The sequence below is a fragment of the Vidua macroura genome, chromosome 11, assembly GCF_024509145.1.
Source record: "Vidua macroura isolate BioBank_ID:100142 chromosome 11, ASM2450914v1, whole genome shotgun sequence".
Lineage (NCBI taxonomy): Eukaryota > Metazoa > Chordata > Aves > Passeriformes > Viduidae > Vidua > Vidua macroura.
The window spans coordinates 2,474,356-2,759,941 of NC_071581.1; the positions used below are offsets into that span (position 1 = coordinate 2,474,356).

A 285,586-nucleotide genomic window follows, 5' to 3' on the forward strand; every position below is an offset into this window, starting at 1 on the left:
ACTCCCCATCAAAAAGAATCTCCAGGACACTGGTCATAAATTAAAACCAGCCAGTGAGTTAGGTGTAAAAAACAGCTGAAAGAGAATCTTAAATATTCTCAGTGAACAAACTGAACAAAGAGACCTTCATCTCTCAACCTTCATCTCGGCTATTCCTACAACCTCTCATAAACTTGTGAACCAATTGTGGGTTCTTTTCATTAAGCACATTTAAGTGCTATTTCCAAGATTAAAACTGTGATTCTATTCCAGCAGAATAGGAACATCAATTTAAAACCAGATTTTTAAAGTGCATTTATGTAGTTTAAACACACTTAAAAGTATTTTAATGCTTAAACATAAAATTTTGTAGATCTGAATGGTGCTTATTAGGAATGGTGCTTTAATGCATTTGAGAGTGTAAAAGGCATTGGAATCCTAACAGGAAAGTTACATCTGTGCAAGTACCTGAAAAGAGCTGAGAGGTTCTTTAAGAAAAGACTCCGGTATTTCCATGTGATCTACCAAAGGGAAGGAGCATTGGTATGCTGCCAAATTCCAAGAGAGCTGAGCAGTGATTAGAGTTTAACTTTGGCATCAGACAGGAGACTTTTTTTCTCCTTGAAATTCTCAATGTAAAAAGTGCTGAAGCTTTTTCTCAGCTTTTCAGTTGGGGGAAAAGAAAAAAGCCAAGCCCTACCCTCAAAAGCTAATAAAGAACTTGCTTTAGGAAAACATCTGGTAGCTTTGAGTGCCTTAGTGCAGGGAATTGTGCATTTTCCCAGTGTGGGAGTGTGATGTGCATACTGGTTCTGAAGCCATGAGCAGCATGGGAGGTGGGCAAATAATTTTGCTGAGTCAGAAGTAGGAATTAATACAAGAAGAAGAAACTGCAAGTTCTGGCACAGATTTTAAGCAGAAGGAAATTTGTCTGGGATGGTGGGGAGTCATGAGGTCAGTTTTCTGTAATGCTGCTGAACAATCCCACGTGTGACAATCCCATGTCACCACATCCTGCCACAGCTGGGCACTGCAGCCTCCCAGCAGGACACCACTGGGAAAGGCACCTCAGGAATAGTGAGGAGACCTGGATTCCATAGCTGGGAGTCAAAAACCAGTCTTACCAGCTGAGGAAAGGGGTCAAAGCACAGCCCTGATAGCTGAGGGAAGTTCAGAGAGAAGCAGAGAGGAGAAGCAGAGAGAAGCTGAGGTGAAGGGCAGCCTCTAAGAGCTTCTTGCAAGTTCCACTGGCTGAGAGAACCGTGCCCATTTGGCCAGGGTCTCTTGGGCACACACCACAGCACACTGAGGGACTCCTGGGCTTTTCATCTGGTTAAAAAAGTGCAGCTTCAGTAGCCAAAAGTGATAGTGAGTCCTACTCCTCTCCTCAGCTACAACATTGGCCCGTGCAGACTTTTCACCACCTCCACCTGGATTCCAGCCCTGAGGCCTTGGAAAACAAAGAGAGCAGCCCTGAAGCCCCGGAGGCTTCAGCCTCTGGTGACAGTCCCCAGCCCCAGGGGTGCCACCAGCTCTCACAGCTGGGACCAGAGGCAGCAGCTTAATTCCCCACAGGACCCTGCCGAGGAGCTATACAGGATTAAGGGGACAGGTAAAAGTGTCACTGCTGAAACTTCACCATCACTATCAGGAAACAGTGTTTCCCTTTCAAAAACAAACTAAAAAGAAAAAAATCCTTCTCCCTCCCCCCCCCCTCCAAAACAAAACCAAGAAAGGCAATGCTGCCAAACAGATCAGTCAGACCCTTACCTTGCAGACGTGAACACGACTTCATGTGCTTTTAACAGTGAGCCATTCACAGAACCATTTTATTTTTTTATTTTTATTTACTCCGGGATTAGGGACTGACATCTCATTCTGTATCATCTACTCAGCCAGTTTGGTAGAGAATGAAGTCGTCACTGGCTCCGTTCACCTCCAAAAACTTCTAAGGGTATCTGCAATCTGCAAGTGCCAGAGAGAGGTTACTGTGCAGCCACAGCTGGGCTAAAGGGCAGCAGACATTCTACAGAGCAGAAGGTGAAATGAATTTCTGTAAAAAAAGAGAAGCAAAATGCCAGATTCTTAAGAAAAGTGCCAGCAGACCTTTAATGGTACTGGGAACCAGCCAAGACTGTAAGTTACATTTCTTTTGAAAGAATCCTGTATAATGAAGCACACTGAAAAACTATGCAGAGAGACTGACAGCAGTGTTTATTTTATTCATGGCACTACATTTATCCCAGGAACCGAGGGGAAAAAAAGCCCTGGACTGGGAAAAAAGGTGGTGGTCTTCCAATAACACCATAAAATCATACAGACCTAGAGCAGAAGGCCAGAACACTCTTGTTCCCTCTGCATGGACATGGGGATGCTGTCCCTGCAACATCAGAAGTTTTATAGCAAGTGATGGAGCACGCATGGTACACCAGACCTTGGAGGGAAAGAGCCGGGGTTTATTTTTTGAGGAGGTGGGAAGATGAAGGGAAGGATGAAAAAAATTGTATAAACCATGTTTTATAAGAAAAGTTTTAAAGGTCCCTTAGCAGGCTTAAAAAAAAGATGAAGTACACTCACTACATTCTTTCTTTCCACGGACGGAACGGGCCAGCGAAAACAACTGACCTCAACTGTTTGAATCCTGTGTGTGTTGTTATGCAACAACCCAGCCAGTCCCCTGCACTTCTCCTGGGGAACTGCACATGGTAGAGAAGTTCATTCTTTAATTACCCTCCTGAATTTGTTTTACTTACAGCTAACCTGCATCTGATTGCTAACATCAGCAACTGTAACAGCAGTTCAAAGCATATTCCCTTTTGCAACAGCACCTAATTTCTCCATATGATAGAACTCTGTATTCAGCTCATCTGGCTCGTTCCTTCACAGAGTATTTCTTTGGGTACATGGGTCTACTACATAGAAGGGAAAGTTTTGGCTTTTTTGCCTTTTTTCAACAGAAAAAACAATTTCAAATCTTCCATCACTGGCTATAAACCCAAGGCAAGCATATGGCCCCAGCTCTCCACAGCCATACACAGAGGAACTAATAAAGCCTGATTCCTTGCAGGTTTGTCTGCTCTTCCCACCTTCCCCACCTCACCCCTCCCACCGAGGCCACTGCCCCAGCCCCCTCCCCAGGGTCCCCTTGCACAGGGAGCAACTTAGCTCCTATTTCTGTCCTCCAACTACTGCTAGAGCAGAAGGAAGCCAGCGCTGCGCCAGGTTCCATGTGTGCAGACCACAGATCTTTGTTTGGCTGGGCTCGCCTAGGAACCAGCCAAACTTCCTTGGCAATCCCTGCCTAAAGCAGAGGAAATCTTTGGATTTATAGTCTCCACCAAGCCCTTAATTTTCATGCAACTGGGATTAAGTCAGCTGTCTGCGAGATCTTTCTTTTCACTGAAACTGGCCAAAAGATTTCAGTTATTTTTGAGGATGGGGTAGAACAGGACAGAGCACAAATGCAAAAGCAGTGGAAACCATGCTAAAAATATTTCAAATATGACAACATTCTCTTTATAGTTGTGTTGTACTTCTGTTCAGCTGAAAGGTGACTTGGGAGAAATGTTGACGGGTTTTGCCGTTTTAATATTTCAGATCCTGCCAGTTTCTCTGGCAGTTTCTCAGCATTGCAAGATACTGGTCAAAACATCCTGATTCAGCCAGTTAAGCACAGCTAATTATAGTCACCTGCTGACAAGCCAGTGTTGTCCTGGGGCATGTGTGCTCTTCCCAGGAAAACAAACCTGGGAGTAAAGATTCAGGTTCACAGCATAAACAAATGCCAGTATTAATTCAGTAGCCCCCATCTCTTGCACAGATCAAAGGCTGATATTCCATTGCTTGTTTCCAAACCAGCCCATCACCACAGGAGCTCCCAACTCTTACCAAAGCTTGAGCCCAGCTGTGGAGGTCAGGCTCCATCACTGACCTCCACCACTGAGCAAGAAAGAGCCACTTGTGGGTTTGGTTAGAAGTGCCCAGAGCTCTCCCTCCAGGACTTCTGCCTTTATTTTGCATTCAAGAGATTTTCTATGCAGTCAGTGACTGGTCTTTAATGAAATGGAATTCTCTCCTACTTCTCCCTCTCTGCCTGTAGGCACAGTAACTGAGCTCTTTCTGAAGATCAGAAAATTTGGAACATCTTCACTTTCTAATAATCTCCAGAGCATCATCAGTATACCAAGTGCTTCATGGGTAATCATTTTCCTCCTCTGGGAAAGAGAGGTTTTAATTTGGTGCCCCCAGGGCACAGCACTGTCCTGCAGTCCCTCTCATTGAGGCCATGGACAACACACAGAATGGATCTCATCCATCCATCCATCCATCCATCCATCCATCCATCCATCCATCCATCCATCCCCATTTCTCAGTGGTCTCACTCCCTCTGTTCTGTCAATTAAGTCCATTCCACTCCCTTTCTAAAAGGCAAGTCCTCAGCTTTTGGAATGCTGTCAGACTGGTCAGGTGACATTTTTCTTTCCTCAGCTTCAATATTTCATTGCACATGCTTGCAGTATTTGCAACTCCATTTCTGGCATGTTTTGAGGGATTGTTTTGGGCAAGCCCAAGTTAAAGATGACATTTTAATGTCATAAAGCTACACTGCATGTTACATACAAAACATTTGTACTGAAAACTCAGACACTTTTCAAAGGCAGCTTGTGCAAGCTAATACAGCTTTCTTGTGGACAGACATAACTGTTGGTTTTCAGTGCAGGACACTGCTATTTCAGCTTTTGTTCTGAAAGAAATAAACCCATTAAACCAGTGTCAATTTAATAAACTCAAAATTAGAAAGGAGAACAGCTTAACTCATATTAACAAAATTCATAGAACTGAATGAAATTGCTTTTCTTTAGGGAAAAATCAGCAGCTCACTCTTTGGAAGATACTTGGATGACAAAAATAATCTGCCAAACAGGAATTACTGAGGGAAGCTGACAAGCAGTGCCTTTGCAGGCATATCCAGCATTGTTACCTTCAGGCACCGATCCCACAGCTGCCACCTCCTGGGCTTAGAATATTTGAGCTCCAAAAACGTTCAGCAAAACATAATTGTAATTAAGTGTCAGGGAAAGGAGAGTGAGGGACCTTTTCCTTCAGATAAAGTGTTACTACTCAGAGTGTTGGTTCCGCTGCACAAAGTCTGCTACAGACTTTGTCTACAGGCAACAGAGAAAATTAATTGCTTCCCTTGGTTCTGACATCATCTCACAGACCTCCTGCATGTAATTACTAAGGTGCTTCCCGTAAAACCCTCCAGGAACTCGCAGCCTGGGGCTCTGACTCCTGGAACAAACCAGGGATTACACAGCTCTTTCAGAGGGTGACAGTGCTCCAGATCCACTCCCACTGCCGGGTCACACCGCTGGCGTCAGTCACTGCTGGCCACGGCAGCACCGCGCTCCCGGGGCACTGCTGCACTCAGCACGAGACACGGCTGCGGTGCTGATACTGCAACATGGTGCTAATACTGCAACATGTCCGTGGTGCTGATACTGCAAACCTTTTCATTCTTTTAAGACAGGTGAAGCAGAATTAGGTGCCCTATCCTTCAGGTTTTTGGAGACATGCCTGATTTGGAAGCAATATAACAAGCATATTTATACTATCACTTGTCAAGAACTTCATTTGAGAAAATTCCTTGAGCTTTTCTCTAAACATTTGAATTTCACTGAGGTACATGTGGAAGCAGAGATTGCTTCCTTTCACTCTTCCAGGGAGCAGAAATCCCACTCGATCCCATCCCATGCTCACTTGCAGTGTCCATTCTGTGGAGCTGCTGATAAACCGCTTACAGGGGTGCAGGAATCTCACAGGAGCCAGCAGTGTCCCAAAGCAGCAGCTCTGACTGTTGGCCTTTGTGATTATTTGTGCTTCTTATCTACTCCACACAATCTAAGTGGGTCAGTGAAGGAGAAACTAATTGTTACAAAGGCTGTAGCATGTCAGGCTGGAATTTTAATGTCAATTCCTTGAAGGGAAACGGAATTCCTGCAAAAGAGTACCTTTGGAATTAAACTCTGTCTATCCTATGAATATATTATTTATTTTTAAATGAAAAAGACCATATAACAGACACGTTTGGGTTTGGTTACCAAACAGTCCATTCAGCTCTAAACACAGACCCAGATAAGCAGAGTCTCCTCTTAACCCCCAGCTTCTCTTATGCAGGTATTTGAACTGCAATGACTCAAAAATTCACTGTTTTGTTCAAGCAGAGGCTCTTACCTGAGCATTTAATTCTCTAACAAAACCCTGCCACACCTGAAAAGCCAGAGGGGTTAATGCCACCCATTTGGAACAGCACAGGCAGTGAAAGACTCCTCTTCTAAGAACAGCTTAGAAAGCTTAAAGCAGCCTTCAGAAAGATTTTTCTGCACCAAAGCCTTATTATCCCAATTTTCCCCCCTAACTTGGGGATGCTTTGCTTTGAAAAAAATAAATTACAATTGAAGAGCAGCAAAGTAAATGTAAGAGTTATAAGAAGTTTTTCCACTTCCATCCACTGTCACCATCTTTCTAAAGTCACTTTCAACTTCACCTCATCTGAAGATAAAGTCTTCACTTGGTTTTCTCCCAAACTAATATCATATATCATATCATAAATATAATTGTCATCATATACTCAAAAAATATTTTCTAGAGCCCATCTTAAAGGGCTAAAATTGATTATTCACAATAATGAACTAATGAAAATATTATGGAAATTCTAAAATGAGAATTGTTTCATGGCTTCATAGGGATTCTCTTCTGGAGAAATGATATTCCAGAAAGCCAAAGCTTAGCTGATTTATATTTCAGAGGCAGGGTGACTCAACATTCATACCTAGAGCTTTAATCTGTGCAAGGGAACAGAGGCATCCAGTTTATATGAAATGAAAAAAACAATGAAAACAAGCAGCAGAATCCTAATTAAATGCCCACTCCTTCTGTGCTTACTGGGAAGCTCTTCTTACACCCAGCCAAGTGAGAACACTTGATTATTGGCAGAGAAGAGGAATTTTCAACACTCCAGCAATTCACTCCTTCAACTTCCCATAGCCTGGATTTGAATCCTGCTAATTCAGGATCAGTGCTGCGCTTGGGAACAGTATTCCACAAAGTACACCTGGTGAAGCACACAGCTGTCTCCCCAGCCCCATGAAATACATGATTTTGTACCAAAGCAGTAGTGCTGTGAGCTGCCACAAGCACAGCTCTGCTACTGGCACAGGACACAGATCCCAGCTCCAGAGGACTGGCACTGGCAGGGGCTGGGCCAAGCCCCTGCCTGGCAGCTGTCACTAACTCAGGGACACAACTCACAGCCAACCTGCTCCTCCTGCTCACAGAGCTCACCCACACCTTGCTCCCACACAAACAGCTCCAGGAGGGCATCTCCCAGACAAAAGCACAGCAGAAAGCAGTCTGGATTCATGTTTATTGAAGCCAGTGGTTAAAGACGTCCTCGTTTTGCCAGCACTAGAAAGCAAGGTTCCACATGACTGCATACTGCACCTGGTTAAAGCCATACAAGTGGACTAAGGTTTGTTTCATACATTTGCAGTCCTAATTGTTAAGTTGGAAGAAAAACCAATAAACTTAGTATACAGGACAGTGAACTTTCATTTACAGCATGTATATTGTTAAGTTCACGATGTACAGAGCAGTCACTTTCAACGTAGTTAAATTAAATAAAATACAAAATTCTGTTCAGTTTAAACAGTTGGTTTTTTTAAAATGCCAATAAAAAAAGTGCAAACTTAAAATCAAGCAGCATAACCACAGCATTTTTATGGAGGGCCAATCTTTAAAGTTTTCTATTTGCTTCAAGTTGAATGCTTTCATCTTTTGTTTTCTTAGTTTAAACATGAACAGTAGATGCAGTCACTATAATGCATATAAATATAGGCATATAATAGTTTAAACAGTCTACCATACAAGTGTATCTGCAAATAAAATGAAGTTTCACTTGAAAATGTAAAGGCTGTTTGCATTTGGCCTTTGGTTCCAATGCTTGAAGACACCAGAATAACAACTGTGCAGCTCACCAAAGCCAGCAGGCTTTGGCACCCACAGGATGCTACATTACTTACACCTCTCTTCAGTAAACTAGGAGCATTCACTTGCAATTAGAAACTGGAAATCTGTCCCTGTTTTGTCTTTCTTCAAAGCTGGTAAGTTATCACACAGTAACAGTTTTGATCCATTTTAGTATACTCAACATTTTTATACATCTGGAAAATACTTAAACTGTAAGTTTTAGCCATATTGCTAGAAAAGTGCTTATCAGGTTACATGACAAAAAAGGCAGTTTCAGACTGAGGTTTTCAAACTATGCCATTACAATCACACGCCTCAGTTTTCCTGTCCAATTTTTGATGGTTTAGTCTCCAATCTCACTTCTTAGTGTCAGGAGGACAGTGTGTAATTACTTCTGGTGTGGTAACTTGCAACTGGCACCCATTACACCAGAAAGTGCATCCACATCACCATCAGCCAGCCACAGTCTTAGTCTGTTATCTAGACAACTGTATAACTTCAGGTCATACCATTTCTTAAAAAAGTAAAAAAAAAAAAAAAAAAAAAAAAAGAAAAGAAAAGAAAAAAATAAGAGTATTAAAAAAAAAAACCAAAAAAAACAACTGGCACAAGTAACATACTCATGATAATGTTTGTCAAAGAGGCAAGTAAATACTCTTAGCTTTCTAAATGTCTAGACAGACTTACACGAACAGCCTCTTGCTGTAACATAGGAGTTAACACCCAGCACTGTGTTAGTGGTCAGTCTAATTCTGTATCTTTAAGTAGCAATATATATTAGGGAAGTAATATCCAAACATCGGATTTAGTACAACAAGTTCATATCAATAAAAAGTAAACTCTGTATAATTCAAATTGTGGTTTATCCCTTCAGCATTAAGAGCACAGAATATGCTTGGTATTTTTAATTTCTGGTAGTGTGTCCATGTAAAACAAGCATACCATGTATAAAATCAAAGTGCCATTTCAGTAACCACTGCAGCTGTGTTTGTTTGTATAGAATGAGGGTTTATGTGACCATGGACAGGGCTCCCTTAGAGCAACAGGGACAACCACAACCCATCTTTCCAAATGAAATGCTACATGAAAGAAAACACAAAACAACTTCTTCAGGATGTCCATTGTGTACACATTCATACTTTTTAGGTTACCTTCAGAATTTGGAGTTGGCTGCACCTGCAGCAGATGTGGTTGGAACTAGGGCCTTGAAAGTTTTTTTTAAAAACCTCCATAGGTGTAAGGCAGGAATCCATTTTAGCTTGGTAGCTAATATTTAGTTAGAAAAAAGTAAGAAAGAAAAATACTGAGAGTGTTCTGTAGCACATTTCATTATGGGAAAATGATCCGTCACCCACCATTCTTCATAGGCCAGCCTCTTGGCATAAAAAAGGCAGAAGCTATCAGAAAACAGGATTTAAAATTAAATACAAATTGCCAAAACTACTGTTTTTCAAATAAAACCAAACAGTGACTGTTTGTACTACAGTGCACAATAAGTTCAAGCACCTTCTAAAGACACATCACATACTGTGCCAGGCACTTGGAGCTAAACAAGTTTAGTTTCTCCCTTTGTCAGCTACACCAGAAAGGGCATCCACACTCTTAAGACTTCTTTAAAAACTAAAACAAGATTTATAACAAGAATAAATTCCCATGGTTCTTAGTGTTTGGCCTGGAATTCTCCAATGTAAAGTAGTCTTTTAAAAACAGTGACTATTTACCCCCTGTGAAACACAGGATTTGACAACATTGCTCCTCTCCAGTCAATCCAACATTCTGGTTTCTTGCTGTCCCAAATCCGTTTCCCCTTTTAGGGCTCCATTCCCCACCTCGGCGTCTTTCCCCCAGTTAATGCTGTTCCACCACCACCACTCCAAGAATATAATGTATTGCAAACATACAAGTAGCCAATTCCAGAAACTCTGAAAGAGGGTTTCAGTTCTCTTCCTTGCCTTGTGTGCAGTCAGTAGTACTTTTAAGAGAATTCTCCATTTTGCTTCTCTGTGTTCTTCACAACAGGAAATGCAGCTGCACCTGTTTTACCTCCAAACCAAAAGAATTGCCCTATATAAACTCTAAATGGTTATCTTATACAGAGGGATTTTATATGCAAACTTCCTGAATGTGCACTTTTTACTGGGACAAGGCAATGATGTAGTAAGCTCATTCCCCCTGCCCCGAGAAAACTGATAGCATCTGCCATAGCAGAAAAATCCTGGTCTTATCAGATCACTATACATAGTTATTTGGTCATTTACATCAGCATTGTTCTGCCCATCAAGCTTCGTTCTCTGTTGGAGGAGAGTTTGTTGTTACCATGGGGTCAGGCTTGCGAGTGATCCTGTCCAGCTCCTCCTGAGCATTTGCCAAAACTGTCTTTTGTCCTGGAGAGAAAAAGAACACAAAGCAATTGAGTTTCAGTGAAATGTTTTAACCAAGAAGCACAAGTGTTCAATAAATCACCTTTAGATGACAATATATTATTTATTTCTCATTATTTTGCCACCTGCCAAAGGCTACAGAGCCTCGCACAATGCAGGGTATTTTTTGTGTAAATCTGATACTCAGGTTTGATTCACTTTAAAGAGATGAAAAGCTGAACTACACAGCAGGAAAAAGCACACCAGCACCAGTGATATGTTTATAGCAACATTTAAAAATAACTATATTTAGAATCTTCCGTAAAAATCAACTATACACAATTCTATTATTGGCATTGATAGCAAGGACTTTATTTAAACCCAACTTTTAAGCACAAGGTATGTAGGACACCTGCTAAAAAAAGAAATCCCATTTATTTGGTTGCACTTGTACCCACTGCATTTGAAAATGAAACAAGTAACAGGAAGAACTCTCGTATCTACAGCCAACGCTTCCCTTAAAAAGGGGACAGGAATTGCATACTCATGTAATATCTCCAAGCAGGCATTTCAAAGCACTTCTTCAATTGGAACCAGACACGCTGAAGTATTTCATGGAAAGGCATATCTTACATTTCTATATTAGACTCAGAACTTTTTAACAATTCCCTAACTGAACCATCAGCTTACTTCAGTGTTTCTGAAAATTATAAACCCACAGACAAATTCATCACCAAAACTGGAACAATATATCCTAATGCATGGCTCATACAAGCATTTAAGATTAAAAAGCTACATTTTTAGACAAAAAGTATATTATATAACCATGTACAGCTTCCTTACATAGCCAAAGAATTTAACAAGCATCTGTTTTCCAGCTCAAATGTGTGTGAAATATTTTGTGGATTTTTTCCAGGGTACATGCTGAAAACATTAAGAAGGCAAGATTTGACTGGTAGAGATTCAAGTGTTTTTTTCCAAAGTACAAAGACATAACCAAGTTAAAAAGTTACCTTTAATCACTAGGAAGGTTTTAGACCTAAGCACTAGTCACAAGCCACAGCACTCTACACAGCATCTACTCAAAGTAGAAGTATTTAAGCAAAATTTAGGAGTTAGTACATTAATTAATGTACTGTAACAGAACTTAAAATACAAAACACTTCACGTGTAGACTAATGGCACCTGGGAGTTTAAAAAGCCTAAACCCAAAAACAATAAATGCCACACAAAATCTTCACTTAAACAAGAGCAGATCTAAACAAAAACTATGACTTTGTTTTTTGTGCTGGATGAACTGGCTTCTTAGGGCTCCAAAATAACCCCAAGCAGTGTCCTGCAAATACCTCATGTGGACAGGAAAAACTCTCACAGTGCAGGGGAACACACTCCCCTTTACCACCATGGGGAGCACCTTCCAAAGAAGAAGAAATACAGGGAGCTGTTTTTACAAAAATAAGAGTTTCCCCTCAAGTATGAGTGAGAGTGACACTTTCTTTCAGTTTCCCTACAAATTTGTTGAGGAGTGATGGCCTCATTCAGTGAGAGGTATTCTGGACAATTACATGCCCCTAGTTCTGTACAATTAATTCCGCTTGCTAGATGAGAGTGAGAGCAGGGAACCTGAGTTCTTTATCCTCTGTACAGGAATAGAGAGGAAAGGCAGCTTTAGAATTTGCAAGAATCTTCTTGTGAATATAAATGGAATAACTGTATGACTATAGAAGTTCAGATGTAGAAAAATAATCCACCACAGAAATAACCAATTGAAGTTTTTTGAAATATCACGGTCTAGACATCAAATAGAGTCCAGAAACAAAGGCAAACAAGAAGCACTGCACAGCAAGAAAAATGGACATGACACTGCCCAGAAGAGAGATTTTTCTCAGGTAAGAATTGTCACAGTAGAAACCAATCCATCAATGAGGCTGACCAGTACTGTTGAGACCCACAATGTCACTCTCTGACACCGCTGAGCAGGATGTGAACAGAGAACTCCAGATTAGAAGGCAAAGAGAATGAACTCTCCTTTATTTCAAATGCACCGCTCTATATATAGAGAACATTGATAAGACTAATTTCATTGGTCGTAGAGTAAAAACATCTCACACCATTGGTGTGCAGTGAATGACACACAGTAGCAGAACATATCTATAAACAATGTGAATAACAAGATAGATTAGAGAATTATTTACATTCTTTCCCAACTGCTTCCCAGGCTCTTGCCTGGTTAGAAAACCTTTCTCTTTCTCTCTGACTGAGCTGAGAATATCCACAACTCTCATCCTGGGACAGAATCTCAACATTTCAACCCCAGGCTATTCCTAGCTATGAGAGAAACAGATGGTCTCCTTAAAGATAAATATTTTTGTCATCAACCTTCTGAAAACACCAGGCTCTTTAAACAGTTTAGACATTTGAAATGCTTACAAAGATAATTTTAGCACATTCACTTGCACAGAGGATGCTGCTGGAAATAATGCTTTCTCCAAGATGTTTTGCTCAACTCTTTCACAAAGGAACAGGTCATCTCTTCTGGTCTCACCAGCACCAGGTACCTCACAAACCCAACAAGAGCTTTTCAGGGAGCAGCATGAGGAGCCCTTATCTTCTCAGCACAGTTTAATCTTACACTGGTTCACATTAGATGTGAGCACAGCAGGTGACAAGAACAGGCACCTTCTCCTGTGAGTGAAAGCCAACTGTTCTGCTACCAAAGCCAGGAAAGGAATAGGAGCTGCCAACTCAATGTAGCCAAGAAAAGCCAACCTTGAGATCATTCAGGAGAAGCACTTCCACCCAAGAAAGGGAACTGCTGGAGCTCAGTAAAATATTCTGATCATTCTTGTTCAGGACAAGAATAAGGCAATGATGGGAACTAATCAAGAAACTAGTGGGGAAAACAGAGCTCAGCCTCTAGAAGGAGGCCAGAAGAGAACTTGTCTAATTTAGTCTATCAAAATCAAAGAAGGTAAGGAAGGATGTATGATTGCTGTCTCTACATTAGAAATTATAGAAGACAATTATAGAGACAATTATATAGAAATTACAGAGACAATTATATTGTCTTTACAATAGAAATTATCTATTCCAATTAGAAGTTAATGCTGACACAAGGGAAAAAAAAAAGGCAAAAAAAGCTTGTTATCTTTGAAAAGTCCTGGAAGGCACAGAATGTTCTAGAAGAATGAAAGCCCATTACAGACTAGTTTAGCAGTTTTTCCAGAAAATGCAGTTATGTTTTAGGCACTTAGAACAGCCTACAAGCCCAAGAACCAACAGGGTCTGTCCTGACAAGTTCTGCCAAGCCACCCACATTTCTATGAAAGGATAACAGTCTTGTGAAGAAGGGAGAAGTGGTCAATATCACATCTCACATCACCTTCACAGAAATAAAAAAAAAAAAGCCTTGATATTTCAGAAAAAATTAATGGATTTTAATTCATAAAATTACTCATTAGTTATCCATAGCACTGATCAGTACTTTTATTCAGCAATCTACCCTGTCCCACTGTTGAAAAGAGTAGATATGTAGGTAAGTGTGCCTGAAGAGACAACAAAGGATTTGGAAAGATAGGATTGAGGAAAAAGTTATTTACATAGATTACCATGCATGATGATAGAATGGAAAACAATGACTAAGCAAACACACAAGCTTTTGAGACACTGAATTTGATACAGACTAGAAACCCTCCTACCAAGAGGCAGAAACTGTATTAAACAGGTTGAATTGTTATTAAAAAATCCTGCTCAGTGTCACACAGATGAAATCAATCCCATGTCCCCCTGAGAGATGTGAACAGAACACATCTGTAGCACAGAACAACTCCCCCCTTCCTAGGGCAGGCAGTGCCATGTCTGTCACCTCCAGCTGTTTCTGAGCACAAAGCAAACGGGGTGAGCAGAGTGCCAGGGGGACAGAACTGTCACAGCCAAACAACATGGCCTGCACACAAGTCTGTTCTTGCAGGCCACACACAAGTCACAGGCAAAGGAGAACAGCTTTCAAACCCAAACACTGCTGCAAACACAAAGGGGCTACACTGAGCTCCGCTGCCACCCAAACAAGACCAAGAGTACTGGGATTCAGAAACACTGGGCAAGGGAAAAAAGTAACTGAGAAATTAAGTACTGGAATAGGCTTCCTGGAAAGGTGACATTACAGCTTTTATTTCTGAGTCTGTTTGATTTTTAATCACTACTCACGTTCTACCTGACTTCGCTTCAGATAGAAAGCATGGATGAAATAACACCTAAAAATATTTCCAGTTCTATTTCTATAAAAGTTACTTTGACTTTGTGAATAAAACATGAGGCTGCATTTGATGAAGCAGGGGACATCTTTCAGTGTTTAAGTGAAGAGGGCATTCTGGATTATGAAAGAATTAGTTCAGTGCTTTTATAACACGGAAACAATATGATTATGGAAATAATATATAATACAAATCCCTTTTGTTATCTTCATAATAATTAAATTTAATAAAGACAAATTTACAGGATTCATCATGCTGAAACAAAACACACAAAAATCACACCTGATTTGCTGTAAATCCAATCCTAGGCATTTTTGAGCTTTTAGAACATGAGACGTCATATATAAACCTTCATAGTTAAAATTAAATTAAAAAATACCCAGACTCCAACTGCCTTGGCTCTCTGATTGACAGAACCATCAGCGTGGCTGGGAGCAGATATTTCTCATCTCCAGTTCAGAATGTCTGGGCCTTAACTTCCCCTCTCAATATGAGGAACTGTGGGTTTGGCATCACCATTTAACACCCACAAGATTGCACAAGCTTGGGATCAGAAGTAGTGTATCGATCAATAATTTAATAGTAAAAGAATTCTGGAAGGAAAGCTCCTGAACATTCAGTGTGATGGGAATGCTAGTATTGAACAGAAACAGTCAAAGAAAGCAGTAAATTCCATCTGTCAGGAGGACAATGCATTTTGCAGCACCAAGGTCTGGGTAGGTACCAACCACTCTGACAGGTTTCTTTCATTTTCACTGAACTGCTGCATTATTTATCAGCAAGGATTTCCCACAGTGCACTCACAGCACACACACAGAAGGCACCCATTTGTCAGTGTTACCAGCTGTGTTGGATCGCAATAAAATACTAAATAATTAAAGAGTGAACAACTTCAAGCTGTCACAAGCAGAGATTCATTTCAGCTTGAACTCCGGGGAGATTTCAATAGTTTCACTGCTAACTCCAGCCCAAACCCAAAAAACTGCATCTCCTTCGCAACAGCAAAGTATCAAGAAAAGAAAGGAAGGAATTCTGAAGTTGAAAAATAAATCAGCACTTTCAGCATAGGATCAAGACTCAAGTGTCACTGAAATCCCAGCAGTACAACATCACTCTAAGAATTAACAGAATTTAACAGAAGCCCTGGAGATGTGATGTTGCAGTAGTTTAGTTCTTCTTTTAAAGACATTTTGGTACTGTCATCTGTCAAGGTCTGTCACTTTCCTCACCAGTGTAAGAGACACACCCAGGGACCAAGGAGCCATATAAACTATTAAAAGCAAGCTGCAATAACAAGGCCAATACCTGATTTCTTGGCTGTGCTTTGCACTCCTCCAGCACCAGGACTCCCAGGAGAGCCAGTCTTTTTGCTCAAGAGACTGTTAAAGAAACTAGCCAAGACACCTTCACTTGCAGCATTATCTAAAGAAAAAAACAAATATGTTTTGAACGCTGAGAGCTCGTAAATTATAACTTATTTTCACATGCATATAAATCTCTTGCCAATCAAGGAAAAAAACTCAGCTCTGAGAAAGTCTTGTCCTTGTTCAGTTTGAATACCCCAGTCCTTTGCATACCTTGGCATAGGCAGAGATAGCTGAATGCACATTCCTGCTTTTCTGGAATGATTGGGGGGGTGTAATGAAATGTTAATCTAAATATTTGTACATTTTAAAGTTTTTAATAAATGTAAAAGCCAAGAGCACAGTATTAAGTACAGACATGAAATTCAAAGACTGATAAGACCATTAGCAACCTGCACAGATGTTCTAGTACAGCCTTTCATGCCACACTGCTTTTAACAAATCAAAACTTGGCAATTCAGCAATGAGACAGGACCCAGAAGGGCATTTTACCCTCTGGAAGTGAGGCATGGCCCTACAGTGCACAACAAAAACAACACTGGCCCTGCAGACCTTCTTAATGCCCAGAAGGGAAAGAAACCCCTCAATACCATGGAGCTGCATCTCAGGGAAAGATCTCATTTCCAAGTGACTCCATCTGCTAAGCAAATGACATTCCAGAGAGGGCTTAATGGAACAGGGTTTGCTGTGGATTCCAGACTAAGTGATATGAAGCATAAAACTCTTTGTAGTTTAGAGAAGTCTCCACCCTAATAATCCACCTGATGCAGAATAAATGTATTGAGGCAATTTGAGGAAATCAGGATGCATTTGACCTCTGTCTTACTGCTGGAATAGACAGAACTCTATTCCAAGTCACACAAATGACCACAAAAGAAAAAAATCAATCCAAAGTTGTATCATAAATGCATTTCTGTTATTAAACTAACTATACAATTAGTGAATAAATACCCAAATCTTTCTACAGAAGAGGATTCACATTAAGGGAAATAACATATGATAGAACAGTAAAATGCTCATTCATACTTTTAATATTTGGATCTGGTTTCTTAACTGATGTGATTGGTGAGGCACTGGGTACATTGGCGGGACCAGCTCTGCCTTGAGTCCTTGGGGATCCTGCAGGGCCTCTTGCAGGAGATTCCTTTAAAAGTCCAAATCACACAAATCAGAGAAGAATTTCACAGGAGTAGTTACATTAAACAAGTTTAACATCATATATTTTTTCAGCCTTTCTATGGGCACACTGGAGAAATAAAACAAACAAGCACCCAAAACATCCGTTATTTTGGGGATGTGCCTCTACTACAGGAAAGGCTGAATCACTGCAGGAAATTTTCAGTTCAATAATCCAGTATTTCCACAGTGAATTCATAAGCAACATTTTATTATTTATTTTCATTATTTATTTCCTTTCTGCAATTTGAGGATATTATATAGGCTACATTTAAATATAAAAAATGGACCTCTGCAGGTTAGAATCATTCCCTTTTCCCTTGAAAGAAACAAAACACCTCCTACTCTTTTCCTTGGATCTACTTACTGATGCTCTTGTAGGCGTTGCTGGCTGTTTGGCAAGGAATGACTGCAAAAACAACAGATTAAGCATATTAAATATATTTCAAAGAATACAGAGGAATAAAATACAGTGAAGCTGAGTAACCATAAATTTACTTGATCGTTTTCTTGATATTTACAGGATTCTTCTTTGATATTTCCATACTTCCCCACTCTGCCTCTAGAGAACTGACTGCAAGGAGTAAATAAGCTTTGGGCCTTTGTCTCACACAGCCAGTGCAGAACTCAAAGCCAGAACCACAGACACCCCAGTCTGTAACCACCAGGACATTTATAATCACCTTGATAGGGAAGTATTGTAATATTTTTAAAACTATAGAGTAATAAAGAAAATAACAAGTTACATCATAGCCAAATTTGACATATTGAAGTCTTTCAAGCCTCTGGTTGTAAGGAAACTGCAATGCTCAGATGTTAGGTTTTAAAAGTATTTCTATTTCACAGATCAGTACAACTTTGTGGTGAAATACAAAGTCTCTTCTTCCTCTTCTCCATGTACCTTCTTTCTGTTTTCAGCATATCTTCCCTTCAACTTGCCAAGTTAAGTGACCATATTTCCTACTTGCATTTGTTAGAATAAAGTCTTACTTCACAATTACATCTGAATTTGCAAAGCTGAGAAACAACTACCTGGTGATTTAAATGAGGAATGAAAAACTAAAGGCAATAACAAGGGAGAAATTAAAGTGAAATCTTACATAGTAAGGACTTATTTTCATTTTTCCATTCTTACCTGCTGCTTCATAAGAAATACTTGCTCATCTTCTGCTGCCAGCTCTTTATCATGGACTAACTGTTGAACAAAACATTTTGTTGTTATAAGTAAAAACTGAAATTACCATAACTGGTTTTTATGCTTTGGTGATCAAAAGGGAAGAGAGAAGGGCAAATCTTTAAGACTATTGTTCACTTTTTTTTAAACTGTTCTTTCACATTTAAAATAATAGTACCATTAAAGAAGTTGCCATTAAAAAATACTGTAAAATAAAAAAATATTGGAGCAGATGAACAGTGATGCCAGCACTGTCCTACAGAGATGAGCACTTGGTAAGTAGCCACATTCCTCTTAAGTTTGGATATTGATCTCATCAGCATCTCTTCAACAAACTGAGATGATCTTGCTTTGCCTTCACATGGCAATCTCAAAGCCATGTGAGTACAAATGGAAATGTCCTACAAGAGAATCCTCCATTTTCTGGGTGTGTTTCTGCCCCATGCATGCAAAAATAGTAAATGTAAAATAGCTATTCCTGGACTGCCTTTCATTCAATAAGGTGAATGGTTTCTGGGTTTGCTTGCAGTATTTTAAATAACTAATAAATGAAAGCCTGACGTTTCACATATTTAGATTAAAAAAAAAGGTTACATTTACATTTGGAGTTCTTCAATATTAATAGTCCTTAGCAGCCATTCAAGCAAACTCTACTTATTTTTTGTGGTACAGAAAGAAATAACCCCTTTTTACCTTTCTGACAGGAGGTTTTACAATGAAGTCCTCATACGCATCTTCTGGTTTTACTGTTGTGAAGTTTTCATGTAAAATGGCAATTTTCTTCTCATTGTCCCAACCAGCAGGTCTGTAAAGAAATAAAGCTTTTGATTTTTCTGCAAACAACATTTATTGAGAACATTTATTTACTGCCCTCTACTTAAATAAGGCAATTTCCCTACAGATCAGCCCTATTTCTCAGCTAAATTCCAAGGATACAAAAACTGGAGTGGTATAGTCAAGTAATATGCACTAAGTTGCTGTTTAAATTTGGGATTCCGCAAGACTTGCATACTAAGCTTTTGAACAACATACCATTCAATTTACTTTTATATCCATGTTACATGCAGTGCAGTGCTAAATAAAAACCCCTCTGACACTGTGCTGCTTGTCCCAGTGACTCACATAAAAACTGCATCCTTCTCTACCACTAAGGCAGGCGTGGTAAACTGGAAACCGTAGGTTTTATGTACAATGTACTTATACAACAGGTCAAGGTTCTTCTCCTCCTTAACTGATGTATAAATCAAGGCAGCCCCATCTGGGCTTCTAGTTAAGGAAAATTAGGCAATATACAGTTTCTAAATTATAATAAGAATTTCAAAACAGGAGTTAATAGATTTATAGCTACTAGACTTATCCTTGAGCAGTAGTTCAAGGCAGAACTAGAGACATTTAGTATGCAGGGCTGGAAGGGATATAACAGGGCAAGGCTCGTGGCACTTTTTTTTGACATACACAAAAGTTATCCATCCTCCCAGGCTCACATGGAAACTGCATCCTACTTCACTTGGAAAAAGTCAAAAACTTAATACACACATGCGATCTCAGGCTTACATGGAAATTGCAAATTCTGAAGAAAGAACACTTCACAAAATGTAAGGCCAATGCTTTGTAAAGGAACAAAAGGTCCAAGTCCCATGCACAATTTAAAAACTATAAAATATTTTATACACCTGTCAACTTTTTCAAAAAAACAAATGCTATACATACTTACCTAAGGCTAGGTACGTGTAGCACATACTCTAACCAATAACTAAATACCAAGCAATCTTGCAGAGCAATTTCTTGGATGAATGTTATGTGTAATTCAACATGAAAACATCTCTTCTTGCTTCCAGATTAGAGGCAATCTCCTGAGCACAGAAAAGGATACACTGTAAGCAGAATCTGCGGATGTGTGACTGAATGAAGTCAAAGTGTTCTTCCCTGTAGTCGTGCTCCTTCTCCAGGACACTCACTGCATCACACTGGGAGAGGCAGGAAAACAAGCCAGAAAAACCCAGGAATTTAATCCCAGCACATCTTAAAACACCTTCCCTTATCTTACACACTCCCATCACATTTGAGTCTCTGGTTCTAAAATAGCATTGATAAATCAAACGCTAAAGTAATTAACATATAATTGATAAGGTTATTACTATTCCATCAAAGTAAAAATTGATGTCGATGGCAGAAGCTCACTTGTAGAACAAATCCCTCCACTGTTAATCCAGAGTTCATTTTGCCTGTCTGCAGAAAGCATGCCTTTAACAGAGAAGCCCACGCATAGCAGCAAAGAGAAGCAGAGCCTCACTTTTGTGCACACCACGAGCACGGGAATGCCCAGGTTGTGAGTCAGCACGTTGTCTCCGAGGGGAAGGGAAACATGTTCATCCTCCTGGCCAGATGAGGGGCCTCTCCTCTGTGGCGATCCTTGGTAACCTTCTTCAGGCTCTACATACTCCTGAAACTCCTTTATAACTATTAAAAGAGAGAAATTCTTAGGCTACAACAAAGGAACTAGTTCTTTTAAAATCATAATTAATCTACAACTAACTAGAAATCTCAAGGGTTTTTTTTAAATTTTTATACTACATGAGAACTGAATGCAAGTTAAGCCTTGTTGCCCTTTCCAACACCACAACACTCCTCCATCAAAACTTACAGGAAGCTAAATCAAGTGGGATCTGGAGCCGTTATAAATAATCACAATTATCTGCAAAAATGCATATTCCTGAACATTTCATTGTAGGGCAGTTGACAACAGAAAACATAGATGTGGTTTAGCAACACAGCCTATACCCTGCAATTTGTACCTATTGTGGAAGAAAGCACTGTGAAAATGTAAAAGTACACAGAAAACACCAACCTGAAACAACCACTTTTTCTTACAAACAATTATTTTAGTTCCTATTACTCTACCTTTCTGTTGCAGGCATCCAATGCTATAAATATTAAAACCTACCTGCATAAACACAGATTCAAGGGCATCTGCAGGCTACCTGAAGATACTCACTTGTATTCTGGAAAACTACAGTGGGGTCCAGAGGAAACTCAATGCTTTTTATGTTTTCAGTATTTTAATTTTATGGCAACAGTGGGTGGTCCAATAATCCCGAATACTATCCAATACTGAAGCACCTAAGGATTAGTATTAAGGCCATTTTGGAAAAGCACTGTGAGCCCACACATGCTTTATCAAATCTGGGCTGCAATCTACACTTTAATGTCTTTTGTTCAAGACAAAAGCCACAGACCAGCTAAATCTGTGTCCTGGATGTGGCTGCTCCAGGCACACACTGCCCCGAGGCCCTGGGCTCTCCTCCTCACTCAGCCATAAGGAACTCTCACGGAAAGAGCCAAACAAACTCCATGATCTGCCCCCACAAAGGCTCCTTCATTTTAGAAACAGTGTGGGAGCAGAGTGACTGTAGAGACAGTGAGGAAAACTCCTTGGAAAAGCCACCAATCTCCAGCCCAGCCATACAGAGAGGCTGCTCAGAACACCCTCTGAACCAGGGAAGGAACTGCAATGAGCCTCCTGAGCTTTAGGAAGTGGTAAAACCTCAGGGAAGTTTCTTATACAAGCCTTGCAAAAAGAAGTCATGGTACCTTTTCAAAACAGGAACCATTCCTGCAGTGGTATGGGTGTGTGGAAAGAAGAACAGATCAGAAAACTCTTCTGTTTAAAGCTGCACAATCTACAATGTTTAGTTGAAATATAAAATTGTGTGATTCTTGTGGAAAAGAAGAGAGCTCCATTCCAGAGAAAATCCTAAAATCCCCAAACTAAATATAGACCATAAGACTTCCAATCACCAATTCAATATATGCTAGAGTGAAAGGAAATACAAACAAATTGAAACGAAATGCAGTTGCTTTTAACGTGGGGAGGCAGTGCCTTCTTGTGGAGAAGAAACAGCAGCGCTCCAAAGGATGCTTTCTCCAGGACTGTTTCTTAGTCAGCTACAGCAAATCAAAATTCCATCATATATTCTGCACATTCCACGTGTTTATTATCTCACCAAAAACATTTAACTAGAAAAGGAGTTTTTTGAAGTACCTCTTTCCTTTATTAGCTTTCCCATTACTATTTACTATTGAGGCCAAGTGTATTAGAGTAGTTTAAAGAACAGCATCTGCATCTCCCACAATGGTTCAGATGAGTCTCTCTGACTTAATCACACAGAAAAGACTATTTGACAATACAGCTCTCAATTTACCACAGCATTATAATCAGACAGGATTCCTTTCCTGAGTTTTGCAAAACAATCTTTTCTTTACTGAGCATAAACGCCTTCAAATTTGGGGAAAAAAGGCCTCTCCCAAAAAGAGTAACACTCCACAACATGAGAAAATACAAGATGCTCTAAGAATTTTACAAATGTAAATAAGAGCAAATGCAACGTGGAAATTTCAGAAGTCTAATGGTTTCATCCTCATGAATTTCTGCTGAATGGGAATGAAGGGCACAATCCCAGAGAGCCACAACTCCCAGCCCCTCATTGCCCCAGGAGTCAGCAGGACCCAGCAGCAGCACCAAGGCCACACCTCACACACAGAGGGAGAAAACCTTTCCGTGTGGAGCTGAGCTCTGTGTGGATTCCCAGGGATGCACCTGGCCTGGCATTAACCCCTGCCAGACATGGAGCAATGGGACACAACGCTGGGGCAACAGGGCAGCCCTGAACAAACAACTGCTGAGTTACAGAAGGTACCAGCCAGAGCAAGACCCTCTGACTACAGCACCCTGAGCACACAGACACCACCTGAACTCAGGAACAAGTGGAACTGCCCGACAGCAACAGGCTCTTCAACACTGCTCCAGGCTTCCACTCAACCCCCATTCCCTTCAAAATTTAGTCCTAAGAAATCCAAGTGAACCTAGACCCCCGGCACTGTCAGATGCCCCGATGAACAAACTGCACTCCCACAAAGTAATAAAGCAGCTTATTGCAGTTAAAACATTTATTTGACACACAGCAATTTCCTATTTTTTCTTACAGAGCTATGTCTCATTTGAGCTTCATTCTCAGGCTTCTAATGGATATAAAGTATCCATATATAAAGGATATAAAGTTGTACATCCAAACAGCTCATGAAATTTTTCATTCATCCTTTTTTTCTAATGAGCTATGAATATTGTCTCCTCCCCACAGGTCTAATTGAGGAATCATCATCTATATGGTATGGAAAACAACTCCTTTCTTTATTAAGAAGTGGTGAAAATTACTTTGATTTAAGGTTTTTCAACAGGAAATACTCCTAAGATGATGCACATAAAATAGGAAGCGAGAAAAACAACAGTTCCTTTGGAAATCTGTAATATTCTGCCACCCATCACTAAGGTTGAGTATTCAGAATGGCCTATTATGTTTAAATAATTCTTACCAGGTGATGATGTGCCATTAAAATCACACCTCCACTACAGAGTGATGACTTATCTACCAAACTTGTGGCTCTTTAGAGTTTTGCATTAAACACAGCAAATGAAAGAGAGGTTCCAGCAAACTGTTTTGTTGCTGTTAGTCACATGAGGCACTGCAAGGTAACCCTATCAAAAACTGCTGCATCACTCAGGATATGCATTGACTGGAAGCACCACTGAGACAGCAATTCTCAGTTATTAGGTTTGGTTGTTCCAGCCACAGTAATCTGCTCAGGTTTGGAGTGCTCTTTAACTGCAATTTGGAAATGCAGGCAAATGTTACAACTTAAATGGATAAATCCCAAAGGCCCTAACAGCAGAATGAGGAAAATGAAGAATATTTTTCTGAGACAATCATTTCATATTTACATTCTTTCAAGTTTCACAATCACTTTTAGCTTTTTTGGTGCCCTATCTTTATTGATCATTAAAAATTTCAGTCTTGTGAAAAGAATTCCTAGACAGAAGATATTTGGATAAACTATTTTTTTAATCTTTTAGCTTAAGAAATCTTTCAGCTCTATGTCAAATCAGAAAAGCAAAAAGGTAGACAATCTGCAACTAATTCAGCTTGAATGGGACAGTACACAATTTGCAAAAACATGTTACTGTGTTTCAATTCTTTAGCTTCAAACACCCCAGAGGTCATTGGTGTAATTGCCATTTTACCAGTGCACCTCCTTTCTGCAGTTCTTGACTCCTGACAGCCACCTTATCTGCTCGGCTGTCTTAAAAAGGGAGGCAACATCCCTGAAATAATTATTCAAATGTTTGTTATTCAAATAATGAATAATCACAATGGAGCCTGAATTAAATGGACATAGTTGACATTATGTACCTGACTTCACATTAGCCAAGCTCTTAGCAAGGAACCCCCAGAGCAGCTCAGTGATGGAGTGAGTGTAGGCAGGCAATGCTCTGGGTACATTCCCAAGAAGGCAGCCTGTGGCTTCCATGTGTGTCCTGCTGCCCACTCTGGAAGCTCTTTAACTCCAAAGGGAAGTTTCTCACCCAGCCAGGCAAGCCAAGAGTCAGAATCTCAACCAGCAAACACAGCAGCAAGGGCTGGGTGCAGAAAGGCCTCCCAAACCCTGCCAGCAGAGACAAGCAGTCCAAAGTCCAGCTGCACTGACAAGGGTGAGCTAACAAAGGCATCTCTGGAAACCCTTAGGACCTTGGCAATGGAGAAGGAACAACCTTGCAGTACTTCCAGTGGAAGCCAGTGGGGCAGGACTGGGCAGTGTTTCCCCAAGGTTCCTGGTGCTGAGTGTGACAGCCAGGGAAAGCACTGTGGACATTCAGCTTAGGATGGAGGAGCAGGAGGGGAATACTCTGCAGGAGAAGTCAGGAAACACATCCATCCATGTGGTCTTATGCTGCAGGGAGCTTATATTCAGCACATCCCATCACTCTGCGCTTCATTTCTATGTTTCAACTGCCCTCATGTGAACTTTATTATCCCGGCTTTTACATATTTGGGCTGTTGCAAGCCAGTGACTTCATTTTCTAAGTGGCAGCCTAACCCAGGAGTTAGGCACAGGCAGCAGGACTTCAGTAAGGAGAGCTTTGCTGTGTAGCTTTAGGATGGGCAGCAGTCCTAAGGCAGTCACCAGGCACGTGTGCTTTACCCTGGCCAGTGCATTACCCTGACACAGTTACAATGGGCCTTTCCTCAGCACAGGCTGCTAAGAGAATTACAGGACATGGTGGCCAAAGTTCTGAGCACAGAGCTGGCCCTAGGGAAAGTCTGCAAGAAGCCAGAGATGTGTCCAGGTGACACAAGGGTCCTGCACAAGGCCTGAGAACAGGAGATGGAAATTTGAAGATATCAGGGCCCTGTGTGCCACAGCTGAGCCAGGGGATGGCCCTGGAGCCAGACATGGGGGAACTCAGCCCCTCTCCCATCTCCTCTTCCCTTGACTCCAGGAGAGCTCAGAACAAAGCAGGAGTTCCCATGATACTTTAATTTAGAATTCTCTAAGATACTGCTATTGGAAAGCCTTCTAAGTACCTCAGACAGGGCACTTGAGCTTTGCCATAGCTCCTTCACAGAGTGCACTGTGAAGGGAAGGCTGAAAAGCTTCTCTTTTCAAAAGGAAAATTTAAGTGCACAAACTTGCCCTTTATTTAGATTGCCATAACATTTGCTGTGTCTCACAAATGTGAAAATTGGGTGAAGTACTGGATTTTGATACTAGAACTGCCTTTCCATTTCCCATTCCCAAAAAATCTCTGATGCACGTTGTTTTCCCCTAAAAACTCTCATATTTTACTTTTTGTTTAAATGTAACTTGATGATCCAACCCAGGTGGTTTTGATTATTAAGTTTAAGCTGCAGCTGGTATGCTGTAGTCACAAGGCTTCTGGGAACATAATATTTAACATTCAGAAAGGATTATCAGCTATACTAATACACCTGAGTGCTCACAGGTCAAACAGATCACACTGTTCCCTATAGGTAGCTCAGGAACCTACCAGATCATATCTGCAAGGGTTCCACACTCCAGCACAGAGAGCCACCAGCCCGGAGCAAAAGCAGCAAGCACAAAGGATCAGTCTGAATCTACTTCATCTGAAAGGACTAGAAGTTGCTAAGGTCTTTTCCCCTGAAGGAATTTATTTTGGAGTAATTCAATATGAAAACAGGAAAAAAAAAAAATCTTAAGAAGCATTCAATGATACTTTAGGAAAGCACTGCAGGATCCAATACTGCAACAATGACTGCCTGCCAGTGCTAGATTCCATCCTGCCATGGATATACCAGGAAAGAAGGTTAATTTATACAACATTCTTAAAGTCACAGGGTAGGAATGGATGTAGTGAGACACAATTAGCTGCACCAGGTTCACAGAAACCAGAACCAGTTCTGAGCCACCAGAAAAACAAGGGCAGAGAGACTTTCTGTAAGACAACCACAGTATGGGAATGGGACCTGGCTGAGATATCACAGCAAACTAGACATCTCACTTCATCACTGAACTTTGTCACCATCTTTTAAAAACTGAATTTGTCATTTTATTGAGTTATTTTTTCAAATTGCCCTTTTTAAAAATCAAATTATCAATATCTCATTATTGCCCAGGATCTAGACCAATAATTCACCTGATGTTTTCTCAGCACAGCAAAACTAGAAGAGTTGTTTTAAAGCCTAACACAGTATATTTGAATTAGTGTTGCAATCACAACTTAAGAGTAATTTTTATCCAACCCATTCTCAAAACACTGACTCAAAGAAATACATCAAATGTTGTGAGAGCTAATTAAAAAACCAACAGCAACGTATGGATGCACAAAGACTTACATTTCTGCTCCATGTGCCTCATCTCTTCCGGAGGAATTTTCATCTTATCAATGTGTTCTTGCAAAACACTGGCCCATTTCTGTAAAGACTCCATAACAGTCCAAGGTCTAGACATATCTGCAACAAAGACCACGATGGTGTCTTGCAGGGATTCAGCAGAAACTGCGAACTTCAGCAGCCCTTTGTGGTACAAGTCTCCATCCAGGATCCAGACGTTGCAGCGAGTGTGATCTGAAAGGAAAGGGCACAGTTGGAAGCCAGCAGATGCCAGGGTTTGCTTTGCCAGGCTGGGAATGACCAGGTGAGAGCATCAGTGCTCAGTGGAAGGAGCTACCAGCACACTTTGCCAGCTTGTTTATAAGATGGGTTCACGTGTAAATGCCTATATTAGTCAGAAATGCTTTCATTTCTGGGTCCAGAATATTTTCCTTTAAAAAGAGAATTTCTGTTCTTGAGCTTTTACCCAGGACAGCTGTCAGGACAGTTTTTAATCGCTGCACAACATTCCTGCATTAGAAACACTCACAGTGAACCCAGAACACAGGGGATATGTAAGTGCAGGCCCAAAGGGGTGGCCCTGCCCCAGCCCAGCAGGGGATGAACGCTGCCCTTGGTGTCTCCCAGACACATAAGCTGGTTTCACACACTCAAGAAACCTCCCAGCAGAAATAAGCTGCAAACAAGATACCAGCAATAAGCAGCTTAAGTTTCTAGCACAGGAGTGGGAGGAGCAAATACAGGATGAACTTCCCACCTTCCCAACAAGGTTGTGCCACCTGCTCTTAACTCACACTGACTTAACACCGGTTCCTTCTGCAGCCTCCTGACCAAATGAACACTGGGGAAATGACCTGGTATTGCAGCTTTTGTGTTTGTCCCACAAGTGTTTTTGATAGTGGCAGGATGTTTAGTTGGAATGCAAGGCAGAGTATAGGGGGATAGGCTGGATCAGACAGCTGGCATTTTACCCCAAAACTGAACTCTTGGCAAGAGTATAAGAACTGAAAAAGGAGTTTCCTCCAGAAATTAATTATGTATCAGGTACCATGAACAACCAATTATTTCAAATAAAAAAAAATAGAAAAAAGAAAAGAGAGAGCGAGAGAAAGAGAAAGAGAGAGAGAGCGCAGATTATCCTCAGAACTTCCTGCTGAAGAAGAACAACTCCATTGTTTCTACCTTCTAGACTCTTCCTAGTACCTCTCCCTAAGTATTAAGTATTCCTTACTTTACTACAGCTATCCAGAGGGAACAGTGAGTCTCTCTTGCACTACATACACAATATGCCACTTCTGAAACACACAGATCTGCAAACCAGCCACTGCAGAACCCAGATTTTCAAAGGAGCTACTGAGCTTCATAATTACTCTGCCTCACTGTACTTCCGTGTCCTGAATCTTTCAGCTTCGCAAAATAAATCCAGTTACTATGGCTATCATAACTTTATTCTGGGAAGGAATCCACCCCTCCTGACTGCAGAAAAAGGCAAAAGCTTAGCTAAGAAATCTGGAAGAAGAAAAGATGACAGTTAAATACATCCTACCTGTTTAATCAGGCCTTGGACACAACTACTGAGCAGCCCAGTTTCAGACACCTCATCAAGGTGCTGTATGTGGCAGTCTACGTTTAGCATTTGTTGCAAGTTCTGTTGGGCTGGCCTAAGACATTCCATCATCAGCCATCACACAAACAGGCCAACAGCCACGCTGTGAACTTACAGCTCCTGTCACTGCCAGCTGCACCCCTCGATTCACTCTCCAGTGATCAGTGAGGGTAAGCCCTGTAGAGCTCAGAAATGGCTGAGCTGAACCCAGCCCTGTTCCCCTCCCTCACCCTGCTCAGGACACCAATCACTGGCAACACAGGGATTCCCACGGCACTGCAAGTCTGATTCTAGAGCTCCCAAAGACCTCTGAGGACAGAGGGAAGGTCTAGGAAAAGTCTGGAAAAACAGAGAGCAAGGTAGGACACAATATGAACACATTTACATGTTTGCTATTACACAACAGTCAATGAAATACCTGTGCAGGACTCTCTGCATTCTAGAAACATCCTATGTACATGCCCTAAAGCAGCAGCCTCCCAGTAAATAAAAACCCTGTGAGTTTTCTATGAGCTAAAGGTTATTAATAGACAGGGACTGTGTGTATGTACAACAGTCTCCTTGGAGCATGAATGGAAGTTTTGAAAACCTAATGCAAATCTACCCATACTTTATACAAGCTTACAGCTCTCCTCACCACTGATGGATTCTCCCGTGGGCAATACTCTGCAGAAAAGACTTTCACACCTTGGCAAGTTAGAAAAATTAATAATATCCAAATTCACTGCTTCTAAGTCATGTTTTAAAGCCAATATCTAAGGTTAAAATTGTTTTGTTTGCTATGCACCTTTGCTCCCCTTAAGGATTTAATTTTTCCTTATCCTGTAGAATGCAGACTGAACTAGAATACAGGTGGTACTAGAACGCAGCTGGAACTACCACTCAAAATCAATCTGCTAGGAAGCCTGGAAGCCTTGCACTCACATTAAAATGTACTCTAGCAAAAAAAAAAAAAAAAAGTAACATTGTATGAAAAGGAATGGTTTTCCTCCTTTCTAACAGGACAGTGGAATGTCTTGTGATTTACATTTGCTAAAACATAAAACACACTTAAAAATACAGCACTGGATGCTCACAATTTGGCAAGGACTTGGTGGTAAATTCAGCTTTGTCAGCATCACATCAAGCTCCTACTTAGTAATGAATGTTAACTGGGCCCTTCTTACTGGCCATGACACAAAATACAAAAACAGAGCAAACAATTACCAGGTCCTGTTGGAAAAGCAGGAGCTACTTATCACAGACTATTACAAAAGCTGCTAAAATCACATCTCTAAATCCTGTCAATATTCCATTATCCCTTTAGTCCTGAAAAAGATTTTCCAGCTTTGATGAATTTTATTGCACATGGTTGATTCTGTGAACTGCAACTACATCTGCATCTATTCAAAAGATATCAGTGGCAATTAGATATCCCTTGCTCAAGCTGGGAAGAGAAGCAAAAAAGAAAACATTCAAGAGAACCACTTTAAAGATCTTAACCAAAAAAAAAAAAAAAAAAAAAAAAGAATCTTCTCATTAGAAACTAGTGCAGCAGCAAGACTTGGCTCAACCTGGAACAACCAGTTCAGCTGGAATATGCATATGATATGACTGAGGCCAGTCCAAATCTGAGGCAAAACCCAAGACTGCTTTGTTTTGTTACAAGTAAGAATGCAACCCCAGAATGGCTCCTCTTCCCTGCACGTTGGGTACAGGCGAGGTGAGAAATGTCCCAGTGGTGCTTGTGGCTCCAGCTGACACACACAACACAGAGCAGGCCATGCAGTCTGGCTCCCTGGTCTGCACTACATCCCCACTGTAACCCTGCCCTGGCCCTGCAAGGGCCTCTGAAAGTTACTCTGGAAACACAGATCCTTTAGGAAAATCATGCACAGCTTCTCTTCTACCTCCTATGAATTCAGATTCTCAGTCCTCAAAAGCAGAATAACCAGTAGAGAAAAAACATCTGTTCATCATAAAGACAGGCAAAAAACTAAAACTTGCCACACTCCCTGAGAAATTCCACTAATGGAGGACTCTGGGGCCTGAGCTCCAAGATCAGTTAATATTCAAAGCTAAATTTGCAGGCAGGCAGTGCTATAAATGCTTTCATCCAGATGAACTATGGTGTCATGTACACAGGAACAGCCATATGCTCTAAGGATAATGTAGGTGGAGATTTAGGAGAATCCTCTCTCTCCCAGGATTGCTTCTCAGGTCTCTCCAAACCTCTTCATGAGCAAAAAAGCCTTGGCCTAGGCAGCATTTGGGGTAGTGATAAAATATAACTTTAAAATAAAAAGGTATCTTTTCCCTAGGAAAGAGACTTTTCAGACAGAGATTCAGTAGCAGACTTAGAATCTAAGTACCCTGAGCCCTGGGAACCAAAACCCACATGTCACACTGAGCAGTGACACCTGGAAGAGCTGGAGCAGCTGGACACAGCACAGTGCCCATGTGCCTCCAGCTGCCAAGAAACCAGCAGGGGACAGGGAAAACCAAACAGTCCATGGGCACCTCTGTGAGCCACAGGGGGCCTGCAAGGCAGAGATGCTTCCTGGACTTTCCTACAAACTGAAAAGAACAATTTAATTGCTGAGCTGATCTTAAGGAGGAAAGTAACTGTAAACCAAGATTGCATCCAACAATCCAGAAAAATTCTACTTTAGATGTAGGAGCAGCCAGGTTAAAACATCCCTTAAAGAGGAACGGGGAGGGTAGACCACGACACAGGAAACAACACAGATTTTCCTTAAGGTTTCCAGGGGGAAGTGGGAAGTAGATAATGAATGACTCAGCATTATGAGGAAAATATTTCTCCTTGACAGAGTAAACTTATCTGAAATGAAGAAGAATAAGACTAAGAGAGCAAATAAATCTTCTATCACCTGGGAAAGAAACTGAGATCATCTCCCTCCACTGCAGAGTTTCAGTTACCAGTGTTGATCTGGCACCCCTGGAAATCCTTGTGATCCGGTCTTGGCTAGGTTGGAGTCTAATAAAAAGCAGAGACCCTCAGAACCATTCATCTACTCCTGAGCTCCTGAATGCCTACCCTGAGGTTCTTTATGGCTTCCAGAATTGTGGGCCAATTATAAAGCCTTTGTTCCTCAATCTGGATATGAGCATACACTCATCTGAAGCACAGAGAGTTTAAAAACCAAATCCAAACCTGTCCTAGAGAAGAAAGAGCGTTAACTCTGCCTGCTGGGAGGTCCTGACCCACTTTGCTATTTATTTTGCTTGCGGATGACACTAATGAGACAGAAAGGGAAAAGGCACGTATTATTAGCTCCTAACATACCCATTAGAGGTTGCATGAAGACCTCAATTGGCCAGCTGAGCCTGTAGTCAGTCAAAAATATCTCTTTTTTTTCCTGCTAGTGCTGCCTGAGTTATTATGACAAGCCTCTCCTAATCACTTCAAATACTTATCACTTTCAGCCAGTCAGGAATAGCCCCAAAATATTTCCATTGTAGGGATGTATTTGATGTTTGATAGATAACACCAAGAAAAATAGCACAGCCAACATTTTTCTGCTTGTAATAGCATCTCCTTTGAAGCTGCAAGAGGCCTGACACAGGCTGTCTCAGCCCTCCTAATCATAGGGGCTTTTTCCACCCTGAAGTTTTTATGCAGAACTAAAGCAGATTGTGCATGGTGGAAAAGCACTTATACCCAGAACCTAAAGGAGCATTTAAAATTACAGCCCAAAGATTTTTAGGAACTGCAAGGAGGCCCCTGGAAGATATGACAATGTACTCATCCTTTCATTGTGCCTAACTTAGTATCCAAAGGCAGCTTCCTGCCACGTGGCCCAATCTCCATAACCACCAGTCACATATGGCACTTAATCACTCCTGCAAGCCTTCAGTGCATCTCCAGTTTCAAAATATCATTATAGGATCTTCCTGGTCTGCTTGTTCCCAGGAACAGGGATGAACCACCAGCACTGCTTCCCTCTTCTGAGCTCTAAAGGAAGTCACAAATAAGAAGACTTACATTCCCCATTTTTAAAGACAAACCAACCCAAGGAGGTCAAGCAGCTTGCCCAAAATGAGATCAGCAGAGGCACATTTAGGAGCAAAGATAACAAACTCACTCCCCTCTCCTCCTGTCCCAAACCTTCCCGAAAGTAATCTGATAATTTTAAATGGTCTCTTGGCATAATATCGCTCCATGCAGGAGAGACATGAGATCAGCAGCAGCAACAAAAAGACAAGGGGCAAAGAGATCAGCTCCAACTTGAGAAAAGGAAACACCAATTCCAACTTTAAGTTCCGTTCTTCACTCAGTCAACTAAAGCAAAACATCTGTTATAGCTAACCAAAATCCCACATACAGCCCCTATGAGAAACACCCTGTGCCCAGAAATCCACGCTGAGCGTGAAATTCTTATGGATGCATCCCTCCCTTTCTCTAGTCACAAAGTAGCCACAGGAACGCCACTGCTGCTGCTACAAAGTCACCATCAGCAAAGGGATCTTCCCTGGCCCAGAAGGGATCCCCAGAGCTGCCCTGCCCCAGGCACAGGTCAGACTCTCAGAAGGGCAAGAGGGAGAACAGACATTGACTGTGAAACCTTCCCCTCCACAGAAATGGACAACCAGCACCCAAAACTCCCAGCGCCATGCTGAACCAGCTGCTGGGGTGTAGCCCAGAACACACTCATCAAACCACAATTATTAAAACAGCACGGCAGCTAATTAATTAGAGATTGCATTTGAAACGAACTTACCATCTCTGTCTTCATCATGAATATTCAGATACAAGTATTCCAATCCTCTTCCTTTCTTGCCATGCTCCGCTCCCTGTATTTTAGCCATGAGTGTGGTTTTGCCTGAACCATCATCACCTGCCAGTAAGTTTGTAGAGGAAAAAAAGACACCTTCAGAATTACATTTGACTTCATAGAAAAGATTTTTTCACAACTTGCTTAATTAATGAGAAACATCCTTGTACACTTCTGAATCTCTGCTGTTCTCTATCAAATATTTCAGCTAAATCTAATGGCTTATACCAGAACAATAAGAATGAAGAACTATCTTATTCTTTATTATTACTTAAAATAGGCTATAAATCTAACAGTGGAAATCAAAGAGAAAGTAAATCCATAAGCACAAGACAAGATCACAAATCAAATTACATAACCCAACTGTAACGAACCCATGTGTCAGTTTGCTCCAATCGGTGTTTGAAAAACACTTTGTTTCTACAAATAAAAAAGCAACAAACCAACACCCAACTGGTTGTGTGTGTTACTTACCAAAAACAAGAATATTCTTGCCCGATGGCAATTTAGATCTGGACCGTGTAGAGACTTCGCTGAGGATGGAGGACCTGGGGAAGCAGCAGAGCGGCCGCGTTACCCCGCGGCACGGAGCGAGCCGGCTGTGACAGCACCATGAGCTCAGCACATCCGCACCCAACAGCCGGCACATGCGGGCTGTGCCCGAGCAGGGCTGTCACAGCCACAGGCCCACTGCACTCTGAACCACCACAAGCATGCCACCTTCTACAGAAGAGCTTTTATGATTTCTAAACCATAGAATGGCATTTTAAGTTCTCCTCCTTTTGTAAGAGGCCGCAATACTGCAGAACATTACTCTTCAACTAACTCTCATCACAATCGATTGCTGTATTCGATATACGCCTTTCTGCCATTACAGGTATTTTTTTTAAGCGTTCTTTAGAAATAAAAGCCGAAAACACACGAGATCGCCTTTGCCGCAGCCGGCCCCGCGGATGTCCCGCAGAGCCGCGGTCCCGGGCCCCGAACCCTTCCTACCCCCGTTCTCCCGTTCCTGCGCCCGCGGGGCTCCCGTCACGCACCCCCGGACCCCCCGGCGCTGCCCGCCGGCCCCGCCGCCGCCGCCCGCGGGGCCTGAGCGCGGCCCCGACCGGCCGAGGGCCCACGCTCCGCTCCAGCCCGGCGGAGCCCGGGCTCGCCCCGCCGTGCAGGGCCCGGGCGGCCGCGGACGCTCACCAGAGGTTCTGTCCCTCGTCCTCCTCGCCGGGCAGCTCGGCCCCGCCGGGCCCGTCCGGCCCCAGCAGCTTCTTCTCCGCCAGCACCGGCGCCATCTTGGAGCCGCCGCCACAAAGAGTGACCTCACCGGGCCGCGAGGACCCCGCCCCGCCCTGCCCGTCCGCGCGCGCCGCCGGCCCCGCCGACCCCGCCGGCCCCTCCGCCCCGCGCCCGCCCCGCCGGCGCCGCGCCCGCCCCGCAATCAGGCGGTGCCCGGGCAGCCCCGGCTGCGGCCCGCCCTGCGCGCGCCGTCCTGGGGCCGCCAGCGCCCCCTGCTGCCCGCGGGAGCGGCGCCTGCTCAGGTACCTCCGGCTGCACCCGCGGCACCTGCTCAGGTACCTCCTCCTGCACCCCCTCCAGACCTGCTCAGGTACCTCCTCCTGCACCCCATCCAGACCTGCTCAGGTACCTCCGGCTGCACCCCCAGCACCTGCTCAGGTACCTCCTCCTGCACCCCCTCCAGACCTGCTCAGGTACCTCCTCCTGCACCCCCTCCAGACCTGCTCAGGTACCTCCTCCTGCACCCCCTCCAGACCTGCTCAGGTACCTCCGGCTGCACCCGCGGCACCTCCTCCTGCTCCTGCACCCCCGGCACCTGCTCAGGTACCTCCGGCTGCACCCCCGGTGCCTATTCAGGTACCTCCTGCATCATCCCTGGTACCTGCTCAGGTACCTCCTCATGACCTTCCTTACCTGCCTCGTACCTGCTCAGGTACCTTCTTCTATACCCCGGTACCTTTTCTGGGACCTCCTCACATACCTTCTCCTGATCCTTGGTTCCTGCCCCGATACTTCTGCCCCGGTACCTCCCCGCAGCCGCGGTCCCTGCCCTGCCGTGCCCTCGCCCCTGTAGCCCCGGTGCCGGCAGTCCCGGGAGCAGATCTGGATGAGCACACGGTGTAAATTGTTGCTGACTGATCAAGCTGTCATTACCACCCCATCCTCACACCCCTAACACCCTCTGTTTGACCAACAGACCCAGGAGAGCACGTCGGGATTTTTACAAACAGACTTTCCTGGGCGGTTTGTCAGTCATTCCAGCCTTTCAAAGTGCTGAGATACTGCCCTGGGTGGCCCAACAAGCCTAAAAGTGACATCAACTATTGTCGTGCAATTTTGGTTTTGTGGTGCAAGTTACATGTGGATTTCAAAGCACTTGTGCAAGAAAATTAAACTGATCAAAACTGTGCAGTCAATGACTTGCACAAATTCACACCTCAGGTTTCTGCCTGCTCCTGGTCCATGACTTCCCTTTCGGATCCCACCACAATGTTCCAGTCATGTGGTTCCAGCCCCTTCCTTGTGAGAGGAGGTGAAGCACGAGCAGAGGCTGCCCAAAGAGGCAGCAGGAATTCTTTCTTTGAAGAGTCTCAGAACTTAACAAGGCACTGAACAACTTGGAAAACTTTAACCTCAGTCCTGCTCAAAGAGGAGAGGAGACCAAAGGCTCCACAGGGCCTTTCCAATCTGAACTACACTTAAGGTGAGGTAAATTGTCAGTATTGCAACTCAGTATTCTCACTTTGTGGCAAGTAAAGATGTACACCTTACATATTTTAGCGACTTGAGACATATTACAGGTCTTGACAATGTGGATACTAATACACATTCAGTCAAAGGACGAAGTAATAGCTTGTCTGGACTAGGCTGGTGTCCCTGGAAAAACACCTGGAGTGTGTAAGGGACCCCAGTGACCTCCCTGCTACTGGCAACCCTGCTACTGGCAAAAGCTCCACTCAGAGACAGCTTTTACAGATGTTTCAATATTTTAAAAATAAAAACCCCCAAATTGCAACGGCTGAAAATATTGGAAGACGTATTTATTACATCATTGGCATCATCTTTATTGCAGGTCTCTCACGTTTTGGTTACCTTGCCTGTTTTCAAGCATTCAAGCCACATCATAGTGAAAATGGCTTACCTAGTGCTAATACAATAACTAAACCTTTTCCATAATAAATTAACTATTGATTAACCATTCCTTTATCAGAACAAGTAAAAAAAACAACTGAAATACTAAGGCTATCACTGAAAAAGCAAGTTACCATTTACCAAATTTTTATAATTCTATAAAAAATGTGTAATTAGCAGAAATACTGGTTCTGCTCACTTATTTGAAAAATACACCAGAAAACTGTCCAACTATAAACAGAAGCCAAATTCTACCAGTACCTGCTCAGTTCAACAGTGAGTACAGAATTTCTGTAGCAGTGAAAGATTTGCTTCCTCTGTGCAGCAGTGTTTAACCACACATTCAGTGTTTTGTCACAGAGACATTTTTCTGCACATGCAGCATATTCAACATATGACAAAATATTCCACCTGCTTTACACATTTCACTAATTAAGAGAAAACAGATTCAGACACAACAACATTAACAGCAGTTTCAGACATAAAGTATTCATTTTAGCAATACATCCTTTTCTTACAAATGGTACAGAGCAAGCCACAAAAAGTTAACTCAAAAGTTGCATAGATCAAATGCTCAAGAAGGTTAAATTAAGTTCCAAATTAATGTAATTTTTACTGATAGATATTTTGTTGCCTATGATAGCATTACTTAAATAAATTGTCAAGTTATGGTAAATTAAAATTATAATGCGTAACAATTCAATTCAGTCAGTTGTCACTGAAAAACAGGAGTCCAAGCCAACCTAAATTCTCCAAGGGCTCGAGTTTTCTAGCAATACCTCAATATTGCAAAGGCTGTTCTTGAACATTCTGCAACAAAATCGAAAGCACTTGCAGATGATATTATTGATGTCCTTTGTGGGCTTTTTTCATCTATAAAATGGACATAAAAGAGAAAATATCAAGATAAATGTTGCCCCAAACCACTGCACAATTACAGACCAGCTTTCAGTAGACAAAGGCTTGTCACTTAATTGCTCTCATGGTCTCCAAAGCACAGGAGCAATGCTCCGTGTATGAGGGATGCGTGGATTATCGCTGGGAAACTGCTGTAGAGGCTCTCACAGACCAGCATCACAACAGAGGCTGAACAGACAGGAGACCAACTTCCTGATAAACACAGGGATTAATTCAGAGTCCTTATTGACACTCGCATTCTCTTTGTACCCTGTCAGGTGGCAGTGGCAAATTCCAAGGCTCTCTGGTCTTTCCCTACTTTAGTTCTCTCTCTCTAAGCACCAATTCCAATTCCAATGGAATTACACCAGAGAGCATTCTCATGGGCACTGCACTGACACAAGGCACAATCCCATGGCTGCAAGTCTGTCTTTATTTCTGCAAGTCAGCTCAGGGGCTGACGATGACAACTGAGCTCCCAGCATTTGCCATCAGTAGAAAATTCAGTGATGAGTACCTGCACCTGTAACCTGTAGTACTTCTTGGAAAGGTCAACACTTGTCCGTCCTTTCTGGAAAGGGTAAGACCACAAAATCAAATTCCAGTGGTTGCCCATTTTTTGGACACCTTTCAAAAGGCAGTTGATTTCTTCAGTTGTGAAATCTTTTCGGACTCTTCTCTTGTTCAAAGGTCTCGTGCTCATGGCCAGGGAACACATTTCATTGCTCTGCAAATAATTATTTTGGTGTCATTAAGAATTATGTAAATATACATACTATTTTGTACATGGAAGTAACATTACTGGCAATTCAGCATTGAATAGTTGTAAAGAAACGGTCCCACTGGCAAGGGAACAATCCTTCTCTAAGGTTTCTTCACTATCACCACTTACTAAAATACAGTATTTTTCTGTGATCTTCATTTCTGTTGTGTCTACACAGTTTATTCTTTTAGCAGGTTTATTCCTTTAAGTTTCTGTTACTTCCATACTGTGCAAATCTTCATCAATACAGGAAAAATCAGACCTCCAGATCCATCATTCTGAAAATATGTCAGCTGAAAAATACTGAACTCAATTCAGGGCTAAATCAGTGTGACTGGAGTAGAAGCAACACAGGAATATTTTTTTTAAATAATGTTCATTTTGCTACTGGGTTCCTGTTAAAAGTGACTAAAAAAGAAACTATGCAATTCCTAGTGCTTTTATTTGGGCATTTATAAACGTGTCAGTGCATGATTAGGCTTTGCATAACGAACCTCATCTTTGTCAAGTGAGTGTGTGCAATTTTCTTTTAAGTGCTGACATTTCTGGCTGCACATCTCTTTGACTCTCTGTCTCTTCAGGTTAGCATCTTGGGTTTTTTGTAAAGCTGCAAAATTGTGAACAAGGAGGCCACTTAGTCACTTTAAACTAACTAAAATTTACTGAAAAACCAGATATAAAACTGTAAAGGAGCATTTATTCTAATGAATCGGAATATGTAAATGTTGCTTTGTTAGTAATATCTCATTCTCCTTAGATCTTTTTCTCATAATCCACATTAAGACATAAGGACTATTGTTGAACCAGAAGCAAATAATAATATTACTGATTTTCAAGTGGATTTCTGCAAGAGAAAGTGTAACAGTTTATTTAAATTCATAGCCATTTATCTCCAATAGCAAGGACAGGTGTTTCTCTCAATGCCCTGACCTAAATGCAAATACTGATCTTTCAGTTGTACTATCAGAGAATTCATTTTCTGGTAATACTCACACTTTTCATATGCAGGTGTCAAGTTATAGTTGCTAGTCCACCTAATATTTCTACTATGTTCATCTCTCTTTGAAGCATTAGATTTGTCTTTTCTATTTGGAGTCAAAAGAATGCCTTAAAAATAAATAAAAATCCAAACAATAAGACATTACACACCTTTATTAGAAAAAAACCCAAGTCATAAAACATAAGTTATGTTTTAGGAATTAAAATTTAAGAGAGAACCATCTTTTGAGCCATACCACTAATCTGGTCTTGGAAGAAAGACTGGAAAATTCTGTTTACTTTACCTTGCAGGAAATGTGTACTTGCTAAAGACAATATATTGTTGTAATGGACTTTCAAGATGAAATACATTTGCTTTGGTTGGGTTTTTTTTTACATTTTAAAATAACTCTGTGGCTTTCATAAGACAAATTAATCAATTACTGAATCTGAAGGGGAAAAATATAAACAAATTCAAAAATCAATCTACTAGCTTTTACTGGGCATTAATTAAATAAAATAACCACATGAACAAGGCTTTTGAAAACAAGAATATTAAAAATAAATTTTTGGTGGGAATTTCAAAATTCAAATTACAATTCTCATTTCAAAAAATAATTCATTCTTAAGGATTCCCCTTGTAGCTGTTTATTACAAGCTCCAAGTCCTCAGCAGAGCTCCCAGCAGGAACAGGAATGGGTCTAATGGAAAAACATGACTGGAACTGCATAAGGAGTGCTGCTGAATCCAGGTTCAGGCAGCTGAGCTCTGCTTTGAGCTTGACTAAACCTCTCCATTTTAGAAAACAATGCCACAAAAAACTGAGGAATAGAAAATGCCAAGGAAGTAACCCTGACAGGATTCAAAACAGGATCAACACAGTAAGTGCCAGATAACTTTGCAGGGAAATAATGTGCATTACACAATTTCATGATCACAGAGTATGCATTTTCTGGCCTAATAATATACAGATTATTCTCAGAAACTAGAGGGGAAAAAAAAAAGGAAAGCGTTTTCTATCCACAGTCTCCCATGGTAAAGCTCTGCAAAAGAATTAACAGACAGTAAGGGCTTTTCATACCAATTTCCAAACCAAGCTCTTACTTTGGAAACTATCCTTCTTGCTCCTAAAAGTTGGTATTTCTTTATGCAGCCTGTCTTCCTTCACTGGGGCCAGCAGCATTTCTGGAAAATATAAGATGAGCACCAGTACAAATGCCAGTGAGTAGTAACTGTTTAATTTTCAGAATTCATTCTTTAAACCAGAAAAATATAGGATGTGCTTCTATTTAATTCATTAAGATCTCTAAGTATCCTGGACCCGTAAGGGTATCAGGAATAGTGTGGCCAGCAGGAGCAGGGAGGTCATTCTCCCCCTGTACTTGACACTGGTGAGGCCACACCTCGAGTGCTGTGTCCAGTTCTGGCCCCTCAGTTTGGGAAGAACGTTGAGACGCTTGAGCGTGTCCAGAGGAGGCAACGAGGCTCATGAGGGGCTTGGAACACGGAACACAAGTCCTGTGAGGAACAACTGAGGGAGCTGGGGGTGTTCAGCCTGGAGAAAAGGAGACTCAGAGGTGACCTTATCACTCTCTACAACTCCCTGACAGCTGGCTGTGCTCAGGTGGGGGTTGGTCTCTTTCTCCAGGCAGCACTGACAGAACAAGAAGATACAGTCTCAAGCTGCACCAAGGGAAACAGAGGTTGGATATTAGGAAAAAGTTTTTCATGGAATGAGTGATAAAGTTCTGGAATGGCTGCCCGGGGAGGTGGTGGAGTCACCATCCCTGGATGTGTTTAAAAACAGAGTGAATGGATGTGGCACTGGGTGCCAGGGTTTAGTTGAGGTGTTAGGGCTGGGCTGTAACCTATGATCTTAAAGGTCCCTTCCAACCCAGTCATTCTGTGATTCTGTGAATATTGAATGAAATTACTTCAGTGTGGTCATACGTTTACTTGCACATATTTTAACTTAATACATTCCTTTCTCTTAGGACTTGACTATTTCTGGTAAATGTGAGTCTAATGAAAGCCCATAATGAGCATCTGTCACCATGGCAAGAAACACACAAGATCCTTCAAAACAGAAGTGGCCAGTTCTGATCTCACTTAGTACAAATCATTGTAAAGCAAATTCAATGAGTTTAAAACAGCAAGACAATCAGAAGCAAATAAACAAAAGTTCAGAATTTTAAATGCAATTCTAAAGCAAAGGTTCCAAGTACTGAATATAAACTCCATACTCTGGCGAGCTGCAGATCTGCTGTTGTTACCAGCAGCCACCTTGCGGAGCTCCCCTCGGTATCTTTCTTCAGCCTCCAGGATGACTCTGTGGTGCTCACACCTGTGCAGGCAACTCTGCAACATCTTGGTGAAGGTTTTACTGTTCAAGGACAGTCCTCCTGCTGTGCAACCTGGGAAAAATAGGAAATTGCAGAAATAGCAATCACAGCTTCTAAAGAAGCCATCACAAAGTTCAGGGTTTTATTTTGCTCACTAGGATCAATTTGACTTCCAGGTTTTCCATATTCATGGCATTTTTATGTGACTTCTTGAAATACTTTGTATTTGCTCTCTTAAAAAAAATTGTTTTCAACATTTTATGGGATTAAGTTATACTGCACTTCCACTCCAGAAGTACTAAGTGAGGCACAGATCCTCTACAGAACTACAAATATTGGTGGGATGGGAAGACACAGGCCTCAGTTCCATTTGCACATTTATCCAGGAGCCAATATACATATATATTGTGTACTATATATTTTTTTTAACTTTGTGTTGTAACAGTTATCTGTATTAATCTGAATCAATGCTAAATCTAGTTTAGGCATCAATGCCCTCACAGGAAGCCTTGCTGTTCATTTTTGAGGACATTCCTAGGGTAACTTATGGTTTAGATATCCTTGGATGCTCTCATGGTTAAGTTACATCAGCTAAAGGAGAACTTGTGTGAGGAGTCACAGGAAGGGCACAAGTATCTATAACATTCTACCTTAAGGTAAAGCAGTGCTAAAGTTCAGCTTGAATTCATTTTGACAACTCGGATAAAAATAATGTTCAAAGGTGGGTTATGGGCTGTTTTGGGGGGGGGGGTCTTTTGTTTTCTGTGGGTTTTTGTTTTTTTGGAGGTTTTTAAATAAATAAACATTGGCTTGATTACAAAATTCACTCACAAATCCAGACTACCAGCAGCATTCTCATGACCTACTGATGGAGCAGGCTGAGGAAGTAGAGCCTGGAGTAATGGAGGGCTGTAGTCATGAAACTGCCTGCCTGTACTTCACAGCAGTGAGGCAAAGAGAACTGCTACAGAACACTGAGGAGGCTTAGCAGGAGAATAAATGAAGGAAATGAGAAGGGCTATGTGTTCTTCCTCCCTCTCTGAAAGCAGAGAGGGAAGTTTTGAGTTACTGTATGTTCTGTTTGTCAGCAAACCCACATTATTACATGGACCAAAACTGCAATTTGTCAGCTTTATTTCAATATTTATCTTTTATATTAGGGGAGGGGAGGGGGAAGGGAAGGGAAGGGAAGGGAAGGGAAGGGAAGGGAAGGGAAGGGAAGGGAAGGGAAGGGAAGGGAAGGGAAGGGAAGGGAAGGGAAGGGAAGGGAAGGGAAGGGAAGGGAAGGGAAGGGAAGGGAAGGGAAGGGAAGGGAAGGGAAGGGAAGGGAAGGGAAGGGAAGGGAAGGGAAGGGAAGGGAAGGGAAGGGAAGGGAAGGGAAGGGAAGGGGCTCAGGTTTTGTTATTACTTAAGAAGTAATAGAAGAGATGTGTTACAATTTCTGTCAAGTCAATCCACTTACTGCACTGCTGACTCTTTAAGGCTTCTTTATGTACTCTGGAAAGAAAGATCTAAGATAATATTTACCTAAACACCTTAAATCTGCCATTTTATGGGATGAAGGTGTAACTGAAGTACTTTTGACTCTCTCAGTTTTCTCTGAGCAGAATGAATGTTGATCTAAATGAGGGAGGAAAAAAAATCACTAAGAAATGTGACCTATCTTTTGCCATGGTAATCATGCCTCAGTATAACTAAATCCAAGTGCATTTTCTATTTGTAGATTATTAAACTTTAATTAACATAACAGCAGAAAATCCAAATTACATTTCTCAAGTTAAATGCCTCACAATCATATTTCTGTAATTCCAGAATAACCATGTTCAATTCAATGTTTTTTCATCACTCTCCCAAAGGATATTACTTCAACTTGAACATAGCAAATCAACCCGGTAAACCCATATTGCTTAACTAAGCCCTATAAATTTTATTTTTGTTTGGAATCAAACGCTGAAAAATGTAATCTATTGGAATAATACATATTCTCAGTTTAAGCAGATATATCCTGGAGATGAGCTGGTCACCTGTAAAGCTCCCCTTCTGGCAAATTCCAATCTAATGAATATTCAGCAATTTTATAAATTAACAGGAAAGTAAATAATGAATAGAGAAATAGTTGAATAGATTTGAATGAATAGAAAGATTTGATTGAACCGATCCCAGTTCTGAAGTAAATATATCAGACCAGGATTAATGCAAATCTTAAAATCTTTTCTCTTAAACACATCTTCACCATGTAGGAACAGCATCAGGCAAAAGTCACTCTCACAGGCAGGTTCTATCCCAGCCTTAGACTCACAGGACCAAAAACCTCCATTTTCTGTTAGTGCTTTTCACTGGTCAGTACCGATTAAATACTAAACTTAATCTCTGATACATTCATTTGTATAGTTAAAATCAGTTTAAAAAAAGAAAGCTAAAATATGTATTAGAAGACAAGTAGGATAAATGTTCTGGTAAAATTGTGTACAATATAGAATTCCAACACTATGCAAACCAGTTAAAGGATATTACACATAAGGCACCTCTGTCATCTAATGATACATAACAAGTGATAAAAAGTAGTGATAAACGTATACAAAACTAATTAAAATCTCATTAAGAACAAAATCAGCTCAGAAAGGAATATGTGTAGCTATTTGTACCTGATATGCACGTCTGTTTCATATTTCTAACAGCCTCTGCTGGTTGTTTAAATAACTGTTCACTGGGGAGATCAAAATGTAATCAAATTAAAACCAATAAAACCAACATACATTTACCTGCAAATGAATACACACATTCCAAGGGCACAACAAAAACCCATATTAAATATATAAAAGAGAAAACTCTAAAAAAATTGTTCTAATTAGCCCAAGTTACTGGACTTATGGCACCCAGCACGTAATCAGTGCATGTTAAAACCTTAAAACCTGTTTCCCAGAGATCTGTGATTGGCATTTTGTGCACTCTGTTCAGCAGGGAGTGCAGAGCTGTCACTGGTTTCCAGAGCAATTTGCAATTCAGATTCACATAAGGATTAGCAAGTGTACATAAAGCTCTCACAAAGTCTACAGAATACTTTAGGCTTCATCATTTGCAGCAAATAGTCTAAAAGGTAATTTGTTTCCTTCTTTTCTTAGGCCAATTAACTTCGGTGCAACCAACACACTGCTATGATACCCTGATGGAGCATTTTTGTGTCCCTGACTCTGAAAGCTGCAGGAGCAAGGAGCCTGACCCATGGTTACCTTCCAGTAACTCCTATGTTCACACAAGCACATATTCAAAAAGAGATTTTTTTTTTAATTGATATTTTAAGAATTTTGTGCATCAGACCAGAACAACAACTAAAGAAGCTGTGAAATTATGCTAACCAGTAGCAAAGCAAAATTTACCTGATTGTACCATGGAAAATATCCAGGCTCTTGGTGATTTCTTTGGTAGTTGCAAAGTAATAATATAATACCAGGAAACTGCACAGAGCAAGGTGCAGCCAGACACATAAAAAAAGCAGAATAAAAATGTGGAACTCAAAAAGCCCAAAACAAAACATAGAACTCCCCAAAAACATAGTTTTGTTTATACTTTTCCACTGACTGTCTTGAGGGATATTCCAGATATAAACTCAAGAGAATGGAATCTGTATTTACCATTACAAATTAGCTATAAATAATTTTGGGTTTACCAACAGGAAAGATAAACACAAGCAGCAAAAGAAAAAGAGGAAAATTAGCATCTGTGTGAGAGCAACGAGCAAGAGAACAGCCCCAAATAGGGCTGCTCCTTTCCCTTCCCATGCAGGGCAGCACTGTAACATGAGGGGAGAACAGCAGAGGTGCAGAAACTTTTCCCCCTACTTTGCAGACACTCCAGTTTCAGTATTTTTCTAAGTAGTTCTCTACCTGTTGTTTCCCTAGTAAGTGCACATTACAGAAACCATTGTGGTTTTGTCCAAACCAACAGCTTAAGTCTTGATCTGTTACACCAGTGAGAACTCTGGGGCAAAAGCCACGGATGATTTTCAGCACTACGCTGAAGGCACTCAAACGTGCCCTGAAAGAGGCTCTCTGTACAACACCAGCACTCAGAGATCAGCAGCTTTGTTACTGCAATGACTGTAATCTTTGATCTGTGACCTCAAAAACAATCTCTGATGAGCCACCAAAGGGCTACATCTTTCCACTAGGAAAGCACCCATAGTTAGTAACAGATCATTTTAAAGCCTGTCTATCTGGAACGACAAAAGAAAAGCAACTTAGTATTTCTGCTTAGGTGTAAAATTCTCACCCTCCCTGAAGACCAGACTGATTTTTTCCACAAGCAGTTTTTCCATTTATATTGTGACTTTGAGGTACACTGTCTGTTTGCAGCTCAGTGACTGAACATGGAATGTTCCTCTGTTCAGTTTGTCTGGTAGAAGCTGCATCCATAGTGTTCACTGTGTCATTTTTTTGTGGAGCAGAAGTTACAGATGGAGCAAGAACATGATTATTCAACTCTGAGGTCAACTGTGGACAACAGACATCTTTCTGTGTTCCTTCTGTGTACTTCTTTGGATCAACAGGATTCACTTCATGGGATTTTAATGCTTCAAAATTGGCTACTGAAGATTCATCTACACGTACTTCTCCTTGCACTCTTTCCTGTATTGAAAAATACTGGTTAGTGATTATGTGAGCTCTATAAAAATGTTAACTAAATCCAGTGCCAGGATTAACTAGATAGTCAAACTCTGAGGGTTAAGCAAATTCCAGAGAAGCTTCAGAAAACCCCCTGACTGAGCTGAGAGCCAACAAGACAGCGATGCCACTGAGGGTGTTGAGGGGGTACTTTCTAAGTGCTAATTTCCGGCTGAAGTAAGGAATTTGCTACTAACCCAAGGCACTGCTAGACAGTAAGAGCCATCTAAATAACTCATAAACTTGCTGTTCCAAACCCAAAGATACTTAGCAGCTTTAAAGCACAAGGAAAAAATTAAACAACTTTATCTCAGCTTATGTTTGCATTCTCCTTTATCATCTATCCCACCACAGCTGTACAACCCTGAGCATTTCATGCATGCAAATAATAAAATTATAGGTTTGAATGTCCAGCAATTAAAAATTAATTCACCTTCTTTTTCTATCTCTCAGAAAATCTGGGTTTACAATAAGCTAGAATACTTCATACAATACAGATGCCTCCATTCTCTGCACACCTGTAACTCAGTCTGATCTACAATAATGATAAATGTTGCAGGTTGCAGTTTCACACAAATCCAACGTTTTTCCTGGGCTTTTTTGTTCAAATTGAAATTATCTTAAGGATTTACTTTTGCTTTCTCCTTAAACTCTGGAAAAATGTGATTAGTTTTATCCTATTTTGGTAAATAGGCCAACCTCATCGTGCTGTTTTTCAATTGAGTTAATTCTGTGTAAAATTTCTTTTGCTTTCTTCCAGTAGTCTTGCAGACATCTTTTTCTCACTTGTACGTCCAATTCTTCTGCATTGTTCACATTTAATGAGTTACCATATAATTTCAGAGACAACGGTTCAGCTGTATAAAATATGAAACAACATTAATAGTTAATCTTTTATCAATTAACATTTTAAAAGTATTTATTATATTTTTGTATGCTGAGGGCCAGCCCAAATAATTTTATGAAAAATAACGATTTTTATAAAACTTAGATTTATACATAAATGCTGACACACTTGAAATACAAGCTGCAGTTGTAAGAGGTGAACTTGCAATTATAGTTCCTACAAACTGTTTGCACAATGATGCTGTGAAAAAAAAAAAAAAAGACTTTTTCACTGACTTAACTCTGGGTTCTTGACCAGTATGAGCCTCTGCTTTTTTTAAAAACCAATTCCAAATTAATGGACACTACAAATCCCCACACCCCTGACAGAGGACATAAGACTGACACCATGAATGCTTTCAAGCATCAGCACTTCATTATTCCCCAGTACAGCCCTTTATACCCTTTTGCCCCATGCATAACACCTGTGTGCCCTTTTACCCCCTTGTCATTGGTCAGTGCACTTCAGCTTTCCAGTGCTCCTTTTCCCTTACCAGGGTCACCTGTTTTACACAGCTGCACCTTATCAGGGGTGAGACTGCCTGCAGCACTGTCTCTATTCTCTCACAATCCATTCTCCCACACACCCCCTCAATCTCACACAAACCTCTCAGTTATGCTTGCAGCACAGAAATGTAGATACAGGTTTGTTTTTTCTTGATGAGCAATTGCACACCCTCCATGCTCTAGAGACTAGAGGACAAGGTCTCTCTGTTTCATGGGTGGTATTGTACAGATAATTAATAAAAAACTGAACTTGGGGCCTAAAAATACATCCTACTTCAGAAAAAAAAAAAAGATCAAGATTTCTTAATATTGGAAATTAATGTAGACACAGTGATTTCAGGCTTGATTATCTCCTGGTTTATTCTCTCCCTCTAGTGGTACATCCCCAGGAAGAGAGTATCCACTGGGTGTTAAATGACAATGTTCATATTTTCCACACAATTTATAGATCGGAAAGCTTTAAGAACTGGCCCTACGTGGAGAAGTTTCACAAACACATTTTTGCAACACTGTTCGAATTTTTACTTCTTTTTTCTGCCCAAGTCAGTTCTTGATAACAAATAAGCAACTTTCTGTGCAGAAAACAAACATCTTTTGGAGTACACAGAATTACAAAGCTGTTGCAGTTAAAATCACTTGTGGAATCAGCAGAACACGGAGATGGAAACAATCACTGTCATTTTTAAAGCAGCAACAGCAAGCTTACTCATTTGTTTGCAGTTCTGCAGCACAAAAGTAGCAGCTTTGATGAGTTCCTCGTCCTGAGATTCTGTCAATACCTGAATCATAAGTGGCAGACCATTGTTCTGAAGCAGCTCACACTGGTTTTCTTCTAGAACAGGACATGGTAAAGGAAAAGGTTTGGTTTCAGCCCCACACACCTTAACCTTACAGTAACTTTAGCAGCCAATACTGGCAACTTTCTGCAAGTTTCTGTAGAAAGAGGGGTTTTCACTACAGACCCGAGCCTGCTGCAGTGACAGCAGGAGAGCTTTACATCACACAGGATGATTTGACCAGAACTCAGATTTCTGTAAGAGAACTGAAGGATTGAGACCATTTATTCAATGGAGTTCCAAGCTCATTTAGTTGTGGCCTAAAACATTGGCATAATGACTCCTGTATTTCTCCTCTTCCATTACCTGCTCTTGGAGTAGATATGCGACATTTCTGTGAGGCCTGAGATGCAGAAATATCAAAATCTCAAGGTTTATAATTATCAAAATAAAATTAGTAGTTTAATCCTGGTCTCGCCAATCTGTTTCTCCTCATTTATTACATAATTAGCTACATTTTTATTGTGATCTCATTCGCATACGTATTCATATAACTGATAACTTGCTAAACATAGTTCTTTCTTCTTTAAACTTAATAAAAAAGGAAATAAAAAAATTAAACATTTTTTGACAGTGTTGACATTTTAAGAGGAACCTTTTTTCTGTTGGTTTAATAATTTTTCTATTCAAAAGACATTTTCCATTAAGTTGTTTCACTAATTCTTCATGAAAAAAGTCTGCTAAAATAAATTTATGACCTATTGAGCTAATTATTGAACATGTTATTGGTGCTCAGAGATGAAAACCAACCAGAATTTTTGAACATAAGGCCTTTTTCTGGTTTATCTAAATGTACATGAGAAAGACATACATGAGAAGTACAAATAAACTTCCATTTCTCTTTGCTTGCACTGCCACAAAATACCGACTGAAGTGCTGTATTTGTACCAGATATGCTTGGGCAAGCCCTGAGGAACGTGACAAAAACATTTCAGGGCTACCTACTGCATCTGTGTCTTGAAAACCAATGCTCTTACCTGGCTCTTACAAACATTACTGGCCTTGTAAGCAGTGGACAGAAGCTGTATGTGCCAAGGACCATGAAAAAGAGAGCTCAAGACAACTCATTTGCTACATCTCGACTGCAGTAGCTTTCAGGTCGGGATTAATTATTCCCTGTGACCCCTAAGCCCAGCTCTGAATTCTTGCATATTTCGTCTACTTTTTTCAAAGCTACTAAAGACACTTCCTGCTAACAAGCTTTAAAATTTAAAGATGGAACATTATTAAAAACTTTTTGTCTGAACATTGACATTGTATTGTTTAATAGAACTCTCCCTCGTGTTCCAGTCTTGATGAAGTGACACCACTGGAGGAGTCAGTGTATGAGAATTTAGGAGAAGCTGACAGACAGGAAAAAGAAAAAGCAAATCTTACCACAAACTTCAGTACAGTGTCCAATTGTTAGAATAATACTGACTTTTTCTCCTGTGCTCAGTGTCTCGTTGGACAGCAGCTTCAGCAGCTCTGACACAGTGTGATACTTTGCCAAGACAACACCCATGGCAGCTGTTTGTTAAAATAATTGGAAGGAAAATAAAGTAGATCATGAGTGTACAGGAATTATCCAAGGATAAAATGCTGGGTTTTGGGGGAACTCTACAAACCCCTCAAAGCCTTGGGCCTGCTCAGCCCTGCCCTGCTCCACCTTTAACAGCTCAGATTACCCCATCCCTCCTGTGCTGCTCCCAAATCCAGCCCTGCCCATCCTCCCAGCCTCTGTGCTCCATGGAGATGAGGCAGAAGATCTGATGAACGAGGGCTTTGCACTGTGCAAGCTTTGGAGATCCCTGCTGAGTTTCTCCACATCCTTTATCAGCTCCAGCACGGAGCCAGAGAGAGTTGGATCAGCTTTGACACACAGAGTATCTGCCATAAAAAGAGCAGGGGGCAAGCCCTTCCTGGCACTGGCAACACCACTGCTAGTCCATCCATGCTGAGGCCTAGTCCTGTCACACCCAGCTGACCTGAAACTACCCTCAGAACTGGTGCAGGTTTATGCTTTTAAACTTTTGTGAACTTCCATTTGAAGCTCTTATGGCACAAGTGTGAGATACACCAACCATGGCCACAGCACAGGCTCGTCAGCATCACAGGTTTCTGCAAACCTTCTGTGGAATACACAAGACCTCATCAGGAGAGCAGTACCCAGCCAGCAAACCAGAGCAGAGTGTGCTGGGCAGAAACACCACATTTGTTCAGCTCCACCTCTGAATTACTAAAGCTTCCCAAAGCTACACAATTTATTATTCAGGCATAGGCCTAACTCCAGGATCCAAACTGACTGGCCAAATCCAGGCCCAGAGCTCAGCTTTACTTACTCAGCACAATCTGTAGCATCTTATTTTTAAATTTCAGTAGGGTTTAAATTTCACCGTGTTTATTTTAGCAACAATGGGACAGCAATCCACCCCAGATGAACTGAATCACTCCCCACTTACACCTTTGAATTTTAAAAAACACTGCAACATCCACTGGGATGTACAGAACTTAACTGCCTTTAAGCATTCATTTCTACGACTTTTCCACCAGCACAAGACTTTAAAAATTGCATTTTTAAATTACCATAGATAAAAAATGTCTTTCCACTCACAGTTATTAGCAATGCAGGCATCCAGAGTCTTTGTTACTACCACTGCAAGTTTCACGCTGGAGTGACTCAAACAGGAATCATGCATAAGCTCAAGGAGAACTTTGGCTAATGTATCCAAGCCTCCGATAGAAGCAAAATATTTCTGCACATATGCTTAGTGGAAAAAAAGAAAAAATGTGATTTAAGTGACAGAGTTTGCAAATTCTTTTAGCATTTCACCAAGTAAGTCCATCAGAGTTTTTCTGTGCATGTCTTAGTCATTACATTTCTTAAACAACAGAAGCTGGATATACATTAATCTCAAGAAATGTAGCAACTGCATATAAAATAGTTACAGGAAAACATGACCCTAATATGTGCACACAAATGGCAAACATCATGCCTGAGTTCTACCTAAGTCATTGTTTTCAGTCATGTAATAAGGACTTTAATTTAGACACACTTTTAATCCAAACAGCTCCAAACAGTTTTACTGACCCTATCAAACGTAACCAGACTGGGGCTATTTGTGGACTTGCGTACAGCGTAGTGTAAGTAAAGATGGTGGAATACAGTGGTCAGAGTAAAAGCTGGAAGAACAGCAAAGGACTTTGTAGAGATTGACAAGAAAGAAAAAACCATTTAGCTCTCTAATTAAACCTCCTTTTATCAACTGCAGAACTGTGTAAGCTTCAGGTGCACTTACAGTTATTTGCAACTGTGAGACCAAGAAATGAGCAAATGGGACGAACTATCTCAGGCTCTGTGCAACTCTCGAGCCACTCCTTGGCATAGGGAAAAACCGAACAGCAAATGTTTTGATTATCTTCTGGAAAAGTAAAAACAAATTACCCCAAATCAAAAGGCAATGAAATGAAACTTCAGCTGAACAGTAAAAATGAAACCAAAGTGTTACCGATTCGGAGACTATCTCTGAAGTTCTTTCACAATTTTCAGAGCAACACCTACCGTTCTGGGGGTTGTTGACACAGGCACAGAGAGTGCTGCACACTGAGGACCAGAGCTGATAGCAGGGATCAGTGTTTTCATCTGACACGTTCTTCTCAGAGGTGGAGAGAGTTGTTCTGTTAAGGACAATGCAAACAAGTCCCAAATAGTCAAGGAAACATAGCTGCTAACCAGTCTATTATTTGTCTGTTTGAATGTCAACCCTGTTTACCTGAATAACTGCAGCAGCAGGCTGATGCAGCCTGTATCTCTGACACAGGTTTGCCCGTTTTCTAAAAGAGAATGCACACAAGACTCCAGAGACAAATGCAGTTGCAGACAAAATCTTAACAACAAGTTTAATTTACATACATACATTCCCTTTCCTAAGCACATATCCTCCCCAGAAGGAAATACAAAATCATATCAACATATTGGTAAATAACCTTTCTACGTCTCTCTATACACTCTCAGAAATTATGGGTTTGCATTGGCAAACTGTAGTTTTAGAACTAAACCACGTTCTGCTGTTTAAGGAAAACCCAGTGAGCAGTGACCTACTTTGACAATTCAGGTTCAGTTACATGCAAACATTCATCTTTACAAATTAACTTCACCAAAACATTACGTATTGAATGTTCCAAATTTTGTACTGCAGATTGGCAAATAGAAAAGGAGTGTTGTTGTAAGACAGAAAAAAACCCAACTTACTATTATTTGAAACCAGTACTAAGATGACATAAACAGACATTCTTTTCAAGTTCACACCAGAATCCTTTTTAATTAAAAATAAAATGAGGTCTTCAAACAATGCAGAAGTACACAAAGTCTGCTGACAATACACTGAAAACAGAAAGTGAAAACCGTTAAGTCCTAAAGTAAGCCACTCATAATCCTAAATTATTAAGTCTCAGTTGTGGCCAGTATGTGGGGAGTGGAGACAGGGCAGGACTATGAAGTGACTGAGGGCTTCCCCCCGCAGTGAGTTCTGCACCAACCAGGACCCTGGCAAGCTTTGGAACAATCCAGGAGTCATTGAACACTTGCTGCTGAGGGAGAGGGGGAGTGCGGGTGTCTGGTAACTTGAAGACACCCTGAGTGCACAAGTCAACAAGGCACTGATCAAATCTGGGGATGGACAGGGCAGCTGGGGCACCTTCATTGCCCTTGCTCCAACTGACAACCCTGTAGTCTCATTTTGTGAGACCAAAAGAAAATTGAGACAAAGCACGAGCACAAGTAATGACGGGGGCCATAGTGCACTCGGAAATACAAACAATATTATTTTTATTACCATTACTCTCTATAATAATCCCCAATGTAAATAAAGCTGCTTCCTTTACGATGCCATGAGCACTCGACTTGGCAAGGTCATTTATAAACATCAAACCACCAATTTCTCGAAAGTATTCGCTCGCTTCACCTACAAGAGGAAAAAAAGAACACAAACTTTTGCTTTTGTTTCTCTGCAAAATGAAAGGCTTCTAAGATTTTCCAACATCTCAAACCTTATGTCCTTTAGACATTTTTACAGTGCCCACCAGTTTCTTAGCATACATGGTGAACATAAATGACTGCATTGCTTCCAAGGAAAAGCCTTCCTTACTGTTTTGTTGGCAAATGGAATAGATAGTGATCAAAGCCTCCTTCTGAGACAGAGGGCAGTCCATCTGATATTTAAGGCATTCAAGTAGTAAGTTTAGATCTGTTTTCAAGTCTAGGAGCAAACACAAAAAACTTCATTAAAATTGTTTTATCTTCTATATATTAATCTAGTCAGTATTGGAATAAACTTGTCCAAAATGTAGTATGCACATGTATTTTAAAAAAGGGGGAAAAGCGAGCCAAATTGGAGCTACATCACTTCTATTCAGCCACAAACAACAAACCGAGAAATATTTCTGTCTATAGTTTGTTATTTGAGCATGATTTCCTTTGCAGAGTAACAACCTCCTTTTAGTATTTCTGGCCTTTAATTACTAGTAACTCTTAGTAAGTCTGATGTAAACTACTAAATATCAAATTCACAATTGCAAGGTGCATTAAGTGTAAATAATACACAGCCATTAAAATAATCAGAGTGCAAATACAGTTGAAAATCGATGGAGTAGTAAAGAAAGAGTCCAAGAGCACAAAGCTGCTCCGTGGTACTGAGTTACAGGAGTCATAAATCACGCACCACAGCAGCAGAGCCCTCAATCAGGTGGTTGGAGACGTAACACAAAATATCCTCATACAACCCTAGGTGGATAAACAGACTTGGAAAATCTGCTTCTTAGTCTTTGGGGTATAATTAAAAGACTTCTTTGATAATTATTTCTAACACTGACAGAAGGTATTGTTTATTGTAAACCCTTACAAGGTTTGGGGGTTCTTAAAGAAGTTAAAATACAATAAAAACAATAAAAATGTGGATAAATATTAGGAAATTAAAAAAAAAAGAAGTGACTTTGTGGTGGTGTGCTTTACTGTGTGTGTAGGTTTGTCATTTGATTTACCCTTTGCGCATCCAGTACAGCATCCAAAATGTGGCAACCAGGAAAAAGCACGTTTTCCCAACTGCTCACCACCCCACAACAGGCCTATCACAGTCTACTAAAACTTTGTAAAACTGATGCCCACTATAATGACAAGTTATATTAGGTATCTTACCACACTGATTTACCTGCACCTCTTGAGTGTTCATTTTTGTTTTATCTCTGTTCTTGTTCTACAACAGCAAGGAAAAAGTGTTTTCAGTTCTGTTCAGATTAGCAGTGTTTGTAATATGTGCAGTATCAATGACATCGTTCTTCTAAAATGCACTTTTTCCAGTTTTCTGCTTTTACTCTGTCATCTCTCACACACACAGTTTAGTGTATTCTTGTATGGCAAAGTTTTCCTTTGGAAATACAGTATTTTATAATAACCCTGCATTTCTAACTACCAGGTTATCATCATCTGAAGGTGGACATTCTGCAGAAATCAGGTCATTCCATGTTACCACTGAGGGGCACTGTCAGTAAGGAATATCCCCTGCTCTGCGTCACTGATCACAGCAAAGCTGATCCAATTTTCCTAAAGAGAGTGGCCAACTTTGCCATCAGCCAACAACTGCCACTAAGACCAAGTCATGTTACTTAGGGCGTGAACACTATCAAACACTCAGCCTCCTGCTGCTCAAGGAGCCACCAAACCATCAGCATTGTTCTGGCAGTACTGATCAAACCAAAGGCTATGAGCACAGAGACATATTCCTTACAGTGAGAACTCATTTAAATTCTCCAAAGACATTGTCACATTACATGAACCATGTAACCCACAAAACCCCACAGCATTGATTCTTCACAAACCCAACATGGCAGCCTCTGAGAGCAGAGCAGCAGAGTGACATTCAGCTTTGGAGGCAGAAAGATGCTCCCTCAAACATGCCCCAAGTCCCAAACACAGAAGGGCGATGCAAGCATCACAGTAACCTATTACAATTTCTCAAACAATTACTTCGCTCCAGGTAGAAACTTTAAATCAGTGCTGAATCCAGCTTAATAATGGATTCGTTTTCCTTCTCAAAGTGGAGCAAAGGCTCGAAGCAGAATCATTGGCATCTTAATGAAGACAGCCAGCTCTGCTTTCTCTTCGGAGTTACTGATCGCTCCCATTCCTTTGCTGCTTCTGTTAGAGAGGGAGAATTGAGAGAGTTCATCTCCCTGCAGCCTTTCAGAAGTGAGAACAGACATGCATTTCATTTTCCTGCAAATCCAACCCTGCCACAACAAGGAAAAGCTTGCGAGCCTTCCTCACCTCTTTTTGTCCTACTGCCACCACCCCGCCAGCCTAAGAAAAAACAAAAACCACCCAAACAAAAGGAAGGCTGTAAAAATGAGTTTGCTCTGGAGCTACTTGCATTTCAGAAGAGTTTAATTTAATACATGTTTATACAATTATACAATAGAGGAAGCACAAAGGGTTTAAAACTGTATGTATGCAAGGACACATCCTGGCCTTACCTGGATCTTTTTTACTTTTGCAACCTACAGAAGGTACACAAAATCGTATTTATAAGCCAGCCTACATTAATGAGATGCAAATAGCTCACCCTCTGTTGCTGCATCACAGGGCAAGGTGGAAAGACAAGCAATTAGATTTGCTTCAATAAACATCGGGCAAATGTTGCATATAAAACTCTTCTCCATCAGTTATGGAAGATAACCCAGTAACATCGCCTCAAACCTCAGAAACCACTCCTGGAGAAGTGCAGATCTGTCAATGTGTGCGCTCAGCAGCGCTAGAGCACAAGGCTGGCACGGTCAGTAGACCAGCCAGCCTCGGCGGGACTTACCCTTCGAAACCCAGGCACCAAACCCCAGAGGGGAGAAGTGCGGGTTGTTGGCGTCCTGTGGAAACCAAACCCCACAGCAGCAGCTGAGGCCGTGAGGACGCTGCGCTGTGGAACAGGACTTGGGAGTGTGCTGGTCTAGTTCAGCTCCCTCGCACCCTCCTCCCTCAGATGAGCCGTGTATGATTTACAGCTCATTATCAGAGCTCCACTTTGAAGTCTTAGCAACCACTCCAGATCAGCCCAAATAGAAAAGGAAAAGAACATATAAAAGATTTAAAATATAAAGGGGGGGGAGGGGAGGTAACAGTCTAAAGATGAAACAGCGGCTGCATTTTTCTGTGGGAGGGCTGGGGAGTCCCGAGGGGGGAAATGGGGCAAAGCTCAGGTACCTGTGATCCGGCGGCGCGGGTGGCTCCGGGCAGACGCCAGGGCGAGGCGGGTGCCCACTGCCGAGCGCTGCCCGGCTGAGGAGTGGGATCTGCGGGCTGAGGGGTGGGATCGCCGGGCTGAGGGGTGCGATATGCAGGCTGAGGGGTGGGATATGCAGGCTGAGGGATGGGATCGCCGGGCTGAGGGGTGGGATCTGCGGGCTGAGGGGTGGGATCGCCGGCTGAGGGCAGCGCCCGGCCCGGCCCCTCAGGAGACGCCGTAGCCGCAGCGCCGCCCGAGCGCCTCAGGGCGCGGCCGCCCTCGGACTCGGGACAGCCCTGAGCTTTCCGCTCAGCCAGGCGGGAAGCACTTGGAATTGTAGAAGCGTCAGGGGTGAAAGAGGTCTTTAAGACCATCCAGTTCAACGTCAGCCCAGCACTGCCACTGCAAACCCTAAACCACTAAACCATTTCCCAGTGCCAGATCCAGAGGCCTCTTTAACACCTCTAGGGATGGCAACTCCACCAACCTCCCTGACCAACCTATTCCCAGGCCTGAACGCCTGAACAGTCAAAAATTGTTTTTCTAAAATCTAACCTGAATTTCCTCTCAACGTGAGGCCACTTCCTCTGGTTCTCACTGCAGGCCTAGCAGAAGAGAGCGGCCCCACCTCACTGCACGCTCCTGTCAGGGAGTTGGAGGGAGCGGTGAGGTCCCTCCCTCCCTCTTCTCCAGACGGAACAAAGCCAGCTCCCTCAGCTACTCCTCATGGGGCATGTTTTCTAGACCCTTCGTGAGCCTCGCTGCCCTTCTCTGGACACACTCAGCCCCTCAGTGCCCTTTTTCACGAGGGGCCCAGAGCTGGGCACAGCACTCGAGGTGTGGTCTCAGCAGTGCCCAGCACAGAGGGGCAGGCACTGGCCTGGTCCTGCTGCCCACACTGCTGCTGATACAGGCCAGGTGCCATTGGCCTCTTGCCCCCTTGGGCACACCTGGCCTCACACTGAGGCGGCTGGTGACCTGCAGGATGTGCCACTTGGCCTTGGGGAACCTCACGCCCTTGTCCTTGGCCCACTGATGGAGTCTGTCCAAGTCTCACTGCAGAGCCTTCCCATCCTCCAGCAGATCCACACTCCCACCCAACTGGGTATCTGCAAATTTACTGAGGGTGCTCTCAATCCCTACCTCCAGATCATCAATTAAGATGTTAAGCAGGACCAGCCCTGGAGAACACCTTTCAATGCAGCTCAATTTGCATACTCTGCAGTTGGAGGCTGCAATGCCCCCACAACAGAAAGAGCTGCCATCCCTTGGCATTGGCCACACACACAGGTGCAGGATAAAAACCCTTTTACTACATGAATATGGCTGACACACATATATTTCAGGCACACACTCCCTTTCCCTAATGACCCTGAACTCATTAAAAGGTATTTCAGCTTCCAGCTCTTTGCACCATTGGATCCTCAGACCATCAGAGCTCCACCAGCCTCTCTCATCCTTTTGCGCCTTCTCCCCACTCAAGCTGATGAGCAGCTTATATAAGAAAAAATGCAATTCTACTGCCAACAAGCTGAGCCAATTTGTAAATGCAACTACCCTGCCAAAAACAGCTACTGCCTTTTTATTTCAGAAATGAGTCATCAGAAGTAATGAAAATGTGTTGCATTTTAAACCAAAGAGGAAAAGAAAGGAAAGCACTCACAGAGTATTTGGTAAAGCCAATATGGCTTATCCTGTTGGCTGCTCAGTTATTGCAGCCCTTTGCTACTTTACCATTTGTCTTGTTTGGAGATTGTGCTCAGATAATTCAGTGATGAGTACAACAGAAATTAAATAAATCATAGCTGTTTGCAAAATAATACAACTTAGGAAAACTTAAAGTATTTACATCATGGTGATGACAGTTATCACATAGAGACCAAAATAAGCCCTTTTAACAAAACTTAATTTATATCCTTGTTCCCCAGGCCCTACTATCCATTTGTTTGGCTGATGTTGTATAATGTAAAAATACTGTTCAATATCTTGTACTGTTTATACTTTCCAGCACTTCTGTTGTGTTTTCTAAAAGCTCTGAGTATTTTTTAGTTTGAAAAAAAATATATAATGTTGGTAGTAACATTGAAGTTCTGTGTTTCCTTTTGGTACTCCGCTGAAGAAATAAAGAAAAAAAAAAAAAAGCAGAAAAAATTGCAGAGGTGGATAGTAGATCACAAGGAGCAAAGTTACAAGAGATGAGTACATTACTACTGCCACTGCTTAAGAGCATCTCTCACAAAAAGCAGACTGGCTATATTGTCCCAACTCCATCATTTCAACTCTCCATGACTTGTTTCCTGCTTTGTAAAGCTGAGTTGAGCCATTTTTACCTAATATGAATAACAACTAATAATACACATTTACAGTTCTCTTGTATTACTGCACCAGCACTTGGTACCCTTAGAATTTTTTAGGGTATTGCAATGCCATCCTTTAATTTAAACTGGTTCAAAATATTATTTGTAGCTTATTCTTTAATTTGTAGCAAAAGTAAAAAAAAAATTATTGCACATGGTCAATAACTGGACTGTTATGTGTATGGGATGCACAGGATGATTTAAGTACTGCTTCATTCTATGTGACTCCAGGCTTTGAGAAAGAGTAATCCCACTTGGCATTTTGACTCAATTTGGTCTCAGTAATTATGGATCCAGAGTAACTTGTTAGAAGCTTGTGAAATAATGTCTCTGAAGTTTACAGCAGAAATGAAGTGTAAAAAAGGATGAGAATTCAATGAATAATTCAATGAATACTAAGAATAAGTTTGAAAAGCAAGTCCAGTTATCCTACTGGCTATGTCCAATTGTTACCCACTGTTACAATACAGTACACAATATCACCAGGAAAATTGTGAATGTAATCTTCAGAACAATCTATTAACACATTTTATTTTTGTTCAAAGTTACATTCTACAAATTACCAAGCTGTTTTGCCTTTTTGAGGCTCTTGTTTTTTTCGTGTAAGTGTTTTCATGTATAATACAGGTTCCTGAATCTGCTTGGGGAACCCAAAATGAGCTTTTAGGTTTTCTAAGCTGAGGTCTGTTCTGCCTGTTTCTGAAGCTGCAGTCCAAGAATAGTGTCAGAAAGGTTGCTGGTCTGGGAGCAGGGATGCTTCTAGCTTGAATTTAAACCTGAAGGCATTGTACCAATTTACAGCTCTTACAAGAGCTCTGTCACTGCACAGAATTTTCATAGACATTACAACTCTCTTTCAACAAAGAACTCTCCTTCCCCCCACAAGCTCTTGATGCAGCTTTCTGTATCACCCTGGTTATGTCCTCTGTGATGGGCCTCTTGCAGAAAGGAGAAGGATACTCTTTAGCAGAATTGTGTTTTCTGTGGAGTGTTTTGTCAGTATTGAGTAAGAAACGACACAGACTCTCCAGAAGCCCGGTTTGCATAAAGCGCGAATCTTTACTATGGATCCTCTTTTTATACATTGTTCTGATACAGATAGACCTGGTTGGTCAATTAATCAATACATTTCACCTGATTGGCTAAATAACAAGACGTCTTTCTTATAAACAATCCTTGAGAAAAACAAGAAAACAGAGAGTAGGAAAACACCACCTGCAGGTTGTTTATGATAATAAGCTATCATTATTTCTCAACTCTCTAAAGTCTCTCAGACTGATTCTGGGAAAATTTATCTAGTTTTCTTGCTCTCTGACCAGGCAGTCACATCCACAGGTCCTCCTTTTTGTTTAAAGGAGGAGGCGGTGTTTGTAATCCTCTGCGAGGATCCTTGCAGAAAGGAGAACAAACACAGCTCCAGAGGTTCCTCTAGCAGTTGCTAGTTATCACTCAGAACCTCAATCGGACACCATTTTGAAATGGTCAGAGAGATCAAATCTTGTGTTTCCCTCTTAGAAGAAATACATTATTAATCTTAAAATATGTTACCTATTCCAATACAATCTCAATACTAAGTCTAACACAGTAACAACTTATCATTAATTTGTTCAAAGAACTGATAGTCTTAGCCTGTCAACAGTCCTTTTTCAAAAACAAAGGATGGAATGTTCACTCCCCACTCGTGGAGGGGCCATCTGATTGATGGTCGACAAACATCTCGATCATCGTTCGGAGGTTGCCTGTTGGCCACATTCTGTTTTTGGTGTAGCAAATCACAGTAGAAACAGCTCGCAGGTACCCATTGTACTCCAGTATCTGTGGAAACACATGCATACCTGCGTCCCCAAGTGAAAAGGTTGTACAGGCCCTCCCATTTACTAGTGGCTAGGTCCCATATCTGGACTTTCACTTGAGGTAGGTGTGTCTCACCTGAAGAGTGCAAAATTATTTAGAATAACAAATTTCTCTGAATTCTGTGGCACTGTAAGATGATTGATTGTATATAAAGTTTTTTCCAATTGACTATGTGGGGTTTCCCCAGGCATTCCCCTTTTTTGAAGCGTGTCCAGAACACGCTTCAAGATACCATGAGCTAAGAACGTGCATAACTTGTATAGAGCATCCTTATCTTGCAGATCTTGGACCACCCGCCAGGCAATCACATCATGCCTGTCAGCGTGTCCGGAATTTGGGACAGCTTTATACATGGGATAAGCTTAAACCTCTCCTTGTGGTGGAACTGTCTTCCTGAACCACCTGTGTCTTCTCCACTGATGCTAGATTAACTGTCTGACCGGCATACGTGGCTCCTTCCCTGGGACCTAGTGTGGTGTCAGCTTCACACTTCAGCATCCCCACCTTGTCCAACAGGTCCCAACCCCCATTTCTGAAGCTCGCGTTTTAACTGCTTCCCAAAAGCGGCGAGGGTTCCTGGGGCCCACGGTGACCCAGCAGGGGGGCAAAGTCCAGAGATTACTCAGGGACTGACGCTTGTCAGTGCCGGCATTCTGCCGCCAGGGCACACCCCCGCCGGGGGACTGGCCGTTGGCATTCATTGCTGTTGCTGTCCCCATGCAGGGATAGGGAGAACAGCCTGCAGGCAGCAGGGAGTGGTAGGCTGGCCGAAGGCTCCAAAGCCATACATTAGTTTTACCCTTGGGCAAGGGATGTCACTGAAATGGATCTTTCAAACCTACCTCAGCTCCAGCTGATCCTCCTCTTCCCCAGTATCAACAGCCTTCCACTGGAAGGGGGCTGTGATATTACTGTGGTTGTGGATGAGCACAGTTGTGCGGTTTGACATGGTGATGTACGTCTTGTCAAAGGTCACAGTATTCCTGTCCAGCCTGATGTGGGCATCCACAGCTCTTCCATGAAGGCTTGTGTGGGTGTCTTCACCTGGAACAAAGCAAAGGGGAGTCTTTGCTCAGCTCACTGAGTGATAAGAACCTTGAGGATCGGCATTGGCACAGCTTGTTTACCAATAAAGCAGGGAGAATAATGTCCTGTGTGAAGAAATCTGTGAAGGCTGAGCTCTCTATCCAGGCATGGTGCTAATTTCATGAGATCTTGCACAGTCTTTTCCCAGATGATGCTTTTCAGGACAGAGAACTGGATTCTGTCCACCTCTGTCGAGCACCAGGAGCTTTTATAGCCCACCTTAACCACTACTTGAAGTCCCACCATGTCCCTTTGCCACTGGAATTGGATGGCTAATACTCTAAACCCATATCATGAAGCCAAAGGCACCCTTATGATGATCATGGGTTTACAGTCTGATAGCAAACACATTACCCTGGTGGTACTTTGGCCCAGATAACACTGGGGATTGTGGCAGACTCATAGAAAGAAGACTCTTGGTCAGGTGTGAGATGTGTGACACTGATGATGTGGATTGTCATGGACAGAGTTTGTTAAAGTGGTTACTTAGTATTGTTCTTAATGTTGTCCAGCTCACACTTACCTGTTTTCTTTATACATCTTAGGAGTTGGACCAGCTGTCCTGGTTTAATGTAAAAGTTGATAAGTTGATGTTGAAGTTACAATTTACCTGTTTCATTTTCCTGTATTCTGAAACCCAGATCCTTGTAACCCTCTCCTTCGCGTCGGGTACTCCTGCCGCTGCTCCCCGAGAAGATTTCCGGGTTCCCAAGATGCCTCACAGAGAGTGCATATTAATTATCGTATCTCCGGAATTAACTAAATCTGGATTATCCCTAGAAAGCGAGCCCAGAACTACAAATTACCGGTGCCCATGGGTCGGGGACAGTCCCTGGTAGAAGGAAGAGGGCATAAAAACATTCCGGGCTAGCCGCGGTAACTTAGAAGAAGCCTGGAGAGGATCACCTCCTAAGACTGCGAGCCGACTGAGGAGTCTCGGACGTGTTCCGAAGAAGGTGGAGACTTCCGACCCTGCCGGTGGCCGACAGGATCGAGGCCCTTCCTCCGTTCGCCGGCTCGAGGGAGCAGCGGTGGCGTTGCGAACCCCGAGCCCCCTACCCTTAAGCTGAAATCTCTTAATAAAGGCCTATTTGGTTGGAGCACAAGGTCTCCTAGGCCCATTTATTACATGGATCATTATGACTAAACGTATTGCTAATACAGTAGTTACATATTGTCAATACAGTAATGTAGTAGTGTATTTCCGAGGTTTATTTAAGAGATTGTCTGATGTTTTTGTAATGGTTTGTTCCCTTGTACCCCAGTTTTCATAAAAATGGTTTAGTCCTATGTTAAATCCTTCCCCTATACCTATCCATCAGCCCAAGTACCTAGCCCCTTTCCAGCTTCTTCGATGTCAGTCCATGAAACCCTGCCCCTGCTCCCTGTCCATCACTGTAAACCCTTCCCCTTTCTCCAGAACCTTCCCTATCAGTCATGTAATTCCTAGCTCCCCACTGGTTGTACAAGGATATTCTCCTCCCCTTTATCCCCTTATTGGTCACTGTGGATTGTAATCCCACTTTGTGCTCCTCCCCTGAGAACCCCTGGTTCGTCCGTGAGTAATCCCACTCCCCTGTTACTGCCTCCCTTTATAAATTGCTGTACAGCCCGTTCGAGGCTCCTGTCACTGCCTCCCTCTGAGTGTGCCTCTGTCTGTTACAGTGTGTCATCTTCTCTCTCTCCCTGTGTTCGGGGATGGAATAAAGGCAGTTTGGAGACACATACGAGGGCCCTTCTCTTTTCCTTTACCACAACCCTCAGTGTGGATTGCTTCACTGGCCAACTTCAGCCATAAGGGATCCTGATTTGTGGCTGAGCCACTACCGTCTGCCAGCCGGTGGCTGAGGCGGGGAGCAGCCACTCGTGGCACGAGTCCGAGGGAGGAAGCACTGGAGCTAGCCGGCTGGAAGGCTTCCTACCCCGGGATCAGGTGTGGCGTCACAGTAAAAAATGTAAGCAGGTCTAAAGGGTTATAATATAAGCAAGTTTGGCTAGAAACCTACATGTTTACAGTCTTTGGCACTGCATAACTCACAGGGACAAAGCAACAAAGCTCCTATGGAGCTACTTCAGGATTTTATCTCCAGACATGACCTTAGTTGGATCTGCACTCAGAGGCAGCAGGAAGCCTGCTGGGGCATGCAATTGATATGAAAAAGGGCAGGAGATCATTCTCCTTTAAAATGCCTTTATTAAAGTGACCAGCTCAGGTGGGGGCCCGACAGGTCACACGCACACTGCCACTGCTGCTTCCCGGAGTGGCACGGAGGAGGAGGAGTGCAGCTCTGTCCGCTTGACACACAGGCAAAGGCAGGGATTCCATCCTCACAGGAGTGGCAGGATTCCACAGTTTGACTTCTGGTCAGGGGTCCTCATTCTAGCACGTATCTCTGGTGGTTAAAGTGAGACATTAGAAAGGTTCCCGCGGACACTAGGACTGATTGCTCACCATTTGCCGTAGTTTGAGTCCTTCAATTTCATTGTGGCTCGCTGTTTTAGGGGTTTTTAGTGCTTCATTCTGTGTGTTTCTTCATCTGCATGCTGCTTCTGATGTCACTTCCTCCTCACAATCCCGGGTGCCATTTTCTAGGAAGCAGCAGGGGTGAGACCCGACCCGACAGGAAAAAAGGATTTCTAACAGGAGATGAACAATAGGTAGTTAACAGGGAATGAACATGGGGTGATTAACAAGGGCTGAACAAGGGGTAATTAACCAGGGGTGAACAATGGGTAATTAACAATCACTTAACAACTGGCCATTAAGTAAACACTTTGTAACCTTTTAGAAATGACCAGTTTCTTGTTCATAACACAATGAACTCAAGTAACCTGGGGGAGGGTGGCACGATGTTGTCACTCACTCCTTGTAGGGGATGCTAATTGAATAGAAGGTGTCAGTCTCTTATCTAAAAACTTTCATGCCTGTCCCCTGATTGACGGTGGACTCAAAAAGCTGGCGCCGAAGATGGTAGCAAACATCAGCAGTGTATTAAAGCCTTCTGCCTTTTCTCTGTTGCAATCCCACAAGCAGCACCACACAATACAGACTCCTTCCTCTCACACCTAGCTCCAACACCACCACCTCTCTCCTCGTAGCTCTTTATACCTTTTCTCTCACATGCATAACACGTGTGTGTCCCTTTACTCTTTTGTGGTTGAACTGAGGGGCCTAGAACTGGACACAGCACTCCAGGCTCTGGCAGACCTGTGATCCTATTTATCTCACTGCAAGCAAGTGTCCTGGTTTTGGACAAATTAGGGGAAAACACCTCCAAAGGAGCCCCCTATAGGAAACAAAACCCTCCGCAACCTCCCCCCCACCACCGGGTTCGGGAGGAATTCCTTCAGAGGGGAAAGTGGAAAAAACTTGTTTATTAAGGCACAACAAAAAAACACTCCCCAGCACAAGAGAAATAGCCCAAGATGACCACAGATGTTTTCACCAGTCCAAGAGGGTTGAGCTGTATCTCTCTTCGCCACAGAGGGTACGCAGCTTCTTTCGCAGACCCCGGGGGAGCTCCTGCCCGGAGTAGGTCCGATGTCTTCGGGGGGGGGGGGGGAAAGGGAACAACGGAAACCGGGAAAAAGGAAAAAAAAATGGCAAAAAAGCAAGCCAGCGAAAAGCAGAGAAAAAAAAAGAGAGGAAAGCAGAGCCAGCAAAGCATGCAGCCAGCAGCAAGCCAAAGCAGCAAGCAAGCTAAGCAGCAAGCCAGCAGCCAGCCGGGGGGGGGGGGGGGGAAGGAAGACAAAACAAACTGAGGACAGGGAACAGAAACCACGATTGGGATAATGAGCATGAAAATGTCCTGTCCCCACGACATTCCACCCCTTATCCCATATCGTGAACATGTTACTGAGCTTCCTTCCCACCTGCTCAAACCTTCCACACTTACACATTCCCTTCCATTCTCACTTGCTCTGACTTTCGACATTTACACATCTCCTTCTGTCCCATGTCTGTGTGGTTTAATGTAGAAACAATGGCAGTAACATCCAGCAAATTGAGATGTTTGCATGTGAGTCTCACCCCACAATCAGGTCTCCCTGAGGTACACATCGTGTTCTTCCATCTTTCTGCATTATCCACCATGTACAACCTGGTCCCTGAGCAAAGACAATCCCACGAATGGGTTTGTCTGTACTCGAGGCAGAATTGATCCACACTGTCCTCCCTAACAAACCTCTGATATGTGCCACTGGGACTTTATCTCCGTCTACTATATTCAGGGACTCAGACTGGGCAGGACCTGCTCGATTGGTGGAACCTCGGGTGTTAACTAACCAGGTGGCCTGTGCCAAATGCTGCTCCCAGTTTTTGAAAGATCCCCCACCCAATGCTTTCAAGGTGGTTTTTAACAGTCCATTGTACCTCTCTACCTTGCCTGCAGCTGGTGCATGGTAGGGGATATGGTACACCCACTCAATGCCATGTTCCCTAGCCCAGGAGTTGATAAGGCTGTTCTTAAAATGAGTCCCATTGTCTGACTCAATCCTCTCAGGGGTACCATGCCTCCAAAGGACCTGCTTTTCAAGGCCCAGGATGGTGTTACGGGCAGTAGCATGAGACACAGGGTAGGTTTCCAACCATCCTGTGGTGGCTTCCACCATTGTGAGCACGTAGCGCTTGCCTTGGCGGGTTTGAGGCAGTGTGATGTAGTCAATCTGCCAGGCCTCCCCATACTTGTACTTGGACCACCGTCCCCCATACCATAGGGGCTTCACCCGCTTGGCCTGTTTGATGGCAGCACACGTCTCACAATCATGGATAACCTGAGAGATACTGTCCATGGTTAAATCCACCCCTCGGTCTCGTGCCCACTTATAGGTGGCATCTCTACCCTGATGGCCTGAGGCATCATGGGCCCATCGCGCTAGGAACAACTCCCCCTTGTGTTGCCAATCTAAATCTATCTTTGACACCCCTATCTTTGCAGCCTGATCTACCTGCTGATTGTTTTGCTGTTCTTCATTAGCTCTACTCTTGGGGACATGAGCATCTACATGGCGAACCTTCACAGGCAGTTTCTCTACCCGGGTAGCAATGTCTTTCCATTCTTCAGCAGCCCAGATTGGTTTTCCTCGACGCTGCCAGTTAGCCCCTTTCCATCTCTCCAGCCATCCCCACAGAGCATTGGCTACCATCCATCAATCAGTGTAGAGGTAGAGCTTCGGCCACTTCTCCCTTTCTGCAATGTCTAGGGCCAGTTGAACGGCTTTGAGTTCAGCAAGTTGACTTGATCCACCTTCTCCTTCAGTGGCCTCTGCGACCCGTCGTGTGGGGCTCCATACAGCTGCTTTCCACTTCCGATTCATTCCTACGACGCGACAGGAACCGTCAGTGAAAAGAGCATAGCGTGTTTCCTCTGCTGGCAATTGGTTGTAGGGTGGAGCCTCTTCAGCCCGTGTCACTGGTTCTTGTTCTTCGTCTGTGACACCAAAGTTTTCACCTTCAGGCCAATTTGTAATCACTTCCAAAATCCCAGGGCGATTCAGTTTACCAATATGGGCGCGCTGCGTGATGAGGGCAATCCACTTGCTCCATGTAGCACTGGTGGCATGGTGGGTAGTAGGAACCTTTCCTCTGAACATCCACCCCAGCACCAGTAGTCGGGGTGCCAGGAGGAGTTGTGCTTCTGTACCAATTACCTCTGAGGCAGCTTGGACTCCTTCGTAGGCAGCCAAAATTTCCTTCTCTGTTGGGGTGTAGTTGGCTTCAGACCCTCTGTAGCTCCGACTCCAAAATCCCAGTGGTCGGCCTCGAGTCTCATCAGGCACTTTCTGCCAAAGGCTCCAGGACAGACCATGGTTCCCGGCTGCAGAGTAGAGCACATTCTTGACCTCTGGTCCCGTCCTGACTGGGCCAAGGGCTACTGCATGAGCAATTTCCTGCTTAATCTGGGCAAAAGCTTGTTGCTGCTCAGGGCCCCAATGGAAATTGTTCTTCTTGCGGGTGACCAGGTAAAGAGGGCTCACGATCTGACTGTACTCAGGAATGTGCGTTCTCCAAAAACCTATGGCGCCTAAGAAAGCTTGCGTCTCCTTCTTGTTGGTTGGTGGGGACATAGCTGCGATCTTGTTGATGACATCCGTAGGAATCTGACGCCGTCCATCTTGCCACTTCACTCCCAGGAACTGGATCTCTCGAGCAGGTCCCTTGACTTTGCTCCTCTTGATGGCAAAACCAGCTTTCAGGAGAATCTGGATTATTTTCTCTCCTTTCTCAAACACTTCTGCTGCTGTTTTCCCCCACACAATAATATCATCGATATACTGTAAATGTTCTGGAGCCTCACCCTTTTCTAGTGCAACCTGGATCAGTCCATGGCAGATGGTAGGACTGTGCTTCCACCCCTGGGGCAGTCGATTCCAGGTGTATTGCACTCCCTTCCACGTAAAGGCAAACTGAGGCCTGCATTCTGCTGCCAGAGGAATGGAGAAAAACGCATGAGCAATGTCAATAGTGGCATACCACTGTGCTGCCTTGGACTCCAGCTCGTACTGGAGCTCCAGCATGTCCGGCACAGCAGCGCTCAGTGGTGGAGTCACTTCATTCAATGCTCGGTAGTCCACAGTCAATCTCCATTCTCCTTCAGATTTACGCACAGGCCAGATGGGGCTGTTGAAGGGTGAGTGGGTTTTGCTAACCACCCCTTGGCTCTCCAGCTCACGAATCAGTTTGTGGATGGGGATCACGGCATCTCGATTCGTTCTATACTGCCGGCGATGCACTGTCGAGGTTGCAATTGGCACGCGTTGCTCTTCCACCCTTAGGAGCCCTACTGCAGATGGGTTTTCTGTCAGTCCAGGCAAGGTGTTTAATTGCTTAATGCTCTCTGCTTCTACAGCGGCAATTCCGAAGGCCCACCTGAATCCCTTCGGGTCTTTGTAATAGCCACTCCGGAGGAAGTCTATGCCCAGAATACATGGAGCCCCTGGGCCGGTCACAATGGGATGTTTCTTCCATTCCTTCCCAGTCAGGCTCACCTCAGCTTCCACCAGGGTCAGTTGTTGTGATCCCCCTGTCACACCGGCAATGAAAACAGGCTCTGCCCCCACATATCCCGATGGTATTAACGTACACTGTGCACCAGTATCCACTAAAGCGTTATATTCTTGTGGCTCTGATGCGCCAGGCCATCGGATCCACACCGTCCAGAAAACACGATTTTCCCATGCCTCTACCTGGCTAGAGGCAGGGCCCCTCTATGCCTGATTATCCTTCTTTCCTTGGGCATATGTCTTGGAGGTTCCCTCAAGGGGATCAGACGTGTCATCATCATACCTGGCTGTTCGGCTACGGGCAACTGGGGCTGCTTTCCTTTTCTGACCTTCCTTCAATTCACGCACCCGTTGTGCCAGAACAGCAGTAGGCTTCCTATCCCATTTCCTCATGTTTTCTCCAGACTCACGCAAGAAGAACCACAACTCAGCTCGTGGGGTGTACCTTCTCTCCCCAACAAAGGAACGTCTGCGTTGGGTGCCAGGGCCTCTAATTTGCACAGCTGAGATTTGGAGGAGGTCCTCCTTAATCTCTTCCCTGAGTTTCTTGCGGCTTTCCTCTATTTTTCCTTCTAATTCCTGCAGTCGTGTCTCCACAGCTGCAATTCTGGCATGGGTCGGGTCATGTACAGCATCCGCATATGCCCGAAGCTTCTTTGCCATATCAAGTACAGTCTCATATACCTCCTCCCGCTTCATTATTGCTAGAGCAGAAGCGTATTCAGGTGGCCCAAGTCGCACCAGTTTTCTCCACATTACAGGTGTGCATGGTACAAGGTCCGGATTCCTAATTGTTACGTCTTCTGAAAAAATGATCTCCACCACTGCCATCTCCCTCAGGCGCTGGATCCCCTGTTCTATGGTCTTCCATCGTGTCTGCTGGACATAGAGGTCATCGGCACACAGATATCTTTGTGCGACGCTGTCCAGGACCCGTTCCCAGAGGCTTTGAGGGCTAGCGCCCCTCATCATGCCTTGGTCGATGACAGGATCATGTGACAGGGACCCCAAATGCCTTGCTTCAGTGCCATCCAGAATGGTAGCCTCCCCTGCCGCATCCCAAAGGCGGACCAGCCAACTAATTATAGATTCGTCGGGCTGTCGCCGATAATCCTTCCTTAGGCCTCGGAGGTCCTTCAGGGAGAAGGAATCAATATTAGCCTCTGATCTGGTGCCACTTGCTTTGACTCCTGATTTTATGTCAGGAGGTGTTGAGGGTCCTTCTCCTGCATCGTACTCATCATTGTCATCCACGGGTCGATCAGTCTTCTCTGTGCACTTTCCACTTCGTGTGCTAGTAGCCACAGCCATTGGTTGAGGCTTACAGTCTGGTTTAACTACTGGGTTCGAACCTGGGCTGTTGGCTGCAGCCTGAGTGACTGGGATTGCTGCTGGTTTATCTCCCTGCCCCCCTTCCTCTGTCTGCTGCCCTACAGTATCGAGCAGAGTACGATAAGCATATGCCAGGGCCCAGCTCACTGCAATGATCCTTTTCTCCTTGGGGTTATCCTGGCATTTCCCTTTCAGATACTTTGCCACCTCAGCTGGGTTCTGGATGTGTTCGGATGGAAAGTCCCAAACTACAGGATCAGAAAACTCCTTTAAAATTTTGCCCATATCCTCCCATTTCCCGCACCACTCAGGATTTTTCACCCTTAGTTGTACTCCTAAATCAGAGGTCTCACCAGCCCCTCTAGAAATCTCAGCCTTCATCTTATATAAACTGCGGACAGTATAGAGAAAGGTTATTAAATTAAATAACAGAAAGATGGTATCCTTGGCAGTCAGGGAGGACAGGACATTTCCTAACAGAGATGTAAACAATTCGGAGGAGGAAAAGGAAAGCAAAGGCTGAAAAACCTCCTCCCCCATAACAAATTTAGTACACAGCCACAACCACGAGTTATACATTCCTGGAGCTGATAACAACATTTTTATAAGCCCCTTGCAGAGTATTACAGCCAAGCCCAGCCCGATAAATATTCTCGTTAGTGCCCCTCTGCTACAAAAGCTACGTATTAGGGACAATACCGGAGCTACTTCTGGATAAGAAAATAACTCCAGGGACCATAAAGCGATCAAAACTTCGAAGAACCCTAATGACCACAAATAGAGGCAGGCTTTCACTCCAAATGACATCATAACTTTAAAAAGAGACATACCAATATTCCCGCAGAACGGTTAAAGCCAAAAATATTATTAGAATAAAGTTTTTTCCACTTTGTCTGGGCCTCCCCATACGGGCCACCAAATTATTTGTCCTGGTTTTGGACAAATTAGGGGAAAACACCTCCAAAGGAGCCCCCTATAGGAAACAAAACCCTCCGCAACCTCCCCCCCACCACCGGGTTCGGGAGGAATTCCTTCAGAGGGGAAAGTGGAAAAAACTTGTTTATTAAGGCACAACAAAAAAACACTCCCCAGCACAAGAGAAATAGCCCAAGATGACCACAGATGTTTTCACCAGTCCAAGAGGGTTGAGCTGTATCTCTCTTCGCCACAGAGGGTACGCAGCTTCTTTCGCAGACCCCGGGGGAGCTCCTGCCCGGAGTAGGTCCGATGTCTTCGGGGGGGGGGGGGGGGGGGAAGGGAACAACGGAAACCGGGAAAAAGGAAAAAAAAATGGCAAAAAAGCAAGCCAGCGAAAAGCAGAGAAAAAAAAAGAGAGGAAAGCAGAGCCAGCAAAGCATGCAGCCAGCAGCAAGCCAAAGCAGCAAGCAAGCTAAGCAGCAAGCCAGCAGCCAGCCGGGGGGGGGAAGGAAGACAAAACAAACTGAGGACAGGGAACAGAAACCACGATTGGGATAATGAGCATGAAAATGTCCTGTCCCCACGACAGCAAGGAAATCTTCAAGCTTTTGAACAAAGCACACTTTTGCTCAGAATAAATCTAGAATTCACCATGTCTACTTTTCTAATGGACAGCTTAACACAGCAGTGTCTATATTTCTGGAACTGATTTCCACCAGCTGCAGATCTGATTCACAGTGCCCAAATGTAAATAAAATGTGTTTATATCCTGAGCTCCACAACCAGCGTACATCTCCAGCAACCATATGACTGCCCAGAAAACTGTGAACCATCTCCCTGCCCTGCTTAATAAGCCCTAATGTTTAATAAGTAAATGAAGTATTTAATATTTACAGAAATCAGGCTGCACCACTGTCAAATGCAAAATGGCCAACAGAGCATGCAGAGCTGCATTTCTGCCTCTGTGGATGGAGTTGAGGAACTCTCTGATGCCAGACACTTTCTGCAATCTGTATTTCTTAATGAGCAACCTTTGAAAGCAGAAAGTCAAAACTAGGATAAATACCACAGCAAATTCTAATCATTACAATTATGTTATAGATTTAAATGACAAGAATATATTTGGAAGACAGCTCTAAGAGCAAAGAGATCTAAGCAGCTGTCATCTTTACTTTGCAGCCCTGCAGAGCTCCTTCCAGGCTAAGAGGTTCTCACAGATCCAGAGGTCTTAATGCATTTTAGCCCTTTTCAGCCTGACAGTTGTAAAGAACGTGCTCCATCTCCTGCACACACCTTATTTCTTTTCCTAAGGTAAGCAGCCGGTTGATGCCAGCCATAGAACATCAATTTCCATTCTTTTAAAAGTATTCCACACACTGATGAGTCTTCATTTACATATATTGTTTATTTGTCAATTACTGAATTTCTAATTTAAAAGTTAATAGCTGAGGTCCACTAATAATGCATTCTGTAAGACTTCCATTTTTATCACTGAAACCTGGCAATAAACCATAGCAATCCCATTTTATTCAGTTTGTTTCCCATAAATTCTGCAAATCAGTAGTGTGGGTGATCTAGAAAGATGTTGCTTTTAGATTTAAAGTTACATGCCAATATTTTAAGAACAATTAAGAATACAGTCTAAGCTTTAAGGTCACTTCCCATCCAAACCATTCTGTGAGTCTGTGATCTTCAATACAAGAAATGTTCAAATGTAATCGAGAGGAGAGCAAGAGACACAGGCCAATAAATAGTCATAATTGATGTAAAATATGGGCCAGGAGACCAACTCCTTTAAAAAGGCCTTTATTAGGTGATCAGCTCTGGGTGGGGGCCCGAGGGGTCGCGCACACTGTTGCTGCTCCCTTTGGCGACGCAGAGGAGGAGGTGAACAGTTGTGCTTCACAGCAGAACTGGGGCTTCCGTCCTCGAGGGCGTGCCTAGGAAGACGTCTCATGGCTCGTTGACTAGGGTCCTCATCTCGGTCTGGTTACCTTTAGGTGGTGGTGACCTCCAAAACTTGATTGAGGGTATGGGGGAACTCTCCCCACTAAGTCCAGTCACTTGGTTCCTCGAATTTCCACGTTGGTTTGGTGTTTCCAGGCCCTTCTGGTGGATTCTGTTCTGCTTTACTTCATTTGCATATTGCCGAGGCTGTTTCCGGCCGCCATTTTGGGAGCAGCGGAGGCAATACCCGAGGGACTGAATAAGGGTACCAGTAAAAGGGATTCAAGGAGGGGTAACAGGGGATATTATAACAAAGGTACAACCTTAGTGAACATGGGGGGGGGCATCCACAGTGGGAGAAGTAACTAGGGGGGTATTACAACAAGGGTACAGCTGGAATGAACAGGGGGAGTAACCAGGGGGGGGTATTACAACAAGGGTACAGCTGGAATGAACAGGGGGAGTAACCAGGGGGGGGTATTACAACAAGGGTACAGCTGGAATGAACAGGGGGAGTAACCGGGGGGGGGTATTACAACAAGGGTACAACTGGAATGAACAGGGGGAGTAACCGGGGGGGGTATTACAACAAGGGTACAACTGGAATGAACATGGGGCCACAACAAATATGTAACTTTTACTGAATTCATTCATGACAATAATGATTACAGATCCCAGGACCAGAAGAGGTAAATATGCCCAAAATGATAATTCTGTTGCTACTCAGAGAACAGTGGTTCCCTGAGTAGCACATTCTGAAAAACAGGATGATTATTCTTTGTTAATGTTTCATTACTACTTAGGTATTTTCCTTCCAAGTAATTTTATTTATATTTTGAAGAACGAACAAAACCTACAGAGTCTGAAATGCTAAGTAACAGTCAATTATATAACACAGTACATTTAATTAACATCACAACACATAAAGAAATGTTGAATGTTGAAACTCAGAATCACATACACTGAGCATTCTGACTACAGAATGACAAATTCTGCAAGGGATCAGAACCAAATGAGATTCCTTTTTTCTCTTATTTCTTCAATTACATTTTGCAAGAGGCAAGGTTAGAGGGATAGAGGGGTTACCTAATGGCCCTTTTTACCATAACTACTTTTTTTTTAAATTGGAGATGATTTAACATGTACTGCTGTAAGAGCTGCATTGCTAAGGCAGCCTTCTAAAAAAAAAAAAAAATTACTGTAAGGTGCATCACACACATATTGACCTGTAAACCCTCAAATGAAGTTCTTCATGAAAAACAGAAACATCTCCAAATTTTTTGTTTTATATACATTAATTTAGGCACAGGCTGAATCGAAGTAATTTCCTTTCTTAAATATATTGTCACCTACCTCCAACTTCTCTAAGCCGTGACTCAACAGTTTGGCGCGCACATGTCACATGGGGTTGGTGGTTTAAGACAGGGACGACACACACTCTCAGAGCTCCATGCGACAACACTGAGTTTTATTGTTCGAACTCACTTTATGTAGGGGGTTTGAAATGCCCTGGTCTTAACCACTGATTGGTCCGATTTTCACATAGCCCAGCTCTTTGAGCTGTGAGATGTCTGCAGCTTAGGATGGAACACAACTGGGTGAAGTCTCTGTTTAGGTTTGAATGTATCTTATCTTTGTTCACCCAGGGACCAGATTATGGAACCGGGCTGGTTTCTTATTTATTGCCAAATTAATTGCCAGACTAGCTGTGACACTGTAGTGGTTTTGGTTCACCAATTTAAGATTTTCCCAGCCAACACACCAAAGAATGTGGCGGGTTTGGTGCTGGCCAATCACCAATACACTCACTTCCTGCTGTGAGATAGGATTAGGAGAAAGGCAAAGCAGGTTCAAAACTTTAAAAGGGTATAAATAAAGAAAATTTTATTAGAAGTAACTAGAAGGAAGAAAAAGTAGTAAGAATCAAAACAAACCCTTCAGAACACTTCTCCCCCCACAACCTTTTCTTTCCTACTGACAACGTAAAGAAACCATACCTAAGTTTTCCAGTCAGTTTACCACCTCTAAAATAGTGTTTCTTCAGTTCACTGAGGGAGAGAAGTCCCTCTTGTTAAGGTTATGGAGACTTCTTCACAAGAGAAAAAAACAGTTCTCTCGTGGTTCTCAAATGTTGTCACAAATAGCAGCCACCAAGGGAACCCTGCCATCGTGAAATCCTTGTCGTGTCCACAAGCCTTCCCACAGCTTGTCGATGGGCCATGTCAACTTACGGGGTATTGTTTTAAAGATGAGCTGTTCAAAGGCAAAAGTTCTCACTGTCTATTTCTAAAATCATTGTCATCCCTGGAAACAGAGATCTTCTCTGGGAAGCACAGGACTGCTCTCTTTCTCAGTTCAAACTTCTCATGGGATCACAGCTATTTCACCATCTGCTTATCTTAGCATGGAGGCTTTTGCTCAGTATCAGTTTGAACACTTTCATCTCACTATAGTTTTGCTATAGATGGCCAATGAGATGATTGGCTCTCGCAATTAAGGAATAACTATTGTGTGAATATTAAGAAAAGCTTTGGTGATGTATAGTTATGTTATTGTAGTTTAGATGTCCTCTGTTCTCCCCATAGTCCCCTTTGCCCCCACCCCCGTATTGTTCCCACCAGACAGCCTGGGTTGCCTAGGACGGGTAGGAAGAAGGCGAGCACATGTGCCCCTTCCATGGGGCAGCTGGGAATGGAAGAGCTTGTTGCTCAGGGGGTGCGGCATGACGACACCTGACCTCCAATCGAGTTACAAGAAAGCAACCTCCACTGATAAATGGCAGAGAAGAGCTGACTGACAGATGTTGGGAGGGGCCAGGCTTGGCTGATGCAACCCCCAGGGGTATAAAAGACTGAGCATCCACCTTGAAGCTGAACCGACCACGTGGTGTCCATAAGGGCAGTTCCCAGCACTGCAAATTTTTCCTTATGTAGTCCTTTTGTTGTATTTTTGTAAAAGTTCAATAAACCTTTTAAATTTTCAAAGTGAGCAGTTTTTTCTCACAGTTTCATGCGTTATAAGTGTTATGAACAGTTTCCAGGTGTTCCCCAGAGACGCGGGCAGGGCTTTCCTAGTTCCCATGGCAACACTAAAAGAAAACTACTAACTCTAGCTAAGTACCGATATTGAAATGCTAATTAGCTAATTGCTCTGTTTGTTTTCTCTAAACTACCTGGCCTCCCACTCCTCCACGCTGCCATTCTGGGACTAACATGCAAATAAAAACCCCTTAGGATCATGGGAGTATTTTTAGGAGATAAAAATGAATATAAATCAAAAACTGAACACAATAGAGGAGTCTAGACAAATGCCCTAGCTGAGGAAGAGGGAAACACATCCCCTGACTGGCTTTTAACCATCACCATCACCTAAGAAAGAACAGACTATATTAGGCTCTGAGAAGCAGGGAGATAGAGACAGAGAGCCCTGGTGCTGCCACCATGGAAGGAGCGGGGACAGCTGTTGTTCTGGACTTCAGCAACAGACTCTGCACGCTCATGCCTCCTCATCCTCGGGCCACCGGTGTGCCACAAGGAAAGGAGAAAGGACAGCTGCTGCTCGGGACTCCAGTGACCGACTCTGCACGCCGCCTTCCTTTCGGCTGCCTGGGAAAGCTACGACCGCGGGGGCGAGCTCTGCGTCGAGCCCCCTGCCCAGCTGATCTTTTTAATAAAGAGCTGAACATTAATAAAGGCATTAGCCCTGTTCATTTCAATTTGGGGGCTCGTCCGGGATAGCCACGCCCGAAGAGGACCCGCGGACAGCTGGACAGCTCAACCACCTGCTTCGAGGGACCCTCGGGAGTTGCTGGCTACCTTCGGACCCTAGGATCCGCGTGAGACGAGCAACGCAGAGGAGCATCGGATGGGTAAGAAAAACCGGGAGACGAGTGAATGAGTGAGTGAGTGAGACGGGGGCCGGCAGCTCGGACCCCCGAAGCGAGAGGGACCCGCTAGTACCGCGTTTCCGGACTCCTGCGAAGGCACCGGCCGGGAACGGGGGGAAGCGAGTGGAATAGAGGAGCGACTGAGGCGTCTCCTTAGAAGTAAAGCAGGCCCTCCTCCGAGCGTGTGGAGGTGCCCTATGGGCAAAGTAAGTCCCTGGCAATCAGGGCAAGGGGAATATCCCCAGCAGGGCAGGTGGGATGTGGAGGTCCTAGAGGACATGTCCCCGGCGCCGGCAGGATGGGATAGGACGGCAGGTGGGATGTCCCTGGCAGGTAGGGCAGGGTGTCCTAGCAGGCAGGAGTGACATGTACCTGGCAGGTAGAGGGCATGTACCTGGCAGACAGAAAGCATGTCCCCAACAGGCAAAAGGCATGTCCCTGCCAGGCAGGACAGGACAACAGGGCAGGTGGGATGTCCAAGTAGGCAGGAGCGTCATGTCCCCACCGGGCAGAGGGCATGTCCCTGCCAGGCAGGAGAGGATAACAGGGCATGTAGGGCGGGATGTCCTAGCAAGCAGGAGCAGCAAGTCCCGCCAGGCAGAGGGCATGTCCCCAGCAGGCAGGACAGGATAACAGGGCAGGTAGGATGTCCATGGCAGGCATGGATGGAGGTCCCCGTCAGAGCAGATAGGGGAATGGCCCTGGAAGGCAGGGCAGGATGTCCCCATCAGAGCAGGCACTAACCCAAGTAAGCAGAAAGGCAGGAAGGCAAGGAAGCTAAGTCTAGTAGGAGAGTAAGGCAAGGGGGCTTGGCCGGAGTTCGAGTGTAAGGCTCGGCAGGACATTCGACCTTACCTCGGCAGGGAGTCCAAGCTTCCCAAGCCTAGTAGGAGAGTCAGGCAAGGGGGCTTGGCCAGAGTTCGAGTGTAAGACTCGGCAGGACGTTCGACCTTACCTCGGCAGGGAGACCAAGCTTCCCAAGCCTAGTAGGGTCAGGCAAGGGGGCTTGGCCGGAGTTCGAGTGTAAGGCTCGGCAGGACGTTCGACCTTACCTCGGCAGGGAGACCAAGCTTCCCAAGCCTAGTAGGAGAGTCAGGCAAGGGGGCTTGGCCGGAGTTCGAGTGTAAGGCTCGGCAGGACGTTCGACCTTACCTCGGCAGGGAGACCAAGCTTCCCAAGCCTAGTAAGGTTAGGCAAAAGGCCAAGTAAGAGTTTGGGCAGGACTTAGCAGGGGTACAAGCCTAGAAAGTCCATCAAGAAGTTCAAAACTTAGGCCAAAGAGGAAAAGAACAGAAGGCAATAGATGAGAGTGTGACTAGTGATTGTCCTGGCCAAGAGACAATGTAAAGTGCCAAGAGGGTAGGACCAAGAGTGGGAATTTAGTTAAAAGAGATTAAGTTTAGTCAAGTGATTCAAAATACGAAGTTGGGAGGGGCCAGATGCGCTTTAGCTGCCTGTCAGTATATTCCATTTTAGATAGAAGCACCATTTAAGGTATATATTTTTTTTTGTTTTTGAGGCCTGAAAATGGGAAGAGGTTATAGTAAAGGAGCAAATCCTTCCAAAGCAAAGAGAATTCCCCCTAACAGCCCCTTGGGGCAACTGTTAGACTAATGGGATTCTCGGGAGACTATGAAGGGTCTAGACAAGAGTAAGATGATACATTACAGTATAGGAAGTATGGCCGAAGTTAGAATTACAGGGAGAGTGGTCGTGGTATGGAACCCAAGATCAGTGGATGTGTAATCAGTTAAACCAACACAAAAAAAAAAAAAAAAACCAAAAACCACAACTGAGAGGGCCTTGATATAGAACAACTATCTCATGCAGCTTGCTGGCTGGAGAATTCTATAAATAATGAGACTGTGAGAATATGCAAGTTACAAAGAAATAGAGAGGAAGACAAAGGGGAATAGAGAGGGGGAGACTAGAAAAATAAAGGAATGAGACCCCCTCGATTGCCTGTCCCCGTCTGCTCCTGTTACTTCCCCAACAGTTTCCCCAGTTGGTCCTTCAGCCCCTCCTATTGAGTCCCTGATTCCTTTCCCCCGTTTTCCCACCTCTGTTTCATCGTCCCTTCCCTTAGTTTCCTCAGCCATCTCCCCAACTCCCTCTTCCTCTTCTCCAGATGGAGTTTCCTTGCCTCCTCCCACTTGGGAGCTGAGGCCACCCTTGCCCAGGGTTGGTTCATCACCTGGCATGCCCCCTGGCCTCCAGTGTCTCTCTCCACTACTATTTCCCTGCTTGGTGCCTTAGAAAAAGGGCCGTATTGTAGCACCCGATCCAAAGCACCAAGGGTGGAGGGGCTCTTTCCCCTTAGAGGGGTTCCTGTGGGTAGAGCAGCTGGGGGAGTTAGGTTTGTGGATGCACCTTTGGCAGTTTCCAAAGTCCGGGGATTTGGGAAAGAGCTAAGAAATTTAGTGGAAGACCCCGTTGGAATATCTAGCCAGTTGGACCAATTTCTAGGGCTGAGTATTTGTACCTGGGGAGACCTGAGCTATTCTAAGCATTCTGTTCTTTCTGAGAAAGGTCCAGATGATCTGAGCGGCAGGGGTGAAGATATGGGAAAGAGAGGGTGGACTGGGGCCCCCAGGGAACCAGGGGATGCCCTTGGTGGACCCCAACTGGAGTCCCAGCCAACAAGAAGGTAGGCAAAACATGAGAGACTATAGGTCCCTCATGATAAGAGGGATCAAAGAGTATCCCTAGGGGAAGCAACACGAAATTGGCCTTTGATGGTACTCAGGAGAAGGATGAGACCCCGGCAATTTGGCTTAACCAACTAAAACGAAAATTCCAGTTATATTCAAATATAGACCCAGATAGCCCAGAGGGTCAAGTCCTCTTAAAGGTCTAGTTTGTCACCAAATCCTGACCCGATATTAGACAAAAACTAGAAAAGATAGAGGACTGGCAAGAAAAGAACATGAATGAGTTGCTCAAAGAAGCCCTAAGAATGTATTTAAGTGGGAAAGATAAAAAAAGCCAATAGCCTACCTCTCAAAACTACTAGACCCAGTAGCCAGAGGATGGCCAACTTGCCTGCAAGTAATCGCAGCAGCAGCAGCTATCCTGATAAAAGAAGCCCAAAAGTTGATCCTGCATGGGAAAATTAAAGTACAAACATTTACTAGTGATCGTGGATCACCTCACTCACTGGGTGGAGGCTTTCCCAACCAAAAAGGAAACTGCGCAGGAAGTTGCATGAATAATCTTAGAAAACATCATACCACGATATGGGCTAGTCAATAACATTGGCTTGGACCAAGGTCCACATTTTGTCACTCAAACTTTACATCAAGTAACAAAAGTCCTGGGGGTAAGGTGGAGATTGCACACCCCATGGCATCCTCAAAGCTCTAGAAGAGTGGAAAGGATGAATAGAACTCTTAAAAATGTGTTAACTAAATTAATTGAAGAAACAAAGATGAATTGGCTCAGGTGTTTACTTCTCGCTCTCTTGTGCAGCAGAACCAGACCTCGGTCTGACATAGGGGTCTCTCCCTATGAAATAATGTTTGGACTCCCTTTTTTTTAATCACCCCTTTCAGTACAGCAGATTATCTGGAAGGGGAGGCAGCAACTCAGAAATATTTAGAGGTCATAGGAAAATCCCTAGAAGGCCTCCGAAAGAAGGGGTATCTCTCCCGAACTTCCCCTCTGGACGCCAATGCCCACATCAGTCCTGGGGATTGGGTGTTGAAAAAGTCCTGGTACACTACCACTCCATTAACCCCCAAATTCGAAGGACCTTTCCAGGTACTACTCACCACACACACTGCGGTACAGACCCAAGAAAAAGGCTGGACCCACGTCACCAGAGTTAAAGGACCAGTGCCACCCCCAGACGCCAGACCAGACCCAACAGTGTCACCCGCCTCCTCTTGTGCATGGACAGTAATTAAGAAACCAGAGGACTTAAAATTAACTTTAAAGAAGACTTGCTAGAGGCTGATATACAGTAAGGTGTTAATAACTGTTTCTGAGTTAAAGTACCATAGAAAAGGTTTAAGTACTTGGTAATTGTTTAATAAGACTAAGTGTCCTTTAGCCAAAGGAGTTACCAAAAAAAAAAAAAACTTGGTTTCTAAAGAACACTAGAATTACCCTCAGGCCTGAGTAAAAGCATACAAATGCCAAAAGAAGTTAGCCCTCAAAAGCCAAAGACAGTAAGTTGATGCGGGCTTAAGCCCGATCAAAGAAGTAGAGGAGGGATTTGTTATGAACAGTTTCCAGGTGTTCCCCAGAGACGCGGGCAGGGCTTTCCTAGTTCCCATGGCAACACTAAAAGAAAACTACTAACTCTAGCTAAGTACCGATATTGAAATGCTAATTAGCTAATTGCTCTGTTTGTTTTCTCTAAACTACCTGGCCTCCCACCCCTCCACGCTGCCATTCTGGGACTAACATGCAAATAAAAACCCCTTAGGATCATGGGAGTATTTTTAGGAGATAAAAATGAATATAAATCAAAAACTGAACACAATAGAGGAGTCTAGACAAATGCCCTAGCTGAGGAAGAGGGAAACACATCCCCTGACTGGCTTTTAACCATCACCATCACCTAAGAAAGAACAGACTATATTAGGCTCTGAGAAGCAGGGAGATAGAGACAGAGAGCCCTGGTGCTGCCACCACGGAAGGAGCGGGGACAGCTGTTGTTCTGGACTTCAGCAACAGACTCTGCACACCACGCCTCCTCATCCTCGGGCCACCGGTGTGCCACAAGGAAAGGAGAAAGGACAGCTGCTGCTCTGGACTTCAGTGACAGACTCTGCACGCCTCCTTCCTTTCGGCTGCCTGGGAAAGCTACGACCGCGGGGGCGAGCTCTGCGTCGAGCCCCCTGCCCAGCTGATCTTTTTAATAAAGAGCTGAACATTAATAAAGGCATTAGCCCTGTTCATTTCAATAAGGAAAAAAGAGTCCTTTCTCCATAGCTTACAAGAGGATTTCAGGTCCAAAACAAGCCTCTCCTCATCCCTCCCATCTGGGACTTAACTCTTTCATCACTGACCTCGATGTCTTCATGCTGTTCCTTTACGTGCTCGCGTCTTGTTCTTTTCTCTCAGTCGAGGGAGGATTGAAGCACTGGAAGGGTTAACATCATGCCTGCATCCTACCTGACCGGCCTCATAGTTGGTCTTTGCTTTTCTGCACGGGCTGCAGGGGTCTCTGGTCTCAGCCGCGCTGGGGGAGGGGGTCTGATGGCAAGATCTTCAGAACCGCAGCCAACCCGGCTCTGGCCAGGACTCCGCAGCCTCCCCCGCCTCCCTGCCCGGCAGCTGCTTGGGCCCGGCCCGGCCAGACCGGCGAGCCGGCCCGGGGAGGGCAGCGAAAGGGGCCCGGCCCACGGCAGGAGCGCCCGGCCCAGCGTGGCCGAGACGGAGGGCCGGTGCTGGCCGGGGCCCGCACCTCCTCAGCGACCGCAAAAGAAAGAGACAGGTCTCGCATTTTTTCGTTTTTAACATGTGTTTCACAGAGGCGTGTCCAGCTTCTCAGTGGTTCAATTACACAAAAAAGCTTTGCATCATTTTCCTGCATTTCCTCCCATTCCATACCAGGACACACACCTTCTTCCACAGGAAGCCAAAATCTACTGAAATCATAGTTTGTATTAAAATTCTTTAGGATGCATTGCTTGTTCTGTTTATTCACATTAACAAAGACTATTGTTTTGTAGAAAAGAGGAAGAGCAAAACAGTGTTTGTGGTATTTGATTCAAGTTTAGAAAGACTCCATCCAAGTCAGAAGCACCTGGAATGTATATATTGAAGAGCCAGAGTGTGGAAATCCTTAAAATTAGAGGGTTTTGGGAAAGCTACAAAAGGCAGGCCTCATAGACAGCAGAACTGCGATTAGAGCTAAGCAGTAGCCATAAGATTTGTCAGCAGAAAAATTATATAAGAAGTAGAAAAGTAAGGACAAATAGAACAATGGTCCATGTATTAAAGCTTGTCTAGAAAACTCCCTAAGCTACAGAAAAGTGTGGATACTCTCAGCTCAGTCAGAGAGAAAGAGAAAGGTTTTCTAACCAGGCGACAGCCTGGGAAACAGTTGGGAAAGAATGTAAATAATTCTCTAATCTATCTTGTTATTCACATTGTTTATAGATATGTTCTGCCACTGTGCGTCATTCACTGCGCACCAATGGTGTGAGATGTTTTTACTCTACGACCAATGAAATTAGTCTGCACAATGTTCTCTATATATAGAGCGGTGCATTTGAAATAAAGAAAAAAGCTCATTTTCTTAGCCTTCTGATCTGGAGTTCTCTGTTCACATCCTGCTCAACAGCGTCATCAAAGTATATCTAGCGAGATGTTAGGAAGTTCTAAGCCAATAATGGAGCTCTGTGCATTGTATCTTAAGGCTTACAAGCAGGTATTGTATTCAAAATAAGCGAGAATGGTTTTAACCAAAGGTACGTGTGCTCACAGTGGTTGGACAGAACTACTGTCAATATGCTTTTGCTTTGTGTGATTGGTCAAAAAGCTTTTAAAGTAAATTGTAACATTGAGTTCTTTCTCTGCTGCCAGGGTTGTGAGCTGCTGGCATCTTCCCATTGTCATAACCATGTAATGAGGCCGATGCTGGAACACAAACAGCTCGAGACGCGTTCCTCAGCAGTCCCGTCCCGTTGGTGATTTGTACATAGACCCCCAGCCGGCGATACCAGAGTATCGTCTGACATGTACGATATTCGTGGTTTGAAACCCACATCATGTCTCCTGATGTAACTGGCTGGAAAACAGGGAAAATTTGATCCTTTTTACACACTGCCTCTGAACTATGTGGCTTTAAGGTTATCTGTACAGAAATTATAATTTAAGAAGTAAATTAAAGCTTTTTGCAATACAATTTCAAAAGTAATTATTTCCTTTTTTAATGAGGAGACGATATGCTGATAGAAAAACAGGAGGCATAGTAACAAAGAGTTACCTGGTGAACAGAAATAGTCTTCAGAAACAGCAATTCCTCTGTTCTGTGGGAAAACTGTTCCTATGTAATACTGAACACTGTTAGAGAAATTGAGAACCTGTTAATTGTCAAATGGTGACCTACACTCCAAAGACACCTCTGGAAGTCTCCCTGCTAGAGGAAGATGATGCACACAATCCTGGTGCACATCCTCTCTGGTGCTCCCTCTCTGTGTGCACTGCCCTGGAGTCAGCAGAAAACGAACAAGACACCTGTGAGGCTACAGCAGCCTGCTGCAACCCTGCCTGGGTGAGTGATCTCTGCACAGCTCCAGGGATGGAGATTATACAGCCTGTCAGGAGCATTTGCTCCAGTTTTGGTCTGACCTTATTGTGAAGAGGATTTTTTTCTTGCATCTCATCAAAATGTCCATGCTGCTGCTGTGTCCAGTGCCTCAAGAAGAGTTCTGGTATTGTTCTCTGACCCCCCAGGAGAAGGAAGCAGCCAAAACCCCTGGTAGCTTTCAAGCTGTGTAGCAGTCAGAGACCCTGCAAGGCCTCCATGGCGATCACTCACCTAAGATAAGAAATGCAGAGTCATGATGAGTGGACCAAAGCAGCTCCTCTTCTGCCCTCAGACCTTTGTTATCTCTCTATAAGGTTATAGATTGTATTCTCCTCAACCCTGGCCATTGGACAATTTCCAACACCCCAGAATCCTACATAAACCCCCATCTCTGCCCAGTTAGGCAGAAGAGCTGTCACTGGAAGCCTTTGCAGGAGCTGCCAATAAACACACTGCTGCAGAAATCCATACAGACTTCTCCTCTCTCCATCCCTGCGTCTGCCGAGGCACAAAGCGAGCAATGAGCTGAAATCAGTAAGAGCTGAATTCACTAGAGCTGAAATCACTCCAGAATTGCTCGCTAAAGTCACCTGCGGCTGAGAACTAGCCCAAGGCCCAGACAGGCTGAGCTGATAAAGCACAGCGCTATCTGGGATACCTACGGCGGCAGCTGCCCAGGGGGCTGGATGGACCCCTGGGACCCCCGGCCGTGATAAAGCTGAGCAAGCTCACCTCTCTCAGCCTGTCTGCTCATCACCCACTGGCTGTAGCCCCATGACTGTGCTCCTGGCTCTCTGCTAAACTCTCACCACGGCAGCGGTGTCTGTCTGGTACTCCAGAGTCACTGACTGGTGCCCCAGAGCTGGTCTCACAAATACTAAACACTGAGCAAGAGCCCTTTCCCTGGGCTCTGCTGGACACATGGGCTGTGCACATGAAGAAGCAGCACCTCTTGGAAGTTACAGGTTTGAAAAGGTCACTGCCAACCACACAAAAGAAAAGCACCCACACTTACTCTGTATTGATATGCTGACTTACTTTATCAATTCCAGGCATCAGCCTACAGATGACTTCCACCTTCTCTGGCTGAAGACCCACTTCTTCTTTAGCTTCTCGGAGAGCAGTGTCAATGTCATCTTTATCAGTGGCTTCCCTTTTACCTCCTGGAAAACACACTTCCCCTGGTGATCTTCTCAGCTAGAATGTAAAGGAGTGCTACTGTTAAATAGAACAAGGTTTATGTTTCTTATTGCATCCACAGAGATGCATGTTGGTATTGCAGCATCCCTTTATGTTTTATCTTTCCAGTCAAAGAAGCTGGAAATGGTGGTTAAGGTTTCTGCAGAACAGAAGAAATGTGCCGTAGCAAGAGTAGCTACCTAAGAAAATGCTGAGGCTATCCCCTGCTAATCCATAAACCCTCGCTATCAAAAAATACACTGCACCTGTACAGCATTGTGTAGTTCATAGTGGAACTTCTGCTTTAGTAGGTCAAAGTTTACATTTTGCATCATCTTGTTTGCGTAAATGACAGATGAATCCAGACAGACAACTTGTAGAGCAAGATTAAAATACTCTAAGAGCAAAAACTTCTGAAAGACACCATTAAATAACAGACCTGTGAGAGAGGAAATAACATTTTGCTTCAGCCCAAAAAGGTTACGGAGCAAAAGAATGAAAATGGTTGGTTCTGTTTCCTATTTGTTATCTATAGTTAGGATGTGTTTTGTTTAACTGGTTGGGTGTTGTTGAGAACCAGGAGAGGGGCATGATTGAAGACATGACCCAAACAGGAAGAAGGATGAGAAGGGAAGGGACAGAAGATTTTGGTTGGGAGAGAGCCTAAGTTCCTGAGTGGCCATTCAATGGGAAAGGGGACAGGGATCACCCCCAGCCTCAAAAGGGTATAAAGGATTGCCATTTTGTCAAAGTACGTGTGTGTGTGTTTTCACCTCTCGGGAGTGTTATAGATAAATAATGAGATGATTTGCTCTCGCAATTAAGGAATGAATATTGTGTGTATATTAAGAGAAGCTTTATTGATGTATAGCTATGTTACTGTGGTTTGTTGTTTAGATGTCCTCTGTTCTCCCCATAGTCCCCTTTGCCCCCACCCCCGTATTGTTCCCACCAGACAGCCTGGGTTGCCTAGGACGGGTAGGAAGAAGGCGAGCACATGTGCCCCTTCCATGGGGCAGCTGAGAATGGAAAACTTGTTGCTAGGGGGCAACACCTCACCTCCAATCAAGTTTCAAGAAAGTAGTCTCCACCAATAAATTGCAAAGAAGAGCTGACTGACAGATGTTGGGAGGGGCCAGGCTTGGCTGAGGCAACCCCAGGGGTATAAAAGGCAGAACAGCCATTCTGTGGGTGAGCCACGTGGCAGGCAGCCGTGGCGGGAGGGCTCCCAGCGCTGTTATTTTTCCTTATTTGATCCTTTTGTGGTTTTATTGTAAAGGCTTAATGAATCTTTAAAATTTCAAAAAGTGAGCTCACTTTTTTAAAAAAGTGGAGGGAGACATGCACCCAACTCAGTTCTAAATGAACAGTTATTCTAAATTCTAAACGAACAGTTATTTAGTTATTGCTTCGAAGACTGTGTTCCCTCTAAACTGCATCAAAAAGTGAATTATATCTAAGATATCTTTAAGTACATTCCAGTAGTAGGCTTGTGCATCAAGGATCAGTAAAAAACACATTTACAATCAGTGTATCATCTGTATAAATGTGATTATTTGTTTTTTTAAGCAAGACCCAGCAACAGAAAAAAAATAATTGCTGAGTACAGGCAGTTGATGTGAAGCAGGGATGGAAAACAAAAGTTGTAAAAGGAAACAAAATGCTGGCAAAAGAATTCTGAGAGCCTTAGATTTTTGCCTTTTATGTATTAAAGGGAGAAAAGAGTAATATTAACTGCAGACTAAAAAATCACATTTAATAAAGCTGCACTGCATTGTCAATTTCTTTATGTAGGTAAATGTGAAAAATGACATTCATTTGTGTTAAAATTTTAGAAGTTTAATGATAATGAAAATAGTAATGAAAATAGTAATAAAAATTAGGACAATAAGAAAAAAAAAAAAAAAAAGAATTACAGACGTCCAGGTCCCTGGCATTCCGCCAAAAGGCACACCTTGCTAACAAAGGATTCCTCCTTAAAAGCAATAGCCTATTGCATATTCATATATCTCATACATGATTCAAACATTCCTTTCAAAGTAGGGTGTTTCTGCTTAATTTTAGCTTCCCCCCCCCCCAATCTTGTAAATCAACCTTCTTGGTTCCTCGAAGTCTGAGCTTTCGCGATAAGGAGGCAATAATTCTTCTCTTGAAATCTTAGTGTCTTGTTGCTGTTATGTCTATCCAGATAGGATAATGTGAACAATTTATTGATTGTCTTTTCCATTCCTTGTGCTAGTTACAAAAAATATCTTACATCACATAGTTTCAATTTTAATATTATGCTATAGCCTAAAAACTATATTTATCACACTACTTAAAAGAGATTAATACAGCATAACTTTACAACATAACACATACAGTATTCATTTTAATATTTGCAAAGAGCCAATCATGTAATATGCCTTTTTCACAGTAAACAATCATTACTGTGGAAGTTACCATTCCTTCACAGGTTTCCATGGACCCAGCATGTTCCTGGCACACAAACAACAGAATCATAGTGAAATGAATGGGCAAGGAGACCTGCTCCTTTTTAATGCCTTTATTATGAAATCAGCTCTGAGTGAGGGCCCGAGGGGTCACGCGCACCGCTGCTGCTCCCTTCGGTGACGTGGAGGAGGAGGGTATCAGCTTTGCTGCATAGCAGATCTGGGGCTTCTGTCATCACGGGCGTGCCTAGGAAGACGTCTGTCGGTTCAAGTTTCATAGTCTTTATGCGCCTCTTGGCCCACTCTGGTTAGGGTGATGAGGGTGAAAAATTCTGACCAGGATCCTGATGTTGTCCCATGCCCTCTCTGGTCAGAGGTGTTCGTTTCTTTATTTGTAGGGTGGCTAGTTGTCTTAGGGGTTCTTTGTAGGTAATTCTTGTTACTAGCTCTTATGGGAGTTTCATATTTGCTTATTAGGTGATGTAATCTTCTTCTTGTATAGTCCGCCATTTTAGTAGGAGCAGTGGGGATAATACCTGATGGTAAGGGGATTTAATTAACAACAGAATTATTGAACAAGCAACCACTTTGTAACTGACATTGGAACTTCACATAATGATAGAGTATCTAACAGGTAATTAACATTGAAACTTTATATCAACTTTCTTAACAATGTATTATGTATTCTCTACAACAGGAGTGTAAAAATAGCTGGCTGTGCCTTTGGGAACAAGGGGCAGGACTGGGGATGTGCAGGTGCCGGGAGGGCGCACACCGATGGTTCTCCAGGAAGTATCACGCCCCTTGGAGCCCCCCCGGTACCTGCATGGAGCGGACGGTGAGCAGAAGGTGCAGCCGCCCCCCTCGCACCACGAGTGGTAGCAGCATGGTAGCTCTGGGCAGTGGCAAGCGGGAGAACTTGTCCCCGACATCGAACTCCCTCAGGCGGCGCCGGGCCTTCTCTATGACCCCCTGCCTAGGAGCGGGCAGAGCAGAGCACCAGCACCCTCTGGCTGTACCCCGCTCATCCCCTGTGACCCCTGGGCAGGGACAGGGACCGGGGCCTGGCTCCTCTTCCCGCTCTGCCGCCACCTCCAGCACCGCCAGCGGCTGCGCCCTGCCCGGCCCCCGCCCCGGCACCAATGCGACTCCGCCAGTCAGTGCTCGATCGTTCCCCTTCCCTTTTCTTTTCCCTTTCCCACACCGGGGTGCGTCGCTGGGCTGGGAGCCGTGGGGCTGCTCGCTCCCTGGCCAGACATGTGGCAGCTCTATCGATTCCGTCCAGTCCCGCTTGAACTCCGGGACCGGAGGACCTTGCAGTGGGAGAAGGACTGTGAAAGTGCTGCATTTGTACCAGTCACAGAATCATAGAACATGGAAGGGACCTTAAAGATCATCTTATTCCTCCTCCATGGTGCTAGAAATGCACTAACTTTTAGATACAATTCAATGGGAACAAATTGTTGAAGCAAAACAAAATTTATTAGTAACGATTTTGCTGAGCCAGGTATGTGCCTCCCTTCCCGAAGAGATGAACACACCCCCTCTGAGAAAATGGTTTCTTTTTATACCCTTTTCTGGCTGGGGTGGTCCCTGTCCCCTTTCCCATTGGATGGGTACTCAGTAACTTGCATTCTCTACTGATCGCCAACTTTTCACAGAATCACAGAATGAATTAGGTTGGAAAAGACCTTTAAGATCATCTCATGCAACCTATGACCTAACACCTCCTCATCAATTAAACCATGGCACTGAGTGCCATGTCCAGTCTTTTTTTAAACATGTCCAGGGTTGGCGACGCCATCACCTCCCTGGGCAGATGATTCCAGCATGCAGTCACTCTTTCAGTGAAGAATTTTTTTCTAATGTCTAACCTAAACTTCCCCTGGCACAGCTTAAGACTGTGTCTTCTCATTCTGTCAGTTGTTGCCTGGAAGCAGAGACTGACCCCCACCTGAGCACAGCCACCTTTCAGGGAGTTGTAGAGAGTGATAAGGTCACCTCTGGGTCTGCTTTTCTTCAGGCTGAACACCCCCAGCTCCCTCAGTCGTTCCTCACAGGACTTGTGTTCCGTGTTCCAAGCCCCTCATGAGCCTCGTTGCCTCCTCTGGACACGCTCAAGCGTCTCAACGTTCTTCCCAAACTGAGGGGCCAGAACTGGACACAGCACTCGAGGTGTGGCCTCACCAGTGTCAAGTACAGGGGGAGAATGACCTCCCTGCTCCTGCTGGCCACACATTCCTGATCCAGGCCAGGAGCCATTGGCCTTCCTGGCCACCAGGGCACACTGCTGGCTCATGTTCAGCTGGCTGTCGACCAGTGCCCCCAGGTCCCTTTCTTCCTGGGCACTGTCCAGCCACTCTGTCCCCAGTCAACATGCAAGCCAATGTGAAGGACTTAGCATTTGGACTTGATAAACTCCATCTTACTGGACTCAGCCCATCTATCCAGCCTGTTCAGGTCCCTCTGCAGATCCCTCCTACCCTTCAGCAGATTGACACATGCTCCCACCTTGGTATCATCTGCAAATTTACAGTCCCCTCCCCTCTCATCCTACTTCTTTTTTAGTCATTCTTCAACCCCACCCCTTTCCCAGCTCATGGCAACACTCAACAAACCAACCAACAACACACAGAACCAACACCTGAGACAGAGTGAAAATTTAACAGGGTAGAAATCCATTTGGATTTAGGTGAAACGTGCCGCTTTGAGCTTGCTAACATAAGTAAAATATGCTGTTTAGTCTGGTAACTGCAGCACTAGTAAAAGTGCCCCTGCTAAGGAGAAAGAATGGAATTTCTAAGCTAAAGAGATAAGAAAGACTCCTCGGACCTTGAAACAGACAGTGCAGAGTGACCCGGGAGTTCTCTCTGTACTTTCTGACAAAAACTGAGTAGAAGTGTAACTAGCTGTAAGTGTAACGCAAAATCAGAAGAATGAATATGCATGAACCTATTGTGAAATTCTATGAATATGTAAATTAGCAAGAGTAATAAAAAAGGATCAGGAGTTTTCAGGGGCACGCATGTCCTTTGAAGGGAAATGATTCCCCACATGCAACCAGCGCTGTAATAAACATAATGTCCCTACAAATCTTTATAGGAATTTTGGGGTCTTGATTTTTCACCACAATTCACACCTTTCATTCTTTAACCTAATAACCTTTTGGCTTCAGCAAAATATCACCTCATTTCTCACAATCCACCCTTTCCTTTTATTATCCATTTTAGCTGAAGCACTTGATTTAATTATCCTGTCTGGTCAGCACAAACTGGCTCCTTTTGTGAAGTAGTTATAAAGAAGATTAATCAGTCTTTATAAGGTTAATGTTTAATTCAGTCTATTTAAAAGTTCCTGAGTTGTCATTTCACGTTGCTGTCCATAGTTCTCTTCCAAGTCAAGTAAGGCTGTGGTTGGGTATCTGGTTCTGTTTGTTTTTGCTGCCAGTGTTGTTGTTTGTTTGCCTTGTTACACACACTGGCAAAGAACTGTGACTCCTTTTCCCATATCTTTGCCTGAAAGCCCCTTAATTTTGAAGTTATAGTAATTTGGATGGAATGGGGTCACATTCTCCATTCCAGAGAGATGCTGCAGACACCTGTCTTTCAAACCAAGACAACCTGACAATTAGCAATTTATTAACGGTTGTTTATTAACAATTAACAATTAATTGACAATTATTAATTGTCAATTAACTATCAATCTAATGAACAAGTAGTTAATTAATGTAGGTAATTAAAAGATAGATGTGTTCACTGGAGCTTGGAAGGGTAGCTGCAGAGGTCTCCGGTGAAGGGTGGGAGACCATGAGCAGCAGAAGGCACAGTGTTGCCAGCTCCTGCCAGATACTCCAGCTGACATAAATGCTGTCCCTCGGGTGTTGGTTTCCTGAGCACCTCCTTCTTGGGTCCCTGGCCTTTCTCTGTCTGCTGTAATGGTTCACCAAGACTCTTCTGCTCCTGGGATCTGCCTTTCACAATCACCTGCCCCATCTTCTGAGCTGGCTTCAGGTTAGGAATCCTAGGAAGAAAGGGACTGGTATTAACCAGATGAGCATTCCCAGCCAGCTACTTTTCTGTCTCCTTGCAGAGCACACAGTGTTGCATCCTCTCTCTGTGCAAGCAGTGAGCAGCAGATTGAACAACTGCACTCGCTGCATGGAGGCTGCAGAGGTGCAAGGACAGGAACATGACCACTTAAGTGCCTGGGGACCAACTACAGCACACGGGGTTCCATGTAGAGAAGCAGGCCTTGCTTGTTCCAAAAGGAAGCAGAGCTAGGGACTGGCTGGTTCCTGGATCTCTTGTTTCAGATTTTGCAACCCTCCAGGAGCTTAATGTTTCATACAGTGTCTTTTCCCAGTGTCTCCCTACCAAGGCCAGACGATGATCTTTCCGTGCTCATGTGGGTGTTTCTGCTGCCTTCTCTGGGGCTGCCTGGCTCCAGGCCCACCTCCCCATCCCAGTCAGAGGGACTGATGGGAGGGTGTTAGGGGACGAACCAGGCTGTGCTTGGTGATGCCCAGCAATAGGATGAGAGGCAATGGGCAGAACCTGATCAGGAAATTCCACCTGAACCTGAGGAAGAACTTCTTTCCTGTGCAGGTGACAGCTTGCCCAGAGAGGGTGTGGAGTGTCCCTCACTGAAATTATTCCAGAGCCCTCTGGACACAACCCTGTGCCATGTGCTCTGGGATGACCCTGCTTGAGCAGGGAAGTGGGACCAGATGACCTACTGTGGTCCCTTCCACCCTGTCCCACCCTGTGATTCAGTGATACCCATCAGAAGCATGAGTTGGCAAGCGTGTAGACGTTTCCCACCTGCACAGTATGGTGGTCTGAAACATCCCCGTGCACCTCGGGGAGAAGTGCACATGAAAGGTCTGCTTCTGGCCAGGAGCAAGGATGCCATGGTAGGGGTTGATGGAGAACAGTGGCAGGCCATGAATGACATCTGGGAAGATTTCCAGGGAGGAACCGACACGCTTTGAGTAGAGTAGCTTCTTGGAACAGTCCTGCTGCTCAGGCTGCTGCAGCTGCTGCTTGTAATACTGCTGCTGCTGCAGCTGCAGCCGCTGCAGCTCAAAAAGATGAGTTTTAAAAGGATGCTCCTGCTGCCACCTAAAATGATGCAGCAGCTTTCTGCAACGCCTTAGAGTAGCAGAGAGGCACGGACCTGCAGAGAGGAAGAGGACACCTTTCAATGACAAAATCCTGTGTTCCCAGCAACTCTGCCTCCTGTGCAGGTAGGTGGAAGAGAGCTGGGTGCACTTGGAGCATCCCTGGCCAAGTACTTTTAGCAGGAAACAGAGCGTCTGGGAGCAGTCTCTGCCTGCAGCACACACTCCTGTGTCAAAGCAGGAGAGTTGGTTTTAGACAGTGACTTTGCATGTACCCTGGAGTGGGGAACTGCACACAGACAGTGGCTACAGGTCAGCTCACTTGTTACACCACTGTTTTTCCCAGTCTCAGACTTCTCAAAGGGATGACATGACGTCCCCCTTCCCAGTCCTGACCCAGCACATGGCTCTCCCCAGAGCCTGGCTCAGTCCTTTGCAGAGCAGAAGTGGCAGAGCAAGAACAGAAGGGGCTGAAAGGCAGATGGGGACAAGGAGAAACCTTTCCAGCTGCAACTGGGAAGATGCTGATGAAAGTGGACGTGTGGACAAGGATGAAAAAGCAATTCATATTTTGGAGCGAAGTGGCAGAGTCTTCTCCCCAGGCCCTCAGCTACCAAGTGAAATGCCCTTACGCATCAGAGCAGTTGAGAATGGCTCCTTCACTGCTTCACTGTCTGCAGCTTTCTCCCAGGAGTATTCCAGGGCTACCTTCCCCGTGTTGCATAGCCTGAAACTGAAAAGCAAGAAGGAGGAATAACAAAAAATATCCAATAAATATAAAGCAAGTAGTACAGTAACATTGTCTGAGGGACTCCTGGTACCACTTTCTGCTGAGGAGCATCTTTTTCCCCAGGCAACTCTGCCATGCTCAGACTGCTGTCCTGGGTGGCCCAAAACAGTATTTCCAAGTCTGGATGTTTAAGAGGAAAGGGCCAACATGGTGCCCAGGACATCAAAGCTAAGGGGCTTACTCTGGACTTTAGGCCTTGGTTTGACTGCAGACTTATTCTAGAGCAGATGAGGACAGGTGACATGCAGTGAAAGCAAACCCATGGCTGTTCTCAGCAGAAAGCTTTGGCAGCATTGAACCTCTCCTGAGCACCATCTCCTGCTTGGCTTTGCGTGCACATAAATGGGCCTGTGCTGCTTTGGGCTGGGGCAGAGTTCTGGGAAGCAGGCACTGGGCCAGCCCTGGGCAAAGGCAGCTCCTGCTCGCAGGGCCCTGCCTGGCCTCCAGCACTCACGTGGTTGTCCTTGTCTGGAAGGGCCGGGTATCCTTGAACTGAACCATGACCGTGTTCAGCTTGAACTGGGCGTAGACAACAACGGCACTGAGGTACACCTCGGCCTCCTGGCTGCTCTCCTCCACCACAGTGTGAGCCGGTTCTGGGACTGTCTTGATCACCTGCAAACAGAGGAGAGAAGAATCACTGAGCAGAGCCCAGAAAGTCAGGCTGAGAAGGGAATCTTCTGGCCTCCAAGATCAGCCTCATAGAGGGACTAGAAAGGACCATTCACTTTTATTTCCCTGGAAAGATGGCAAAATTGGGACTGCTCTGCTACAGTAGTTGTTTCTACCCACTCATCAAAGCAGTCACTACCACAGCTGTTAATATCCCCAGGGAGACTATAGCTGTGTTCCAGTCCCTGTACTTCAACCTTGTAGAGGGACTGACTCTTTACCTGGTCCCCTATAAATCCAGCAGGTCTCAAAATTTGGTTAAGTTTCCCTGCTGGAGCTCTGTGGATGAAGAACCCCAAGACTGAGGAGTTCTAGAAACCACCTTTTTCTTCTTGTCTTAGGAGAAAGTGCTCTCCAGATGTCTTGTGTGAAGCAACAGCCACACTGCTGGGAGCTGGGGATGGGCATTTTGGGATGTGAAAGATCTCACTTGGAAAGTCTCCAACTGCAGACATTCTGATAGAAAAGAGGATGGTTTAGAGGCCTTAAAATGGTCCAGAAACTCAGAAAGAGCCTTCACCCAAGATGAGTGTGCGTGGCAATAGTGACAATAAAAGCAAGAGTCTCTGGAGATGATCCTTCTCCGGACTCCTCCATACTGTCATACCGTGCCTGGGCTACTCCATGATGAGACAGATATCCCACACAATACAGAGACCACAACCAAATTCTCTGGCATCCAGGCAGACAAAACTTGGGGTTCACCAGCACATGCAGGAGAAGTGGATTCCTCTCCACTTCAAAAGAAGAGACGGAGTGCAGCAGACTTAACTCCTTGTTGGTAAAAAGGCACCAAATGAGGTGAAGAAATTTCTAACACCATAAAATGGGATAAAATAATAAAACATTGTCCCCCATTCGACAGGGACTGCAACACTTGTGCTTGTGGCACAGACTAATGGTTTGTGTGTGGCTACAGGTCTCTTGTCAAAAGGCTTCCCCCTCTCTTGTGAGTGTATCTGGTCCCTGTGCATCCACCTCTCCCCTGGAATGCACTGCTGGTGAACCTCACAGCTGTCCAATGTCCAGAGGAAGCAGGAGCTGCTCGGCCAGCAGTGAAGGTGTTACGGTGGTTCTTTTTGTAAAAGCTGGGTTGGTTTTTTTGGCCATTTTGCTTCTTACCTTCTCTTTTTTAGGCCACCTGGCTGCCAGGTCTTTCCTGGTGGTATCCTTCCACGTGACAATGGACATTTGGTCATCCCAGTCAGGAACCTTCCTTCGTGGCAGCTCAAAGTTGATCTTGGTCACCTTACATTTCACAAGGTGCCTCCTGAAGGTGGCTGAGACATCTGATTTCAAGGTCACTGTGATGCCCTTGGCACAGCCAGGATGGAGGTGTCCCACCTAGGGAAAATCAGGGAGTCAAGACGAAACTGGAATTTTGATCCCTGCCAAGGTGTCCTGGCTTGACAAGGAAGTGAGTTTTCTCAGGAAGTTGGGGTCAAACCAATCAGTGGTCAGATTTGAATATTGACACCTGGTGTGACCACTGAAGACATTGGACATGCCTCTGAGAACACAGGCGGTTAAAAGCAGAGAACTCCCAGGGGAACTCTCTCTTTTGTTCCAGTCAGTGAAGAGCTCAGACCTCTCCTGCCCAGCCGCAGGCTGGGTGGGGAAGGGGAAGTCATGCCCCCTAGGAGAGGTAGGCATGGGGGTGAAAGGACTGGAACCGGGCCAGCCCCTGCAGACGGAAGGCCAGGACTGCCAGCAAAAAGGACTGATGTGTTAAACAGCTATGCCAGGAATCTGCACCTCAGAGTGGATTGATGTGAAGTTTGATATCCAAAAGTATGAACAGAAGGTGCCACCTCCCATAATATGAAGCCTTTTCTGCAAGGCTGGCAGCCTTGGCCCAGCCAAGCCAGCGACTGCCTCTCCTACATGGCACTGGAATGGGCTATCAGTGGTACGTGAGGACTCCCTGCCAGCTCCTGGGAACAGCAGGGCAGGGCTTGAGCAATGGGAAAAGGCAGAGCAGTCCACGCTCACCTTGGGGGAGAACTGGAATGGGGCGTCTGCCTCCCACTCAAAGCGCATGACCTTCGTACGGGTGTGGTTGGTGATGGTAAAGGTCCTGCGGCAGCCCTTCCCAACAGGACAGTTCCCAAACTGGATGTGATTCACTCTGACAGCTGTTAAGGAGGAAAGCAAGAGATCTCAGCATGCAGGGAGCTCCACCTGCTCCCCTCAGGTGCACAGACACCTGCATGTCCAATGCTTCCTTGCTCCAAGCCTTCCTCCCTCTGGAGGAAGTGCCCCAGGCAGTTCCCCATCCCACCACTTCCAGGGAAACACCCTGACACATCCCTAAGCCAGCAACGTGCAGCACAGCACACACTGCTCTGCATGCATGGCTGCCACCCCCACAGGCCACCAAGTCCCGTGGGTGACAGCCCAGGCCTGGCTAGAGGGAGGACACACATGAGCAGACATTTTCCTCTTCCTTGCTACACCTTGGCAGCCTCTCCTCTCTTACCATCAATGATGTCTTTCTTCAGACTGCTCGTAGCATTCCTCTCCTGGGTGTCTTCCTCTAATCCACTGAGGGTGAATTCATCCTTGTGGCCTTCACCCACCAGCTCTATTAGGTTCATGCAGATGTCCTCCACTAACAGACAAATCTTCCCTTCCAGACGTTGAGCCAGGGTAGGTTTGAAAATGACATCAAACTCTGTCAATTGCCCGCAACGCAGAAAGAAGAAAGGCTTCTTCGGGGGCTTGCTCTCTGCACAGCAATGGAAATCAGAGTTAAGTGATACAGCTGAACAGAGGAAATAGTTCCATAGGATATATGAGGAATAAGAGGTTGAAACCAGCTGCCTTCTAAGCACAGGTTCTATCCCCAGTGGTTCCAGACCCTCTTCCTATGTTCACAAGACTGCCACCTCCAGACACATCACCACTTAAGCAGCTTAACCGCAGGCTGATGCCCAGCCCTCATTCCATGTGCTTCCAGCCAGCTCCAGCCATATGCAAAGCTGAGCCAAAGAGTGCTTTTGGCTTCTGCTGGCTGTGTGCTCAAGGGCTGTGTCTGTTCAGGCTGGTACCTTCCCACTTGCAGCAAATACTTCAGAGGGTCCACTGAGGTACTGACAGTCCCCCATAACTCAACCCACCCGTCTCTTAGAAGAACAGAACTTCCTACAACTTGCTAGGAGACCCTGCAAAAAGTCCCCAGGAAAAGCTTGGGAGACAGAGAGCCCAAGAAAAGAAACTGTGCCTAACATCTGGCTGCTGCTCAGAGAAGCCAAGAGCAGGGCACACGTTTTCCCTCCGTGCATGATCACACTTCATGGTTAATGAATTTACCGTTTCCAACGGAGTCCTCTTCCACATCTCCAGCGTGGAATATCCTGAGTGTGGAGGCCCTGCCTTTCAAGAAGAATGCTCCATGCTTATCCTCCAGGTGTAACATAAACTGAGAAAAGGGAACCCAGAGCACAACGATACTGGTGAGTACAGGATGGCACAGGGACTGACACCACAGTGCTGCTGGTCCCGCATGGGAACCCAGCACCTCTCCCACTGCAAACAGCACTTAGCACAAAAGTTAAGTCAAACCAGCTGGCAAAAAAGGGCATTCAGAGGCATCTGGATAGAACTGACACAGAACCAAACAGGACAGAAAGTAATGGGCAGAATGTAATTAAACCACAACTAAGTTTACTTAAAATGTAGTAAACTGGGATCAAATACAATCTAATGGAACTGGGAAATCACACATGTCCATGAGAACAGAAGGTGACCTGAGAGATGGGGGAAAATACCCCACCACCTTTCTTGTGTTCAACTTAAAGAAGAAAGACTGGATGGAAAATTTCCAAGAACTCCCTTCTTGGAGAACAAATGTCAGTTACTTGCTTAAAAAGAATTTCTGACACCTCTTCCTAGGTCTGCCACGTTTTTTGGGACCCTTCCCCTGTGCCACAAGCACTTGTTCCCAAACCAGACCATCCCTTGAGCAGGTCCTCCTCACCTTGACAGGTATGCTGCCGTTGTTACGGATGACCAGGGGCAGTGTCTCTGAATCCCCCAGCCGGAGCCTCTTGAAGCGCAGCACGGCGTTTCCCCTCTTGCTGCGAGCGCTCGGGCGCACGACTGTCAGCTGCGGCTCGTGCCCCTTCCCACTGATGGTGAAGGTCAGGGTTTGGGGTTCAATTTCTGCAGAGCTGCAGGAGAGGCACAGAAACAATTTCAGCTGGCACTAACCCATTTCTCACTGGGCAAGTGAAGCAGCAAGGGCCACCCACAGTGTTATCCCTGCCTGGTGCCCCTGTACCCCACAACACAGCCCCCCACCTGCCTCTTCCCAATCCACTCAGGGCCATTCGCAAGAGGAATCTGCTCCAAAGAGCCAGAACCTTCCACAATAACAGTTAAAAATAATTTCACTTAATTGAATCATGCAGTGCAGCAGGTAAATAATGAGGCACCAGATGAGATATGGCAAATCTCCTGGCTGCAGTGAGATGAGACTTATGCAACATGCAAAAGCTCAGCATGAAAGCAAGAAGGCAAAAATACATCATCGTCACCATCAGTAAAGATCATTTCCAAGAACAGTAAAAAAGCAATTGCTTATTAGCAATTAGACTTCTCTTGTTCCAATTCAGCCACTAAAGGGTTGAGGAAGGGCAAGTCAAAGCCCCAGTACACAGGTCCCAGGGCAGAGGAACTAGGCTCCTCTTTCATAGCAGCTCCAATCACTGACATAAAATAGCTTAATGAATGCCAGGGAATCACAGAGGATCACTTAATTTTACAGAAACAAAGAGGAAAATGTGCCTGCTGACTTGCTGGCACAGAAACTGCTTCATCTAAGCCTTTGTCCTTGGAAACGCCCAACTCAGCTGCAGCACATCTCAGTAGCTTCCAATTGGTTACCTAGTAATTCCCTGTCTTCATAGTTTCTCAGAATAAACATACAGAATAAACCATCAGCCTCATTTTTCTGCTCTAAGAGTTACTCCCAGATCATCTCATGCCAAGTACTCTGCCTAAGGCTACTGAAAGCATTAGTGCTAACAAGAGGTCTGTGCCTTCCCAGTGGAGGCAGCTATCAGTGATGCCTCCCCCAATATTTCACAGGGTCAGTTACCCTTTTGGGATGACAAGGGAAGCCTTGAAAGTGCAGTCGTAGTTCTGCTCGTCTGGTGGGGTGAAGGTCACCCTCGCAACAGCACAGGATGAGACGGGAACGGACATCTTGACTGGATCCAACTTGAAAATGTTTTTGATAGGGATTTGTTCCTTGGGGGAACCCAGACAGCAGTGTTAGGAGAAAACACCTTTCAACATGACACAGTTTTATTCATAAATGCATTACTGAGAACAGCCCCAGACACTGTGTCTTCCTTCCTGCTTCCCTGGGCAGGCTCCCTCCCTCCCAGGGAATGCTGACCTTGTGCTAAAGCATTGTGTGTTTTGAGCGCTGGCAGCTGCCCCAGCCTATATGGGAGGGGGGCACTGTTGCATCCCGGGTTGGGTTCAGTTAGGGGTTTTAATAACAATAAATAAAGTTAGCCGGTTCTATGAACCCCCATTTCCCCTCGCGGTGGTTCGCTCCGGGTCACTTACCATTGGAGCTTTCCCATGCCAGTCTTGTTGCCACCCCCTGTTAATTCCTGCGAGTTCTGTGTCAGTTACCCCACCCCTGTATTCCTATTCGTCCCGGAACCCTGTATCCACCCCTGTTATGTTCCCGTTGGCTGCCATAGTCCGCATCACTCCCCCGCTGCCTGTCCCCATTGGCCAAGGGGGCTTCCGCCCCTGTCTGCCCACCCCCTATATAACTCCACACTCCCTTTGTCTCGCCACCATCTTGTCCACACGGGCGATAGGAGCAGATGCCGCTCTCCACCGCGGTGGCCATGTGGGAATAAAAGCTCTCCAGCCACGCAGGGCAAGGTGTGCCATTCCTTCGCCCCTTTATCTCCTCTCAGCGTCGGTTACAGAGCATGGCTAGCCCACACCGGTGCACTCAGCGCCAGAGCGCCCGGACACATGGCAACCCCGGTCCAGCCAAGAGGCAGCACCTTTAGCCAGGCTCTAGAGCCGTCCGGATCGGGGCGAGAAGAACGCAACGCCGCAAGTGGCACCCAATGTGGGGCCACAGCCGCAAGTGCCGCCCAGCCCAAGCCGCGGGGCGGCCAGCGAAGTAGCCGACGCAGGTGGAGTTTCACCATGGGGCACACCGAGCCGCGCCGCTGCTGAGCCAAGCGAGCTGTGGTTTCCGTGAACACAACACTGCAGGGCACTGCATGAAAGACCCTGCAAATAACCTAGAACTGGCCTTCAAAGAGAAGGAAAAGCCAGGGAGCCTGAGGAAATTCTCTGCTTTGAGCCCTGACATGTCAATTCATAATAGCCCCTCTCCGAGTGTGCTTCCAAGAGAGGTTCAGAAGGATTCACTTCTCCCATCTAAGACCCAGAGGCGTGAACCAAAACCTTGCCTGAGACATGCAGAATTCCACACAACTGTTCCCTGGCTCTGCTGCTCTCCCCTGCAGTTTGACCTGCACTGAGCTAGCCTAGTCTGGGCCACAGGAAGCAAAGCATCTGGAGAACAAAACAGGCTCTCATACAGCCCTTAGAGGGCAACCACCACCTTGGCCTCCTGTTCTTACCTCTCCAGGCAGGGGGTTGATGGAGAGGACCACACCACATGGCAGATGGCTTGCATTGTAGATACTGAAATGAGCTTCAGCCTCCTGCCCAACCAGAACCTTGTTGAAGATGAATTTGTTCTCATCTCTGATGAACAGGCCAGTGCCTTTCACCGACTGCAATTTGTGGCTGAGGTCGGTGCTGCTGCAGATCGGGTACTCCTTGAAGATTAACGTGACATCTTCAACAAGTGCTGTGGACAGACCAGAGGGATGAGCATGGAGAAGCCTCCCTGATGAATTTGTCTGGACCCTGCTGGCCTCTCAGAAGGCTTGATAAGCCCTTTCTGCCTGGGTGACTACTAAACCCAGCCTTGGGTGGGAGAGCTGGCTGTGAGGATGGAGCTCACAGTCAACCTCAGCCTTAGAAACCATTGCTTTCCTTTTATCCTTCCATGCATCCCTCTCAGCCTGGGAGGGATGAGTTCACTGGTGGACTTGAAGAGGGCTGGAACCTCTGAGGATTTTAAGGTGGGACACCAAGGCTAGCGTGCCTCTCTATCCAAGCAGCAAGTGTAGGTGCTGATCAGCAGCAGGTGTGACCAAGGGAACTGTGGGCAGTAGGTACCTGGGACGCAGGACTCGGCAATCAAGGTAAAGGGAATGCCGAGGGGATTGTCCTTGGGGTCTCTGCCCAGGATGTCAATGTAGAGCTGCTCCTCACATGTCCCCTCCTGCTCTGCGAGGCATTCCACTGTAATCAGCTGCTGGCCCCAGGGACCGATGGAGCCGGAGCAGGGGGACACCGTGAACATGCCAAGATTGAGGTGACCCTGCAGAAAAAGTTCCAGGAGAAGCTGATGGCTAATAGCTGTGTCTTGAGCACCCCAGCAAAGAGAATGCCTTGCCTTGGCCTCCAGCTGGGCCCAAGCACCCAGTCCCAGGGCAGGGAAGGATGACTCCAGGGCCCAAAGGCAGCCCCAGGCTGAGAGCAACAAGCCAAGAGGAGCTGCAAGCCTGTCCCAAGTGGCAGAGAAAGGAGTCTGAGTGTAAAGAATGAAGGTGGTAGCTGTGATCCTTCAGCCTCCAGAGGTAATACAGGAGAGCAGAAATAGCGGTGAGAAATGACGGGAGAGAGGTAGGGGACTGGGAAGAAGAAAAAGCAATTTTGTCTGAGCTCAGTGGGGGGATGTTGGACTGGGAGCTCAGTGGGGGATGTTTTTGCTTCTGAGGTGTTCACAGACCTATGCTGGCTCGCAGCTACCAAACACAGGACCTGCTCCCCTCTGTTGACCCCACAACTCCAGGTCAGAGCCAGAGTACAGGACTGCCAGGGGGACTGAGCAGATACTGGACTCCATCCTGCAGACCACATCCCACCCTATGGCGATGAGCTCCCAGCCTGGGCACAGCAGCATCTTCTCACATCCCCTGCAGCAGCACTGCTGGGGAGCAGGAGTCACCCACCTGTGTTGAGGAGCTTGATTTCTTTCCTGTTGAGAACTTTGTAGCCAATGGAGCAGATTCCCCTTGCTTTGAACTGAGGGGAGAAAGCAAAGGTATCTGTCATGCTGAGCTCCCCTGCCTTTCTCTGAGGCCAAAGCTGGACTTCCTCCTCACAGAGGAAAGCCTTTGTGCTCCTGATGGCTCCCAGAGAGCAGCCTGCAGCTCCCATTGCTGGACAGAGCAGCTTTATCACCAGCTTTGTACTGTGATGTACCAGCTTTGTACCAGCTTTGTACATCCCCACACATGGGGATGCCAAGACATTTGTTTGCTCCCTTTCCCCAGGCCAGGGATGCAAATGGATGATAGCTTTGGCTGCCTGCCACATCCCAGCCGCGGGCTGGTGCCTCCTCAGACAGGAAGGGTGGTGCAGGACTTCTCATACCTTTTGCTTTCCAATACAGATGCCTCCTTGGGTGCTCGGTGGATGTGGAATTTGAAGTTGAGCGTGCCTTTGTTCTTCAGCACAACAGTCCGGGTCTTCTTGGTGCCCTTGATCATGGTACCAAAGTCGGTGGGTGAGGCAGGCTCAATGCTGTACTTGCTGTACTCAGCTTTTGCTGACACCTTCACTGGGATGTTGGCGACAGCCTGGCCTCCTTCACCTGAGCTGGCATCTATCACCTGTGTCCACAGGAAGGGTGGTAAAGAAAGCAAAGAGGCCAGCCTCTACCCCAGTCCCCAGCCTCCACCCCAGGCCTCCATCCGTTTATCCCTCCCTGTTTAAGCACTGCCTCCAGAGTCAGATTCTCAGCTCCACTTAGGAAGCCTCCCAAAATGGTTTTGAAAGCCTTTGTTTGTGTTTGTAGGAGAGAGGATTCTCCAGTAAAGCCCTCCTTCTGTTAGACACATATCCTGTTTATGCTCCCAGAACACTGTATGATAACACAGCCTGGCCCAGGCAGCTCACCTGGCAGTACAGGATGGGCTTGTTCTTGAGGAGGATTTCACTTGTGGGGTGGAAGAGCATCTCAATATTCACACCAGGCTGGGAGGCAGTCAGCATGCCTGACTGAGGCTCAACAGTGAAGTAGGATGCCAAGTCTTGCATCGTGGGACCTGCACCCTTCAGCGTGAAACTGAGGAGAAAGGGAAGGAATGGAGATCTCTGCAGTTAAAAGTATAGGTGCCAACAGCACAGCCAGGACTTTGCATAGGACCAGAAAAAAAGAAAAGGGAGAGTTCAGGTCTGCTCAGGGAATCCTGGATCTTGACAGAGAGTGCAGACAATCACGAGGTTACTGCAAGAAACCTTGAGACCAAAATTTTTCTTTCACTCCTTTACAGAGTCTCAGAAAGAGAAAGGAGGTGACCATCAAAGAAAGGCAAGGAATCTCAGCATTTCAGTGGCTTAAATTTCTGGGGCTCTCCTTTGGGCTCCAGCTGAGCTGTGAAGAACTGCTGGTTTGGAGCTGGATTCTCTGGTAAAATAGGTGAGATTAGAGAGCCCAGGTTTTGTATTTACCATGAGGTAGCCAGCATGGAAACAGGTTCTAGACATTGACAGAGGGAGAACACAGGCCTGGGAACCTGAGGAAATGCTCACTACCAGGCAGCTGGACTCACCTGTACTCAATGTTGTATACCCCTTTGTTCTTCAGACTCAGGACTTTCTTCACATTATCCAGGACATTAATGGTTCCAAATTCCAAGCTTCCATCTGGACCTGCAGAAAACCCACAGAACGAGGTCAAACATGGTATTTGTGAGCTGCTGCAGAATACACCAGGTCACAGGCTACATGGAGGTCTTGGCACAAAACCCTTTCCAGCAAGTTTCCATTCTTGGAAGTGTTTTCCAGCTACTTGTCTGCCCTTTCTCTTCCCACTCAAAGTATCTGCAGGCTTAGTAGCTAAGGAGCTCAGCTCCCATTTCCTCACTTCCAAGCACAAATCCAATTACTTTAGATGCTGTGCTTAGCCTGTGGGGGTTGCCAACTGCCTGTTCACGTCACTGTTGTTTCAAAGCCCCCAAATCCAATCTGCACATGAAGCTGCACACTTCAAAGTTCAGAGGGGAGAGACTTAAGGCTGTCAGTGCACTGACATCCCATCCCATCCCATCCCATCCCATCCCATCCCATCCCATCCCATCCCATCCCATCCCATCCCATCCCATCCCATCCCATCCCATCCCATCCCATCGGTTGTCCACCTCCCAAGGTAATGCAGTGCACCTGCTTTGTTTGGGAGGCATCCACTGACCTTCAGGCATGTCGAGGCTCAGAGAAATGTCATAGACCTCTGCAGAGATTTCAATGTTTTCAGCTTGAACAATTCCCACAATGTTTTCTGCATCTGAAACCTGAGGCAGCAAGAAACAAACACTGTTCAGATTATTCTTTTGGTAGGCAGCCTGAAAGTCCTTGTCTCTGCTGGCTGCTTCCCCTGTGGCCTCCCTGGCTTTGCTAACCCGTTTGCTAACCCGTCCTCCCAAGCTTTGCTAACCCATTCCTCTCATGGGCTGCCCCAGTGGGATTCTACTGCAGTAAAAACCCTATCAGCCCATCTCTGCACTCCTACAGCAGGGAATGTTGCTGCCAAAGCATCCTTGAGAAGCACAGGGATGTAAGAACAACCACAAGAAGTGTGAGGTGTCTCAGAGCAGGTGGCATTGACAACCCTCTCCAATCACCTAGCCCCCTCTCTGAAATGCAGCTCCTAAACCATGGGGAACAAAATCCCACAGGGAGAGTTTGTTGCACTATGCAAGAGCTTTAGACAAAGTCCAGGAGGAATGTCGAGATCACGCTGCAGTCTGTACAACCACACAACAACTTTCAACCATTCACAGGGACAAGGTGGTTGTGGTACAGGCTCAGGATGCAGTGTCTGGTTATCTGGGGGGATGTGGATGCACTGCACGTTCTGGCAAACGCTGTGCAGAGGCAGAAGTTGGGGTCACAGCATCCTTGTGTCTGTCAGGTGCAGCTCTTCCTGACCCTGTCCCTAGGAGCACACGGCTGCTCACAGTCCCTCTCACCTCTAGTCGGAGGGTCTTCTCAATGCTGCCAATCTGCCCGGCCTTGAAATGCACTGCCACTTCAAACTCTGAGTGGGCATTAATGGTGCCTTTATCTTGGGACAAGGAGAAGTCCTCAACAAAGTCATCCAGCCCATTGAGCTGCCAGGCCATGGGCAGCTGGGTGTTGTTTTTCAGGACCAAGGTCCTGCTGTCAGTCCTGCAGACACAGGAAGGAACTTGGCATCAGCTGCTGGATGCTCACACCAGCCTCGCCACTGAATGCAACTTGGAGCAGCTCCATCTGTGCCCTGGAAACCAGAGTCAAACGTTTTCTCTTTGTCACAAGTTCTGGAGTGCTTGTGGGATGACTGACCTGTGCAGAAGCAGCTTGCCAAAAGACAGCTCCAGGGGGCTGACCTCCAGCTTCATGTGCACCCCATGGCAGCACAGGCAGAAGACCACTGGGTCCGGGTTCTTCCCAATGCTGCAGATGAGTTTGTCTTCCAGGAAGCCAGGGGAAGTGGGGTATGCCCAAATGGTCAGCTCCTGGACCCAGCCCCACAGAAAGAAATCAGAAGAGCTCTGTGTGAGAGCAGGAGGAGCAGCCCCTGGGTCCTTCTGTGGCCCCAGGCCACTGCTCTGCCTGCCCTTCTCCTACCTGCTTCTCCTCTGGTTTCAGTGCCATGCTGGGAGGGTCCAAAAGGAATGTCTCTGCTTCCCCATCATTCTCAAAGGAGAACTGGACCTCTACGTCCATGGGGGAGTTGTTGAGGATGGTTAAATTCTCCAAGTTGCCGGGACACTTATGGGCCTCGTACCTGTCCAGAAAAGGGGAAAAGGCTGCAGAGCAGACTGTTGCCTTTGCCACACACCGAGGAGAGCACCCTGTGCACCCGAGGAAGTGGTGCTGGAAGACCCTGCTCTAACAAACAAGGGAGGGAAATGGATCCCAGTCAGGGGCATGGGCGTGTCTCATCCTTGTCTTACTCTGATGCCTTCCCCTGGACTTGGTGCCTCCAGCCCAGAAGCCTGATGATGCTCAGGCCACTTCAAGAGTTTTTAATACAATGTAAATTCAAAGGTGCCTAGAAAAATAACAGCACACCAGGCACATGGGTTCTTTCCCCTTCTTTCTTGGGGTACCTTCCCTGCAGGGCATAAAGAAAGGCTTTTGGAAAAAGAGGTTAGCTAATCTTTTTCATAAAAGTCATGAAACTGCTTTGGATTTCATGGGTTAGCTCAAAGTCTGAGAAAGAATTATAAAGCATCAATTCCCAAGAGGAATGCAAAAAGGTAACAAATGACCCTTCTCTCAGGTGTGGAAATGACTTTGGAGTGCAAGGGTAAAAGAGGCAAACAGAAATCCCAGACCATCCATCAATCTGGCTAATGATTGCCTGTTTTTTTAAACTATTTCAATTTCATTTCCTTGGGTTGTCAAAATAGACCTAGCCCTCCAGAGTTCCCATGGAGACAAGAACTTAAGTATTATTAAAAAAAATGAGTGATAGTAAAAGTAGAATACACAATAGATTCAATGACAATGTGTTTAGGCAGACTTTATCCAGCAGTGAGGATGCAATGTCATTACAGGAAAATGTAATTCCTGCTGTACGTTCCCCCCCAACACCCACTGGCAGGTCAACCATAAAATCTTATTAATAATTACATATTAATGAAAGGTTTACAAAACCATCTACAGACTAATTGCTTGATCAGGCTACTTGCAGAGCTCAAAGCACTTCAAAAACCACCATAAAGTTCATTTCCTAAGGGGTGAAGCTGACATGTGGAGGGGGACAGAAGTTGCCCCCGAATCACCTTTGGACTGGCAGTAGCATGCGGCTCTGGCCACCAAGGCGGCCACCAAGGCACCCACTGGGCAGGCAGAGCAGCTCCGCCAAGGCTCATTTGCCTATATCTGCTTAGGTTCACACATCTGTGGTCCTTCAAACCCATGTGTCTCCCAGGACTCTGCCGGGGACTGCCCTGGGTTGTGCCACCAGGACAGCCTGTCTCTCCAGGTGTGCCCAGAAAAGTACAAGGCCCAGCAGGGAGCACATACCAGTCTCTTGATTTCCCACACAGCAGCGGCCCAAAGTGGAATTGCTTTGTGCTCTCAACGTATTCCTTGAAGACGATGTCATCTGCCTCCATGGTCTCCCTCCATTGTGGAAACACCAGCCTGGGCAGAGAAAGTGGGGAAGGAGGAGCTAGGAAATGCTCCAAGTAGGAAATGTAGTCAGAAAGCCATAACCCTTCCTGCAGGCTGAGGTACCATCTGCCTTCCCAGCTCCCAGCACAGTCGGAGGTGCTGGGTGACCTCAGGCAGCATGATCTGCCCAGGCCAGAAGCCCCAAGGGGCAGCCCTGGCTGTGGTTCAGGGGCAGCTGTGGTGTGGGAGGCTGCCAAGGGCCAGCCTTACCGTGGGTTCTGGCTGATGCTGGGGTACAGGCCGGTGCCACGGCAGGGCAGCTCGTACTGGCGCTTTGTCTGCACGAGCTCAAACCTCAGTGTCTGCTCAAACTTCCCTGGCTTTTTGGCGGAGAAGTGGACCTTCAGTTCCACCTCACCGTGGGCAGGCACTATCCACCGGTACCGTTTCAGCCTGGCAATTAAAGAGGAGGCTTACAGACACTGCTGAGGAGCAAACGAAACAAGGAGGGTGCACTCGCCATCCCACGGAGGCACTGGCACGGGGTCGCTGTGGAGCTGGGGATGATGGACCTTGTTTGGCAAGAAAACCAAGAAGCAGAGGCATTACCTCCTCCTGTGTGGCTCACCTGAGGAATTCTGTGGGGTTTGAGGCACTTTCCAGCGTACTTTTGAATCCTGTTGCAGAGGAATCCCGGGGACTTTCTGCTCTCTGTGTGGAGATCTGCTTCTCCTTTGCAGAGCTGTCTCTGCTGGCTGCTTTACCTGTCTTTGGTCGGCCCTCAGCAGAACTGCCCTTCACATCAGGGGCCTTGGCCTAAGGGGAGAGAGAAAAGGGAGGGAGAGGTGAGCCCTGAGACATCCCTATCCTGGAAAGCAAACTGGGGGTTTGTTCACCAACGGAAGAGAGAATAAATAAATAAGTCCACCTGCCCATGAACTTGGTCTTCCTTATTGGTTTTTGTTTTGCCTAGGACACTCCCTCTCACTCAGACCCTCTCCTCAAAGGAAGTTCATGGTTTTAAGTGATTTTTGTCTTACAGAACTGCTCTGTCTCCAGCAGAGCTGCCTCTTTTGTCCCATCCCTGACAGAAAGGAGACCTGCAGACACAGGGCCCCATCACATCTTCACTACCTCTCCACCATGATCCTTTTCCATCCAACCTGTCCCCCATGTCCCCATCTAGCCTGGTCCCTGCCCTGGCACCACTGGAGCACCCACCAGACTGTCTTCCACAGCAGCACCTCCCGGTGCCACAATGGTGAAGGGCTCCACGCGCTCTGCAGAGGCCAGCCACTCCTCTGGGTACTCGACTATGGAGAGCACAGCAGCAGGGGGCAGGGGAGGCCCGTCGGGATGCAGTCCCAGATGTTTCAGCATCTAAAACAGAAGAGAAAATCCTGCTTATACTTCTATCACCTTCATCCTCACAACTCCTTCTTTAAAGGCACTGAGCTTTTGGCAATGAGGTTTTTGACTTATATGAAGTATAAGTGCTTTGTTATGCCCAGTGGGGTGAGCAAGCTCCAGAGCAGAGGCAAGAGCTACAAGTGGGACCAGGAGAGAAACCTCTCCCAAGTGACTCAGCTGAAGAAAACAAGGACTATGAGCTACCCTGTCCTGGGACTGTTTATAATGATTTCCAGGTTGGGAAGCTCTGAAATACTTGCACACAGAGCACTCCCACTTCCTGTCCATCTGAGGGATGGTGATAACTTCCCCATCCACACAGATGATACAGAGTCATTGTGGAACATCATCAGGGACCTGGACAAGGCTCTGTGCCATTATCACACAATGCTCCAGGGCCCAAGACCACGGCAAGCTCAAGATCTGAGCCTCGCAGGGTGTTACCTCGTCATCCGTTGGCAACGTCCCATCCCTCAGGATCTCCCCGATCATGGCCTTCGGATCTGAGACCTGGATGTCCAGGCATGGCACCCCGACATGCTCGTCTCTGACTGCCCCCTCTGCAACTTCGCTTTGCATCTCCAGCTGAGATGACTGAAGACTCCTTTGGCCTCCATGTTCATGTTCAGGCTTCTTCACCTTCTCCTGAGGCTTACTGGTCTTCTTTAGACCTTTGTTTTCACCTGAAGGCTGGGATTTGTTTCCCTTTTGGATCACAGGTAACTGCACGGTACCCTGAACCCTGTCCCAGTAGGAGAAAACCTCTGCGATGTTCTGCTGTGATGACTCATAGATCTGAAACCTCAGGATCAAGTTCTTCTCCACCTCAGCTGAGTCCTCTGGGATTTCAGCTTCCCCCTGCTCTGGGGATTTGGTTTCTTTCTTCTCCGGGGCTTTGGTTCCCCCCTTCTCCAGGGCTTTGGTTCCTCTCTTTTGTGGGGCTTTGGTTCCCCTCTTCTGTGGGGCTTTGAAGTCCCCCTTTTCTGGGGCTTTGGTTTCCTTCTTCTCTGGGATTTTTGTTCTCTTATTTTCTGGGGCTTTGGTTTCCTTCCTCTCTGGGATTTTTGCTTCCTTCCTCTCTGGGGCTTTGGTGTCCTTCTTCTCTGGGACTTTGGTTTCCTTCTTCTCTAGGATTTCTGTTCTCTTATTTTCTGGAGCTTTGGTTTCCTTCCTCACTGGGATTTTTGTTTCCTTCCTCTCTGGGATTTTTGCTTCCTTCCTCTCTGGGGCTTTGGTTTCCTTCCTCACTGGGATTTTTGTTTCCTTCTTCTCTGCAGATTTGGTTTCCTTCTTCTCTGGGATTTTGGTTTCCTTCCTCTCTGGGATTTTTGCTTCCTTCCTCTCTGGGGCTTTGGTGTCCTTCTTCTCTGGGACTTTGGTTTCCTTCTTCTCTAGGATTTCTGTTCTCTTATTTTCTGGAGCTTTGGTTTCCTTCCTCACTGGGATTTTTGTTTCCTTCCTCTCTGGGATTTTTGCTTCCTTCCTCTCTGGGGCTTTGGTGTCCTTCTCTGATATTTTTGTTTCTTTATTCTCTGGGGATTTGGTTTTCTTCTCTGGGATTTTTGTTTCCTTCTTCTCTGGGATTGTTGTTTCCTTCTTCTCTGGGACTTCGGCTTCCTTATTCTCTGGGGCTTCGGCTTCCTTATTCTCTGGTTTTGCAGGCTGCTTCCCCATGGAGACACCCTTATTTTCCTCCTTCTGCTTCTCTTCCTCCTTCTGCCTCTCTTCCTCCTCTAAGGCTTTTGACTCCTCCTCAAGCTTTTGAGCCAGCTGCTTCAGCTCCCTTCAGCAAACAAAAGAGAAATCATCACTGAGAGTCACCACCAGAAACCTGGGCTCACTAGTCCTCACTGGCTTTGCACTTTATTCTTTGACCCTGAGGCCGGGCAGAACCATGAGACCATTTCTGTGGATTTTCCCAACCCACAGAGGCTGGGAACATCCCAAGTGAGGGGATTGGTGGAAGGGGACCTCCAGGACCAGCCAAACCTAAGCCTTGCCATCGCAAGGCCTCAACTGTGCAACCTTCCTCTTAAGGCACAGCCAGACACCTCCAGCCCACTGCCAAAGGCTGATCCACCAGCTCTCTGCACTGATGCCTGAAAACGCTCTTTGTCTCTTGATTTCCCAGTTTAAAGCAGAACATAGATTGCTAACATCTGCTTATCCCTCCTACAATTCTTCCTCTGCTCATTCAGCCCCCTTCTCCCTCGGGATAGCCTGCTCCTTAATGAGAATAATCCTATCAGTCAGAAAGCAAAGGCTGCAGGAACTCCTCTCCTGCAAGACAGGCTCTTGTCAGCCAGATTTCCTGCTGGAACCCAGCTGTGACTGAGGCAAACTAGTGCTGTCTGCCATGGAAGCTATTTGAAGCAGCCTCCTCCGTCTCCTCCCCATGAAACCAACTTCAGCCTGGCCTGAAAGGAGTCCTGATACACAGGCTTGCTTTTAAGCAGCCTCCCCTCCCAGCTCCACAATTTTCCTGTGAGTCCTGAGCTGGGCTGCCTTGCTGGAACAGAGCTTGCCTACTGCTGCAGCTGAAGGGGAGCCTAAAGGACCTGAGCTTTTATGGGTGGTGTCCCACCATAAGGAGAACCCTGGCAGCTCAGCACTGCAAGGAGTTCCATCTGTGGCAGGACCAGGACTCAAACCAAGGGTTTGTCTGTGCCCCACACCTGCCCATAGCACAATCCCACTGTTTAGGTGAAGAAGGGAGATAATGAAGAAGGTGCAAATCAACATCGTGGACTTGAAGAGACTTTTACAGGCAGTGCCAAGGCAAGCCCAGAGTCCAGCTCCCTGCAGGCAGCATCTAAGCCGGGAGGGCGCACCACTAAAATAGAGATGATGATGTTCTATCTCAACAGAAGAAGGTCCTTCCTCTCTTAGGAGCCAGGGAGCTAAGAGAGTAGCCATCCTTGTGTTGCTTCTGGCCTTTGCTATCAAATACCCCTGAGCTCAGAGTCCTTGGAGCAGGAAAACCCTCTAGGGACCCTGAGCATTAACCCATGGAAGGCTTACTCACCCCTCCATCTGTGTACTCTTCATTTCCAGTATTATTTTATCCACTTCTGATTTTTTCTCCTCAGGGAGGGTGTCATACTCGTCCTCATCCATTTGCAAGACATGTTTTATGTTCCTCTGAATAGCTTTTTCCTGCTGCGGTTCTTTAGCACAAACCAGAGGAGAAACCATGAGTGACTGCAAGCAGAGCTGGGTACTCTGGGTGAGCTGTAAGGATCCACAGCTTTTCCTGACCCAGCCTATCGTACCAGGAAATATTGGGGAGCTCATGTCCCTGCTCCAAAATCCCCAAACTATGGCCGGGCACTGTGGTTCCTGGGCTTTGCCTGGCTTAAGTGCACCAAGGCTGAGGAGAGTTGTTTGTCACTGAGCTACAGCAGCTGACACTTGTGCCCAAGATTTAATGTTAGAGATTAAGGTGAGTCTTTAAACCTCAGATCTCCTGCAACTCTGAGATGAGTGCTGGTTACACTGAGGCAGAAGGTGGAAAGATTAATAAAAACATTTCTTACAAGCTCTGCTGCAAACCCAGATACACAGAGATAAGGTTGAGGGCTTGAGAGAGAAGATTTGAGAGGAGATATCTCACCTTCCTTCTCTCTTTCAGCTTCCTCCCTCTTTCTTTTAGCTTCATCCTTGGCTTTCCAAGAAGCATAATCCTGATGCAGGTTCACCATGTAGATATGATGACAATTCTTGACAGCTCTGAGTACACAGAGCAGAGAAGATTCCAGGCTGCTTGCAAAGAGGCTTTCCAAGCCATCAAAGACCACTCCCTTGTAGCAGTCTTTACACTGTGAATAAAGGGAAGAGCAAGTCAGCCATTGCACGCGGGGGGCTCGCAGCTGTACCATATAAACCCAGATGTCACCAGCTATCCTTGTTCCAAGAGCAGCTTGGATCTGTCCTTAGGCTCTGCCAACTAAGGTCAGCTGCAACTTGCCCCAGGGCTCCCTGCACACAGTCCAGGATCCTCCAGCAGCACGTACAGACCTCCTCCTCTCCGAGTTGTACGCCAGTGCTGTCTCTCCGGAGCAGGAATGTCTCCTTTTCCCCCACCCCACACACCTTCAGCCTCTCACTGAGGATGTCCACCAGCAGGTCCTCGGGCAGCACACAGCTCAAGCAGTTCAGCTCTTCCCCATGACTGCTGCTGATGTTCAGCTGCTGCGGCGCAGGAGCAGTGGAAACTGTGAACTGCAATGTGAGCCATTGTAAGGAAAAGAAACCACGGTGGAAAGCCCTGAACAACTCCCACTGCTGGGCTTGGAGCTGGGGCTCCTCCCTGGTGGAAACTAGAACAACCCTGCAGTGCAGGCTGCGGGCTCCAGGGGATGGTCCTGGAGGGCCCATGCCTTGGGCAGCAGACAATGCCTTGGGCTTGCAAGCCCCCAGTGCAGCCTCCTAGCACTTTGCTCACTGCCTGCAGCCACACTAGCCAGGACTGCACTTTGCCAGCAAACCATTGAGAGCCAGTGGAGCTGTCTGCCAGAGCACATTCCCAGCCCAAGTCACGGCACTATGGACCCACATACCAGGCCCTGGCTGGCACAGAGCCTCCACTGTAAGCAGCCCCTGCCCATCTCAAAGACAATGCAAAGGTCCCAGACATCAACCAGGGCAGATGATGTTTACCTTGGTGTCCTTTATGTTGGGTTTGCTGGCTGGCTCCTTCTTTTGTGCTGGAGGGTTCTTGCCTTTGGCATCCTTCTTGTTGAGTTTTTCCCCAAAGGCTTGTTTATTCTTGGTCTGAGCAGTGAGCTGAGACTTTTTACCTGCACATGGGACAGATGGTTCAGGGGGGCTTTGAAAAGCAAGTAGGCACCTTTCCCTACAACAGGCACAACCTTGGGCCCTGGAAGGAACATGTCACTTTTTCCCCAGTCTGCTGGGCACTGGCAGCACTATTTCCCAGAAGCATCTCCTTCCCTGCTTCTCTTACCAGCAGGTAAAGCACACCATCCCATACTTGATTTTAAAGCCAGCACTATGTCCTTCCTAACAACTGTGCACTGCTTGCACAGCAGTTCCCCTGCAGATCAAGCCAAAGATTCATCCTCCAGGAGTATTGTTCCCATATACTGCACCCATCCAGCATTCTCCTGTGGAGACCTGCAGCCCTGCCCCACTTGCATCACCTGTCTCCACTGAAGCTAAATCCTCCTGTGGGAAAAGCCCAGCTGGGACCCAGACTCTTCTCCCTTCCACCAGCTCCCAACTCAGCCAGGTTCAAAACTGAGCAAAGCAAAACTTCCCCCTGCACCGAGCCAGGTCTGGCCTCACCCTGCAGAGCTCAGGGTACCAACTGCCCAGGAAGTTTCGTAGAAGTCTCCAGTCTCACATAGAGAACAGCCCAACATGCAGGAGCTGTGTAACCTGACAGTGGCCATAGGTAAATCTTTGGAGAAAAGAGCTCATCTGGAGCATGTCTCTCATTGGAAATTCCTCTGGGAGGCTGTCCTTCCTTCCCTTCCTCTCGTTTGCAAGGTTATACTTATAGTCAGTCTTCCTGTGGCTTAATGAGCCACTTCAGAAGGCTTTTTCTTTGTTAAAGTGGGCAGCAGTTCTGCCTGCTGCCCATGAGGAGCAAGCTCGATTCAGCTTTGAGGAAATACAAAATCCTTGGGAAAGAGACAGGTTCACTACCCCTAGAAAAACAATCATGTGCCAAGAATGGTAGCAAAGGGAAAGACTAAAGAACCCCTGACTGAGCCCTTAAAAGTGAATTTTTTTTTTTTTTTAGACTAGCCAGAGATGCACTTCAGCCATGTTCCCTAAGAGACCCAAGGACTGAAAAACTGCTGCTCTGAGTAAGCAGAAGTGGACAGTCATGGTGGGTTTCTCAAGCACTGGCTCTGGGTCCTTGCCAGCATTACCTTTGTCTTTGCCTTTTGTCTCCATGGCAGCCTTAGTGCAGAGCTCCCGGGCACAGAGCCCTGCTGGGCTCCCATCGTTGGCCATGGCCTCTTTCACCACGGTGTCAATGGACACGTAAGCAGCATCATAATACTGACACAGGCCTGCTGCTATCTCTGTCTTTCCTGAGAGAGAGAGGGGGACTGCTTGGTGACACTGGCACAGGAGGCACTACAGGGACTACAGGCCCTGGAAAAATCTCCAACAAGATTTCAAAGTTAAAAGGGCAGTGGGACAGCAAGTGTCCCTCCAGGGGAGGCCATGGGGGAGGCAGCTGCAGCGTGGGTACAAGCTCTGAAGTCTAGAGCCAAGAGGATCATCTCCATGTCCTGTTCAGCTGAGGAGTTTGCCTTAAGCACCATGGCCCACCAGGATGCGTTCCTCCTGCTTGCCCCTCTCCCTGCAGCCCTGGGATGCAGCTGACATACCTGTCCGGGGTGGCCCATGGAGGATGACAACAATCCCTCTGTGCTGCTGCGCTTCACGCCTCTCTGAAGACGGGTCAATGCCCAGGTGGCGCATGACAGCCCGAGAGATGGGACTGCCAGTCACTTTCAGCATGGACTCAGGACAGAATGTGAGAGTCCTGCGATGTGCTGCAGTGCAAACCAGGGGGAAAAGTCAGCCTCCTGCCGACATTTGATCCTCACCATCCTCCCCATCTCCTCAGATCCCAGGAAAGGAGACTTGGTGAAAGCAAGATGAGCTTGTTCTTTTGTTGCTAGGAAGGTGCAAATATAAAAGAGCCAGTGATATTAGACTTGGTCTACTGGCTGAAGAACTCATCCAATCCTAGTCTTTGTGGCTAAGAGACACAAGGGAATATCCTGATTATTTCCCCAGTCTGTGGCAGGCAGATAGGAGCTTGCTTTGGCTACACTCAGGGTTGGTAGAGGATGCCACAGCCCTTCAGCCAAGAGTTCCTCCACCAAGCTGGGGAACAGGCAGTTGCTAAAAGCATGGGTTTTCCCTGGAGAGCAAGGTGACAGAGAGTTCAGGGTGTATGGGCTGGAGTCCCAGCTGTGACCACAGTCAAAACAGACACCCCAAACCCTCACTGTTCTTCTGACCTGCTGCTGCCTTGCCCTTGGCCTCAGCCTCAGCCCCCGCCGTGGCCTCTGCCATGGCCTTGAGCTCTGCCTGTTGGGCCTTCGTCGTCTTTTGTGCTTCATGGTCCTCCAGCCCCTCTGGGGACAGCGTCTCACCCACAGCACATGGAGGCATAAAAAAGCTCTTTTGATACTCAGACCTCACTGCCATCCGCAGGATCTGTTTATGTAGGGAAGAGAAAACATACTCAAGATTCCTTTTCTTGCCTTTCATCACACAGACTCAACAAACCCATTTTCTGTCTTCCTCCCAACAGCCAAAACTATTTAAGTCCTCCCACAGCATGTCAGCAGAGTTGGCTTTGCCCTGGGGATTGCCTCCATCTCCCTGGCACAAGCCTAGGAATGCTGGAGTGCTGAGAAGCTTGGGCAGCATGCACGTGGGGACCAGATCTGCCTTCTCACCTTCTCCTCAAGGTACTGCTCATCAAAATCCAGGGAGTAAAACTCAATGGGGAAGTTGCATGGGTTCTTCACCACTGCTGTGGCCTCCACCCCATCGCTGTCCACCAGCACCCATCCCATCTTTAGTGCTGGGGGGCTGAACTCCAACCGTGGCTCCAGACCTTCTCCTGAGAGGTGCAGCTTTAAGTGACTGCTGCTCCCACAAATGTTAAGCTTCAGTTCATTCTTGTAAGACCTCTGAAAAGAGGAAAGTGCAGAAAACACATCCATGAAGTCCCAGGTGACAGGACCCCAAATACCACAATGCTTGCCCCAAGGTCAGGGTGTTATCAGTCCCTCCAAGGTGAATGGAAACCAGATATTTACTTCTGCTAGGGACTACAGCATCTGTAGTAGTCTGGGTCTGAGCAACTGGGATGAATCCTGGTGTGCACTGTAACTGGGTATTTGGTAGCAGATGGATGTACGACGGACTGTCAGGTGTTTTCACCTGGTCATGCAGGAGTGCAATGCTCATGGGAAGGGCCCTCGGGGTTACAGTGTCCAGACACAGTCCTGGCACTGCTGCATCAGGCAAACACCAGCTCCAGGAGAGAGGCAAATGAGCTCTCACTGGCCAGAAATAAGGCTCATCTTCTCTGCTTAGTGCTTGGCTCTGGTCAAAGCCAGACAGAAGATGGTTACATCTCTTGAGCAATTAAAAGATCCCTGGGACTGTTTGTGGGCACAGAAGCACTTGTGTCCATGCTGGTACACACTGCCAGTTTCCAAGACCCAGCGGCCACAGGTAAACTACTTTAGGGAATGCTCCATCCTTTAAAAGTTGAATCCCCAGCTGCATGGCAATGTGCAGGCAGGCCAGAGCCCCAGGCACTGCTGGCAGCACACCACTACAGGTCCCGCCGTGCCCAGAAAGGTGTGTGGTGGCTGTTTTGTCTGTCAGTCCTGCAGCAGGATGAGCCCAGACTGGTCATTCCAGGATTATCCTCTGTGAGTGGGCAGCTGCTCTGCACCGAGTGTTGCAGCTGCAAACACAGCCAGGCAAGGGGGAGGCTGAGGGGAGTTGAGCACATCCCCTCCATGTGCTGAGGGGCAGCCCTCTATGCAAGCTCCCTGTGGGGATTTCAAAGCACATCTCACAGGAGTGCTGTGTGGGGTGAACTGAGCCACACTGAGTATGATAGGCCTTGCAGAAAGCTCCCTGTGAAGGCAGAGCTCATACCAAACACTCCGCACCAGGCCCTCATTTCCAGATAGCCCTGACAGGCCTCCTGGGCTGACACCTGCCAATCTCACCTCCTCCTTGGGTGTAAACCGGATTTGCAAGTTCTGCCATCTTCCTGCACCAAGGGTTCCTTTGGAGGGCGTCACTTCAAAGGGACAGGGCTCATCCTCCAGCGCCTGCCGCTTCTGACGTACAGCTGGTGTCATGTATTTGAGGTGATTGCTCTGGGCACAGAAACCAATTGTGTGAGGTCCCCTCATGCTCCGAGACACTGATATGGTACCCACAGCCAAACCAAGTGTGGCCCCAAAGCCTAGAGCTGGAGGGAAAACCTGTAGACAGGGCAGGCAGATAGGGAACTACTTGTCCTGAGAGGAGGAGGAATGGGTGAAGATGGCAGAAAAGCAAAGCATCAGCTAATGGAACAGGTCCAGGCAAACCAGCCTTGATCCAGACCCTCATAAGCTTCCTCAAACACGCTGTAGACCCAAGTGCTCAGGCAGCCACAGGACCAGAAAGGGCAAGAGTCACAAAGAAAACCCAACCAAGAAGTTACGTGTTCAACATCGCCTGTGCTTTACCTTCGGAACACGCTTGATGGACCATTTGCAGGGTACTCGGTAACAGTTGTAGAGTCGGATGGTCTCGACCTGGCACTGCCCAACGAGGACGTCAGAGAAGTGCAGTCTGTTCTTGGAGAGTTCGAGCGACATTTCAGACACAGTGGCATGGAGGCGGATGTTATACGTGGGGCCTTTTGTCACCTGGAGAAGGACAGAGAATTCAGTGGAGGGTGCAGGTGACATCTGCTGCTGTGCCCAGCCTGCTGCCTGTCCCAAGAGCTGTGGTACCTCTATGGGCAGCAGCACATTCACATCACCCTGCGGCCGCCAGGCACTTTCAAAGCGTACGTCAAACGTCTTGGTGTAGCTGTGGGGCAGGCTCTGCACCTCGTCCAGGTCCACGCTGAAACCTTGAAGAGATGAACACAAAGCAGCTGAGATGCATGAGAAACACAAAATGTGTCATAAGCATGTTAGGGCCTTACAGGTGTCCTGGCTGAGAGGTCTGGGGAAAGCCCCACGCCGTGCTGTGACCTGGACAAAAACTTAAGAGTGCTCCTGAACACCCCTCAGACACAGTGAGCACAGTGTGATGGAAGTGCAGCCTTGCCTCAAGGCCTCTTTTGGAAACATCTTTTGATCCACCTGAGGATCTCACAGGCTGTTTCCTCAATAAAGGCTGAATACAGGAGCTGTGACAGTGTGAACTCCAAACAAAGCACTTCCAAAACACAGTAGATCCTACTGGTTGGCAAAACAAGCCCACAGAGTGCTCATAGAAACTTGATGCTCGTGGGAGCCAAGGGCAGAAGATGCTGAGAGGTGACCAGGGTGATGAGCCCATCTGGCCTCTGCACAGAAGCATTAGGGCAGTCACAGGCAGACCAGGTCCCTGGGCATGGCTGGCCAGGAGAGTTCTGCCTCTAAAGCTCCCAGCAGGGGCACTGAGAAGAAAAAGCTCAGAAACCTCCCCAAGTTCAGTGGCTTCAGCTAATCTGTCTGAGACACCTCCTTCAAGCCCACAGGAAGTGTCTCTAGCACGCTTACCTGTGTCCTGCAGGACAGACAGATCAACCTGGAAGGACACTGGGATCTGCCCAGGGTTGGTGATCTCCAGAGTTCTTATCTCAGTGTAACCCTTATGGACAGTGCCCATGTCCAGGACATACTCGGGCAGCTCAACTCTGCAAGGAGGAGTAAGGACAGTCCTTAAACCACAGCCTGGCTACACATCCAAGTGGATGGAGGATACAAATACAGTGGCAATTTCTTTATTCACTGCTGTAAAAACTCAGCTCAAACCCATGAAACCCATGGCCTGACCACCTGGCAATGACTTTGGGAAGTAAGGAGGAGTGCAGGTCCTAGGTTTTATCAGCTACTAATGGTACCTGAAAATAAAATTAGTTGAAAATGGACACTGGCCACAGCTCCTCTACCATGAAAACCCGGTGTGAGTACACTAGCTCTCCTCTGGTCTCAATGAAACTACCTAGCCTGGTGTTGTGGTGTGATTTCATGGTTTACCCCAGGATCAGATTCCTCCCCTGAAGGTGTCCTCCCAGGTGTGTCAATCACTCCTCCTTTCCCCATCCTGACCCCTGCTGAGCACTGTCAGTCACTCCTGGCATTCCAGAAGTGCATCCAGTGATTGGGCAGATTCAAAAGATGCCCTCCACCCCCAGGGGGCATTGGGCCATCCAGGTGTCCTTTGTCCCTTGACACCTCCTCTCCTGTACCTGGTTGGTGGGCTCCCTATCCCTTCCCCTCCTCCCCTCCCCCAGGTAAAAGAGCGAGCAGCCGCACGGTCCGGGAGTTCTGATGGAGCAGTGACTGAATTCGGAGTTCTGTTTGGAGCTGTTGCTACATTCAGGGGCCTGTGGGCCAGAATAAAAGCTCTGGATTAAACCCTCCATCAGAACCGACTCCTTTCCTTCACCATCGCCTTAAAGGATTCTCCGGCAGCGGGAAACCCGAGGAGCGGACCCTGTGCGAGAGGAGGCTCCATCCTGCCGCCACCTGAGCTCCGGCACGCCTGGACTTGTCTCCACGCGCCCAGCTGCAACATCCAGCTAGTCAAAGGTGTCTCTGGGGTGAAACACCACAGTTGCCACCATTTGGTCCAGCAGCAGGGGCCAGACAAGCCAGGGCATATCCCATTCACTATACTGGGGCCTCCAATAGCCTGGTATATAGCCTGAGGCTGAAATTGCTTTGGGGCTTAGGAACAAGATTTGCCAGCACAGGAAATCTTCATTGCTCTGCAACCAGATCATATGATCTGTTCTGCAGAGCATCTTCTTCCTGAATTGAAGCCTCCCGTGCTTGTGCTGCATCATGATGGTGCAAAGAGATGGACCAAGTTACCTGGATAAGCCCTGCCACCCCACCAGGATTCAAACCATCTGATTTTGGGTTTTAAAGGGTTTGCTGATATGTGCAGCTCCCTTCTGCTTTTGTTTAGTGTACTCTGTTAGCTGGAACCAAGATATCAGCAGGGAGCTGTTTCTTTCAGAGCTAGTCAGCAGGAACAGAATTTATGCTGTCTGGAAGGGCTTGAAGGTCTGCACTGGCTCCCCCAGCTCCAGGGACAGAGCCCCACAGCTGTGGGGAGCTGAGCAGTCCAAAGCTCAGCGTGGTGCTGGGGAAGGGAGGACACTCTGCCGCTCCCATGTAGCGTGTCACAGCCGCCGGGACCAGACCCTTTCTGCAGTCCAGGCTATTCCCAGCTCTGCAGACACAAGGAGCTCTCAGGAGAATGGGGCATAGCTGGGTGCTCCCCACGAGGCACCTGGAGATGGGGCTGGAAGGCCCTACTCACTTGACAAGACTCTGGCACAGCTCCTTGTCAGGGAACCTGCTCTTCAGGGGATAGTACATGCGCTTTTGCTGCAGCTCCAGAGAAGCCTTCTCTATCAGCATCCTCACAGTGTTTATCTGTAGCTGAGTGTTTGGCTGAGGAAAGGGAAGACAGTGGCTGGTTAGCAAAGGTCCTTCCCAAGGCCCAGCTTGCACCTGAGAAAGGATCCCACCCTGCTCTCGTTGAGAGGGGGTGTGGGGTCCTCCTGTCTGGCTGCTCAGTGTCTGTGACACCTCCTGCTCTCTTAGGCAGGACCTCATCTCCAGGGAAGTAACTCCAGCATCTTTGCCTGCCCAGACACTGTTAGCAAAGCTGATCTGGCCAGGCAGACAGACCAGCCAGGAACCTTCCAGAGCTCCAGATACTTGCCTGCCCCCAGCCAGTACCGAGGCAGCTTGGACAAAAACTGTCTGGAAAGGGAACCAGAAGAAGCTGGTGCCTCTTGGAGATGAGCACTGCCAGCACAGCCCCAGGGCACAATCAGGCAGCCGCTGTTTGGGTCTGTAAATCTGGCAGGGCTTGGGTTGGGACCAACAAACTCCCCAGCAATGACCTGCATCTCCTTGAAAGCACCATCAACTCCATCCCTGGAGCATGGCTTTCAGGACCTCTCCCTAGGGTAGCCAGGAAGCTGGTGCAGCCCCAGAAGAGACCATGAGCAGAGTGGCAGCCCTAGGGGCAATGCTGGAGTGACACAAGGTTGTCAGTGGGCAGGGAGGTCCCAGGTGCCATCAGGGCACCGGGGAGCTGCTGTGGGCTACCAGGGGCTCAGGTGATATGGGGAGGGTGGCATGTGCCAAACAGGGCTGCAGCTGTTCTTACAACGGTGCCAGAGCCAGGCACGCAGGGCTTCAGGTTCCGAGTCTTTGGAATCAGAGTCTTCAAGGTTTGAGTCGTCGGGGTCTGAGATTTCAAGGTCTTGGTCTTCAGGCTCTGAGTCTTCTTCTGAACAACTGATTTATTCCTCTGACTGTATTGACACAGGGGTTTTACAAGCTGTTTCAGAGGCTTCTTATATTTTTCATTTCCTGAAGGAAGAAAACATCCACGAAGAGAAGTGTGAGCAAAGTGCCAGTCCCATTTCAGCTGGGAAGTCCCTGCCTCCCAACACTGATTTCTTCCAGAAAGAAATCCCTCAAACCATCTATGGGAAGTGTATGCTGCTGCTCCTCTCTGAATCCTCATGTTTGCTCCCACCCATCTCCCTCCCCATCAAGAAGCATCTCATCCCCTGCAATGTCACGCAAATCCAACCCTGCCAGAAGCCCTGCCAGCCTCTCTTACAGCTTTCCCAAGCCTTTCAGTCTAGCCATCATCCTTCAGGACCCTGCCAGATGTGCTGGCAAGCTCTGCTGGATGGTTCCTGGGACAAAGCCCACATGGGATCCTCTGCTCAAGACTCATGAAGCAACCAGGGGGCTTGACTTGGCAGGACTTGGGAGTCCTGCAACCCTCCAGGCTTGGTGGAGGTTGGCATGAGCTGCCCTATGGGCATATGGTAGGGAACAAAACCAGAGGGGCCCTTTCTGGGGGCAGACAGGCTGTGCTCACCTTTGATGTTCCAGGGTAGGTTCACAGTGATCATGGGAAAAAATGCTTCTCCTTTCAGGAGGATATTTTCCAGGTCCAGGTCACCCACTTTAAGCTGATAAGTCCTGCTGAAGGCTCCTGGTAATCCTGGCATGTAAGAGAATTTCAGCACTTGCTTCTCCCCAGGTGCAATGGAGCCCTGCAGGGACAGGAGAAGAGGGAGGGAATGCATCAGAGTGTTTGATGGGGGATGGCTCAGGGGACAAACAGGCTGGGGACACAGAGTCTCATCTAGAAGAAGCCATCAGACCACATCACCTTCGTGATAAACATACTACAGTGTTGGCTTTCACAACTGTTAGAGTAAATACTATGTGTTTTATAATGTTGACTTTTGTAAAAGAAGTTTCACTAAAGTTTAGAGTTCTTTTAATGCAAATGGTGTGTTGTGATACCAATGTTAGTGAAAAGTTGTTGTAATATTAACATTTAACCAATGAAGGAATAGAAACCTGTTGAATGTGTTGAAAATAACAAATGACCGGGACCAGGACAACTGCACATGCTCCAAAAAGGCAGGACAGAGGAGGAACGATATCAAAATAGTTCAATATGTATAAGCATTTGTAAATATGTATTAGGCTGATGCAATAGCCAGGGTATATAAGGGGTGTTGCTATGTTGACTGGTGTGCCTCTGGCTGTGGCTAAGCATCCAAGCCAAGCACCCAGCGCTGTTACTTCTGTTTTGCTGACTTTGTACCCTATTGTCTCTAATTTATTAAATTTTCTTTAAATTTTAACTGAGGAGTGGCCTTCGTTTCTCACAACTTCTACTTTCTTTGTGCCCAAAAAGTTGAGCTTCTGACCCCAGGGTGCCATGTGTCCTCCCCAGGGCTCATAAGGCTGCAGCCCCAGCACAGCCTGATGTGAGCACAGCTCTGCTGCTTATGGGCATTGCCCTCTGCCAGCAAGAGCTCGCCTCATCAAAAAAAGGCTCTTCTGCTGCCGCTGGGGAAGGGAAGTCCCTGCTCTCAGCAGGGCCAGCAGCTCCTCTCGTCCCTTGTAGGAGACAGGCATGAAGAAATGGAAAGTCAATTAGCTTCCTCTTCCCACTGCAAGGAGGGACCAAGGCAGAAGTGCTGCTTTGGCTCAAAAACATCCAGGCAGGACTGAGAAGCTTGGACAGCAGTGGGATGCTGCTAATTTTTCTCCCTGCTCTTCCAGCCCCACTGCTCCCTGGCCCCCTCACTGCCCCACAAAGCTGCTACACAGCAACAAAGCTGGAGGAGGCAGGGACCGGCAAGCCTACGTAAGGGATATGTGATCACACAGCCTGGGTAAGGTGACCCTCAGAAATGCTCCAGTGCCAGCACAGCCTGAGATCTCAGCCGTCGGGGTCTGCAGAGTGACTGTGAGCAACCAATTAAATTTTTAGTTATGCCACAACATATGTTATAAACACACTTTCTGACATGGGGTGAAAAATTACTATAGGGGCTGTAGATGTGCTGAGAGCCTTAACACATCCCATGTATAAAGGAGATTGCTGGGAGACAATGCAGGCAGGCTCTGTGTCTGGGGGGCTGCAAGAGACCTCCCCTTTGGAGGCAGGCAGACCCCGAAGGCCGGGAAAATTTTGCCCGTCTGACCCATCTTCTAAAAATTTTTTCCCATGTGACCAGTAATCTTCCTAAGAGGGCTGAGTTATGGGATGAATCTTAGCATATACAAGCAGTTAACACTGCCAGTTTTTCCCCGCCATTTTTGTTTTTTTTTTTGTTGGTCTGGGAGCACCCGCAGGGTCCGGCTCCCTGCAGAGCCACTTCTTCCCTGTCTGTCTACGCAGCTGTCGGCGCTTCCCCGCTCGCCACGGCAACCCAGTGCTCCGCTGCCTCCCAGAGGGAGCAGCGGCCGCGCCCCGACTGTGACAACTGACAAGCTGCGGCTGCTGAGCCCAGCCCGGCCGCGGCCCGCGGGACAGCCGGCCCCGCTGCCGGCGGATGGAGCCCGGCCCGCGGGACAGCCGGCCCCGCTGCTGGCGAACGGTGCCGCTGCACCGCACGCTCGGTGCGGCTGGCAGCACACTTGCTCCACCTGCCGAGCAGGACCCGACAGAGCGGACCAGCGTTCTAGCGGTAACGCTCTGTCTCTGTCCTCTGTTGCTCCCTCCGTTTCTCGTTTTCTCTGTCTGCTCTCTTTTCTGTCCCCTTCTGATCGGGACCATACCCTTTCTTTATCAATGAACAGTTTTCAGATACAATACTTCTTGCGTTTGTGCCTTATTTTCATCTGAGAAACCTATCAAAAAGAATTCTCCTCTACTCCCCTTACAGCAGGACAGACAGTGACCAACACACTTGTGCCTCCCGCCCATGTCTGCCTCTGACAGCAGAGCCACCCACCAGGCAAGGCCATGGGGAAGTCAATCAGGAGAGCCCTTGTTTGACCTTCTCTGCCCCCAGCAAAAGTTGCTCACAGCCCCCTCTCTCTCATGGCTGGGTTTGGGGTTTTCCCCTCTGACTTTTTTCCCCCTTTCCGCCCCACCCCCTCTTTTTTCCCTTTAACTCTCCTGGGCCACCTGGCACAGGGCTGGGGTCAGTCCCTTGTGCTACTTACAGTGGTGGGCTTGACCAGAAACACGCCAGGCAGACGCTGGTCGGCAGTGCTAGGCTTTAGCACCCAGTTGAATTCAATCTTGCCAGTGTTCGCCAGGGTGATCATGCTGTGACCAATTTCATTAAACATCTGGAGAGAAGGCACAGGAGCAGGAAGTTACAAACCCAGGCCTGCTGCTGGGAATCTCCTTCCTCTCTCCTGGGCTTGGAAGCAGACACATCATGGGAGCAGGGACCAGGGAGGAGATCAGGGCACTTGGGAACCCCAAGGCACAGGGCACCTGCACAGGACCAGGGATCTCTGGCAGCACACAGAGGTCTGGTAACAACCATGTGAGGGCCAGCAATAAATGAACCAGGGGACACAGGCCCTCTGCACTCTGAGGGGTCACCAACAGCCAGGAGAAACAGAGACAGCACCGAGGCATTCCAGAAGAAAAGGCACCTACATGCAAGTATTGGCAAGCAACATACATGCAACAAGGGAGTCACACAGGGCAACACAGACAGGGCCAGCAGCTGGAAATATCTGTGGGCTTTCAACTGGAAAAGAGTGAACTGGGGATTATTCTGGAACAATCTCTCCAAATATAGTGACTGGAAGCCCAACTTCTTCCCTTGATTGTTGTGTGGATTAAGCAAGAGCTTTAGACAAGAGCATCTCCTTGGAGGTCAGGCTTTAGGCGTGGATCAGCAGAGAGATGTCTCATGGACACACCCCTCAGAGCACCCCCACTGGGGCCCTGCCTGCCCCAGGAGGCAGTCTTAGGTACCCTGAAAAAGAGGCACTCCCAGCATTTTGGAGAGGCTTGGAGATGGCCATTTTAAACCAGCTTGGATGCCAGATGTGTCCCTCAAAGGTTATACTTTCAAGCCCCAGAGCCAACAAAGGGGCTGGGAAGGGGAGGGAGCCCTGGACCAAGGTGGGCAGGACCCCACCAAGGCAAGGAGCTGTGCCTGTTTATTTTGCAGTTGCAGTTTCTGTTTATTTTATTGGTTTATTGTAAAATAAGTTGCTCTATAGTACCTCCATGTTCTCCCCAAGTTGGTTCATCCCTGATTTGTACCCTGCCTCAATGCTGTCCCTCATGCCATTCCCTACCCCTTGTTCCAGCTCTTTCCGTGCCTGTCAAAGCAACCCAGCCCCCTTATTCCCAAACCTCTGCCACTCTTACCCTGGGCCAATCCCTGACTGCAACACCCCTTTGGAATTCCCCTAAACTTCAATGCCCCATTGGCCCATGTGACTTTACCTTTCCTCCTCCTGCCCTATCCCAAACAAATGATGTATTCCCTTTACTCCTCCCCTGAAGACTCCCCATTGGACAATTGCTTGTAACCGCCCCCTAAGTTGTAATAGTATAAAAACCCATGCACTAAGGTACTTGGGGCTCTTTGCCTTGCTCCTTTCACTTAAAATAAAATTTTCCCTGTGGAGCCTCAAGACAGAGAGCCTCCTCCTTACTCCTTTGCCTGGTCCCTGTTATGGCTTGTATCTAGCACTGTAGAGCAACTGGCTCTAAAGCTTCTGCCTCTGGCAAATCCCTGCACCAAGGCAGTTCCCCACTCCTGGCACAGCACCGGAGTTTCAAGAGCTAGCCTGGGTTCCAGTGGGCTGCATCACCAGGGGAGGCGTGTGGTACCTGAGAGCCACAGTTGATCTCCCGGGAGCTCAGGGAGTAGCTGACACGTGAGGCCTCTCCGGTCACCACCACCTCGTAGGTGGGGCCTCCTTCCACGTGGCACAGCGCCGTGACATTGCAGATGGTGTTGAGGTGGCCAGAGAAGGTGAAGGAGACCTGCTGGCTCTCTCCCGGCTGCAGCACACCTGACACTGGCACGATACTGAAAGCCTGGAGGACAGGAGAGATTGAGGTGTTGAGAATGGAAACAGATGCACAAGAGCATCTTGGAGCAAAGTGCAGCTGTAGCCAGAGGGGCCTATTCCTCAAACACAGCCAGAATCACCCTAATCTCATCCTGCATCGGTGCCACTGACCAGTGGAAGGACAATGGGAAAAATCTCTCATACTCAGGGATGAATGCATGAATTAATACATTACATTAAAGTGAACTGGGATGTCTCCAGGCAGTAGAAATTCTCTCTGATTCACAACTTATTCTCTCTGCTGCCTTTAAAAAGCATTTTTTATTGCTTTTAGAAAAGGGGGAGACTCAGAGTGAGAGCTCTTGGAGCTCAGGGAAGGACTCCAGCCCAGCTCATCTGACTTCTGAGGCTTTTCTCCTCTCTCTCTGATTTAAATGCTGCTTTCTTAAGGTGCCTCAGCAAAAGCTCCTGCAAAAATTTCCTATGAGATGAGGTCCAGGAGGAGCAATGCCCGCCACAGGTGCTGCACAGCATTCTTGGGCAGCCCTACAACATGTCCTGCACTGCCTCTCCAGCAACCAGTGGCTCCAGCAGCACTTTGTGATGGGCCTGGAGGGACGTGAGGCCCCTCTGCGGGCAATGCAGAGGGCCACCAGTGGGACTGGGAGCTACAGCCCTGCTTGCCACACTGACAATGGGCAAGTGAGACAGATTCCCTCTTACCTTCTCTGCTTCAAGAGGAGTGTGCGGTATGTCCACGGAGCACCTGAATCCTGCCAACCCTAGTGGGACGTAATGCCCTCCACTAGTTTGTGGTGGCACCTGAAAAACAAGCCATTTTCTATGCTAGGAGGAAGAGACAGCCACTTTGCAAAGTCTCAGGTTATAAGACAGCTTCAGGGCCACCAGTGCAATACCAGCTCTCGGGTGAAAGCAGACACCTGGAAACAGGTAGTCTGGCTGGGCTGGGAAGAGGGTACATGGAGATCAGGACTCATCACAGCTTGCTCTGGGAAGGAAGCCGGAGGTCTTACCATGATGCTGCAGCTAAAAGCCTCATCTTACATTGTGAAGGAAACAAGGCAAAAATCCCACACTCAACACAGGCCCGTAGGATCTGAGCGAGCTTCTCCAAGGAAAACTCTCCCGTTTCTCCCTCTCACACACCCCATGTCCAGCCACTGGCCCTGCTGCCCAGCCCACTGTCAGGGCAGAGGACAGCAGGGCAGCAAAAAGGGAGGTCAGCACGAGCATGGCTTCTTGGTGGCAGGCTGGGGAGGCAACACAAGCAGTAGATGTACAAGAAAATCTACCTCTGCTCCTAAAGATTGGGCAAGATCCTGTGATTCTTTCGGGGCTGTGACTGCCTCCTCCGCATTTCTAATCTTGAAGTGTCTCCATCGAGATGCTGGGCAATCCAAACAGGTTCTCTTCTCCTTTGGTGGTTGGGGTTTGAATTTAGGTAGGTAAAGCTCATATCTGGAAAATAACATAACTATGAACAGGGACCTGCAGTGGGAAGGAGGGAGGGACAGCTGCACGAGTAGCTCCTGCTCAGGATGCAGCCCCTGGGTGGGTGCTGGCACGTTGAACTGAGAAACGGTTTGATCCAGCCCTTCCCAATCCAGGCTGGAGTAGGTCCATTCTAAAGTCAGCCCAGGGATGACACTGAGGTAGCAGTGGTGCAGCAGCTGCAACTGCTTGCATTAAGGAACTAGAGAGGACAGGGATTAACACCTTGTGGGGATGCAAAAAGCACAGTGAGAGAGGAAAAGACAGAGAAGGCAAGAAAAAAGGTGAGATCTGAGGCACCAAGGGGCAGACCCAGCCAGTGACGAGCCAGCACAGCCCCCCCCCCCCCCCCCCCCCAATGCCCAACACCAGAAACTCTGCAGCTCCACCAGGTATTAATCAGGAATGTTTCCCTGACAGTGTTGGGGGGTTGGTTGACATTTTCCAACACTCCCAGATGACTCAGATCACATTCCCCATTTTAAATTGAAGCAGGTGCTCGGGGCAACTCTGCTTGTGTTTCTAATGCCACGTGAGGGACACAGTCAAGCCGTGCCTGCCTGTCACCCTGCTGAGCTGCAAGTGCTCCCCACACAGTCAAACCCGACCTGGATGCTCCGTTCCCAGACAGGCATTCAGGGCCTGTAATGACCTGCTCCCCAAAGAATCACTGCCTTTAGCTTTGTAGCTTGTTACTTAAGGCTGGGTTTCATTTCTGGATGAGGGGCTCTCTCATCATAACTCCCAAGAGATCCCTAATAATCTATTGCACTGTCTTTAGTTTTAATGAATGGTTTGGGACCATGATGCCCAGACAATGACATTTTTCCCTCTAAAGTAAAAACACTCTGGGAGGCAGGGATAGGAGATGATGCAATGAACAAGTCCTGATGTCAAACAGTACAGAACCCATAAGGGACACGTTGCAGTGGGGAAAAGTCAAAATGAGTAACAAGTGTCACAAAAAAAGGGAGTGAAGAATCCAAGGTGTCCACTGAAAGCTGACCCCTGGGAAGGAAATCCTCCTGGCAGTAAAGGAGTTGTCTCAGAAAAGAAGGAAAGGAAAGGCTGCTCTGCTGGCTGTTCAGCATCAGCCCAGGCACTAAGTGGCTCTTTCTGTGGTGTTGGGACTTTCTGGGCATCCTGCAGCACAATGCAAGGGAGGAAAGCAAGGAGCAGAGAGCAGCTCCTGCAGAGAGGACCCATCCCAAAGCAGAGGGGCCAGAAGGGCCTCCGGCAGCATTGTGGGAGCTGGAACTAGGAGCCCTTCATTAAGGTGGACACTGCCTCAGGCCACAGAGGTCTGAGAAAGCAGTTTTCACCCCAGCTTTCCTTCCCAAGGGAAACCCCTATGGGGGCTACGCAGCACCAAATTGGTGGAAAACCTATTCCCTGAGCATCCAGCCTGACCACGGCTGGTCAGAGTTATTTGCACAAGAAAAAGTCAGAAGCAGTCTGTCAGATCCTAGGCCAACAGCTTTGTTCTTTGCCAAGTACAATCAGGACACCAGCAAGAAGAGCTTCAGGGAAAGGACAAAGGTGCACATACCTCAAGTTGTTCACCTGGCTGTCTGAATGGAATGACCAGCGGTACTTGACAGGAAGTGGGCTGCGGTTGGTGATCTCCAGAGAACGCACTTCTTCAGTGCCAGCCACGATGCAGCCAAACTCCAGGGTGCTGGGCTGGATTTGGAGATTTGGGAAGTGGACTTCTCCCCGAAGGGTGATACGCTCCACAAAAGGATGGCCCCTGACCATGTCTATCTTCAGAACCCTCTCTTTTTTCCAGCTCTTAAAATCCAGCTCATAGGCTGGATCAAACGCAATGTAGAGATGACAGGTCTCCCCGACATCCACTGTCACAGGCTGCAAGGAGATGAGCAGTAATTAATCACCTGTAGGATGATGTCCCAAGGTCTGACAGCACAAAACAGTAAATGTTCCAAGTGACACCACCATGGGCTTCTGAGTTAATTTCTTTACAGCAGGGATCTGACTGCAGGCACCACAGTCTAGTCCAGGATTCCCTCAGGCCATTTTTGTGCTCAGCAGCAATACAAGGGGGTGGCTGCTGGAGAGCTGGCATGCTTTCCAGGAGACACCTTTACTGCATGGCTTGCCCAGACCCAGTTGCCTGCTCCCTTCTCCCTGTGCCTTAAAGCCAGGATGGATCTTCTCAATTCAGGTAAGATTTTGATTCCTTCAGTAGCTCTGCTGATGCAGCTCAGGCCAGCCCACTGCTGATGCTGCAGAATAAAACTTCTCAAGGAGCTCCCAACAGAAAGGCACCACCACATCCCTCCTCTTCAGACCCCACTGCAGGAGTCCAGGGCTGCTCACCTGGCCATCTGGGAGGGGCTGCTGGTCCTCATCACAGACCAGGAATGGCTGCTCCAAGTCCAGCATAAGGTCCAGTGGCAGCAGGCAGGTGTTTTTTAAAGCCAAAGGCTGGTACTGCAGCGTCAGGTCATCACTGGGTTTCTATGGAAACAGGAGAGAAGGAAAAACAGCCTCAACTAGCCATAGACCTCCTTCTGCTTCTGCTGCGTCTCACATTCTTCAGTCCCAGAAGTGCATACATCTCTATTTACCCTTTCTACCCTTCCAGGAGGTTTTTCTTTATAGCAGATGCTTCTCATGTTTAGAAACCACAGCATCCTCTGGGGGACAGGGAAACACTCCCACGTACAGATGAGGGAACAGGCCCCTGAGAGGAGGTGGCTGCTTGAACAAAGATCTAAAGCAGAAAGTGAATCCAGACCATTTGCCTCCAGTTTTGTCCTTCTATTGGGCAGAACAACACTAGATGGTCTTCACTGGCATACAGTAATTTCTCACAACCTTATTGGCTCTAGCAGCCTCATAAAAGCCTAGGCTCTTCCTTCCTGTCTATGCATTGTGCTGGGCTTCCTGCATGGTTTAGAGAAACCAGAGACTTTGGGAAACTACTTCTGGATGTACTGATATCAAACAGGTGGTGTGCCATAGTATGCCATAAATCAGTTTGTGTGTGTGGCATCGAGCAGAACCCAGGCAGAATCAGAGACAGCTGAAAAGCTTCTAATTACATCTGAAATGCCTGTTCCAGGGAGGATCCTGTACTTCAGTGGAAGCCTGGCAACCAGAGGAGAGGGCTCGAAACTACAGAAACCAAATGATGAAATGTCTTCTCTTTTTCAGACAACTTGCAGGAGACAGAAAGATGATGCTGGAGTTGGGATCCAGAGACTAAAGGGCATCTGCTCTGCCTCAGTGTTATCAGCACTGCAGCTGCAGGATGTCTGGGGGTCCTTACAAGCAGCTGAGGCTTAGGAAACTGCACAGAGCTGTACCATATAGCTATACCACAAAGCATCCATGCCAACAGCAGAGAAGCCAAAGAGACACAGGAGATGATGGGTTTTTCCTTGTCAGCCTAAGGAATTCACAGGCATCTCCATTTTTCCCAGCTTCCCTACAGCATCAGTGTACAGACATCACCGGGCCTTGGAGGATCCTCAGAGCCTCCCTTTACAGTGAGCAGAGAAACTGGCATTTCTCTGGAAGTGCCATGATCCCCCTTGGCAGTGCAGCTGTAACTGCAATTTTACTTTGGGGAAGTCAAATACCAGTCTCATCTCTAAAAGCATCTTCACTCAATTTACAAAGTACCTCAGGAAGGGTAAAGAGGAGCTTTAAAACAAGCACACAGCCCCCTCAGCCATGCTGTTAAATGCCAGGATGCAATCCAGAGACTTACCTTCTCCACCCAGAAAGAGAATTCTCTGGCTGATGCTTCTATAGAGGGGTGAATAAACTCGCAGGTAATTATAGTTTCTATTATCTTCTCTTTCTTGCTGGTTGTCCCAATGACAGCTTCACACAACACATAATCCTGCACCTCCTGCATGCAAGAGTCACTTGTCAGCAGTGGGTGGTGGTAGGGCACCCTGCAAATGCCTGCATTGGCTTATTACCCACCACCCACCACAGGCTCTATTCTTGCCACAGAGTTACGGTCACTGCCCCCTTTTCTTCCTGTGATGCAGTTTATTTATTCTGTGCTCAATTGTCTGCAACACTGCACCCCAATAACCACAAAAGGCACTTGTGAGAAACTCCCTCCCTTCACATGGCTTTTGTTTTACTTCATGCTTACCCCAGATAAACCACTTGGCACTTGTTTAATTCACTTTCTTTTTGGGCTCTTAGTCTAAGAGTAACTTATTTCTCTGCCCTTCTTTGCTGACTCATCATGCAACACTGTTTGCCCCAAAAAGTCAGTATTTCCTTCCACCCCTACTTTAGGATCAGCATTAGGTTTTGGTAGCTGTGGAATCACAATAAAACCTAAGCTGGTCTGGTGGTGGCCATGGCCAGCAGGGAAAGCAACTGGTGCTGCCACAGAAACGTGTGGTCTTAAACCACTTTCTTGAAGGCTGCTGCTCATTTCCCCAAGCACATGCCAAGGGATGTGGAACAAGCCCAGGGGAGGGGATCTGATGGTTCCCCAGGCTCAGCCCGTGGTGGGGACCTCACCTGCGGGATGCGGGAGAAGCCTCGCAGCACCATGTCCACAGACTCGCCTGGCTGCAGGTCCTTCAACAGTGGCTCCAGCCCAAACACGGGGGTGGCACTTTTGGGGCTCTGGTAATCATCTTTAGGGCTACGGAGGGCTGAGATGCCCTGGCCCTCCTCCTCAGGTGGGCTGCAGCATCCCACGCTCCAGAAGAGCCGATGGAAATGGCGGCCCCCATTTGTTACTTTGAACCGATGAATACAGGGAAGGTGGCTAGAATAGAAGGCAGGATGGAAAATAGTATGGGAATCGCTATTTCCCTGGTCATCAGATTGCTCCCAGTGAGCAACCTGAGGTGTTAATAGCTTGGAGACTGTCTTAATTTCCAGCTCTTAATGTGGACCAGAAATGGTGTCTGATGAGCTGCCCTTCTGATGTCATTATTGCAAAGGGAAATATGTTTATAATGGTAATGTAGCATTTTCCAGGCGAGGCTAACAGGACCTGGTGTTTTCCTCCAAAATGTTTGTTCTGGGGTGATTCATACTGTTACTGTATTTTGTATTAATCTGTGCCTGAAACTGTAACTGAATCTTTGAGATCCTGCACTTGGGGACCTTGTGTGTGGGGCTATGATTGCAGGCATGTCTAAAAGCTGGCTCAGAGGCAGTTTCTGGATGATCCCAGCAAGCTGGTAAAAACTGTCTGTCTGCTCCTGGAGAGGAAACCAGGACAGCAGGGCCTCTCTTGTTCGTAGCAGCCTTGGTTTTGCACTGGTAGCCATTTGTAGAAACTTCATTTTGCAATTAAAAACTGTTTGGAAGTGAACTTTGCAAACTTTGCTGTCAGCGAAAAATCAAACGAGGTCCTGGGCAGAGCAGGGCAGCAGCAGAGCCCACGAGCAGTATGAGGAAGCAGCGGCAGTGCAGACCCTGCACAAACCGGAGAGTTTCCATCTGCCTCTGGAACTGCTCTGTGGGCTCCTGCCTTCCTGGTGGGGATTGTCACCCTCCTGTCTCTTTGTTCCCGGGGCCCCCCTGCTTGCCATTTTGGAAGGGAAGGGTGTGATGCCATCTTCCCTTGGTCCCTCAACCACATGGAGGGACCACCTCATCTGGGCACCATTTCGGGAACCTTTTGTTCTGGGGGAGCCTGCCATCATTACTTGATCATTACTTGATCAAGTGAGGACATAAATGTATTAGAACTAAAGACAATTCAGTGGCAATTTAGCAACTGTTTTCCCTGTCAGTGGCTTTTGAGGGTGTCTAACAACTCTCAACTGGCCATCACATGTTTCTAAAGGAACCTCTGCCTTCAGGGAAGGAGTCAGGACTTTGGACAGTGAAGAAGATCTTGCCTGAAGGACTACAGCAAAACTGCTCCATGTTGAGACAGGAGGAGAGGTGGGAGTGGAGAGATCTCCTACCTGAATTGGTATCCTAGGTTGAGATCTGGCGCAAATGGCTTGTCTATGACAATTGTGGTGCCAGTGCCCAAAGCCACCAGCACACAGGAGGTCCAAAGGCTGTTCCCAAGGAACAGCTGGATATTGTCAGCAAAAAGCCCAGTGTCATCCAGGGTTGCTGTGACAGTCACAGGCACATCACCCCTAGCGGGGATCACTCCTTCTCTGGGTTCAATGGCATAGCAGTGAGGTTTGCAAGCCTGTAAGACAAGCATAATATGCATTTAGGATGGAAACCATCCACCCTGGTCTCTTGTGGGATATGAGAAAAGAAAGACTAAAAGAGGGGACAATAAAAATCATAAAGGCTTAAAATCCCTAAAATACAGTACAGAGCAACAGCAGAGCTCATACAACCTGCATTTTCCCCTCCTTTAACGGACTCACCCAATTAACCCACTTTTGCCCAACCCAAGGGATGCTTATCCTCAGGAGAGTGTTCCTTCCCCAGTCTTTCTCTGGAGTGTGGGCCAAGGAAAGCTGCTTTCTCTCTCCTGGCTTCTCACAAAGGCTCAAGGCCAGAGGAAGGCAGGTCTGCTCAAACCGCACTCCAGAAACCACATGGCTGGAGGATACTGCTGAGAGCCTGAAGAATATCTCTGCAAAACCAGTTGTGCAAAACCACAGCACCAAACTATTCTTTCCCAAGGGGCCATCAGTGCTTCTCAACATCCCCTCAAGGACTGAAGCCCTCACTTCTCACCAATCATCAGCTGTAGAGAGATGTCCCAGTGCCCTCTGCTTTGGCAAAGTCACCTCTAAATGCTTATAGCAGAGCAGGAAAGCAGGAAGCAGAAAGAAAACTGGACAACATGTGCTCTGTGAGCATGGCCCACAAAACTCTTTCCCAAAAACTCTTGTCATCTGGTTTCTCATGGACTTAACAGATTGGACAAGAGAGCTGGAAGCTGCCCTGGGGAGGGAGGAAAGGCCTTGCACCAGCACAGCTGTACAGACACAGCTCTGCAGGTCTGGCCCTGCTAGGAGCATGTGAAACCCATCCTTTACACACCACAACCACCCAGCTAAGGTGCATTGCTCCCTGCAGAGGCTGAAAGCAGAATTCCATTGTGGAGTTAGAGAAAGCTGTCCTGGAAAAATCCCTCACTTTGAGGTTACATTTATCCCCCAAACAACTGGAATAGCAGCAAGAGGAAAATTCACGCCCCTCCTCCTTGGCCCAGGAGGCTGTGGCTGGACTCTCCCACATGCCCTGATGCTTTACCCACAGCCACAAACAAGTCCTTAGGATCAGGTTTTAACCAACTCCACAAGTTCAACACACTCAGCATGAAGAAGAACAAACCTCAAGCCCCTCACAGATCTCCCCCTCCAGCAGACATCCCACCCAGCCCCAGGCCCAGGCCCAGCCTACAAGCCCTTCCTGCCAGGGGAGCAGCCCCAGCTCCTTCTGCCCTATGCAGCCTCCAATATTAAACAGCCTTTCTCTGCAGCTGGTCCCCAAAGATTCTCTTCAATAGCACAGAGATCACAGGCTGTGGGGGTGCACAACCCCCACGTCTTTGTATGGACAGCCCAGCTGGCTTGACCCACAGGAGGTGGGAAAATTGCCTCCCCACGAGCAGTCTGAGGACACACCTCACACCCTGCTCTCTACTAGTAACAGCAGTTTGGCACAAAGCAAATGTAGATGGAACAGGGAAACCATAGAGAATTCCACATTCTCTGGGGAGCAAAGGACCACAGGTTTCTCTTGATCTCAGCGCTCCAAAAATGTGACACGCACAGCTAAAGACAAAAGATAAAATTAAGGGAGAACTTGTCAACACAATCCAGATTAATTTCTGCTCCAACATGTCTGCACCTGATTTCACTGAGGGGGTGCCCCAGCTAACACCACTCCAGAGCTAGGATCCTCTTGCCTCACTCAGATGGAATATTGGAATATCTTGCCTCCTCTCACACAGGGCAATATGGAAATCTTGCATATAAAAACCAAGTCATGGCTGCTACTGACCAGTCAATTTCCCTGGAAAACAGCCCCACAGATACTTACAATCTCTAGCCTGAAGTCTGTAGGGACAAGACCTTCGTTGAAGAGGGTAAAGCTTCGTGAAGTAGGCTGTAGCGCTGGGATCCTGCCAAACTCTATCAGCCTTGGACTTGGGTAGATTTCTGCCAGCTGTCCAGAGCTCCGTAAATCTGGTCTCTGTTCCAGGAAGCAGGCAAGAAAGATTTTTAAAAAACCAAAACAAACCACAACAGGGGAAGCTAAAAAAGCTTAAACAGCTCAACTCCACTCAAGTTATTTCTTTTAGGGACAGCTACCACTCTCCAGCTGAGATGCTGGACTTCTGGGGGAAAAAAAATTACATATTCACCTCCAAATTAAAAATTATTAAGGTACAAGAAACTTTCAAACCACAAATTATTGGCCCAAAGGTAAAAGCTTTGCAAGAAATCTCTAGTTAAGACCAGGCTGACAGTTAAAAAACTTGTTATTCTGGTGGGGAGAAACCCCCCTCTTTAAGGTAAGCAGTCTGATAGTTGAAAGAAACTATTTTGTCAAATTTCAGGCTCCCTGGCACAGTTTGCACTGCCCGTCCTTCCTGTTGACTCATTTACATGCAGTGCCACAATGGCCCAGGTTCAGTGTTTGGTGTTGTCCAGGGAATTTGGCATCATCATTTCCTTATGTTTTAATGTAAGTTTAAATCCTTGCAACTACTCTTCAGATGCCAGCTTTCCTTTCTTTTACAGAAAGCTCAAGTCTTTTGAGCTTTCTGTAAAAGAAGTCTTCTGACATCCTCTTGTGCTCAGAGAGATGACATTTTAAAACAGATGTTTCCAAAGTTAATAGCATTTTAAAGAATAATTAACTAAAAATTATCCTCGATTCCAGCTTAGATGAACTACCTTCTGTGTCAGACACTGAGATTACCACCTATAAGGCATGAGCTGTTTGTGCCACCGATCCCTCCTGTCCTTCTCCTCAGCAGCCTGTGCCTGTTTTCCCCGGAAGAATCCCTGTACCCTTTGCACCCTGCCAGGAGCAGTTGCACAAAGGCACACATCTCCCCTTGCACTCACCAGTGGGTTTCTCTCATCCCCGAACACGCCGACAAGAACGTTGGTGCGATGCTCGCCCAGTGTTTGGACTTCAATTATAACCGGAATCTCTGCAATGCTGTGAGGCTGGACAATCCCACAGGGTTTGGGGCTGGAGTAGAACACAGGAGAGTCCTCCTCGCGTTGCTGGAAGGAACAGAATCAAATGCAACTTCAGAGGGACCTCTGAAGAAACCTTAAACTCCTTAACATCCACCGCAACAGCAACTTACACACATTTTTTAAAAATCCCCAGGACAAAGGTAAAAGGCACAAACAAGATGCAAGAATTGTAGGCTTAGCATTCTCAGGGGGTCCTGCAAGGAAGCTGCCAGCACAGGCATTGGTGTCTGTAGATGCAGCAGCTTTTCACAACCCTCTAAGATCTCCCCCAAGAGAACATCCTGAAGACTAGAACTCTTTCCTCAGGAAGTTAAACTGCATCCTAAAGTTTACATTCAGGTAGGATCCTGTTCTCAGGACATCTTTAAGACTGAATAGAAACCAGCAAGGCCTTATCCAAACCCTTTTTTCCCCCTAGTAATCTCCTCAATAATATTTGAGAAGAGGAAGTGGATGCAATGCCAAACCTGGGGAATAAGCCCATAGCAGCCGGGAAGGGCGGTGTTATTTGCAATGAGGAACTTCCTCTGGTATGGCACCTTCAGCTGGCACTCATCGTACAGCAGGATTTGGGGGTACACTTGCAGCTCAGGAACAAGACACCTGGGCAAAGAGATGACCCCAAAGGAATCAGAGATACTGAGAGAATGGAGAACATTTACTCCCAAAGATTGTGAACAGGAGCATAACACATTTGTCACTGTCGAACAGACATTTAACAGCCCTACAGTGATAAATTGCCTTCAAAGTCTTCCCACTAAAAACATGGCTTGTCAAGGAGGGGCAAACCCTGAGAGGCAGCACCCAGAGGCTGCCAAGTGCCCCAGGAAGAGCACTTTGTCCCACAGCTGCCTCAGCCCCTCCTGTCCCAGACTGCAATACAAGATGTATTCCATTTGCCATCTGTATGGCAGTTGTCTTCTGTTAAGTGGGCAATTTTCCTTATCTCTTTCACAACCAATTCTCCCTCCAGGGAGACATCTGCTGATAATGGGCTACTGCATGTCACTGCATGACTGATAAAAGTTACAGCATCTCATTGTGAGATGCTCTGCCCAGAGGGAGGAGCCAAGCATTCCTAAGAGGATATAATCTGAGTTTTTGGGACCAGACTCGGGCTTTTCCACTGGATTTCAGGAGGACTGCAGCCATTCCAATTTGGACAGCTATCAACATCCTGACCAAAAAGGGTGTCAGGTATTCTGACTCTGTCAGTGGTTTTTCTTTTGTATTATTCCATGTATTTTGTTTTCTTTTTCACTTTTCCTAATAAATTGTATTTAGAGAGAGACTTGGAGTCTCTCACTGGTTTTGTTTTCAAACCAGAACACCTCCTTTACCTAAGAAGGCTTGCAAGGACTCCTCTGACAGTCCCAGTGATCCATGAGCTCTGGGGGAGCCTTCCTAACAAGGATCAGTGCTCACTAAGGGTCAAGGAACACACAACTCTAGTTGTAGACTAAGTAAAAATGACTCCCTTCTCTCCCACGGTGCTGTTGCCCTGCCTGACAACTCAGCTGTTTGCCCCAGCCTTGGAGGGCACGAGACACCCCCTGCCCTACAGAGGGGGGATCACCCCCTCCCAGGTCCTACAGCTCCCTCGGTCCCTTCACTCCACAGGTCCATGCACTGACTGTCCCCAGTTGCACTTGCTTTACAAAATGGCAGCCCAGGCACTGACTGGATGGCTCTGCCTGGGACAGGGAACAGCACCAGGGAACTGCATCCCTCTTGTCATTAAACTGATGCCCACAGCAGCAGAGCAGCATGGAATTCTGCTGCAGCAAGAACGACTTTTGGTTTACGTCTGAGAACATTAAAGCTCAAAATGGGAAGCAGAGGGAAGGAGAAAAACTAGAGCTGACTTGCCACATCAAGGGCTGTTTTCCCCTTGTAAGATCTTACCCTCACCACTCTGCTGTGAGCCACTTCTCCACTGCCAGGTGCCCTCATTAACAGAAGCAGACCCTGACTCGCAGCAGGCTGCTTGGTGTGTCCCAAACCAATGCAGGGTGGTCACAACCCAGCACAACTCCACCTCTTGCAGGAAGAAGGAGAGGAGGCCCTCGGGAAATTCATTCCAGCTCAAGCACCAAAAACCAGGCCAATAAATGATATCATTCCTGGTCCCTTTAGAAAAGGGCCCAGGACCGTGCTGGGCTGGGAGCAGGGGTGCTTTGCACCACAGGCTGCTGTCCAAGCACTGCTGTTCTCATGTCCAGCTGGGCACAACATGAGGTCATTAAACAGCACTTCTCCTTGGGAGCTGCAGCCAGCAAAGCCTGTGCAAGGCAGTGGCTGGGGGAGGCCAGGGAAGGGCTGGTACCTGGCTGTGATGGTCAGTGATGCCACTCCCTCGCCAATACCCTCCAGGTCCACCAGCATTTTCCGGTAGAAATCCATCACGGTGTTGGAACACAGGGTCACCTGTGGAAGAGAAGAGCAGTAAATTCTTCCATACAAAAGCTCATTACCCAAGTGTGATATTTTCCAGTTCTTGTTTCATGGTAAGGAAAGGGCAGATTTTGCTTTAATTCTGCTGCTGGTCCATGTGTAGAGCACAGTCTCAGAGTAGCAAAAGCCTTCTGACAAGACCAGATTTGTTGAACACACCTTGCTATCAAGGCATAGGTCAGCTACATGAAAACATTAGACTAAAGCTCTATGCACCACTGTATTCAAATTAATGGGCCAATTTTTCATCTGACTGCAATGACATAAATGCAAAGGAAATCTGACTTGAACAGAATGAGTTCAGCTTTACAGCAGGAAGCTGAGGGCAAAGTGTGACCCAGCAGGTGCTGGGCAGTTCATGGCTGCAGTTTTTTGTCTCCACTGGAGATCCCTGCAGTGAACACAAATAATTCTGCTCCCCAGGAGAGGGGAAATGAGACCAAGAAGAAAAGCTAACTGCTTTTTACAATGACATCCCTCTAACTGCCACCTTCTGTCCTCATCCTTCCTCTGCCCACTTGCAGTCAAAGAAATCTCTCTCAAAAACACAAGAATGGCTTCAGTACTTGACCATATGGTATGTGATCTCAGTGTATGATTTTGGAAACAAAATAGTGTTCCTTGAGGAACATCCTGAGGAACTCTCACTCACATGGTGCTCAAAGCTGGCACCAGAGCTAAAGCCCTCCCACAGACCAGTGAAGCTTCAGCCCTAGTGCTGAAGTGTCTGTGGCTGGGCTCTTCCCATACCTCGATATCCTGGTGTCCCTGGGGAAGGATGATCCCTTGGCTGGGATTCATTGTAAACTCCCTTGGCTCCACATAAAAATTAATTCCCTCCGTCCAGGATGGGTCACTGTCGCTGTGTATTTGATCACAGCTATTCACAGCAGGCTGCGTGCCATCGTCTGACATGCGGAGCTTGAACGTCACGGGCACCGGGCAGGTGTTAGTCAGGCGACAGCTCTTGGTGTAGGGAAAGCCTAGGAAAGGACACAAATATCCATTTAGGCACCAGTTGTGGCATGACTCCTGGTGTGAATATCCTGGTAGGATGAAAGTGTCATTGGAGTTTAGCTCTTTATTAGCTGAACTACAGCTCACCGAGAAGCTGCATGAGGAATTAACCGTCACTTAGTTCCCTTTGACACCGATTCCAGACTGCAGCCTTGAAAATGCCCACTCCTAGCCCTGCTGAACACTGCAAGCATCTCTCTTTCTGATGGCAAGGAGCTCCCTCACGTGCCCCAAACCAGCATGTTATCTCTCAGTGATGAGTGTGCACCCAGACTGAGCATTTACTCCGGGAATTCAAACTGTAAAATTCCCTGTTAAGGCTGCCAACACTCCCACCATTTTCAAGATACAGAAACAGTGATTCGTCATTGAGAAGAAGCTACAGCAAAAGAAAGTGAGGATGGAATCAGGAACTAGAACATGATGCAAAGCACCCTAATGCTGTTTCTCTCTGCAGGATCCTTAAGGCAGCTCTTGGTTTGGGCCAAACAGACTGAGCACGTGACAGCTCAGAGCCCACTCAACTGGAGGCAAACCCGAGCCTTGCTTTGAGATTAGCAATTAGGAACCATGTCCCACCCACCCAACAAACGGGGACATCACACCCATGCTGCTCACTGTGATTGCTGCCTGCAAGGGTTTACCCCAGTTTAGCTCTGAGATTTGCTTTCCATACTGGAAAGTCAGAGATAGAGCCATGCATGGTGGGGACGTCCTCCAGAGCCCGGACAGCAGCCACAACCTGCTCTGCAGTGGACATCTGGCTGGGCTGGCCAGCTCTGTGGGGAGGAGACTTCTCCCCAGGCCTGCTCACCAAGAGGCATTGGAACACAGATGGGGAGAAAAAACAACTGCAGCTACAGCCCAGAGCTTCTCTGTGCCCATCAACAGTGACCACTGCCAACTCCAGCAGTGACTTCAGCAGGGAGGCAAGAGAGGCACAGAAGGGACAAACACAGGTGTCAAAACCTCAAATGAGACAGAGGTCACCACATGCAGACAACAATCAGTAGTTTAAAAGAACCAGATACAACAGCTGCCTTCAGCTGAAGAGACTTCAGGAATGAAATCGGATTAAGTAGGATGAATCTCCTGTTTCAGAACCATATTTCTACCTGTTGCCTTTCTTGTTTCATTTATTCAAAAGGCAACTGAACAAGTGCCTCAGTGGTGATGCAGGGTGGGCAAGAAGCAGCTGAGGAAAGGCAATTAGTTTTCTTAAAAAGTTAATGAACGTCATTATTATGGGTTTAGGCTTCGTAGTGAATTTTCCCCTTGGTCTAAAAAGGGGGATAGGGGTTTTGGGGGGTTTTGGCTGCGGGGGTGGGCTTTTCCATTCGGGGTTTTTGGGAGTTGTGGTGCGATGCCGTGGGCGGCTGTGAGGTCGGACCTGACCTCAGGTTCGGCAGGGAGCGGAGCTTCCCTTCCTCCCGCTCGGGGGTCGAAGGTCGGCCGTGTGCTGCTGTGGGAGGTTGTGTGCTTGGCCCCGGGACTGCCCTGGCTGCGGCTCAGCACTGGGATCCAACCCGCCTGCCTTCCCCGCTCCTGCCTGCTGCTGTCGGCCAGTGCCGAGATCCCCTCTGCCCGTGAGTTCGCCAAAGGAGCATTTCCTTCCTTCCTGCCCTGCCAGAGCCCACAGCCCCTCCTGCTGTCATCATAACTACACCAAAGGGGAAAAACGGTACTTGGTGGGTTGGAAACTTCTGTTTATTGTGTTGTTGTTTGTGCTGATATATTCTAGTAAAGAACTGTCATTCCTTTTCCCATATTTTTTTGCCTGGAAGCGGTGTAATTTAAAAGGTAAAATAATTTGGAGGGAGGGGGTCATCTTTCCATTCTAGGATGACTCCCACCTTCCTTGGCAGACATCTGTCTTTTAAAGCAGGACAGAGACAGCAGAAAATACTGACTTTCTATGCCTTGGTTCTGTTTGGTCTCACAATGGCAGAATTCTACCTGAGGCACCAGCAGCCCTGGAGTTCACACCCTGAAGAGGCTGCTGTGGCAGAACATGAGTGAGGGATGCTTTTATGTTCAAGTGCTCCATTTTGGAACACACAGATCCCTCACGCTGTGTCCCAGCCCAGGGAACACTCACCAAAGGAGATGTCCCCGAAGCTGAGCTCATCGACATCGAAGTGTAAAGTTGGTCCAGCGACACACCCCCTGCGACAGCGAGGACAGAGGAGGAAATGGCTTGGTTAAAGGGAATTGCAAAGGTCTGGCAGTCGTGGCTTGGGGGCATAAAACCTGGTGTCAGGGCACGGTGGGGTTCAAATCAACACAGCACCATGTGCTCAGCACAGCGCCCCTGTGGAGGCAGCTAAAGCCAAGTGGCCAGCAGCCAACAGCCACTGATGGGGCTTTGGGCACAGGGCAGGCAGGAAAAGCCCCCGGGTTGCTGGTGGTCCCATGAAGGACCCTGAACACACACCCAGACATGGCTCCGTGCCTCAGTTTCCCCATCTGTAAAGTGATAGACATAAAGGTGTCCCTAGAAACTTCTGTAGTTTCCAGCCACAGGTTCCCTGCTTTGCTACTTCTTAGCTGTAACTGCTATTCCCATGCAGGAGCTTTCTCAAGAGATTTTGACCCACACAATCCTTACAGACAGAGTTTTGAGACATGAAGCCAGAGGAGCCCCAAACATCCTCTGAGAAGAGCAGCAACAGTTCTACACAGTGGAAAGGACCAGCTTGTCAGCAGTGCACCAGCTGGCACAGCCAAAAGCAATAGCTTAAACAACCAAACAAGGGTGTCCTGAATCTAGCACACCACCTGACGTGTCCTTGAACTCAGCAGACAGACTCCAAAAGTCACCAACTGAAAATCAGCATTTGAAGCTGCACAACACTCACGAGTTTATTTCATGGTTGATGCCAATCAATGCCCACTCTGCCTTTTGGTTAAAAATCAAGCACCAGTGAACTGTGCCTTCTATTATATTCACAGAACTGCCACTGGCTCTGCTCTACACCTCTCAACAAGAGACACCTGCTCTTGCTCAAGGAGAAAGCTGCTTATGTAATAAAATCCCATGACCAATCTGGGGGAGGGACAGAGGAGAATCAATTATTTGATGGTGAAAGGTTCCCTCTTGATTTCCAAAATAAAAAAGCAGCACTTTTCCTCCAAAAACAAAGCCAGCATAATTGGTTCTCCACTATGGGCAGACTTACTCACCACTTTTCTCTTGCTAATAACTTTTTTGTTCTTTTTTGTCCTTTTTTGTCCATCTCCCTTATCTCATTGGTATAATCGACTGCAGATTGCTTTCATTTCTTTACTGCCTCCCAACAGCAGCAGCCTAGCTCCAAAGCTCCAGAGCAGCCAGCATCAGATCTCCTGCTTACCCTACATGATCCTAGCAGCACATGGCTCAGGCTAGCAGGGACAAGCCCTCGTGTGCTGTGGTCCTGAGGACTGAGCTCTGCCTCCCCTTTTATCAGCCCTTGCCCCTTTTGCTGGGCCAGGATTATGCGGAGGGTTTGGTTTCCTATAAGGGGCTCCTTTGGAGGTGTTTTCCCCTAATTTGTCCTAAATCAGGACATCTTGCAATGGCACTAGCCCATAGGACAACGCCCAAGTCCTTGGGACAGTTCCTGCTGCACAGTTCCCCGTCTCCCACATCAGTCCTTTCCCAGCTGTGGAAAGGAGGTACCAGAGCACTCTGTGTACAGGAGCTGGGAGCACGGCTTGTCCCCCAGAGCATGGCTGTGAGAGGTGAGGTGAGGAGGCTGCTGCCCATCTGGGATGGATTATTAATGGAAGTTTCTACAAACACTGGTGCTGGTGCAGAATCACCCAGGCTGGCCCATCTCCAAAGCCCTGGGGGCCTTGCTGGCTGTTCAGGGGGGGAGCAGCTACTGCCCAAAGCTGATCCATCCCACTGCCTGCCATGGCCCAAGGCAGAGGGAGATCCCTGCAGGGAGGAGTCATTCCAGCTCCTCGGTACCACGCAGGGCAGGAGGCATCCTCACACTAAGGCAATGACAGGATCAGAGCAGAGATTAAGACCTCAAGAAACACCTTTTTTCTCTGTTCAACCCCAAAATGAGGTAGGTGGGGGATGTCCCAGAGACAGCTACAGATGTGCCCACCAAGCTCCCACAGTCCTTACCTGATGGTCAGGATGGCAGGCGTAGGAGATCCAGCCACACTGAACTGGAATTCTTCCTCAAACATCCCCAGCACGGTGGCATTGAAGGAGATCTGAATAGTCTGGATCCCACCTGGTGCAATGATGCCCTCCTCAGGTGCAAACTTGAAGCAGAAGCCCGTGTTTGCAGTTGACGGGATACAGGTGAAGGGAGCATCAATAGCTCCTTGGTTAATCAGCTTCACCTGCAGCAGCAAGAAAGTGAAATGGAAATACATGTGGAATCTTCCCTTCTTGTGAGTTATTTTCTAATGATGCAATTAACACCCAGAAAAGGCAGAGGATGCTTTGTGCTGCTGAATGGCAGAAATTTAAAAATACAAGAGGACAAGGTCTGCCTTTGGGTTTTCACGCAAAGCCGTGGTAACTCCACATAACTGCAGTCACCCTGGGGTTATCCCACGGACACAGAGCAGTCCACCTCTGGTCAGCATCACCAAGCTCATTCAGACCTGGCCCTGAGAGCAACGTGGGGTGATTGCAGCTGCGTAGTGAATCACCACAGAGCTGCTGCTGCCCCAGTTAGCAGAGCTCCAACAGTACCATCTACTCATTCACCTTTTCTCATACCATGAAAACAATACATTGATAATGAGGCATCAGCATCTAAATGTATAGACAGCACCATCTTTGGGTAAGAAAACTCAGTGGGTCTTTCCCTTCCACAGCCAAGCTTTTGTGTCTGGCATGATGTAGTGCCTCATCTTCTACCTCTTTCAGTTGCTTTCTCTTGATTTTTTTTGCAAACTTGACGCTTTTGAGGGGGGGGGCAAATAGGTAGAAAAATCCTTTGCTTTATTCCCAGGAACACTTTTATCTTTCCAGAGTCAGAGATGCATCAAGGCCAAAGTGTGGTGAGGGACTGGTCAGCAAGGGAACGAACTCCCAAGCCCTTTGCAAGGGCCAGCACTGAGCCAGGAGGTTGGATGGCTTTTCTGTCACTTCCAGGAATAAGCAGGAGACACTTGACTGGAAGCTGTTTGCAGTGGACTGAAGCGCAAATGCAGCCAGTGTGTTCCAGCTGCTTCTCAACAGCCCAGTACAAAGGTGCCTTGTGTCTGGCACTGCCATAAAAGCCTCTGAACGTGCAGCTTTTTCACCCACTGTTGCTTTCATATGCCAAGGAAGCAGGAAGCCTCCCAGCTGATCCCTAAGGAAGGCTGCCCAAAAGCAGGGACTGGGGCTTCATGAACAACAGACACACCTTTCAGATCCCCCCAGATTTGACCAGCACATCAAATATTCCCTGCTCACAACTGCCCAGGTTGGCAGGAATTCCACAGCTCCACCAGGCTTGCTGCTGCCTCAGGAGCCATCAGGATCCATCCCAAGCCCTGCTGCTCACCTCAGATACATGGCGGGTGTTGACAAAAATGTTCCCAAGGTTCAGTGTATGACAGCTGAGTTTAACCAAGGGTCCTTGGCCTTCTCCTCTGAGGCACAGGGGCAGCCTGCTCTCAAGGCCTGGGGAGAGATGTCCATTTCAGTACAATAATTCCCTCTGATACACTGCATTTTCCAGGCTGCCTCAGTGCTAGTCCCTGACTCTGAGCTGGATGCAACCAGCTCCTGATGCTGCAGGAGAAGATATGGACCCTTCTCTTCCCTCAGGAGATATCCCTTGGGGCTGACTTGCAATTTCTAACCCATTCCTGGGGCTGGTTTCCAATTTGAGCCACCAGTCTGCTGAGTTAAAAACATCTCTGATGTCCTGTAGTGACAGGCCAAGGAGTAATGGGTATAAATTGAAAGAAAGGAAATTTAGGTTAGATATTAGAAAGAATTTTTTTTACTGTGGGGGTGGTGAGATACTGGAGCAGATTCCCCAGGGGCGTTCTGGAGGTTCCAGCCCTGAAAGTGTTCAAAGCCAGGCTGGATGGGGCTTGGAGCTACCTGGTCTAGTGGGAGGGGACTAGATGATCTTTAAGGTCCATTCCATCCTTAACATACTATGATTATGTGGTTTGCCAGCATTTCCTCAAAGGCCAAAGAGCTACAGAGCAGAAGAGCTTTAGTGAACAAGCACTAAGCCCCTCTAGAGACCACTGACCTCCAGGATGGCTCCATCATCAGGTGGTAGGAGCTGAGTTCATTAAGTGTTTACCAATTACCAAACTACCTAACCCAGTAGCACATGACTTTGTTGCCAAAGTCCTCAACTTCTGGCACTCAGCATTGTGTTCTATTTCCACAGACTGAGCTGCAAGGTGACAATTCCCACACAGGGACAGAAGCAGGTGCTGGCCAAGGGTGCTCCTTCTGCAAACACCCTGGGCTCAGTGGGGCTCAGGCACCTCTGGTCTGGTGGTGTCTGGGCAGTGGGAGGTGATCCAGGGTCAGGGAGCCCATTTCTAACTCAGCTCCTACCACCTGATGATGGAGCCATGTCAAATGGACCCATCCTGGAGGTCAGTGGTCTCTAGAGGGGCTTAGTGCTTGCTCACTAAAGCTCTTCTGCTCTGTAGCTCTTTGGCCTTTGAGGAAATGCTGGCAAAGCCATGGCATGAAAATCTCTCCCTGCACTGCCTGGGTGGTTTTGGGATCAGTAACCCAGACACAGGATTCTGAGCCCTGGCCTTGCACGGGAGACTCCCTGGAAGCTGCAGGGCCAGTGGAGTGTGCCAGCACTGCCCTGCTGACCAGGGACTCTTCCCAGCAGTTACAGGGGAGCCCAGTGGGCTCAGGCTTGCACCATGGCTGCACTGAGGGTGAGAGAAGCAGGGGAAAGGAGCTGTACCTGAGATGTTGCAGTAAGCCATACTTTGGTACTTCAGTGCCTCTAGGGGCTTGAAGGTCACCTTGATTTCAGCCCAACCATTTGGCTCAATTTCTCCCTCCTAAAACAGAAAGGGACAGCAAAACATTTCTCTTCAAACTGCATATTTCTTGTTTTCAACCACAGTCCTGTAAGCCTTTATTTAGAGCATCAATGATGAGTGAACAACACAAGGAGCCCAAGGAAATACTCCAAACCCAGCTCAGCACACTGCTGGAAGCTCTCAATGCTCAGCTGATCAGCTCCCACTCTCCACAATATTCCTACTGCTCTGACACAAGCCCTTGGTCACATCATGCTGCTGTCAGCTGCAGTGGGATGTAACTGCCACTGTGCACTGGTGGCTCTTCACAAGGAGAGAACATGATCCCCTTCCTTGGAAATAAAAATATTAGTTTAACCTGTTTTGAAAGAAAGCAGAGGTTGGCATTATTCTGGGGTTTACTCCAAGATGAGAAGGGATTTTGCACTGTGCAGACACCAGGCATTCATAATCTCTCACAATGCCAGTACTCAGAATCAGGGCTCTGGTTGGTGGGAGGATGTGGCAGTTTGCTTGCACAAACAGAAAAGGAAAAGGTTTTCTGTCCCTGTGTGCAAGAGAACTCAGAAGGCCCATTTAAACCTTCCAGCCTTGTGTCCAGGCTCTCAGATGACACTGGGAGGGACACTCAGAAATAGTGCAAGGCGTGGTTACAGGAGGGGATTGGCATTTCTGTGATTAACCTCGGGCTGAATTTGGCCTCCTTTTCCCAGCGAACCATTGCAAGCTTCAGGTCAGTATGTGAACTGGCAGAGCTCCAACACCCTCTGCTGAACCCCAGGCACCACGTGTCGGGGGAGCCCCTGCCTACAATAACTGCTCCCTGTGGACACTGCAAGGACACGCACGGAGCGCCCTTGAGCTCGAGCCCTGGCAGCAGAGCTCGGCTTTGTCAGGCTCCCAGCCCTGCCTTGAGCCTGCAGGGCAGAAATGCTTTCAGCAGGGAGCTCTGCAGCCACACCAGAAATACCATGTCCTCCCTCTCAGCACATCCAGCCAGCTGAGGATCTGCTGAGTGCCTGCATCTGGGGGAAGGGGGGTGGGAATAGGGTGGGTGGGAGACCAAAGAGGAAGAGGAGGAGGAGGAAGAGGAGGAAAATGGGGTTCTCAGCTATCACTTACCACTGGCTCAATGAAAAAAATGTCATTGGAGAACAGCATAGGGTCTTCTTGCACCTTTGCCACCTCCTCTTGGACCATGTTCCTCAGGAGAGCAATGCGATCTTCACAAAAGCCCTTCACCTTCCGTATTTTTTCCTCCTCCATTAAGGTTTCCAGCCACACCTCACTTGGCACGTGCAGCAAATGACACTGCCTGCAGCCACAGGGAGAGACAAGGCCAGCAGATCTTTTAATAAACCACATATTTGCAGAGGGAAGTGTGAGTGCAGGAGAGCAAAGCACTTGGGAAGGAGCAGCAGCAGCTCCCCAGCAAGGGCTGACCCCAAGCCATGGGGGTCCCACATGGATCAGAGGATAACTTGCTGTTCACTGGCACAGCAGGTAGTTTTACTTCACACTTGCAAGCTCAGGAGACATTTCCAAAGCCAGCAGCCCTCAAGAGAACCTCCTGGCTCAAAGCCTCTGCCAAAACTGACGGAGAATCCACCAGGCACTTCAAGTGGCTTTTCCTACCACTGAGCTGCCTGGGGGAGGCAGATAAAGATCACAGAGCAGGACTTCCCTGGGAAGGGGAGATGAAGCTGGGCTGCAGCTACATGTTACCAGCATCACTCTTTGTTTCTTCCATTTTGGATCTGCCCTGTTCCCCTACTCTGCCTTTCACAAGAGCATCCCAGGGAACTTCCAGAGGAAATTGATGAATTCTGGCACCGCATCCCTTCAGTGACATTCAAGGTTTTATATGCAATATGCATGAAAACAGAGGCTCTGAGAGGAGAAGGGACTTTGTTGTGCCAGAGGGAGACAGCAAACTCCCAGAGAGGCCTTTTCATGATTCAGATCTTTTTTGGTCCCATCCCAGTGCATGGTAGTAGAATGTCCTGAGAGGGAAAGGGTCCTGCACTATCTCCTCCCATAAAAAGTCCTCTCTGCTCTGAGATCTCAAAAGCTTCTCTGACAGCAGGACAGTGGCCTTGGAGCTAAAACCATCCCTAAGACTGGAAGTAAGGAAGAACAAAATGTCCTGGTGACAGTCAAGGACACCAACTGGCATGAAAACAGATGTAATTGGAAGAAACCCCACAAAACCAAAACCAGGTTGAAGTTTACTTTGGGGAAACCTAGTTGCTTCTGAGGGGAAAGTGGATCATCTGGGGTCCAGGCTGAGGCAGGCAAGTGGAAAAAAATGGAAATAAACAGCCCAGGGAAGTAGCCAGAAAAGGATTTTTTTTTAACACACAGAGCTTGTATGGAAGTCAGACACTCTATACGGAGCTAGAGTGTGGGAGGGGTTCCTGCTCTCCCTTGGGAGGCAGCAAGTTTAGAAAAGGTTGCCAATCAACTGCTGCTCTCCACCCCAGAAGAGCTGTCCATCAATGTTTAGCATACTCCCCAGTTCCAGAAGGTTCAGTTATTCCGTTACCCCCATTGGCTCCTGTTAGAATACCACTCCTCCTCTGTACCCTGATTAGTTCTCTGTATGTCACCCCACTCTGTCTCCCCCCCTTTACCCGTTGCCTGTTGGCTGTTCTGTACCCTAACCACTCCCACTCCCTTGCCCTTAATACCCAGCCCCGCCTTTCCTTGGGGCTCCCGGAGTTCGCTCCCTTCTGGAGAGTTCGTGTTCCTCGTTTCACCCTCCTGTTCCTGCGACGCTCCTGAAATAAAGCCTCTAGGAATAAAGCCACTTCAGAGCCCTCTCGTCCTTACGGTGGAGCTATCCGGGTCCCGCCACATCCTCCCCGCGGACCAGTCCTCTGAGGGTTTTCCCCCGGACAGGCTGGGCACCCGGGTGAAGCCCGGAGGACTTGTATTTTAATACAATAGAGAACAGTGGAAAACCAAGAAGCCCAGGGCACTAAAGGACCCTCTTGCCAGCCATTCAAGAGGGCAAGGGTTGATCTCCTGGTCCTTTGCAGGCAATGCGAAATGGCTCTGGGGAGTGCGAGCGACCTGGCCCGCAGCAACCAGGGGCTTGCCACAGCAGTTTTGGCCCAGCGTTTTTTCAGTTTTTGCGTGGCAGTTCATGCAAGCAGGCTGAGCAGAAAGCGTGCAGCCACCCACCCTCCTTGGATAGTGGGTTGTGTCTTTTGGCTGGTTGTGAGGCGCTTGCCTTTTTTTTTTTTTTTTTTTTCTTTCTTTCTGGGTTTTTTTTTCTTTCTTTCTGTTTTTTGGGGGTTTTTTTTCCCAGCAATGGTTTACAAATGATGAAAAGCCATTGCTGCTGCTGCTGCTGCTGCTGCCAGCAGGAGTGCACTAACTCAAACAGAACCCCCCAGGAAGGACGCAGCTGTCCAGGCCCCTGGCTGCAGGGAGGGTCTGAGCCTGGTGTAAATATCAGAGGACAGTGTGAAAGACACCTGTGTGTGGTGTCAGCAGGTGAATGATCTGCTCTGTCCAGTGGCAGAGCTTAAGGAAGAAGTGGAAAGGCTGAGGAGCATTAGGGAGAGTGAAACAGAAATAACCTGGTGGAGTTACACCTGTCCAACCCTGAGAGAAGCTCAGCAGGAGCCAGAGGAGCCCTGCCCTTCTTGGGATCAGGCATGAGGAGGAGACCTAAGAGACAGGTCAAGGCGAATAGAAATGGGTCTCTGCTGGGGAGGTAATAAAATTCCTTCCTGATGCCCATCACCTACCCAGGTGCCCTGACAGAATATGGTATGTGGCCCTGGATCCACAGGGTCTGGCAGATGACACTAAAGAAAAAATTCTGTCTGGAGAGTCTCCCAGCTGCACTTGGTCTGTCAGACAGATCACAGCCTCAAGTATTAAGAAGAAAAGAAGGGTAGTGGTAGTAGGTGACTCCCTTCTAAGGGGAGCTGAGGGCCCTGTAGATCAACTGGATCCATTCCACAGAGAAGTGTGCTGCCTCCCTGGGATCCAGGTACTGGATATCACAAGGGGATTTCCTAATAACTAAATGAACTTCATCTGTTCACCACTGTCTGAGGTACAGTGATCGTGAAATAATAGAGTTCTCAATATTTGGTGAAACAAGGAGGGGCATCAACAAAACTTCCACTCTGGACTTCTGGAAGGCAGATTTGGCCTGTTCAAGAGACTGATTTGGAGAGTACTTTGGGAAACAGCACTTAAAAACAAGGGGTCCAGGAAGGATGGATATACTTCAAGAAAGAAGTCTTGAAGGTACAGGAACAAACTGTCCCTGTGTGCTGAAAGGTGAGCTGACGGGGAAGACAAGCAGCTTGGATGGGCAAGGAGCTCTTGAAGGAGCTAAGGGAAAAAAAGAGGGTGTATCACCTTTGGAAAGAGGGGCTAGCAACTCAGGAACTGTTTAAGGATGTTGCCAGGTCATGGAGGAAGATGATTAGAGAGGCAAAAGCCCAATTAGAACTTGAGGAAATCCAGTCATTGCAACCAACCTTTCCTTCCCAAAATGCCATGGTTGGAGTATAAATGGAACTGGAATGCTAAGTGCTGAGCTCCTGAAACCCAGGGACACACACCCTAGTGCCAGGGATGGTTTACTTGGCCTAAACCATTCAAAAGCACCAACACCCCCCTGAGGCCATATGTCAGTTTGAGTCTTGGGCCATGTATCTCACTGAAATGCATCTTTCAAACCAACCTCCTCTTCACTTCATTCTCGTCTTCCTCATCAAGAAAAGTCTTCCACTGGAAGTGGGCTGTGATGTTACTCCTGTTTTTGATGAACATGGTTGTGTGGTTTGACATGGTGATGAAAGTCTTCTCCACCTCCACGGAATTTGTGCTCAACCCAATGTTGAGATCTACAGCTTCTCCATGGAGGTTTGTGTGGATACTTTCTTCACCTGGAACAAAGCAAAGAGGAGTCTTTACTCAGCTCACTGGCTGATGGAAGCACAAGGAACAGAGCAAACCGCAGGTCACAGAAGAAGGTGTCACAGTTTGTAGCTGAATGAGCAGTTCCATGGATCAGTACACTTATCACGTCCTGACAGCTCTGGGTGTACAGCATGAAGATGTCCTGGGCAGCTCCTTAAACACCTTATTTCTGAGTGTGTGTGTACAGATTTGGCCCCAAGGTGACAGTATATACAGTGAGATTTGTCAATGTGCTCCAGTGACTCACTCAGATCAGGGAGTGGGTCACTCAGGGATTTCTGCATCAAAGTCCTTCAGGTGACGCTGAGGATCCCTGTTCAGTCTTGGCTTGCCCAGGGTCTCCCCTGGGCATCCCACAAGACTCATGTCTCTCCTGATCCCTTGGATCCCTTATTGCTGACAAGCAAATATGCCTGGGGGCATGTGGGCAGCAAAAGGAGGCCCAGAGGAACAAGTGAAGTGACAGCCCACAGCAGGAGGGGACACAGGTGAGGAAACCAGCCTGGCTCTGCAATATGACAAACCACTACAAAATGAACACCACGAAAATCATCATCATCTTCCTGTCCAAACTCACAGCCACATCAGTCTTGAAATATTTTATATCGTTCTGATCTCAAAAACCAAGCTGGAGCATTGCAAATTAAATAAAAAAGGGGAAACTGAAAGATTAGTAAGTACAGAGCAGCTTCTATATGAAGACTGAATGGGATTCCTCAGTCTAGAAATCAAATGGGAGATAGATGTGAGAGGTTTGCAACAGCGTGAACGGCTTCGGAAATGGGGACAAGGAAAATTTTGTCTTGATTTGTCACCAAACAGGAACTCAACGGCCTGAAAATGTTATTAGACAGAAACTACATATATGTGTAGAGGGCAACAAGAAAAAGGGTCTGTGACAAGCCAATGGAGAAGCAGCATATGGGTCAGAGGTGTGCAAGAAACACATTGCATTGGAGAGAGTCTGATGGAAACCTCACACCTCACATACAGCACTACCCAGGAATAAAATAAAACTTCACCCAGGCATAGCCACATGGTAGTGGAGAATCAGGGATCCTCCTTCCTCCACCCAGCAACTCCCAGCAAAACAGGAGTCCAATAATTCCCTGTTAGAGAGGATCCACTTTATCAACCCCCTAAACACGAAGGAGTTCTCAGTTTTCTCAGGGGTAAAACTGAACAGGGGAGGGACCTCTAGAGGGAATGGAGGGGGGTGGGACAACAGGGAGTGATGGGGCAGAACTGTCCTGTGCCCCGTGCAGGGCCCAGCACTCACCGATGTTGCAGCACAGGGACCCGGAATGATCACCATTCGTCAGCGGGTGAAATCCCACTGTCACCTGCATGCTGTCACCAGCGCCCAGAGTTCCCTTGGCCGGAGCCACGAAGAAAGGACTGCAACACAGAGAGAGGGATCAGGACTCGGGGGGACACCTGGGCATGAGATTCCTTCTGCAGTGCAGCTCACTTCAGCTCACTTGGGCAAGCAGGGAGCAAAACAACCACGGTCAACAGAAGACAGAACAGACAGCATCAGAAACAGCCACTGACCCACTTCTGAGCAGATCCAGCCCTCAGAGGATACTGTGGGATAAAATTACTTCATGTCCCCCATACTCTGCATCCAGCCCTCTGCAATGAGACTCAAGGGTCCAACTGCCAGCAATCCCATCAGCGAATGGTTTGTGAAAAGGGTTCAGAGCTATCTGCATGCACAACTTGACACTCACTGCCTCAGGAATTTCTCTTTACCTGCTGCCTATAAACCTCATCTCAAGAGATGCAAATGTTAAGGCACTACCTGTCCTGTGAGTCAGATTCTCCCTGGAATCAGACAGGGAGAAGGAGCTTTTCCTTGAAGACCAAGGAATAATTACTGTTGAATTTGCAGTGTGGTTCTTTGGTTTATTTTACCTTGAAAATGTGCTGTTTTAGCCTAAAAAGGGCACATTTTATCAGCATTTCAATGAAAGCTGCTCTAAGAAAAGGAGCAGTCAAAACTCCAAAAGAGTGCAAACACAGTGACATGGAAACACAGAGGAGGATGCCATTTACAGTCTGAAGGATCCAATCCCAGCTAAATGAATCACCATTAGCAGGAGCACATCAAAGAAGCAGAACAAGAGGCTTCTGTGTATTTACCAGCAATGCAGTCTGGGACTCTGGGTTGCCATGCAGGCTGGTAACTCTTTGCTTGGCCCAGCAGAGGAACTCTGTGCAATGTGTTATATAATTGCAAATAATTATGCAAATGTGTTGGTACACTTTGGATTTAACAGGAGCAATTAGGATTGGTCACCAGGTAAAGAGCTCTTGCCTGACAAACACAAGACTCCATGCTTTGATCCTCAGGGACAGCTCAGGGGAAATGTGCTTCTGCCCAGCAGCTGCTGAGCTTTGTGCTCTTCTACAGCCCCACTGAGGAAACAAAAGTTCCTGGCCTCGGTGCTTTGCTGGTGGCCAATCTGTCACTTAAAAGTGTGTTCTGGGGAGTTTGGTGATGAATGCATCGCCACACAAAAATAAAGAGAATATCTGGCAAGCTGAACTTTATTCATGTCAGTACTGACAGTTGATGAACTTGCTTCAGGTTCAGCTCATTAAGGACCTATTGCTGCAATTATGGGCCTGACCTGTTCCCATTACCACTAGTGGGAACATCACTACTGGCTGATGGAGAAGTCTTGGGCCAGCAATGTTTTTGTGTTGGACGTGAGACTTTGGAGAGAGGGGAGGAAAGACAAAGCCCCACCAGCCCCAGAGCCAGATTAGTGTACGTGCTCCTGCATCTGCCCCGGGGGTGATGCCAGGACTGCTGCAGGTCTCTGCTGGGGCTTGGGGCGATCAGTGCCTGGTGTGGGCAAGGCACAGGATTTTTTTCCTATTCTTTTGCCAGAAATTTCATCAGAACAGAGAAGCTGCCAGTTAAGGGAATCCCTGGCCATTCAGCATTCCATTCCATTCCATTCCATTCCATTCCATTCCATTCCATTCCCACTGCTGCCCCATGTTACGTGCTCCTGCCCTCAGATGGCAGGATGGGAATAACACTCCTGAGGGTGACTTCAGGGTTGCCTGAGAAAGAAGGTGTCTTCTTATTTTCAAATTATCAGGAGAAGAGGATCCAGCCAAGTTCAGGACTCAGTCGTCAGGACTGAAAAACTGAGTGCAAATCAGCCCCTGCATCTTCTACATCCCTGGGTTGTACCCAGCAGACTCCTATGTTACTGCTGTAGCAGTCATCTCTCACACAGACCTGGCTCCCCAAGACCCAAGGACACAAGCTCTACAGCTAAACTTAACTCCTCTGAATTTCAGCCAACATCACTAAGCTGTTCCCTGAGCCCACAGATAGAAGAGCTGTGAAGGAGACATCCCTCATACTGTAATAACCAAATGAAAACCACTGCCAAGAGATGGGGCTGGCAGGCTAAATTTTGGCCTTTTATCTGTAAATTGTGAGCTGTTCCTTAAGACACTTCTCATCCTGTTAGATGTGCCCTTTCAGTGAATCACTACTGCACCCAACAGGCAGAAAAAGGCAAGGTATGGAGGGGGTTTTAATAGGTTGTTTTCTTCTGCTTTTTAACTAGGTCCATTTGTATGTTTGTTTCCTTGTATGGCATCTAAAGACAGGTCCAGATCTCCCAATGGCACCTTGATCCATAGACACTGGTCTTGCTTTGAGCAGTGTGTCTGCTCAGATGATTTCCAGAGGTCCCCTCCAGGAAAAGTTATTCTATACTTTTATCTTCTAAATCAGCCCAATTGCTTTTCACATATTCCCTAATGTCTCCTATTTCCTATACACCTGTGCATGTAGCTATGGGCATGTGGTATATTGACAGGCATTAGAGGAGCTTGACCTGCATGAAAGTTCCCAATGAAGAATTCATGATCTTCTGGCAAACATCTAATACAAAAAAAAAAAAAAAAACAAACAACCAACAAAACCAAAAAAAAAACCCAACAAAAAAAAACCCAGCAGAGCAGAAACAGAGGAACTGCAGAGTATTTAAAAAGAAATCTCAATGAAAGGGGGCACAACCTTATTCAGAGATTTAAATCATCTGTTTGAAATTTTAAACTGGCTTTCAAAGGTTTATCATGGAACATGATGCCCTCAGCTGACAAGGGAAATCAGGTCAGCTTTAAGTAACAGGAAGTGCACCGTCTGCCTGCAGCACAGCTCATGTTTGGCATCTGATGCAGGGACCACTGGAAAGCCATGTGCTTGTGGCCTCCCAGAGAATGGCTCTATTTGGCTGACAGTGCTGAGTAAGCATTTCAGAAGCTGCTTGTGCTCAGGAGGGTGCAAGCCAGCTACTAACATGTTCCAGCACCCTCCAGGAAATCTGGGACAGAGAAAGCTCAAAGGCTGCATCCTGCTTAAAACATGAGAATCAACAGCAAACCCCACACGTCCTGCCCATTTCCAGCCAGGGCTGCAGGGCAGCAGCTGCAATACTCTGGTTCCTTTGTTGCTCTTTCCCAGCCCTGTTATCACCCAAAGGTGTTTTGGTCTGCCTCACCTCTGGGTGCTCAGCTGGTAACGAGCTGCCCGGTGACTGACATTACGGACCACCAGAGTCTTCTGGCTGCTGTACTTGACCGGACACTTGGAGAAGTCCAGCTGGTCAGGGAAGTCCAGGATAGCTTTGGCACCAATAGCCCGAATTGGCACAACTATCCTTTCCCTTGCAGTGATGCAGATGAGCTCATGGACATAATCCTGCAGGAAAAGAAACTAGCTCAGCACAGGACATTTAGTGCCATCCCCATAGCAGAAGAAAAAATCCGTTTCTGATAACTATTCAAGAGCATCCATTTACCTATTCCACCCTAAAATGAACACTAAGTTCTACTAAAACGTCACATTTTAAAGGCACCAGTGCACTTTGCAAAACCTATCTCTGTGGCATTAAGCTCTTGTGTCACTTGGGTCATAGAGAGAACTACCCTAGGCCACCATAATTTTTACTCTAAATTTTAATAATTTTAAATAATTCCTAAATCCCTTCTAAGGAAATGGAGCTAGGGAACACAGGACATTCCTCTTCAGGTTTCTATTCCTTCTGTTTGAGAATAGGAAAAAGTGTTAAACTGACTCTAAGCAGCAAAAGGAAGATTGGAAGATGAGAAAACAGCTGCACCCAAAGAGCTCCTGCACCTCTGGCCTGGTGTAGAAACATCAGTTCACTCAGAACTCCCCTCTAACTTTGCGTCTCCAACCAAGTCAGGAGAACAGTGCTAAGAGGTAGCAGGATGCTGTTGCCTCTCTGTCTCCCTGCAAGGCTTCCTCCCTTCCATGCCATGTCCTAAACCCTGTTGTATGAACAAGCCTCTGTATCACAGCACTGAGATCAGACTTGCCAGGGCCCCAGCACTGGTGTTCAAACCTCCCCACAAAAGCAGGTTTGGCACGGAATGGGTGCCAGTTGACAGAGCCACCACAGTGACAGGCATGAAGACAGAGCCACAGCAGTGTCACTGCCACAGGCTCTGGGCTCACAGCTCTGCCTGCAGGTTGTACCTGCCCTATACAAGCTCTTTCAGGCAGGTGTCCAAGTCCCCTGCAGCTCACCAACCTCCTGCTGACTAAGGGCACCTAGAGCCCAGTGTGCCTGTGCCAGGCTGGGCTCCCGGGCACAGCACATCCTCTGTCCTGGCCCTGCAGCTGTATCACGGTCAGTTGTGCTCTGGGACAGCACAGCTGCAAGGCTGGAGAACAGAGGGTGTGAAAAAGCACCGTCTTTGCTCCAGCCCAGGGTGAGGCAGGGAAGCTGTTGCCAGTCAGGAAGAAGGAAAGCTCTCCGACCTCTTTGCCCCTCTAGTGTGTTCCATAATAATTAAAGCCCTTCCACTGTACCTAGAGATGGCCAAATATCTGTCAACACCTCTTTGTCATTTTCATACTGCTCCCTGTGCATCTTCCCTTGGGAATGCTCAGGAATGTGTAGGGAGGGGAAGCAGAGCCTGTCAGGCCTGGGTGCAGTGCACATGCGAAGGTGTGACTGGTTGCAAGCTGCCTGCCCACAGCCTGGCACCAAGCTTACAGCATGGAATGGGCTGTACCCAGGGTGCAGGGAACAGTGGCTTTGGAGATATTTCTGTGTTTGGGCTCCTCCAGTCTCACCGTGTTCTCGTCAGGGGTGAAGCGGATGCGCACGTGGACAGGCACACGCGGCGTCGTGACACGGTACGCATTGTTGGAGGACACAAGCTGGAAATAAGGTGAGCTCTCCATGGAGACCTTCACCACCTGAGGAAACTGCAGGAAAGACATAAAATGATGATTTTGCCACTTGTGGAAACAGGACGAGAGGAGACCTGTCCGTGCCCTGGTGACATCCCTCCTTGACCCCTTTCCAAAGCACTTTCAGCTGTGGAGGTACAGGCACATAATTCACAAGGGTGAACTTGAATCCCTTCTGTCTGGGTCCAGCATTTTGGCCAGCATTGGGGCAGTAGGGCAGTGCCTGGTGGGAAGGAAGGGCCAAGCAGGTCAGCATCATCAGGATGGAGACAAGAGCACCTGAACCAAGTCATCTACATATTCGACAAGGCCAAAAAACCTGCTGGCTTCTGCCAGCACACAGCCATGCAGTAGTCGTGTTCCAGAGGGGGAATGTGCTGCCTGAAAGCAAAACAGCACGTTATCCTGGGAGAAGGAAGAAATTCCCTTCTAGCAGATCAGGTTTGGGTAGGGACGTTCTGGGGATACAGACAGGCAGAGAGACCAGCAAGAGAGGAGACCAAACACTGTGGCCTTACTGGGAATAAAAGCAAACGAAGGAACACAGCAAGACAATCCCTAAAACAAGGAGATGACAAAGAGAATTTAAATGGGCAGTAAAGCAGCAAGGAAGAATCATAAAACCATGAGAGCAATCAGCTTGCCAAAAGCGATGGAAACACAGACAGGCTGTGCCTATCGACTGTGGGCTTCAAAGGCACTTTCTGCCTGGAGAAACATGACCAGCACTGGCTGGCAGTGTGGTTCCAGTATTAAAAGCCAATCTTGGCTCTCCAGGGGTTCTTGCTGCCTGTGCAGGCAAGCTGGGCTGCTGGGCATTCCTACCTGCAGCCAGCAGGCCAGGTTCTGCCCTCTGGGACATACAGACACAGCAAACATGCATTTTCTAGCACACAGATATCAACCCCTGAGCACCAAAATGCTCTCCAAAAGTCTAAACCAGATGCTTTTGACTCCCTCCTGACTCTTCCCACCAGCCCACTCTTGGCACAGGCCTCATTTGAGAAAACATTTCCCTGACTGAAATTCAAAGGGTCTCAGTTTTCCTCTTTACAGTGGAACACAACTGCTGACATTTCTCAACTTTTTCCCTCTCAACTCTCTTGGCAAACTGCAAAACAATCACAAGTTCTTCAAGTGAACATGAAAACCTCCAGGAGCACATGGCTTTGGATGTGCTGTGGTTCTCCAAAGGAAAAGCAGAGCACCATGCTGCTTTTGGAAAAGCTGAGCAGAGCTGGATGAAGTTCAGCAGGAGTCTGAAGTGGCACCTAAAGGCCTCCTGCTGCTTCTACTACATCAATCTGATTCCAGGGCTGTTTCAGAACACATTTCCTGCAGTGCCAAAGCCATTAATGATAAATGATTCCAGCATAAAGTGGAGAAGGCTCAGCCCCTGAGCTTTGACTGTGAGCTGCATAAAGGAAGACAAACAGGCTGAGAGAAGCAGAGATTCCTACCAATTTTAGGAGCCAAGATTATGTAAGGAGACACAGGAGGTGGTACAGACTCAAGGCAAAGCATGAGAGAAGGTAAGAACTGTACAGCCCTCAACATTCCTATCAATCCAGAGCTTTCAAGAGAAGGAAACTCCTTTGGGATAGATACCATCAATGCATGGCCAAAATCAGCGGACAATTCCCAGCACAGGAAGATTTCCACCATCTTGCAGAACAAAGGTGCTGAGACATTTTCTTCTGCATGTGCTGCAGCAGATAACTTGCTTTGCTGTACACTCTGGGAATGACAGCACTCTCCTCTTCCAGCACAGTGTTAAAGCTTCATGTCCCAGCACTTACCTTGTCCTTATTAATGAGAGACAGCACCATTTCAGAGACCTCATGGGCGACGAAGTTCTGAAATACCACCTCTGGTGGGGAAATCTGAAACAAGTTCTGTTTCAGGGGAGTTGATGGCAGCTGGAGAGGAAAGAGAGAGCAGGGAGGTTCAGCTGCTGGGAGGAAAGTTCATGAAGGACAATCTTACACTGATCCCCAGTGAAGTACAGGCTCGGGGTGAGCACATCTGCCCAGTCCACACTGGGCAAACAATAGCTCACCTACCTCTGCTCTGAGCTGATCAAGAGCTGCCGGGCCACACAGAGCAGGTTCAAGGCAAGCTGCTCTTCTGGCATGTATTTCTCCAGGTTTCCTTCTCCAGAATGCCAGGCAGCAATTACCTTAAGCACAGCCCTGTGCCCATGTGGTCACAGAGCTCTGGGGCACTCATGGAGTAAGAAAAACCCACAGATTTACAGGAGACTCCATGGGAAACACTTTTGGGATGTCCTTAACTCTGAGACAGGGAAACCAAGGCCCACACAACTACAAATATCTTTTTTGCTCTAGAACTTAGACATCACTAAGAAGAGAACAGTACCAGAGAAGGTGTGAGAGATGAGGTGATATTTTCCTAAAGCCAAAAGGTTATTAAGCAAAAGAATGGAATTTCTTGGTTCTATGTGTTGTTTGTGGTTTGGATTTGTTCAGGTTGGTTTGTTGGGTGTCGCAGTGAGGAGGATGGGGTTGAAGACCTGACCAAAAGGAAGCAAGATGAGAGGGGAGGGGACAGAAAAGTTGGTGGTCAGTAGAGAACCCAAGTTCCTGAGTACCCATCCAGTAGGAAAGGGGACAGGGACTGCCCCAGCCGGGTATAGAGGGGACAGAAAGATTGCCGTTTTCTCCGAGGGTGTGTTTGCTTGTCTCTAGGGGGAGGGAGACACGCCCAGCTCAGCTGAATCGGTACTAATAAACAGTTTTCTTTTGCTTCGATAATTTTGTCTCCTTTAATTGTACTCAAAAGATAGTGCAATTCAAACAGAGAGAAAGACAAGAATAAAAAGACAAATGAGGTGAAAATAAAAAGACATATTAGGTGAATGCTGAATGAGGATAAGGTTCAGCGGTTTTCTCAGCAACCTGGGTAAAAGTAGAGTTGGTATCTCCTTTTTCCATGTGCTTTAAATGGGTGCTTTCTTGTAATTATTGCTATCTTATTTAATACCATTGTAGAGGCACGTCTGGAATGACACAACAATGGCAAATGCTTCTGGAGCAGAGACACTGCTTTGAGAAAACGCTCCCCTGCTTTGTCTGCCTTCTCCTGCCACACTGCTGTCACTCCAGCGACACAAGCAGGTCTCCTGTGTGACTTCACGGGAGGCACAGTCTGCTGAAGGGTGTGGCTGCAGCACCCTGTCCCTTTGTTATGCCCTTCCCCGAGGTGTTCCCAATGCCCCTCTCCAGGGCAATCCTTAACCAGTGTGTTACATGTCTCTTGCTGCCGATTTCCTGCTCAACAGCCCACCTCGGTCACCCACCCCTTTGGACTGTGCTTTATACTGAGCCAGTCCTGCCAGAAAAGCAGCTTTAAACACACCTCTACGTAGGCACTGATCTAGATAAATCCATTCCATTCCCCTCTGCCCAGGGCAAGTCCCCTGTACATCTGGCAGCCTGCAAAATCTAACACCCCTTCAGGGTCCCAACACATTGTTCCAACCCAAAGCATTCATGCAAATTGTTTTGTTAAATCTGAAGTGGTCTTCAAAGGCCAGCGCTGCCGCTCTAGAGGGAATCCTGTGACCACACCAAAGCAAGAGGTGGCTATTTCAGCAGGAGAATGGCAAATGGCAATTTTGTGCCTTTGTGTCCCCAGCCTTCCTCCCATGAGCAATGGCAGCTACACTCCAGCACACCCCAGCAGCTTCAGCAGAGGTTATTTGTGTTGGCTTAGTGCAGATCAGGACTCCCAGTCCACCACTACCAGCAGTTTGCTATGACAACAGGACCTGGACGCTGAGGTATTTTGCTGGAGGCAAGCCTGTCACAAGCACACACCCTCCTCAAACTTCAAACAGAAAGGAAAAGGCTACCTTTTGATGAGGCTCTCTCATGTCTCGAGGTGGGCCAATTCTGGGCAGAATACTCCCCCCAGTGCTGGCCTTCCTGCTGACAAACTTCTCCATCAAGAACTTCGAGGGAAGCAGCTGAAAGGCAAAAATACACCATCTGGAGCCTCAGAGATGCTCTTGTTCAGAAAGGCTTTTCTTGAACGAGTAGCACTGGTGAATAATTTGTGCTCACAACCACTAGGACAGCCCTGGAAGCCCTGGAATTTTCCTGCTGAAATACTTAGCATCAGTAAATTAATAATACAAAGTAGAATACACATACTCCAGCCACATGGCTCTGTCCCATTAGTTTCTTCGTGATTTGATGTGACATGCTTGGGGATTTCTGCTCTTTGGGCATTGGTTTCCTCTTTAGTTTCATTGGATTGAGGCAGTGACCTTTTCAGAGAGTGGGGAGGAGCTCTCAGAACTCCCCTAACTCCATCCCTGCACAGCACTCAAAGCTCACAGCGAGGAGATAGCACTGCTGGGTGAGTCCAAGAGAAGCAAGAAAGCAAAGTTGTACCAAGAGTGAGGTGCACAGGAATGTGCCCAAGTTTTCGTTCTCTCTGTTCATTAGCATTTGTTTTCTCTCTCTGGGCTTACAGGCCCCTTCACAGAAGAAAACAGAGGGATCTCCTGGAGAGAGCCTCAGCAGTGGGGCATCTTCAGTCAAGTGAGCTCCAGACGGCCAAGGGACCTTTGTGGCCCTGGCTCCAGTGCTGCCTGCAGGGCTGGATCTGCGCCCACACAGGAGATGAGAGAGAACAGCTGGCTGGGAAGCTCTTCCAGCTGGGACCAGCCGTGTCTCTCAAGGCTTTGGGCAGAGTTGGAGCTTCCCCCTCCCCCACGTGCCCGGGTGCCCAAGGGCAGGTTGGTCAGAGCAGCACAGGTGAGTGCCCAGCCTGACAGAAGGAATTGCTGTGGCAAAGGGAAAGGGACAGAACACATGCTCAGGGCTTCAGCTGCACATTGGTTTCACTTGGCTCCGGTGGCACAGCCAGGCAGGATGCTGGACTGTCCCTGAAACATCACACAGCGTTCCCTACTGCACCAGGACAGCCCCCACCAAGGGCCAGGAGCACGGCACAAAGAGGTGGGGAGGGGGTCTGCAGCTTCACAGGCTGCTGACAACAGGGGCGGGGAGAGGAGGGACACGAGGGGAGTTTCCAGCCTTAACACAGCCCCAGTGGGTACTTACAGTAAAAGATTTCAGCCTCTCCCTGGACAAAAGACGAGGTGTCGGTGTCTTTCTTGGCAATCCAGATGCCATTTTCAAGGGAGGATGTTACAGATGAGCGACAATGACTCAACAAAACTGGAAGGAGCAACAATGGAACTCTGAAAATCCACAACCCAATTCATGGCAGAGTCAAGGCATATACTGGTGCTAAAAATTTTATATGTTTTGAAAGTAGCTGAGTGCTTGTTTGGCATAATAGCTAGTATTGTTATGCCTCTAGTTGGACTTTATTTGAACTATATGGCTACCTTGTGCAATTCAAAGATGGATCATACTGAAACCTGGAGCCAAAAATCTGAACATTAATAATAGTTAGAACAGACAAAGCTGTAGCTTAAATATTACTTTCAAATAGCTTGAGTGGACCTCCTCTTCTTTAGGCTAAACCACCTCTGTTCTCTCAGCTGCTCCTCACAGGACTTGTGAGAGACTGGAATGTTATGGCTAATGGCTTAAATATTGTTATGAAGGACTTTTTGCCCATTGTGACAAAACTGCATAAAGAAGCTGCAACCACTGAAGCCCACCCCTCCCTGAAAATGCCTCCTGACTGGAACTTGGGACTGTGAGTTAAGCCACCTAAGGGAACTTGAGATAAAATAAAAGTGACACTATTGTCCTGTTACCTCAGGTTTGGAGAGAAGGGAACAAGGCTAAGGGAGAAAAATGTATCCACAATAAAGCCAAACCCAGCAGCTGTCCTGAAAATCAGCTCTGTCTGCCTGCAGGCTGGGCAAGTCATAGCCACAGACTCGTCTGCTGAAGCCAGGTTTGCATACAAACCTCCCATCAACAGAGGGGAAGAAGGAAATTTTGGGTGTGCAGCGTAAGCTCTGGTAAGATGCAGTGGACACCCATCCTCCCTCACACAAACTGGCTCAGCTCTAAAACCCCCCACCCCCAGAAGGCCACATCCAGGCACATTCCCATGAGGGGCAGCTGAGGGGGTGTCATAACCCATCAAAGACCTCCAAAGTGCCCCCAGACCCATGCCTGAGGCCTTGCACCAGATGACTGCATGGCATGCCATGTAACACCTGAAAATCCAGAACCCAATTCAAGGCAGACTCAAAAAACTGGTGCTCAAGATTTGATATTATTGAAAAGGAGCAAGAGACAAAGTCCAACTTGCCCCACCCCAGGGAGGTACCTGGGCAGTCTCATCTTGCCCAAATCTGCATTAATCCATTGGGGTCTTAGGTCTTGCGAGACCTCACCACAGAGAAGACCAGAAGAGGATTTCATGGTTTCCAGTGGGATCCACGCAATGGTGATACTTTCTACTTGATGTGTCACTCTCTTTCTCTCCCCCTCCCCAACGCCCTTCTCTATTTCTCTCTCTCTCTTCCTCACATTTACTGTTACATAAAATCCAGACTACTGACTTTGGCATATGGTCTCGTTTGCACCTTAATTCAGGGGCATCTCCCTAATAATTTTAATAACCAGATCATAACAGCCCACTGAAACTTGAACAGAACTCATTCACCTTTAAGCAGTTTAAGTAATCACTCTAGGAAAAAAAAAATGTATAAAGTAGTAGATTTAGGAAATTTTGCATTTCTTCAGTGAAAAAAAACCACAATCAGTAGACCACATATGGTTCATCCACTCAGCTGTACATGCCACTGAACTGCTGCACCAGAAGACTGGCATTATCACATCCTGTATTTCCCTTTGGAATTCTCTTTCAGAGTGCAGATGTGACAAAACCAAAAGTACAACTTTCGTCAATCTTTACCTTCAAACGAAATTCAGGACACCCCCGCAGACACCAATGGTCTACGAGGTCAGGACTCGCTCGCGGAGAACCAATCTCTGCGAACAATTCACTTGGCGAATCGCCGAGTGTAGCCGCCTACACGAGCCCAAGCTGAGAACAACCAGCCAGGAGCGCGCTCTGCGGCAACTGAGGTCACATCGCCGCCACAAACGCTGCGGCCCCGTTGGCGGTTACCCGGCAACCGCGGCACCCGATTGTCGGGGGCTGTGACGCTGGGCGGGTCTCGGTCCCCGCTCGTTCCAGCCTTGGTGCCCCCTCGGTCCCTGGGCGGAATCCACTCCGGGGCCCGGAACGTGACGGGCCAGACCCTCGCCCTCAGCTCCGGGCTGCTCCTTCTCAACGGGAAAAACCCCGGGTCTCAACAGTTTGTGTTCAGCGCAGAGCAGAAGTGGGAATCAGCCAGCTGCAGGTCCTGGGCGCTAACATTTAGCTTCTCGTTCTTAGGGACACACAGGGAGCAGAAGTAATTTCCTGGTGTAATGGTTTATCACCTAATTAGCAGCCAGGAATTAGTGCTCCAGAAGAGGGACGTTAGCACATCCTGTATTTCTCTTTGGCATTCTCTTTCAGAATGTAGATGTGCTAAAAGGGAAAAAAAAAAAAACCAATATTTATCAATCTCTATCTTCAAATGAAATGCAAGGCTTTTAGTTGTATTCCCTGCATTGTAACAGAAACACACTAGAACCATAATTGTTCCAAGTTTCCTACTTGCAGTAAACAAGATTTTAATATTATTTCCAAGTTTATCTGTAATATATAGGTTTTTATATTCTAAAGAACTTAGGTTTGTTAAATTACTGCATTCACCTTCATGCTGCTGATCAATAGCACAGATTCTTTGTGTCTTCAGCAGAACTGGTTTGTCTTAGTAAAAAGACTTAGAAGTGAAAAACTTTCTGGGTTAACCAGAATTGAGAAAGTTTTTTGAAAACAAGAGGGAAAAAAAGGCCAACCCTATTAGTTTATGATGTTCCTAAGTCTACTACTGTGCAGCCTAAGGAAGCTGTAATGGAATAAGGGAAGAGAGACCTTACAGCCACGTTATCCATAAGTGTATGGAAAACCTTCACAGAGAGTCCCTGCACGGCCGCTTTAAAGACTTGGTGACAGAAGAGCAACATAGGATTGAACTAAGATAGACAAATATCCAATTAAAGTCAAATTACACGTTATTTTATTTTCAGATGGGGCCGCAGATTGTATGCTGCTCGCCATCCTGGGAGTTCAGAATGTCCTGCAGTATGGCTGAGCTATGAGACTTGTGGAGCAGAATTATGAAAAGGTGAAGCACAAACATTTCTTATGCACCTACATTGCATTACCAACTCAATTTAGACCTCTGAAGTATTCATTAGAGTCAAGAGCATATCCAACCACAAATTTATCTGGAATTTCAAAGCCTGTATCTGTAAAAAAATACAGTTCTTTTTATACTTCAGTGGTGTAAGTAGCTTTAAGTGCACAGGTGGTTTTCAGCACATACTTGAGCTAAGAGTAATGGGCATCATCTCTTTCAGGGTGCTTCCTTAAGAATATGAGCTGTAAATTGATGACAGAGGTTAGAATCCAAACCATTCTCATGAGTCAGTAATATACTTAAGGTGTTAAGAGAATGAGTCTTATTAACAAAATAATTGTTTAAAACCTAGTTATGAGTTAGTCCTGGGAGAGGAGAAAAGGAGTGAGATTTTACTTGAGTGGAAGTAGATGAACTGTGATTCAGTAGGACTTTTCAGTTTGGAAACAAGGCAAGTTTAATAATACGGAGTCAAAACAAATGCCCTCTAGGGTCAAAGCAAAGCAAAATACAGTTCAGGTTTGATTCTGTTTCTGCTATCTCAACAGTTAAATTTGTCTATGAAATAGCTAAACCTGCACTCAGGCCAACCAGGGGAAAAAAAGAAGGTGGTCATGAGGTCTCAGGATAGCATAGCTGGTCATTAGCTTTTTATGTAGTTTCTCCCCATTTCTCTTGGCCTTCATGAAACTTAGGTGCCAGCTGTCAGATGTGCTGCCTGAAGTGAAATTGCAGGACTGTGTTTTGGAAAATACAGAAAAAAAATACAAGAAAAACATGATACTTACAGTCTGGTCTGTAACTTGGACTCTGATGTGTCCTTTTAACGAGCAGGCTGTAAGGCAGAGCAGAGAAGGTTGGTTTTTAAAATATGTCTTGCTCAAAGTTGTAAACTTCCATTCTGCCATGTCTCCCCATAAGCATCTAAAATCAGGCACTTTAATTAAAACAGTGAGATCTGTTGCACAGAAAGAAGTAGTGTTCAGCCTCATAGTGGAGGGAGAAGCAAAGGCTCTGATCTAGGTTCATTCTTTATGTTCAAGTGGCTCGACTTTGTATTCAGTTCCCTTCAATCCTGTGTCTCTGATCTTTCCCCTTCCATGCAGCAATGTCTCAGGACACTAGAATAGCACAGAGGGGGAAGCATGTCCAAGTGGCTGGTAATGATTTTAGTCGGGTGGGAGGGAGGGAGAAAAGGACAATTTCTTCTGCAAAATTACATCTATTCTTGGTTTGCCTGTGCACTTCAGAAGAAATTGAGAACCTCCTGGACAGTCACTAGAAGGACTGTCTGAATAACTGATGCTTAAAGCAACTGTTTTCATAAAGCATTGCGGTTACTTAAGAGACACAAGGGATATTCCACAAAATTTCCTTTTAGAGATCTACTAAAAGCAGATCGAGAATGCTACCTGAAGTCACCTTCCCAGTGCTGACAGACTCTTAGATTCTGGAAACTTCTACAGTTGAGGATATTAAGTAATTTTCTGAGTGTTGTCATTCTAGTATTGAGGCAACTGAGGTGGTGTTAGAAAACCTACAGAAAGAGATGAATTTCCTTCAAACATAAAGTAAGAAATAGGGAATCCATCAGACTTTATGGACTACATGGGAAGAGCCATAAAACCTTGTTTTTATGAATTTGAGCAGTGAAGATGGTAGTGCACGGGTAAATTTCCCAGTTTAAGAAACACTTAATTTTTCAGCAGCTGGGTAAGGATTACCTCCTGCATTTGCTTCCTCCCCTCCCAAATTCAAGCCAAACAAGCACCTGTCAGCATACATTGACTATTCACTCAAATGAGTTGAATATGTTAGTTAGTGGCTATATCCTTGTACCTTACGACTTTTACCATCCTTGGTTTCTTGTCTTTCATTTTTGAAAGCAGAGCTTTCATTGTTCTACCAGTCTCAATAATGTCCTGAAAGAGATAAAAAAATAAATTATCCTTCATGTTTGAAAGGAAAACCAGACTCTCAGTGGATTAAACTAGAGCATACCAACCTGTCAGCCCAGTAACATAATTAATTATTATTTTATATGTAATATGTATTAATTTGAAAAGAAGGGAGAAAAAAATCCTTGTCGTTCCACCTCTCCTTCAGTCATTATCTACCTCTACTACTAACACATTTTGGAGGGGAGGGGAGGGGAGAGGACTTAAATGGCAATTTGCAGCTAATTATACAACCAAGAAAAGCACACTAAAACCCTCAGTTACAAGGAAGTTGCACTGATTTTCAAAAGAGATGTCACTTCAACTACTGACTTTACTTTGGCACTTTCTGAAGAGTCTTTCTGTAAGTATTTATGACAGCTTAAAATATGGTGATAAAGGCACCTGTGTCAGCTCTAGATATTGCTCTATGTAAAGCACTAGTATTCTAGAGCCACACTGAATGAGTCAGTTTAGGTTAATTTCTGGGCATTCTGGGATAAAATGGGGAATAGGATCTTTGGGAGCAGTCATCACTGATCACTTCAAGTTTCCACTGAGATCAGTGGGAATTATTCTCTGCTTCAAATCCCAGCATTTTAAATGAGTGTTAAGTGGCTGGAAGTATGCAGTATCAAAATCTTAATAAAGATGGATTTCCTGGAAGATACCCAAGAACAGTTGTTTCCCTTTAAAAGCTGAAGATGCTCATTCATACCTTCCCATTTAGTGCAGACAGTTTCTCTCAAAAAAAAAAAAAACCAAAAAAAAAAAAAAAAAAAAAAAAAAAAAAAAAAACACCAAAAAAAAAACCAAAACAAAACAAAAAAAAACCCAAAAAAACCAGTTCTCTTTTTATCATTCTAGAAGGAGAAAGAAGAGACAGAAGTCATACAAAGCATGCCCAAAAATGTTATCCTCTATTTGTCTGAGAGGTGTGCTGCTCTTCCTTCTTGCAAGAGGAGGGAGTTTGAGATCTGCCCCTGGCTTGGTCATGTTGGGTGTTCTGCTATATGTTTATTCCAGTGAATGTATAATATCCACCCTTTGGGACAGATCAGTAAATCAGTTCCTACAGCCATATAACCCTGAGCATTTCATGCATGCAAATAATAAAATTATAGGTTTGAATGTCCAGCAATTAAAAATTAATTCACCTTCTTTTTCTATCTCTCAGAAAATCTGAGTTTACAATAAGCTAGAATACTTCACACAATACAGATGCCTTCATTCTCTGCACACCTGTAACTCAGTCTGATCTACAATAATGATAAATGTTGCAGGTTGTAGTTTCACACAAATCCAACGTTTTTCCTGGGCTTTTTTGTTCAAATTGAAATTATCTTAAGGATTTACTTTTGCTTTCTCCTTAAACTCTGGAAAAATGTGATTAGTTTTATCCTATTTTGGTAAATAGGCCAACCTCATCGTGCTGTTTTTCAATTGAGTTAATTCTGTGTAAAATTTCTTTTGCTTTCTTCCAGTAGTCTTGCAGACATCTTTTTCTCACTTGTACGTCCAATTCTTCTGCATTGTTCACATTTAATGAGTTACCATATAATTTCAGAGACAACTGTTCAGCTGTATAAAATATGAAACAACATTAATAGTTAATCTTTTATCAATTAACATTTTAAAAGTATTTATTATATTTTTGTATGCTGAGGGCCAGCCCAAATAATTTTATGAAAAATAACGATTTTTATAAAACTTAGATTTATACATAAATGCTGACACACTTGAAATACAAGCTGCAGTTGTAAGAGGTGAACTTGCAATTATAGTTCCTACAAACTGTTTGCACAATGATGCTGTGAAAAAAAAAAAAAAAGACTTTTTCACTGACTTAACTCTGGGTTCTTGACCAGTATGAGCCTCTGCTTTTTTTAAAAACCAATTCCAAATTAATGGACACTACAAATCCCCACACCCCTGACAGAGGACACAAGACTGACACCATGAATGCTTTCAAGCATCAGCACTTCATTATTCCCCAGTACAGCCCTTTATACCCTTTTGCCCCATGCATAACACCTGTGTGCCCTTTTACCCCCTTGTCATTGGTCAGTGCACTTCAGCTTTCCAGTGCTCCTTTTCCCTTACCAGGGTCACCTGTTTTACACAGCTGCACCTTATCAGGGGTGAGACTGCCTGCAGCACTGTCTCTATTCTCTCACAATCCATTCTCCCACACACCCCCTCAATCTCACACAAACCTCTCAGTTATGCTTGCAGCACAGAAATGTAGATACAGGTTTGTTTTTTCTTGATGAGCAATTGCACACCCTCCATGCTCTAGAGACTAGAGGACAAGGTCTCTCTGTTTCATGGGTGGTATTGTACAGATAATTAATAAAAAACTGAACTTGGGGCCTAAAAATACATCCTACTTCAGAAAAAAAAAAAGATCAAGATTTCTTAATATTGGAAATTAATGTAGACACAGTGATTTCAGGCTTGATTATCTCCTGGTTTATTCTCTCCCTCTAGTGGTACATCCCCAGGAAGAGAGTATCCACTGGGTGTTAAATGACAATGTTCATATTTTCCACACAATTTATAGATCGGAAAGCTTTAAGAACTGGCCCTACGTGGAGAAGTTTCACAAACACATTTTTGCAACACTGTTCGAATTTTTACTTCTTTTTTCTGCCCAAGTCAGTTCTTGATAACAAATAAGCAACTTTCTGTGCAGAAAACAAACATCTTTTGGAGTACACAGAATTACAAAGCTGTTGCAGTTAAAATCACTTGTGGAATCAGCAGAACACGGAGATGGAAACAATCACTGTCATTTTTAAAGCAGCAACAGCAAGCTTACTCATTTGTTTGCAGTTCTGCAGCACAAAAGTAGCAGCTTTGATGAGTTCCTCGTCCTGAGATTCTGTCAATACCTGAATCATAAGTGGCAGACCATTGTTCTGAAGCAGCTCACACTGGTTTTCTTCTAGAACAGGACATGGTAAAGGAAAAGGTTTGGTTTCAGCCCCACACACCTTAACCTTACAGTAACTTTAGCAGCCAATACTGGCAACTTTCTGCAAGTTTCTGTAGAAAGAGGGGTTTTCACTACAGACCCGAGCCTGCTGCAGTGACAGCAGGAGAGCTTTACATCACACAGGATGATTTGACCAGAACTCAGATTTCTGTAAGAGAACTGAAGGATTGAGACCATTTATTCAATGGAGTTCCAAGCTCATTTAGTTGTGGCCTAAAACATTGGCATAATGACTCCTGTATTTCTCCTCTTCCATTACCTGCTCTTGGAGTAGATATGCGACATTTCTGTGAGGCCTGAGATGCAGAAATATCAAAATCTCAAGGTTTATAATTATCAAAATAAAATTAGTAGTTTAATCCTGGTCTCGCCAATCTGTTTCTCCTCATTTATTACATAATTAGCTACATTTTTATTGTGATCTCATTCGCATACGTATTCATATAACTGATAACTTGCTAAACATAGTTCTTTCTTCTTTAAACTTAATAAAAAAGGAAATAAAAAAATTAAACATTTTTTGACAGTGTTGACATTTTAAGAGGAACCTTTTTTCTGTTGGTTTAATAATTTTTCTATTCAAAAGACATTTTCCATTAAGTTGTTTCACTAATTCTTCATGAAAAAAGTCTGCTAAAATAAATTTATGACCTATTGAGCTAATTATTGAACATGTTATTGGTGCTCAGAGATGAAAACCAACCAGAATTTTTGAACATAAGGCCTTTTTCTGGTTTATCTAAATGTACATGAGAAAGACATACATGAGAAGTACAAATAAACTTCCATTTCTCTTTGCTTGCACTGCCACAAAATACCGACTGAAGTGCTGTATTTGTACCAGATATGCTTGGGCAAGCCCTGAGGAACGTGACAAAAACATTTCAGGGCTACCTACTGCATCTGTGTCTTGAAAACCAATGCTCTTACCTGGCTCTTACAAACATTACTGGCCTTGTAAGCAGTGGACAGAAGCTGTATGTGCCAAGGACCATGAAAAAGAGAGCTCAAGACAACTCATTTGCTACATCTCGACTGCAGTAGCTTTCAGGTCGGGATTAATTATTCCCTGTGACCCCTAAGCCCAGCTCTGAATTCTTGCATATTTCGTCTACTTTTTTCAAAGCTACTAAAGACACTTCCTGCTAACAAGCTTTAAAATTTAAAGATGGAACATTATTAAAAACTTTTTGTCTGAACATTGACATTGTATTGTTTAATAGAACTCTCCCTCGTGTTCCAGTCTTGATGAAGTGACACCACTGGAGGAGTCAGTGTATGAGAATTTAGGAGAAGCTGACAGACAGGAAAAAGAAAAAGCAAATCTTACCACAAACTTCAGTACAGTGTCCAATTGTTAGAATAATACTGACTTTTTCTCCTGTGCTCAGTGTCTCGTTGGACAGCAGCTTCAGCAGCTCTGACACAGTGTGATACTTTGCCAAGACAACACCCATGGCAGCTGTTTGTTAAAATAATTGGAAGGAAAATAAAGTAGATCATGAGTGTACAGGAATTATCCAAGGATAAAATGCTGGGTTTTGGGGGAACTCTACAAACCCCTCAAAGCCTTGGGCCTGCTCAGCCCTGCCCTGCTCCACCTTTAACAGCTCAGATTACCCCATCCCTCCTGTGCTGCTCCCAAATCCAGCCCTGCCCATCCTCCCAGCCTCTGTGCTCCATGGAGATGAGGCAGAAGATCTGATGAACGAGGGCTTTGCACTGTGCAAGCTTTGGAGATCCCTGCTGAGTTTCTCCACATCCTTTATCAGCTCCAGCACGGAGCCAGAGAGAGTTGGATCAGCTTTGACACACAGAGTATCTGCCATAAAAAGAGCAGGGGGCAAGCCCTTCCTGGCACTGGCAACACCACTGCTAGTCCATCCATGCTGAGGCCTAGTCCTGTCACACCCAGCTGACCTGAAACTACCCTCAGAACTGGTGCAGGTTTATGCTTTTAAACTTTTGTGAACTTCCATTTGAAGCTCTTATGGCACAAGTGTGAGATACACCAACCATGGCCACAGCACAGGCTCGTCAGCATCACAGGTTTCTGCAAACCTTCTGTGGAATACACAAGACCTCATCAGGAGAGCAGTACCCAGCCAGCAAACCAGAGCAGAGTGTGCTGGGCAGAAACACCACATTTGTTCAGCTCCACCTCTGAATTACTAAAGCTTCCCAAAGCTACACAATTTATTATTCAGGCATAGGCCTAACTCCAGGATCCAAACTGACTGGCCAAATCCAGGCCCAGAGCTCAGCTTTACTTACTCAGCACAATCTGTAGCATCTTATTTTTAAATTTCAGTAGGGTTTAAATTTCACCGTGTTTATTTTAGCAACAATGGGACAGCAATCCACCCCAGATGAACTGAATCACTCCCCACTTACACCTTTGAATTTTAAAAAACACTGCAACATCCACTGGGATGTACAGAACTTAACTGCCTTTAAGCATTCATTTCTACGACTTTTCCACCAGCACAAGACTTTAAAAATTGCATTTTTAAATTACCATAGATAAAAAATGTCTTTCCACTCACAGTTATTAGCAATGCAGGCATCCAGAGTCTTTGTTACTACCACTGCAAGTTTCACGCTGGAGTGACTCAAACAGGAATCATGCATAAGCTCAAGGAGAACTTTGGCTAATGTATCCAAGCCTCCGATAGAAGCAAAATATTTCTGCACATATGCTTAGTGGAAAAAAAGAAAAAATGTGATTTAAGTGACAGAGTTTGCAAATTCTTTTAGCATTTCACCAAGTAAGTCCATCAGAGTTTTTCTGTGCATGTCTTAGTCATTACATTTCTTAAACAACAGAAGCTGGATATACATTAATCTCAAGAAATGTAGCAACTGCATATAAAATAGTTACAGGAAAACATGACCCTAATATGTGCACACAAATGGCAAACATCATGCCTGAGTTCTACCTAAGTCATTGTTTTCAGTCATGTAATAAGGACTTTAATTTAGACACACTTTTAATCCAAACAGCTCCAAACAGTTTTACTGACCCTATCAAACGTAACCAGACTGGGGCTATTTGTGGACTTGCGTACAGCGTAGTGTAAGTAAAGATGGTGGAATACAGTGGTCAGAGTAAAAGCTGGAAGAACAGCAAAGGACTTTGTAGAGATTGACAAGAAAGAAAAAACCATTTAGCTCTCTAATTAAACCTCCTTTTATCAACTGCAGAACTGTGTAAGCTTCAGGTGCACTTACAGTTATTTGCAACTGTGAGACCAAGAAATGAGCAAATGGGACGAACTATCTCAGGCTCTGTGCAACTCTCGAGCCACTCCTTGGCATAGGGAAAAACCGAACAGCAAATGTTTTGATTATCTTCTGGAAAAGTAAAAACAAATTACCCCAAATCAAAAGGCAATGAAATGAAACTTCAGCTGAACAGTAAAAATGAAACCAAAGTGTTACCGATTCGGAGACTATCTCTGAAGTTCTTTCACAATTTTCAGAGCAACACCTACCGTTCTGGGGGTTGTTGACACAGGCACAGAGAGTGCTGCACACTGAGGACCAGAGCTGATAGCAGGGATCAGTGTTTTCATCTGACACGTTCTTCTCAGAGGTGGAGAGAGTTGTTCTGTTAAGGACAATGCAAACAAGTCCCAAATAGTCAAGGAAACATAGCTGCTAACCAGTCTATTATTTGTCTGTTTGAATGTCAACCCTGTTTACCTGAATAACTGCAGCAGCAGGCTGATGCAGCCTGTATCTCTGACACAGGTTTGCCCGTTTTCTAAAAGAGAATGCACACAAGACTCCAGAGACAAATGCAGTTGCAGACAAAATCTTAACAACAAGTTTAATTTACATACATACATTCCCTTTCCTAAGCACATATCCTCCCCAGAAGGAAATACAAAATCATATCAACATATTGGTAAATAACCTTTCTACGTCTCTCTATACACTCTCAGAAATTATGGGTTTGCATTGGCAAACTGTAGTTTTAGAACTAAACCACGTTCTGCTGTTTAAGGAAAACCCAGTGAGCAGTGACCTACTTTGACAATTCAGGTTCAGTTACATGCAAACATTCATCTTTACAAATTAACTTCACCAAAACATTACGTATTGAATGTTCCAAATTTTGTACTGCAGATTGGCAAATAGAAAAGGAGTGTTGTTGTAAGACAGAAAAAAACCCAACTTACTATTATTTGAAACCAGTACTAAGATGACATAAACAGACATTCTTTTCAAGTTCACACCAGAATCCTTTTTAATTAAAAATAAAATGAGGTCTTCAAACAATGCAGAAGTACACAAAGTCTGCTGACAATACACTGAAAACAGAAAGTGAAAACCGTTAAGTCCTAAAGTAAGCCACTAAATTATTAAGTCTCAGTTGTGGCCAGTATGTGGGGAGTGGAGACAGGGCAGGACTATGAAGTGACTGAGGGCTTCCCCCCGCAGTGAGTTCTGCACCAACCAGGACCCTGGCAAGCTTTGGAACAATCCAGGAGTCATTGAACACTTGCTGCTGAGGGAGAGGGGGAGTGCGGGTGTCTGGTAACTTGAAGACACCCTGAGTGCACAAGTCAACAAGGCACTGATCAAATCTGGGGATGGACAGGGCAGCTGGGGCACCTTCATTGCCCTTGCTCCAACTGACAACCCTGTAGTCTCATTTTGTGAGACCAAAAGAAAATTGAGACAAAGCACGAGCACAAGTAATGACGGGGGCCATAGTGCACTCGGAAATACAAACAATATTATTTTTATTACCATTACTCTCTATAATAATCCCCAATGTAAATAAAGCTGCTTCCTTTACGATGCCATGAGCACTCGACTTGGCAAGGTCATTTATAAACATCAAACCACCAATTTCTCGAAAGTATTCGCTCGCTTCACCTACAAGAGGAAAAAAAGAACACAAACTTTTGCTTTTGTTTCTCTGCAAAATGAAAGGCTTCTAAGATTTTCCAACATCTCAAACCTTATGTCCTTTAGACATTTTTACAGTGCCCACCAGTTTCTTAGCATACATGGTGAACATAAATGACTGCATTGCTTCCAAGGAAAAGCCTTCCTTACTGTTTTGTTGGCAAATGGAATAGATAGTGATCAAAGCCTCCTTCTGAGACAGAGGGCAGTCCATCTGATATTTAAGGCATTCAAGTAGTAAGTTTAGATCTGTTTTCAAGTCTAGGAGCAAACACAAAAAACTTCATTAAAATTGTTTTATCTTCTATATATTAATCTAGTCAGTATTGGAATAAACTTGTCCAAAATGTAGTATGCACATGTATTTTAAAAAAGGGGGAAAAGCGAGCCAAATTGGAGCTACATCACTTCTATTCAGCCACAAACAACAAACCGAGAAATATTTCTGTCTATAGTTTGTTATTTGAGCATGATTTCCTTTGCAGAGTAACAACCTCCTTTTAGTATTTCTGGCCTTTAATTACTAGTAACTCTTAGTAAGTCTGATGTAAACTACTAAATATCAAATTCACAATTGCAAGGTGCATTAAGTGTAAATAATACACAGCCATTAAAATAATCAGAGTGCAAATACAGTTGAAAATCGATGGAGTAGTAAAGAAAGAGTCCAAGAGCACAAAGCTGCTCCGTGGTACTGAGTTACAGGAGTCATAAATCACGCACCACAGCAGCAGAGCCCTCAATCAGGTGGTTGGAGACGTAACACAAAATATCCTCATACAACCCTAGGTGGATAAACAGACTTGGAAAATCTGCTTCTTAGTCTTTGGGGTATAATTAAAAGACTTCTTTGATAATTATTTCTAACACTGACAGAAGGTATTGTTTATTGTAAACCCTTACAAGGTTTGGGGGTTCTTAAAGAAGTTAAAATACAATAAAAACAATAAAAATGTGGATAAATATTAGGAAATTAAAAAAAAAAGAAGTGACTTTGTGGTGGTGTGCTTTACTGTGTGTGTAGGTTTGTCATTTGATTTACCCTTTGCGCATCCAGTACAGCATCCAAAATGTGGCAACCAGGAAAAAGCACGTTTTCCCAACTGCTCACCACCCCACAACAGGCCTATCACAGTCTACTAAAACTTTGTAAAACTGATGCCCACTATAATGACAAGTTATATTAGGTATCTTACCACACTGATTTACCTGCACCTCTTGAGTGTTCATTTTTGTTTTATCTCTGTTCTTGTTCTACAACAGCAAGGAAAAAGTGTTTTCAGTTCTGTTCAGATTAGCAGTGTTTGTAATATGTGCAGTATCAATGACATCGTTCTTCTAAAATGCACTTTTTCCAGTTTTCTGCTTTTACTCTGTCATCTCTCACACACACAGTTTAGTGTATTCTTGTATGGCAAAGTTTTCCTTTGGAAATACAGTATTTTATAATAACCCTGCATTTCTAACTACCAGGTTATCATCATCTGAAGGTGGACATTCTGCAGAAATCAGGTCATTCCATGTTACCACTGAGGGGCACTGTCAGTAAGGAATATCCCCTGCTCTGCGTCACTGATCACAGCAAAGCTGATCCAATTTTCCTAAAGAGAGTGGCCAACTTTGCCATCAGCCAACAACTGCCACTAAGACCAAGTCATGTTACTTAGGGCGTGAACACTATCAAACACTCAGCCTCCTGCTGCTCAAGGAGCCACCAAACCATCAGCATTGTTCTGGCAGTACTGATCAAACCAAAGGCTATGAGCACAGAGACATATTCCTTACAGTGAGAACTCATTTAAATTCTCCAAAGACATTGTCACATTACATGAACCATGTAACCCACAAAACCCCACAGCATTGATTCTTCACAAACCCAACATGGCAGCCTCTGAGAGCAGAGCAGCAGAGTGACATTCAGCTTTGGAGGCAGAAAGATGCTCCCTCAAACATGCCCCAAGTCCCAAACACAGAAGGGCGATGCAAGCATCACAGTAACCTATTACAATTTCTCAAACAATTACTTCGCTACAGGTAGAAACTTTAAATCAGTGCTGAATCCAGCTTAATAATGGATTCGTTTTCCTTCTCAAAGTGGAGCAAAGGCTCGAAGCAGAATCATTGGCATCTTAATGAAGACAGCCAGCTCTGCTTTCTCTTCGGAGTTACTGATCGCTCCCATTCCTTTGCTGCTTCTGTTAGAGAGGGAGAATTGAGAGAGTTCATCTCCCTGCAGCCTTTCAGAAGTGAGAACAGACATGCATTTCATTTTCCTGCAAATCCAACCCTGCCACAACAAGGAAAAGCTTGCGAGCCTTCCTCACCTCTTTTTGTCCTACTGCCACCACCCCGCCAGCCTAAGAAAAAACAAAAACCACCCAAACAAAAGGAAGGCTGTAAAAATGAGTTTGCTCTGGAGCTACTTGCATTTCAGAAGAGTTTAATTTAATACATGTTTATACAATTATACAATAGAGGAAGCACAAAGGGTTTAAAACTGTATGTATACAAGGACACATCCTGGCCTTACCTGGATCTTTTTTACTTTTGCAACCTACAGAAGGTACACAAAATCGTATTTATAAGCCAGCCTACATTAATGAGATGCAAATAGCTCACCCTCTGTTGCTGCATCACAGGGCAAGGTGGAAAGACAAGCAATTAGATTTGCTTCAATAAACATCGGGCAAATGTTGCATATAAAACTCTTCTCCATCAGTTATGGAAGATAACCCAGTAACATCGCCTCAAACCTCAGAAACCACTCCTGGAGAAGTGCAGATCTGTCAATGTGTGCGCTCAGCAGCGCTAGAGCACAAGGCTGGCACGGTCAGTAGACCAGCCAGCCTCGGCGGGACTTACCCTTCGAAACCCAGGCACCAAACCCCAGAGGGGAGAAGTGCGGGTTGTTGGCGTCCTGTGGAAACCAAACCCCACAGCAGCAGCTGAGGCCGTGAGGACGCTGCGCTGTGGAACAGGACTTGGGAGTGTGCTGGTCTAGTTCAGCTCCCTCGCACCCTCCTCCCTCAGATGAGCCGTGTATGATTTACAGCTCATTATCAGAGCTCCACTTTGAAGTCTTAGCAACCACTCCAGATCAGCCCAAATAGAAAAGGAAAAGAACATATAAAAGATTTAAAATATAAAGGGGGGGGAGGGGAGGTAACAGTCTAAAGATGAAACAGCGGCTGCATTTTTCTGTGGGAGGGCTGGGGAGTCCCGAGGGGGGAAATGGGGCAAAGCTCAGGTACCTGTGATCCGGCGGCGCGGGTGGCTCCGGGCAGACGCCAGGGCGAGGAGGGTGCCCACTGCCGAGCGCTGCCCGGCTGAGGGGTGGGATCTGCGGGCTGAGGGGTGGGATCGCCGGGCTGAGGGGTGGGATATGCAGGCTGAGGGGTGGGATATGCAGGCTGAGGGATGGGATCGCCGGGCTGAGGGGTGGGATCTGCGGGCTGAGGGGTGGGATCGCCGGCTGAGGGCAGCGCCCGGCCCGGCCCCTCAGGAGACGCCGTAGCCGCAGCGCCGCCCGAGCGCCTCAGGGCGCGGCCGCCCTCGGACTCGGGACAGCCCTGAGCTTTCCGCTCAGCCAGGCGGGAAGCACTTGGAATTGTAGAAGCGTCAGGGGTGAAAGAGGTCTTTAAGACCATCCAGTTCAACGTCAGCCCAGCACTGCCACTGCAAACCCTAAACCACTAAACCATTTCCCAGTGCCAGATCCAGAGGCCTCTTTAACACCTCTAGGGATGGCAACTCCACCAACCTCCCTGACCAACCTATTCCCAGGCCTGAACGCCTGAACAGTCAAAAATTGTTTTTCTAAAATCTAACCTGAATTTCCTCTCAACGTGAGGCCACTTCCTCTGGTTCTCACTGCAGGCCTAGCAGAAGAGAGCGGCCCCACCTCACTGCACGCTCCTGTCAGGGAGTTGGAGGGAGCGGTGAGGTCCCTCCCTCCCTCTTCTCCAGACGGAACAAAGCCAGCTCCCTCAGCTACTCCTCATGGGGCATGTTTTCTAGACCCTTCGTGAGCCTCGCTGCCCTTCTCTGGACACACTCAGCCCCTCAGTGCCCTTTTTCACGAGGGGCCCAGAGCTGGGCACAGCACTCGAGGTGTGGTCTCAGCAGTGCCCAGCACAGAGGGGCAGGCACTGGCCTGCTCCTGCTGCCCACACTGCTGCTGATACAGGCCAGGTGCCATTGGCCTCTTGCCCCCTTGGGCACACCTGGCCTCACACTGAGGCGGCTGGTGACCTGCAGGATGTGCCACTTGGCCTTGGGGAACCTCACGCCCTTGTCCTTGGCCCACTGATGGAGTCTGTCCAAGTCTCACTGCAGAGCCTTCCCATCCTCCAGCAGATCCACACTCCCACCCAACTGGGTATCTGCAAATTTACTGAGGGTGCTCTCAATCCCTACCTCCAGATCATCAATTAAGATGTTAAGCAGGACCAGCCCTGGAGAACACCTTTCAATGCAGCTCAATTTGCATACTCTGCAGTTGGAGGCTGCAATGCCCCCACAACAGAAAGAGCTGCCATCCCTTGGCATTGGCCACACACACAGGTGCAGGATAAAAACCCTTTTACTACATGAATATGGCTGACACACATATATTTCAGGCACACACTCCCTTTCCCTAATGACCCTGAACTCATTAAAAGGTATTTCAGCTTCCAGCTCTTTGCACCATTGGATCCTCAGACCATCAGAGCTCCACCAGCCTCTCTCATCCTTTTGCGCCTTCTCCCCACTCAAGCTGATGAGCAGCTTATATAAGAAAAAATGCAATTCTACTGCCAACAAGCTGAGCCAATTTGTAAATGCAACTACCCTGCCAAAAACAGCTACTGCCTTTTTATTTCAGAGGCAAGTAAAAAAATTCTAGATTTTAAAAAACTGTCATGATATAGTATGATTTTATTTGTCCTCAGGAAACAACAACAACAAAAAGAAGATAATTATAAATAAAGAAACTTTAATTGGCAGGTAATACAGATTAGAACAGTCCAGTCAGTGGCAGAACACCACAGTATTTACAGAACTGTAAAAACTGTAAATACAGCAGCAGCAGCAGTGCCTGGAGGCATCAAATTCAAGAGCTTATCCTACAGCTGGAAAGTTGCTGAAGTCTGTGACATTCCACTGTAAATAAAGGTGTTATTAAAAATTACAAACTGCCCTGTAATGACTTTGATAACTTCCTGTGCAGCAGCTCCTGCAAAAGGGAAGAAAAAACAGAAGGCAGTTAGCAGGTCATATTTAAACTACAGTAAAATAATGTTACTTATCTAGAAGTGCCTACACTGGAATTATTTCAGAAGTGCCTGATAAATCTCCTAGGAGGCAAAAATGCCCTTCAGTACTTCCCACTATAAAAGAATATCAGAAAGCTGCTACTTCAAAAGTTAGTTTTGCATACACTTTCCCTCCATGTACAGACACACAGAGCAAAATGGGTGAGCACACAGACCCATGCAAGTTGCGACCTCTCTCATCTGAGAAGCTGAATTAAAAAAAAAAAAGTAAAACTTAACTGCAAACTAAACTGAAGGGTCACTTCAATGTGATCTCTCTGAGTTTTCCTGTAGTAAGAAACATTCTGTAACTTCTTCAGAAGTTACCTTTATGTATACCAAATTTTGCTTTATCAGAAAAAAATTCTTAAATATGCAGAATATATAATACATAATTATCTTCAGCACAGCATGAAGCCAAATAAAAAAAGTACGTTAATTGATGTATCGGTTTTGGGCATCCATTAAAATATACTAGCAGGTTGAATGAAGGTAAGAATCCAAGGCTACTTATATTTCATACATCTCTAACATAAGTGTACTATGTTAAAAGAAGATATGTACTGCACTAATTTTAAAATTACTATAATTATCACTTTCCTTAAAAAAAAAATTAAGCCTCTTTCCATCATTTCATTTCTTAACACATTTTGAAGCTTGAAGAGTTAATGTATTGCGATGGTTTTGAAGTTTATTTACCCTTGCTGCACTCACTCACTCTAAATGTACCTTAAGAGGTCACATCTGGAGAATGAAAGGGACGATTGTGCCCTACTGCCATCTGTGACTGCAGCCTGTGATTGCAGCCTTTGCTCTGAGAGTCCAGAGTAATTAAGGCAGCAGAGTTGTGGCTCAGCAGGCTGCTGTTTGTGTGGCCCTGGGAGTGCCACTCTTACCTCCCATGAAGGCAGCAACAGCGTGAGGCTCAGCAGCTCCGTAGCGACAACTGCACAGGAAAGGAACAGTCACAAACTGCCTGGCAGTTTTACCAAAGCCACACCTCAACAACAACACTTACAACTCATGCACGTAGTCATCTTTCACCACTACGGACAACCCATGTTCTTGGAGGAAACCAGTAAGGCATGATTTTAGCTTTCCAATATCATCTTCCACCTGGTAGTTGTAGACACCTGGAAAATAAATCAACTGTTTCATCACACAACTGTAACATCACAGTTAAAGCTAATGGGTTTAAATGGCAGCCTAAATATTTTGTTTTCCTAAAGTTTCTAAGCCAATTACTGTGTTATTAGTACTAGACTAATAATAATTGAATATTCTGTTGATACTTCTCATGATGGACAAATTACTGCATAGCTGAACTGATTCATAGTCCACACAACCCATTAATGATACCAATTCAGATAAATTCCTTAAGTTCCCAAAGAAAAAAAAAACTACCTCTAATTTTCACATTCCTAAAGTTGTATTACTATGGAAACAAAACCAGAACTAATGTTTTTGCAGTTTAAAACTTGAACTACGGTAACTATTGGACCTTTATACTTCTTTTTATGATGTGAAGTAACTATTATTAACATACCTGGGTATCTGCCATGCTGCTTGTAAAACCTATCAACAGCCCTCAGCATCAAGTACAGCACTATTTCATTGTCTGGGTTATCCATATGGGAAACTGAAAACAGCAAGAGAACTGGTTAGCTGGTGCAGATGGAATGGAAAAAGCAAGGTTTTGAATTCCCTGAAAACAAATGGTAAAATCTGGTGTAGAAAGAAACCTTAATGAATACAACCTGTGACAGAATCTTAATCAAACAGCTGTCAGATACACAATTTTGCCTCCAAAGTTTATGACAAAACCATATTTTATGTATTTAATATAAACTATACAGTGAAGAAACTCACATTTCAATTCTGGCAGATGCTTTAATTTAAATGGGTATTCCTTAGTTATAATTTTGGGATTTTAAACACATGCTTTAAGTATTGTCTGTAATGACTGTAATTATAAAACAGGTCTTAAATCCCTTACCACACAGCACAGTAGTGTTTGTAATACTAACTGCTATTTATATCCAGCTCAAAAAAAACCCCAACAAAACAGGGCAATATAAAAAGCAAAAGCAATATTAAGTAACTAGTTTGTTAGTTCACATCCTAAAGAGATAGGCTGAAAGGGGTCAAGATAATTATTTTAATTTGGTCAGGTTAAAGCACCTTCTCAGCTCTGTCAGAAATAACTGAGCTACAGAAAAGAGAAGTTTGAAAAAAAACCCAGTGTCTTATTTATAGAGTACTACAAGTAAAATCCACAAGAAAACAAAAGCTGAAACATGCATCAATCTGTAAGGTCATTTTTGTAATTTCAAAATCAAATTGAATTCAACATTCTAGATCTAAATCTCCACACCTGTAGTTGAGAGACATATTCCTTACACTAAGAACTTATTTTAATTCACCAAAGACTTTGTGACATTCCAAATGATAAAACTGCATAATGCAGCAGAACATGTAGCTTACGTTTCCTTTTCCTCACCAAACCACTCCAAGTTGGAAATGCAGTGAGGTTTGTGGCAAGCAGCAGTACTTACTGATTGCATCCCTGCTGCAGGAGTTGGGGCTGTGCTCCTCAGCCAGCGAGCGGCAGCGCACCACGTGCAGGAAGGCGGCGTTGCTGCCTGGGCGTGGGGACAAGGAGAGATTGCCCCATCAGTGCCACCGCTCACTACAGCTCTGTCTCACTGCCATGTGACATGGGAAAGGCTACAACTTAAAAGCATTTCATTGAACACTTCCCTGTTTCTTCTCAGCCTGCAGTAATAAAAACCTGTTTAACTACCTTTAGGTCGATGGTCAGGAGAGTTTTAGGGAAATACTTTGTGTTCATGTGGAATCTCCTTGTATCTGCCAAGTTAATGTAACAGCTACACCACAGCAATTCACCAGTCACAGCCACCACGTTTCCCTCTTCCAGACTGCAAATCAACATGGTTCTTTCCATCTTCCACTACATCTAACACTGCCTCACATGTTCTCAATTAATATTTTACCAGCACAGCCATGAGCTGGAAAAGGTCCTTTTCCAGTATCATTGCTATGAACCAACCCAGGGTGCAATTACAACCTAGCACTGAAAAAGGAGCAACTGGGAGGTTCCCAAATGCTTTACCAATGCAGGGCAGCACGCTCTTGGCTCTGTGCTTACAGGGGAGCTTTCCAGCTCTGAGGAGCCTCAGCCAGGCTGCTGTACACATGTACACATCCAGGACAGACACAGCCTGAAGTGCCATCAACTGAGTTACAACTTTTCAGACTACCTCAAGTCTGCAGACTTCACACTCTGAAACCAGTACCCCAGCATGGGCAAGAGTGCTCAGGTACTTGTCACAGAGAGCAGAAGGCAGCTGCTCCCTGTTGTTTGGAGGGAAAAGATACATCATTTTAAAGCCAACCTTTACAGACTCCCTCCTGAGAGAAGCTGAACATCTGCTACTACATCCTCAAACTAAGTGGTTTGAAGGATGCAAACCACCTAGTACTTAAAAAAAAATTCAAATATTGACTTACTGCTTAATAACTACATGATAATTCAAAAGTTTTTGATTATTTGATCATTTGCATAAAGCCAGAACAGAATCCAAGCATACTCACAGAACAATTTCAATTCTCTCTCTGAAATAGACTCAGGTGCCTAAAAGAGAGAATATACTCGTTCCAGTACACACAATGGCCAGAGAATTCCTGCTTTCACATATATATTAATATATTTATTGTGAAATAACTAGTTACTAATGTACAAAAAAAAAATCTTAAATTGTAAAGAGTATATCCCTGTATGCATTTTACTTTTATACGATCAAACCAAATTCATAAATAAAGCAGATACTTCACAGATACTTAATTCCATTAAAAGAATGGCCATAGGTTTGCACTCACCTTGCCCAGGGACTGTAACAATTTAGCAGCATGGCTCCCCACAGCAGCAGTATCCTTCTTTGCTTTCTCACGGTATCTGGTAATAATGAGAAATAAATTACAGCAGAAAGCCATCCACTCCACACTGAGGGCAATCTTTTTTTTTTGTTTCACATTATAAAGACAAAATACAAGCCACATGAATGGTAGCGAGCTCCCTCAAGGAGTTGTCTACTTACACATTTTGCAATTTGATGAATTTATTGGAGTCTGCCATCATATCAGGAATGGTGCCTCGGACAGGCAAGCTTCCTTGCCCTTCATTTGCCACAAATTCTTTTAAAGCTCGAACCAAAATCCAGAAGGAAGATGACTACAAATGCACAAGAGACAGTCATGTACACAGATGTTATTTACAATGCTTTTTCTACATTTAAGTCTTACCCTTAACTATTCATACCTGCTCCGTGAGTTTTAGGCAGCAATCATCATTAAAAAGCTCTTCAATGCCTCTTGGAATCTATGAAAATAAGTAAATTTGGTTTGTAATTCCTTGACTTTTGATTTCTTGAATTATCTCATCACTCACTACATAGGTGAGCCAACTCCAAGCGACCTCAGAGTTTCACAGCAAATCTCCTCTGAACCCTACAGAGTCAGAGCTGCTCACACACATTTCAAACAGCAGCCCTGCCCAAGAGCAAGGCAATGCTTCTGAGCAAGATCAATGTCACAAACAAAATCTCACCTGACTTCCATCTTTGACAGAGAAGATTTAAAGAACTGCAGCAGCAACTGCCCACCCTCCCTCTTGGGGCAGAGCAGCCGAAACACCAGAGAAAGGGGCTACAAAAGTCAGTGTTTTAGTCAGAATTCTTAACTGCTGCAAGTCAGTCTGGTACATAATCTCAAATAAATATTATTATCCTGGGCCATATCTTGTGGTGGCTTGGATGACAGCCACAAGTTTTACCTGCTGCTTTCTTGGGAGACTTAACATGACCATCCAAGCAAGGATCAGCACAGTTCAAAACAAAAAAACATAATCTAGGAAGAATCACAGAATGTGCTTTTGCCCTATGTAGCCTTTGCAGTTTACCCCAGATGAGAAACTAAAGAAATCGGAGCTTAATTTTAAACCACAAGTTACGAGGTCAGGATTATGTAAGAAATAATGAAAACATCACTTCTAATGCCTTTAAGCTTGACCAGTTTATGAAGGGAATTTTGTAGTAAGTTTCTTCAAGAGGAAAGAAGTGAATTTATTTTATCAAGAGTCCCATGCAGCCCTTCAGTTCTACCGAGAATAACTACTACAGCCCCTGGCTTCAATACAGCACAATTTCAGTAACTGCTCTCAGTCTCTCTCACACCAGTGTATTTAAATCGGCATCAGTCACACCTCTCGTTGCTAAATCCTTGCAATTGTACCCAGCATTGCACAGTTTTTTACAGACTGAACTGTAGAAGTCAGACAAGAACTCGCTGATGCACTCTGGGTGCTGACTCATTCTAGACTTGAATTCAAGTCTGCAGGAGGGAAATGCAGATTTCCTGCAAGAGCAAGGGAGTAAGAGAATTTCCATAATCTCCATCTCCAGCTAGTCTAGGTCTACTTAACTACACAATTTCAGTTCTAACATTGTACTAATCCCGTTTTAGCTAAATATAAATGTTACAAATGGAATTTCTGTCCTAAAACTGAATAATATATTCTGAGAAAATGAGGCAGTTGAAATTGCTTCAATTTTATCACAGAAATGCTTATTTTACCTCTGTACGATTTAATGCTGTATTCACATTTTTTATAGCTTCCTCAAAGTTTTCCTCATCTTCTGGGGTGCCATTGTCATTCTTTAAGATACCTTATTAAAAAAAAAATTAAAACGCGTAACTGTTTGAATTGCATCTCATCATTTATGTCTTATCAAGAGAGCAGACTGGCTTTGGATGTATTTGCGGTGTAACAGCTACCAGCAAAAAATAAAAAGAAAAATAAATCACAAGAAAAAAGATCAGATGTAATTATAAAGCTAACTCCATCTAAATTCTACATATGATTCATTTTCCTGGGATGTTAAGTAGAAATTACTTAGCACAAAAGCACTGGTTTATTTGTGTAAGAAGGATATAATGAAGTTTCATAAGCACTAAATTAACAATTCAACTCTCCTTCCCATGCCAGTCATGTTTTGGTGGGGTTTTTGGATCAAATTTGGCAAAAACGTATGCATCCACAGATCAAGCCAGCCAGGGAAGGGCCTCCTTTAAAAATCTGACAGAACCAAAGACAATTACTATGGATCAGATCTGCTCCTTATCACAGCTTGGGGATAAGGACCTCTTCAAATTTGCACACAGGCCATCTTCAAGTGAGGAAATACAAAAAATTCAGTCAATGGTGTTTTTATACAATCATTTAAGACAATGCATGTAGATCTTAAAAATGCCACATGAATTTTAGCACTGTGAAAAGGTATTAGACTGAAACCCCTGCAAAATGAAGTAATTCACACACTGGTTACAGCGCAGTCAGTGCTGCAGAACCTGGCCATACAGAGGTGAATGATTACCAAGTGTCTGATGGGTCAATGGACACAAAAATACTTGCAGAATAACAATTCCAGTGTCAAAAGCCATTTGCTTTCCTCTTTATCACATTTTTAACAGAATTTTCTCTTAAGGCTTTTGCTCCCACCCAAATCAAAACTTAGATCCAACACTCTGGATCTTAAACAGCATAAAACATTGACAACAAACATTTATAAGCAAGTCTGGCATCTTAAGATGCACCTGTACAAAACAATAATTTAGCAGAAGAATCATACAGTATACACCAGCATATCTCTCATAAATTAAACTTGAGAGAACTAAGGATTACTTTTCAGGTACCACCTTGTATCTATTTCTGCCAGCAGGAATAAGGGCCCCCTGGGACATGAATTACCTTGCCGAATCAGTTCTTTGAAGGCTTCTTTCTCTTTGTAACTCTTAGGCAACTGTTCACTTTTCTAAATTTGAAAAACACAAAGAGATTTTTGTCTTTAAAATGCCTACTAGTAAGCTCACTGTGTTCAGTCTGCTGAACTCCAGGAGTCTGTCATTGCTCACACAATCACTTGTATTTCAATTAGTAATCTTTTTTTATGATTCCACCTTTGGCAGTTACACACTGCCAAAATAATTAACTACTTCAGAAAAGACAGACCAATAATAGTAATAATACAGTTTTTCAACATACCTCATTGAACCATTTTGTGAGATACTTGGCTACAATCACAATCCATGGGGTATGGCTGTGGTCCTGTAATTGAACAGTGGAGAAATCTTTGTCAGGTTGAGAAAAGATGAAAAATAGGAAACAAATTAAAAACCTATTTTGAATGTAAACTCCAAATATCCTTTCCACTACTCTAAAGACACGGGACATGTTCCAGATTTTGGTTCAGCCAAAATGTTCTTTAAGTACTATAAAAGAAATTATCAAATTATTATTACTTTACTTAAAAAAGGGTGAGCCAAATTCTCCAATATTTTTCTGGAGTGGAATTTATGCTCTGCACAAACACCCACGGTGCAAAGCTCTGCAACAATAGGTTCACTATAAAAATTAAAAAATAAATTCCAAAAGAGGGTGTGAGGGGGTATTCAATCTAACAAAATATCAAGTTGTCCAAGAATACTCTTTGCTTCCTAAAACCCCCACCTGCTTAAGGTTTAAATAGACTGGAACATTTGGGGCAGAGGCAAAAATAGTTCCTCGTGACTGATTCTAGAGCTGGTTCTGTTCAGATGAGACTTGGCACCAGAGACATCTGGCAAGAGCCATTTTCACAGGATCCGTGCCTGTATATCTGCATCTGTCCTGGGGAACACAGTGCAAACCACACACCAACCTTTTTGTCCATACGCTCCAAGTCATAATCCTGAACGTGTTCTGTCAGTTCTGGAAATGGTTTGTCCAGTCTTAGATCTTCTAACATATTGTCAGGGTGAGATTCAACAACTGTGAAAAAATGACACAACTCATTTCTCAGCTTTATGTCTGGCCTTCAAAACAGAGCTACACAAATACAGGATCACCTGCTACTTTCAGAGCTTGATTCTCAAAGTAAGTGTTCTGTGTAAGTCACCCATAATGTCAGGATAATCCCCAATTTTACTATTTGCTGCAGTCCATAATCCCCATGCATTCCTAAAGGAATGCAAACTACCTAAGACTTAACAAATACTAAATATGTCACAAGATGAAAAAAGACAAACAAAAAAACGCAGTGATGTAAGTTATTGAAGCTTTAAACCTTCCAGAGAAGTCTTTACCTCAGCATACCCTCTAACCTGTATGTTCTTTAATCACAACTCTCATGTAACCGACCAGCCCATAGGTCCTGCAGACCAGCAGAGGAATGTTGGAATTCCAGAGAACTTCAGCCAGGCGCAACAATGTACTGTAAGGAAAACCATGCTTTTTTCAGATCTACAGAAGACAACAATTAACTATAAAGTTAACTCCTGCACCAGTTACTCTGTGAAAGAGTCCTCTCAGAAAACTTCTCTAGTATCATCATGATCCTAAGCACATACGGTGATTAATTTCATACAGGAATTTACAGTGAGTTGGAAAAATATTCATCCATTATCTTACTTATGTCTCATTCCACCCTTCCAAATGCTCCAAGTATCAAATAAAAAGCTTTAATGTGTTATGAGAGAGAAATAAAGAATTAGATCCATGTACTGCAGAGTCCTAACTTTGAGCAGAGGCAGTTCCCATCAGAGGTGCAATAAGGTCTCTAGAAAATGCCATCACTGGCTGTAATTTTCCTTCACAATGACAGAGTTCTGTTCTGCTTAAGTTTTTCTGCAAGGAAGTGCCTGCGCATAAATGTGCACACACACACACACACATATATATATATACATCTACAAATATATAAATATATATCTATTCATAAACCTGCTTTCACAACTGAATGAAAACAGGTAATTCAAACTTAGGTAATTCTTACCTTTCTGGCAGTTGTGTTGCAACCACTAAGTTAAACCGATTAAAAAAGGAAGGATCATCGTCTAAAAGTTTTTCTGGACTCTAAATAGGGGGAAAAACGTATGTCAAGGAATATTGAAAATTTCTAAGTACAGAGCAAGTCTACTGAATATGAAATGTTAAGTGTAAGTTATAAAATTAAGATGAAGTTACAAAATAGTGTTTGAAATACATGAAGTGATTTTTTGTTTGAAAAACAAACAAATGATTTAAGATCATCTTTCTCAAATGTTGTTTTATCCTGAATTTATTTAAACTGCAACATCACAAAGCAACACAGAGCTGTTATTACATTTTTGTCACACTGTATAACACATAGTACTAATTTAGGAAGACAAACCTCTTCAACAAAGTTTCCAGAAACATCACTATTCAATTCCTGCAAGAGCTCCATGGCACTCTGGGCACGATTCTGTTTCAGAGCAATCAAAATGAAATGTAGTTTACAAAGTGTATGAGTACTACATAATGCCACGTGCTAACAATGCCAAACCAAGCAACACCAACAAAACAACCCCAGAAAACACCCCACAACAAAGCTCATTATAAGTTAAGGCTCCTTACTCCAAGCCTTGCTCATCTGAAGCAAAAATGCACCCCATAATAACAGGCACTTCATTTGAGAGCATTTTCTGTAATACCATTTTAAAAAGACAAATTGTGAGACAGCTATTTCCTAATTTCCAGTTTCATTACAGAATTTCCAGGAGTTATCTATGCCTCTCGTACTCTGTGGTTTTGTTGTATTTTTTCCCCATTCACCTCTCTACTCTTAGCTTTACTCCTTCAACCACAATGGTCTTATACCTTATCCTTCCATAGATTTTAACCTTAAGTTCTCACTTATGAGCAACTGAAAAGTAAACATGGGGAATTTTACCAAATAATAAGCAGACTTTAACCTATACACATATGCTTTTAGCATTATTCATAATACCACGTTTAAATACTCAACACTTCCATGCTTTCAATACATGTAAACTGACATTTATTATCTCCTTACCTGACCAATATGGCTTTTTTGTAGAAAGAAACTGAAATGGAGACAAGAGAATTACATGTGAACTTTTATTCTGAAGAAAGAACAGCACTGAAGTTGCAGTTTGTTCTGCAGAATATGCTGCTAACTCTTACACACAACAAACCACTTTCCCCCTTAAATCTGCTTTTTCTCACCACTGTTGTATTCTCCTCAGAAACAGTTTCTTAAGAAAGCTTTTCAATTCCCAAGCCATAAATGTGAAATACACAACATGCCAAACTTCTCTAGAAGACAGGATCATGCTGCAGGTTCTTTCTCACCAGGCTAATCAAAGACTCACTAGCACTGATTTCCTCATATAATGGAGTATCCTTCCCCCTCACATAACCCCTGTAGGTATCTATGTGCACCGTAACAGAACTTGATCAAGAATTAGTATGCAAATCATTTTTACAGGATTTGCAAACATCTTCTTACCTTTGCCCCTGCTGCACTGAGCCTTTCAAAGCTATGAAAGCTAATAAATGTCCAGCAGTCACAGCGGCACAATGACTAATGAGAATTAAGTCATCTGCATCACCAGAATTAGGGAAAATATACTGAACTACACTGAAACACAAGCACTGTCATAGCTCAAGACTACATCAAACAAGTTAATTTTCACTATTTTTATATTGAGTAGAGCATTGTCCTTATAAACTTGACATGCAAAGCAAACAGACCTGTAAAGTCCAAACCCAGCAAGTAAAATAATTTACAGCTAATATCAAAATGACTGTGCATGCTGTCTGTCACCAACCTCCAAACCCACAGAAGAACTAGAGAAACACAAAGAGGCTTTTAAAAGAATCTTACAGGGCTTCTTAGCAAATATAGAGATAGCACTACCTATGAAACTGTCATTTCTCAATTTGTAACTGAAATCAGTAAAAAACCTACTTATTTCCAACATCTTCTCCAGAGACTCGATTCCCATCGACAATTGTAAACGAACCAATACCTTTGGGGGGAAAAAAACCTCCTATGAATAACTTGGCATCATCAAGCTATCAGATACATCACAAACAAGAGACAGAAGAGATATCTACTGACCTGGCAGCACCAAGTTTTTGAGTATTTCAGTTCCTGTTGCTGTTGCATTTATCACACAAACATGGGCAGATTCCAACGCTTCTTGGCCATGGTCACCCCACAGTCTGTATTGGGAGGGAAACCAAAAGGCAATGAAGTTACTGAACTTCAGATTGCACAGCCAATATAAACAAATAACAATAACAATAACAAAAAAAAAAAACAAAAAACCCCCCAAAAAACAAACAAACAAAAAAAAACAAAACAAAAAAAGAAAAACAAACAAACAAACAAACAAAAAAACCAAAAAAACAAAACAAAACAAAACAAAAGACAAATGGAGGGCTGGTGTGCTATGTGCCACTGCTGAGGACCTAAACAGCACTAACCAAAATAAACATCCTTAAGGAAACTTACTGTGAAAACTCTGAGACTTTCCAAAAAAGCACTTTCCCTGACATTTAATTTTCTCCAACTTTACACCATACGCATGCACACACCTCTTTCTCTTGGAACATACTTTAACTTTTTAAAAACCAGAATGGGTTAAAGCAGTCCTTGCCCAAATGCCAAACATTCTGTTTTCCTAAGTTTTGTAACAGATAATAGAATTTTATATGTATTTTGAAAAATTTCTCATAGAAGACACTGAAACACACAGGAGACAGAAATCAGTCTTGTTGAGTCTTGTACTTCAGACCCCTAGAGAACAGCACTGCGGCTGAGATCAGGCTGGGACTGTCCTGGGTCACATGTCCTGCTGATTTCACTGGGATGGTAACTCACAGAATTTTCAGGGTTGGAGGGGGCCTGTGGAGGTCACCCAGTCCAAGCTCTGCCCAGACAGGGTCACCTGGAGCAGGTGACACAGGAGCATGTCCAGGTAGCTTTGGAATGTCCCAGAAAGGGAGACTCCATAGCCTCCCCGGGCATCTGCTCCAGGGCTCTGCCCCCTCCAGGAAAACAAATTCTTCCTCTTGTTGGGATGAATTTTTTTGTGTTTTAGTTTAGGAAAACTGCTCCTTGTCCTGCTGCTGGGCATCACCCAAAAGAGGCTTGCCGCACCCTCTTACACCCACTTTTGAGATATTTCTATGCACTGATGAGATCCCCTCTGGGCTAACCAGGTCCAGCTCCCAGTCTCTCCTCACCAGAGGTGCTCCAGATCCCAAATCCTCTCTGTGCCCTCCACAGGACCCTCTCCAGCAGCTGCTTGTGGAAACATAACAGCCACACTGCAGACAGACACCCCTAACTCCGGTGCCGTTACCCTTCCCTGGTAACCCGGATCTTTTCTGCCCTTTCACAGAACCCAAGAATGGATCAGCCTGGAGGGGCCCACAGGGGCTGCTCTGGTGGCACCTCCCTGCTCCAGCAGGGCCATCCCAGAGCACAGGGCACAGCAGTGTGTCCGTGTGGCTCTGCAATATCCCCAGGGAGGAGACTCCACAGCCTCTCTGCACCATCTGCTCAGGGCTGGCACTGCCCAGGGCAGCAGTTCTGCCTCCTGGGCAGGGGCAGCTCCTGGGCTCAGGCCCTGCCCGGGGCTCTGGGCCTGGAGCAGAGCCTGGCTCCATCTTTTCAGCAACCTCCCTTTATATATTCATATATATACAGACAGAGATACATAATATAAATATTCAGAATATACATGTTTATATATTTATACATTATATACTTATACAACAAACATTGTACAAATAACTTATATATCATATATAAAAACATACAAAAATACCTACGTAGATACATATATCCATGTATCTCTATCACTCTTTGTGTATATACTTAAGATTATGTATGAATATACATATATAAAGGGCATATATATATATATATATATATGCCCTTTAATATATACTGTTAACTTATTGCATATCTACTGTCCATGTGCCGGCAAAGCCCGCACGGCCCCGCCGGTCGGACACAGCTCCTGCTCCCCGCGGCTCCGCCGGGCCCGGCGCGGCCCCGGGGGCCTGTCCCCGGAGCGACGCCGAGCGGGCCCGTGTCCGCCGCGGGCCGCCGGAGGTGCGGCCCCGCTCCCCGCTCGGCCGGGCGGTGCCGGTCCGTGCCGGTCCGTGCCGGGCGGTGCCCGCCCGCGGTACCTGAGCTGGCGATCGTAGCGCTGCTCCTTGAGGCCGGCCCGGCCCGGCCGCGCCATGGCCGCTGCTCCCGCCGCGCACGCGCGGGGCGGGTCCTGCCCTGCCCTGAGGAGCGGCCCCGGCCGCGGTGGCGCGCCCGGGCTGCGCGCTGGGACCGGCTGCGTCTGTGCTGCTCTCAGCCCTGGCTGACAGCAGCATCTGCACTGCTGAAGGCTCGAAGACGGCAAGGTCGGTAGCACCGGGAACTTCCCCCCTCACTCGCACCCGCCCCGTGTACACCAACGCCGCCCTCGCCCTTCCCTGTGCCGCACCTGGGGACCCCCTCCGCACTATTTGCCGCCACATTTGCCGCCTCAGAGAGAACGGTATTAAACCCGGCCTTCTCCACATCAAATCTTTTAGCCCTAATAATAGTCACAATAGGACTAAACCCGCTCCCAGCAGCTTTCCTCCGCGTCTCAACCCACCCATTCTTGAAAGCAGTGTTACTCCTCTGCTCAGAGTCCGTTATCCACAGCCTGAACAGAGAACAAGAAAAATAGGAGGCCTACACAAAATGCTTCCAAGAACCACTCCATGCCTAACTGTCAGCAATCCAGCCCTCATGGGAACCCCATTGGTAGCAGGATTCCACTCAAAAGAGCTCATGGAAAGTTTTATAACATCCTACCTATGCCTCGGCACTACTCCTCATAAAATGTGGAGTATGTAAAATTTTGTTAAGAAAAGATGTTCCTTGCTGTCTGATCTTTGTAACTTGCAAACCAACAAGGAGGGAGATTTAATCTGTGAAACAGAGCGGCCAACAAGCTCTAAGTGATGTCCAGCTGTTAGAAACACAAATTCCTGGCCAGCAGAATTGCCCTGTTGAGGTTTGGGGCTGGACGTGTTCCAATGATCTCAGCCCTGGGGAGAAGGGCTCGGGGAGAAGGATTTCCACCGATACTCGAGGAATGCAGAATTCAGGGGCCACGGGGACATTAGGCAGAACCCCCAGATAAGGAAGAAACAAATCTAGGCAACTCAGCAACTCTGTGGAATCAGCTCCGAGTGGGTAAAGGGGAATTCCGGCAGGGGCAGGTCAGGAGCACCAGCTCCTGGAGCAGCCCTCAGGAAAGCACCGAGCCAAAGGAGGAGAAAGGGAGAGCGTGGCAGCAATTAGCAGGAGGAGCGAGAGACTCATTAACCAACAGAAGAGAGAATACTAATTAATAAGAGAACTATGTAACCTGTAGCCAATGGACCTTCATGCCTTTGTTTGCTAAAATACATAAATAGGCAAAAGTATAGATAGTTGGGCTGCTTGATTTGTGGAACACCACCGAGCACAAGGCTTGGCAACTCTGACATAAACAATCAGTGTCTCTCTCAAGTGTGTATTTACTGGCTGTTGCACAGTAATGGATCCACTTTGTCTGATCAACAGTGCCATTACCAGAATTTATGATCAAAATGGGCATTTCTCTGCATCTCGTAACACACTTTCTGTATGGACTTTTGAGGCATTTTCAGGCAGACTGAGGCAGAAGCCCTGAAGGTACCTGCAGTCAGGAAAATCTGGTAGGATATATTTTGCAGAGATGCTGCAAAATATATTATTGCAGTTATTCCTGCTTAGTATGGAGACAAGAACATGTGAAATCTCTTGTGCCTATGTGCTTCTGTTACGAAGATCTTTCCATACAGATCAGCACTGGTTGGACTTTGACAATGTACAAAAAAGGAGAAAACTTTCCACACCTTAAAAAATTTCAACCAACATTTCTGGCACTAAGTTTCAACAACAAAAGAGAGAACCCCTGTATTTGGGCTGCTGCTCTGTTCTCTCATCACTGCTGGCAAAGGATAATAAAACCCTAAGTGAGAAGGCTGAGGAAGACAGATTTCTGTTTTAAGGTAACTTGAAACATCTCACTGTAGTGATTTGAGTTACGTCTTCCTGTCACTCACTGCGAAGCAGACACTTCTGACATGGCATCAAGAGCCCAGGAGAAATTTGTGGAAATCATGTCACTTTTAGCTCAGCCTTGGAGAAATCCACACCTTAAGCACCTACCACTCTGTTGTCCTCACTTCCATAAGTTCACAAGTGTGATGTAATTGTCCTGGATTCAAACTAGTAAAACAGAACAGAATTACATGATGATTGCAGCTTTTGAAGTGATAAATGATAATTTGAGGACAGAATCAGTAAAACACATTCCTAGAGTCAGCCAATATCCAGAGATATCAGGGTTAAAGAATAATGTGATATTTGTATAAGCAGCACTGTTACCTTATATTAAAGGAAAATTTAATATTTTCCTCATAAAGAAAGAAGGCTGACTTGGTTGGAAGCACATTAAGTTGTCATACACACACTGACTATCATTTACTAATGATATTCTACAAGCTAAAGTTTTATTCAGGCTCTCTTTCCTTTCGCCTCAGGTATTGTCATTCCCCCCTTCCACTTTTCTAAATCCACCCATTTAAACCTCCATTTTGTGGAGTCTGCTTCCTGCCACGTCTTCAGGATATTTTCACTGTCCCCGAGTTCTTCGTGTGCCATGTGTTTGTAGTCCAGATCTGCAGAGAGATGTGTGGGTTTGAGTGAGAAGATAAAAGCTGAAGGGGTCGATGGTGCCCAGTGCAGGTTGGGCACTGCAGTGCCACTGTGCCCTGTGGGCTCACCTGAGCCCAGTGTTGATGTTTCTCTTGAAAACAGTTGCTCAGCATTCTCTGTCTTGCACATGGACTTCCCCAGCTTATGGTCTGCTCTTTTAATGCACAAAATCCCTCTTTCATTTTTTTCCACTGTTGTGTTGGTATTTTTTGTACTTCTCCCTAGAGCAGCTTTCCTGACTCTGCATCTGAGTGGGTATTTTAAGGTTCTAATTCCAGTGTTGGGTGCCCAAAAGGGCCTGTGTTCCCAGACTGTTGGGATGCAGCCGTACTCAGTGTCTGTGCCAGGGACCTGAGCGGGTCACAGCAGCTTGACAGGAACAAATTGAGGAGCTGACCTGAGTAAGTCTTTGTAGAACTCCCCTGTGGAGACCTTTGCAGCAGTTTACATCCCTCTGTGAGTGATTTAGCTGGCATCAGCAGCTCTAAAAGGTTTTATAGCTGACTATCATGGAAACCTCTTGAAAAAGAAAATTAATACTTACAAGGCAGTACAACAACATAAAAGTTGCATAAAATGCTCTTATTGATTTATTCCTTCCATATTCTTGATTGCATAATAGAAGAATCCCTATTTTTGTGTGCTATTGGCTTTGTGAAAATCAATATGTTTGGAAAATGTAGCCTTGACAGAGAGATTTCCTCAGATCTAACAAAATTACAATGAAGGAGCCTTTTTCCTTGCCCTAGAGATGTCTTAAGACAATTTACAGCTGCAGATTGGGTGTCTCATTGTAGCCTCTCCATGGCTTTAGCAGGGTGCAGACAACTACTGGATCATTCCAGGTAACTGAGACTTCACAGATCAACTCCTTTCTCTGGAGTCTGCTATGTTCTGTCCTTAATATAACCATGCTTTTAATTTTGTCCATTTAAAATGTTTCTTTAAAGTTGCAAAATTAAAATCAGATTGTCAATTCATCCTTACTTTGTTTGATTTGTACCTTGTTTAAAAATAGCACAAGAAGTTTTTTTCCAAGATGAGAATGTTCTCCATCTCATCTAAGCACCAATTGTGATTAATTACAGATCTGGTGAAAACACCATTTCTTTTTTGCAGCTGGCAGGAAGGTTTCAGAATAGAGGCACTGATGTTTCTCCCTGCAGAACAGAGATGTGAGACGGGCAGGTCCCACCTGCGCATGACTGTCCTGATGCTTAGAGCACCTTATGGCTTTTCCTTCCTTGGGACAGAGAACGAGAAAACACTGATGTTTTTCCTGAATTTGATCCACAGTTTGGCTTTCTCTCTAAGTCCTGAGACTTCAGTTATCTGAGTTTTACATTTTCCTTCACCTGTACTGCCTTAGCAAATAGGGGGAGCAGGAGCAGGAGCAGGAACAGGAGCAGATCAGGAGCAGCAAGGCTGGAGCAGGAGAACACGGGAGCTTTCCCTGTCCTGCAGGAATTGCTTTGGCTGCTCTGTATCTTTAAGGGGCTGACCCTATCCCACGGGGAGCCGCTATAAAGGCAGGTAGGCAGCAGTGCCCTGCTCAGGGAGCTGGAGCCAAGCAGGGGCAGCTCCCAAAATGACTGGCCACCACAGTTGGGGATATGGGCAGGCTGACGGTAGGTTATGGCATTTCCGTGCTGCATCTCTCTGTCTTCCCCCACTCGTTTTCTTTCTAGAGCTGTTGCCTGAGCCCTGCAGAGCTGCCTGCATTTTGATGTCTGCAAGAATCAAGTATATACAGCAGGTAATTAATTACTTTATTGATCATCAATAGCACCCAGAAAGTGGCACCAAAAGATGTGCAAGTTTACATCTGCTGCCTTTCAGTGTTGCAATCAACATTCCTAAACTGAGGGAAGCAGTTTGAATGCTTTGGGTTTTTTTCAGACTGTAGATATTACAGATGGGTCCCTTTCCAAAATGCTGTTATAAAAAAGATTACCTGTATCTCTCTCCAAAAGCAATTCTATTAGGTAAAGAAGATTTAGTAGAGCAGTAATAGATCTCCTAATTCTGTGCAGTTGCTGAAATGAGCTATCTAGGCTTTCATAAAAGTGAATAAAATAAGCTATATGTTATGTATGTCTAGTACATCAATAAATTGTACAGATCAGTATCAGATCTCTTACAGAACAAGTTATGATTTCTGATTTGACAGTTTTTAATTTAGTCCTCCTCCTTTGCTTCCCACCTCCAAGGATGTGTGTGTCACAGCACAAGGGGGGATGTGGAGCTCCTGAAGAATTGCCACAGTAGCATCATGTAGTGCCTGGATCCTTTACCGACAGGGTGGATGAGTGACTGATGCTGGCCAATGAAACAATTGCATAACTTGCAGGAGTCTCTCTCCTTGCAGCAATTATTTTAGCTGCTGAGTGTCCAACAAGAGTCTTTTGGATAACCTTCAGGGGCCAGTCTCTTTTTTTAACAGCAATTCCTTTAGTTTCTGTGAGTCTGAAAGCAAGTTTGAATACCAAGTGAAGCTGGTTAGTGCTAGTAAGTAATGTTATGTATTTGTGCTTGTAGCTAGGCGTAATAGAGCCATGGATACTCTTATGAAGTTTGTGAGAGCTGAATGATGTTGCCTTAGCTTGTGCAAGAGCATTTAATTCTTAAATCTGCTTTCTATGCAGGCTGAGAAAAGATATTATTTTATAAGCTTAGCAGAAAGTGTCAAAGCCAAGTAACAGTGTAATAGATCACTGTTGTGTTATGTAAACTCAAGGAGGCTAAATACCTGTGCTTGATTAAAAAAAAAACTTCCCCTTGTGAAAGTATGTGAGATTGCTACAATTAAAAATGTGCTTCTTGAGAATCCCGAAGTACAATTGTTACTGTTATACTTCATGCACAGAAGCAACAGAGGAATTTAATTGCTGCTTTCACTACCATAGCAAAGTAGAAAATGAGCCATAAGAAAAAGGAATTCTTTTATATGGATAAGCTTTTGTTATCTCCAATGGCTTAAGAGTCTTCCAGCTCTGGCAGCAGAGTTCTGCTATTAAATTGGGCTTTTCCCCCTCTTCATTGAGGTCAGGAAGTCTCAAAGTGTTAATTATCATCCTGTATCCTTCACTCAGGTTAGAGAGATACCATAAGGGGCATGAGTGAAGAATGGAGCTGTCTTAAAGATTTACTGCAGTCATAAAATTATTTTAAAAATAACTGCATAGTCAGTAGCTAAGAGACTGAGTCATCTGCATCTAATTTGAATTGCTGGAGCTTTTATGCTCTCTTTCCCAGGGAGAATTAAATGCCTTTTCTTTGGGGAGTGTGTTTGTGCATGCAAATGTTTATACCTGTACCCACCTTGGAACACCTTATCAAGGTAACTGCAACCTCTGCAGAGAGAGAGTGGCACAAGTGACTAGGGGTACGACAGTGTTGATGTGCCATGATCTCCTTGGTGCGTGCTGGACAAGATATTTGAATCCCCATCTTGTTGGAGCCTGCTTGTGCTAATAAAACCACACCAGCCTAGAATTTAAATTAATTTCTCACATTCCAAACACTGGAGTCACTCTTGCTGAGGAAGCCTCCTGAAAGCCCATAAGGACCATTGTGTGGGAAGGAAATAATGCTGCTTTCCTTTGCTTGCTGTTGAAGGCCCTTCTGAGTGGCACAAAGCTTATCCCATTGCCCAGGGGAACCGCCAGTCCCCCATCAACATCGACTCTGCACGGGCAGTTTATGACCCCAGTCTGCAGCCGCTTGTCATCTCCTACGAGTCCTGCACCTCCCTCAGCATCTCCAACACCGGCCACTCCGTCATGGTGGAGTTTGAGGACACTGATGACAGGACAGGTGAGACTAGCACGGCCAGCTAACTCAGAACACCAGCTTGGGACTTAGTGGTGGAAGTAATTAAGTACATTCTGTACAGAGTAACTTCTATGATGTATAATTTCAGTTTAGAACAAGGCATGTGACTGCAGCCATTTATATTTTGTCTTCACTTGGAGCCTCTCTAGCAATGCAATATCACAGATCAATACGTGTTTCTTCAGTAGGAAAAGCTCTTGCATCAGGAAAATGAGAAGTTTGATTGCAGTCCTTTTCTTTTAGATGAGAATTGAGGTTTGCTGGGCATCTCTCCAGCACTGCCAGACCACATCCAGCACCCAGAGCAGGGATATAAGCTCCTCGGTGCTTGGTTCGTGATCACCCCAATCAAAGATGCCAACTCACGTGCCAGCTCTGGCCCAGTGCTCAGCTTCCACCCACAGGGAAGGGAAGAGGATAAGCAGAGCTGGGTCATGCAGCACAGTCCTCATAATTATTGCACCAGTTTGTACCTGGATAGGTCACTGTAACCTTGCAATTTTTTTCCTCCCTGACTTGTAGCACTTTGGTTTCTTCAGAAATTAGAAAATCTTCAGCTTATTCTGGGTTCTGAGTTGGTAGCAGCCAACTTTGGATGTTGGACTGTCTGCAGTTGTACATTATTCTTGTCTCAGCCCTTGGCAGAGAATGTAAATTCTTTAAGTGATTGATTATTTCTTCTGTTAGGTCTGTTTCCATGGTAGACTGTGCTTTTACATCTGGGGGTAGGGGAAGAGCATTCAAATAAGAGATAATAAAGCAGCTGATAAATAGGAAGAGTACATTAGAAAAAACAAAACAAAAAGAACTGGAACAATTTTTAAACCTATCAGCTGATTTCATCTTCCTTTTGGGTGTGCTGATTGATGCAAGCTAAATAGGATATCTTGCTATTGAAAACAAATTACTTTTTCTGTGAAGTGGCTTGTCTGTCCTGGTAACCCTTTGAAATAAGGGCTAAAGGTTAATATTCCAGATATCTTGTTTTAAAATTTCTCTTCCGGAATGAATTCAAGAACCTGCCCAATGAGATGGTCAAGTTTTTAAGCATCTTATCTTTACTGAATTTGCAAAGAAGACTGGGTGAGCATTTTCCATTTTTACTGCACAGATCTGTTCAGAATGTCACCCTATAAATAGAGTTTGTAAAACCTCTCTGGAAATATTATCTTAGTTTGGTAACTACTTTAATGCAATTTTCAGCTGAACTGTATCTGTGTAACAGTGAACTTCATTCAGCTTCAGAAGTTTAACATCTATTACTCTGAATTTAGAGGCACAGAGCACCTGCCAGGAATGAGACCCTTTCTACACTAAGCATGTCTTGTTTCAATAGCACTTTTTCAAGGAAGATGACTGCTAGGAGTGGGAAACATGGTTTAAACTGCTTTTCGTTGTGTTGAAATAGATCTAGTGACTCAAAGATCTGCATAAATGACATAATAGAATTTTGACAGTAATCCATAATAGCTAAATTTCTTAAAATATTAGGGACAGGTGATGCATTCTTTTGCTAACTTTAGAAAAACATGCTAGCAGTATTTATATCCTTAATTAATACTACAACCTTTGCTTTGGCAAGGCCAGTTTCCTGCATACAGGCCAGCTGAAAGCATGTACATGTGGTAGCACCACGCAAGCCCCAGCTTTCACTCTTTAAATAAAATGTTATGAACTGCACTGAGGATACAAGCTTTACAGATATTAAATGTAATTTAAATTTTCTTAATGTGAGATTCTGATCAGCTCTTGAGGTCTGTTGGGCAAAATGTATTGGATTTGGTGGCATATAAAATTACAGGGATTACTGATGCTGTGATAAAATATCTTCTATAGGTGGCATCTTAAACATTCCTCTGTGCTTAGGTGTTATTTCTAAATGATGTATGAAGTGTCTCTGTGGCATTTCCTTACCTTTAGAAGGTGATTTGAGGTTAAGTGGTGTCATGTGAAGTGCCAGCTATTATATTTCCTCTTTTATGGGATCAGGTATTTAAAGGAAATAGAATATAGATAAACTCCACTGGAAGTAAAGATACTGTAAGAAGGAAATGCTTAGCTGACCTGTCTAGCTGATGCTCAGGGTATAAGGTTTCCTTAGAGCTTTCTCCTCTCCAGGTGAACAATCCCAGCTCTCCCAGCCTTTCCTCCCAGCAGAGTTGCTCCATCCCTCTGCTCATCCTGGTGCCTCCTCTGGGCTCTCTGCAGCAGCTCCAGGTCCTGGCTGTGCTGGTCCCAGGGCTGGGGCAGCTCTGCAGGTGGAGGTGGGGTCTCACCTGAGGGGCAGAATCCCCTCCCCTGCTGCCCATGCTGGGGCTCAGCCCAGGGCAGGGGGGTTTCAGGGCTGGAGCAGAGCCAGTTCTCACCCACAGCACCCCCAGGTCCCTCTCCCAGGGCTACTCCATCTGTTCCACTTGTATTTATTGTGTTTTGTATTTATTGTGTTTAAAGGCATAAGGGTGGTTACCACATCTTCATGTGTCAAATATGCTCTTTCAAGAAAGCTACAAATTCTCTAAAGATAGCCACACAGTGTTTTTAATTTACATTTTCAAATGAGTTTTGATGCACTCCATTAGTAAATCCATCCCTCTTAAATGCCTGGATGATGCATCTTTTGCATGCTGGCAGCTGGGAGAGCCTGCTGGCTTTTTTCCGCTATTGTGCCAACGGTGCTTAGTTTAACTAGCAGGAAGCTAAAAAGCCAGAATGCTTAAGCTTTCTTCTCCTGAATTTTATTTCTTCTTTTTATTCTTCTGCCCAGCAATCAGTGGAGGGCCCTTTCAGAATCCATTCCGGCTAAAGCAATTCCACTTCCACTGGGGCACCACACACAGCCAGGGATCAGAGCACACCATTGATGGAAAACCTTTTCCCTGTGAGGTAAGGATGTGTTTTCACAGATGAGATTATTTCATGCAAATGATGTTGTCTCATGACTTTGTCTGCAGTGCAGGCAGAATTAGGATTCTCATTCCTTGCTCACCATGGGTAGGTCAGCCATCCCTGCCCTCCTCAGCTGGATGGGGAGAGGAGAGATAAGGACATAAGGAAAGGCATGTGAGTCGGGATAAAGGCAGGGAGAGCTCCCTCACCAGTTACTGACACAGCAAAACAAAACAAAACAATCTATTAACAACCAAATCAGAGTAGGATAATGGCAAATAAAAACTAAATCTTAAAACAGCTTCTCCTTGCCCCTCCTTTCTTCCTGGGTTTATCTTCACTCCCAGCTTTCTCCACCTCTCCCCCGAGTGGTGCAGGGGATGGGGGCTGTGCTCAGCTCATCCCAGGTTGTCTCTGCTGCTCCTTCCTCCTCAGGGGAAGGGCTCCTCACATCTTCCAGTGCTCCAGTGTGGGGTCCTTCCCACAGGAGACAGTGAGCTCCTTGAGGTTCTCCAGCCTGGTCCTTTCCATGGGTGCAGTCAGTCCTTCAGGAGCTGCTCCAGCCTGGTCCTTTCCATGGGTGCAGTCAGTCCTTCAGGAGCTGCTCCAGCCTGGTCCTTTCCATGGGTGCAGTCAGTCCTTCAGGAGCTGCTCCAGCCTGGTCCTTTCCATGGGTGCAGTCAGCCCTTCAGGAGCTGCTCCAGCCTGGTCCTTTCCATGGGTGCAGTCAGTCCTTCAGGAGCTGCTCCAGCCTGGTCCTTTCCATGGGTGCAGTCAGCCCTTCAGGAGCTGCTCCAGCCTGGTCCTTTCCATGGGTGCAGTCAGCCCTTCAGGAGCTGCTCCAGCCTGGTCCTTTCCTTTCACGAGCTGGGGAAGCTTCTGGCAGTTTCTCACAGAAGCCACCCCTGTACCCTCCCACTCCCAAAGCCTGGCCATGCCACCCCCGTGTGGGCTGTTACAGAAAAAAACTTGCCTGGTTCCTGCCCACACTCATGGACCTGTCCAAAGGATTGAACTTCTTCACGTTTCCAGCAAAGCCTTTGACACAAAACTGTTCTGTTATGAATAACTGTTAGTGCTATCAATGAGAAACCACGTTCATAACTTTGATTACTAATTTAATTCTTATTTGTTATTTTTCTTTAAAGCTCCACTTAGTACATTGGAATGCCAGAAAATATGCAACATTTGGAGAGGCAGCAGCAGCTCCAGATGGCTTGGCAGTAGTTGGTGTTTTCTTGGAGGTAAGAACTGCAAAAATAGCATGTTTACATGATAAAAAGCATTATGCTGTAAAATGTTTGAGGACTATGCCACATATTTAAGAAGTGCTTAAGGAAAACAGATGACTTACTGGAAGCATTAATGCATTACAAATTGCTGATAAACTTTGGTAGGAATGTTAAGATTTGGGTAAGAAAACAACCCCTAATTAAAGCATAGTTGTAGTCCTTATTTAACCTGTCTATTCCATTCTTTTAGATTGGAAAAGAACATGCCAGTATGAACAGACTCACTGATGCTTTGTACATGGTAAAATTTAAAGTAAGTTATAAGCTCTTTAAATTTGCTTCTGGGATATCATTTTAACAATCATGCTCATGTACATCTTTGAGCCAAAAATGAAAAATCACTTGCCCACAGATCCTCCCATAACTAGAACATAACTGTAGTTGTAGCTTCTTTTTCCCCTCCAAAGTTCATATTATTTTCCTAATCTCAGGTGCCTCACAAGGCCATGCTGACCCCACTGGTCATCCAGAGGTTTTGAATTTCCCAAAAACTCTAAAATCTACAGCTCCCTGACCCTTGAGACTCAGCTCTTAGATTCAGCAAAATAATCCTTTTCCACTGAGCCTCTGCTGGCACAAGTAGAAGTTGCTTGTTTGTCTTTGCTGCAGAGCTCTGTCAGGGATGATCTCACTGAGGTCCAGGGTTTGTTCCTGAGGTGTTTCTGAGTGACTGAGACCCTTTTGGATGCTCCTACAGGCTGAAGAACATTTCTCTAGACTGTGGTACTTAAGGCAATCGCTACTTTAGGCAGCACCTCCTTCTATTTCTACCAATCTTTTGGTTGATGTACCTTCCTCTATCAATGCATCTTCCTCTAATTCTAGATTTGAAGGTTTGATTTTTTTTTTTTTTTAAAGCAAATACTTAGAATAGCAGACAATGACTATAGGATTTAAATTTCCCTACTAAAACAGACGAGAAAGTAATGAAACAAGGACTTATGCCATGATATTATCTATACTCACACTGAACACTACATATAGAACACAGTTCCTGCATTATTTTTGGGCCTGTTGTGACAAGAGGTGAATTTTGGTAGAGACAATGGTGCAAGACCTCAAAGTCCAGTAAGCCAGCATTAGGCATCACACATGCCATCTACTTTTGGCTAACAGTTATAAGGCAGCCAAACCTTTACAGAATTCTCCTTTCCCCTATTTTTAGTGTTACTTTAACATCTTCTTCTCTTTCAAAGAAGTTTTTTTTACCTGCACTTAAAAGTAAAAGGATACATTTAAAGTCTATTTTCTTTTCCCAGGGAACAAAAGCTCAGTTTAGAGGCTTCAACCCTAAATGTCTCCTGCCCTTGAGTCTAGATTATTGGACATACCTCGGTTCTCTGACAACCCCACCCCTTAATGAGAGTGTGACATGGATAGTGCTGAAAGAACCTATAAGAATCTCTGTGAAACAGGTAACTTTCTGATACTCTGTTATTGTAGCATTCAATGCTGGATAAGCAGGCAAAGACTGTTTTGAATTGAAACGAGGCTAAGTTAAAAGTCTCTGAATATTTCGCCTGTTCGATCCTCAGGGCTTCTGTTATTTTCTATTAATGCACTCTAGGAGTTTTGCTTGAACCTGTTCCATTAACTGATTAAAATATACTGAATATTTCCTTTTAGTCCTATTAAAAAAAAAAAAATACTGTTGATTGCCCTCTTGAGTGGTGAATTGTTTCCCCTGAACTTCCAGCTGGAGAAATTCCGCATGCTGCTCTTCACCGGTGAGGAAGACCAGAGGATCCAAATGGCCAATAACTTTCGCCCCCCTCAGCCTCTGAAGGGGAGAATTGTTCGAGCTTCCTTCAAGGCCTGAAGAAAACTGATAATGGTCCTGAGATATCCAAGAGCTTCCACACATGAGATACTCTAAACAGAAACTCTGGTCTACAGACCACTCATGGAACACACAAGACAGGCATTTCCAAGAACCCTCTGCTTGGACATGGACAATCTTCTGGCTTTCTATTTTATTTGAAGTGCTCATTCTTTGGAGAAATGGCATCTTTTTAACCAGCACTATTTAATATAAGGGATAGCTGAGTGAACTAGGCTGTTATCCAAGACCTGAAACTCTATAAAATTAAAATGACATTAAAATACAACTTGATATGGAATCCAACTTGAAGTGGAAAATTGTGTAGTGATCTACTAATGCTGATGGCCACAACTTCTACTTGTCTCATTTAATATATGAGGAAATAGTAATCAAGAATTTTGGACAAATTTGACTTAAATTTTCCTTACTGATCTGTTGTTACCATTTGCTGAGCTCTGGTTTAAAGATTGCTTTCACTGTATTCTTGGTGCCTGATGACACAGCATGTATGAATAGCACTAGAGAAAAGTTCTTTACTTGCCTCAACTAGGCCCTGGTATGAAAATTAAATATATATTTTAAATCTACTGTTCTAAGATGCTATCTTACAACATAATGCTGTGTTGAAAAGCAGAGCAGTTTACTGCGGTGTTATTTAGGTATTTGTCCTTTCAGCCCATACAGAACACAGGACCACAGTGCCCTGGTCAGGGTCAGTTTGGTTGAAGAGTTCCTCTGTAGCGATCCAGGTATGTTTGTGTTCCTCAGTTGCTCAGATTCTACCTCAGCTCAGTGCTATGCTCTGCAATATGACCTCCTTCAGTGTCTGCCCTACAGAGAGCAGGTATTTTGTTTCCTTTAGGGACCTTACATGGGTAGATCTTGTCTGCCCTGAGTGTGCATTGCTGCACAGAGCCTCCCTGCCCCCAGGCTGCCTGGCAGGGATGCTCCCTGCACACATGAGGCTTCAGCACTCCTGAATCCTTTTACCTCTGCAAAATTGCTTTAGAACAGCCATGTGTTGGTTCTGCAGCTTAGTGACAAAATTCTGACTCTGGTACTCAATACTGTGATGTTCTCTGTGACTACCCACAGTCAATTCCCAGCTCCTTGAGTTCTGGGCTTCACATGGCCTGTTCTGTCTGTGTAGTTCAGGTAGACATTGCTGATGTTGATCACTTTCTGTCAGCTGAGATGGAGAAATCAGGATGTATAAGGCCAAGGAAAGTGGGGAGAAGGGAGAACAGCAGCTGCTGTGGCTGTTCCCCTTTCTCCAGGGAAGGATGACATGAGGTGTGAAGCACAGTACAAGGAGTGAAAGACTGGAATTCTGCTCCTCAAATCTCCACAGTTTTTCTGGTACACTGACCTAAAACTTTGATTCTCAGTTTCCTCTTATGTAGAAAGAGGGTAACACTGACTTCTACCTCACAGGGCTGTTGTGAGGGCTAATTCAGCATTGTTTTAGATGTGAGATTCCTATCCAGGAAACGCTAAAGGCAATGGAAAATCCTTACAAAATGCAATGGTTTTAGCTATTATGAATGTATTATGAACTTTGCTAGTAATGCAAACTGGTATTGTAGAAACTCTATTTAATGTATCTTAATTTCTTTAACAAATTAAATAAATGAGACTTTAAAATCATGTGTGCATATCTTCATCCTTCTTTTTGAGAAGACCCACCTCTCCTTACTTACAGCATCATTTTTCTTGGATTTGCATTAACAGAAATTGTTTGTTTTCAACAGGTGCATCTCTTTTGGATCAAGGAATGCTTTGACTGTTTATCTTCAGTTCTACAGAAACTTTCCCTAAGCTACTGTGGAATGATCTAAGTACAGATAAGAGTTATCCCTCCCAAGTTTGTGGACATGTTTTTAAATTCTAGAAATTATTTCTGACACCTTTTTAGTCTATATCACAGTTCTTGCAATCTTCTGGGATTAACAGTTTCTATTTCAGCTTAATCCTTTCACTTAAGTTATAACATTCTGTATACCTTGAATGACTTCTTGCCTAGAGTTCAATTATCATGAAACTTATGTCACTGTTAAAATTTACATTAAGAGATGCATTCTAAAATGTAAAAAGTCTTTCAAAAAACCTTACGTTTTGATAGCAAAAAATGTATCGGGGCAAATTTAAAATACTTTTGATTAAAATATAACCAATATTATTTACCTTATGTACCATAATCAAGCTATTCCAACACTGCTGCATTAATATTAGTACAGGTGTTCAGAGAGCAGGTCAAATTCAGCATTTTCAGTGTTCTCCTCTCATTTTAGGCATAGGTGGAAGTTTCTGCTCCCTGTCTCTCACAAGAGGTAAAGAGGACTTGTGCACTGAAACTTTGTCCAGTTTTCCCCAACTCCAACCCCTCAACCTAAAAAAAAGTTTATTTATGCCCAGAACATGTCGGCTGTGACCTTGCACACAGTACTTAAATTTCTTTGAGAGTGGTTTATTCATGAACAGCAGGATAATGTTTAGCTTACACAGTTACACAGTAAAAATTCAGCTTTAAATGCTGCATTGCCCCAAGGTGTTCAGTTCCAGGGAGAAACTGAATGGTACCTTCCTGCAGAAATAAATTTGATTTTGCTTACAGGGTTTTTTGGTTGTTTGGGTTGGGTTTTTTTCAGTTGTTGTATGGAAGAACGTGATCTATTTTTTACCACAGGGAAGTAAAATATAAAGGACTTTTATATCCTTTGTTTTTTGAGATCCTGATCATCCAATAAAAGCCACAACTATTGTATTGGATAAACACCTATTTAATACACTTCATTTATTTTGAGACTGAACAATTCTAAAACATGAGCTATCCTTACCTTTTAAAACATGGGAGCTGACTGTAATTATTCCAGCAAGAGTTCACCTACCTTCTCCTGGGCTTGCAACCATCCTGACTGAGAGAACAGAGGCCTCACATTTAGAACAGCAACTGAATTTGCACAGTGATAAAAGCTAGATTAAAAATGCCATCTAGTGGCTCTCCTTCTCTTTCTTGCCACAATGCTTAAAACAATTGTTAAGACCCATTCAGTCAAAATACAACAGATGAGAGAATTTAATTCTGACAATAATAATTTGTAAAGATATGAGTGATTGCCATTGAAAACCCCTTGCTGGCTCTGTATATGTAGTCATTGAAACTCCTTCCTCAGATAAAAATCAGTCTGACAAAAAAAACTCCATAAACCAGTTACCATTTTTTGTTACTCATTTCACTGCTGAGCAGAGAGGTCCTCTGCTTGATGAGCTGCACACTCTTTTAACTTTAGCTTTTAAACTTTAATAGCTGTAGTTACAGTTCAACTTTGGGGTTTTTCCCCAATCTCTTGCAAGCAGAAAGATTTTTAGGCAGTTTCCATCATACAGTTGCTATGATGTAGCAGATTTATATAGATAAGTTTCATGATGAGGGTAAATTAATCCAAATACAAGAATTGGGGAAAGGTTTTGTGAGGTACCTCAACACCAGATAGTGCTCTTGCCAGAGTTCAAAGGTCAGAAAGATAAAAAAGGGAATATTTCAGGAAAAAACACAGATAAGCCTGAAGAAAATGGGGTGTTATCTTATACCTCAGTGTAGCTGCTTTCCTCTCTGAATTCCTCTGCATGCAGAAGCGACCATTTAGTAACAGCACCAAGCATCAAAGGACTCTCTCTGCTCTGCCTGGGAGAGTGGGGCTCTCACACTTTTCTTGCTTACCCCGAGGAAAGCACAACAGAATATGGAACCTGACTGACTTGCACAGCTGTAAGTCAGGGAACTTTCACTCCTCTGATGTTCCATTTATGCTGCTACCTGCACTGCATTTGACATTTAGGAAAATTTCAGCATCTTACTCCAGGTTGTGAACAGCAAAATAGTAATGCAAATCATTTAATTTCATATCGACTCAGTGGAATATTAAATAAAATTTAGGAGCCAGCTCATCCTGTTTGTCTGTTGGAGGAGGAGAAGGTGGAAGGAGGAGAGAGGGGAAAGGAATATAATCACTTTTTTTACCCATGAGCACTTCTTCCCAAGACACAAGACTTTCCTGGACTTGAAAACTGACCCCAAGAAATAGAAATTTACTTTTACAGTGGCACAGAACCTTCATGAACATTTGTTTGTTTAACTAAAACCATTTTAAGCAACATCCAATAGAAATGATCCATGTGGCATTCAGATCCCATTACAGCAACTGGAAAGACCTTTGCACCAGTGCAATTACATTGACTTAAACTGGGTCTTCAGATTAACCCCCGCAACTCCAGACACTGCTGAGCCTCTGCTGCAACAGGAGAGGCTAAATGAAGCTGGAGAGCTGGAATGGCAGCTTTCCTACAATTAATTGTCCATGGTGTTTACCTCTGTTCATCTATGTTTCTTGCAGCTTGCCTTCTTTCCTAGCATTTGAGCGTTTGGTTTCAATTACTTATGAAGATCAGACAGGAAATAGCTGCAACCAAACTCAAAAGTGCAGTTGCTCTAACAGACCTAGAGCCTCCTTCATTTCTCCATTTGTTTGTGGGTTTTATGTGGTTCTAATAAGAGATTTCGGCATCTGTGGTGCCAATTTGCCTTTTGTGAAAATCCAAAATGTAATATACAGCAGATGAAATGTCATTATTCACAGGGCAAGATACAGCCAGCAAACAGGGCACGTTCTTAAAGGTGCTCAGCAGGAAGGTGTTTTGTGGGCTGGTGCTGTTTCCTTTCCAAAAGCTGGTTGTTAGACTTTAGAGCTTTTTGTGCAAAAAGCACCAAACTCAGTCTGTGTTCTCTGAGATGGGCCAGAGAGACAGTTCGTCCAAAGGACCCACCTTCCTTTGCATGTTCACAAGTTTCCAAAGGGTTTGGATCTATTGCTGTTTTCTAATCTGTATCACTAGGCTGAGTCTCTTAATTGCAGAAAAACTTCTGAAAACTAGGAAATTACTTTTAGTAGTAGTTTACTAATTTTCTTTGGATTCAAACTTTTTGCTGCTGGTCAGTTTTTTGACAAAAAGCATTAGCTATTTGTTAGAAATATTAGTCCAATTTTTAACTTGCTTTTTTAGGTATATCTGGCTTTAGGGTTTCTGATCTTTGTGTGTCCCCATAACAAGAAATGTTTACAAAGCATCAAGAGTCACCGACTTTTCATGAATATCAACGAGGTCACAGAAAGCAATCCACAGAAAGCACCTGCTGTGAAGGCAGTGTGGATGAGGGGCAGCTGTTTGCAGCCTCTGGAAGCAGAAGATATTTAAATTGCACCAAAGTAGCCACAGCCAGTTGTCCAAACAAAGAAGCAGGAGGAAAAATAATATTCCATGGGAAAGAAGAAGGAAACCCCAAATAGTGCAGTCTGGCCTAAACAAGAATACAGAAATGAGTTCAAGAATGTATTTCCACAGAATACCAGAGCTGCTGACTGTACAAGTCAGCAGACAAGGTTGTTCCTTGAAAAAAGTCTAAATATAGGATCTGCTATATTTTACCATATAGCTGTACCTTAATACAATACCTGGAATTAGACTCATTTTCTTATAAATACAGGTAAGGATTTTCTTCTGGTACAGGACTAAAGTTTGCTCACCTATAATCAACAAAGTCAAAACCAAGTGAGTTTTATTTAAATAGAGTTCTAATTTTTTCAATGCAAATTAAGAACATAGAGCACTATGGCAACCAAGCACCATTGCTACAGAAATTTGCCATTTTTATTAGCTATTCCTAAAGACATAACCACTGCAAGCCTGAGCAATACAATTTATTTCCTCAGATGATATCAGAGAGTAGAATTTCTACTATTTTTTCCCTTTAATTATATATAATTTCAGTTCATCAGCATAATCAAACAGTCCAAAGCAGAAATCTCAATTAGATATTCTGCCCTGTCAAGTACCTTCAATATGGTATTCCTTCTTGTGTTTAGAAAGTGTGGAGTGAAAGGGATATCTCCTGCAGGACTGTTAATTGCTTCACCTCCATGTACATGGTTCCTAAGTCACTTCAGCTTATGCATGTGAATTTATGAAATTACTGCATGGGCATGTGAGCAATAAATTACAGTTTTCAGCTGAAGAGAAGCATTTAACCATGGTGGGAGCACAGGAAACTCAGAGCAGTCAGGTTTGTCTTCAGGCTGCTGTGTCAGGGTTCAAATGGTACAAAAGCTGAAAATTGGTAGGGCAGAAGGAAGAATCATTAAATCATGGAATATCCTGAGTTGGAAGGGACCCACAAGGGTGATTGAGTCCAGCTCCTGTTCCTGCACAGACACCCCAACAATCCCAGCCTGTGCATCCCTGGAGCGGTGCCCAAAGGCTCCAGGACCATTCCCTGGGGAGATCCCTAAGCTGCTGTTGGTGTATCTGAGCACTGCACAGAGCAGAGAGATGCAGGTAAGGGCTGCTGTGGGTGGCCTCTTTCAGCTCAGATTTGTCAGGCAGATAAAATAATTATATGTCAAACTTAAAGTGTTTAACAATTTTTAACAATTGTGTTAACAATTTTTTTGGTGTGTTGTGGTTTTTTTTTTTTTTGTTTTGTTTTTGTTTTTGTTTTTTGCATGTGTTAAAATATTGTTCTGAATTTTTTTGTTAAGATGAACTACTTTTTTGGTATGCTTTTCCATGCAACGTGAAACTATTGTTTTTAATAAAAACAAGAAACAAGTGAAAGCTCAGAGTCATTGAAGATGATTGGCATCTTTCCACATGAGATAACCTGGGAACACGCTCATCTCATCTAGGATACTTGCACCACATTACTCAACTAAAAATCCTTCAGTACAAGAAGGCAGGCGAATTTAAAAATGCACTAATCATATCAAATCCTCTTGTGACTTGCGAGCCTCTGTTTTTGCAAAAATGATTGTTAGAGGTTTTAAAGCAGGGACTACTTAGTAACCACTGCGTTAACATCAGTAACTACTGATTAACCTCCATGCACTTTGGGCCCATTCTTTCCCCTCGTTACCGGGCTCAGAACCGCTCAGTGGAAATGTTATCTGAGACAAGCAGTCATATGAAACCAAAAAACCGGGCAGTCAGCAAAATGAGCCCTTTTGTTCTCCATAATTTATATGGCGAGTTAATTACGAAAGAGCTTTGAGATTTTGAGCCTCACCAGCCGGGGTCTTCTGCGCTGAAGGGTGTGGAATCGTACTGGAAAAAAAAAAAATCCGAAAAGCCGAGGGGTCCTCCCTCAAGGAAACAGCGTGGTTTTAAATGTTATTAATGAGGAAGAAACCCCTGCTGGTGCTTTTTCTTCCTAACACGCGTCACTCGCTTCCTTTTTGCTCTCGTTATTGGGCTACCCGGGGCCGCGCCCGGCGCTCCCTCAGCGCCTCAGGGGGGTGGTGCCGGGTCCGAGGGGGCCCGGGGCCCCTCAAGCCGGGCGGCCGCGCCCGCCGCGCACAACATGGCGGAGGGGCGGGGCCGCGCCCGCCCTGCCGTGTCCTGACGGGAACTCGCGGCAGGGCGGGTTGGGTGGCGGGGCTGTCGGTCAGCGCCGTCCCTCAGCCCCGCCGGGGGCAGCGCGGGGCCGGCGGGCTCGACTGGCGGCTGCTCGGCCGGTGGGTGCGCCGGGGGCGGGGGACGGGGCGGGCAGAGAGCGGCCACCGCCGGGGCAGCCGTGCCGGGGCACAGGGAGCGGAGCCGGGCCTGGCGCGACGACTGTGCGGAAGCGGGAAGGTGGGAGTTGTGCGGGGCACGGGCTGCGGCGGCAGCGGCGGTGTGGGGTGGGTGTGTGCGGGGTGAGGGGTGTGTGTGCGGGGCACAGGGCGGTGTGGGGCAGGATGGGTGTATATGCGGGGGACGGGCTGTGTGCCGGGTGCGGGGCGGGTGTGTGGGAGCAGAGGGGTGTGTGCGGGACAGGAGTGTGGGGGTACAGGGTATTGGGGAGCAGGGGGCGGTCGGTGTGTGGGGCTGGGGCAGTGCGGAGGTGGCGGGGCAGGGATCGGTGTGTGCCGGATATGTGTGGGATGAGGGGTGGGTGTGGGCAGTGTCCGGAGGAGGAGTGAGGGGAATGTGGGGATCTCAGAGGGGCTGTAAATCCAAATGTAACGGGTGTCTGTTGTTTCACTGGGAAAAGCGGGCGCTGCTGCGCTGTGCGGGCCGGCAGCTGCGGGCCGTGCTGGGGCTGGCCGGGCTCGGCCCGGGCCCCGCTGGGACACCGCGTCCCGGGGGAGGCAGTGCCGGCGCTGGAGCGGGAGTGAGTTTATGTAATAATTGGCTCTTACATAATGGTCTTTAGCACACCGCTTTAATTAGCACCGCTACCGGGGGCGTCCTGGGCAGCAGCGTCTGCACACTGCGGCTGCGGAGGACCCCGAGGATGGGAATGCAGTGAGCAGGGCTGGCACACAGGAGCTCTAGGGCTCGTCAGCGCTACCCGACCTTAGGCAAGCGCAGGGCTAACCGGTGTCAGTGACTCTGCTGCTGGGCGGAAAACCACAGCGCCTCGCGCTGTCAGCCGGCCGGTGTGAACGGGGGACGTTTCTTTACAACACTGTTTCCATCGGCTTTTTGATCAAGTATGTGAAAGTCATCCTTGTTTCAATCTCATGTGGCTGAGAGGGGCAGGAAGAGAATGAAGGAAAAACAGAACAGTGAATGGACTGAAAAAGGTTGGCAAACCTTGGCTTGTCTTGTGCTGTAGGTGCTTTTGGGTTTAGCCGTTGCTGGAATTGGTAGTGTCAGCTGTCTTCCTATTATTTTGGTTGTGTTCTTTCTGTAGGATAACAAAAGGCATTGTGTGTGTTGGGATATGCAGTGTCCCAGGAGACTGCAGGCGAGCCTGGACCGTGGCACTGCCTTTTCCATCTCCTCTCCTGACATCAGCAGTGAAATTATGCTGTGTCTTTGCCTGTTCTCACTAGGTCACCAGAATCATAGTGGTGGGGTCTGTTGGAATGCTTGTCTGCTCTTTTCTGCATTAAGTACGGGTAGCACACTTCAGAAATGTTTTGTGACACATTGCTCTGGGTTCCAAACAGTATTTCAGCAGTTCTTGGGTTGTATCAGTAGGCCTTCTGTTTAGAATAGCTCAAGGTGACTTTTACTTCCTGCTGATTTCTTGGAAGCATTTCCACTCACCTGATCTGGCTGGTTTCTTGTTATTTCTTGTGAAGTGTCCTGCTAAAAAACTGGTGTTGTAGCAGCATGTAGTGTCTTTAGCCTGAGCAAATGGTGTCACAGGCCACCTCAAAGTGTTTGAAAGTTCACAGAGAACTCTCTTGTTCTCAGTGGCTGCTAGTGGGATCTTTTGGGAGTAATTGTACCTGCGGTGCTGCCACACAGTGAGGTTTTTTAATTCCATGGGGAAAAATTCTGTTGTGAGTGAACATCTGGTTGTACTTAGCACTATCCCACAGCTGGAATACCTTATTGAAAGCAGGAGACAATGTGAAGACCTCCCCCATGACAACTGAAGAGCTTCAGCTGCTGAAATGCCTGAGGTTTCAGTGCTGTTGGCAGCAGAGATCTTCCCTGCAGCTTGTTCTAATTGCCCTCCAAATGAACAAGCCAAATTGTGAACCTGCAAAGGTTGTCAGTGTCTTATAGCTTTCACTGCACCAGAATGCACAATGTTGTAAAAAAAGCATTAATTAGCCAGCAGTAGAATTTCCCTTCAGCTGTGTAAAAGATCCTGCCTGCCTGAGGGTTGGTTAAGACCTTGAAGGTAAAAAAAAGAACAGCTGAGCTTACAAGCTGTAACAGAATTGGAAAAGTAGACTAGCTTGTTCTAGCTGTGAGGATCATGGTAATTCACATAAATCATTAACTGGCCACATCTCTCAGTCTTTCCACAGGGTTGAAGTACTTATCTTCTCTTGGGTTTGAAGTTTTGAGTCTATTAATAGAGTTGTACGCTAGCAGGCTTTTTTGAGAGTTGTGCAATAATTGTCACTTTTAAGTTCTAGATTTCAAGCTTGTTGGATCTGTTTGTTCTGTGTCATGTCAGACGAGGCTTTTCGTTGTGCAGTTTCCAATAACATTTCTCGCAATGTTGCCATTTCTTCTTATTCTTGCCACAATTAGAAAAAAAAAACCTGTCTGGAAAGTAGAAATTATCTTTTCTGATGAGTTAAAAGGAGCAGTCATATCCTTGGTTATAATTAAGTGATGGAAATTGTATCATTTTTAAGATGCCTTTATCCACAGCAATCTCTTTTGGAAAGAAGTTCTTAATGTTTCTGAGAGCTCTAGATATGCTTTTGAACTTCTGTATGGAAAGCTTCTTATGAACTTTCTAATTATTTTCCCTTTCCTCCTTTTATATTTCAGGCTGCAAGGACATTCTGTGTTACTGAAGGAAGGTGCTCCATTTTTGGAGTGACTTATGATGTCAAGAACTGTATCATCCTGGATTTTAAGCTCAGCCAGAAGCAGCATTATTTTACAAGGGAAAGGACGCTGGTACTCCATCTGTATCCCAAATAGAAACAAAATCAAATGGAAGCTTATTTTCTCCAAAACATGTCCCTACCCTGCTGGGAGCTGCAGCTTAGACAGAACTTTCTCCTTTCCCAAAGCATTCCGGCACACTTCCACCGAAGAAGAGCATTTTTCTTTCCAGCTGTCTCCGGCACAAATCAACGACATACTCAGAGCAGGCGAACTATCCCACAGAACACTGGATTTGAATGGCAAGAATACAAATTCCGTGCTGAGGTTTGAAAGCAACCAGCTGGCTTCCAACAGCCCCATAGAGGACCGGCGAAGCGCGGCCACGTGCCTGCAGACGGCGGGGATGATGTTCGGGGTGTTCGACGGCCACGCGGGCGCCGCCTGCGCCCAGGCCGTGAGCGAGAGGCTGCTGCACTACATCGCCGTGTCCCTCATGCCCCGCCAGAGCCTGGAGGAGATCGAGCTGGCTGTGGAGGCCATGAAACCAGTGCGGCCCATTCTGCAGTGGCACAAGCATCCCAACGATGTGGAGTACCACGAAATCACCTCGCAGTACTTTGAGAACCTGCGGGTTTACTGGCAGCACTTGCTGGACCTGGACACTGAGCCAGGGTTTAGTTTGGAGGAAGCCATGATTTGTGCATTCAAAAGGTTAGACTCAGACATATCACTGGAAGTTCAGGCTCCTCAGGAAAATGAGTTGATGAGAAATATTGCCCTGCAAGTAGCTTTTTCTGGTGCCACAGCCTGTGTAGCTCACATTGACGGTGTTCACCTACATGTGGCAAACACCGGTGATTGCAGAGCAGTTTTAGGGGTCCGTGAAGAAGACGGAACGTGGTCTACTCTCCCTCTAACCCGAGACCACAATGCCTACGATGAATTTGAAATTAGAAGAATGAAGCGAGAACATCCTAGATCTGAGGAGAAAACCCTATTTGTGAATGACAGATTACTGGGGATTCTCATGCCCTCCAGAGCTTTTGGAGATGTGCAATTAAAATGGAGTAAAGAATTGCAACACAGCATTCTCGAGAACAGCTGTGATGTTGAGGCTCTAAACATTTATCAGTACGTTCCTCCAAACTACCATACCCCCCCTTATTTAACTGCAGAGCCTGAAGTTACATACCACAAGTTAAGAAGCAAGGATAAGTTTCTCGTTATTGCTTCAGATGGGCTGTGGGAAATGCTGAGTAATGAGCAGGTTGTAAAACTTGTTGCTGGACACCTTACAGAGCTCAACATGCAGAAACCACCACTGACTTTTAAGAAACCAGTTAATCTGGGCTACATGCACAACTTGTTGCTGCAGAGGAAGAGCAAAGGCCTGGCCTCCTTGGACCAGAACACCGCCACCCATCTGATCCGGCACGCGATCGGCAGCAACGAGTACGGCGAGGTTGACCCAGAGAAGCTGGCTGCCATGCTGACCCTACCCGAGGACCTGGCCAGGATGTACAGGGACGACATCACTGTCACGGTGGTGTACTTCAACTCAGAAACTATTGAAGATTACTACAGGAGCCACTAGTAGAGCCTTGCACTGCTGCAGCTCAATATCACTAGGGAACTTTGATCCTGAACCATTCCTCTCGCTCTCTGGTAGTGCAGCTGCTACCAGTGCCTGCAAGTTCCTAAATATTTTTGTTACTTACTGGCTTTGAAAATAACTTTCTAAAAGGTGAAATTTCCCTGGGTTTCCAGGTTTGTATACACTGAAGAAAAATGTTTTCATAAAACCTTACTGAAATGTGACTGAACTAAAGATTGTGGACCAGTTCTGATTCCATGAGAACCTCTGGTAAAACTTTCCAATGAACAAACAAGGCAAATTTCACTGAGACTGGTACAATTTAATAGAGATGGATAATAGGTGTAGCTGCATGGAGTGTCAGGCTCTGTTCTTGTAGAGAGCGAGTAGCATCCTGTTGAAGCACTGTAACTGAATTAAATAAATTAACTACCAAACCTTTCTTGGATGTGTCAGATATTTTAACAAATTGCCCCATATTTATAAAACAACATGAAAGAAGACTGCTCAAAGAGCTCCGGAAAGATGTCTTTTCCTGATTCTCTTCCTTAAGCAAGGGAAAAATTGTATCTTCTTGTGCAGTTCTTTTCAAGTGGGAATTCATATTCTCTTAATTCTGTGTGGACTTGTATGACAGCTTAGAGTTCAAACACATGAGGGTCTTCAAAGTTCCCTGTTCAGGATTTAACAGTACTAGACTTAAGCATTTGAGTCTTTTGCTTAAACAATGTACTCTTTATTAAAGTATTGATAATTTAAATTGTTTGTCAGATCTAGAAGTTCAAAAATTCACCTAAAAGTAAATACAGCAAAAGAGAGCACCTTTCTTTCCAGATTTAACTTGGAAGAAATAACAGTGCTGATACTTCTCCAAAATAGGTTTAATCTTTCATTCTTGCTTCTCCTTATAGGTACAGAATTATTTTCCCTAATGAATGTATGTTTTAGTCTCTGAACATACACAAAAGTGTATTTTACAATGGTTTTCCTTTATACTGCACTTTCCAGAGTGCTGTCCAAGCTTGCAAATTAGCTTTTACATATGGTGTTCTCTGGTGCCTCTTCCTTGTTTACACTCAACAGGAACTGTTTCCCGCAAGGATGTACACACTGGGAATATAGACCTGTTTACTCTTCTTTGCTGCTGAGTAAGAACTCGCGTGGGTGCAGAAGAGCAAACAAAAATACTGCTTTTTTTTCTTAAATTCACTTAAAAGCATTATCCTCCTACTGTTTAGCAGATTAAAAAGTTATTTTTTTCCTCAAGACCTTAAGTAGACAAGGTCTTGGGGCTTAAACTGGTAACATTTTTGGATTTGGGGCTCTTTGTGTACTTTTCCTTAAATATAAAATTTCTTAGTGTTTTTTCTCAGGCATTTAAAAGTCTGTTTTGAAGATAGGATTAGAAGGAGAAGGAAGATAAAACTGTTGAAAAAATATTCATGCTTTTGACTATTCAGGATTGACTGTAATTCAGTGCTACAATTGCAATCACTAAATGCATCCCTAAAAAAACTTCTGAATTTACTGTTAATTATTTTTTTGTCTAGTACATTTTGGAATACATCCAGCCATTCAACCTGAAGGCAGATTCAATGAGTAGACATTCCCCTTGATACCAGCAAACCAGGATTTACCTCAGGATATCTGCCCCTGAGCTCTGGGTGATAAGGGCTGCAGGCAGACTTGGGGTTTGTGCCAGATGCTGCAGAGGTTGCTGAAGTTCTTGGTGCTGGGGTCCAGCTTGCTTTGAAGGCTGCCCTGCTCTCATCCCCCGGGCTGGTGCTGTGGGGACTGAGATTTCCTCTGCCAGGAAAGGCAGGCGGGGATGGTCAGGCCTGTGTTAACCTCAGGAGGGGGCTGCTCTGCCTGCAGGGCAGGGGGTGAGGAGGGGAGAGCTCCTCAGCAGCATCCCTGGACCCTTCTGGCTTCACTGGGCTCTGCTCCTACAAATCCTCTTGTGGGATCAGTTACAGCAGCTTCACTGCTTGAAATTTAGCTATAAAGTAGTGAAAAAGCATTTCTCAGCTACCTCTTAATTGAGAAGTTACTTAGCAGTGTGGCCAGAGGCACAAAGGTGCTAAACCATTATCAAAGGAATGTCAACTGAGACTTGTCTTATGAAGATAGTCTAGAAAACATTTAATGTAGAGCCAAACTGCTGCTGCAAGAGTACTGTAGCAAAGCAGCAAGTGTCTAGTCATAAAATAAACACAAAGTTCTGTTCCTTTCACCATCCAGTGGCAATATCCAGGTCATCTCTTGAAAGAGTCACTGCAGCACTTTTTCAAGTCTAACTCCTGGAGACATTGTGTGTAGGTTGTAACTGCACCTGCAAATTGGTAGTGATTGTTATGGGGAACGTGTCTGAAAATCAGGAAGTTATTTCCCATTCCATGGTAGGTTTGCTCAGTTTTTACATACAGCACTATAATTCTTTATGGTGAAAAAGGATAATGTTAAACTAAGTAAAAGTTTGATTTGGTTTGGTTGGTTGGTTTTTTAAATACAAATCATGGATTCAGCTACATATTCCCTGGAATTTGTTGCTGTTAGTGAAGGCAATCCATCCATACTTAGAATCATGTAGGTTGAAAAAGATCCCTAAGATTGAATCGAGCTGTTAACCCAGCACTGCCAAGGCCACCACTAAACCATGTCCCTAAGCACCACATCCACATGGCTTTAAATGTCTCCAGGGGTGGTGACTCCACCACTGCCCTGGGCAAGCACACAGGGAAACAGGAATTTGCCAGAGAGTCCTCCCCCTCCACAAAAAGAGTGTGAACTAGGACTAATTAGGATGGAAAAACCGCAGGGTGAAAAGTCCACCCTTGTAGAAGTGTCTGAGAACTCTGGAAAGCCAAAGCTGATTCTCTGAGATGCCAAGCACGTGTCTAAGACAACCTTCTGGTAAGCAAGGTGTTGGCATTCTTATCAGAGCACTGAGTTTTATATTCTCAGTTGATAGCCCGGAACTGTGAGATGACAGAGCTATGGATTCTTGCCACAGAGCCCCTGGACATCCACTCTCTGTCACTGTAGCTGTCACACAGGTGACAGGAGCAGCCAGTTGGAGGTGCCACACCCCAGCCAGCTGCTGTGGCACCCGGCCTGTGTCATTCATCCCATCAAACAGCTGAGCAGCTGGAGCCACAAGCACTGAGAGTCATTTCTACTTCCATGCTCACATAAGAACAAGGTGACAATACTGTCACCCCTCATTTTGTGATCTCTGATAGCTGGTGCCAGGTGATCCAAAAGACCTGTACCTGATCAAAATGAGGGGGATTCTCCCACCAAGCCTGAGGGATCTTCAGCTCTGAAGAGCTGCTCAAACAGAATAAAGTATACACTGTGCTGAAATACTGCGTTTTCTTGCAATTCCTTTCAGTCTCAATTCTCTGCAGTATTAGATGTGTATATTTACTCAGGAAATATTCACGTTTTAAAGTCACTGCAGAAATTAAAGTTTGTGCTGAACTGTGACTGTGTACACACAGCAAAATGTTTTGTGATGAATTCACCCACTACAACCATGGTAAGTTGTATGAGTTCAACAACTTACTGCACCCTGAAATTGCCTGAATTGACAGCAATTCAATTGTGTCTTCTATCCAATGTATTTTAACAAAGTTCCAGATTTGGTCACTCCAAATTCTCAGTATGTGTACACCATACACTTCCAGTGAGGAAAATTGTACCCATTTGAAATGGATCGTAGGTATTTTCATCTCTTAATTGCTTCATTAATTAGTGCAATCAGAGCTAACTGGCACTAATAAAAATAGTATTTTGTGACTTGGAGAGTCAAAAATTTTTATGTGAGCAAACTATCTGCATTAACCTGGTCCTGCAAGCGCGATGATGTGAAGATTTGTGAGAACATTTAGATGCAACTCCTGCAAAATTAAAAATCTGTTGGAATAAACATCATTGCAGGCATTCTGGTTTAGGTTAGATAGTTCTGCTTACCTTTTGTGTTCTTCATTTCTGCAGCAGTAAGAGAAGTAATAGTCAACAGTAGTCACACAAATTCAGTGTCTTAAAATTATGGGCATTATGGCTTTTAAGTAAAATATTTGAGGTTAAGCATGGATGTAAATACTAGGAAAAATATTATTTTCTTCCCTAAAATTTACACCTTGAACTCAAGTACAACTTTGGAACTCCTAAATTATTATGCTTGTTTATATATAGGTATTTAGACCTCCAAAATGTAGTTGGAGTTGGGAGAGGGTCTTTTTTTTTTTTTTTTTTTTTTTTTTTTTTTTTTTTGTCAATTTTTTTGTAGTTAGTGAGGGGGGATCACTGTTTTTCTAAGTAAAAATACTCCTTTCACACTTAAAACCAGTCTTTATTAAATGGATGAAATGTAATGTTTTGGTTGCTGCACTGGAATGTAGCTCCTAGGGAAATATGCCAGGTTCCAGGTCAGAAAGCACAAAGGTTCAGCCAGGGGTAGACGTAAGCAGCTTGAGTTTGCTGAAGTGTTTATAACTCTGGGGACATTCCACAACAAAAGCAACTCTTAATAAATGGAAGTAAAGACATCCTGACACTATTCCATTAAATTGACCAGGTAGCACAGGGGACATGAGTTCACTGGCCAAAATATCCAAACTGGGCTTCAGTTAATTTGACACTTAGAGAAAGCTATTTTAACTTTGGTATGTACATGTTCATCAGCAGTTAAAGCATCACTGTAACATTCAAAATGTTGTAATTGTCTTAAAATAATGCAAAACCCCCTACAACACCTACAAAAACAATAAACCCTTGAATTGCAATAGACCAGTAGCAAGGCAAGTGTTCATGTACTTAGTCTTTGAGGCTTAACTTTATTCCCTTTAATTCTGAGTATTTATCTGTTCTTGGAGAGGTAAAAAGAAAAGAAAATTGTTTGGGACTGATTTCTTCCAGAAGATATTGTCTAAAACTGAGGAGGAGTTTTTTGATATTAAGTTGAGCAGAGGTTCTCTGTTCAGGGCTGTAGTTGTAATGAGAACCAGAGGCAGAGCTGTGCACACCTGGGGGTTTTGTCAGGTGTCAGTTTGTCACACTGCTGGTGTGTGCTCTGTACATCCACAGGCTGAGGACTTCCATAGAAAGTAGAAAGGGAAGAATCCCAGGTGTCAATTTCTCTTGGGGTTACAAAGCGTGGTGTGACATGAAAAATTGTTTTCCCTTCTTGTATCTGTGGTGAGGACATTGACCTTCAAATTGTCACTGTCCAGTAGAACTCTTGCCATTTTAGAAGATCCTTGTGTTTATCCTGAAGGACTGGATCACACTGCTCCTGTTGGATCTCTGTTTTGTCAGCTGAGATCATTTCTGTGCTCGTGGCTCAGGGACATCACAGCACCACAGGGCACACAGGGCACCTCTGCTGGAGCTGGGCGTCAGGCACTGGGGATGCTGTGACTGAAGCTCTTTAACTTCCTCAAGGAAAAAGGTGTCTGGGAGCCAGCAGCTGGGACAGGGAAGAATAATTATGGTTTTTATTTGGGTTAAGGGAATTTATCTGGCACTTTTCTTAAAGAGAAAAAACTGCATGGCTTGATGAGTTTTGGTTTTTTTTTTTAAATTAGGCAGTGCAGAAGGGGAAACTGTTATCATCAGGCAATGTTTAAAATTTTATGGGCAGCAGATGAATGGGTCATAAAGCACACTTCCCATGCCTCCCTGCTGAAATTTTGGAGCCAATCCTGTAGACACTTGTTCGGGTGTGTGTGTGTGTGTGTAGGTGAGTTCAGACTCTGGCTTTGCACTTCTCCCAGACCAGCCCAGAGGCTCTCCCTGTGGAAGTTCTTCCTGCCTGTAGGCAACTGCAGTGCTTTAGGAGCCAGCATTCTGCTGCCAGGGCAGAGGGTTCTGAGCTCCCAGGGTGGAGCCTTGGGCATGCTCCTCTTTATTTGTGCTCAGTTGCTTTGGTTTGTCCCCTCTGAAATGGACTTGGTTGCTTTGAGGTGGCTCTCACAGAACAAATTCACACTCCACAGTTCTGTGTTGATTTTCTTAACAAGCAGAATTCCCATTTCAGTGCGTTACTGGATAATCCCTGCTTTGGTACCTGCAGAGCCGGGCTTGGCCAGACGATGTCACCTGGGTTTTGCAAAGGGATTGCTGTGCTGTGACCAGTCTCTCCTCACTCTTACTTTTCATAACATAAATTTCAGATACTCTTGAAAATAGAAAAAAAAAAAACACCAACCACCTACACACATCTTAAAAATTATGTGTGATTTATTAGTACTTCAAACTTTTGAATGGGGTAATCTGAGCAAGAGTTTGATTAACTTTAATTCTTTTTCAAGACCAAGTTTGAACGGCCCATGTACCCTCAGGGGTTAAGCTTTGTGGAACGATCTCCTTGTCCTGGCACTGTGGGGTACAAGAACATGCAAGTGACGCCAGGACACACCTGCCTGAGCTTCCTGGACAGGCTGCAGTTGCACAAGAGGAAAAGATGCTTCCAGAGCCGGGGAAGTGTTTGCTCAGCCACACCCCCGGTGTCTCCTCCTGCTGCTGTGCAGCTCCAGCTGCAGCCACGCTGCCCCAGGGCCACGCTGTGGCTTAGGTTAAAACAATTTCATTTGGACAAATATCTAGTCTTGGAATTGCGTTGGAATGCTCCTGGACGAATGGGGATGCACTGTTAGTCTGGGTGTTCACAGAGATGTCTTGTTCCAGCCTCGTTGTCAGCTGGCATTCTTGAGTAAAATGAGGGTTTTCCCACCCTTTACCCTTACTTTTATCTCCAGTTCTTTTTTTCTGGACATAGTTGCCTGCACTGGGTGCAACTTACCAAAACTTGCATTTTCTGTGTATTCCTGCCGTCACATTTCCCACATGCCTCTCCCTCTCCTATTTCTGTTACTCCATGGTATCACATCTTCTGATTATTGTTCCAAGCAACTGCATCAAGAAAAAGGGGCAACGTTGTAATTTTAGAGCAATATGAGAAGGGAGACATGATTTTCTTCCATAGAGGAGGGTGAGGGAATTCCAAAGTGCGACCAGATGTGGTTTCAGTCAGGTGCACATGTGAAAAATCCACAATGCCATAGAAAGCTTCTCCCACTGTTTACTGCTGTCACAGCAATGCAGAATAAACACAGCAAGTAACCCCCATCTGAAGTGCTGGGGGACAGAGGAATAACTTTGTCCTCATTGTTATTTGATAAAAGTAATGCATCATCATCTTAAACCAACTTCACCTTTTGTGTAATCCCAAACTTCAGCCTGGGATTTGTTTGAGTCTGTTTCTAACCACTTACCATGAAAATAAAATAACCAGACAATAAGTGGAACTCAACTGAAGGATTAAGATGCTGGGCAGTGGTGGAGCAGGGCAAAGTTGTGGGTTCTGATCTCAAACCCATTTGGAGTCTTTGCTAACCAGATTTTTCTGTGCTCTCACTCTATTAGAAGTGAAATCCGGTCATTTGGCCAGATTTTCAGAGGAAATAATAGGTCATGATTAAAATCTTCCAGGGTTGGGGCTAATGATGCATCATCCTGGAACAGTTATTTCTGACTGTTTGGAAGCATATGTAAAACAAATAAAATCAGTGCACCCAGCCCTAATTCTGATGTGCCATGCTGTGAAATCCCCTGTGAATTCCCAAAGCAGGCACACTTGCAGAGTTCAGTTTATGAATAAGAGATAATTGCTCTATTATTGGAACTATGGCAATACTAGTAAAACCCTAACACTGCTGAAAAAGGAATTTCTTTATTTTTATTATGACTTTGTGGTGAGCCCTCTGTCTCTGAAATCTTTGGCTGCAGTAGAACAGATGGCACTGGCCAATAATCTGAGTTTCTGTGGTGAAAACCCCAAAAAAACTGTAAAACCCACAGAAACAATGGGACATTGCTGCTCTTCTATGACCATGTGACATAAAGGAAAAGGGGCTTCAGTTTCATTTTGGCTTCAATTTTGTTTTGACTTCAATTTTTGTATGTTTTTTTAATCACATGGTGTGCTTGTTTATCTGGTTATCTTAATTTCCTTTTCTGGAATGAGAGTTAATTTTTAAATGGCTTTTTCATTTATGTTTTTTTCCCCAGTCAGGCTTTTAGAGGCATTCTAGTGTCATTCTCAGTGCATGCTAGTAATAAATATTTCTATTTGATTCACCTGCCAACTCATCTTTTATTCATCCTTCTGATGAAAACAATCTCCCACGAAACTTCTGTTGCTGAGAGAGTTCAAAAACTTTCCAGTTATGGATGTAATTGATCGCCTTTCCAGCTCAGTGTATGAATTTTCTATTGCTTTTTTACACACTTTTTGAAGAGGTCAGGAATTGTAAAGTTCTGATGTTAACTAGAGCAAGAGGAAGAATGTAACCCAGGAAATGTAGCAACAGGTGAACCTGTTCATATTTTATGTCCTTATTGCAAAATACCCACGTGGTACCCAGCAAACAACAGCTGTAATCAAACAGCTCTCCTTCAGTTGTATTTTGCAATTATGTCTTGTGAAAATTGCAAATTGTGGCAGGATCCCACATATCTAGTTAAAATATAACAAAATTACTAAATCAATTTGAACAGGCTGTACTATTCACCACACCACCTGATTGCTGCAGCTGTATATACATTATTTTTTGTGTAAGTGTCGCTAGACACATCATGTGATCTACAGAGGAAGAACAAGACCTGGAGGCAAGCTGGGATCCTGGGCAGCCATGAGCACCAGGATCCTCCTGCTATAAATGCATTTTTGTGATGAAAATATGATTTTTTATGCTCTGTGAAGAAAAAGGAGAGGTATGAATATGCATCCATTTAAACTTTTATTTTTGCCAAAGGTGGTTTTCTCAAGTTGATGACATTTTAGCTGCTCTAAGGACTTTGCCATGAGCTGAGAGGCATGACTGTATTTCTGAGCCAGCAAAGGCTGGCTCTGGTTCCCCGGGTGGGGTAGAATTTAAACCAAACATGCCAGTGATGTAGGCATTGCACAGCAGTCAGACCTCGTGGTCAATAGGACAATTCTACTGGGAAAGTAGAAGGAAAGCAAATGTCCACCTCCAAAAACTCACCGAAATTTTGATTCCTTGGCCTGGAATAGGAAATGCAGTGTTGTGCTCTCCCTTGAGGACACAAATTTTCACTACCACGACACCCTGGGACTTTGTTCAGAGTCAATTGACCTCTCCTTGGAAAACTTGGGAGGAGTAAGAGTGGGACCCCCTGGATGTGCACACTGTACCTGCATGTGCAGTGTGGTTTTAAGTGTGAAATACCCATGACTGATGCTTAAGGGTCTCTATTTTTATGGCTGTGCATATGGCTGATCTCTATTTTGGCTATCGGCTGATGGAGTATATTTTTGTTTATTGCTGACCAGTTTTTGAACTTTGGTCTCTTTTTTTTTTTTTTTTTTTGTAGCAGAAATAGATTGGATCAATAACCTATTAATAACCTATTCAAGCCCAAAGTTCTATTCACCTGCACTTTCCAAACAAGAGATATTTCCATTGTTCATTATTACGTGCCACTTCCATTTCAACCCTGAACTCATAAATCATAAATGAGCTTGAAGTATTCATTTCCCTCTTTCAGCACTACCTTTATCTGGTATTTGCTGACATGGCTCATTATAAGTTATTTTTGAGCACAGTCCAACCTTGTTTTCTGAACAGATGAATTCATTGTTGGAAAAGACTATAAACAGAATTTAGGGGCTCCCAAAATGAGAAATTCTAGCTCATTAGGATCACAGGTGGAACAATGTGATCAGATATACAGAAATTTTGAGCTGGTGAAATGAAAGCAAAGCCTTAGCTAATTGGTTCTGAACCTTTAAACAACATAAGGGTGATAGAAACCATCTGGAAAAGAGATTCAAGGCACATCTACTGGAAGGAGAGAAAGAAGAAAAAATAAGGGCAGTTAATGCCAAGGAAAATAAAGTGTATACAATGGGATAAACAAATGATTTCTGGTATCTTCTGCTATTCTGAGCTATCTCCACGTGAGGCTTGCATGCAATTAAGGTCTTATTAACCACTGCCAGTCTTCCTCATATGTAAGAGGCAGATATGTCTTCGGTATCAACACTTAGTGCTGAAGTGGCAAGGTAAATTTATGGATGAGTGACTCTACTTCACTGTCTCAAGCAGGATTGCTATTGGAAAATGCATAAATCCTCTAAACTATCTACCCTCAAGGAAGAGTAAAGACTCACTGCATCAGGCCACAACTAATTCCTGTGGGAAGTGATAATTCTGAGCACAGAGTGCTTCCCAGAACTGGAGCTCTGGAGCTGGGCATGCTTGAAGACTTTGCTCTAATTCCTCCCTTTTTGGCACATTTCAAACACGGCTGGATGCCCAAGCAGTCAGCTTTATTATCATGAAATAATACCCTAAGTAATGTCTTGATTTCTTCTTTCCTCACTGAGGAACAAAGCTCATTGTGCAGGGTGAACACCCTGAGACCCATCAGGCAATGAGGGGGAGCTGGAGGATATTTTTCTAGGATATGACATTTGATATTTAAGAATTACATTATCATAAAATCACAGAAGGGTTTGTGTTGGGAGGGACCTTAAATCCCATCCAGTGCCACCCCAGCCATGGCAGGGACACCTCCCACTGTCCCAGGCTGCTCCCAGCCCCAGTGTCCAGCCTGGCCTTGGGCACTGCCAGGGATCCAGGGGCAGCCCCAGCTGCTCTGGGCACCCTGTGCCAGGGCCTGCCCACCCTCACAGGGAACAATTCCTAATTCCCAAGATCCCATCCAGCCCTGCCCTCTGGCACTGGGAGCCATTCCCTGTGTTCTGTCCCTCCATCCCTTGGCAATTGTCTCTCTCCATCTTTCCTGCAGCTCCTTCAGGCCCTGCAAGGCCACCCTGAGCTCACCCCAAAGCTTCTCCTGTCCAGGTGAACAATCCCAGCTCTCTCACCTCTCTTCATACAAAGCATAAAAGAAAATACATATATTGTAAATGCCTGAGAAAGGAATAAAGGGCAGAAAGGACACTCAGTGGAGTGAGAAAGTTTGCTGAGATCAGACCGTGCTAGGAACAGATGTGAGCCCTGGCAGTGCCCAGCTCTGAGCTCAGACTCAGCCACAGGGCGTGAGCAGGTCTTGGGGAAGTCCTGCTTCCTCCTCCTCACTATGGAAGAGTGAAATGTATTTGACATGAGGTGTTTTGTTCACACCCAGCATTGCAAAATTCATCTAGTTATGCCAAGAATTCGATCTTTTGAGAGGGCTATTTAAAGAGATACCTTCAACTTTGAGAAATTGTGGTGATCAGGGTGGCTGCTGGATTTACACAAAACTGCAAATGCTTTTATAGACTCACTTATACCACCCTAATGGGAAGGACACAGGCAGTACCTAAAATTACTTTTTTTTTGGTGTTTCTTGTGCTTGTCATTTCTACTGTTAATGCACATAACTTGCATAACTTCAAGAGGATGTCTGTCTTTCCTTCTGTGTTCTAGACTCTTATTTTAGAAATCATTCTTTCACTTCCCTAAAACTGAAAATTTCTGATGTACCTATGTAGATTAATTTTGTGGCAAAATTAGACTACCTAAACTAGAGTATTCTGAAGTCAGAAAAAAGAAACCTGAAGCTCAAAATCACTGTATCTTTTGAATTGTGCCTTATTACAATTTTGGTCCCTTCTCCAAAAACTAAAAATACCCCCAAACCCTCAACCTCCATGGAAACAAACACCATTCCCTCAAAACCAAGCAAGTGTGAATGGGCAGTCTGTCCGAGCAGATTTTTAGTATTTATGAAGCTCAGAAAACATGGAAACTGTAGCAAAAATCCTCTGCACACAGTTCAAAACTACCACCTCACATTCAGCTGACTTGCTGTGTGTGTAAAATTCGAGCTGAAAGCACAAACTGACTTTTAAGAATCTATTTTAGATTAAATTAGTGATCTTAATTACACTATGGGTAGTGTAAGCCAGGACTGATTAAGGATAAGAAAGTAATAGAAAATAATGCACCAACCTGAAAAAATAAATTTGTCATCCTCATTTCAAAATTACTGAAGTACTTCTTGCATGCTGGTCTTTTTCCTTTGGTCTCTGTGGATTTACAAACTTTTTTCCCCTCTGGCAAAGAATCTGTTGATTTACATCATAGACAATGCTAATAAAAAGAAGAGGTTAAAAACAATACGTAGCCTAAATATTTTAGGCATACACACACAACATTGATAAAGACAAGTCTCAGCAAAAGGAGCGAGGAAAGAATGTAAAATACTCAGAAAGTACAAAAGAAGTAAATTTGGCTTATTCTATATGAAAGTCTCCGTGGTGTATCTTGCCTTCCATGTTAGTGGTTTGAATGCAGTAATACCCATCCATAAAACACTATTCTGTGGCTGTCTCTGATCAAAGCTGCCAATCACCATTAGCTCATGGAATTTCTCCAGGAACTGGTGCTGCCCTGCCTCGTTAGTCAGCAGCCAGCGTGGGCTGCTCCCCTCTGATCACACCGTGTTTAATTGATACTGACAGAGGAGGGAATTGTTCACAGGAAATTAGACACTGATGATGAGTGCTGTGCTGAAGGAGGCCCTTTTGCTTTGTGGCAATGTCCCTGGAGGTGTTGAAGGAAGCCTGGATGTGGCACTTGGTGCCATGGTCTGGTGACAGGGTGGGGCTGGGTCACAGGCAGGATTTGATGATCTCAAAGGTCTTTTCCAGCCTGGTCCATTCTGTGCCTCTGGGACTCTGGGGTTCTGTGATTCTGTGATGTTACCCAGCCCAGGTGAGAGCAGGGGACATTCCCACACAGAGGGTGTGGCCTTGGGAGGGGCAGTTCCAAGCTGCACATCAGGTTAATTTTGGGACACAGGAAAAAACTCCAGTGGCTCTCAACCACCTCAGCCATGCAGTCGCTAGAGCAGACAAGCTCAGGAGTCAATTTTAAGAAGCTGTTACATTTCCCCATCTTAAATCTTTTAAAGTTGATGATTCACAATCTTTATTCATTAATGGACGGCTGATTCATCACTGGTTATAGGGGAAATAGATTTTTATATTGCAGCATAATTGTTCAGATTGCTTTATAAAGACCGTGCAATTACTTCTAGGACTGATGTCTGTTTGGAAGGTTTACAAGTTGTCTGTAAAGCCTATAACCTGCCAAGTCACAGCATTAGGGCAATCACTAAAGTGATATCAAGTGGTAATTTTTAATTTATGAAAAGGTTTTTCTTTAAAAAAAAAAAGTCTTAAAGCACTCACAGCTTTTTCAATGGCCTATAGACCTCTAATTTTAGTTTAAAAATGAGACGTACAATAATTTTCTCTTGGCTTAAATAAACTGGATTGTTCAGTCACACATTTCACAGTCTTACATGCTGATTTTCACAGGATAAAAACTGGAATGTTTGGAGGTAATCAACAAAACATTAGAGGAAAATAAACCCTACAATAAATTCCACCCCCCCCCAGGGTAGGGATGAAAAATCTTAATTTTGTATAAAAAGGCAATTCAGAATTTCCATCAGCACTTTTTAAAGTTAAATGGATTATTCAGGATCAGCTTATATAAAACCAGGTATTAATTTTAAAAGTTTCTCTGTCTAAGAGTTAAGCAGCTGATTCGAGTGGGATCATGACAGTGCCATTAGCCCTCAAGGCCACGCTTGTTTCATCTTCCCTTGGGAAGAAACTCGAGCCATGGCTGGACTGGGAGCGTGCTGCTTCCTGCACAGTACAGACAGGGATCATTCCTTAGGGAGAGCTTTACAAACCCCTTTGGGAATGGCCACTGGTCTATTTTTTGTGTGAAGTGTTATAGCCACTAACTGGGTGCTTTTTTACGCTTGGGATGGCCCTCTTACTTTGTTTACTGGGAGGATTTCTTTACAATTGCTAGTGCTGAGGCTAAAGCGCTTGGGGAAAAACTGAGCAGTTTGATCTTGTGTCTGCCTAAAATTGAAGCCTTATGATGTGGGGATTTTGACTGCCATAAAGGCGGCATGTTTCTTACACTATTAGGGGCTTCTTTTTTATTTTTATGGCTAGGGCCACCTAGGGGTTCCGCTCTGGGGCGTTCTTTGCTGGCCCTGTGGCACAGGCGTGGCTTGTGGCGGTGCTGGATACGAAGGTGCCGCTGGTGGTGCTGCGAAACTCTGCGATTGTGTCGCTGGTGGGGGTGCGAAGCTGGCTGCTTCTTGTGGGGTTATGGGGTATGAAGGCCCCCCGCCCACAGGCTGACTTCTCTTAGTGGCTGAGTGATGTTCTGGGGTTTGGGTTTTTTTGGTGTTAGAGCACATTTTCCTAATTTGCCTGGTAATTCCAAGGAGTTACCATACTTCTAGGAGAACTGAGCAGACCAATGGCACCAGGTTGTTCCTGTTTTTTAGTGTCTCAAGATTAAAGAAACTGGCTCATTTGGGGATACTTTCATTCATCATTCATTCACCACCATCATAATTATAATATAACAATGTAAAACATTATTATAATTATCATTATCATTGTCATTATCATTTTTATTCCTCCAATAATTTGGCCCCAAATACTTTTTTGGGCTTTCAGCAAGTCTTTGGCAAGCAGTAACTCTAAGCTGTCTCTCACTGTGGGTGTCTGTCGCAGAGGCTGAGACTGCTGAGCCAGGATGTTCACAGCTTTGGGTGTTCTGAGCTGAGGGAGTTTATGCCAATGATACAGTGAAATAATTATCTGAGAACAGATTTGTCCTGGTAACAAGGACAGAAAGCTTTCCCTCTTGTTAGGAGGTGTTTGCTAGGAATCACTGCTCCTTCTGAGTTGCAACATGTGTAGGGAGTGGGCGAGAACACAAAACCTGGAATTCTATGGAAAAAAGGAAATCCATGAGAATCTTTCAGACAGCCTGTCTTCAAAATCTGTTTGTGTCCAAGGGCCAGACATCCAGCTCAAAAAATGCTAACTATAAACTTGTAGAAAATGGTGAAATCTTGAAGCCAACTGATTCTTTGTGTGATTCTGATCTCCCTTTTCAAATACAAAATCTCTGTGTAACCTGAGTGTAACTGAAGTACAACAGCTCTCTCTATGACACTGAAAATTCCAAGTAGCTGAGTGAAATCCACTTGTGTCAGGCAAGGATTGATGGTCTGCAGCAGATGGTTGGTGTGGAAGCTTTATCTTTGTCCCCTTTGATGGGTTCTCCTTAAAGTTTCCATCTCTGGCATTTAACCTTCATGTCGATTTTTATAATGTATTTTTTATAGTTTTGATGACAACTCTATTTCTGTTTCATGTGTTGCTTTTTACTCTGCAGGACTTGTTACTTTTATCCCATTATTATAATTCAATTTTTGTAAGAAAAGAGTTCACCCAGTGTGAAGGCATTTTTTTGGTTGTAAAAGCACAAAATGGGGAGCCATGAGTTATACTCAGGAGATGTGACTGACTAAAGCTGTATTTATGTGAGCAGAAAGCAGCTGAACCTCTGAACATCCAGAATGCTACTGAGGCTCTTCAGAGTATTCTCTTCCTTTTATTGGAGCCCTGATGGAAATTTTCATTTTCCAGCTTTGCAGAATTCCCATTACTTTAATAGTAAGTGTGGAAATGTAGTTTATGTAATTCTAACTTTTACCACAATCCTCTATGCATTTCTTATTTAATATTAATACAATTAATTGATATAAAATGTCTTATTTTTGTTGTTGTCTTCTGAACCAATAATTGATGGTTCAAATGAAAGTATAAGTAGGGTGAGGAAATATCTGCTTAAGAGATAGACTAAAGGGTATTTATATAGACAAACAGATGTATTTCATAAATACAACAGTACAAGAGTTTAAAGTATATCTATAATTTTTTTTGTTGTTGTATTTCTTTGAATTGGGAAAAAATGCTCTCTTTTGTCACAATTTCCTCTGAGGCTCTGAGGGCTGTGAATTGTTTAGAGGCAAAGTTAGGGGGTAACTGCAGCAGTGAATGAAACCTGTCTGTTTTCTGCCACACTTCAGACTGGTCAAAAAGAACTGGTTTTACACTTGTGTCTAGGTGGGAGATACAGAATGTGAAGATCCCTAATTCAAATTTGTGCTTTTTCCAGAAGCTTTGGCAGCATCCACAACTTTGCTCTGATGCTCTGGTGTCAGATACCACTTTTCAACCCCCTTATTTCTGTGTTCTTCGGTCTGGTTTTTCACCTCCTGGGAGGGAGCACAACAGGATTAATGAGATAACCTTATCTACTACAGGGCATTGGAAATGGCACAGAATGGGCTGTATTAATACTGCCTTTAGCCTAATGTACAAAGGAGTTTAAACATTAATTCTGTGATAGATTTTGCCTTGTTGCATTTAACTCAAAATGCAGATTCAAGCCAACAGTTGTGCAGAAAAAGAAATGGAACAAGAGGAACATCCCTGGTTCACAGCTCAGAAGGGAAGTGTTCAGCTAAAGCACAGCTGGTGACTCTGAACTCTGTTCATCTGCAGCTGTCAGATTGGCACTGCAGTGCCAATAACTGCAGTGCCTGCTCTGCCTGGGCACTCAGACTCTGTGCTTTGGCTTTGCAGGGGACCAGGGAGGAAATATCAGCCACGGACACAAATTTATGCATTCAACTTACTTGCTGCTGTGTGGCATCCAAGATTACCTCTGTTTTAGTGGAGCACTGAGGAATATTGTCCCTGTCTGGTTTCTGGCATGTCTCTCCGAGCAGGACTGACACAATTCTGACACTGTTGCTAATGGCTGTGCATCCCTCTCACTGGGGATTTTCTGTACTGCAGCTGTGCCTGAGTATTTGTGTTCTGGAAGTGAGGGGGGCCTCTGCATGGGAAAGTACCAGTTAAAGTTCTGTCCACTGGAACAACAACTGAAAGATCCATTTGTCATACAGTTTTTCTTGCATATGTCTTCAAAGTTTCAGCTGAAGTGCCTGAGATCTCTAAAGCTCAGGCTGACTGAGCAGAATGGGTGCTTGCATTTCACTGGGAATTTCCTGCTATCCCTATTTGCACTGGCTTCACCATTAGAAGAGAAGAACCAAAAGCTGTGCTACCATAAATGTCTGAAATCCTACTAAAGTCTGTAAGCCATCCTACAGAAGGGCGCGCAGCCCTCTAAAAGCAAGGGAGACTTGAACAGAAACTGTGGCTACCACAGAGTATTTTTAAAACTAATTGCAGAATAAAAGTTTCCATGTTTTTGAAAAACAGCAATATTCTCTTAAAGACTGAATCTGCTTTTTTTTTTTTTTTTTTAATATCTATGGATATCTTAAAATTACCTCCTCCTGAGTATAAAACTGGTAGTGTTCCACTACTCTGCTGAAAGTATTAACCAAACTTCCTAAAGACTTCTTTAAATCATATCTACAGTTTGAAACAGCACTTGTCACACCAAACTTTAATTTGAAGGTAAATAATATCAGTATGGGATATGTCCACACAGCATTCTGGTTCCAGAGTTTATGTACAGCAAGATTTCCCATCTCTAAAGCAGCAAAGCAGTGTCTGATATTGCAGCACCATATTGTTGGGTTTTTAAAAGGCATATTTATGAATAACCATAGCCAGAACTTGCCTGCTAAAGAACCAGCATTCCAATTACTTGTACTCATGGAAATGGGGGATTCATTAGTCTGATCCACCACACAGAGCAGTGTTGGAACTGGAGGTAGGAAAACACACAAGCACTTTGTTCAGGTGGTGAAAAATAAGTTACAGAAGCAGCATTCAGCTGTGTCCCCCTGGCCAATGAAAGCACAGAGTCAAGCTGTGGCCAAAACACAGGGTAGAAAAAGAGTAGTAGCTGTTCAACTTTAATTAGCTTTCAATATTTATCTAGAATGCTCAAATAACTGATCCAACTGAACTAGAATAATTCTGTTTTTGTGGTGTGATTGCATATGGAAGCAAAGTAGGAAGCTCATTTCACAACAGTCTAAATGAAATGCAGTATCATTATTTATCTATTTTGGCTTTTTGTGTCTGTTCTGCAATTAATAGGCCGACAGCCTACATTTCAATCAATTCCTCTTAGAGCAAGAGTGTATTCTTTTTTACAGTTCCACTTAGGCAAAAATGGTTCCTCATCTGGCACCTTACAATTTATTTTTTTCCAGGTACATGGTGGAAATGAAAGAGCTGAACTAAGTACAAGAAGGAACCGTGTCAGCTGTGGGTAGATTGTCTAAACTCTGTGTCAATCTAAGGAACAAAGGCATCTTTTCAGCTTTTTGCTCTAGGAAACAAACTGCAGTTGGGAGTTTGCTGCTGCCTCACAGCTTGGAGCAGGTGAGCAAGGGAGCTGGTTGGAAACACGATGCTGAGCACTGCCTGCTTACACTAAAAATATCCCAGCCCTTCCAGAAAAGAGGCAGGAAATCTGCTGCTGAAATCTGGAGGTAAGGGGAGCAGAGGTGCTGTGTGCAGAGATGCTTGGTTTTGAGAAAAGACAAAATATTTCAGGTTTTGCACCCTTTGCAATGAGTGAATAAGACTTGGTCTGCAGGGCTTCTCTTGGTTTCCAGCAAGGAACTGAGAACTTCTACCAAAAATGTGTTTCCAGTGCATTCATTTTTAGTACCGATTCTTTAGCAGTTTTAATTAAGGGTATTCTTTATAATTTGTAGTTCTAACAATGGAAATTAAAAGATGTAATTTACTGTGATTCCAGTCTTTCACCTGTGAGTTTAGAAATCTGCTAACCCACTGCACTGACATCTGCTGAAAACTCCATTTCGGCTGGGTGCTGGGAAGGGGGATGCTCCCTCTGTGTGATAGATGAGTACTGCGATGATTGACTCTCACAACTAGCAGACAAATATCATGTATGTAGGTTAAGAAAAGTTTTCTAATTTATAGTTATTTATATATATTATTTATTTATATATATATATATAGTTTATATATATAGTTATAGTTTTACCCCATTGCTTTGTTATCAATGGACAGCTGGGGTTGGGACATCTGTGAGGGTTGGTTTGTCACTGTGGTGACATCTGACCTCCAATCGGGATTTGAGGAAGTGACTCCACCACTGGACAGCAAAGAAGGGGTGGATGGACAGAACCTTGGGAGGGGTTAAAGGGTTAAAAGGCAAAACCTCCATTGTGTGGGCGAGCACATGGTGGGGAAAATCCATTGCTCCCAGTGCTGTAACATTTTCACTATTCAGTCTCCTGTTGTATTTTTGGTACGGTTTAATAGACCTTTCTAAAATTATGAAAAGTGAGTAGCCATTTTTCACACTCTGTGGGCTCAGGGAAGGTGAACAGCCCTGGCTGACAATGCAGGTGGCACAGGCACCCAAAACTGTTCAGTTCTCAGTCGCCACTGGGAACCCTCCATGCTTTTGCCCAATGTCAGTGACACCAATGTCTGTCTGTCTGTCACAGGGATGAGCTGGACTGTGGAGCCTCTGAGTCAGTGTTGGATGTGTTTTATCACTCATCTGGGCTCTGTCAGCAGCCCTCCTTTCCCCAGCCCCTCACACTGGGGATGAGAAAAGCTCCCTAAAGATTATGTGCTTGACAATTTGCACTGGACTCAAACCATGGTGCTCACAACTGACACTGAGGACTTCTGAAAGTCTTGCAAACAGACTGATAACAGATACTAAAACAACAGTCCAATATTTTTGATCAATACAAGGGTATTTCAGACATTAATTATGAGTTGTCTCTAGCTTACATAATGGTATTCACCTTTTTTGACATTATTTCATGCTGAAGTGAAGAGAATTCAGAATTATTTCCCTTTACTTGCCAACCTGCTCTCAGGGTGTGTCCAAGAATGCTCATTGCTTATTTCTCTGAGTAATGTAAAATCATAAAACTTATGTATGTTGCTATATAAATAATACTTCCAGGTAAAAACAGACAGCCCAGACAGTAGAAAAAGAAAATAATCAAGGTTTTGACCTATTGTTTTGTCATCAGTCTGGAGAAATTCTTGCTCCATTGGGGTCTCACCAGTGTAGTGCAGTGGGAGACTTGGCTAGAATTGATCAGGCAGCTCCCCTTGGCTGTAACCATCACCCTCTGAAGTGTAAGGTGACAAGCCACTGGTAAGAGGAGTAGTACTGTGAACCACAGCTTGTTCATAAATAGGGAATTAGTGCCCATTAGAGATGGGAATTGTGCCATTGTGTTCTCTGTGTCCTCTTCAGACAATGCAGAGCTATCCTTGGAACAATTCCGTGTGCAGGGGCCGGGCAGTGCCCAGCTGGGCTCCTGGGCTGTGCTGCTGCTCTTTGTGCACTGCTGGGATCAGCTGGGATCAGTGCTTTGTGCTGCTGTGATCTTCACCCAGCTCTGCTCACAGCTTCCTGAGGGAGGTTTGCACATTTTTATGTAACGGGAGGGCATTGCCTTCAGCTCAGAGCATCTTTGTGCACATGGACTGCTTTCCTTTCGGAGGTACTGGCCCACAGGAGGTTGTGGAGCAGAGCTCATAAGCAGTATTTGCTTACCCTGACTTGCTGGTCCTGCTGTGGAGAGCCTGGAGTCACTCCTCAGCTGACACCCTGCACTAGAAACATTCAGCAAAAGAGTTTCTTCCACTTAAATTTTCTGTCAGATTTTATAACACTAATAAACTGAGAGAAATATGGTTCATGACAATGCAGCTCCTCTCTGATTATGGCTGCATCTCTCTTAAGCTTTCATATTTAGAGTATTTTAGTACATTTTTCCTGGCAAATGGAAGGATTAAAAATCACTGCTGAATTTCTAAGGGAAGGGAACTTTCTCCCACTCAAATAAACTCATTGTGTTACTGTATATTTTTCTGGTGCTTGTGCTCTGGTTGACAGTGTAAGTTATGACTTAATTTTAGTTTGGCCTATTTTCTGTTGTTTTCCAAAATAAAGTCATTTTGGCAGATACAGCACAATAAAATATATAATCTTCAGTGGGCTTTCCCTGGAGCCAGACCAGACTGTGGAGACCTGGAAAAGGTAAAGAAGAAATCTGCTAAAGCATAGGGATACCCATACACAGATATATGGATATACTGATATATGGATATACTTTGTAGGTCAGCTTTTAAAATAAAAAGCAATTTCCCGCCCCCCCCCCCCCTTACCTTAACCATAAGTGTAGTAACCTTTCAATCCTTTTGTTCTCATTTATTATTTTCATTTTAGTGTTTCCATTGAAGGTCATAGTCCCTTTTCCAGCATTTGAAATGGTCGAATGCTAAAGAGAGGGAGATTATGTACAGAGGAACAATTTCCTAGCTGGATTAACATCCATGAATAAATTCATTAGCGTGCCTTAGGGGAGAAAGGCTGAAGGACTGAGTTTTCCTTGATGACCAGGGGATTTCACCATCAGGGAACAGCTGAAATGCATAGGTACATGGAGATACTCAGCTGTAGCAATTGCTGCCCAGGCTTTGAATCTAATCTGGTCAGGTTTTTAATCCTTCCAAAGTAATTGGGAAATGAATTGCATTCTGTAGTCTTAAAGCATACCTTGGATACATTCTGTTAAAATAGGACAAGTTGGAATCACCCTACTTCCAGCTTTAAGCAGCCTCAATGCACTGGTATTTAGGACCAGATTTATCTCCAGAAGAAATAAAGCCTTTTTCATGGACTTCCTGTGAACTTAACTTTTAAAATTATTTCAAATATTGGCAAAGTGTTCATAAGACTGATTTTTTTTTTAATGTGTGCATTTATTGCCTAGATTGGCTATAAAGTCATATTGAAAGGTAACATGAGCAAGAATCTTGAATGAGAAGTTTTAAAATACAGCTGGGGATCTGTTCCAGCTTTTCTGATGCTGAGCCATGGATTGGGTTTTGTATTTCTTTACCTTCCCATGCTGTGTCTGTCCTGGATAATACAGAGGCTGCTCTCTGTTCTGTGAATGGTGCCAGGTGCAGGCAGCAGAGACTTTCTGAACTGGAGCCATTGGACAGCAGCAAAGCCTGCACCGGACACAGAATTCTAGATGTGGCACGTTACAAGGCCTCTTCTCTCTTTTAAAGTTGTCCCTCCAGAGTGTCTCCTTGTTCCTGTTTCCTGGTGTTATGTTTGCCTAGGTAAAAGTTGATTTATTAATTTGAGCTACTATTGAATCAGCTGCAGATGATGTGGTTGTCACGGAAATTGCAATCTTCCTCTGAAAAATCTTACCAGTGATGTTAAGGTTTGTATGTACTGTGGTAAACTAGGTCTGATCTGACCAGTATTCCTCAAGCTACAGAACATTTACCTATATCTATACACCTTGAGATTTGGCTCCCTCTACAATGGTAAATATCAGAAATACAGTTCCCTAGAATGTTGGTAGTGATGACTAAAGCAGGTGGTGCTGCCAAAATGTTCCTATTCTATTACCCTGCTGTACTGAACTGACGTGAGGTAACAGCAAGGGCTCTGCTCACAGAGGAGATTCTAGAGCTGTTTATGGCTGGTAGAGTTGTACCACAGGTACATTCTGTTTTAAAAAATGTGTTTGGATAAGAACATCTTCTGCACTAGCCATAAATAGTGAACTTCTATCTGCCTATCTGCCAGAAGGATGAATTGGACATCTGCCATTAGTGCCACATTGGCTTACTAATATATATATATATATATATATGTGTGTGTGTGTGTGTGTGTGTGTGTGTGTATATTTTTATTTATATATATATATGTATATGTATGTGTATATGTATATATATGTGTGTATGTACCTATATGTATATGTATGTGTATATGTATATATATGTGTGTATGTACCTATATCCTCTCCTGGTCATTAAATGAGGAGATGCATCAGAGTCATCCCATGGTTACATTTCACATCCAGTTAGTTCAATTCAAAATTATTATTTTCAGTTACATTGAGTATCAAACCATCAGACATCTTAGGACTTCTTGAAGTGACAAGTCCTTTAGACCCCAGCATCAAATTGGAAAACTTCATGTGATAGCACAGTCTCCATTTTCTAGGTTAGCTATCCTTCTGTGAGTACAAATGTCCAGTGGGATAAATATATTCCCTAGCTTCAAGAAGAGCCACAAGAACTCTGACAGCACCTGTGTGCAAAAGTAGTCATGTAAGCTAAAGATCATGAATGTTTCCCCAAGCCTGCGTGCCCAAAATAGCCCAGGTTTGGTATCTGAAATCAAAGGGCTGCTATAAAAAGATGCCTGGGTGCCTGTGGAGCATCCCTGCCATCCGTCAGGAGGTTATTTCTGGCCTGAGCGTTGACACTGCCACTTACAGTCACGGCAGCCAGGGAGGCACTGAGCCGTGAGCTCCCGTGAGCAGAGCCAGGGCACGGCAGGGTCTGACAGAGGGAGTGGTGGTTATATAACTGTGTCACTCCTGGGGGAGCCTTCCAAGGTCTGCACTTCCCAGAGCAGCTCCAGCCCCGCGGCTGGTGCCCCTTCCCATGGGCCTGGACACTGCGCTATTTATCGGCCAGCAGGGCTGGGCAAGTGTCACAAGACATGTTCATTGCCCACAGCACAGCTGGGAGGCTCTCTCTTATCACAGCCTTTTTCGACCCCCATACTTGAACTCCGGTTCAGTTGGTTGTTTTTTTTTTGGGGGGCGGGGGGTGGGGGGTTGATAGTTGAAGTAGAAAGCCATGTTTCCAAATAAGTTTGTCCGCTTTTCTGGTCCTCAATACCTTTGAATTTGGGGCTATGCAATCTAATCCTCAAAAACCCCTGCAAATGTTTTTCAGGCAGCAAACTGAGGCCCACACAAGCCAATTACTTGTTCAAGGTCACAGAGGCAGATGTGAGAGTTCCCAAAGTGTGGCTGTTCTCTGCAGGACTGCCAGCCTCTGACAAAAGGTGTCTGTCCTCTGCTAGAAGACTTTACTGTGACACACAGCCTCGGAGGATTTATTTTGCTGAGCTTGTGGAGTGGGGTTTTACCCAAATGCCATCTTCTGGCCAGGATGTTCAGTAAATCCAGGGTACCATTCCAGCATGGTGGGGATGAAGGTGTAAGAGTGGGAGTGGAGCTCTGCTCTGCTGGACCTGCTCTGCCTGCCTGGGAAAAGACTCGGGGTGATCCCTGGGCTCGGATTGCACAGGGCTTGTACAAGACAGTATCTAGGCCTTCTTCCATGAACTGAAAGTAATGAACTATCCATCTTCACATTCCAATTTCTGGCTGAGGCTGAGGAAGTTGAGGAGGGGCCTCAATGCATAACAAATGGGTAAACCCCAACAGATGATGCCACGGCAAATATTTTATATTGCATATGGATGTGGATATTCTACTTTCAGGATACAGCGTTAAAGGCAATATTTTTAAAGATCCATAATAGATTTTTATACACATTCTTACATTCTCAGAGTGGTCTGAGCCCCCTCATCCATTTATTAAGGCTCTATTCAGCTTTTGCTGGCGATGATAACTCTAATCCTGCTCTTCTTTTTTGTCCTCTTAGTAAGTTTTTCTAAAAAAGACTCTTCCCTAAAACAAGGCTTTCCTCAGGAGCCAGCATACCACATCTTTTTCCACTGGATGCATTGTGATGAGCTCTTTACTCCATCATGTGAGGCCACAGGTTGGTCTGGCTGGGAGCAGGGTTTGAGGAGCCCCCTGTGCTTGCACAGATGGTCTGGGAGCTCTGGGGGACCATCAGTGGTCACTTGTGTCCTATTTACACCTCTCTGTTCCTGGCAACGTGCCCAGCACACAAAGACACTTCCCACTGGAGAATGTGGGGAAAAGGACAAAAAACAAAATCTGTGGGGGTTTCCGTCTTTCCCACAGGCTAATTAGGCACAGACACAGAGTTCTGACCAAGTCCTGTCCTTCTGCAGGGCTCTGTTTTCATTTGAGCTACACATCTATCACTTCTATGTCTGTGGTTTACGTAAGATCCTCTTTGAACATGGAAAATTGCATCCAGTACTTGCATGTATCACTCTGTATTTGCCTCCAGCCTCATTGTTATCATCTTTAAAATCATGTTAAAAGCTCAGTTTTCTCCTTATGAAGTGATTAAATAGACTAAAATAATTCTTAGTAGTGTAAATGCAACATGCTTCTAGTACAAGCATGAAGCAACTCTACCAAAATCGGTCAATTAAGTGGATTAAAAATCAATTTAATGAGAGCAAAATTAGACTTTGAAAGCTGCTGACAAAAATTTTCTGTTATAGGTTGGTAATGCAAATCTCTTTCTGCACAAACACTGAGAAATTTAAATAAGTCTATAACAAATGCCATTAATTTGCGCCTGAATTCTTGTCAAATGAAACCCCTGCCAAGTTTCCAGGGAATGTGTTTGATAAGGAGTAGGCATCCTTGTGACCTTACTAAATACTCTCCTAGTGTGGGAATAGATCTTGCACACTGTGCCCAGTGAGAATAGCAACACTGCTAACTTTGTCCCAGATAGCTAAAAATGGGCTCCCTCACACCTCGGGGAGTCACTGCAGAGCCCAAAGGCTGAGGGCCAGGGCCAGCGTGGGAGATGGGAGGTTGGACTCAAAAATGAAGGGGTCAGGGAAGAAAGGTTCAACCAACCACTCCTGGGTAATTGAAGCTGCTTAATCTGGCTCCTTTCTGCCTCTAAAGTTACTCCTGAGGGTTTAGGTACAGCCCAGCCCATTAATGATGGGTAACTGGGGACACGACTGAGGAGCTCACGTCGCTCTCCCCACAGTTTGCTGACAGAAAAATGGCATTTCCCATGTTAAAACTCGAGTGACACTAAAGGTGCAGATGACATCGCTAAACAAAAATACCACAGAAATCCCTTCCACACTATGCTGGGGTCTCAAAACCACCCCCTTTCTTCTCTCCCCTTTTCCCAATTATTTGATATTTTTAATGGACTGAACTCCTGAACCTGACATGTAGGCACAGAGATCTGAATGCTGCATTAATTAACAGGTTAATAGGAAACTGTTAACTCACAGTTTCTAAATCAAGCACAGATGTTGGGTTTTTTAATTCTAGTTGTATAAACTCTGCTTTGTAGCACACTTAGGACATTTCATGAAAATTACAGTTAAGCCCAGGTATATTCCTAAGTGAGCCTGTTATTGAGGATGACTGTGCAGACTCTGTAGCTGTATTTATTGTTAGACTACAAAGTTCACTTCATACTGAAGAGTACAATTTGTGCTTGGATAGATTAGCTAACCAGCAAACCAGTGAACAGAGTTTCACTGTTTTACTGTCTAAAATAGATTGGGACATCCCATCAATAATCCACTTCTGAAATTAATGAATGCACTGTCATGAAAATGATCACTGTTGGTTATGTTTTTGAACAGACTTGACCCAAACTTGTGTCTGTATTTGATGTTTCAGTGAAAGCCTGTGATGGCTCAGTGATAATAAACTTTGTAATAGAATTATAAACCTATTTTGCTTTTGACAAAACACAGCCAAATTTTCACAATGGGTCTTCTTCAGCCTCACTTTCAGATATTCCTGCTTCAGGAGTGACAAGCCATTTAAAAATTAAGAATAAGCTCTGTCAACTGACTGATTTCAAAGCATAAGAGTACTTCAAATTTACATGGCATAAGAGTTGGGAGAAAATAAATAGATGCAGGTGTTTACACTGTATATCCATTGAAAACATGGATGTGGAGTGAAATACGTATTTTACTTTTATATCCATGTGGCTCTCCTACTCAGTTGCTTTTCTTGTGGATTAGTAGGTTTTCAAATATCTCTGAAATATTTTAAGTCCCAGATTTATTATTTGGTATTTCCAACATGAAAGTGTAAGAAATTTGTAACTTTTGCAATGCAAAACAAGATCTCACTGGAAGTTCCTATCCCATGGGTGAATGTTAGCAAGGTACTGGATTTTGTCAGAAATTTGAAAGCACGTTGAAATTAAAATATTGAAATTCAGGTATTCTTGTCCAAATTATTCACATTCCCTCACACTTTCTAAAACATACTGTCTCAAAAATCTGAAAAATCTCACTTTTCAATCAAATGAGCCATTTATGTTGGGCTTTCAGGCTTTTTAAAATGCAACTAACATTTTGGGATTTTTTAAAATATATAAATTATCAAAATTACCTGGCAAACAAACAAAATTAACTTCTTTATTGTATGAAACCTATACAAATTTACCTCAGCTTTTCTGTAGCTTTAACTGCAAGATGCTCATTCTACTAACGATGGGCTTTAAAAAATATTGCTTGATATACTCCAGGCTATGCAGACAGAATTTCCAACTGGAGTCTGCAGTGTTCTGGGAATCCTTGCATAATCTGGCAGTGGCTATAAATAGCTCAAGCACTGGATGGCAGGGAAGTGTGACTCGCTCAAGTCACCGAGTGCTTGCCACAGCCCAGCTCCCCACGCTGCTGTGGGGCTGCCAGGGGCTCCTGCAGCTGCAAGTGACACCTCAGCTGAGGGCAGCAGGGCAGGAAGGAGGGTCCCAGTCCCTGGTCCCAGTCCCTTTCCCAGGCTGTTGGTGCCTCCAGTGTGGGATATCCCACAGTGGGACCGGGGCCCAGGAGGGGCTGCAGGGCTGCCCTCAGCTGTGGGCTCTGCTGAGCCCACGGAACAGCTGAGCCTTTACCACTCAGAGGTAATGAGAACGTAATTAATGAGCAATTGTCCCTTCACCCCGTTCCTGGATGCTGTTCACAGCCCCTGACTGGCGGGAGAGGGGTCAGGGCTCCCACAGGCAGGAGCCACGCAGAGACCACCCCAGGCACCAGTGCCCAAGGGAAGGCACAGCTCCCAGAAGGAGCATTCCGTTCCTTTCCAGGTTTCTCATCCCAGTCTTGCCAGACCTGGTGGCAGGAACAGGGAGAGGAGACAACAGCAATGCAAGAATCAGCACCTCAGTCCAGATTTCTGTCTGGTTGATGGCTTGCTTGCTTCCTTTGTATTTGTTAGGTGCCAATCTTTGAAGGGCATTTTGGAGGAAGAAGGTGGCTCTTTTTGACCTTCTCAAATCTGTGATCTCAAGGTGTTTACCGTCTTAAATCTGTTCTTGTGAATCTTTCTGAATCTGTACAAATTACTTGCTTCTGCAGTTACTATGGAAATCTCTGAAATACAGCTCCATTTTGTGTCATTTCACTCGCTTTGTCCATGAACGACAATTGCTTCTTCTCATTCCCTTCTGTGAGTCATCACATTCTCTACTGCCAGGCCATCAAATAATTGCAAAAGTCTACACTCCCAATAGCTGAAATGAAAAAATCAGCCTTTCTTACCTGTTGTCTCCAAAACTCCAAAGTATCAAAAGGCCTAATCCTAAAGGCTGCTGAAGTAAAAATCAGATTGGAGGATGACAGGGCAAGCGGAAACTCATTGCCACATCCCAGCTTTCTGAAGGCTTCACTGAAACAACTAGATTGTTGAAGTATGAAAAGAAGAGGAGAAAGTCATTTTGGGTTTCTGTCATCCTCTCTGGATGAGGAAAAATGATATTTTGCAGCTAAATCATTACTAGGAGGCAGCCCCTCTTAGAGTTTACAGTGAGATCACCACAGGAGAGGAATCCTGGGCCTGACATTCATGTCCCAGCTCCAGTGCACCCCTTTCCTTCCCTGCCAGGAAAATTTTGTGTGGCTGCACCACTTGTCTTAACTATTTCTATTTTAATGGGCCTCTCGAGCTTGCTGGCATTGGTTTTTCTGGGGGCAGAGCTTTGTCCCTCTGCTCCTCACGTTGGTGCACTTGGGCACGAGTCCAACTTGAGCAGGAACAGGAGAGCTTTCCTGCAAAAGTGCAGAACTCAATGGGGTTACAAGATACATGGAAACTCCAAAAATAAGTTTGAAAGCAGCTTCCAGGCACATGGTTGCAGCTGGGAGAAATTTTGGTATTTTTCACAGCTCAGTGTTGTTTTGATAACATGCAAAGAGGATCAGCCACCAATTTCAAATGACTCCTGTAAAAGTCTCACCTCTAGAAATGAGAGCTTGTACACAAAACACAGTTCTAAGCTACTAGGAACGAGTCATTAAAGAGATCTACCAGTTTGCCTCTTAAGTGGGTACGATTTACAATTTTTAAAAAATAAATACATACTTCATTATTTTCAAGGCTTGGAAGCCCCAAGAAACATTTGTAGAGCCATTATTAGCACTGGTCCTTATGTCTGAACTGTCAGTCATCTTCTTAAGTTCCAGTCCATTCCAAATCAGAAAAGGAGCATTTTTGATGAATTCAGTAAAAATAGCAGACCACAGGCACCCACTTATCTGAGACTTGCTAGAGGGTCAGGCACAACTCAGGTTTTATATCCAGATAAACTTTTTCTGGGGACTATTAAGCTGTTTTTCACCAATACCCAGGAAAGGTAAAAATGTAAAACCGGAATAGGAACTGGATCCAGGAAATCATCACCAGGCCTTCCCATGATACACACTGGACTTTTTTCCTTCTGTCTTTTGCCCGTGCCTCTGGAAAACCTGCAGAGTAGCAGAAACATCTTCCACTCTGGAGGTCACTGTCCCTGGGATTTCTTAGACAAGATGGTAAAAATGCTCTCTTTGAAGACAGTGACTTCAATCACTGGATATTCTCAGCCAAAGAAAGAAACAAGTCTGATGATTTTTTCCCAGATTTGCCTTCTGGGATAAGGAGGAATCAGCTGAAGTCCTGGGAGAACTCCACTGAACCTGTGGAAGTTAAAATCACTGACAGCCATTTTCTGTGTAGCTTAGCTTCTTACAAAAATGAGATTTATATTATCATACTCTCAGCAATAACATCATTCTCTTTCCCTGGAGATGCTTTATACCCATGGGACAATTTTAGCCAAAGCTGACAAAAAATATGGAAGTCTGATTTGTAATTAAGTTCCAATAAAATTGAAGGCTGTGCAGAAGAGAAAATCTGTGCTAGGTGAGGGGAGGAGAGGGACACCCTGAGTGCCACACTCCCCTCAGCAGGGCCAACAGCCAAGCCACAGGCAGGGACATCCGATAACACAGGGACAGAAATGTGTAAATGCAGAGGTGTAGGTGAGCATCTGTGAAGAACAGAGACTGATAGAAAGCAGCTCTCTCATCATTTCCAGAACTCACAGAGGAGCTTGTCATCCAGCAGTGGAGCTTTTAGAAGGTTGGAGACCTGCAGAGGTGCTGGAATTCTCCTCCAGAATTACACTTTGACTCTTAGCAACACACCAGTTTGGTCAAGCAGTAAAATGAAAAGCTGCTTTTGAAAATTTGACACAGAAGCTTATCCTCAGTAATTTAGGTTTTCCTTCAGCAAGACACATGCATATATCCTGAAATATATACTAGCAGTAAACACTTGTTAAAGTACTTTGCTGAATTATATTCAAACACTATAAAAAGATGCATGTAATATTCTTCACTACAGAACAGTGAATCCCTTGAATTACTATAATCTTGATTCAAGCAGCTTTACAGAAATATTTTTTTTTTAAGATCTGGGTAGAAAATCTGAAGTCCTTTTAAACTCCCATCAAGCTGTATCCTTGGCAGAAGTCGATGTCTTGACGTGCAGTATTGGAAGTGTGATTCCCAAAATAGCCCATGGCTGCCAACAGGCTGGTATCTAACTGGAACAGAACTGTAATAAAAAGGTTTTTGTTCATCAAAACGAACATTGAAAGAAAATAAGAATTTAAACTGAATAGAGAATTTCAGACTGTGAGAAGAGAAAGAGGAGAAAAAAAAAAGGGGGGGGTTTGATAAACAACAAGTATTCTGCTTAAGAATTGTGCAAATGCAGCTAGCACAGAAGACTGTGTAACTAACTATATACAAGCTAACTTTTAGACCAAGGACAACCGGCAAAGAAGATAAAGAGCCTTCATCTCTATGATTACTAAGGGCAGAGAAAAAAAGGACCCCCTAGCAACCAATTGCACCGGCGCAGAGTGCATCGAGAGAAAATACGTCAACCGAAAAAGAGGGGGGACTATAAAAACAAAAAGGTCAAAGGGGGAAGGTGCGCCGTGGCAGAGTGGAAACTCCCCGGCCGCCCAGCGCTGTTTTTTGCTTAATACCGCTTGCTTAATAAATTCTTGTTAATTGATTTATCTATAATTAGCCTCCCCAATTGACTTTGTCCATAACAAATTTGGTGCCGTGACTCGGATAAGGGCAAACGGGCAGGAATTCCTAATCAGGGAGGCGCCCCGCTGCCTTTTCAGCGGCCCTGGTGCAGGCTTTTCCTTCTCGGGCCCTTACCGACGAACCTAAATTCGGTATTAAGCAAAAGGGATACCGGTAACCCCATAATCTTTGTGCACAAAGCCCGGGCGAAGACGCAGGACAGCGTGAGTATAAAAGTGGGATCCGCTCGGTTGGGGTTGGGATCCCAGGACATAACGTACGAGACGTCCTTTTAGGACGAGGCAAGTGTGGACCTCTAAGTAGTGCGGTTTCCAGACCCCGAGAGGGGCTGGGCCACGAACAGGGGGCCGCGAGTGTGTGTGTGTGTGAAGGTGTCCTAGAAGATGGGACAGAGGAAAAGCAAGCCCTCTGATTCCATGGGGACGGGGACCCCAGTAAAGTTTCCTCAGATACCACCTGACAGTCCGTTAGGTTTAATAATAAAATCTTGGGATAAATACCCTTCAAAAAAAGGGAAGGATAGGGCAAAAATGATACATTATTGTATGGAAGTATGGGGAGGGAAACAAATCTGTGGTGATAATTTATTTTGGCCAGTGTTTGGAAGATTCGAGGACTAGATTTGCCAGTCATTAAACATTTATGTAAATTCTAAAGAACCTTTTGATATGGAAGAGCGCAAGTACGCTGCTCTCTGGATAGTGGGGGAAACAAGAGCAAAACTTTTTGCCTTAAGCACCCAGGGAGAAAAAAAAAAAAAAAGAAGAAAAATAAAAAGCCTGAAGAGGTTCCAACTGCACCCCCTCTACCATACATACCTCCCCCTCCTCCACCTCCACCAGCACCACCAGTAGTCTACCCCAATTTAGATCAAGGGGGGGATCTTGAAAACCAGGAAGTAGAAGTCCTAGAACCGGTCCCTGAGGAAAATCGTCGTGTTACTCGTAGCCTAACAAGGGAGAAAAGCGAGAGGGAAAGGCAAGCTCTATATCCATTAAGGGAAGTAGCTTTGGGAATGATCCCTAATCCTAATGCTGGTCAGCAGGGACAACCAGCCCAAATTCCGGGAATAGGTTATGTGGAGGTACCTCTTAATTCAGGAGATGTGAGGGAGCTCAAGAAAGAAATGGGACATCTATTGGAAGACCCCCTCGGAGTTGCAGAGCGGGTAGATCAGTTTCTGGGGCCCAATGTGTATACGTGGGATAAAATGCAGTCAATACTGGAGATTTTATTCACATCTGAGGAGCGAGAGATGATCAGGACAGCCGGTCTGAGGATTTGGGATAGAGACCATCAGGCAGGACCCCAAGCAGATACTAAATGGCCTTTACAGCGTCCTAATTGGGATAAGCAGGATCCCCTGCATAGGACACATATGGCAGACTTAAGAACAATTCTTATCCAGGGGATCAGAGAATCAGTCCCTAAGGGGCAGAATGTGAATAAAGCTTTTTGTGAGAGTCAAAAGAAAGATGAGGACCCCACGGAATGGTTAGGATGGCTCCGGAGATCTTTTCAGCTGTACTCCGGAGCAAACCCTGACACTCCGGAAGGACAGATGTTGTTAAAGACCCAGTTCGTGGCCAGAGCCTGGCCTGATATTAAGAGAAAATTAGAAAAGATTGAAGATTGGCATGGTAGAGGCCTGAATGAATTGTTGCGGGAAGCTCAGAAAGTGTATGTACGGAGAGAGGAGGAAGGACATAGGAAACAAGCAAGAGTGATGATGGCTGTAGTACGTGAAGGGCAGAGGGGAACGTTTAGTCAGTTCCAGGGAAGTAAGCTGAAGGGCCAGAAGGTAGAAGAAGGGAGAAGAGAAAAGGAGAGTAGACAAGGAAACTGCTTTTATTGTGGTAAGAGAGGGCATTTTCGGCGGGAATGCAAAAAAAAGTTAGCAGATGAAAAGCAATTCAAGAAAGATTGAGGGGGTCAGGGGCTCTATTTGCTGGGGACCCAGGAAAAAACAGAGCCCCTGGTAAAACTAAAAATTGGTCCCCAGCAGCAAGAATATGAGTTTCTTGTGGACTCAGGAGCTAAGAGATCAACAGTTCAAACCCTTCCCTCAGGGTGTAAATTATCAAGAGAAACAATACAAGTAGTTGGGACAAAAGGGGAAGCCTTTAAAGTGCCTGTAATCAAAGACGTAATTTTTGAAACCAGCTCCAAAATAAGTATAAGGTCACTGTTGTTAGTTCCAGAGGCTAACTATAACTTACTAAGACGAGATTTGATGATTGAATTAGGAATTAGAATCGACATAAATGACAAGAAGCTAAATATTAAATTATGTCCTCTTCAGGTAGAGGACGAACAAAAAATTAACCCTGAAGTGTAGTATACCCCAGAAAAAGCTGGCCGATTAGACATAAAACCTTTTGAGATAATATTAAGAAATCCTAAAGTCCCAGTTAGAGTTAAGCAGTACCCAATTCCAAATGAAAGAAAGAAAGGGGTCAAACCTGAAATTGAAAGATTAAAAGCACAAGGGTTATTAAAACCCTGCATGTCCCCTTTTAATACTCCTATCCTTCCTGTTAAAAAACCCGATGAGAAATACCGTTTAGTACATGACTTACGAGAAATTAACAAAAGGACTGTAGAAAGATTCCCTATAGTAACTAACCCTCATACTTTATTAAGTCAGTTAGGCCCCGAAAATCAGTGGTATAGTGTTATAGATTTAAAAGATGCATTTTGGGCATGTCCCCTTAAAGAAAGTTGTAGAGACTATTTTGCCTTTGAATGGGAAGACCCAGACACCCACAAGAAACAACAACTCCGTTAGACAGTACTCCCACAAGGGTTTACAGAGTCCCCTAATTTATTTAGCCAGGCACTAGAACAGCTGCTTACAGATTTTCAGTTGAGAGAAGGGGCTGTCCTGATTCAGTATGTAGATGACTTGTTAGTAGCTAGGAAAGAAGAAGAAATTGTCAGAGAAAAGAGTAAAAGATTACTCAATTTTCTAAGCCTGAAAGGACTCAAAGTGTCAAAATCCAAATTACAATTTGTGGAAAAAGAGGTGAAGTATCTCGGACATAGACTGAATCAAAGAACGAAGAAACTAGACCCAGAAAGGGTTAAGAGAATCTTAGCTATGCCAGGGCCAAGGACAAAGCAGGAAGTTAGACAGCTGTTAGGACTGTTTGGGTACTGTAGACAATGGATAGAAGGATTTAGCGGGAAAGTAAAATTCCTATATGAGAAACTAACAAAAGAAGGCTTGCTTAAGTAGACTTAGGAAAATGAAGAAAAACTACAAAACCTCAAGGCAGAATTAGTAAATGCACCGATTCTCAGTCTTCCTGATTTAAAAAGGCCCTTTTATAATATAAAACCAAGTGATAAGGTGTTAATAAAAAAACCTAGAAAGAAACCTCACTAATCCCAAACTGGGAAGGCCCCTATGTTGTTTTACTTACTACAGAAACTGCAGTCAGAACCGCCGAGAAGAGATGGACACATGGGAGCCGAATAAAGGGACCGATTACTGCTGCTGCTGCCGAAGACCCCTGGAGAATAACCAGCCAACCCGGAGATCTTAAGGTCACATTTAAACAGACTTAATAGACTCAGTAAAAATTATACAAACCAGCTAGTATAGTGAGATATTAGATTATGGATATCCTGTAACTGATAATTTTAGAGTCTATTGTACAAATAAAGATTGTGATTGTTACCCTTTTGTATACTATATTTGTAAAATCTGCCAGGAACGGTAGTGGGTCCATAGTTATAGAGGTACCCCTCCTAGGGGTATTTGTAAAGGGTGTTACCAATTAGAAAGAGAACTGACAAAGTCAGTCCTAAAGATTAGAGAAGAGAACGAAACCCTACCAAGGGAATCCCAAGAGTGGTAGGAAGTGTTTACTAAGGGGGCTAAGCCTGAAAATTGTTGTTACCACTCTAATGAACCAATTCCCCTAATTGTTCAAATTATAAAAGGGAATTGCCTGAAAACTTTACCTAGAATTCAGTGTAATTCACCGCAAGTGAAAGATAAGAATTAGGAATCATTCAAAAAGAAGCAGCAAAAAACAGAGTAAGGGTCCTCCTGAAGAATATCCTTGCTGCCGAGAAGATGGTACACCTCGCGGCTCGAAGCAACCGGGTCGGCGAGCGAAGCAGAGGGATAAGAAGCAGTGGAGGAAAAAGCCCTCAAACTAGGACAATTCAAAAGTATTTCAAGAACTGCCTCAAGGGTACTGATCTCCCAAGGGTAAAGGTGAGCCCAGCAATAACATGTCAAACCAAACAGCAAGAAAGAGGAAATAATGATAATCAAGTTCTGGGGCGGTTTAGACTCCACCCTTGCTGGCAAATTCTATACATATTAGTTATATGTTGTACCTGGCCTGTACAAGGGGACTATGCACACCAGCCATTTAATTAGACTCTGACCAAAATAGACCAAGGGAAAGTTGTTAAGCAAAATACCACCACTGTAGCTCCTACTTTTTTAGTTACTAATGAAGACTTAGTGAACTCTGTGTAGGGATAGAGTAAACCTGACTTCCACGCTATCTATTAGTGTCCTAGCTCCAATCCTGGGAGGGGATATTGTAATTACCCTAGAGAATATCTATGTGGATATTAGAGCTGTGAAACCATAACAACTGCCTAGGCTGTCACCCATCCAAATAAATTTTTACAAGTCTCATAGTATCCTAAAAGATGCAAAGTTCCATAGTATGGCACTCAAAGAGAAATTCTGTATATAAAGAATTGTAAGTCCTTGAAAAATACAGGTGCTCAACCCCCTAAACCCAGGATGGCTGGTAGGAAAAACTTAGAGAATAAAGTGTTAAGAACCGAGTAAAGATCGTAGAAGGTACATTCAAATAAAAAAGGAAATCCTACCACATGATCCTCTACCCATAAGCCCTAACTCTATAATTGCTGAGGAGAAATTAACCGAGACAACTATAGAGACCAGTGACACCACAATGCCCAGAAACGGGACCCTCATACTCCCGACCCCAGATCCCCAGCAAAGTACCCTTTAGAAACTTATGCAAGCAGCGTACCAAGTCCTCAATGTAACACGACCTAACATTACTGAACAATGCTGGCTGTACTTTGATATTAAACCTCCTTTCTATGAAACAGTAAGGCTCAATGAAAAACCCAAGCGAGTTAATAGGAGCAATCCGCCACAATGTAACTAGAAAGACCCCCAAACCCAAGGGATAACGTTAGCAGCAGTAACTAGAAAGAAACGATGCATAAGGAGAGTCCCGTGGCAAAAGAAACATTTGTGTAAAACAGTCAGTAAAGCACAGCATAAGAGTAACCCGGCAAAATAGTTAATTCCAGCCAAAAATACTAAATAAATATACTCCAGAGGGGGGCTTACACCCTGTATTGCTCTTAACCTATTCAACGAAGTCTCTGAGTTTTGCATACAAGTAGTAATAGTCCCTAAAATCATTTATCATCCTAAAGAATATGTGTTTAATGCTCAAGTCACTTCTAAACATCACTTATCAAAAAGAGAACCCTTCACAGCCTTGACAGTAGCTACCCTAATGATTGTAAGTAGAACAAGTGTTAACACCAGGGTGGCATCATTAATAAAACAGAATCAAGAATTTAATTCCTTGAAAATTGCTGTAGATAAAGACTTAGCCCGCATTAAACAGTCAATCTCAGCCCTTAAAAAGTCTGTAAAATCCCTATCAAAAGTAGTATTATAAAATCGTAAAGAATTAAACTTAATATTCTTGCAACAAAGAAGATTATGTGCTGCCCTTAGAGAAGAATGCTGTGTGTATGCAAACCACACGGGAATTGCAAGAGATACAATGACTAAACTAAGGGAAGGCCTCGAACAAAGAAAAAAGAAAAGAAAGTGACAGCAAAGCTGGTATGAAACTTAGTTCAACAGCTCCCCTTAGCTTACCACACTACTATCAACACTTACAAGTCCTGTGATATTGTTGTTACTAAGTTTAACTTTCAGACCTTGCATTTTTAATAAAATCATAGACATTGTAAAAAGAAGACTAGAAGCAGCTCATCTAATGCTTATTAAAAAGAGATACGAAGCATTACCCAGAGACTCAAAAGTAGATAAAACCCTAGTCTTAAGCCACCAAGAGTTAAAGCGTTTTAATGAACAAATTAGTAAAAAGAAAGAAGAAAGATTGTAATAAAAAGGTCTTTGTTCATCAAAACGAACATTGAAAGAAAATAAGAATTTAAACTGAATAGAGAATTTCAGACTGTGAGAAGAGAAAGAGGAGAAAAAAAAAAGGGGGGGGTTTGATAAACAACAAGTATTCTGCTTAAGAATTGTGCAAATGCAGCTAGCACAGAAGACTGTGTAACTAACTATATACAAGCTAACTTTTAGACCAAGGACAACCGGCAAAGAAGATAAGGAGCCTTCATCCCTATGATCACCAAGGGCAGAGAAAAAAAGGACCCCCTAGCAACCAATTGCACCGGCGCAAAGTGCATCGAGAGAAAATACGTCAACCGAAAAAGAGGGGGGACTATAAAAACAAAAAGGTCAAAGGGGGAAGGTGCGCCGTGGCAGAGTAGAAACTCCCCAGCCGCCCAGCGCTGTTTTTTGCTTAATACCGCTTACTTAATAAATTCTTGTTAATTGATTTATCTATAATTAGCCTCCCCAATTGACTTTGTCCATAACAGAACCTTTTCCATTTCTTCAGGCATATGATTTTTCAAAGAATCTCAGCTGGTTGCTGTAACCACATGAAAGGTTCCCTACATTAAGCAGGAATGGGCACTAAAAATTCATTAGTACTAAAAGAGATCAGGGTTATCCGGGTTACTGAAACTAAGTCTCTCTTTTTGATATTATTATACCCAGCTTGGGCAGTCTGCATAACATTCATAGTACACTGAGTCTTTTTGTGTTTTGATGAGTGTCTTTAGCAATGGTGACATCAGAGATTGTCACTGTCCTTTATCAGTTCTGGCTGTGCTCAGACTGTAGCTCAGCCAGGTTTTATTTGTAGCAGGGCCCAAGCCAGAGTGGATTTCTTATTTCACTCAATGAGCCATGATTGCTAAGAAGCTCCTGTTCTCTTCAGAAGTAATGTTTGGCTAGTACTTAGAAAGAAAGACCAGATCCTGGATAAGAAGCCCAGTTAATTCCTCCAGTTGCCTGCATTCAGACCCATGATCAAACCATAAACAATAATTTAATTTGATTTTTCAGGAAAAAAAAAAAGAATGTGACAGTTAACAGAAACCTCTAATTGACACGAGAAGACAAAGCCCAAATCCTCTGTATTTTAACAGTCTTGATTTGTATCTCATCACCTTTATTGGAGTTTTCTGTGTTCTACTCTTATAATTTTGGGGGATTGTATGTAGGTGTTCAGTAACTGTCAGTGTTGTTTGTAATGTGCAGCAGTGCAGGAGGTGCAGCAAACTGGGAGTGGTTGGGTGCCCACTCCTGCCTGAGCTTTCCAACCAAAGTGGGAGTCACAGGGCTGGGGGAACACGGGAAAGGGGATTGAGATTGAGCTGATCAAGTGTTTATCATTTTGGGATTGTCTGGTACTTGGAAACAATAATATTTCAATCTTATCCAGAGAATGAAACTTGCAGGGAGCTCGGTTACTCTGAGTAGCTTTAAAACAGATTTAAATGTAAAGTACCGTCAATAAATTATTCTGAAATGAACAACATGCATTTCAGTGAGGTGAAGTGGGACTTGCTTCCTGAATTTTCCTGAATTTTTCCTTATTTTGGCAGCTTCCTGAAATGTATTTCTGCTTCTAGGAGCCAATCTACTTGTGGAATCCTTGGGAAGGGAATCTCTGTGGCCACCACTGTGAGCACAGGCACCAAGTGCAGCCCCAGGCACCTGCTCTCAACCCATCTGGAATCATGCCCCAGGGATTTAGTGGGAAATCCAGGTGAATAGTCTGTTTGTGAGACTATCAGCTATGAGAGAGATAAACTCACTGCAAACACACAAATAGGCCATCTTATTATCAATAGGTTTCTGGTTTTTCTGAAAGGATCCTTCTAAAATGTAAAAATGTGAAGAGTTTGTTAAATCAGTGCTTTTGGATGTGTACAATAACTTTATAGGGTAAATGAGAAAATTATTAAGCTATTACATATTTCAGTACACTGGCATGTCACTGTGTTTATTGAGGATTCCTAACTCCTAGGAAGGAGCAAAAGAAATAATTTTAGGTCAAATTCAAGAAGATTTCTCACACAGAAAGATTTTTTTTTTTTTTTTTTGAATGTGCAGAAGTAACCTTTTCAACTTTGGTGTTTTGGGTTTTTTTCTGGTGTTATTTAATAGAGAAGTTTTCAAAGAAAATGTTGTGCAGCTGCAATACTGCTTTTACCTGTTCTGCATGATGTAAGGAGAAATTTTCCCTTTTAACTTCATGGAAAAGCTCTGGCACCTGAGGCTTGATCCATGTATGAGATTATTAGTTCAAAGAGTATCTGCTTCAAGTAAAGTCACAAAATAAACAAAGATGTTTAATATTTTTCTTTTCACCTGAATAACAAAGGTTTACTGCTTTAACACATGTATAGGGATTCCATTTTGTGTCTATTCAAACTCCACAACATATTTATGTCCAAGTATCTTCACACATGGCTCTATTGAGTTTATATCCACTTTGTTGCATTTATGCAGGGAATTTATGTTTTCTAAAAGCAATATACTGGATAATTCTTATCCATATCCTAAAATTAGAGAAATAAAGATTGTTATTGAAAGATAATATGTTTTAAATAAAGCCATTAGAGAATGGGGGCGGTGTGGACAGAACCTCCTCCAGCAAACAAGCAGGGGCATGTTCAGGGGGATCTCAGAGACAAAAAATGTCCATACAAATGGGCTTACCATTACTCCAGAATGGAGACTAAGGCATTCTAGAAAGTCAAAAGGAGTTGTTCTAGGAAGCCTCAGCTTATCACCAGCTTCATCCCTCAGCCACATGGCAAGAAAACTGCCCTATGCCTTTCCTCAGCAGTGTCCTCAGAGACCTTCAGTGCTGGGGACTGAAATATTCCAGGGTCAGCTGTTCTGAAAATTTACTATTATCCTTGGAAAGCTTTTCTAATGTCTAACCTGAACAATGTTGGGGGTTTTATTTTGCTGCGATTAAATCTGGGTTTTTTTCTTTTCCTGTCCATCTAGAGAGTATTTATTTGTTTTCCCAGTTTTCAATGCTTTAAGCAAGACAATCCCATTTTGTTCATTCTTGCACAGAATTTAAAAGGTCCTTCATTGTCGCTCTCCTCTGAATTTTCTTAAAGTCAGCAACAGCTTTCCGGAAGAATGGCCCCAAAACCAGGGCCCAGAGGTGGCACCATTGCAGAGCAGAACATTCCTTCACTTTGACTTAAACCTCTCAGGCTGCCACATCCCATTTTTGTGACTACATGAGCAGTGTTGTTTCCCTGACTCACGTCCAGCTTGTGAGTCACTGAGGCTCCCAAGTTCAGCATTAATGTTCCCTCATCATTTATTCCCCACCTTGTGTTTTTGCAGTTGACTATTTCTGTTTGGACCAGTATAGCACTTCTTCCTATTGACCTGCATCTCTTCTCAGACATTTATTTATTTATATTTTTATTTATCCTGGGCACTTGCAGGCTCAGCTTACTGGCATTTGCAAATTTAATAAGGACACTCTCTATTCCATCTTCCAAGTCAGCACTGAGAGCACAAACAGGACTTTCTGGGACAGCATCAGGCACAAGTCCTTCAGTTTTCTCTGAATCGCTGAATGTTGCAGTCTCAGTGTTCTTTCCCTGCATAGGTCCTGCAGGAACTTCATCCAGAGGATACTTCCTTGTGTGGATGTTCCAGGAGACAGCAGCCAAGGCTTTACTGGAGCCCAGACATTTGCCTCCCACTGCTTTTTGTCCATTCCCAGGGTCAGTTGTCTTTGAGAGAAGGGAATTAGATTGTCTTGACAGAATTTGTTCTCAGTAAATCCATGATGCCTGTGAGTCCATGGGTTTTTTCCCATATGCTTTGATAAAATATTGGAAAATATGTCAGTATTTTCCCAGGAATTTAAATTAATGAGTATAATTTATAATTCCCTAGCTGCTAATTGGTTCATTCTTTCTTAGAATAAGAACTGTGTTTCTTTTTCCCCTTGGTAGCCTCATGCAGTATTTTTGAAAGAGAACTATTATGAGCTGCAGCACTGCTTCAGTTACTTCATCAAATAACCAGGATGACAAAATTCTCCAAGCAATATGAAATCTCCCTAATCCCTATTTTTCCTTTTCTAGTTAAGATCCTACCCCTCCCTCACTTGTACTAATTATGTTAGGCTCCTGCCATTGCAACCAATCTTTTTAAAATGGGTGATGACAAAAGCTAATAAACACCCCACTCTTTCCCAGAGCTGCCATTTGTTGATCTCTTCCAAGTTGAGATTTTCCTTAGACTTTTTTTTGCAAGCAGTCTGTGGGTCACACTGGCTCCCACTCCAGGAGATTCTGTTTTGGAAAATGCTTTTACTGCTATTGTTCAGATTTCTTACAAAGTGTTTCCTTTTTGTCCTCCAGTGCCTGAAGCAGTAAGATTTTGAAAATCTCTTTGGCCAATCCTAGGAAAAATCTTTGTCTTGAACAGAGAACACAATCAGCAGGTACAATTGATAAAATTATATAATTTCTAAAATGTGGCTTTACTTTAGGCTACGTACACTTAATTGTACCGTTTTCAGGTTTCAGACAAACAAAATTTTTCAGAGAGAATAAGCAAGCAGAAATTAGGAGATTATCTTCAGAGGGATCATGAATTTAATCACAGGATTGCTCACAAGAACACAGATGCTCAAGTAAGAGTCACATGGGGGATGGAAACATACTCATCACCAGGCTAATGGCATCTTTAATTGCTTTCCTTACTTACAAACCGAATTGAATCAGTGGAGAGAATTGCAATTTAGCTCTGTTAATACCATGAACAACTGTAGATCATATTTTATTTATTTTGGGCAAGATAAGCTCCCAGGAGCATATCTCCTATATTGTCTTATACCCTGGGACATGCATCTTAAATTCTCCAATATGTTACAAAATATAAAATGCAATTTATATATATGTATGTATGTATGTATGTGTATATCTATATATATATGTAAAATACATTATCTATGTCCCTTTTCCACAAGAGCTTCAGCTGATGTGGAATTACAATTGGCCTCAAGGCCAGATCTATTCCCAACATTTTGGCACTTGATCTCAGGAGAAGACTTTGTATTCCAGTGCTGCAGGAGAGTCTGGAAGAGCAGCAGAAGGGATCTGGAGCGTCCCACACCAAGCAGGCAGCTGTGTGCTGGTTTGTAGGGAAGTGCTGGGGACCAGCTGGTTCTCACACACTGAATTGCAAGAGATTTTATTGTCTACACTCAGAGGGGATTGTCTCTTCATTTGGATTCCAGAGGTCTGATTCCCCTTCCCATTGATGCCCCTGCTGCCTGCTCACCCACAGAACAGAACAGAACAGAACAGAACAGGGTTTCCTTTTTTGTTCTGGAAGGTTCCTTGAGGACAGGTGATGGTGGTGTCTCCTTTTCTGGTAAAGGCAGCTGCTCAGGAAGGAGCTATGGAAATGGATGTTATTCAATCTTTTTGCTTTAAATATGTCAGAGTGAAAGAGCTCAAGACTGATTTCCATATTCCCTATGCTACAGAGTTGTTCTATCTTTATGCCTCTCTCAGAAAAACAGGGAAAACTAAAAATATCAGGCATCTCCAGATGGTTGAAAAGAATTCAGAATCACTGTTTTGGTGCTGGTTTTCAATTAAACCCAAGTTTCTTTTAGGTACCAAAGGCCTGGATCCTCTGAGGTTTATCTTCCTAAACCCCATTTGACTTTCATGACAGTTTAATGAGACTTAAGTGCCAAGTTACTCTCATAATTCTGGGCAAGTGAAGTCTTTCATTTACTCTGGCCCTCAGTTTTGAGCAAAAGACCCTTGGCATTTTGCAAGATCCCTCCTGGAGTGGCAAGGTGGGGACAGAAAAATGTGTTTTTTCTTTCCTATTTGATTGCCTATTACAATTTTTCTTCAGCTATAGGAGTTCATGTTCTTCAATTCCATGAGCACCTCCTGCCTCTGGAACTCAAATGCTCAGTGTACCCTGGACTAGCTTAGGTTACTGCTTCCCTTCTGAATTGTTTATGTGCTGTTCCCTTGTCTTTGCTGTTGGGCAAACGCTAAAAATAAGAATTTGCTTATCTAATTTGTATGGATCTTTACAGTGTATGTGATTTCACTGTCTCCCTTCCCCTCAAGCACTGGACAGATTCTCCAGGCCTTCTGACTGTGCATTCATTGCTGTCATAAGTCCCAGGATTTTTTCTTTTCAATGCTGACATGTTAAAATAAGACACCCACATTTTTCCATACGGAATACTTAGAGTTTACAGTTTCTTCTTGTTTGGATTGAGCTCTGTACCTAATACTCTGTTCTGATTATATTTGTTTCAGGTCCTGGAAATCTAATTAACACTGTGCAAAATTGTTTACAGTAAGCATGCCTAGAAATGTTCTTACACCTATGAAGTGGTTTTTCATATTTCTTTGGACTAGATGGGTTAATGTTACTTGATGTCAGCTGAATAACTCGTGTGACAGAAGAAGAATCAGGGTAAGCTCCCCTGTGCTGACAGCCCCTATGCTAATAACTTTGCCTGAGATGCCATCTCAGAGAAAGATCAGGTTATTCTGCCTTCAAGCCTGTCCTGTCACTGCCCATTCCACCAAAACTGCTCAGTAGAAGTTCCTGTTTGTCAACTGCAACATTGCTTTTCGGAAAAACAACTGCAGTACAGAGGTCACCGAATAGGCTTTTTCTGGCCTGGTTTGGATTAATCAGAATAGGCACAAATTTCAATTATGTCTCTCATGAATCAGTGAGGGTTTAAAAGGTCACCTCAGAATGCCCCTTTGGGATACAGAGATGATTGTTTAAAGTTACACGGACACAGTTCTGTCTGCACCCTTGCAGATACCCCAAACATACAGCCAGGTTCATTCAATACCTGATACAAAATCTGATGTTTGCAATGCTGAGTGTGTGTCTTAGGAGAGCCTTATCTGTATATCCCTTATGAACTCTGATCACGAACAAAGTTACATATCCCTAGAAGCTTACAGATGGTAGGGAGCATTAAAAATGCCCCCTCTCTTTCTATATGTATAATTTGTTTGGGAGTTGAAATTAGGAAATTATATTTACAGAGCAGTAAGTTCTGTTTTGACAGTTTGGAAGTCCTTGGTATAAGGTCTCTAGCTGTGGAATGTTTTACCACCAAGCAAACACAGCAGAGCAAGGGCAGGGATCAGGTAGCAGTGCTGGCTTGCAAGGGCACAGGGCTGTGATGGTCAGAGTGAGCTGGAATTTGTGTGAATACAATAAAATCAGCTGTGAGACCAGTGAAAATAAATAAATTTTTAAACGGGTTGCACAAGAGAAATAAACAAACTGTGATATGGAAGGTAAGCAGGGCTGAGGGGGGATCCTGGAGGAGGCCAGCCTCAGCCCCGGGAGCGTGTGAAGGGCAGGGACACTGCAGATATTCTGGGGGGCTTTAGAGCTTTACTGTTAAGTGACTTTGCATGTGTGGACCTATTTACTCCCACGATTATGTCCTCTCATGGCTGGGATTTTCCCTGTGGAGGAGCAGACCTGGCACTGAGTTTGGTTCTCAGCAAGTGCATCAGAGATGTCATCAACACCAACACCTACACCTGGATCCTTCCTGGGCCAAAAGCATTTTAAGAGCATAGGAGAGACTCAGCTTAGCACCCAGTTTGGTAACCAGCTGGCAAAACTGTTCTTTTGAGAGCAGCTCTTTAGCCAGATTCTGCCCCTAGACACACCAGTATGGACAGACATTCACTTCCAAGACTCTGAATCTGACCAGTGAGTACATTGGCCCTGAAAACAGAGTTTGGTCCTTCTCGTGCAATTTTAATTTTATTCTAGGATAGGTCAGATTCCCTGAGGGAATTGAAACATCTCAGACCCTGGCACATCTCCTCTCTGACAATGATACAGGGCTAAAGTAGGTCAGAGCCATTTAGGGCTGATTTTGAATCTATGAGATAGAACATACCGGAGTTTTTCTAATGCAGGAGCCTGAATCCTAGGGACAGAGAGATCACTTATTGCAGGGGAGATGTAGAGAGAGAAAACAAAGCTCTAAAAAAAGAAATTCAGGAGATTCTAAGGCTGCCAAACCAGACAGCATTAAATAAATTAATTACTTTATAGTAATTCAGTACAGTGTTAACTGCCCTTTACAAATGCTTGAAAGGTGGTACAATTCTGATAAAACAGCAAAGTCCAGTATATAGTGTGTATGCCAGGGGCGTATGCAACACATACTTTAAACATACCTTCTGGACACATCAGTGTACTAAAATACAAGAATAACCAAAGAAAAGTTTAACAAGTTAAACCTAAGGTCCAGGTTCTGGCAATAACATCTGGAGTTGTCTGCAAGCACATATAGCTTGTAGCTTTTAAAAGGTAGATAAATCACTATTCTAAACAAAATGAGTTTTTCTCTTAAAATAGAGAATGAAATCCTGATTCTAAGAAATCTAATACCAACTTTTGAAGCCTTCTGAAATTATCCGTAGCGTGCAAGATAATTTCTGAAGGTATGTCTAAAGGAAGCTTTTAGCCTATTCTCATGACAGACCCAGATCTTTTAAAAAATCTGTTTAATGAAAGACTACAAGAAAAATAACCAGTAGCTGTAATTAGGTCAAGGCCTACAATAGAATATTTAATTTGGCTCAATGAAGGGGCTTGAATTTATCATTTGTTGTTAATCTAGGCACTCTGCTTGTCCTTGTTTATCTTCCCTTCAAAGCTACTGAGAAGAGCTACAGAAATGCATTCAGCACATTGTGGCAGCGCTCTTTGCTCACATCTAGTAATGAGGAAATAATGTAATTAATTGCTGTTATGTAATGGCACTTGGCAAATTAATGTGGACTGCTCCACAGTAAATAAAACCATGTGCTATTTCTGGAACTCTGCTTGGAAATAGCTTGACCAAAGACCTGGAGCATCCAGACATTTGGCTGGTGGGTATTCACCCAGAAAACATCAGTTGACATCAGTGGCTGCTGGGTGTGAGGAGGACTCTGGAGATAAAGAGCCTGTGTGTGCCCAGCTGCCCCTGGCACCCCCCTGCAGCTCCTGAGCCCCGCTGGCAGTGCCATTCCAACCATCCCACAGCTCCTGGGATGCAGGGTCGTGTCTGACATGGGCCCCAGAGCACAGGGAGCCAAGAAAATGTCCCTTTCTGGGAGCTCCCAGGCAGGGCCTGGTGCTCCTGTGTGGAACCTGGAGCTGTCCTTTGGAGCTCATAGCCTGGCACTTTTTCCTTTCCTCCACAGAGGGAATTCACCCCAGCCTGCAGTCCATGAGGGACAGTCTGTGAGTCTGGGGTGTCCCTGAGTTCACAGCCACCCACAGGGGCACCCAGAGCCCCAGGCTGGGCTGGGCTGGGGGCAGTGCTCCCTGCCAGGACCTGGGGGTACCCAGGGGTCAGTGCTCCCTGCCAGGACCTGGGGGCACCTGGGGGTCAGTGCTCCCTGCCAGGACCTGGGGGTACCCAGGGGTCAGTGCTCCCTGCCGGGACCTGGGGGCACCCAGGGGTCAGTGCTCCCTGCCAGGACCTGGGGGCACCCAGGGGTCAGTGCTCCCTGCCAAGACCTGGGGGCACCCAGGGGTCAGTGCTCCCTGCCAAGACCTGGGGGCACCCAGGGGGCAGTGCTCCCTGCCAGGGCCTGGGGGTACCCAGGGGTCAGTGCTCCCTGCCAGGGCCTGGGGGTACCCAGGGGTCAGTGCTCCCTGCCAGGACCTGGGGGCATCTGGGGGTCAGTGCTCCCTGCCAGGACCTGGGGGCACCTGGGGGTCAGTGCTCCCTGCCAGGACCTGGGGGCACCCAGGGTGGCTGCCAGGCTGCCCTGGCTCAGCCAGGAGCCCCCTGGCCTGGGGAGCACTGAGGCACAGCCTGGAGTGTCCTCCTGGCTTCTGCCACAGCCCCTGGACATGCTCTACCAGCAGAGCCAGGTGACAGCACCCAGCCCTTGCTTGTTGTCATCCCCATCTTTATCCTAAAATCTAAACCAAAATTCATCTTTTTGGTTGTGTAAATGGGTTGACAAACCAATATCTCTCTGCTGTAATGACTAAGAGATGCAGCTAGCCCTTTGCCTTGGTTTGAGAAATTTTATAGTAGACTAAATTATTTTTTGCTATTTTTACGTGCATGTATCATAACCTGAATAGATTAAAATATTTTGAGGGGATGGCTTTCTTTTTTTTTATTAAGGTTTTTACAACATTTCCAAAATACTATTTTAAAATTTTTCATCTCCCATTTACACTGATTTTTAAATTCCTTCTTACTTTCCCATTTGTACAACAAGTCCCAAATAACAAATTTAAACTGCTATTTATAAAATGTAATGGGTGAGTTGGGGCTTTAGCTGATTATGAACTGAAATTTACTCAGTTTTGAACCTTAATGCTTAACCAGGAATTGTAAATTGTTTCTTTGCTCTTAATCCTATTGTGAAAAGAAAACCAGCTGCACTGGCAAGAAAAGCAACTGGGGAAGTCTGATTTTACACTGGGAATCCACTAACTTGTGATGTGATGTCTGCTTGCATTTTTATGCTGATAATGCTTCCACTTGGGACTCTTGGGCTGAAGCCGCTCACCAGAAATTGCCTGGAATGGTTATAGAGCCATAAAACTGAATATTGCTGAAATAAAAACTGAAATACCGGCACCCCGGCCCAGGGCTCAGCGCTGGGAGCCCCCCTGGCTGAGGGGACGGAGCTCGTGTGGGATGCAGGCGGGCGCGGGCGGAGGGATGGAGCTGGTGCCACCACCCAGCCACGGCCCTCAGCTGGCCTGGCTGTCCTGAGGGCTCCAGGTGCCCAGGCAGGGGGTGGCTGCAGGACCTGGCCACCAAATGTTCAAATCCTGCCTGGCCCAGGGGGCTCCTGCCCTGGCCCTGCTGCGCCTCCCAGCGAGCTGCTGCTGGGCACGGAGGTTTCCTTGTCCCTGGGATCTTTCCTTGTCCATTTGATCTTTCCTTGTCTCTGGGATCTTTCCTTGTCCCTGGGATCTTTCCTTATCCCTGGTTTCTTTCCTTGTCCCTGGGATCTTTCCTTGTCCCTGGGATCTTTCCTTGTCCATTTGATCTTTCCTTGTCTCTGGGATCTTTCCTTGTCCCTGGGATCTTTCCTTATCCCTGGGATGTTTCCTTGTCCCTGGGATCTTTCCTTGTCCCTGGGATCTTTCCTTGTCCCTGGTTTCTTTCCTTGTCCCTGGGATCTTTCCTTATCCCTGGGATGTTTCCTTGTCCCTGGTTTCTTTCCTTGTCCCTGGGATCTTTCCTTGTCCCTGGGATCTTTCCTTATCCCTGGGATGTTTCCTTGTCCCTGGGATCTTTCCTTGTCCATTTGATCTTTCCTTGTCTCTGGGATCTTTCCTTGTCCCTGGGATCTTTCCTTATCCCTGGGATGTTTCCTTGTCCCTGGGATCTTTCCTTGTCCCTGGGATGTTTCCTTGTCCCTGGTTTCTTTCCTTGTCCCTGGGATCTTTCCTTATCCATTTGATCTTTCCTTGTCCCTGGTTTCTTTCCTTGTCCCTGGGATCTTTCCTTGTCCCTGGTTTCTTTCCTTGTCCCTGGGATCTTTCCTTGTCCCTGGTTTCTTTCCTTGTCTCTGGGATCTTTCCTTGTCCCTGGGATCTTTCCTTGTCCCTGGTTTCTTTCCTTGTCCCTGGGATCTTTCCTTACCCATTTGATGTTTCCTTGCCCCTGGGAGCCCTGGCCAGCTGGAAGGGAACCTTGCAGTTACCTCTCCAATACCTTCCAATTCTGCTTTCTTCTGAAATGAGTGTGTGGCCAAGGGACAGGAGGAAGAGAATGGTCAAGGGCTGTTCTCCTCCTCAGGGTCTGCTCACAGATCTTCTGTGGGACTGATCTTTGTTGCACAAAAAGGGTTTGCTCAGGCCAGTCCATTGCCCAGTTTTAGAGACACGCCTCACTTGGTGACTTTAAACACAGATGCAGCATTTTCCTTAATCTTTGAAATGGAGGTTTTTTTCCTAAATTTGAATGCAAAAGTAAATCCAGCTCTTGGTTCCTGCAGCAGTGGTGCTATGTCTTGAATGTAAACATTTGAAAGCACAAAACGTAGAAACTCTAAAGGTTTTTTTTCACTTAAATTTTCATTTTTCATTTAAATATCACACAAATTATAGCAAATATACCAATATCAAGTACTGGTATGTATCATCATATGTAAATATGTCAATGATCTATCTTGAGAACTGCTTGCATAGGCAGTTCTTGTGACTACAGGGAGACTTTACTTCAATAACCAAAGCAATTCTGCCCCTCTGGTGCCTTGCACACATTATTTATATAAATCTTGTTTCTCTGAGGCTTTTTTTGCATTATTCCCCACAGCAGTGTCTCCTTCTCACGGCTTCCTCAGGTAAACTCCAAACTAAAAAGCTCTGGCTTGATCAGAGAATTCTACCAGTGAGGTTCATTGTTGTTAAGTGGTGTGGAATCAATATTTTATCTGAGGGTGTGTTTCAAAATGATTTTGGTTTTTCTTTTTCCAAAAAGATTACTTTGATATGTTGAGGATGTGCTGGTTTTTAGGTTGTGTGGTGAGGGGTCAGTCTTTCTTGCTGTGCTATTTCTATTCATATTGTACCTGTTGGGACTCCAACTATAATTATAATATAAACACACTGCCAGCCTCAAAGTGCAAGGTATTTTAGTGACTTTGCTGTTTAACATTACTGGATTCTCATTCATTCCTATTTTTGTACATTCTTACTCTTTCTTCTTCTGCTTTGCTTACTAAATATGGGCTTTTTACTAATCTTTTTATCCAAGAATTCCTGAGCTTTAATTCCATGTGTGATATTCACTCTGTGTTGGCAGAACTACTGACTCATCACACTCACGCCAGGGCACTGTTTCATCTTTCAGAACCTGTGCATTGTCACCCCATTATGTGGACAGGAGTGAAGGGCTCCCTTGGAATAGGCTGTGACCACCTGAAACACCTGAGCATTTGTTTTTAGCATCGTTTGAAGATGATCTTGTGCACTGCACATTTGGCACATCAGCTGTGCTGGTGCAGTGGAAGGAGTGATGTGGATGCAGCTAAGAACAGGAACTGTTTAAATTGGCAGCTTTTGCAAGAAAACACAGAGAGGAACCCAAGCAGGGTGTGTGGGCCCTCTCTGGATGCTTGAAACACTTTGCCTAGTAAGGCAAGTGGGTGATGGGGAGCAGCCCAAGGTGGGGTCTGGCTGCCGGGGAGACTGCAGCAAAAGGCAACGTTCCAGTTTGTGTGGAAAAGATCCTTCTCCCAAAGCAGACTGACAAATGCTCTTGTTGTTAATCTCATTCAGTGCTTGTCTGTGAATGCTTGCTCTGCTCAAGAAAAGGGAGAAGTCTGGAAATCTTTTCTTTCAGTGACAATGTGATTTTACTGAAGTCTGAAATGGCTGTGAATCTACAGCTTTAGGATGCACATAATCAATGCAATTTTTTTCATTGAAATAAATAGTGAATGCTCTTTGTCTTCAAATGACACCTGTGTAAAATGCTCTCTTTTCCAGGCACTGGCTGTACAGACAGGATGGCAATAAATGTACCTTGTACTGGAAAGACAATACTAGAGAAAGAAGTGATGCAGATCACCAAAAAGGATCTTCAAGAGAAACAAATATTCTCACTCTCACTGGGAGACACTGATGTAACTTGGTTGTCTTCCTACCAATTACTTCCTGTAGTTGGTAGATTTTAAGTGAGATTAAAAAGGCTGAAATTTGATATGTATCTGTATGGCTTGGGGGGGAAATGCCACAGGAAGAGCTCAGTGTGCCCTTGGAAAAGCTGCACTTCAATATGTGCTTATTAGACACCAGAAAATCCTCATGGAACACAGATCCAGCCAGGGGATTATCTGGTGCTGAAAAAGGTGAGTTCCGACTGCAAGGTCTCCCTCCTGTGCTTGTGGAATGGAGCTCATGTCCTGTCCTTTCCCTACCTCCCTGCTCTCTGTTCACCTGGAGCCTGCAGGGCAGGTGCTGAGCCAGAGCTGGCGAGGACAAAAAGGCAACAATTTATAAACACCAATCCTTCTCATCCCATAACTCATCTCATCATGCCATCTCCAGCCCTCCCACATTTCTCACATCTCCCACAACCATCCCTGCAATTCCCCAGATCCTTCCTATGTTTCCTGGGATTTTCTGCTGCCCTTCACCAACTTTTCATTGCATTCCACCCAGAGTGTCCCAGCTGCCTGTCCTGGGCTGAGTGACACTCAGAGTGCTCTGCAGCTGATCTGGAGCTTTTCACACCGACTGGACACTCTGCTACCCAGAGGTTGTTTGGGGTTTTTGTTCTCTTGGGCAAGGGCTTCATAAATTTAACTTATTGATAGTATTAGATTTTGCAATTAATGTGAAATCGTTCACTAAATTCAAAATACGTTTTGAGGCTGAGATGCACAAGTGATTATACATAAATAGGTAACTGCACAAGTGCCTAAACTTCAGTTCTATAAGAAGCAGTCTACAAGTAACTCAAAAGAAGCTCTTTCATTTTACCTCAGAGCAATACCTGGTGTGATGTGGAAGTTCTACAGGCCTTAGCTAAATACTAGTACTAGTATTAGACGTAGAAGTATTGTTAGATTAGTTTCCCATGCAAATGCCTTGATAGGGAATGTAAACCTTGTTGGGCTCCCAGCTGCAAAGGCAAAACAAAGAATCTTTGATCTAAATGGGTGACCATCCAAAACATCAGGGTGAATTACACTTTAGTCACCTGACTTTTCACTTAAACTCATGTGCCAAGGTTGCCAGCGCAGTTGAGAATGCATTTTCTCATTACAGATTTCTATAAGGCCAACTAGTCCTATCTTTCTGAAATGGGAACTTGAATATATATATTTTTTTTAGGCAGATACAAAATGAAAACGTGTAGATCTGGGAGTACATTCTAACTTCCCAAACAGGGTGCTAAGGGATCATTGCTAGTTTACTGAGCAGATTGCTAACAAAAATTTGTCAATACAAATGCATCTGTACATCAGTTGAAAAGATCAATACGGTGCTTACCAAACTCTTCCTCAGTTCCAGAGCAAACATTTGCATTATTTAAGGTGTTGCACCATTCTGGGGATGGAAAAAGGTTTAAAAATATGCTTCATGTTTACATTCCTTGTGTATAGTGGCTCTATTCTCATTTCTGGTTTGTTTATTTAATCACTCATTGCTCATTTTTCAAGCTATTTTTAGACTGGAAACTTGTCTCTTTTGGCCCCTTTTGGGCTGGTGTTATTTCTGGGTCTGGGTAAATATTGCACATTTCCACCATGAAAGCAGAAATTCTGCACGAGGGGTTGAGACGAGTTGTCAGAACCATCAGCACATCCCTGTGAACGTCTGACACCTGAACTGCCAGGATCTGCCTTTCAACAGATGCAATTTCAGCTCCCCTAACTGCTCAGTGCCTGAATGCTGCGGTAATTCTGGCAGAATATGCTTTCTGGACTGCTAAAAATAGGAAGTTCACCTTAATGGCTTCAGTGGAATGCTGATGTCCTGGAGACACTTTTGTGAAGCAGTTGGGAAAGCTTTTGTTACATTTGAGTAAAGAGCGCCTGGCTGCCCAAAGCAAATGCCATAGGGCTCATCAGTGTGCTTTAATTAATTAGGTAATATCATCAGAGTTATCAGCTGAGGCTCTGTAGTTACATTGGTTACATTTTGTGTAGCAAGGATCTTGTTTTGGAAATGACAAAGAATGGACTTGCTTCCTTCCTGCCATGAACCTCTAATCTATCACTCATGCTCCTTTGATCTTTCATGCCAAACTAGAGTTGTTGCTCATTTCCTGTTTGCTTAACCCAAGCTGTGCATTGTAATAATAAAGTCTATTTTTTTAATGTGAAGTTAAGAATTATTTACACTAAGACCCTTGAGGATACTTCTGAAATGGCATCAGATTTGCTTAGATGCTCTCTAAAGAAAACAGTATTCTGAAATGTGTGCCAAGAGACTTGGTTCACTTGTAAGCATTAACATTGTAAGGAAATGAATATTCATAAGAAAAAGGGAATCCCTGAGTATCTCTTAAGGGAAGTTTTATCCAACTGCATCAAAACAGTTGGTCAAGTACATTAGTGATTATTTTGCTGGGGAATACATAATTTTCCTGTAGCAAAATGTAAACCAATCCTTACTCCACCTGATTAGCTTCTTTAATCACCTGACACAGCATGTTCAGAATCCTGTGACATGGAAGGATATCAATGTTTTCTCTCCTGAACACTTCACTCTGACTTGGCAGAAATATATGTAAAAAAAAAACCAAAACTGTCTTTAAGTCATTAGATTGCTTTTTCAGAATGAGGATCCCTGGATAAGGAGGGGGAGTGTCCCTCTTGCTCTGAATGCTCTGCATTTAAATTAAACTTGGTCCTTTTCTCAGTAAGCAAGATGAAAATTTCATCCAAGTTTCCCCTTCAAACTTCTGTCTGCTTGATTTCTGTGCAGGGTTCAGTACCAAGCCTAAACAGAAAGTGCTGGTGCACTTCCACTGTCTCCCTGCCCTATCAGCTGCTGCATTTCAGTTGTATTTCCAGTTAAGATTTACTAAAAAATAGGTTCGGACATACAGGTAGTGGATTTAATTATTTTACAAGTTCCAAACTCTGAAATCAGCCTCAATTATAAGAATGTTTTCCCCCCTTTATTACAAGACAAGGGAAATTCCCTCATACAAAATTCCCTTCATTGGTACAAAGGTACAAAAACCACTCTTCTAAACCATTCAGGATGGGTATTTATTTCCTATGAATTATAAATGAGAAGTCTTAATTCTCAAAGGCAATCTCAGCTGGCTGCCTGCATTTCAGTTTCCAAGGAGCATCGTTCAAATGTGAACCCAGCACTTCCATTCTACTGCCCCAAAGTGCCTCTGTAAGCACAGGCTGCATTTACTGAAAGTCATTCCCTCCAGGCAGTAAAACTAACTTTTCTGATGAAAATTTAGAGAGATTCCCACAGAAATCTGTTGATCATGGTCAGCCTTAGGATTAGATAAAGAGAAGAGGCTTAACTGCTACCATGGACAAAATGGGTGTTTGAATTCCTGCTGCTTGACTCCAGAGAGTTCTCTCTGTTCAAGTCCCTCTTTCTTTGGGAATATGTGGTTGCTGGTTTCTGGCACAGAAACCTTCACTCTGAATAGTCATTCAATGTATTTCCTACCTTGGGCTCGTGAGGCACCATGTTCTTCTTTGGTTAGAAAGCTGTAGGTGCCAGTATACCTTTTTTTATGGTGGATACAAGAGGAAGGGATTGACAGGTACAGAATACAAGGAAACAAAACAATTCACAGAACCACAGAATCAGCTGAGTTGTGGGGACCCCACAGGAGCACTGAGTGCAGCTCCTGGCCCTGCACAGAGCACCCCAGGAGTCACACCCTGTGCTGTTTAGAGGGGAAGGGGGCAGGAAGGCTGGCACAGAAACCAGTTCAGCTCTTCTCTTCATGACAGCAAGTGTGGGGCTCTCTGGTTGTTATCCTCAAGGAACAGGGGCAGTTCCCGCTGGCTCAGGAACTTCTCCTCTTTGAAAAAATGGGTTCTTGTGCATGTAGCTGAAAAATCAACCTCCCATACACTTGAGCTTGTTAAGAGATGCGTGTTAGAGCTGTTTCAGAAAGAAGTACACTTACTTTTCCCACCAAAATACAAGTTTTCCTTGCATCCAGAGATCCCAGGGGTCTTTGGCAGCTGTCATGTGAGTACCACCAAAGTCCCATGTTGTTGAAAGCACTTCTCTGGGTTTGGAGGAGATTTCCTCCTTTCTCCTCACTCAGGTTGCAGGTAAAGCTAAACAGCTGTGAAGTGATTGATCTGGTTTGGCCTGAGAAGTCACCATCCCTCAGCTGACCTGCACCATGGCTACCCCAAAGCACACCTGCAAAGGAGACAGTTTAAGTTTACTCTGGTTGACTTTTGTCTGCAGTCAGGACACACACAAAATGTGTTTGTGTTGTTCCAGGTGACAGGAGGAGTCTTTGGAGACAAAGCAGCAACAAACCTGTCTGTTACAGAAAAGTTTCCTTGGCCACTTGAACCTTTGGATCATTACATGAGCCAAGTAAATTCACAGTTTTATGCTTCTAGTGGTTTCTAGCTGATGCTTTAGGGATGTGGAGAACAATGTAGAACAACAGTGCTTCTTACTGAATTTCATTACTGAGGGATGGGATATGAAATGAGTGCTGATGCTGCTGCTTTAATTTCTGAGGATGCTTATCCATTGCTTGGCATTCCATGGGTACAGTTTAGGAGTAACCAGGGAGATATTTAGTGAACAGTTTAGCTTACAGATCACTTTGCTTATCAGATGAAACCAACGGGTCATTTCACTGCAATATTGAGTAAACCTTATTGGATTTATACAGTTTATAAAGCAATACATCTCATAAGCACTAATCACCAGTTCTGTTGATTTCCTTTGTGGTCCATAAATTTACAAAGTTGCTAAAAAGCTTCCCAGACAAATCTGTAGCTCTCCAGTGTAGCTCTTTATTAAAGCAAATATCCTAATTTCTGAATTGTCCTGGACTATGAGATAAAGAAGAGTATTTTCTCAGCTGATAGTTGATAGCTGATAACCAGGGGCAAGAAGCAAGGGGTAGGAAAGAGACATTCTTGCTTGAAGAGAGAGGGGTGAAAACCTTTTTAGCTGCAATGGTTGTTTAAGAACCCAGCCTGTTGTACTATGACCAAGTACAGTGAATTACCCATGCCAGTGTGATCAGGATGTTCTGTTGTACCACCACACAGCAATGCTGCTTTTCTCCTCAGGGGCACAAGGACATTTTCTAATAATAAGTACCTTATGTGGGAAAAAGGGGAACAAATTCTGTCTAATTAGGCTGCCATGGAGACCACACTAGCTTCTCCTTTGATCCTGTCTTGAGCAAATACACTAAATAGGAAGAGCACAAGATCAAACTGGTTCTTTCCATGAAGCTCTGGGACCCCAAAATAAGGATGTGGACCTGATGGAGCAGATCCAGAGGAGGGCACAGACATGCCTCAAGGGCTGGAGCCCCTCTGCTCTGGAGCCAGGCTGGAGAGCTGAGGGTGCTCACCTGGAGAGGAGAAGGCTCCAGGGCTCCAGGGTCTGAGAGCTCAGAGCCCCTTCCAGGGTCTAAATGGGCTCCAGGAGAGCTGGAGAGGGACTGGGGACAAGGGAAAATGGCTTTAAACTAAAAGGGGGTGGTTTGTAACAGGTTTAAGGAAGGAATTCTCCCCTGGGAGGGTGGGCAGGCCCTGGCACAGGGTGCCCAGAGCAGCTGTGGCTGCCCCTGGATCCCTGGCAGTGCCCAAGGCCAGGTTGGACATTGGGGCTTGGAGCAGCCTGGGACAGTGGAAGGTGTCCCTGCCATGGCAGGGCTGGGATGGGATGGGATGAGCTTTAAGGTTTCTTCCAACTCAAACCATTCTGTGATTCCATCTGGAAGCACATTCTTGTCTGAAAACCTGGAGATTAAACTCCAGTTCTCTAATAAGACTGAGGTGGAGCTGTAGTTCTTAACAGAAGGAGGTCCCACCTGATAAAATCTTAATACTAATAATTATTAATATTCACCCAAACCTTCTAGCTCTTTTTGGTCATTATTAACATGGAGCAAGATAGTTATTTATACCTCCTTTGCCAATTTTGGAATAGGGTGGAGGAAAATATGTGCAAATGTTTCTGAACATTCACAGAGTAGAAATACCCAGAGCTAAATTCACCTTTGATTTTTTCGTGTGGTATTTTTGGGGTTTGTTTTGGTTGTTTGGGGTTTTGGTTTTGTTTTTGGTTGTTGTTGTTGTTGTTTGTTTGTTGTTTGGTTTTTTTTTGCAGATGAGCAGCATAGCCAAGCACAACTGAAGACCTGAGCACAGGGACCTGGTTTGGTGTGGACTCAGCAGTGAAACTCAATCTTAAAGGTCTGTTCCAACCTAAAAGATTTTGTTTCTCTCCACAATTCCAGATGGTTCAAACTCTAAAAGACAGCTAAAGGCAAGGTCAAGCTGCACCCTAGTGCAAGGAGGAGGAGGGGGAGGAAAGGAGGAGAAGAAGGAGGAAGCAGCTGCCATGTGAGCGAGTGTCACACCAGGTGCTGTGGTGTATCCCCTTCTTTTGAGGAGAGCAGAGTCTTCTCAGGGCTCCAATAGACCTTTATTCACAAGTCAGGAGTTTATCATTCAGCTTTGGGGATTATTTTTGCTCGTGTTTCTTCACCCAGCCTCATTCCCAGCCAAGTATGTGGCTGGGCACACAAGATGTCAGCTGTGAAAACCCCTGACCATTTCACTGCCCTCACCTACTGCCCCAGGGGGAGTGGCAAAAATATTCCATGTATTTTTAGCTATGACCAGCAATGTGACAGGCAGAGATACAGCAAAGGAATTGCTGGTAAAGTTGTTTTAAAATAGTAAAGAACTTCTTCAGCATAACAGCTTTCCATCCCCACTTACCACAGTCAGCTGTATAAACCAACATTTTTGAAGCAAGATCTTGGATTAGTCTCAAGTTTATATTTAGCAGCCAAGTTTCAGTTCTGAGAATGAAGGTTTAACCCTATTATGGGGTACTACCAGACATTGTTAGAAGTGGATGAATGACTTGAAACAATTAAATGGTGACTTTTAGTCCATGCATTGCCTGCAAATGTCTGCACCTATAAAACTTATTGTCAGTCAAAAGCGTTTGGCAAATGTTTTGCAGCAGGAAAAAATAGTTCTGTTACACGCCTCAAAACCTACAGGGAAGGGATAAATAGATCTGTTAACTTAAATTTAAAGGACAAAAATAGTCTTTCAGAATTCAATCAGAGACCAAGTTATGCCAGAAGTTGAACACTTATTATAGATTTTACAAATGTACTGATCAGTCTGTCTGTGGGAGCTTGGTCCAAAATGCTCTTAACAAGGAATCCCTTTGTCTGTGTAGCACAGCGGATCCTAACCCTTGAAATTTAAGGACTGAGAGCTAAGATTCAAAAAGGGTCTAGGTCTGTATATGGGCAAAGTGTAAATTTACATTGGTTGACACTAACACAAGTTTAATTGTGTTCATCTCATAGCGTGAGGCTGGAAGAAGTCTCCCAGAAGGAATGGCACCGAGGTGAAGCTCTGGTTGCCATGCAGGGTGGCTGTGTGGGGTCCTTGTGCCACTGCCCATGAGCTCCATGAGCTCTGGTACCTCTCAGCTGGTGCTGCAGGCAGTACAGGCTCTGATTTGGCAAAATATGCATATTCATATCCACAGTTTTATTGCTCTCAGAACTGGGATCAGGATCTTGCCTGCAGTACTGGGAGGCCACGTTTGGAACTGTCTGGTTTCTGCAGCAAAGCCCATTCAAGGAGATTTTGTGCTGCCTTTCACAGCCCCTTTTTGCTAACACAAGAATTGATTATCAGATTTGTACAGTGAACTCACAAGCAGTTGTGGAGGGAGAATTGTGTAGAAAATTGAGGGATCTCTGTAAACATTGCTGCCAGGAGATGTGAGCTGCACCTTCAGGATGTACTGGGAGCAGGAGCAAGAGGCTGATGCAGCTCAAAATCACGTTGGATACAGCTGTGGCTGAAGCAACCTCACTATAAAATAGATGCCTGAGGATAGAAGTCTTATCTTTTGTATTTCTTTATTTCAGCATTGCAAGTGTCATAGAATTGTGCCTCTGAATTTTTTAATTAATTGACTTGTTTTAACAAGTCAATTTTTGCTCCATTTTATTGCTTTTAGTGCTGTCTTTTTAAAACAAGAGCTGTAGGATAGTGATCTGATTTTACGTGACTGAGACACAGTAGAATAGCAGAACATAAATATTAAATGTTTCCATTTATCTTTTCAGAGTGTTCACACTTAGATTGTTCCACTTAACAACCCTTAAAATAGCTACTCCAAACGATTCCCCTCCAAACAAAGAAGAAATACATGCAGATGAATCACTGTGGCAATTTTTATAACAAACATTAAAACATTAAAGGGACCATAAAATGCAAACATATATTGAATCATGAGCCCTTAAGAATAAGTGCCTACTGACCTTGTAAGAGATAATTGGGCTTTGAAACCTCTTAGAGACTCAGCCAAAACACGTTGCAGTGCATTAGCTATTAAAAATCCTAAGCTCATTAAACTGGCAAATTGTTTATCAGACCATCGTGCAGCTTCATCTGTTTCCAGTTCATGTGGAATCTGAGATCAGGACCCTACTGCAAAAGAAATCTTATGGAATAATGGAATTTCACAACAGATGTGGTCCCTACAGCTAATGTGTCCTCACTGAGGATCAGGCCCTGTGTAATTACTGTGGGGTTTGTCCATGTTTACATTCACTTTGGTGTCCTTATCCATTGATATCCACCACCAGGACTGCCAGGTCACTCCAGAGCAGTGCCAGGCAAGGCCCAGGACAGAACTTTCTCATGTCCAGGTTTGTCAACAAGCAGGCAACGGGTGCAGTGGCCCAGCTGATCAAAGGGGCCCTGAAGGCTCGTCCCACAGGCAGGCTCCTGCTGTAGCTGGGAGCAGCCAACCAAAGCAGGGAGATTCAATTGTCCCCCAGGTTCCATCAAGCTGTGCTGCCCTAGGGCTGGATGACTCCTTGGTCATGCTGGTTTCCTTCCTGTGGTCCTTGCTGGCTGGTACTGCTGGGCTGGTTTTTCAGGGAGGCATTGAGGGCTCAGGCAGGCACGGCTCACATCCTGCACAGTTCATGTGGGGTGAGCACAGGCACAGGAGCTGAAGGGGGGGCTTTGTTTCTGGCATTTCTCACACTCACAGACTGAAGGTGCCCAGTCTGAGGTGGGAGCTCAGTATGGCCCAGAAGAGAGCAGCTCTGGTTTTCTGCAATTACAAACAAGGCCAGAACACCTTATCTGAAGAAGAAAATACGGCCTCATTCCAAGAGGAACTCTACATCTCCTGAGCAGGCAGATGGTATCAGTCCCAGAGGTGTCACAGGAGGGCTTCCTTTGGATTTGAGCCCATGGAGATGCTGAGGGTCATCAGGGAGAGTGGACTCCATGGCTGGTACATTCCAAACTGTCCCATGAGCGGAGAAACCAGACACCGATCATCAATATCCTGGCAATAAGGAAAGGAGAACATAGAAATAATGTAGGAAACAACATTTTAGATGGATTACACTCAATCTGCCCTGAATGGTGGTTGTGGCTTGGTAGTACCCTGTGCTCCAGCTTCAAACTCAAATGAACTTATCTAGCAGCCCTTCCTAATTTTGCATTTTAATCCTGCCTTTCATGGAAACAGATATGAAGTCTTAATCAAGGACAATCAAGGAAGCTCTGCACAGATAGCAGTTGGATATATAAGAGCAAAACAGGTCACTGCCCTCTTCTCTGGGTGGAAATAATTTTCTTCATCTGTGCTGCAGCAGTAACAGTCCTTGGCCTTTCCACTCTGGTGAGTAAGGGCCTGGAGAAACTAGTGAGCAATATTTATAAATGGATCTTGTAGGTCACTGACAACAGCAGGGAAAAAAAAAAGAAAACATTTTGGCTATCTGTTCTTAATTCTATTTTAAGGTGCCATGACTTCTTTAATAGCAGATACAACAACTTGGCCCTTCAAGGCCAGAGGCAAAGGTCAGTATGCAGGATAAATTAAAGGCTGTTTTCTTTAGATTCACGTATACAGATGCTGAAAAGTGCTGTGGTGCAGGTTCAGATGAGGGCCCATTCAAACTTCTGTCATTACTCCTTTTTCATATTTTAGAGTTATTTTCTCAGTATTGTCCTGTTGTTACCTCCACTTGGTTGTCCACAAGGCTGCAAGGCAAGAGATGTCTTTTCCTGAATGTGGATTATGTTATTTCCTGCCTTGGTCAGCCTCCTGTGTCCTCTGCACTTGCCCTTAAATAAATTTCATTAAGTGTGTTAAGCAAGATTTACTATTTATGTCAACTTGTTTTTAGCAGCTTAGATATCTTAGTTTTGTGATTTCATTCCTTATTTACGTGTCAATCTACCAAGCAAAAGGACACAAACTTCTCCTTCCCTCCTGCCTGCTTAATAACTCATTTGTCTTCTGCAGTCCCTCTCTGCAGGTGGATACCACCACTGGAAACCCTTGACATTATACCCCCAGTTTCTCCTAAATACACTTGAGCTGTTTTTCCACCCAGTTATCACTGCACGTACTTGAGTCTATAATACAGGAAAAAAGCTTGCTAATGGAATTATTAAGTACATAAATTCCATAAAGAGTTTTCATCATTAAAATGTGTTTTTCCAATTAAAATAAAGTATATGAACAGATAATTGGAATGGTGTAGTGTTGGGACATTGAACACACTTAATCCAGATTGAGATGCAAGAGAAAAGAAGGTCTTGGACAAGATTTATTTCCTGCACTTATTTCCTGCATTACAGGTGGCAAGACAGGAACAAGGACAAGAAAATAATTTTACTGTCTAGATCCTGCTGAAGTTGCAGGTGACTTACCAAATGCAGAGGCAGCTGCTCAGCACCAACATGGGGATATTGGAGTTTCTGTTTTGGGACAAGGTGACAGAGAGCTTCCATGGCATGTTGTCAGATTAACAAAACTGCTTCTCCTAAAACTCTGCTTTGGCATGGAGAACAGCTCTAAGCAAGGCAGCAAAAACAGCATCAGTGAGAATGCATGCAGCAACCTTAACATAAAGCTGCCAAGAAGGCAGGGCTATAACATGCAATTCTCTGAATAACGTCTGGGGTTTTGTTTTGGTTTGCTTGTTTGGGTTTTTAAATAAATGTGTAGGCATGTATCTAAATAGTCCTCAGCTTTTAGGGAATGAAGAGGGAAACCAGTTTCTTTTGGTTTGGAGTCTGGACATTGGGAAGCTCAGGAGGAGTAGGCAAATCATACAGACTAGTGAAATGTTCACTTTGAAGAACACTCTTATTTCATAGATGTAGAGATTTTAAAGTCAAAATGCACCATTCTGATCATGGGTTTGGCGGTGCCCTACATCTCTGCAGGTGCAGATTAATTGGGGAAGATAAAGGAATATAATTTGCCAAATTAGCCAAGTGTCCTGTGAATATCCCAGCTCACCCCTGGACAGGCATTATAGATAGTAGAGACAAATATTTAACTTACCCACTTCTCTCTGGAAGGTGTACAAAGAGCAAAGCTGCTCAGTGTAGTGTTTGTGTGGGACTTCCACCTGTAACTGCAGCTATGGTGGGATCCAACACAACCAGTCACTAGGAAAGGGAACAGCATGAGCTTTTTCCACCCTTGCCATCCACTCTGGCCAAGAGCAACCCAGGAACTCTACTGGTCTTGCACTCCACCAGTGCATTTCCTGCTCTTGCACATCAGTGCATTTCCTAGAGACTCTTTCAGTGTGGGCTTTCCAGAGCAAGATGTTCAACTGTTCCTTAAATACTTAAAACTGCAGGAAAAATACTGCAATAGTCTTTTATAGAATACCAAGCCCACAAGAATAAATCCTTACTTGCACACACGATCTACAGATTTTAATGTCTGATATTTTGTAAGCATAGATTTAGAAGCAACAGCTGAAAATGCAGACTCTGCTGTGTCATTCCAACATTGCCAAAAAGAACTCTTACAATGTCTATATGACTCATGTCTCAGGTGATGTCATGTGATGTCTGGAAACAGATTTTGAAGCAGAAGCAAAATAATGACTTTTAGTGTTGCATTGATCCAACTTCCCCCCACCTTTATTAAATCAGAAAGGAGAAATAAGGGCAGAGAAAGGATGATCAGAGGACTACAAGAGAAGTCTCTGCCATGTGAGACCATGGATTCCATATGATTCAAGCAGTGTCTGTAATTCGTGTTAGTATTTCTCAAATTACAAATATAACTTACATGTCCAACAAATCTCTTCCAAAGCTTATGGACAAAAAAGGGATCCAAACCAAGCCACAAATTCTTCCTATTTGCCAACATGAACAGATGATGGAAGGAGTAGTGTACTGCTTCCCTTTGAATCTCGGACTGGGATTGATCTTTCAAAGAAAGAAAGTTTTGGATTAGCAAAAGGAGCAACCCAAAATCTATTAGACCAATGTGCCTAATCCTGCTCCCAGCACCCAAAGCTGTGAGTGCACCCTTGGAGACTTCCTGAGAATGCAGAGCTCAGCTCCTTCCAGTCCTGATTTTGAAACTGCTCACGACTGGGCTTTTGGAATGCTTGACACTATTTATACTCAGGAATGAATCATCCCATTTGATTCTCACTGCAATTGTCTCTAAAGAAATGTGGTCATAGTCCTGTTGTTGACCTTGCCTCTTCAGTCCATTCTGGCAGTGATTTAGCATTTGGGGCTGGCTGGGGGTGATTTGAGTGCCAGCCTCCCTCCACCTGGGGCAGCTCACAGCAGCCTGCTGTGACACAGACAGTTTGAACTCACAGCACTGGTCTCACAGATGGTTCTTTCATTCACAACAGCACGAGCAGATTCCCCATCTGCTGTCACAGCTATTTGTGATTCAGAGGATGGGAAAAAAGCATTCCTGTCCAACTTGGAGGGGCTTTAAGGTAAACCGGTTGGTGATGTGAATGTGAGAGAAGCAGCTCCCAGAGCTGGGCATAGCTGGAGCTCAGTGCTGGAGGGGCAGCCTGGTCCTCACGCACAGCCTGGCACTTGTCACAGCTCTTCACAGTCTCACCTGACTGCAAAGCAGCACCTGGGGAGGAGAAGTCACTGAAGTTTTGATGTTTGTGACACTCAGTGTAATCTGGATGAGGTGGCTGCCACAGCCTTGACTCACAAAATGGAGAATTTCCAAGGTGCTTCTGTCCCAGCCAGGCAGGCAGGAATGCACTTGGGAATCAGGGGGAATTGCTGCTAAGGCCTTAAAACCAGCAAAAGTTGTTCAGCTTTTCCTTGGGTGCATTCCTGCTGGTTCTCATGATATAACATATTAAGGGACTCTTTCTCAATTTGGTTATGAAACAGCAAACTCAATTTTGAAGGAAAGGGCTACCAAAGAATACTTGTTTTGTGTGAAAGAAAATTCTTTTTGTCACCTGGCTATAGGAGGTTACAGTACATTTTCTCTATTGTAATCAGGAATAAACAACCACACCGAAGGTTTCTAATAACCCTTGCAGTACCCACAGTGCCACAGAATGCTCTCCACTGATCTAAATGTGTGCAGGTAGCCTGCCTTTCTAGGAATAAATAACCAACAAAGGAAGAATTCTATGGGAAAAGGATCTCAAATTAGGCAAGAATGATCCATCAATTTTGATAATTTCATCTAAGGACAGAATTTAGAGGCCAGAAACCTCTGTCTTCATGTTGTCCTCAAAAATAATAGAATCATAGGAGTTTCCCATGTTCATTCTCTCATAATGTTCTTGGTTATTATTCTTTAGTTTGATTTTTTAAAATGTCCTAGCTCTTGAAATAATTTTGTCATCTGTATATTGGGGTGTTGGAAGCTGGACTATTGTGTATAATACATCCTTTAAAACAATCTTGTAATCTAATTGTCTGCCTATGAAATAGCTTTTACAGTTCCTGAAATTTTTCTGCACTGGAGAATGACTGTAAAGGGCTACAACAGCTCCATCACAGCAGAGAGCTGTGCTGGGTTGGAGGGGTGCCCACCTCTTTTATGTGGAATTTAGATGTCCAGAATATTTGAAATGGTGGAAAATGCAAATCACTGTCTTAGATAGGAGGAAGTTGAATTAAGGAGCTTGAAAAGGCAGAATCTGTACTAAGCAGTCCAGGAAGAGAAACATCAATGCTCACAAACTTTAAGTCTGAGATAAGATACACATGTGGTAAGTTACATTAAAAGGTGTACTGCTGGATTGGCAGAAAAGAAAAATCCAGATTTCTTTAAGTTCCTTGGTATGCTATTCCCTTGTATTCAATTCCAATTAACCAGTGATTTATCTACTCTGAAAAGAATCTATGCTCTTGTGTTGATGTTGTTTGGGCACTCATTACCAAGGCAAATAGAAAGGAATTTGAGTTCTAGATTGTGCTTTGAAAGAAAGCAAGCATTAGCTCATTAGTGGCTGTGTGCTTACTGGCAGAGTGCCAAAGCATCTACTTCAGATACTGCCTCAGT

General features: G+C 44.7%; 7 protein-coding genes and 3 long non-coding RNA genes across 25 annotated transcripts; 4 read left to right on the forward strand and 6 right to left on the reverse strand.

Annotated features, from left to right (window-relative positions):
- Positions 1–7,387: 7,387 nt before the first annotated feature.
- Positions 7,388–34,744, reverse strand: DYNC1LI2 (dynein cytoplasmic 1 light intermediate chain 2). Its single transcript, XM_053987729.1, has 13 exons — positions 34,615–34,744; positions 33,895–33,968; positions 33,367–33,483; positions 27,043–27,273; positions 20,628–20,794; positions 20,208–20,301; positions 19,457–19,592; positions 19,028–19,139; positions 18,296–18,355; positions 17,528–17,569; positions 17,011–17,128; positions 15,926–16,042; positions 7,388–10,391 (listed from the first exon to the last, which is right to left on the reverse strand). The coding sequence occupies exons 1-13, from the start codon at positions 34,707–34,709 to the stop codon at positions 10,285–10,287; spliced, it is 1,470 nt and encodes a 489-aa protein (XP_053843704.1). The 5' UTR covers positions 34,710–34,744; the 3' UTR covers positions 7,388–10,284.
- Positions 34,745–35,528: 784 nt separating this feature from the next.
- On the forward strand, positions 35,529–41,532 carry LOC128812997 (uncharacterized). Its single transcript, XR_008438887.1, has 3 exons — positions 35,529–36,136; positions 40,356–40,423; positions 41,197–41,532. It is a non-coding gene; the product is annotated as an uncharacterized LOC128812997 (long non-coding RNA).
- On the reverse strand, positions 36,453–56,727 carry LOC128812995 (telomere repeats-binding bouquet formation protein 1-like). The gene is made up of 21 exons (XM_053987740.1): positions 56,018–56,727; positions 54,606–54,663; positions 53,560–53,670; positions 53,248–53,376; positions 52,665–52,796; positions 52,186–52,246; positions 51,975–52,090; positions 51,712–51,834; positions 51,027–51,179; positions 49,811–49,942; positions 48,304–48,429; positions 46,905–47,062; positions 45,814–46,169; positions 44,190–44,251; positions 43,072–43,164; positions 41,446–41,616; positions 40,307–40,387; positions 39,218–39,331; positions 38,719–38,831; positions 37,979–38,188; positions 36,453–37,437 (listed from the first exon to the last, which is right to left on the reverse strand). Exons 1-21 carry the CDS (start codon positions 56,123–56,125, stop codon positions 37,408–37,410), a joined length of 2,637 nt encoding a protein of 878 aa, XP_053843715.1. The 5' UTR covers positions 56,126–56,727; the 3' UTR covers positions 36,453–37,407.
- A 34,844-nt stretch (positions 56,728–91,571) lies between these two features.
- On the reverse strand, positions 91,572–166,598 carry LOC128812985 (hydrocephalus-inducing protein homolog). Its single transcript, XM_053987714.1, has 67 exons — positions 166,445–166,598; positions 164,662–164,778; positions 163,443–163,556; positions 161,368–161,487; positions 159,449–159,583; positions 157,845–158,044; positions 154,589–154,707; positions 153,071–153,275; positions 149,482–149,674; positions 148,278–148,377; positions 146,886–147,004; positions 145,502–145,725; positions 143,480–143,547; positions 141,115–141,347; positions 140,237–140,337; positions 138,378–138,513; positions 137,770–137,934; positions 136,736–136,888; positions 134,680–134,918; positions 133,271–133,523; positions 132,492–132,635; positions 131,093–131,233; positions 130,302–130,618; positions 128,554–128,719; positions 127,964–128,062; positions 127,056–127,265; positions 125,414–125,542; positions 122,817–122,994; positions 122,088–122,293; positions 121,227–121,360; positions 119,453–119,589; positions 118,694–118,815; positions 118,424–118,606; positions 117,914–118,066; positions 116,618–116,854; positions 116,174–116,372; positions 115,532–115,699; positions 115,064–115,228; positions 113,823–113,962; positions 113,256–113,384; positions 112,777–112,981; positions 112,189–112,330; positions 109,608–110,946; positions 108,975–109,133; positions 108,382–108,569; positions 108,024–108,206; positions 107,664–107,783; positions 106,257–106,416; positions 105,972–106,144; positions 105,617–105,815; positions 104,839–104,938; positions 104,201–104,300; positions 103,545–103,713; positions 103,020–103,258; positions 102,596–102,668; positions 101,757–101,961; positions 101,150–101,382; positions 99,622–99,773; positions 98,500–98,692; positions 97,833–97,941; positions 97,000–97,248; positions 96,513–96,655; positions 95,643–95,864; positions 94,303–94,463; positions 93,691–93,791; positions 92,760–93,114; positions 91,572–91,959 (listed from the first exon to the last, which is right to left on the reverse strand). The coding sequence occupies exons 2-67, from the start codon at positions 164,731–164,733 to the stop codon at positions 91,692–91,694; spliced, it is 12,246 nt and encodes a 4,081-aa protein (XP_053843689.1). The 5' UTR covers positions 164,734–164,778; positions 166,445–166,598; the 3' UTR covers positions 91,572–91,691.
- A 32-nt stretch (positions 166,599–166,630) lies between these two features.
- Positions 166,631–167,927, forward strand: LOC128812996 (uncharacterized). The gene is made up of 2 exons (XR_008438886.1): positions 166,631–166,895; positions 167,674–167,927. It is a non-coding gene; the product is annotated as an uncharacterized LOC128812996 (long non-coding RNA).
- Positions 167,928–168,481: 554 nt separating this feature from the next.
- Positions 168,482–181,788, reverse strand: TERB1 (telomere repeat binding bouquet formation protein 1). Of its 11 annotated transcripts, none has more exons than XM_053987721.1 (14): positions 181,470–181,788; positions 178,851–178,895; positions 177,792–177,902; positions 177,480–177,608; positions 176,906–177,037; positions 176,427–176,487; positions 176,216–176,331; positions 175,953–176,075; positions 175,268–175,420; positions 174,052–174,183; positions 172,545–172,670; positions 171,147–171,304; positions 169,626–169,708; positions 168,482–168,621 (listed from the first exon to the last, which is right to left on the reverse strand). In XM_053987721.1, exons 3-14 carry the CDS (start codon positions 177,853–177,855, stop codon positions 168,492–168,494), a joined length of 1,407 nt encoding a protein of 468 aa, XP_053843696.1. In that variant the 5' UTR covers positions 177,856–177,902; positions 178,851–178,895; positions 181,470–181,788; the 3' UTR covers positions 168,482–168,491. The 11 variants fall into 11 exon arrangements, with proteins under 11 accessions (XP_053843696.1, XP_053843695.1, XP_053843692.1 ...); XM_053987720.1 differs by having other exon boundaries at positions 172,545–172,667; positions 178,838–178,895; XM_053987717.1 differs by having other exon boundaries at positions 178,838–178,895.
- An 807-nt stretch (positions 181,789–182,595) lies between these two features.
- On the reverse strand, positions 182,596–196,096 carry NAE1 (NEDD8 activating enzyme E1 subunit 1). Of its 2 annotated transcripts, XM_053987715.1 has the most exons (20): positions 196,020–196,096; positions 193,936–194,039; positions 193,783–193,843; positions 192,865–192,895; positions 192,202–192,273; positions 191,824–191,903; positions 191,153–191,262; positions 190,711–190,820; positions 190,056–190,118; positions 189,762–189,825; positions 188,588–188,679; positions 187,275–187,334; positions 187,054–187,187; positions 186,836–186,911; positions 186,551–186,590; positions 185,491–185,577; positions 184,482–184,574; positions 183,954–184,068; positions 183,832–183,881; positions 182,596–182,856 (listed from the first exon to the last, which is right to left on the reverse strand). In XM_053987715.1, the coding sequence occupies exons 1-20, from the start codon at positions 196,073–196,075 to the stop codon at positions 182,747–182,749; spliced, it is 1,608 nt and encodes a 535-aa protein (XP_053843690.1). In that variant the 5' UTR covers positions 196,076–196,096; the 3' UTR covers positions 182,596–182,746. The 2 variants fall into 2 exon arrangements, with proteins under 2 accessions (XP_053843690.1, XP_053843691.1); XM_053987716.1 differs by lacking the exons at positions 193,783–193,843; positions 196,020–196,096 and having other exon boundaries at positions 193,936–193,987.
- Positions 196,097–200,209: 4,113 nt separating this feature from the next.
- CA7 (carbonic anhydrase 7) lies at positions 200,210–210,102 on the forward strand. The gene is made up of 7 exons (XM_053987749.1): positions 200,210–200,249; positions 202,240–202,437; positions 205,220–205,338; positions 206,490–206,585; positions 206,824–206,886; positions 207,893–208,048; positions 208,330–210,102. Exons 1-7 carry the CDS (start codon positions 200,210–200,212, stop codon positions 208,450–208,452), a joined length of 795 nt encoding a protein of 264 aa, XP_053843724.1. The 3' UTR covers positions 208,453–210,102.
- Positions 210,103–214,134: 4,032 nt separating this feature from the next.
- On the reverse strand, positions 214,135–215,799 carry LOC128812709 (uncharacterized). The gene is made up of 2 exons (XR_008438800.1): positions 215,573–215,799; positions 214,135–214,617 (listed from the first exon to the last, which is right to left on the reverse strand). It is a non-coding gene; the product is annotated as an uncharacterized LOC128812709 (long non-coding RNA).
- Positions 215,800–215,937: 138 nt separating this feature from the next.
- Positions 215,938–220,832, forward strand: PDP2 (pyruvate dehydrogenase phosphatase catalytic subunit 2). 5 transcript variants are annotated; one of them, XM_053987271.1, is made up of 2 exons: positions 215,938–216,020; positions 218,734–220,832. In XM_053987271.1, the coding sequence occupies exon 2, from the start codon at positions 218,789–218,791 to the stop codon at positions 220,388–220,390; it is 1,602 nt and encodes a 533-aa protein (XP_053843246.1). In that variant the 5' UTR covers positions 215,938–216,020; positions 218,734–218,788; the 3' UTR covers positions 220,391–220,832. The 5 variants fall into 5 exon arrangements, with proteins under 5 accessions (XP_053843246.1, XP_053843244.1, XP_053843248.1 ...); XM_053987269.1 differs by lacking the exon at positions 215,938–216,020 and adding an exon at positions 216,033–216,138; XM_053987273.1 differs by lacking the exon at positions 215,938–216,020 and adding an exon at positions 216,561–216,658.
- The last annotated feature ends 64,754 nt before the right edge of the window (positions 220,833–285,586 follow it).

What these genes read in the sequence shown, in the direction of transcription:
- DYNC1LI2 (XM_053987729.1), bottom strand. Translation starts at nt 34,709, where the DNA reads ATGGCGCCGGTGCTGGCGGAGAAGAAGCTGCTGGGGCCGGACGGGCCC. An exon ending in TGCTCGTGGTGTGCACAAAA is followed by an intron (nt 20,302 to 20,627) that starts GTGAGGCTCTGC and finishes TGCCTCTCCCAG; the next exon opens with TGTGATGCAGTGAGTGTCCT. An exon ending in CCGCAGATTCTGCTTACAGT is followed by an intron (nt 19,593 to 20,207) that starts GTATCCTTTTCT and finishes CTAGAAGCCCAG; the next exon opens with ATGGGGCTGCCTTGATTTAT.
- LOC128812995 (XM_053987740.1), bottom strand. Translation starts at nt 56,125, where the DNA reads ATGGAGAAGAGTTTTATATGCAACATTTGCCCGATGTTTATTGAAGCA. An exon ending in TTGAAAAACAGCACGATGAG is followed by an intron (nt 46,170 to 46,904) that starts GTTGGCCTATTT and finishes TTTTCAATACAG; the next exon opens with GAAAGAGTGCAAGGAGAAGT. An exon ending in ACTACAGGTTACAGGTGCAG is followed by an intron (nt 37,438 to 37,978) that starts GTACTCATCACT and finishes TCCATTTTATAG; the next exon opens with ATGAAAAAAGCCCACAAAGG.
- LOC128812985 (XM_053987714.1), bottom strand. Translation starts at nt 164,733, where the DNA reads ATGGCATCTGGATTGCCAAGAAAGACACCGACACCTCGTCTTTTGTCC. An exon ending in GGGATGAGAGAAACCCACTG is followed by an intron (nt 136,889 to 137,769) that starts GTGAGTGCAAGG and finishes TTCCTGGAACAG; the next exon opens with AGACCAGATTTACGGAGCTC. An exon ending in TGCCTGGCTCTGGCACCGTT is followed by an intron (nt 121,361 to 122,087) that starts GTAAGAACAGCT and finishes CCCTTTCCTCAG; the next exon opens with CCAAACACTCAGCTACAGAT.
- TERB1 (XM_053987717.1), bottom strand. Translation starts at nt 178,871, where the DNA reads ATGAACACTCAAGAGGTGCAGGTAAATCAGTGTG. An exon ending in TGTCAACAACCCCCAGAACG is followed by an intron (nt 176,076 to 176,215) that starts GTAGGTGTTGCT and finishes TTACTTTTCCAG; the next exon opens with AAGATAATCAAAACATTTGC. An exon ending in GCAGAACTGCAAACAAATGA is followed by an intron (nt 171,305 to 172,544) that starts GTAAGCTTGCTG and finishes TATTTTATACAG; the next exon opens with CTGAACAGTTGTCTCTGAAA.
- NAE1 (XM_053987715.1), bottom strand. Translation starts at nt 196,075, where the DNA reads ATGGCGCGGCCGGGCCGGGCCGGCCTCAAGGAGCAGCGCTACGATCGC. An exon ending in GCCTAAAACTCACGGAGCAG is followed by an intron (nt 187,188 to 187,274) that starts GTATGAATAGTT and finishes GTGCATTTGTAG; the next exon opens with TCATCTTCCTTCTGGATTTT. An exon ending in GATGACTACGTGCATGAGTT is followed by an intron (nt 183,882 to 183,953) that starts GTAAGTGTTGTT and finishes TTTCCTGTGCAG; the next exon opens with TTGTCGCTACGGAGCTGCTG.
- CA7 (XM_053987749.1), top strand. Translation starts at nt 200,210, where the DNA reads ATGACTGGCCACCACAGTTGGGGATATGGGCAGGCTGACG. An exon ending in TAGTTGGTGTTTTCTTGGAG is followed by an intron (nt 206,586 to 206,823) that starts GTAAGAACTGCA and finishes CCATTCTTTTAG; the next exon opens with ATTGGAAAAGAACATGCCAG. An exon ending in TGTACATGGTAAAATTTAAA is followed by an intron (nt 206,887 to 207,892) that starts GTAAGTTATAAG and finishes TTCTTTTCCCAG; the next exon opens with GGAACAAAAGCTCAGTTTAG.
- PDP2 (XM_053987271.1), top strand. Translation starts at nt 218,789, where the DNA reads ATGATGTCAAGAACTGTATCATCCTGGATTTTAAGCTCAGCCAGAAGC.